The 288358-nt window shown below is 37.4% G+C and overlaps 3 protein-coding genes across 8 annotated transcripts; 2 read left to right on the forward strand and 1 right to left on the reverse strand.

Moving 5' to 3' along the window:
- The first annotated feature begins 1747 nt into the window (after positions 1-1747).
- DNAH17 (dynein axonemal heavy chain 17) lies at positions 1748-169536 on the forward strand. The gene is made up of 81 exons (XM_074225035.1): positions 1748-1934; positions 6838-7337; positions 8257-8450; positions 10028-10220; positions 11250-11349; positions 12220-12305; positions 12529-12654; positions 14826-14978; positions 15077-15166; positions 27107-27274; positions 27562-27678; positions 32536-32804; positions 33553-33748; positions 35076-35222; positions 44668-44776; positions 48245-48348; positions 48651-48791; positions 53143-53286; positions 55288-55473; positions 57880-58134; positions 59088-59257; positions 60138-60360; positions 62246-62362; positions 62849-62935; positions 65179-65331; positions 69694-69942; positions 71022-71144; positions 72872-73219; positions 74499-74590; positions 76127-76253; positions 77997-78149; positions 80948-81073; positions 82003-82110; positions 82686-82817; positions 84196-84356; positions 85556-85712; positions 86828-86932; positions 88882-89039; positions 91955-92093; positions 94306-94533; positions 97512-97649; positions 101878-102010; positions 106516-106643; positions 108655-108803; positions 110180-110462; positions 110990-111163; positions 111421-111628; positions 111748-111913; positions 116329-116431; positions 117200-117347; positions 117698-117789; positions 121703-121864; positions 124358-124522; positions 124676-124867; positions 127526-127792; positions 129095-129256; positions 129622-129855; positions 136099-136263; positions 136588-136683; positions 136897-137114; positions 139225-139432; positions 139770-139885; positions 143369-143561; positions 143885-144120; positions 145106-145228; positions 149160-149364; positions 150796-150960; positions 151389-151529; positions 151782-151952; positions 153713-153835; positions 156543-156736; positions 159234-159382; positions 159496-159623; positions 159852-160079; positions 162620-162811; positions 165396-165575; positions 165985-166167; positions 166472-166654; positions 167147-167290; positions 167816-168041; positions 169187-169536. The coding sequence occupies exons 2-81, from the start codon at positions 6984-6986 to the stop codon at positions 169432-169434; spliced, it is 13407 nt and encodes a 4468-aa protein (XP_074081136.1). The 5' UTR covers positions 1748-1934; positions 6838-6983; the 3' UTR covers positions 169435-169536.
- On the reverse strand, positions 153909-210624 carry PGS1 (phosphatidylglycerophosphate synthase 1). Of its 6 annotated transcripts, none has more exons than XM_074225037.1 (10): positions 210461-210623; positions 199280-199469; positions 198728-198805; positions 197625-197728; positions 197161-197346; positions 194823-195001; positions 190389-190910; positions 178947-179095; positions 173246-173387; positions 153911-163359 (listed from the first exon to the last, which is right to left on the reverse strand). In XM_074225037.1, exons 1-9 carry the CDS (start codon positions 210592-210594, stop codon positions 173268-173270), a joined length of 1662 nt encoding a protein of 553 aa, XP_074081138.1. In that variant the 5' UTR covers positions 210595-210623; the 3' UTR covers positions 153911-163359; positions 173246-173267. The 6 variants fall into 6 exon arrangements, with proteins under 6 accessions (XP_074081141.1, XP_074081138.1, XP_074081142.1 ...); XM_074225036.1 differs by lacking the exon at positions 153911-163359 and adding an exon at positions 168468-169368; XM_074225040.1 differs by lacking the exons at positions 173246-173387; positions 178947-179095 and having other exon boundaries at positions 153909-162457; positions 163306-163359; positions 210461-210624.
- A 42972-nt stretch (positions 210625-253596) lies between these two features.
- On the forward strand, positions 253597-257764 carry SOCS3 (suppressor of cytokine signaling 3). The gene is made up of 2 exons (XM_074225042.1): positions 253597-254913; positions 255702-257764. The coding sequence occupies exon 2, from the start codon at positions 255829-255831 to the stop codon at positions 256507-256509; it is 681 nt and encodes a 226-aa protein (XP_074081143.1). The 5' UTR covers positions 253597-254913; positions 255702-255828; the 3' UTR covers positions 256510-257764.
- Positions 257765-288358: the final 30594 nt, after the last annotated feature.

Genomic DNA, 288358 nt, shown 5'->3' on the forward strand with positions numbered 1-288358 from the left:
TTGCTATTTCATGAACAAAACATTCAATTTCTCATCTCTAGGCTTCTGTACAATCTCTCTCTCTTACTCCTGGATTGCTAGCTTTCTTCTTCACTTCTTAGTGTCCCTAATTTCCCTAGTCTCAATCCAAATTCTGTCTTCTGTAGATCTTTCTTAATTCTTTCACATCTATTCTGTAAATACATTCTATATTATTTACATATTTTCTCATTTACATGTTGTGCCATCCTCCACCACAATTATAATGTATGCTTATTGAGGGAAGAAATGTTTAGGAATAAACACCTTTCTTTTATAAGAGAAAAAACATTGGGAGGGAAACTCAGGTTTCTTGGCCATCGTTTTGATAAGAGAAAGACTCTGATGAGAAAGAAACTCTGGCTCAGATTTCTTGTCACTACTATGATAAGAGAACATTGCCCTAGTCTTTATTTTGAGCTTCCAGACATTGTTCTTAGAAGATAGTCACATTGACTGTAAAATCAGGGTTGGGAAACAAGTCACACTTCCATTTTTGAACAGCTGACAGGTGTCTTTATCTTCTTCCCCTTTCTGTTACTTTGTTTCCAGACATGTATACCTTTATCTTTTTCTCTAGTATTCTGTAAAATTTCATTTTTCTATGCTGCTTCTGTTTTCACATTCTATATAAGGTTGTTGGAGCTGATGCTCTTGGTTCACCGATTTGTATAAGATTAATTGAGTCTAAAATCTGAACTAAATAAAACTACAGTTAACTTATCTTTGTGTTGTTAATTTGGTTATTGACAGCAGTGCCTAATCAATGAACCCTCAGAAGATTTTATCTCACTGTGTATCCCCAGCACTTAGCACTATGAGCCAGTCAGTCAAGTGTCATTTATTAAATTCCTACCACGTGCCAGTGTTCTTGAGCGTGAGGGGGGGGCGGAGACAAAATGCAAATGTCTATGTATATAAAAGCTCTACAAAGGATAAGCTAGAAATATTCAACAAAGGAAAGGGACCAGCATTAAGAGAAATCTGGAAAGGCTTCCTATTGAAGATGAAATTTTATCTGGGACTTGAAGGAAACTAGAGAAGCTAGGAAATAAGGATAAAAGAGCATTACTTGCATAGGGGATAACTAGTGGAAAAAATGCCTGGAGGCAAGGAAGAGTATCTTGTTCAAGGAATAGCAAGGAGGTCAGTGTCAATGGATCATTAATAAATGCTTTTTGATGAACTAGTAGTTATAAGTAAGCTCTAGCATGTTATTAGGGCCATGTGATTATAAAAGGCATCATCGAGGCCATGTGCAAAGTACAACAGATGGCCTCACTTTTGTACTAGTATCCTCGAAATATTAAAAGAACCAGAACACACTCCCTAAGCATAGGTATCAGATGATTAATTTAATATTTGTGAAAATACATGGACAAGATTCATACAGCATAAGAAGTTCTAGCACTTACAAAGAAGTACTCATATTAATAAAATCATAGATCCATCAAGGTATATATGGAAAACATAATTTGGAAATTAAATATGTAACCACTGTTTTAAGAAAAAATCCATAAAATTTATTCATGTATTTAAGAAACAAATATATGTTATTTTATGATAATTTATAATATTATATCTACTCTATCTCTGTCCTCACCCCACTTAGTGTCAGCAACTGACTTTTTAAAAACTTTGGTGGTGGTGTTGCTATTTTCATGGGTTGCTAAGGAAAAAGTTCTAATAACATTCCCTCTAGGTTCCAAATTGAAAAGTCTCTGAAAGTTCTGTGGCAGTTAGTACTTTCTAAGCTAAAGGAAAAGGTGAAAAAGCAGAGAAAAGGAGAGAGAGAGAGAGGGGTGGGGGAGAGAACACAGACAAAGAACTCGTTATTTTCTAAACCTATTACAGAAAAGAGTCTGTCCATCAGATAATATACCCCTGCAATTTGCTTGATCAAGTTGCCAGGACTGGTGAGTGCCTTTTTAATGTGATTACAAGGGCAGGGGGGACAATGATGAGGTGGTGGAGCTAATGGAACAATTAGGAGAAAGGATTGATGTTGGGAATCTAGGACCCAGGAGCCCTAGGATGGTTCTGGCCCCTGCAGTGTGAAAGATGGAAGAGGACTTAGTCCAATTCCTCATTTCACAGATAAGAAAATCAAAACCTCAAAGGAGGAGGGCCCTTCTTTGTGAAATCTTAAGGTTCCTTTCCCCAGATGCAGTTCAAAAGAATGCGTTTTTCTTTTTCAGATGATCCAATGCTTTTGTGCATTTGTGCATATGGATTCTGGCTACCCTCAGAAATCCACCCTTATGGTAACCCATTTTTCATGCACTGAAGAAGTCTGAAAGTTTTTCTTCCACTAATTACTTGAAGTCATATCTTAATCTGATTTTAATGCTACTTGGGGTCCACCTAATCCAGCAGATTATCAAAAACGAGAGTTCCCAGTCTCAGCCAGAGATAGTGTTGGAGGAGTTTTATAGTCACAATTAAATCACAATTAAAAAAAGACTACTTTTCTTGATATGACTTAATAATATTTCTCAATTTTCTAGGATCTTATTAAGTGAAGGTTATTACTAACTCCTTATCAATGAACTAGCTACTAAAGTATTGTAGCAGACATGCACCAATAAGAAAAAAGTGAAGTCTTTTATGAAGATAGCTAATTCCATAATGTCATAGGTCTAAGGAGTCTTCACAAAAAAGGAGGGGAAAAGCTACAGTGGAATAGAAAAAGTTTGCCGTTATCAATCAAGGGGTAGCAATTAGGAAAGTTGAGTGTGTTGCTGACAGAATAATAAAGTACCTCTGAATCAACAGAACTGTACAGAATCATGTTGAAAAATGACTGTGATGGTAGTGATGAGCAGGCATTGAAATATTGAAATGACTCCTGGGATCCATGAGTGTGCTTTAAGTCTCAGCTAAAGCCCCAGCTTCTGCTTTTCTTGGCTTCCTTAGTCAGAGTAGCTTCCTTTTGAAACTACCAACAATTTATTCTGTATATACAAATATTATATATATATTTAATTTGTACATAATTGTCTTCTCCATTAGACTGTGAGCTCCTTGACAATAGTGGCTATGTTTTGCTTGTCTTTATTTCCCCAGTTTTTAGCCCAGTTCTTGAATATGTAGTACTTAATGAGTGTTAGTTGACTAGCTGGTGATACAGAAATTTTTTTAAAAGTAGTTTATTTATGTTTATGTATTTATGTATTTTATTTATGTTTTATTTATTTGTTATGCAAAGATAATTTTCAGCATTCATTTTTGGTAAGATTTTGAGTTCCACGTATTTCTCCCTCCTTCCCTTCCCTCCCTCACTCCCCTTGATAGAGAGTAATCTAATATAGGCTATACATGATACAGAAATTTGACTGGTTAGTTGATGCTATATGTTCATAGGAACTAAGAAGTTCTAAGGCAGATTGGGTGGAACATGGAGCTTATTGGAAAGTCGAGACTATATTTGATATCTTGCTAACTGTTTTAGGAAACTGGACTCTCCTTTGTTTTTAATATTTCTTTTAACAAACCTAAACAATTTTAGTGATAATTATCTGAGGCTAGATTTGAATTCATGAAGATGTCTTCCTGATTGCAAACCCAGTGTTCTGTCCTTCACTATTCACTTGTGGTTCCAAGAAGCTGTAGCATGTGTAGCATCCTCACTCCAGTAAAACTATCTTGGCAGACAGGCTAAACCAGGTAACCCACAGGTCTTAAACCCATCAGTGAGTTAGGGGGATGCCAACCCCCAAGCATATGAAGACTTCTTCCATCAGAATCACCAGATGAGAAAGATTTGTTCCAATGATCATGAAGGCAGCTAAAGCAGGTTCTGTGGAGTGCTTAGAGATTGGTCTGACATCAAAGACACCAAGGTCATCTACTGCTTCCTGAGCCATACCAGTTGTCTTGACTTTTGTCTTACCACTGGACTTTGATGACTCTGAGAGTGAGGCTCAGGACTTAACTCTGGCTCACTTAAATCCAGTTCATGTGCAAGTCAAGACATCACCCAGTGATGACTTTGGTCCTCTTCAAAGGCTGAACAGCATTTCAAGTATTTGGTACCTTCTGTTACTTGCAGAAGCATGGGGTTTTGAGAGACATAAAATAGATTCTGACATTTCCAAAGATACTTCTGGGTAGGAGCAAACAATCCATAGAGAGTATCATGAATCAAAGCCTCTACAACTTAAATGGTAAAAGCTTTCCTTCCTTCCTTTTCTTAGAAACATAATCCATAGGCTATGTTTTGGGGGCTTATTCAAAATGTTTGAAGGAGGGTGGCTAGGTGGCGTAGTGGATAAAGCACCGGCCCTGGAGTCAGGAGTACCTGGGTTCAAATCCAGTCTCAGACACTTAATAATTACCTAGCTGTGTGGCCTTGGGCAAGCCACTTAACCCCGTTTGCTTTACAAAAAAACCAAAAAATCAAAAACAAAATGTTTGAGGGAGGGAGGGAGGAGTTGAAGGGGTTCATCTAGGGTACCAGCATTTGAACTTCACTAGCAGGTGGCAAGAAATTGTAGCACCCCAGCCAAAATAAACCCTGAAATCATTAAGACAAGTGTGAACTTAATAATGCATTATATAATAGTGTTTGAGGAATGAATGGGCAACATTGCAAGCTGGTGCACAGTAATACTTATGTACTGTCACCAAGGAATTTTAATTTTGTTGTTACCCATAAACTGTTACAAAGGCTCCATAGCTAGAATATTCCATGATGCTTCAAGGTTATAAAGTTCTTGGATAGCATGCAGGGGGCTGTTACTCCCTTGTTGTCTAACTCCTACCCTTATGTGGCTAGAACCCCTCAATTTCTCCCTTCGTGACACTTCTCTAATCAACATACTTAGTTTTGGCCCAATAGTCTAGTCTTCTCTTCCTCAGGGGATAACCCCTGAGGGGTTAGGGTATCTCTCCTACCATCAATTTGAGCCCCTCTTCTAAGTGTGCTCCCCTTCCCTTCATGGTTGACTAAGCTGCCCTCTCCTCAGCCCACAGACAGTAAGGGATTCAAAAAACTATTCAAAAGGAGATTAGAGAGGACCCTTTACTGGCACTGAGTGCTAGACTCTAGTTCACAGTCTTAAGGTGAGGAAGAATACTAGCACACCAGAGCACGTGACTGGAGGGGATCTGGGACCCCAGTCACAGTTCCAGGGTGAAAAAAAAGTGCTTGTGGTCACTCACAGACCAGAGCATAGAACAGGAAAGTTGTAAACACCTCATCTTGGATCATACCACCTTGAAAGAGCTGCACAAAACTCCTGAAGCTTAGGACCCCCTCCACCCTTGAAGCAGAACCCTACTTTAACAAAGAGTTAAAAGTCAAGAAATAAACTGAGAAAATGAGAAAACAACAGAGAAAAATTCTGACCTTAGAAACAAGGAAGATCAAAATACAAACTCAGAAAAAGATAACAGTCAAAATCATCAGTATTTATCTTCCCATCTCCTATTCCTGCCAGCTTCTCAAAAGAAGCAATTGTTTTTCTTTTTGCTTGAATTTATATCTTTAGCTCTTAGCATAGTGCCCAGTGCATAATAAATGTAATATATGAATAGGCAGTTTTAGAGAGAGAAATTCAAGCAAGTAATAGCCTTTGAAGAAATGTTCTATATTTCTGATAGAGAAATGCAGATTTAAATTACTTATTAGAGAAATGCAAATTAAAGCTTCTCTGAGGTACCACCTCACACCTCTCAGACTGGCCAATATGACCAGAAAGGATAATGATCATTGTTGGAAGGGTTGTGCAAAATCTGGGATACTATTACACTGTTGGTGGAGCTGTGAACTCATCCAACCTTTCTGGAGAGAAATTTGGAACTATGCCCAAAGGGCAACAAAAATGTGCATACCATTTGACCCAGCAATACCACTACTGGGTCTATACCCTGAAGAGATGATGAAAAAGGGTAAAAACATCACTTGTACAAAAATATTCATAGCAGCCCTGTTTGTGGTGGCAAAGAATTGGAAATCAAGTAAATGTCCTTCAACTGGGGAATGGCTTAGCAAACTGTGGTATATGTATGTCATAGAACACTATTGTTCTATTAGAAACCAGGAGGGATGGGAATTCAGGGAAGCCTGGAGGGATTTGCATGAGCTGATGCTGAGTGAGATGAGCAGAACCAGAAAAAAACTGTACACCCTAACAGCAACATGGGGGCGATGATCAACCTTGATGGACTCGCTCATTCCATCAGTGCAACAATCAGGGACAATTTGGGGCTGTCTGCAATGGCGAATACCATCTGTATCCAGAGAAGCAACTATGGAGTTTGAACAAAGACCAAGGATTATTACCTTAAATTTAGGGGAAAAAAACCTGATATCTTATTGTCTGCTCCTACTATCTCTTATACTTTACCTTTCTTCCTTAAGGATATGATTTCTCTCTCATCACACTCAATTTGGAACAATGTATACCATGGAAACAATGTAAAGACTAACAAATTGCCTTCTGTGGGGGGTGGGGGGGAGGGAAGTAAGATTAGGGGAAAAAATTGTAAAACTCAAAATAAATAAAATCTTTAATAAAAAGAAATTCAGATTTAGACAATTCTGAGGCATGATCAGATTAGTTAAAATGACAAAAAAGGAAAGGGACAAATTCAAGAGAAGTTATGGGAAAACATGTTTTTTAATAAACATCTGGAGCTATGAACTGATTTAATTGCTCTGTAAAGCAATTTAAAACTAGGCCCCAAACTGTGTCCATACCTTTGAACAAGTAATATTACTGTATGTCAGTATCTTCAGTCACATTCATGTCCTACCACTTCCAAAAAGAAATACAGACTCAAAAATGACATTTCTATTTTTACTTTTTCATACAGGAAAATGAGCTTCAAATGAATAAAAAAGTTCAAATGAAATCACTGATTCAGAGAGAATCAAAAATCAATAAGTAGCTTCTGTGCTGTTTGCTAGAATCCTTGGTCCATTGATTATTTCAGGAAGAACTTAATAAAAGCAAATCAAGATGGCAATGCAAAACCCTCCCACTGACCCAAGGGTGATGCATTTGGAAGCTTATAGTACTCTATCCTTAAGATTCAAAACAGACAAGTGGTTCAAGATGCTGGGGACTGAGGAGTATTTGAATTTGCTGATAGAATTCTTTGAAAAACTAGACCCATTAGTCTTGGTGTTCACCATCAATCAAACAGGACTGATCGTTCCCTATCTTGGCTTTCCATCTGCCCTCAAGAGCAAAGGGATTTATTTTGTAAAGAAAAGTCATGACACTGTCCACAAGCTAAACTACCAGACGCTCCTTCTCTATGGAGATATAAGTCATACACCTGTGGAACAACTTATTGCTATAGTAGAAGAGGTAAGTCCTTTCAAATGAGTAACAGTAGAAAGTTTTAAGAATCCATTCTTTAATCAATCAATATTTGCCTGTCACTTAATAGTTGGTTTTCTGGTAAATTTGAAGGCAAAATCACCACCAAACCCACTTTTTGTTCTCTTTCAATACCTTTATCTATTCCTTGACAAGATTATAGACTTGACATCATATTCCTTTCTCCTCTTCCCTTTGTATTCCACTTTCTGGGTTGTTCAAGGGTTGTTTAGACATGATAACTATTATTATTGTCATTATAAACATTATGAAAATTAAATATTCTGAGTTAGGACAGTGACATCCCCAAAGCTAACAAAATACATCTTGTCACTGCATAACTTTGACTATGGAGCCTACACTGTTTTTGCATGGGCCTAAATCTCAAAGTGTTATTTTCCTCCTCAAATTTCCCTAGAACATTTTGTCTGCATCTCTCCTTTACTCTTATTATATCTTATCCATTACCTACTTATTACATAATACTCTCATAGCCATATTGTCTTTTATGAGAATGTCCTCTCCTTGATAATTGGGAATGTGTAACTTTAAAAATCATTGTATCTTTCAATGCCTTGCAAGTGGTTCCTGCAGAAGCACTTAGTAAAGGTTTTCCTGAATTGGATTTTCACTTTCATGGTATTATTCTGGTGACCAACCACTGAAGTTGAGGCATTGGCATCTCTGAACAGACCAACCAGTTATTTTCATCAAGGAACTATCCTGATCTGCTTCCTTCAATGGATGGGCAGCATTTCCCACAGAATTCTATTTAGTTAAGAAATAGAAACCCAGCTATTTTAGCCAAGTTAGTGATTATGTAGGAAATTTCCATCTCATTTAGCTGATCTCATTTCCCTGAATTGGTGTAGGCAGAAAATGAAAATTTAAAAATGTGTCTTTCCAGATTATTTATTCTCTGTTCACTGAAAGAGAAAACCTGAGTGGCTGGCCCCAAGTGGTCTCAGAAGATATAGTCCGACAAGCTCATAGACTGAAGAATGAAATGTTTGTGATGGGAGGAAAAATCAAAGGAAAAACTTTGCTTCCCATTCCAGAGCACCTGGAGAGTTTGGATGGTTCCGTAGAATCTATGGAAAGGTAAGACCAGGTTTAGTTGAGATCTGATTTATTTATTTTAGACTAAAGACCTGAAGAAAATAATTATATTCCCTCAAGCTGTGGGTGAGGCAGTGTGGTACAATGGATAGAAAGCTGGACTTGCAGTGAGGAAGATCTGAGTTCAAATTTATGAGCTGTGTGACCCTTGGCAAGTTCACTTTAGCTGTTTAAAGCCTCAATTTCCCATTTACAGTTGCACTAGATGATCCCTAAGACACCTTCTACCTCTAAATCTGTAATGCTTTGATCAATTTTTTTCTCCAATATATTTGCTTTTAGTTTTGAAGCTGACTAAAGATAGAAGGGGGAAGTCTGATACATTCCTGAGCTTGTAGTCAACCTGGGTTCCTAAATCTCTTAATAAAATTTAAATTAGAAAACTCCTAGTCTCCACAGTTTACATAACCCCATTCTCTCTTCCTGATCTAAGCATAGATTTTGTAAATGAAACACACACACTGTAAAGGGACATTATGAACTTAGTTCTATTTTATGGAGTGCTGATAAATTTTTAACAACCAGTTCTCACACAGGAAAAACAACTATATATGATATACTTTTAAGTTTAATCTATATTATTATTAGCATTTTCTCCAATACTCTCTGGTTTAGATAATCAATAAAGCAGTAACTTAAGCCCTGATTTGTAGCATTTGTGCTTCTAAGCTATAAATACACTGAAAAATTAAGCAATTTAAGAGATATTTCAAGGATGATTATACATGTATAGCCTATATCAGATTATTCACTGTTACAGGGAGGGGAGAGGGATGCAGAAAAATGTGGAACTCAAAAGCTTACAAAAAGAGGAATGTTGAAAACTGTCTTTTGCATTTAATTGAAAAAAATAATATTCAAAAAAGTCAATTGGGCTTGAGAACTAATTTAAAAGAACTGAATTGAATTGACCTAAAGATTGGTTGTCATGCTGAAAAAATTTTTTTTTAATTCTTAAGTTGATTAATGTGAAGTTCTACTGCTAATAAAGTGGATCTATTTTATATTTATTAATATATTCATTGATTTAAACTATTCAGAACATTACACCTTACAACTTCCACATTTCCTAGTAATTTGCTAGAAGCAAAGGCTTGTTGATATCTCCATTCACTTCCATTTCAGTTTGATTCAATAAGCATTGATTAAATGCATACTATATGATTTTGATTTAGGTATTCAAACAAAACTTAAATGGTCCCTACCTTTAGGGGGGAGGGGGGAATACAGTATGTGTACTACTAAATAAATAAATTTGTATTGAGACTTTGTGGGTCCTAGAATGTGTCAGATATGAGACTTGAAGTCAGATGTTCCTCCCTCTAAGGCTGACTCACATGGTTACCCAGAAGCCTAGCAAGTATTACCTGCTTTAAGCATTTTTTTTTTATCAAATTGACTGGAAGTGAGAGAGGATGTGCCTTTTAGGGAAAAGTTATTTCAACAGTCCCCAAAAGGAGCAAGGAAAACAGGACCAAGTCTTCCCTGAGGATAGCTGAACACATGTGATGACTTTATCAGGTGAGTAACTTTATAATACAACTGTCTCTGGCTTTCAGACTCCCACCAGCACTGGACAACGCATTATTGCATGCTATCGAAACCATAATCATAGACTGGTCTCACCAAATCAGGGATGTTTTGAGTAAAGACTCAGCTCAACCTCTACTAGATGGATTGAACCCCTTGCCTCATGTAGAATTTGAGTTTTGGACTACCAGACTGATGAATCTAAAGTATATTCATGAGCAGGTATGGTGTGGTATCTTCTTGCTGTGATGAAGACTCACAGCAAGACTCTAAATTATATTTGTCAGTTATTTTTTCCTTCCCAAGAAGAAAAGCCTTGGGAATCTAATACTAGAGAGTGGGGGCACATACTTCCTTTGTTGAACAAAGTCATAATTGATCATTTTTGCCCTTGGGGAAAACAACACAAAGTAGGCCTGCAATTCAGGTGAGGAGATAAAGAGGGGTGGTAGAGACCCAGGTCTCTGGAAGACTGCTAGAAGTCCTATAGAATAGAAATTGCTGTCTGGTGCCTTCTTTTAACTAATCCTTAATTAGGTATTAAGCTCAATTATTTCTATGCTGCTGAAGGACTGAAAGTGCAAATGATGTAGAGAATTATGAATGTAGCAGAAACAAAATTGGTAAGCTTTTAATGCTGTTAAAATCTTGTGAATTGTGGAAGGCTATTTGCTCCTGAGAGGTAAACTGACCCCGGTTGATTGTATCCTGTCTCCCCTTGACCCTGTTCTTTTTATCTTGTCTCCCATTTTCCCCTTCACCTAACTTTGGCTGGAGATGCTGGCATGATAGGAAATGACATGTTGAACTTGGGGGTCAAGCACCTTGGGACAGGAAGGACCAATACATAGTTTGCCATTGGAAGCTACCTGGCCCAAGGTGTAAGATCACTCCCCAAGTGCCCTTGCCCACAGAAGGGTTTTTAGAAGCTCCTGACCTTCTGGGCTCTCTCTCATCTATTCTTAGTGGTTACTGCTTTTCAGGAATTTTAACCTATATATTTGTAATAATTTGCTATAATAAATCCTGAGCAGTTTTAACATCCCAGAGCGCTTGAATTCCTTCATCTTTTCAGTGGCCCTTGATTTCTCCTTTACCCCAAATTCTGTCTTAAATTGGTGTCCCCAAAAATCCCAGCAGCAAAACCACATTCTCTGTATGCCCATGCTCCGAAACAAAACCCCATTTGCCCTACCCTACCTACTGTTCTAATGTTAAAATGTTCATGTGTTGTTATATTTTCCTCCTTAGCTGAGCAGGCCTAAAGTGAATAAAATAGTGGAAATTTTGAAGGAGGCAAAGAGTTGCTACTGGCCTGCACTGGAGAATGTTTGTTCAGATGTCAATGAAGGTAATCTCAGAATTCATCCATTTCAAGGGTCTATCAAATATATATATATATACTCCAACTCAAATTTCAGAATCCTTTCTGAAAGGATTTTAGGACTGTGAAAACTTGGAATCACCTCCTTCTAGAACTAAAATTAAAATGTTTACCTCCCTAGAGAGGAGGGGTCGAGGATAGTTGTGAGCTATGGCAACAGAAGGTGCAGTCATTCTAGGAAAGGTCTCAGTCTGACCTTCGCCCCAGGACAAATTGTAATGAGGTGAAGATGTGTTCAAGGGGGAGATGCCATAGAAAATGAGCTCTGAATGGTAGCAGAGACCAGTAGAGAACCTTGAGAAAAGGGTTCAGGGTTGGTGAGGAAACATACTTGGTCCTCCCCTTCTCTTTCTCATGCTGGTACCCTCAGGAACTGCCCCATTCACTCCTAGCTAATAATTATAGTTTTGCCTTTAGCAGATAACCCCCTGGAACCCTGGGTTTTTCTCTGGTCTGTTTGCTTGCTCTCTTTTATGGAGAAGATAGATATTTCTATCTATAGATTCATTACTATATCTGATTGTTAGAAATAGATATCTATATATATGTTTGCCTTCAATTAATGCTAGTTAAATGACTAACATGGAAATGTTTTACATGATTTTGCATATGTATAACCTATATCTGCTTGCTGTCTCAGGGTGGGGGAAGGAAGGAAGGAGGGATAGAATTTGGAATTCAAACTTAGAAAAAATACATATTGAAAAATTATTTCAACTTGTAATAGGCGGAAAATTATATATATGTGTGCATAAATGTATTCATATATATATGTGTGTGTATATATATATATATATATATAGTATATGTAATTTAAAAAATGCTTGTTGTACACAGGACTGAAGGAAGCTTCAGATGTTGAACTCTACCTAAAACCCCTACGTATTTCATTGGATGAAATGGAACAGGCTGACTACTCTTCGGTATTCTTTGAAAATGAAATAATAACAGGGATAGATGGCAACTTCTGTTTGGGTGTTCCATGTAGGTCAAGGGGAGGGGTTATGCATATACCAGAAGTTTGCTCAATTTAATGAGGCATTGGGATTAAAAATTAAAAAGTCAATAGCTTCCAAGAGAGGAAAACTATTTGCTGTTTCTTATTTCTTAGTGGATTTAATGGGTACATTGATTGTTACTTTGCAGCTGTCTCCCTATATTTGCAAGGTGTTTTTTACCATCTGCTTCATATGGTCCAATTCTGAATACTACAACACCCCATCGAGGATCATAGTCATTTTGCAGGAGATTTTCAACCAGTTCATTGAAATGGTAATTTCCAAGATCCATCAGACATTATTCTTGTAAATGCAATATTCCTGTAAAGGTCCCTAAGTCCCTGCCTCATTTCCCTTTTCCTCAAACTATCCTCAGCAATTCAAAAGGATCTTTCTGAAGGTTTTAGGGATTTGACTTAGGCAATAATCATTTCTCTCAGTCTCTAGGGATGTGTCTCTCTCTTTAATGGACTTGCCCCTATCCTACTCTACCCTACTTTCCATTGTTCTTTCTAGAGTTGCTTTTTTTTTTTTATTAACAAAGTACCCTTCCTATTTAGACCAGTACCATCCCAACCAACCCCCACATTTCTTTTGTGTATTTTGTATTTGAATTGCTCTGCACGTTTCCCTAAGTAGAATGAAAGTTCATTAAGATCAGGAACTGTTAAATTTTCTTCGTAACCTTAGTACTAGGCACAATACCTGCCTTGTAGTAGGCTCTTAAAAAAACATGTGTGCTTATTGAGTTGAGTTGAATGTGGAGGAAACTTTAAAGAAATTGCTCAGTGACCTAGAGTTACTAAGATGTGAACCTGTTCTACAGAAATTATCCAACTGTAACCTGGACCAATTTGCTTCTACATTTGAATCCCCTTTTTTCTTTCTTTCTTTCATTTTCTTTTTTATATTCCGAATTTTGGATTACCTTTTTTTCTTCCTTAGAATGAAGCCAAACACCTTCCAATGCTTCAAATTTCACTTGAAGGTTCATAAACTTTTTAGATATTGTTATAAAATCCAAATCACCAGGAAAATATCATCCACATCCAGAGAAAGAGCTCTGGAGTCTGAATGCAGGTCATAGCATACTATTTTCTTTTTTTTCTAATATTTTGTTTTTCCAATTACATGCTATGGTAGTTTTTCATCCATTTGTAAATTTATAAGTAACACATTTTTCTCCCACTCTCCCTTCCCTGACCCCCTCCCTATGGCAGAGAACAGTCTGATAAAAGTTGTACATAAACATTTTGTTTAACATATTTAACATATTAGTCATTTTATGTAAAAAGAATTAGGACTAAGGGGAAAGAAAGAAAACCATGATATAGAATGGAAAATCACAAAAGAAGTTTTTAAAAAGTGAACATAGTATGGCTTTAAGATTCTGTGGGTATTTTTTGTTCTGGATATGGATGGCATTGATTATAGCATTGTCTCTCAGGGTTGTCCTTGATCTCTGAACTGCTAAGAGGGGCTGTATGCATCCTAGTTGATCAACTCACAATAATGTTGTTAATATATACAATGTTCTCTTGACTCTACTTCCTTCACTTAGCATCAGTTTATGTAATTCTTTCCATACTTTTCTGAAGTCCAACCACTCATGATTTCTTATAGAATAGTTCTCCATAACATTCATATACCATAGCTTGTTCAGCCATTTCCCCAGATTGATGGGCATCCCCTTAATTTCCAATTCAAAGAATACTATTTTCACTATTTAAAATTTGTTGTATTTTTTTTTGTTCTCATGTTTTTTTCCCCTTTCATTCTGAGTCTTCTTTCACATCACTAATATGGAAATATGTTTAACATAGTTGTTATATGTATAACCTATATCAGAGTACTCAATGTCAAGGGAAGGGGAAAGGGAAGGGAGAGAGGGAGAAAAATGTAGAACTCAAAATCTTAGAAAAAGTGAATGTAGAAAACTCCATATGTAATTGGAAAAAATAAAAATAAAATAAAAATAAAAGCAAACAAAAAAGACTCACATAAAGTCATCAAAAAGAGACAGAGGGAGAGTACTGCTGAAGAATTTGACAATCTGTGGGAGGATGCCTATCTCAAAGATCATTCCAATACAATACATTTGCCACAACCTATACATTGCAGAGGTTGGTGATGGATTGTGATAAGCAGAAAGTACCGTAACTTAATGGAAAGGACCAGAACTTATATATAATTTATTGGTTTATTGTTTATTCCCAAATATCTATCATTCTTATTTGCCAGAAGGATCAACCTAAGCAATTTTCTCCAGGGAATTGTGAGTCCCTCCCCCAAATAATTCCTTATAACTAATCAGAAGTGCTGACCAATAGAATTGCAATGAAGTTGTAGACAAGGAAAGAGGAGAACAAGAGAATAGATAAACATGGTAAAATAATGTCATTGTGTAAGTGGCTTGTAAGGTTATTAGAATCTCTTTTTTCCTAGACACGAAATTATCTGAGCCCTGAAGATGTGCTGAAGGGATTACAAGGTGAAATAGAAGAAGTGTTGGTTGGAATCTCAGAATCGGTGAATATTTTAAAGGAGATCTACCAGACCTATGATTATTGCTGTGCTAATATGCCTCGTTTCTTTAAGGTACTTGCCAATTAGGAGAGCAGTTATGTCCATGTTTACATGGCCCCTCATGATTTCAGTGTTTGAAGTTGACATCAGTTTTTTCTTCTGTCTTTTAGAATGGCAAAGAACCAGTTCTGTGGGAATTCCCATCCACTCTTGCATTTTCCAGAATGAATTTATTTTTCAACAGAGTCCAGACAGTAGAGGTAAAAGTAAAACTTGGCTTACTCTAGCTAAGCCTTCCTTTAGCACCACTGATTTCAATTTGGTCTTTTTCTGCACCCTTAAAGTCCTTTGCATCTTTTACAATTCTGTCCCCAACATCTTTAGGATGTTTTAACTTAGAAACTTAGGAGGCCATCATGTCCTTTCACAGAAGAAAGCCCCGCTTTGCATGGTGGTAAGAAAAAAGGTGAAAAGGTGGTTCCTAACTACCACAAACTTATGCTTTATAAGATTGGGAAAAGAATAGAAAGAACTCTGAATTGGAGTCAGAAACTCTGGGTCCAAATGTCTAAAAACTGTGTTACCATGAACAAGTTGAAGCCAAGTCAGGTAAAGTGACTTTGTAAATGGTAAGAACTAGAATTTGAAGACAGGATCCATACTATGCTGTGTTCTCACATAAATCTCTATCTTCCACTTTTTAGTTCCTGTGAACCCTAAAAGTATAAAAGCCTTGAAATATAGGGTTAAAACAAAATGACAAAAATATATGTTAGACGTTTAAAATTTTTTTTCTCTAAGATCTATCTTACTTTTAACCTATAGGTGGTGGCCATTAACGGCAACGATCACACTCAAACTGGCAATGAGTGGAACTTTTATGCAAAAAAAACCAAGAATAGGGGCAGCTAGGTGGTGCAGTGGATGGAGCGCTAGTCCTAGAGTCAGGAGGACCTGAGTTCAAATGTGACCTCATACACTTAATAATTACCTAGGTATGTGACCTTGGGCAAGTCACTTAACCCCATTGCCTTGCAAAAAAGGACAAAAAACCAAGAATAGGGAATATTAACCTCTTTTGTGACCTGACCATAAAAGGTGCACAATATTAAGTTGTCCAAATGCTTGTCAAAGACTATTATCCTTATGCAATACTATCTGTTCTCTTGTCCCTTCTTAAAAGAACAAGTCTCCCTGTATCATGATCACTGTCCTCCTGAGTTTGTAATTAACATAGAGAAGAGATACCCAGGAGTCTTAATTTCTAACTTCTGATATGTGATGTCTGAATAATCTCTAAAAAAATCAATCTTTTTACCAGGAATATAGTTTTGAGAACCTTATTATATTTCAACATTCCCAAGTCCCCTTACTCCTATTCAATACTTTCCTGAGAATTCATTTTCTCAAAGACTCTTTGATATTTGACTGATAGCATCTTTGAAGCACTTAACATTTCTTTTTAATTGATATTTTATTTTTCTAATTACATGTTATGAAAGGTTTTCAACATTCAATTCTTGCATATTTATAAGTTACCTAATTTTCTTCCACCTTCCCTTCCCCCCACCAATGGCAAACAATCTAGTGAATGTTGTACATGTACATTTGTGTTTAACATATTTACATACTAGTCATTTTGTGCATCATGAATTTGGACTAAGGGGGAAAGAAAGAAAACTAAGGGATAGGAATGAAAAGCATAAGAGAATTTTTTTAAAAGGAACATAGTGTTCATTCAGATTCTCTGGGATTTTTTTTGTTTGTTTTTTGTCTGGATGTGGATTACTCTGTCCATAACAGGTCTCCCAGGGTTGGCCTAGCTCTCTGACCTGAGGAGCTGCATACATTCTAGTTGATCAGTTCACAATGTTATTGATAATGTGGACAATGTCCTCTTGTTTCTGCTCTCTCAGCATCAGTTCCTGTATTTTTTTTTATTTTTTATTTTTTTAGATTTTTTTTTTCAAGGCAGTGGGGTTAAGTGGCTTGCCCAAGGCCACACAGCTAGGTAGTTATTAAATGTCTGAGACCGGATTTGAACTCAGGTACTCCTGACTCCAAGGCCAGTGCTCTATCCACTGTGCCGCCTAGCCGCCCCAATTCCTGTATTTCTTTCCATACTTCTCTAGAGTTCAACCCAGATGGCATAGTGGGTAGGGCACTGATTTCAGAGTTAGGAGAACAGGAGTTTGAATACAGCCTCAGACACTTACTAGCTGTGTGATCTTGGGGAATTCACTTAAACCTGATTGCCTAGAATCCAGGACCTTCTGCAGTGGTCCTGATTTATATCTGGCCACTCAACTCAGATGATTCCAGAGGAGAAAGTGAGGCTGGTGACTTAGCACAGCACCTCCTCACTCAAATCCAATTAATGTGCTTGTTATGGCATCACCTCCCTTAAGATCATCATGTTGTTCTTTAAGAATGAGAGACAGGGGGGTGGCTAGGTGGCTCAGTGGATAGAACACCGGTCCTGGAGTCAGGAGTACCTGGGTTCAAATCCAACTTCAGACACTTAATCATTATGTAGCTGTGTGGCCTTGGGCAAGTCACTTGACCCCTATTGCCTTAAATAAATAAAAATTTTAAAAAAAGAATTAAGGTCCAACATTTTTATTATTAGAATCCAACATACATGGTTTTTTTTTTTTTTTTTTAGGTTCTTACAAGGCAAATGGGGTTAAGTGGCTTGCCCAAGGCCACACAGCTAGGTAATGATTAAGTGTCTGAGACCAGATTTGAACCCAGGTACTCCTGACTCCAGGGCCGGTGCTCTATCCACTGCGCCACCTAGCCACCCCCATTCATGGTTTCTTAGAGAACAATAGTACTCCATAACATTTATTTACCATAACTTGCTCAGCTGTTCCCCAATTGGTGGGCATCCCCTCAATTTCCAATTCTTTGCCACTACAAAAAGAGTTGCTACAAATATTTTTGAACATGTGGGGCTTTTCCCATTTTTTATGATTTCTTCTGTACATAGGCCTAGTATTGGTATTGTTGTCAAAGTGTATGATGAGTTTTATTGTTCTTTGGGTATAGTTCCATATTATTCTCCAGAATGGGTGGATTAGTTTCCAACTCTATATTAATGTCCCAATCCTTCCACAATCTCTCCAACATTGATTATTTTTCTTTTTTGTCATCTTAGCCAATCTGACCTGAGGTGGTACCTCATAGTTGTTTTAATTTGCATTTCTCTAATCAATAATGATTTGGAGCATTTTTATATGATTTTATATATATATATATATATATATATATATATATATATATATATATATATAGCTTTAATTTCTTCATTTGAAAACTACCTGTTCATATTCTTTGATCATTTATCAACTGGGGAATGACTGATAACCTTAAAATTTTGATTCAAATCCTTATATATTTTAGAAGTGAGCCATTTATCAAAACCTCTAACTATAAAAATTGCTTTCCAAGTTTTCTGTTTTCCTTCTGATCTTGGCAGCATTTTTAATTTAATATAGTTAAAATCATCTATTCTACATTTTATAATGTACTCTATTTCTTGTTCGGTCATAAATTTCTCCCCTTTCCATTTCTTAGTCTATAATTGGGCTATGGTACCACTCTTTATGTCTAAATCCTGTACACTATTTTGACTTTATTTTGTTATAGGGTGTGAGATGTGAGTCCATGCCTAGTTTTTGTCATACTATTTTTCAGTTTTCCCAACAATTTTTGTCGATTAGTGAGTTCTTATCTCAGAAGATAATATCTTTGGGTTTGTCAAATAATAGATTACTATAGTCATTTTCTTTTGTAATTTTATTTTTGTTTCTTTTGCACCAATCCTAATACATTGGTTCATTTGTCAATTTCTTTTTTATTTTCGTTTTTTTTTTAGGTTTTTGCAAGGCAAACGGGGTTAAGTGGCTTGCCCAAGGCCACACAGCTAGATAATAATTAAGTGTCTGAGGCTGGATTTGAACTCAGGGCCGGTGCTCTATCCACTGCACCACCTAGCTGCCCGAACCAGTCAGTTTTGATGACTGCTGCTTTATAGTACAGTTTTAGATTTGGTAGAATTAGGCCACCTTCCTTTGCATATTTTTTTATCAGTTCCCTTGATCTTTTGTTGCTCCAGATGAATTTTGTTACTATTTTTTTCTAGGTCTATAAAATAGTTATTTGGTAGTTTGATTAGTATAACACTGAATAAGTAATGTTATTTGGATAGAATTGTCATTTTTATTATAATTAGCTCAGCCTATCCATGATAAATTTAGGTTTTTCCAGTTGCTTAATTGCTTAATTGCTTCTTTTTGGTTGCTTGCATTATTTTCTTCTTTAGCTGAGAATTCTGGAATTTGGCTATGATAATCTTTGGGGATTTTATCCTGGGGTCTCTTCCTGGAGGTGTTCTGTGAATTCTTTTGAGGACTATTTTTGTCTTCTTGATCTAGTATATTAGGACAACTTCCCATAATAATTTCCTGGAAAATATTTTCCAGGCTCTTTTTTTTTTTGTTCTAGGCTTTTTGTTAGACCTATAATTCATAAATTATCTCTTCTGGATCTATTTACTAAGACATTTGTTTTGCCTAAAAGATAATTTACATTTTCTTCAATTTTTTTAGCCTTTTGATTTTGTTTGTTGTAATCATGATATTTCATAGAGTCTTTAGTTTCTGTTTGTCCCAATCTAATTTTTAAGCTTCTATTTTTTTTTTTAGGTTTTTGCAAGGCAATGGGGTTAAAGTGGCTTGCCCAAGGCCACACAGGCAATTATTAAGTATCTGAGGCTGGATTTGAACCCAGGTACTCCTGACTCCAGAGGTGGTGCTCTATCCACTGCACCACCTAGCCTCCCCTAAGCTTCTATTTTTTTTTCAATTAGCTTTTGGATTTCCTTTTCCATTTGATTAATTTTACCTTTTGATGAGTTGTATTCCTTTTCCAGTTAGTCAGTTTTTATTTTTTGATGAGTAATATTCTTTTTCCAGTTGATTATTTTTACTTTTAAAGGAGTTATTCTTTGGTCAATATTTCATAATTTTTCTGCACAGGTCTCATTTCTTTTTTCCCCACTTTTCTTCATCCTCTTGTTTTTGATTTTTAAAATTTTTTTTAAGCTCTTCTATGAAGTTTTGGATTTGAGTCCAATTCATAAACTCCCTCGAGAGTTCTCATATAGGTAATTTTTCACTGCTTTCTTCTTCTTTTGGGGTGGCATTTTTATCATCCCTATCTGAATAGTAGCTTTCTGTGGTTAGTGCTCTTTTTGGTTTTTTGCTCATTTTGATTGTTGTGCCCTGCTCCTGGGTATAGGGAATATAGTCCGCAACTTTTTGTGCAGGCTCTGATCTCTGGCTTATTGCTGGCCAAGATTTTGCTTAGGCAACCCTGGCATTACCTATGCAGAGGTTTGTTTGCTCCTTTATGTCCAGGCTCTGCCTATGCAGTAGTTTGTTCCCAACCCAGTCCTATCTGTTGCCCCAGTGTCCCCAGAGTTCAGACCTTGTCTAGAGATGGGACCTCCCTGATGGTTTGCTGTCTCTCTGTGGGGACCTGGGCTGCACTGTGGCAGCTCTCCCACCTCTCTGGGCTTTATTTCCCCTTTCCCCCCAAAGAGAAAGACCTTCACTGAAGATCCTCCATGATGTTTATAGTTGAAAACTTGTTTAGATCTTTTTTTTGGTAGTGTCTGTAGCTTTAATGTCTGTGTAGAGGCTTCATTTAACATCGTGTAGGGAAAAAACTTCAGGAGTATGCTAGCTTCATGCTGCCATCTTGGCTCCACCCCAGAAGTCAGTCATTTCTTTTTTTAATCTTTTCTCAATTTCATGAAAAGATAGTTTTCAACATTCATTTTTTTGTAAAATTTTGAGTTTCTTATTTTCCCCTTCCCTCCTTTTCCTTCCCCCTTTCCATGATAGCAAGTTATCTGATATAGATTATACATGTACAATCATATTAAACATATTTCCATATTAGTCGTACAACTATTTATTTTTGGTCTTTAGTCAGTAATATCCATAAATTGTTGAGAGCTGCAATAATAGAGTTATCAATAGCAATTCCCTTTTATACATGAGGCTTTCAGATTAACAAAGCAAAGACAATTACTGTTAGTATTTTACAGATGACAAAATTGGCCAAGAAGGTGCCCCAAAGCTGTGAAAGGTGCCAGAATGACTCCCACTTTGTTTTATGATAAGACCTTTAATATTCAGGTCATATAATCATTTACGTCTAAACAATTTTTGCTAGATTGTTTTCCTGATTTTCCAGAATATTTTGTAAATAGATTTCTAGTGCTCTTAATTTACCACCAAGGGAATACAATTGCTAGGGTTGGAGGGAGCAGGCATACCCAATTTGAATAGTCATTGGGAAAGACCATGATTGTAGTAAGCATGAAATAATACTTCAATCACTTTGATAAGACCCAGAGCACAGAGGTAAACATCCTAGGGATACTGAGGCATACTGCTTGAGGACTGGGAGGGGGGGATGGTAGAGGGAGGTAGTAGTAAGCATGGGGAAAAGAATAAGGAGGGGGAGGAACACAGATTTGAGTTGGAAGCATTCAAGCAGCTTGGACCCTTAGTAGGTGAAGGGTTTGAGGAGGCATGAGTTTGAGATTTCATTTTTGTAGGGTGTAAGGGACTGTTGTGTGTGGGAGTACTGTAAACTTTCATCACCTGGTGTCCTTGAGCACCAGAGCACTATTTTACTGGTTGATTGAAGAGTGCCATGGGAGTGGGAATGGACCAGGGACTGGAGAGGATATTTAAACACTTGTATTCTGGTAAATAAAGGGAGATCTAGGAAATCTTGGAGGATAAGTTAGCCCACAGGAACCGAACACATCCTATGCAGCTAGTTTAACTGGAACCTAACAGTAGGCTTTTGGTAGTATGGGACAGACTTACTCTTATTCATGCCTCCTTAAGCTTGCTCCATTGACATATCCACCAGCAACCACAGGGTTTAATTCATTAGCATGATGTTTACTGGTATTCTGCTGATCCTATTCAAAGTTCTGGAGCTTCTCTGAGGCTTACAGGGCAGTTAGCAAGCTTTTGATTTCCTCTAATTTAACAAGTAATTGGGGGTGGCTAGGTGGTGCGGTGGATGAAGCACCGGCCCTGGAGTCAGGAGTACCTGGGTTCAAATCCAGCTCAGACACTTAATAATTACCTAGCTGTGTGGCCTTGGGCAAGCCTCTTAACCCCATTTGCCTTGCAAAAATCTAAAAAAAAAAACCCCATTAATTTAGCAAGTAATATCAAGATGTGGCCTTCCTTAATTTATTAGGATTTACAGTGACTCTTATGCTTTGTCAATTTATAAGACTTGGAACTATTTTGTTTTTGAGATATTATTGCCTTGAAAAATAATACAAATCATTTTTCCTATTTGTTTATTTTTCAAGGCAATAATATCTCAAAAACAAATCCTTTTGTTTTTCTACTCTTTCCTGAGTGGCCATTCAAAATGAAAAAAAAAAGAGAGAGTAACAGCTGCTTAATGTTGAGCTTAAAAATCTCTATGTTTGAGAAACTTAAACCTTCTTACTAAAAAATTTTCACTCCTAAAATTTATGGTGGTTATATTAGTTGATAAGTTTATGAGTTCCCAGCAGGCACATATAGGACACTTTCCCTTCCCCCCCCCTTTCTGTCTTCTCCATAGCAAGCAAGCAAACAGTTAACAAACAAGGAAACCTTTCTACTTTGTGTAGATTATACCAAAAAGATAAAGGTTTCTTCCAAAAGAGGGCTCTCCAGTAAGTACTGTTTTCAGTTCATATACAAACAAAACTTAGATAAAGCAAAACCATCTCTGTCCTGATATCACACACATATTCAGTGGAAAGGTTGCACTCTCACATTAGTTTTGACTCTTGGGAGAATAATAAATTATTCAGATGCTGTGATTACCTTATTGGAAGTTAATTAAACAGATCTGTTTCATCACAGACACATGGAGAAGATAAGGGAGTAAAGATAAGAGGAAAGTTTATTAGCTCTTGGCCACAGGTTTAGTTCTTGCCAACCAGATGTAGAAGGCTTAGCTGAGCTGGTAGGGGGAAAAACAAACAGAAAACCGGAGAAATACAAGTGGGGGGTGGGGAGAGTAAGGAGTTGAGAAAGGATGATTGATAAACAATAAACGCATTCTTTCTGGAAAACCAGTATAATCCCCCTGGTAAAATAATTAGCTTGCTTTAAGCCAAGTAAACTCCATCTGGCGTCAAAGTCAGCTTGGTTTCCTCCTTTTCCAATTCAGGAAATTGATTTTAGATGAAAAGTTCTGAGTTATCCAACTCTTCTGAAACCCTATTTAGGAATTGTCCTACATCTAGGCAGAGATTGAACTCTCTGCTTTAACCTTACACTTATCCACCTAGTCAACCCCTGATTTTTTTGTGTGGATGAAGCAAAATTCAGTTTCCTGGACATTTTTTAGTAACACAATATAGAATATATTCTAGTGTCTGTAGATTGACAGGCATCAGGAAAGGAAGTTAGAGAAAGAGCTTTTCTTGGGATTTTCCTCAGTCTGGGTCTTCGACCCACTCCTTTCTAAAATTTAATCCTTCCCTACCCTAGATTAGGTTTTGTTTTGTTATGCTAACCTCCCAAATTAGGTTCAGACTTTCTTTATCCTCCATTTATACAGATTGCTTATTGTATGACCTAGTTTCACACACAGTAATTTGATACATTAAGTGGAGTTAAGAGACTGTTCTTACTCAATTATACTTTCTTCAGTCAAAAAATGTTCTCTCCTATTAATGCACCAGAGCTAGAGGGAATGGTTTAACCACATTTCTTAGTTTTCATGGTAGCTAGGTGGCTTAGTTGATAAAATGCAGGGGTTGGAGTCAGGAAGACCTGCATTCAAAATTGGCCTCAGACACTTGCTAGTTATGTGACCCTGGACAAGTCGCTTAACCTCTCTTAGTTCTAATCCACTGGAGAAGGAAATGGCAAATACTTTAGTAACTTGCCAAGAAAGCCTCATGGATCTTGTGGTCCACCCAATCATGAAGAGTCAGATGACAACAATTACACCTCAGACCTAAACGAAAAATATACACATGTTCTGGGGATAAGACAAAAAAATAGACCAATTCTTCTACAAAGGTTAATTGAAATGATAAAAATTTTTCTCTAAAGGAACAATCTTCTGCAGCCATAGAACAAACAGAATAGGATTTAAAGGAGCCAGACTAACAACAGAAAGAGATTATCAAGAAAAAAAATTTTCTCCTCATTTAAAAAAAATCATATCTAGAGGAATTCTGGACTATGGGCTGCTAGCAAGTTTTTCCTCTTAAAAGAAATTTAAAAGGAAGACTTACATGGTTCAAATCTGACACCACAATGAGGAAAAGGAAAGAAGGAAATAGCCAATGTTCTCTGCTCATATCTCCATGTTTCAGACTCCCTATCCAGGTTACCAAAAGAAATTTTGAAAGGGGGGAAAAAAGTTACAGCTTATAATTTAGCTATAAATCACCAAAAAAAAAGAATTATTTCATTGTTATAGGCTATGGAATGACATTGGTGAGCTCATGCACAGAGAAGGAAAGTCTCTGCAGTAAGCAAATGGTTTTTTTTTAGGTTTTTGCAAGGCAATGGGGTTAGTTAAGTGACTTGCACAAGGCCACACAGCTAGGTAATTATTGTCTGAGGTGAGATTTGAACTCAGGTCTTCCTGACTCCAGGGCCCGTGCTCTCTCCACTGCACCACCAAGCTACCCCTTGCAAGCAAGCTTTTGAATGTCAATCTTTCCCTGCAGGTATACAGAAAGTATATATAATCAGTAGGGTCATAGTCTGCTACAAGTCTTAGGAGAAATTTCTTATGCTTTAAGAGAAGGGACAGAAATTTGCTCATCTGCTAGTCTGTTCTTGACTTTAGATTCTAAGACAAAGGAGAGATGGATTCCAGGTGGGAAGTAAACCCTCTTCTTGGAGGGGCCTTGCCCAAGAAGAAAACTAAACTATAAATGTGATCATCATTTATACTGAAATAGAAACTCATTATAAAATGAAATTACATGCATCAAAGAAAAAAATATAAGGTCTTTCATCCTCTACCACCATATTTCTCTTAAGCTAAATTTTCCTCCATTTTAGTGTTTTTGGATTCCAAATCTTTTGCTGTATTTTTCAATTCTTAAAAGATTCATTATAAGAGATTCAATTATTTTTGTAATCTGATAAATACATTTTAAAATCTTTTTGTCTTGGACACATATACTTCTAATTTCTTCTTTGGGATTTCATTTCTCTTTCATATTCTTTTATAACACTTCTTTTAGTTGTTGCATGCTCTCTTTGGAGGAGTCTATAAGATTCTTCATTTCACTAGGTAATGGGTCACTTTCCTTCATATTATTTGTTAAGAAAACTTTTATATTTGAAGATTGATTAAACCAATGTTGATTTATCTTATACTCAAATTTTTCATCAAGACCTTTGTTCTTAAAATCTTTGATTTTATATTCTCGTTACTCACTTTCTGATCCTTCTTTCTTTTCTGGTGGATAGAAGTGGATCCCAGTGTTTTTTCCTCTTCTAAAAAAAAAAGCTTTTCAATAAAAAAATTCTTTGAATTCCTAGTATAATTTTATATATTGCTTATAAAATTCTAGATTTATTAAGTACTTAATATAACTACAATAATAACTTTTGTCTTCCAAACTTCAAATTAAAATTATACATTAAATGTATATGTAACATTTTATTCTATTTGAAATTATGAGAGCTAAATATAAAAGTATAGAACCCTAATTGTAAAATACTTATATGTTTTACAAGGCATTTTATAAAAAAAATTTAAAAAATAATCCAGTAAGATAATCATTATTTATCTATGAGACTTTTTATTAAATTTCCTCATTTTACAAATTTTGTAATTATAACCTATCAGATGTTTAGCAAAATACAATAATCATTTATACTCATTATTTGTATGTCAAACTTTTTTTAAATTTAAACAAAGATTTGCAATATTAACTCAAGACCAAAAATACTCTTAAATCTGGTCCCACATTGGGTTTATTTCTATATTTTCATTTTAGAACAAAAATAAAATAATTACTCATAGGGCAACTAGGTGTCACAGTGGAGCACTGCCCCTGGAGTCAGGAGGTCCTGAGTTCAAATTCAACCTCAGATACTTAACTTGTGTGACCTTGGACAAGCCACTTAACCCCATTGCCTTGCAAAAAAAAAAAAAAAAAGAACCACCTAGCAAGAATTCCTGGAAGAATTAAATATGGGCAGTAGAGAAAAATTCGGGAAAAGAGAGTGAACAAGAAAATTATGATGAGAGTAGTTGGTAAAAGAGGCATACAAATACACTGGAGAAATAACAACTTAAACAACAGATTTGGCATAATAGTAAAAGAGATAAAAAAAAATCCCTTAAAACAAACTAGGCCAAATGAAAAAAAGTTTAAGGGAAAAAAATTCCTTAAAAATTCCTTAAAAATTCAAGAGAACAATAAAGCAAAAAAGCCCCATTAAAGCAAAGTTAAAAGAATGAAAAAAATAGAAGAAAATATGAAATTAAAAAAACTGATCTGGACAATAGATTAAAAGTAGATAATTTAAAAATTGTTGAACTCCTTGAAAGTCATGATTTTTTTTAAAAAAGGGTCTCAACATCATAGTTCAAGAAATTATCAAGGAAAACTGCTCTGATATCCTTGATCCAGAGGATAAAATAAAAATTGAAAGGATCTACCATTCACCTCCTAAAGGAGATCCCCAAATGAAAACCCCTAGGTATATTTCAACCAAATTCCAGAACTCCTAGGTCAAGGACAAGCAACTAGAAGCAAGTCTAATATCATGAAGCCATAGTCGGAACCATAAAAGATTACGTGGTTTTCACAAAGGTTGGATGGCTTGGAATATGATATTCTAAAAGACAAAGGAGCTAGGATTATAATCAAGTAAAACATCCTCAGAAAAACCCAGGCAAAAAAATTGCCTCCTATAGAAGGTAATGCTTGAACCTAACTCTCATTGGAGTTAGTTTAAGAGGGAAGGGGGAAAAAAAAAAAATATATATATATATATATATATATATATATATATATATATATATATGTATGTATATATATGTGTATATATGTGTGTGTGTGTGTGTGTGTGTGTGTGTGTGTGTGTGTGTGTGTCCTTGTTGTTGTTGTTTAGGAATTATATAAAACAGCCATTGAGTTCCTGAAACTAGAGAAAATTGAGCTTGGAGGAGTGAGAGGAAACATTCTTGGACACTTGGTGAATCAAATTTATGAGGAAGTCTTTGAACTGGTGAAAATTTTTACAGAATGTAAATATGATCCCTTGGATCCTGGAGACTCGGTAAGCAACTTGTCTTAATTATCTCAAGACTTTAGGTTTGGTTTTACACGGAAAATTATTTTCATAAAACATATCCAAGGAGGTGGAGAGACCCAAAGATTTTGGAAAGGGCATGAAAAGTTCCTTCTCTATTACATAACAATGCCAGATCAGGTCTTCACAGTGTTATCACCATGACAACCATTTCAGATCCACACACCCAGATTTTAACTCATACATTTCTGTAGATAGCAGTTATCACTTTTGCAGGCTGATTGCTTTTCTTTGCTTTTTTTTTTAATCAACAGAGTTTTGATGAGGATTATGCTGATTTTGTGAACAAGATTCAAGATTTGGATAGAAGACTGGCAACCATATTTTGTCAGGGATTCCAAGATTGTAATTCCATTGAATCTTGTGTTAAGGTATGACTTCCCAGGAAATTAAGGTTAAGTTAATACCTTGGAACTATAATTTCGGATAATTATAGAACTAGGGGAGTCAGAATGTCATAGTTGGAAGGGATTGATTTTTAGAGAACATCCTAGTGGGAACTTTGTTTCACTCCTAATCTCAGAAAGGCTTTTGTAAGGGAAGCACTTTTTGTCAATCTTAAAATACTATAGAAAAGTTATCTCAATCTTCGATAGTCCAATCCCTTTATTTTTTGAAATAGAGAAACTAAGATGCCAGAGAAGTTACAATAACTTTCCCAAGGAAACTCAGTGTAGAAATTCCATTGCATAAGAACAGGAGGTTAAATGACCTGTCCAGGGACATACAATTAATAACTGGTAGAATTTAAATATAGATTTTCCTGATTTCAAGTCCACCAGCTCATTATTTTCTCTTTTTCCCCTAGTTTATCCAGCTAATGATCATGCTAAATCACTTGCAGTTCTGATTTCTACATTTAGAAGAAAATATTGTGAGAAAGAAATGATAATTGCTTTACATGCTGCCCAGTAAAGAAATAGTCACACATTTAAACTGATATTCAATTCTACGATTATTTAAATGGGGGGGAGGGGAAGGGGAATCAAATAGTAGAAAAACTGCCATAAATTAGGACACTATGCTGATCTAAATATTTGTAACTCTTCTGATCATAGGATACCAGATTAAGAGATGGAAGGAGCCTTGTAGATCACCTAAATTTCTCTGCAAAGGGTCAGATAGTAAATATTGTAGGTGTTGCAAGTCAAAAGGCAAAATTGAGGATGTATAGGTACTTATATATAATAATAATAATAAGAAAAAACATTTCTACCATCTTTTTAATTGATGGAATTCAAAACATCATAATGTACACATTTGGTAAAACATATCTTCTAATAGGACAAATAGAATTTTGGGGAGAATGATATTGCCTTTATTTAAAAAATATTTTTTCTTTGATAATATTTTATTTTTCCCCCAATTACATGTCAAGACAATTTTTTAGTTTAGTCAAGATTTTGAGTTACAAATTTTTCTCCTTTCCTTCCTCCCCCCTCCTATTCCTAAAATGGTAGTCAATTTTATATAGATTATACATGTGCTATCATATGTAGTATATTTTCCTATTAGTCATAGTTATAAAAGAAGAAATAGCTCAAAAAGAAAAAAGCCATGAAAAAGAATAAAATAAGTGAAAAAAGTAAGTTTTGACCTGCATTCAGAGTCTTATCAGTTCTTTATCTGGATATGTATAGCATTTCCTTTTTAAGTCCTTTGTATTTGTCTTGATCATTGTGTTGCTGAGAAGAGCTAAGTCATTCATAGTTGATCATCACATAATGTTGCTGATACTGTGTACAGTTTTCCTGGTTTTGCACTTTTCACTTTGCAGGTAATTCATACAAGTCTTTCTAGACTTTTCTGCTGAAATCTGACTGCTCATCATTTCTTGTTGCACTGTAGCATTCCATTACATTCATATGCCACAACTTCTTCAAGCATTCCCTGGCATCCAACCCCTGAATTTCCAATATTTTGTCATCAAGAAAAGGGTGCTATAAATATTTTTGCACATTAGTCTTTGGGCAAATGTAGGAGCTTCTAATTTTCTTTGGTATTCTTCATTATTGCTTTTTTAAAAAGTTGTTTTTATGGAAATATATATATATATGTATATATATATATATATATATATACATATATATATATATATAAGAGCTTGGCTCTCATAAAATGTTTCACATAAGTTTTGCTAGTCTTTTTAAGAACTTTATTTTTGTTTATTGGTTCTGTAATTATCTTGGTTTTTCCAACACTGACTACTCTTGTCTTTGATCATCTTTTCTCACTTGCGGGGTGTGAGATAAAACCTCAGTTATTTTGATGAAATTAGCTTTTTAAAAATTGCTATCTTTTTATATTGTCAGAAGAGAGGAACAAGACTCAGATAACAAATATTTTGTCTGGATAGGCTCATATCCAAATATATAAACTTATAAAAATCTATGTAGATTTCTAGTCACAATCTGGAAATAAATGGTCAAACCTTAATTTTTCTAATTACCATATTCATAAGATGACTTTATTAAATGTATAATAATATTTATGTTTTCAAATGTAGACTTCACAAAGATATTTCTGCAATCTGACATTTTTTTGTGGTTCATTAAGCTACAAAAATTCCAAGATATCTTTGTTGAAGAATCAGAAACTGAAGGCACCAATTTGGTGACTCAGTTAATGCCTACTGCACACTCAGCTGCACTTTATAATTTTCTAATTTAATGTTTTTCTCCAAGTGAAATATATGTACATAATACTTAGTACACATCCTATTGACTTGTTAAATCAAATATCCCTTTAATTAATTTTCTGTTTCTGACTTTGATTGTCTTGTAACCCAGAATGTCTGTTTTATTTGTTAATTGTTCTATTTGTTAATATAATAAAAAAATATTGGAAAGAGCAGTAAAGGTTGTGCAGGGGTTAATCTGATAATAGATGTGGTTGAACAAGAAGAGGGGGCCTATATATAAATTTGCATGGGGAGGAGGTTAGGAGAAAGATGGACTCTGGAAGAGGGTACCATTAGCCATGGTCCTACTGTGGGAGGTGAAGATGGTTAGATATTAGTAGAGAGCTGTGAAGGAAAACATAGCAAAGAGATACATACCTCAGGGAGGAAACTGAATTGAATTGAAGCATATTTTTCTAGTTATGAAATACATGCTCTAGGATATTAATGCCCTGGAACAAAATCTTATTCTTCAGATAAAAGTTACGATCCTACCTTAAAGTATTGAATACTGAGTTCTACTTAAAAGGACAATTAGCAAATTCTGGTGACTGCCTGATGTGGCTTTGCTCTGGAAAAAAAATATGATATATCCCAGGATCTTACTGATATTGCCACTCCTTCCACTGGTGTAGACTATATTCTATCAATGTCTTATTCTCCTCCTAGGTAATTTTTGTCTAAATCTTATAATTCCTGCAAAGAGAATATATAGCCCTCACCCTTGGAGGCTTTTATTTGCTGAATATTAATGCTAATAAGTACAACATTTATATCCCAAATGCTAGCAAGTGCAACATTAATAAGGAGCAAAAATTCAGAAACACAATGGTTCCTTTCCCCAGGAGAGATCTAGAGAGCCAACCCAAAAAGGAAGAATTTAAGAAAACTAGTAGTTTTTACCTAAAGTAAATGAGCAAGTAGCTATTTTGCAATGATTCTAGAACATAGTTAACATTTTCAAAAAAAATGTTTACTACAACCTTTGCACTAAATGCAGATCAAATTCTGACTTGTTTCTGTAGGTTAGGACCCTAAGGAGGGCAATTAACTTCTAAGTTCAATATTTGTGGGACCATACTCCTAAAACTTTAGTTCATGCTTATATTTAATGGTAATTGACAATAGCTAAAATAAAAGATATTATTCAGATGGCATCATAAGAACAATTGTAGCAAAACATTTATTCCATAAACCTGGGATGAACCCTCCTACAAATACTCATCAGTGAGAAGAATGGGCACACATACTCTGGTAGAATTCACTGGTTAGAGAGGGACATACATAGGGTATGTTCTTGTCAATTCATAGTTCTAAGACTCCAGGACCCCAATGTCCTTTTTCTTTCCTTGGTGTCTTCCCACTGCTGTTCCCCCTGGACATAGAATCTCTGCTTGGCATGCTACCCCAGGATCCCTGGACCTTTTCCCTACTGAGTGCAGTCTCTCCTACTAGGGGAGTAGGTACTCTAGTGTAGGGTTTTTCCTGGTGAGACACCATAGCTGATGGGAAAGGGAAGGAGTGAATCCTTTTGCAATATCTGTGTAATTCTTTTTTGTAGTTCTATCCTCTGCTGCCAGATGGCACATAATCCAAAGTGACTTTGACTCTTTACCTTATAGGTTTCTCAATTTTTAAAGGGCTGTCAAAGGCATAATTCATTCTTAAATTAGCCAGTAGATAATTGTCTTCTAATTTCATCAGTTTTGATTGGAACAATAGTTAACAAAGTATAAGTCCTTTACAGTTTACACCTTGTTATCTCTGATAGCCCTTACCTCCTATGATTTCATCAGCTGGGCTGGGGGAAAATCAATTGATGAGAATTTTTCCTGATGAGACCCCCACCACACAGACATAGATATAGACACATAGATACACACACACACACACACACACACACACACACACTTTTTCTTTGTCCAAGTCTTACTTATTTAGTTGATACAGTGGTTTGGTAGAGAAAAGCACTCAGAGGCCTGCTTATGTTCAAATCCTAGTGTAACTTACTAGCTATACAACCTTAAAAAGCTCATTTCTTTTTGGGTCTCAGTTTTTTCCATCTCTACAACAAAAGACTGAACTAGATGCCCTCTAGGGTCACTTCTAGCTCAAAATCTGTGATCTCAATTTTTAAGGACATTTCTGATTTGTGTCTTGGTCAAATAGTTTAGAGCCAAAACTATAGGGAGAGTCAAAAAGTTATCTCTACCTCTATGGCCTTAGACAAGTCACTTAACCTCCTAGGCCTTAGTTTCATCATCTGTAAAATGAGGGAATTGGATTGGGTGATGTGTAAGTTTCTCTTTAGTTGTAAAACCTACGATTCTATTACAGAAAAAAAAAGTGAAGGTGTGTAGGAGGAGTTTATTCACTCACTACAGACATGAGAAAAGCTAAAATGTTTGAAAAAAAGAGGATCAAACTGTCTTTTGAAATGTGTTCATGTATCCTTCTCCATTATCCCTAGTACTAAGAATGGTCCTAGGTGAAAGAGAAACAAATGTCTTATGTCTAAGCTACAAGTTCATCTCTTTACTTTTTTCAGCTGTTACACATGTTTGGGCCACTTCTTGAACGGCCTCTAATATTGATGGAAGTTGTTCCCAGGTATACAGTCATCTTGAATATGTTTGATGCTGAATTGGATAATGCCAAGATTTTATATGATAACCAGATATTAGCTACAGATGAAGGAGGTGGAGTCCCACCAATAAATGCAAACATGCCTCCCATTGCTGGACAGATGAAGTGGAGCCTGGAGCTCCAGGAAAGGATAGATGGACCAATGAAGGATTTCAGACCCATTGAACATCCGTAAGTCATGACTTCTTGGGCCAGAAGAGGCACCAAGATACAACTGACTTATTTTTTGACTCTGATTATGAGATAGAGGGACAGCATGAATAATTAACATTAGCTGATAAGTCCCAAACCTTAATTTCAACAAATTTTCAGTTTCATCTTTTATCAAACTTTTATCTACCAGTGGTTTTAGCATCTTGGTGCTCAGGGAAGAAACCTGGATATGACGTCAGAAGACCTAGGTTTCAATCCTGGTTTTAGTAACATTACTTTTGTCACTTCAGGCAAGTCACTTTCCTCTTTTGACTTCAATTTTCTAATCTGTTAAACTATGAAGTAAGACTCAGTTATCCCTTTAAAAAACCCTCCAACTCTAAATCTATAATTCTGTGAGACAAATTTGAACACCTCTTTCTTCTGCCTCTTATTTTTAGCCAAACGTTAGCAAATGGAAAATGTTAGAATTCTGTTAAAGCACTAGTTGGAGTAGTGAACTTCTGAATGCCCTTCAAACTCTTGAGATTCTGTGGTTCTGTGACCCAGGAACTGCAACAAGAATCCTGGAGAAATAAGGGCCCTGGATGAAACACAAATTAGATAATCAATTCCTGAATTAATTGAAAGTTCATTGCCTCAGGATACTGTCATCCAGCAATCATGGTTTATGTAGGTCAAAGGGGTTCTCTAATTGACTGTTATTTTGGATGCATTCTATGAAATCTTATGCTGTTTTTCTGCTTACCTGCAATTCTGATTATAGGGTCATGTCCAGTACAGAGGCTAAGGTGATCTATCAAAAATATGAGGAGATGATGGCTTTACTTCAAAGCTACCGTCAGGTTATTTATAAGCAGTGGATAAAGCGGGTGGATGAAGACTGTGTCTTTAACCTGGGACAGCCCTTGATTCTGAGAAATCCAGTCACAGGCCTCATCCAAGTGAACTTCAGCAAAGCGGTTGGTAGTCATCTTGCTGGGCTATAGGAGGTTGAATATAAGATTGCTGTGTACTAAAAATAAGAGGAGTATTAGAGCTTTGGGGGTAGTTATTTTATGAGAGCTTGTGAGATCCTGAAAATGAAAGCTTCTTCAATCAGAAATCAGAGCATGAATTTAGAAATATGGGATATAAAATATCAAAGTAGTGAAAACAGCTTCAAAGTGTATATTTACAGTTAAATAAGTAGGAAGCCTCATCAAGCTGAAAAAAATATTTTCATATTCCTGGACAAGTCAGCCTGGATTTGTCCAAAAGAGCAGAGGAGTCATTCTCAGAGGATTAAAAGATATCCTACAGTATTTGGAAGGTTCAACAGGAGAGGGTTGGTAGAGAAAGGATAGTAGGTCTGAGTTATTGAAAACTGGGCTTGGTATTCTGGTAGAAGAACATAGGATCTAGATGTTGAGATGGAAGGGACCTTCTATCCAGTACCCTACCAAGTTTCCTCACAACAGTATTTAACTTGTCTGCCATGAAGACACAATCATGACAAAGATGGCTTCTAGAGGCTCGAGGGGATAGGGAAGGGCTCCTAAACCACCACCAAAAAGAATACTTCAAGAAGTGGGTTCTCTTCTCAATTCGTTTCCCACTCTTCCTGGTTGCCTGTGTTCTCCTGTACTCTATTAGTTACTTTTAATCAGTAATGCATTTCTGGTCTTCTCCCTTTTCTAATTTCTTCTCCTTTGGGGCTTATAATTCTCTAGAGCCCACTATAATTGCTTCCTTTATTCTTGGCAATGGAGCTGGATTGATTCATGGATTTCAATTCAACATGTTAGTAGGCTTCCCTGTGGGATAGCCATAAAAGTAAAGTGCCTCAAACCTCAGTGTTCCAAAGGTCACCCAGGGCTAACACTTGGGCTGTTTGTTACAGGATAGTCTGACCTATGAATAGTCAACCCTAGCTGGAAACTAAAAAATAGTTAACGTTTAAGAACTAGGTGGCTAAGATTGTAGTAGCCACAACTACAAAAGCTAGCTGCCTCAAGCACTAGGATTTTGGAAGTGGGGTAGGAAAACAGCAAATTGGTGAGTTGTTCAGTAATTTTTTTTCCCTATAGAAGTTATTTGCAATGGATTCTTTCATTTATCTTATTCTTGTGTTTTCTGAATTTACTGAATTTGAGAAGTTTTTACTTACATTGTTTTGGGGATGGGGCAGGGAGTAGGACCCTAACCCTAGGAAAATCTCACAATCTTTCTAGAATCTAATTGAAGGATTAATATTAATTAATAATATTTATAGCAACTTTTTCCCTCTGATATTCTTTATCTTTCCAGTTAGTGGCTGTTCTAAGAGAGGTCAAGTACTTGAACTTTCAGGATCAAAAAGAGATTCCAACTAGTGCAGAGAGTCTTTTCTCTCAGAATGAAACCTTTCGAAAGTTTGTGGGTAACTTGGAGCTGATTGTTGGTTGGTATAATGAGGTAAGTGATATTTTTGTAAAGAATCTGTTTTTATCTTAAACAGCAACAATGCATAAGATCCCAAGCAGAGCATTCTGGCATGGGGGGCATGTCATAGCAGAGATGAGTGATGGGAGTATTGTATTCAAGGAACAGGAAATTGGCCAGGATGGTTGGGATATAGAGAGTTTGAAGTGAGGAATAAACTATAAAGTAGGAAAGAAACAGGTTGTAAAGCTTTTAAAAGGCCAAAAAAAGACTTCATATCTAATCTTAGGTGTAATAGAGAGCCACTTAAAGTGTGGAAAGGAGTGACATGGAAATTTTTGGAGAACTACATCTCTCTGTTTTGTGCCTCATAGATTGTAAAGGTCATTTGACTAGGTTATTTCTATTATTATATCTTCCAAGAAATCTTGAATGATTTCACTGTAGCTCAGATCCCTGAGAAAGGCGGTAGCTCAAGGGGCCTAGAGTCAGGAAAATCTTAGTTTAAATCCAACCTCAGATACTTCCTAGCTGTGTGACCCTGGGCAAGTCATGTCCTTCTGTCTTTCAAAATGATCAGCTGGAGAAGGAAATGGCAAACTATTCTAATAAGAGGAAAAAACCCAAAAATGGGATCATAAAAGATCAGACACAACTGAAATGACAATAAACAATAAAATGGGAGATACTTTGCTGTAAATGGGCCCATAAAATAGTGTTTTGTTATAGTGACACAAATTCTTGCTTATAATCAAACAAAAAAAAGCACAAGTGTAGTTCAGTGTTGAATATTAATTGTGATTGTTTGCTTGTTCCCCATTAAGGCCCACATCAACAAAGTCCTTGATTGTGATTGTATATACACAACTCACAAAGAGGGTGATAGATATACATTCTCTAGGTTGATTTTTTCAATAGTAATAAAGCCTGATTTGATTTATTTCCCTCCTACAGATAGTTTGTATATATTTCTCTCAATACTGTCATAATTGTATCACCTCCATTACACATATCCTCTAAACACCCTTGGTCAAATATGCTTATCCCATATTTATTCCCTTTAGTATCATTTCTTTCTCCTCTAAGATCATGATGTTCAAGTTCACAAGTGGTGGTTCTACCAGTCTTGTTAGATAAAACAGTTTGTTAAAAATATTTTTTTGCAATTGTTTTCTATTCTCTTCTTTTTGGACAACTTCTTCCATTTTCATCCTTGAATGCATTTGGAATGATTTTATTTCTTTTGATATCCTGCCAAGCTTTCTTTAAACTAGTTTTAGTCATCATTGTTTCTATTTGCTGTATGCATCAATTCTATCCCTAATATCTTTCACTCTTCTTAAGATCTTAGAAATGAGTTTATATTCTAACTGGGTATTGTGTTTGCTATCCATTTCTTTCCATTTGATAAATAAATACATTTGCCAGCTAAGATGGTTTGGGTTTCTTTTGGTTTCTTTGTTTTAACCAATTTAAATTGGTTAAGCTACTGGATAAAAACTATTTTATAATTACTTTTGATTTCAATTCTCTTTTTAATGTTAATTACTTATTTAAATGGTTCAGTTATAAGTAGTTAAATTGTATGCCATTTATTTTTCTCTTTATCTTTTTTTATCAATTTTGATCTTAGTTCCAATGAATCAATGACCTGACTGTGTATACATAGCTGATTCAAAGTTGGCTTTCAAAATGATCAAATATCTTTTCTTGTCTTTTAAATAAAATAAAATGCTTTTCATCTTTTATAGTGTTATAACAATGCTTTCTACTTACTAGCTTGTTTATTTAAAAGAAAATCTTCATGATATAGAGGAATGAAGCTCCGATGTAATCTAAAAATTTTTAGCCTTTCTTCTTCCTGAATCACACTTTTTTATATATTTCTCCCTATTCTCACCTTTTCCTGTGTTTCTATTGAAGTCACCAATGATTAGAGAGAGAGAGAGAGAGAGAGAGAGAGAGAGAGAGAGAGAGAGTGTGTATGTATGTGTATTTGTTTTGGAGCATCTTATCTTAGAATTTCTTGGCAATTGATGTTGGTGTATAAGCTGCGATTATTTTCAGGATAGCTTTTTGTTGTGTTCCAATACATTATAACCAAGTATTCCAAGAAATAATGAATGTGGGTTGTCTAGGTGGTGTAGTGGATAGAGCACCAGCCCTGGAGCCAGGAGAACCTGAGTTCAAATCCAGCCTCAGACACTTAATAATTACCTAGCTATGTGGCCTTGGGCAGGCCACTTAATCCCATTGCCTTGCAAAAAACTTAAAAAAAAAAGAAATAATGAATGTTCATAAAACTCACTCCATGACCTCTCCCTTCTTTATATCTCTTTAACAACAATTTCTGGTTTTGTTTATAGTAAGATGTCAAGATTAATATGGTTCAGCTCCTTCAATAACATATTAAACAAGAATGGCACACTTGGAGTACCAATAATCAAATTAAGCTGTACTGATGGCTTAAAAATTATATAATTCTCAACACTCTTTGCTGGAGAGGAGATAAATAGTGCTAAGAATTATAGAAGTGTGAGATTCATGTGTACCAAGAAATATGTGTGTGAGAATTATATTTACATATATATATGTGCACTATATCAATACATACACACTGATATACATGCTCCTATATGTAGGTGTATTATATCATCAGGTGATCATGATATGCCTGTCTATAGTTAGATAGGTTTTTCCACAGCAAAAAAAGACTATCTTTTACAGGTGACAAATTCTAAGTTTTTTTTTTTAGCACAGTTAGAACCTGACAGAGCCTAAACTACCTTGATGTACCCTTTGAAGTCACTTCCCTATCATAGTGAAGCATCTGATTATGTTTTTGTGGAGACAAAATAAACTCTAAAAAAATAATTGGTTTTTTTTTAATTGATGTTGCTCTGGGATAAAGGCAAGTTTGTCATAACATCTGATCTAGCATAGAATCAGCTTTATGGGTATGGTTAATGTTTGCTGAAACCTCCAAGGAGTTTTGTCAGAATTTTTTGATATATTTATATTCTAACTTGACTACATGTATCACATTACCCAATCATGCTAATAATTAGTTTCGTTTTCCCCTTGGGGTGAGGAACTAGGGAAAGTGGTGCTGTGATATCAAAGCTCTTCTCAACAAAGCAATGGTAGAGTAAACCACCTTTGGAGAAAATCACAGCCATAGCCTCCTAAGACTTCTTGTTGTCATGCCTACCTATGCTCCAAGTGCGAGTAAAGGCACCGTGTTCCTTTTTGTTTTCTCTTTAGCTCCAAATTCTTGGACAAGGCACTCACCATTATATTTTTTGCCCTGGAAAAATGGATCACCCCCCCAAAAAATCATGTGACCAATAGTGCCCACTGTGCGTTACTCCCAAATAATGTCACTTCTTAAAAATAGACTTAAGTTTTTATGATCTCTGAGAAGAGTGATAATGTGCTCCTTCCAGATGTGGTGCCTCTGAGTCTGCAAGTAGGGACTTATTAGTCATCAACTCCTGCCAGCTATTTGTGTAATTTTTCTCTGCTAGAGTTAATTCACATGAATTATTGCCTTTAGTCAAGCTAATAGTCTTGGAGTTTAGATCCTCCTCCTCCTCCTTGACATTTTTCCTGAGTAGACAATGTCTTCTTATATTTCAAGATATTTTCAAGAAAAGATATTTTCTTTCAAGCCAGGCCTATTCTTTGTAATTTTGAAGCATTCACTTTTGAGAGTTTTTTTTTGTGGTGGTTCTTTCTATTTCTATTTGTATATATTGTTTTCTTGGTTCTGTTTACTTCCCTCTGCATCAGTTCATGAAGATCTTTCCATGCGTCTCTGTATTCATCACATTCTTCATTTCTTATAGCACAGTAATATTCCATTACATTCACATGCAACAATTTGTCTAGGCATTCCTCACTCTATGGACATCTACTTTGTTTCTAATTCTTTGGTATCAAAAGAAAGTGATGATAATGAAGATTTTGGTGTACACGAAGACTTCATTCTTTTTTTCTGTAGGATGTGAAGCAACCCTCCCCTCCATTGTTTCACACCTTCTCTTACCTACATGACTGACAGTATTGGCAAAGATATGGGTTTAGGAAGCTCCTTAGTATACAAAATTTCTTGGTGCACTTGCTCCTCAGTACCAGCAAAATCCATGAATGAGTTTGTTTCTCCCTGTTATGACTGCTGCTGTTTCAGCATCTCTCTCCTTTGGTACTTGCTTCCTTTGTAGGGACCATGTGGCCACACAGGCCTCTCAAGGGTTATATGAAGCCTAGCCTCTTTATCTTTCCTCCCCAAAGTCTACATTATCTCTTAAGTCTATAAAACTGTTTGGCAGTCTTCTAAGAAAGATATGGGGAAATGCTGACCTATGTGACTGATATGAAAGACTGTCATTCATACTCATTCTTGATTCGAATAAGATGATAAATCCCTTACAAATTCAATTTAGTATAAATTATGAGCCCTAAGGTTATTTATTTGAGACCAGTTGAAGTAGGTGTTGCATGCATGGCCACTGGATAGGAGAGTGGATACGTAGCAGACTGGACCACCTGGAGTCAAGACTTGAATTCAAAACTGATCTCAGACACTTAACTGGTTATATAACCTTGGACCAGTCACTTAACCTGTTTACCCATTTCTGCCTCTGTGTAATCCTACCTCTCAGGATTGTTGCAAGGATAAAATTAAATAATATTAGTAAGATGCTTTGAAAACTATAAAGAACTATATACAAATACCCACCACTCTTATTACTATTGTTGTTGCTGCTGTTATTATATTCCTATTATATATATATATATACATATGCATGTATATATATATATTTCTTTCTTCCTTTCCTTGCCTTGAATAAACTAAGTTTTACCTGATTCTGTCTCTTTACTTTATATATAATTGCTATGTTTCTAAAGCATAATAAGGACTGGACTCAAAATATGCCAGGAAAGCTCCACTCCTTTTTCTTCTTAAGTAGCCAGAGTGAATGCAGCTTCCTTGGGAGCAGAAATAGCAAAACTCTCTTGCAAGGGAAATGGCTCTACCTACTTCTTTTCCATCTCCACAATTTGGTTGAATTGTCTTCGTTTTGAATATCCTTCCTCTGCAGTTTGACTTAGGAAAATTTCAGGCAATCCCCTAGGGACATGCATATTTGAGGATAGACTGAGAAATACAGTTCCTCCTAAAATAATTTGAATAATCCTAACACTAAACCTATAGAGAATAAAATGAAGAATATAGTCAGAGTGCTTTCTCAGTCCTTAGACTAGTTAAGAACAGGCTGTTATAGGGGAGGCAGGTCTGGATTGAAGGCTGGGAAGTGAGGACATTATGGGAAGGTTTCAGGCACCCAACTGCAAATAAAGCTCCAAACACCGCAGTGGATATAAAGCATGCAGTTGGTTTGGGGAAAATCTCTTAATTTTCTTCTCTCATTCTCTAATCTCCTGGCTTCCTCCTTCCTTCCTACAAACATCTCCAAGTCTTGCCCATATTTAGAAACTCCTCATTAGACCTGACACTCATTGAAAAATCACCTGAAAATTCTCCTTTTTACAGCCAAACACTTAGAAAATGTTTTATTAATTCCACTTCTCCACCCCTCAATTTACAATCCTTTCCAGTCTGGTATCTGACCTTATACTCTCTCCTCAGATACCAATGTTTCCCTAATTGCCAAATATAATGACTTTTCTCCTCTTTCCTCCTAGACTCCTCTCTTTTCTTTGGGTATTTGGCACACTTGCTGCTCTCTAAGCTCTCCTCCTCTTTGTCCAAACCTTTATTCTGAAATATCTTTTCTCTTTACATATCACATGTCCAACTGTTGTATCTCAAGGTTGTGTGTTGGCTTCTATTTTTTTGCTCTTGCTACATACTCACTTGGTGACCTATCTCATCAACTCCTATGGGTTGAATGATCATCTTTATGTAAATATATTTCAAATCTATTTATGTAATCCCATCTCTCTTCTGGGCTCCAGTCCTTCATCAACTTAATGCCTTATAGACATCTCAAACTCAACACATACAAAGCAGAACTCATTTTTTTCCCCAAAAAACCCCATCCCATTTCTAAATTTCCTTATTTGTTTTTATTATACTATAATCCTTCATAGCCTCAGCATTCTCCTTGACTTCCCTCTTTCTACATAGCCATTCATAATGTGTCTTGCAACCCATCTCATCTAATCTATTCACATGGCCTCCATCCTAGATCAAACCTTCATCACTTCTTTGGGATACTGAAGTAGGCTCCTAATTGGCCACCCTGCCTTATTTCTTTTTTTTCTCCATACCTATTCTGGCACTATGTTACCAGATGCACATTCTTTCTGCTCTTCTTGCATGAATAAGACCTTTCATCTCTATGCTTTTACATTGACTATCCTCTTAGTTTGAAATGCACTTCATTAGTTCCACCTCTTAAAAACTTTCCCCCCGCTTCCAGACTCAAGTCAAGCATCACAGTTAATATGAAACTTTTTCTTATTCCCTCCTAGGCCCTCCTTGGCCCTCACTAAAGTTATTTTTTATTGTATATATATATATATATATATATATATATATATACACATATATACTCTCAATATATTATGTACACAATATCACACCTGTTAGAATATAATTCCTTGGGGGTGGCTAGGTGGCACAGTGGATAAAGCACCGGCCCTGGAGTCAGGAGTACCTGGGTTCAAATCCGGTCTCAGACATTTAATAATTACCTAGCCGTGTGGTCTCGGGCAAGCCACTTAACCCCATTTGCCTTGCAAAATACCTAAAAAAAAAAGAATATAATTCCTTGAAGGTCAGAACAACATATTTGCTGTATTCCCAATGCATAGTGAGAGACATTATATTAATGATCAATTATTGAATTAGGATCAGGATTTTTTCTTGTAGGTTGTTCAGTTTCTGAAGGACGTTGTTGGGTGAGATAGTTTAAATCACCAGAGTACATAATTCTTGATCTTCAGTGGGAGACCCCTTTAAACTAGAGAAACTTAGAATCTAATCTGCATGAAATCTATGTTTTAGTTAGACAGATCTGAGTGATCAAAGTCACATACCCCAGACCCTAATTAGAATGGATGTACCTCATAATATTCATTCTCATTACTTGTTAACCAATCAGAGTCAATTGCCACCTTAAGGAACACCTACTCTTCCAAAGGCATAAAAGGGCTGAATAGATTCCATAAGAGGTTTTTGACATTCCAGAGTGTCACTGATACCTATTGTTAATTATATACTAGAATGATTAATAAAATGATTGATTACCCTAAAACTACGGGTCTCAAACTTTTTGTCACAATAGTAAGTACTGAATAAATGCTTCTTAACTATTTGCATGATGGTTTGGGGGTAATTAAATCCTTACTCTTGAATGAGTCACCAAATGTGTATACAGAGGGCAGGAACACATCAGGGGGAAAATAATTTTACTAAAGAAGACTCTCAGGTGTAGCACTTCATTGAAAACTCTGCAGGGAAAAATTTATAAATTTCCTCATCTAACTAGAAGATAAATGTTATATGTTTTCCCTGTATCTAAAGTGGAAGAATTGAGAGATGGCAGATGCTGGTGAGGATGTGCAGCAGGCTTTGGGAGAGCTGCATGAGTGACCTGGATTTGGTGAAATGAAACCACATAGGGGCAGAGTACTTCTATGCCCAGAGAAACTAAGCATAGGAAATTCTTTGTATCATAACCGAAAATCACCCTGGGAAATAGTCTTTATGAGATGTGATTGAACTCTGGATGACTGCTGATCTGGGCTGGAAAAATGACTTGTGATTTTTTAAAATTTATCTCCTGATTGAGATTTAGTCTAGTTGAGGGAGGGTGGTCTATAGAGGAAGGAACTCACTGTACATCTTGCTACTGTTTGACCATCCTTGACCCTGCCCTTCTTTACTTTTCCATAAAATATTTAGTCCATTACAACCAGCAGGGTCATAAGAGGAAACTGGTGTCAATCTACTATAATTCAGATTCCTAGGTTAAAGCACATGTCCAAAATACTTTGATATTCGCAAAATAACCTGGGTCTTCTGTGCTATGGGCACAGACCCATTAGCTTTAAATTTTACTCTCCTTTAGTTTCCTTGTAAACTAGTTGCTAGCCTATAAACAAAAAACTCTACTAAGGAAGCCAATATTTAAATTTGTGGTTTCTCTAGATCAAAGGAATAATTTTTTATTGTAGATATCTTCTATTTTTAAATTACTTGGTTTACTCTTCCCTAATGATGGCTAGCCTTAGAATATATATAAAGCAAAGTTTTACAAATTAAGTAGAATTGTAAATAAATGAGGAGAATGCATTATTTTGAAAAAAGTCTATGACTCATTTTATTAGTTTTATAAAATTTCAATTGATAATTTTATAAATCCAGGTTTTCCTACATCAGATTTACTTAAAAAGTTCTCTGGTTCCTTTGAAAGTGGGATATGCCTATATTATATTAACTCCATATGTTTTGCTTCTGATCTGAAGTAAATCTGGTCTTTTTGCTCTTTGCTGCTCAGTTAGTTTCCATGTTTTGGGCAAGTTAATCTAGTAGAGATTTGGGAATAAGCATAAAAGTCAAATGTATAAAGCAGGTGAGTTTGAGGTTGTTTGAATATGCTGGGGGTCTGTGTATCTGAATGTCTTTGATTAACATTTTACTGCATTATAAATACCATAGCTTTTAAATTGTATAGTGCATTTATATTATTTGTAATAATTATCATCATCATCATTCCTCCATTAAATATCACAGATATTTAAGAGTTTTAGGATCATAGATTATAGCTATGGGGCAGCTAGGAGGCACAGTAACTAGAGTGTCAGGCCTAGAGACTTCTATGCCTGAGTTCAAATCTAGCTTCAGAAACTTAATAGCTGTGTGACTCTGGGTTAGTCCCTTAATCCTATTTGTTTTAGTTCCTTACCTGTAAAATGAACTGGAGAAGGAAATGTCAAACCACTCCAGTATCTTTGCCAAGAAAACCCCAAATAGCTTCATAAAGAACTGAAATGAAAAAAAAAAAAGCAACACTGAAAAATTACCAACAATGAGATTATAGCTAGAAGGGACATTTGACTAGTTCATCTCGTCAAAATCCCCTCATTTTACAAAGTAGAAAACTGAGATCCAAATGGATTAATAGGCTTCCCCAAGGTCACACAGGTAAAGAATTGGTAGAGTCTATATTTCAACCATAGTCCTGACTCCAAATCTAGAGGAAATTTCTTTTACTGGGTTCCATGCTGCCTCCCTCAATCATATGTAAATGTTCAATAATAAAAATGGTTCCAAAGATGTATTAAGACAAAACATTTCTTGGAATTCAATTCCTGATTGAATGAAAGTTAATTTCAAGTATTTAGATTGGTACTAAGTAATAATGTATAAAAACTTTCCAAAAATAATTTTTTTAATTGTGAGGTTGGATTTTAGAGATGGTTCTAAAATACCTTTGTTTTGCAGATAAAGACCACTATTCTAAAAGTAGAATTTCCACTCGTCAAGGCAGAATTAGAAGCAATTGATGTGGAGTTAAAGAATGCTGAAACAACATTATTTTGGAATAGTGAAGGTATTAAGGCAATGCCTTAACATTTAATGGAATCTGTCATTCACCAAAGGCCACTTCTACTATCTCTCCTAAAGAGACCTTTGATCTTTATTTTCTAGCAAAAAATAAAAACAAAAAATAATAGCCTTGCTTTCAGAAAAGTTGCAGTAGGTGGAGTTTATGGTGAAGGTGAAAGGTAATCCCTGGGAGAGCATCAGGACAGGTTGTAGAGCCAGTGTTGGACCAGTTTCAGAGGACTATGAGGCATAGGAAGAGTACAAGGGAAAGAATCAAGTTCTTTACTCACTCACACCCTAGGACAGAGGCCCAATGACCAGTACCTATGGACGTTTATTATTCTTATTCTTCTTATTAGTAGTAGTATTCTATTCTCTCTGTTTTTTTCTAGTAATAGAATCACCTACAATTTTCTTTGGGGATTGTTAGTGGTGTTGGCTTAAGAAAATTATAAAATTACTATACACTAATCCAGTTGAAAAAACTGTTTAAAGTTACATAAAGGAATAGGGACTTTCTTTTTGGTTGTTGTATGTCCTTTATTCTTGAAGAGGACCTTCTGGTCTTAGCATTTTGTTTTTTGTATCCTGATAGGTCATCACTCATTTAGAAACGCTGAGAGTTGATCAACATTGTCCTCTGCTATTCTCTGTATAGACACTGAATGTTACTGACTTTCCCATGATTCATTCATATGTTGGGAGTTGCCTTTTCATTAACCAAGGTGGATTTTACTGATACATCTGTACATTGTCATTATTTCCTCTCTTAAATGGATGTATGCTTATATATACCTTGAAGAGTTTTAGCCTTTGTTTTGTGAGCTTCATTTGTACTATGCCCTAAATAGTGTTTTGTAACATTCTTATCCTTTTGAAAGACCAAAAAAAGTTTTAGCTTGCCAAACTAGGTGACCCAGTGCTTAGAGCTATGGACCCAGAGTCAGGAAGACTCCAGTCAAATCTGGCCTGAGATACCAACTGTATGGCCCTGGGCAAGTCACTTACTTCTATTTGCCTCATCTGTATCATGGGGATAAAAAAAATGAGCTGCTTTTGAGAAGACAAAGTAGGCTATCTGTTACTTCAGTGCTGAACTAGATTTTAATGACTGAATGGGCATTCCCCCAGACAAAGATCTGGGAAAGATCTCAGCCTAAAAAGGCCAAGACCTCCCTTGTATCCAGGTCCTGTTCTGACCTTTGTCTTGCTACTGGACCCAAATAACCTTGGAGGAGAGAGTGAGGTTGGCGACTTTGCACAGTCCTTCAATACAACTCACTTGCAAACCAAAGGCATAACCCTCCTTTAAGAAAGAACCAAGTACAATGTTTATATGGTGCCTGGCATAAGCAAATCCTATGTAAACATGAGCTATGAATTATTATCATACTGAGTCACAGAATATTGGATCTGGAAAGAGTTTAAGACACTTGTCCAATCTATGAACTGCTCCCCATCCATGATGTCATAGCTAGTGCCATCTCTGAAATGCACTGCCTTGTCTTTAGAATCCAAGACATCCCTGAGGTTTCAGGTCATGTATTATCAACTGCATGAGGTCTTTCCTGATCCCCTGAAATTGAGATTTATTTACTTATCCATTCAGGGGTATATTCCCTTCCTCTCCCTCTCCCCTTCAACCTAATGTAAGTGCCTTGAGGTATTTATGTAATGCCTCTACCCAAAGACACCTAATGAGGCTTCCCTGTGACACTATGTAAGCTGAAGGAGACTGCCTGGGGAGGGAAGTGTTCATTTTTGTCGAACTTAATTAATTGAATTGAATTGAATCCCCTCATTTTATCAAACAATCAACAAGTATTTGTTGAATATATCTTATATGCTAGGCACTGCGCTAGGCCCCCAAAGTACAAAGACAAAAAATGTCTTCATATAATTTTACAGTCTAATGGGGCCAATACATACACAAATATATATCATATCACATAATATGTATCTTATATGTATGTAGACACATACATATAAAAAGACAGCGAGGGGATGCAGTGTATAGGGTACTGGCCTTGGAGTAAAGTGAATGGGAGTTCGAATCCAGCATCAGACACTTGACACTTACTAGCTGGGCAAATCACTAAGTCTTTTTACCTTGCTTGCATCCAGGACCATCTCCAGCCATCCTGATTCATTTCTGGTCACTGGACCCAGATTACATTGGAGGAGAAAGTGGGCTGGTGACTTAGCACAGCTCCCCCTCACTTATATCTAATTCATATGACTGTCATGGCATCATTTCCCTGATGTTGTGGTTGTCTTCAAAAATGAAGGAAAAACATTTGTAGTAGTAGTAGTAGTAGTAGTAGTAGTAGTACATATATGTTTATCTATAAATGGATAAAATATCTTACTTGTTACATGTTTATGAAATATATTTATATTTATAAAATACATTTAATATATTATTTAATATATGATATACATTAGTATTTTGTAGCATATTATATATAATTTATCCATGGTCAATATATAACCCCTTATATATTAATATAAAATACATTTTATATTAAATGTATTTTATTATATGGTATATTTAGCATTATATCATAACTACATGGTAGAATTTAACATTAAATATTGTATATTAACATATAAAATTATGTAGATATATCTAGATACACAATCTTTGGGTGTATGTATGTATGCATTGCATGCATGTATGGTCTCAAATGAGCCATATTTAGTCCTAGGAGAGCCCGGTTCCAATAAGGAGGAGTAAGGTTTTTTCCCCTCTCATACTCTCTAAATCATTCTTCTCATTCTGGAAGTCTTGAAAAATCTTTTAAACAGAACACCTAGCTATCTAAGATTTCCCTTAAATGGGATTAACAGAGTCCCTTCTAGAAAGTTATAGTACACAAAATAGATATGGGTATAGGTCAGGTTTTTTTTTTTATACCACTACAAAAGACTCAAAAAACGTGCATTAACAAAACCTAATATGTTCTTCTGAGAGTTGGAGATGCCTATGCTGAGCAGATGTTTTCTGCAGCTTTCTGTCAAGTAGAAGGTAATATGCCTCCTCAAGTTCTGTACATTTCTTAAGTCTTTCAAAATTGAGACATCTACTTCTCAAGTTCACCATTTGGTGACATGGTTTCAGAGAAGGAAACATAAAATATAAAAGGCAATCAGGGTCTGGAGGTCCCTTCTCTGACTCTTCTAGTTAATCACCTATTCTTGAAGGTTAAGGAGATAAATACCTCCACTGATAGTCCACGGGATTAGCAGAATTCCATGTCATATATTCAAAAGAAAGGGAACTTTTCTCCAGTACTGATAGCTTCTTGGGGTGGAGGGTGGCTTTCATCTTGGACATAGTTCCCAATCAAAGGGTCAGACTGGGAGTGGGTCCTTCAGCAAAGGCCTCACACTCCAACAAAATATGTGACACATTTTGCCATATCCTCAATTTGGGGGATTATTCTATGAATAATTTAACTTTATTTTTTAGGTGTGTTTGAATATATTCAAGAGATGAGAGAAGTTCTACATGACTTAGAGACCAGGATCCAGAAAACAAAGCAAAATGTGGAAGGGATTGTTCAGATAATGAATGTGAGTCAGTTACAAGGTGCAGAAGGGTAGGAATGGAGGGCCAAGGAAAAGGCTGAGGAAAAATATTGCTAGAATACAATAGTTCATTTACCATAATGGGAACTTTATAATTAAAGAGCATAAGAAGGATCCCCACACAAAAATGCAAGGGAATACACTGACTAAATACTATTTACTACTCTCAGTCAATATAATTGTGAAACTGGGTTTATTATGGACAGAAAAGATTATCTAATGGGTCTTCTCCAAAGGCAGATGTCTTATCAGTGGATTGCTAAACTGTTCTAACCTTTTCATTTCAGGATTGGTCAGCCAACCCTATGTTTGAAAGAAAGGATAGCAAGAAAGAAACCCTTTTAGACTTGGATGGAAGAGTGAACAACCTCAACAAACGCTACACAGCAGTCAGAGAAGCTGGAGTGAAAATTCAGGCCATGGTTGAAGTAAGGAAGCTAAAAAAATTCTTGGAAGCACACTTATTTCCACATGGGAGAGGGAAAAGTCAATATAGCCATAGTGATATCATAGGACCAAAGATTTAGAGTGATGGGAGATTTGAGGCTCTCTAGTCCAACTCCCCACTTTTTACAAGAGGGAAATGGGAGAGAGAATGAACTGATGATCTTAGATCACATAAAAATTAAGAGAAAAAGAGAATTTCAACTCAGCTCCTCTGAATCTAAAACCAGTACTATCTCTGAATGATCTGTCATTCAAGTCACTTAGTAATTTTTTAAAAAATTAACATTATATAAATATCTTAGATCTTATATAAACTGGAAGGGAGGTTAGATGCTGTCTAATCCAATCCCTCCATTTTACAGATGAGAAAACTGAGGCCTAGGGAGGTTAAATAACTTGTCCAAAGTCATGTGGGTTATAAGCATCAGAGGCAGAACTTGAATCCAAATTTTCAAGCAAATCAATAGAGTACTAGGTCTGTAATCAGGAAGACTCCCCTTTGTGACTTCAATTCTAGTTTTAGATAATTACTAGCTAAGTGACCCAGGACAAGTCACTTAACCCTATTTGTATCAGTTTTCCTCATCCATAAAATGAGTTGAAGGAAATAGAAACCACTACTGGGACTTAGCACAGCACCTAACTTGCCAAGAAAAATCCCAAATAGGGTCACAAAAAGTCAGACTCAACTGAAAAATGACTCAAGGACACATCTCAATTCACAGACCATAAATATTGCCTCAATCTTGAACTTTATTTCAAATCACTCAGTAAACTTTTTTTTTTAAGTCAAGTTATCATGAATATCCAGTTAGCATGTTTTCAAGTCTTAAAAATAGTCAACATCCTCATTGGGCCACTGAAGCTATCCCTGTTCATTGTTCTGATGGCAGAACATCTTAATACAGAGTTGAAAAATTTTGTAATAAGTTGACATAGGTAGTACATTCTAATGTGGTCTCTAAGTCTTGTTCTATTGGCATGCAGAAAGAGAGGGCACCATATAAATGTAATGGAAAGAACAATGAATCTGGAGGTAGAAAAAATGCTTTCAAATGCTGGCTCTACTGCTACATATGCGGCCTAGAGTCAACCATTGTAAGGCCTCTCCTCAAAGTGGGACACTCCCAAACAACTGCAATAGTAATAATAAATAACTCATATTTACATAAAGTGGAAAGCATTTTTTTTTTTAGTTTTTGCAAGGCAATGGGGTTAAGTGACTTGCCCAAGGCCACACAACTAAGTAATTATTAAGTGTCTGAGACTGGATTTGAACTCAAGTACTACTGACTCCAGGGCTGGTGCTCTAACCACTGTGCCACCTAGCCGCCCCAAGTGGAAAGCATTTTACCAGAATTATGTCATTATCTCACAACAACCATGTGAGATAAGTGGTATTGTTAATTATTTTCAATCCTGTTTTAGAGATGAGGAAACCAAGATTCAGAAAAGGTAAGTAACTTGATCATGGTCACACAACTGCTAGTTATATGGAGCAGAATTTTTCATAGTTTTTTCCAACTCCAAAGGTAACACATTATCATGATGTCACCCTAGAAAATATAAGGACAATTAGCTCAACACTGAGCAAATCACTTTGTCTCTCTGAGCTTGATTCCTCTTCTAAGTTTATATATTTTTATTACTGTGATTTGGGCAAACATCAATACACATGACCCTTTCCCATATGCAAAGAATATTTTTCAAAAGATTATACAAGACCTGTAAATCTTTTACAAAAGAATTTAAAAAATATATATTAAAAGATATTAAATTTAATATAGTAATTGCAATGTTATCTTACTTATCTACTCCCTTTTCTTCTGTGTATTTTAAAAATGTTTCATTTATACCTCTCTCTCTCTCATTATTATTATAATCTTCTATTTCCCATTACTCTCTCACCCCCAAAACCCTCCTTTGTAACAAAAAGTATAGCTGAAATAAATCTACACACTGGCTAGGACTAAAAATAAATAACTCATTCTTTCCTTCTACACTATCACCTCTCTAGCAAGAGATGGGAAGCATGATTATTCTCTCCTCTAGTACTGATTGCATTAATATTAAAATAGTTTACAGCTATTTTCCTTTATAATATTGTAACCACTGTACAAATTGTTCCTACCTACCAGGTTTTTCTGAATCTGTCCTTTTTGTCATTTCTCACAGTATAATGATATCCCATTACATTCAGAAAACTCCCCAGTTAATGGGCACCCACTTTGGTTTTGGCTCTCTGCTACAACAGAGAGTGTTTCTATTAAAAAAAAAAAGTTAATAGATCCCCCCCTTTCTTTGAGGCTGTATAATGGGTCAACACCTGTTCAGGTAACCCCCCCCTTTCTTTGAGGCTGTATAATGGGTCAACACCTGTTCAGGTAAGTGATTCTTTTTTGGTTATAGTTCTAAATTGCTCTCCAAAATAGTTGGATCAGTTCACAACTCCACCAATAATTCATTGGTGGCCCTGTTTCCCTGCAGCCTCTCCAGCAATTTGTCATTTTTTTTTATCATGTTGGTTAAGCTGACAAGTGTGAATTGAAATCTCAGAGTTTTTTTAAGTCGTGTTTTTTTAAATAATTAGTGATTTGGAGTCTTTTACATGATTACATGCTTGTATTTGGAATCAATTCCCTATAATCTTGGGCATCAGATAAATTTGCTGCCAAGACTTTTTTCCATTTAAGTGATTTCTTTCTAATTCTAACTGCATTGATTTTGTTTGAACAAAACCCAATTTCCCCATTTGTAAAAAATAGAAGTTGAATCTCTAAAGTTCTATAGCCATGCTGAGCAATCAAAGGTTTTTGGGACTTTTTTATGGCTCTCTGTGTAGAAGTCATGCCACATGAACAGAGGTAGTATTTCTAACATAATGATGAGAGGGTGTGGGGTTTTCCACCATTGTTGTATAAAACAAAAAAAAATTCCTGTAATTCCCAAAACATTCTTGTGATATTTCTTAGAATTCTGAGTCCTGAAGCAGAGAAAACTTCCACACCACCTAAAAAAATGTTTTTTTTTCCCTTCAGAAATCTTCCTATCTTGAACAGTGCAGGTGTTAGCCCCAGAAGGCCTTTCCTAAAATGTTAGCTAGAATGGCTATTCATTCACCAAGTTCCATTGCATATTGTCATGGATTCATGAGGGGAGTAACTCAAGACATAGAAAATTTCATGGAGGATTAGAGCTGGCAGGGGTAAATCTAGAACATGGGTCACAACAAGAGAGAACATACTGAAGATGAGGCAAAAGTGCTTATCGAGTGAAGCAAGAAGGCATAGTGACTAGGAGGATGTGTTGTGTGGTCTGGGAAAGGGGGAAATGATACAAAGAAAAGAGTGTCAGAAGGCAGAAAGGGGAAGTAGGAAGGCAGTGAAGGGAACAAGTTTCATCTGTTTTCTCATCTTGCAGCCCTACTCATAGTGATGTTTGGTACCTTGATCACTGATAATCCGAATAGGATTGTAAAAAGCATAGACAAAACCTCACATGAATTTAAATACATATATGCATGTGTTTACATGTACATATATTTAAATTTATATGTTTATACACATATGTATGTGTTTATTTATACATATGTAAACATATATAAATGGAGAGAGAGGAGAGGAGGAGGGAGGAGGAGGGAGGAGGGAGGGAAGGAGGAGGAGGAGAGGGAGAATGAAAAGGAGGGTATGTATTAGGATGTAAATACAAGCATACAGGTCTTGCCTTCAAGGAGCATACATTCTAATAGGGGATCATAGCACAAAGAATATAAGCATTGCCTGGAACCCTTGTTAAATGGTGATCTGAATTAGAGTTTTCAGAAAAATCAGCCAAAGGATGGAGGCACCTCTAGGTTGAGAAGGCTACTGGAGAGGAGGTAGAGGAAATAGAGAAGTTTGGAGAATGAATGAAACTAGGAATAATATAGAACTTACTAGTAGTATTTAAACCATTTTGGGAACTCTTATTCACATACACAAAAAGAACACAAACTGTATACTTTCAACTTTGAAATCATTCTTGCTTTGGCTTCAAACAAAGCCACTGTCGTGCCTTGGTAGAGTTGCCTTGGCTAGGTAGAGGACTGTAAAATTTCAGGCTAAAGAAGACAAAATGTACTTAATGATCCAATTTAAGGTGAGCTGATTCCAATGGTCCCTGAACACTTGAATCATAGGTCAGATAAGAACAAACACAGCATTGGCAGAAACTCTTTGGAATTAAAGCCTTACTCGTGGATATTTATGTCACTCAAAACCCTTGTTCTTTCTGTGTGTGTGTGTCTTCCTCTGGATAGAAGGGCAGATCTAATCATTTAAATTCCTTCCCCAGGAAAATTCAGAACTCTTTAGAGCTGACACAACATCTGAATCTTGGAAGGATTATGTAGAGTATATTGATGATATGGTCTTAGAAGGATTTGAGCAATTTATTCGAAAATCTCTGCAGTATCTTCTGAACAACATGATAACAGAAGTAAGTTTGGAAATTGTTCTTTTGTTTCAAAGGGGTTGTTAATGATATTTATCAAAAATTGGTCTTAACAAAAATTATTTCTTGAATACTTAAATCCAATGGTGGAAAAGACTTTTTAGGGTTCCTGGAGAACCCTGTGGCTATTTCTCTGTCTCCCACCACTACAGGGCCAGTTGAATCTTCTCTGATTCCTAGAGTTAAAGTTAACTAGAGTCTCAGAGGTCAAGGAAATTAGAGGTTCTTAACTGCACTTCTCTTCCATTTTTCTATTAATCTTGGTTCTTTTAAATATTAAGTAGGTTCCATGTCACCCTCTTATTTATGGTCCTGGATATTCAGTCTAATCACCTTTTTTTGTTTAGGTCAACGGTGCAAATTGTTGATTTAGTTCGTGTATTTCTATTTTGGTGCCTTTGGGGGTAGGAGAGTTAAAATGATATAAATTGGAAAGAAGAATCTCTGAGTCAAGGGTCATTCCTCTTCCTCTTTCAGTCCAATTCATTTTAAAAATTGTTAAGCAGGGGGCAGCTAGGTGGCACAGTGGATAGAGCACTGATCCTGGAGTCAGGAGGTCCTGAGTTCAAATTCAATCTCTGATACATAATAATGCTTAGCTGTGTGACCCTGCAAGTCACTTAACCCCATTGCCTTAAATTAAAAAAAAAAAAGAATTGTTAAGCATATGGAGGCTTCTGGGCAAGGACCTAGTATAGCTACTAGGTTATTTGTATGGGCTATGGATAGATAATCTGGTACTGCCTACACTAATCATTAGGGAATGCCTACAGATATTAGGATAAATAAAACAAGACAATTTTCTCTCACTCCGTTAAATGAAGTGTAAGTTACTTAAGCAGTATTTTCTATTACTTTGAAAATAACATGAAAACTATGCCAAATAATTAGAAAAGAAAGCTAAATTTTAACCTTGGATTTTATTGGAAAGAGAGAACTAGGAAATATCTCCAGTCTACAATGATTTATGCATGCTTTCTGCTTTGAAGATAACACAATAGTGGATGCAGTGTAAAGGGAAATACAGCTGTCTTTCCTTCACATACTCTTTTTTTTTTTTTTAGGTTTTTGCAAGGCAAATGGGGTTAAGTGGCTTGCTGACTTAAGTTTTAGTTCTGTCTTTGCTACTCACTAGCTATGTGATTTTCCTTGAGAAACAGCATGACATAGTAATTGCTGTACTGGACTTAGAATTAGGAAGCTTGGGTTGACATTTTCCTTCTTATACTAGGTGGTTTACTATATGACTTTGAACATCAATTTCTTCAGTTTTAATGAAAATATTTATATCTGCAGTACCTATCTCACAGGACTGTAATGAGAATTAAATGAATTAATATATGTTAAGCAGTTTGCAAACTATGAAAGAGCAGTGGATAGATGACTGATCTTAGAATCAGGAAGACTCTTTTTGGTGAGTTCAAATCCAGCCTCAGCTAATTAGCTATGTGACCCTGGGCAATTCACTTAACTTCGTTTGCCTCAGAGCTTCCATAAAATGAGCTGGAGAAGGAAATAGCAAACCACTCCAGTATCTTTGCCAAGAAAACTTCAAATGGGGTCATGAAGAGTGGGACATGACCAAACAATAATAAATGCAAACTTGAGAGTTCCACCTTTATAGAATTTCCAAATATTATTAATAAAGCACAAATAAGTTCTTGAGATTTTTATCAAGTAATACAAAATCCATTTCTATCTCACTACATATGTAAATAAAATATTACAAATGTAAATTAGTTTTGTAGTAGACTTATTCACTGATTCTACATTCCCTAAATTCAAATAATCTGTGTGTTGGGGAAAAGCAACATGGTAGAGTTTCTCGAAGTGGAGTCAAATTGACTTGAAATTTAAAAAAATGGTCTGGTATATTTCACATTGATCATTGAGAAACTACTATAAGTGGAATGACATGCAAAGTTAGAAGTAAATGGATTCATTCTAACAAAGAAAATAATCCCTCTGGGGTTCAATTGTTCTCAGGAACCTACTACTGATCCTCTGTTTGAAGTAAGGATGGAACTAGATGAAAATGTGTTAACATACAATCCATCTCTGGAAATTGGAGCAGAAAATAATTTCTTGGCACTAATAGAGAGTCTGATAAATGACATATATAACACTGCCAAACTGATTTCACGACTGGCAAAAGGCAAACTGAATTACAAGGTGAGCTTTTCCTTGATTCAGCTGTTATGTAAGGCCCAGTGTCTGCTCACAGGCAAAGTCCCCAGAAGGTATGACTGCTTTTCATTGGATTTCTAGAACAATAGTCAACTATGAAGAACTTATGATGAAAAATGCTATTTATCCCCAGAGAAAGAACTGTTGGTATATGAATACAGATTAAAGCATGCATTTTTAAATTTTTATTTTTCTTGGGGGGGGGTTGGTCTTTATTTTCTTTTACAACATAACTATTATGGCAATGTTTGGCATTGACTAAACATGGATAAACTATATAGAATTGTTTGCCTTCTCAATGAGGGGAAGTAGGGAGGGAGGAAGGGAAGGGAGAGAATTGGGAAGTTTTAAAAATGAATGTTAAATTTTGTCTTTTTACATGTGGGGGAAAGTTATTAAAATTATTAAATAAAAAATTTTTTAAGATTTTTCTTTCAAGGCAATGGGGTTAAGTGGATTGCCCAAGGCCACACGGCTAGGTAATTATTAAATGTCTGAGGTCAGGCATTCCTGACTCCAAGGCCAGTGCTCTATCCACTGTGCCACCTAGACACCCCAAATAAAAATTTTTAAAAAGGAAAATAGCTCTATCTTACCTCTTCACAGTGAGTACAAGTAAGCTCTTGCTACTAATGCAGGATTATTGCTTTGATCTGTCTGCTGGTTCATACTCTTCCAACCTGCTCCTCAAACCTCTTTGAGTATTGTAGGGTCAAGTTTATTCAGGTTAAAATAATTCTAATCAGATCAAAGAATACAAGGAAAGAAGATATAACCACATCTACCTTAAAGTAACGGTAAAGTTTATTTAGAGCAGCTAGTAGTTCCCCCCTCACCCCTCAGATTACTTGTGGGAAGTCAGGCACTATTGGCCTCAGTTTCTTCAGCTATAAAATGAGGATAACAATAACATCAACCTAACCTGATGTCAGGATCCAATGAGATAATATTTGTAAAATCTCTGGCATATAAGTAGGCACAGTATCCTGGCCCTAGGGCTATATTCGTTTGTCAACCTTGCTACCTGTGGAGCCCCTATCTTGTAGGCTCAAGGAAAACAGGACTGCAAGAATAGCTGCTCTCGGAAGGTCGACTCTACATAGAAATAATACAATCACTAGATGGTTTATGGCCTTCCATCTACTTTTATGCTCAAGTCCACAAAGGGGAAGCTAGGTGGCACCAAAGTGCCACATTCAGGGCCTAGAGTCAAGAAGCCTCATCTTTCCTAAGTGGGCAGATCTGGTCTGGTACACTTGTCGTGTGACCCTGGGAAAGTCCTGTTTGCCTCAAGATGAACTGGAGCAGGAAATGGCAAACCAAGAAAAAACTAGATGGATCGTGAGGATTCAAATATGACTGAAAGGATGGAATGGTAACACACAAAGAAAATTCTCAACACAAAGTATTTGTCAAACTGTACCAACCTAGGGTAAGCAGAGAAGTCATAGGGGCTGCCCTCATAGATATTCGACAGTCATTCTAGTTGTTACTTTGGGTCACTTCCTTGGCATAAAAGAGACTGATAAACCAGTTCACATCTAAAACCATACTGGCTGCTCCCTTAAAAAAAACAAAACCCAAAACTCCCACTTCCGTTTTTTAAAGAATATGTTAGAAATGAAACATTACCCTCTTTTTCCAAAGTGTGGGGGGGAGTCACCTGGCTCCTAATAAATGAAACTTAGTCTGGAGTAACAAAAGGATTCTTTTATTTAACTTACCTGCAGGAATTGGACACTCCTCCTAGTGAGGAAATCCCTGAATTGTAACAATGTCCAGTTATATATGTATATGTATATATATATATATATATATATATATATATATATATATATGTATATAGTTTGGAAGGCCTTTCCCCTCCCAAGTCATGAGAGGTCAGGGGTACAATCTAACTGACACGCTCACCCTATATCACCCCTTAATATGTCCCCACAACACATGTGAAGCTGATGAGCCTCAGTCATCTCAGGGGTATATACTAGGCATGAAGCTAATTAAGCATGCGTTCTTGTGAAAGGTCAGAGACCCTAGTAATCAGGACCAACTTGAGCTGGTTTTGGCCTAAACTTGGCACAGGCATCTTCAAGTTGGGTTAGAAGAACTCTTTCAGTTCAGTGATTGGTCCCGGTCAATCCTTTTGTCTTACTTCCACCTTCCTGCATCTGGCTTGTCTCTTTTAGCCTAATCAATAGCCTGGAGACCCCTGCCTTTATAAGGTATTGTTTTGACAGATACCTGAGAAATCCCAACAGCATCCTCTCATAGCCTGTGGAAACCAAACACTTAGTGATTTCTCACAATTAGCAGCCCTTTCACTGATTAAAAGCAAATTTCCAGTGGAAAAAAATAAAAGCTAACTTTATTTCCTTGCCTTTTCCCTTTCAGAGTGACCTAGAAGACAATTCTGACCTGTTAGAAATGAGAGAAGATGTCACTAGCCAAGTTTATACTGTCATGAAAATGGCTGAGGAGTTTCAAGATTCCTTTGAGAAATATTCTTATTTATGGATGGATAACCTCCATGACTTCATGCAGTACTTCTTAACTTATGGCCGCATGTTCACAGCAGAAGAGCTAGAAAATCGAGTTGAAGAAAGCACCCCTAAAACACCCCCAACCCTAGAAAAGTTTCAACAACAGGTAACCACAATCCAGCACCAGGAAGGATTTTTAAAATTCTTATTAATGATTGGGGGAGGGAGGGTTGCATCCAAGTAACTAGAAGTCACCTTTATATGACTCACCCACCTTACAAGTTGTCTGTAGAAATTTCTAGTCTGATATTGATTTCCCCTTGCAGCTCAAAAATATTTCCTTGCTATCTTTCCATCAGATAGGTTTTGATCAAGGAATACAAATTCATTTTTAATATTAGCCCAACATAATTAGAAAGGAAAAAAGGTACAAGTCATACCCATTCCAAGACAAATGGAAAGAATTTCTTGAGTTTTTAAAAAATGTATTTGTGTCACTATCCCATTTCATCAGCATGGTTAGTTAGGAGTTGCTTGTGATCACATTATTGCACTATAGGTACTTTGAGAATCCTGCCATGTCCTGCACCTATTGGTCAACCTTAATGGACTTGCTCATTCCATCATTGCAACAATCAGGCACAATTTTGGGGTATCTGCAAAGGAGAATACCATCTGAATCCAGAGGAAGAATTGTGGAGTTTGAATGAAGACCCAAGACTATTACTTTTAATTAAAAAAAAACCCATTAACTTATTAAGTAATTTGGCTATCTCTTTATCTACTTTGTGTTTCTTCTTAAGGATATGTTTTCTCTCTCATCACATTCAACTTAGATCAATATATATATCATGGAAACAATGTAGACTGCCTTCTGTGGGTGGGGTGGGTGGGAGGGAAGTAAGATTAAGGGGAAAATTGTAAAATTCAAAATAAATAAAATCTTTATTAAAAAAAAATCACCCTGGACTGTGGAATCATGCAGAGCCAGTATGTCTAGAATCCTGTTCCTCCCAATTCCAGATAGAAGCCATACTGGAGATTCTAATTCTCTGTGCTCTCTAAGAAAATCACTTTTCATTTTACAGTTCTAAAGTGATACTGATTTATGCTTTTCAGATTGATTCTTATGAGAAACTTTATGAGGAAGTCTCCAAGTTTGAGAACACCATAGTATTTAATGGTTGGTTGCAGAGTGATTGTCGTCCATTTAAACAAGCCCTTCTCAATATCATTAAACGGTGGAGCCTCATGTTTAAGCAGCATCTGATCGACCATGTTACTAATAGGTAGGATGTTCTAATACCTAATAGTTAAGATGTTATAATATTCCTTATTTAAATTCACTCTTATCTGATGAATGAGGTCTGTCTTGAAAATGAAGTTCAAAAATTTATTCATCTGCTGAGATGTCTTATGCCATCCTGCTCTGAAGAGATAGATACCTACATAGTATAAATTCTGTCATTTTTGTAGTTCTATTATCTGCAAAAAAGGGGCCCACAATCTCTGAGATCCCGAAGAAATCACAATATCCTATGATTCCACTTATAATAGCAGGACAATTTACTCAAAATAGGGAAGTTAAATTGTATTAGTCCAGGTTATTATGTTGATCCAAGATAGAAATTCTAAATACTGGTTTCAGGGCCTGGTCTCACATATCACTAAGGGAGATGAAGGGTGCAGGGTATGCTCCAAGGTAAAGGAAAGAGATTGGACTTGAGGGAGGATGAACCTTGATGATATTAGGCTAGTGTCTGAGGTCTTACCCTGCTTTAAAGACAGCATAACCTCCAGTCAAGTGGAAGAAACCAGATGTCCATTTCATTTGGTCATTCTAACAAGAAACTATTACTTTTTCATCCCAAACTTTATCTGAAGCTTTTACTCTGTACATTATTCAACTGTTGTTCCCTAAGCATGCAAAACTTTCTCATCTTAATCTATTTATTACTTCCAAAGAACACTCCATTAAAATAAATGGTTACTTTCCAAGTATTTCTCCTCTTAAAAATGCCAATGGTTTCTAGTTGGCTTGGATCCATTTGCCTGTTTTCCTAACTGGATATCTCTTTGTCCCATTATTCACTTTAATTCTCCTTTGCTACTTGTTAGATTATGAATCATAAAGATTACTAATGATGATACACATTACTGTTTTTTTAGCCTAGCTGATCTGGAAGTTTTCATGAAAGTAGCCAGAACAGGTTTAACAAAGCCTCTAAAAGAAGGTGATTATGATGGTCTTGTATCAGTCATGGGACACTTAATGAAGGTCAAAGAGAGACAGGTAGCTACAGACAACATGTTTGAACCTCTGAAGAAAACTATTGAACTGCTAAAGATTTATGGAGAGGAGATGCCAGAAGAAATACACATGAAGCTACAGGTGAGGTATCTGGTTGTTCACCAATTGGATTACATGGATAATAAACTAATCTGAATGTATTTGCTAGAGAATCATGCAAATCTAACTCAAATGATTCTAAACTGAGAAGGAAAAGAAGAAAAAAACTTCCCCCCATAAGTCCATTGAGCTAATATCATGCATGGATGGAAGCTACACTATTGAAGAGCAGCATAAATAGGTAAGAGTTGTGTGGGTAGAAGAAGGGGAGGCAGAGACTTGGACTTAGATGGATAGGTGCAGAAGAGTGGAGTTTGGAATGTGAGTAGCATCTCAACTAGAGTCTAGCTGCTCAATTTTGCATTCTAGTTTATCCCGGGGGCTGCCAGGATTGTTACTTCAGGGAGAAGAGCAAGTCTTGGGGAACCAGGGACAGATTCAGGTGTCTGCCAGAACCCCTCAGAGATCCCCACTGTGCGTTCCTGGGTGCTGAGATCAATCTTCCTATTTTTCTCACCCATTTCTAAACCTTGCTTTACTCATTCTCTAATAAAATTGAATGGAAGGGGAGTCAGCTATGCTGTTTTTTCTTTCCCTCCCCCTCTGTAGCTTTTTTGAGAGCTATTTCTGCAAATGATTGTTTGTATGCAGGTGAAAAGGTATTAAAATCAGGGTGGCCTTTCAAATCTGTGCAAAAATGTCTACTTGAATGCTAGCAGTGAAAATCATAATGGAAGACAAACTTGAAAGGGAAGTGCATTTCAGGTATTGAGCTTGAATAAGCTTCATTTGGATTGCTAGTAAAAAAAGGATGGAAGTTTGAGTTGAGAAAAAGAGAACAATATTAGGGTCAAATTCCACCTGTTTTGTGAACTAATAATAGGGCTTGCACACAGTAAATGATTTGCATGCATAATTTTACTTTCACTTTCAAACTATCAGCAGCTATTTTTTTTCTTTTTTGGTGCACTAGTTTTTTTTTTTTTTAACTGGGTCCCCCTATCTTGCCTAGGTTCAGTGCTAAATACCACAGTTGACTGGTATGGAAGTTTTGACCTGAGCAAATAAGTGCCTCCTTAGCAGCCTGTGATCCCTACATCTTGGGGGTTTTGAATTCCTAAATTCCTCAGAGTCTGTAGTAGAAGGGAATTATAGAAATGCCATTGGAGTTCTAAAAGAAAGTTCATCACATAAGAGAGGAATGAGCTAAAACTATGCCTCCCTAAAAGAAAAAATAAAAGTTCTTCCTCAACCTTGCCAACATCTTGACGATTCAGGCTGCCTTTTTCAACACCACCACCTGCTGCTTATAGAAGAAATAGCAGCTAAGCTTTGCTTTGGAGGAAGCTAGAGGTTTTGAGATTGGTATGGTGTGGTGTATTTGAGGCTTTGTAAAGGCATAAATCTGAAAATTGCATGACAGGTGTAGGTGACATAAAATTAAAACAGTACATTATAGTATTGTGTGTGTGTGTGTGTAAAACTCACTAAAAAGTTTGGAAATCTAATTTCATGTATGATTGTTTTTCTTATTTGTATAATATGTTTTATTGATGGTTGCTAAGTTCAGGAGTTTTTTTGAAAAAAAAAAAAGGAATGACTCTTTCACATATGGATGATGGCTAGAAAAATTTTACCCTGTGCAGAATTTATGAATGGTATGAGAGCGAAAGGTAAGATTGGTGAGATACATGAATTAGGACAAGTTATTTGATTCTTAAGAATTCAGATCAAGAATTTGGATTTGATATGATGCATTAGTAATGTAGGACTTCAATTAGTTATTCAGCATGATGAAAATAGAGTTTGATGAATATGATTCTAGCTCTTATGAGTTGTGTATATGATCATTAAGTATAAAGAAAACTGCCCCCTTTATAACACAATTGCTTTTAAAGGTAACCTCTTTATTCATTATTTCTTCCAGGAACTACCAGAGCAATGGACCAATACAAAGAAATTGGCTTTTCAAGTCAAACAAAACGTAGCTCCTCTACAGGCTAATGAAGTGAATATAATTAGAAGAAAATGCCAGCAATTTGAGGTACCATTGTTTGCCTCCTGGGTGAAATCCTGTTAAGTTGAACCATAATTCTGCTTTTTTAATGCTTAGGACAAGTTTCACAACTTTGATGCAGATAGCATCAAAAAAATGTTCTCAGATCAACTTTGAAGACAAATTCAGGTAAAGGGAGGCAAAGACTAACAGAAGGGTAGTGGACAATTAACATGGGTATGGAAAGGGAAGATGGAAGTGCTTGCCATCTTGAAGTGCCCTATTTTAACTAATTATTCTTAATAGGTAGGTGCTAAGTCTAGTTGTTTTTATGATGCTGGAATCAAAGGACTGTCAATCCCACTAAATTTCAGCAGCTTGGTTAAAGCTCTGGTTTCCCCGTTGTTGATAAGTAGTATACAGTTCTCAGATCCTGCTGTAATTTGGGCCACATGGCACTTTGATTTGTAATGACAAACTGTAGTTTGTCATTTGGTTTGAAATCTAAAGTCCCTATTTTCTTTATCCTTCTAGCTCAAGCAGCATGAATTTAGAGAAATTTTCAGACGAGAAGCCCCATTTTCTTTTACGGATCCTAAACCCTACAAATCCCTGAATAAGGTATTTAATTCAAAGACTCAAGGAATCAATCCTTTGACCTTCCTTTGGTCAATGATTTATGACAGTGAAAAGTGCCATTCTGCCTTGTTTCTTCATTCTTTTATGTTTTAATTCTTGTGAGTATATAGATGAAACTAAATGTGTTTGACCTCAAAACCAGAATACTTATTTCTGTGTAAATGTGGGTGTCTATGAATTGGGCCAGGGACAGTGGACTTAACTTGGAGAGAGGAAATAATCATATTTAGGAAATCTATCAAATGATCTCTCTCCTTTCTTTTTCCTATCCTTCAACTTCTGAAAGTACCTCATAATCTTCCGTTTCATTCCTCCCTAACACGTCAGATATAGAAGAAGGATCTGAGTTCATATCCTGTTTCTGCTCTTTTAATAGCTAAGTGACTTTCCATAAATCATCTTACTTCTCTGGTACTTAATTTCTTCCTCTGTAAATTGGATGAGAATTTGGTCTAAATCAAAGATTCTTAACTTGGGGTTCTATTTTATGGGGCACATGAAATTAGATGTTAAAAAAACTTTATTATCACTAACTTTTAACTGAAATACAGCATTTCTTCCTTTCTTCCTTTCTTCCTTTCTTCCTTTCTTCCTTCCTTTCTTTCTTTCTTTCTTTCTGCAAGACAAATGGGGTTAAGTGTCTTGCCCAAGGCCACACAGCTAGGTAATTATTAAGTGTCTGAGGTTGAATTTGAACTCAGGTACTCCTGAATCCAGGGCCAGTGCTCTATCCACTGCGCCACCTAGCTGCCCCAGCATTTCTTTCAATTATGAATAGGTTGAAACATTATTCTGAAAAACTATCTATAGGCTTCACTAGACTTCCAAATTATGTGTGCAGGTGGCGGAGGAGGGGATACATGGTATAATAAAGGTTGAGAACCACATGAGTGCTATGGATCCATTTCACTTCCAAATCCCACAGATGTACTGGGGCTATAAAGTGTCCACTGAAATTCCACTGGTATCATTGAGTTGTATGGGTTTCATATTGGGGGACGTGTGTGTGTGTGTGTGTGTGTGTGTGTGTGTTTGTGCAAAATGGAGCAGACCTAGGTAACTTTAAAAAATCTTGACCCAGAAAACTCCTAGAGGATGAATGTGATTTGAACTCTGTTCAAAGATTGGGGAGGGGAAAAGGGGGATTCTTTTAGCTTTTATTTTTTTCCCCTAGATAAATTCTAAGGTTTTTTCCTGTAACCAATCAGTACCCTTATCCCATAAATCTGACTCTATTACTATGGACAGTAGTATACTTTGCTTACATTTTGTTTATTGTGTTGAAATTTGTCTATGTCAGGAAAGTTCATTCCTCCCCAGAGTCATCAGTTTATAACCTATAGGTCCCTGGAATTGGAAGTGGGTTGAGACAATGCTTTTTTTTTTTTTTTTTTACTACTATCAACCTTTCATATTAAAAAATTTTGGCAGTGAAATGAAACCCAACCAGCACCAGAAAGAGGATGTGTCATGTGGGATAGGGAGAAGATGGATAGCCAACATCCCTTCAGTAATGCCAACCCCTCTTTAGGGGAAGTATTTCAAGCATTGCCTTTTTCCTGACTATTTTGATTATTTAATCCAAGCCAGGAATAAGTAGACAAATTAAAGAATCTAAATTTCCCCTCCTTTTCCTGTTTTTGCTTCCCTCAGTGGAGGTTCTAAAAGAGTGAAATTAATATTTGTTCATTCAACATAATTTCCCCATAGAATTCCCAGTACCTGGGCATTATACAAAAGATAGGACAAGATATGATACTTGTTTAATGGGCATCATAGTCTGATTATTTTGGAAAATAATTTAGAAAAACATTATGACAAGAAAAAGAGAAGTAATATTTCATGGGAAAATGAGGCCACAAAGAATTATGTTCTATGGAACTTTGTGATGTTAATGCAATTTTGGTGAAAATTTTACATTCTAAAACATCAAATCTGAAATTATATTTGTTTCAAAATACTACATATAACAATATTTTCATTGTGAAATAGGCTTAATTTTCTTGATTTTATTTCAAAGTTTCTCCAAATCCAATTTCTTGGGGAGGGGGAAGATTTTCTATACCTTCAAGCCCCCATCCAGATCAAGTTTATGTTCTGCCAGCATATTTCAAGCCCCCAAAGTCCCTTTTTTAGTTTGCTAAGTGTTGGTCTTTGGTCTAAAATGAATTTGGAAAGTAATGGATATTTAAACATCATTCTTAGCATTCTTCTTTTATTTCTAGCAACAAAAAAGCATTGCAGCTATGGAAAGTATCATGGAACAACTTTCCAAGTCAGCTGGTTTGTTTGAAGTCTCAATTCCAGATTATAAACAACTTAAAATCTGTCACAAGGAAGTACGCCTTTTGAAAGAGCTCTGGGATATGATTGTCTTGGTAAGTGATTGGATTGGCATCATGAAGCAAGAAGGTGTTACAGCTTGTTAAAATTTCATTCATTCAGTTTAGTTCAGAGGTAGGGAATTTTATAGACTGGATTCAACTTTATAGGTTTGATCTCTTTTAAAAAATATTTTGTGGATATCATTTATTTTTACATCATCTTTGTTTTCCTACCATCATTTATTTAAAGAAGAAAGAAAGAATGAATGAATGAATGAATTTGGGAAAAGTTAACTAAGTATAACATTTTATCTATATCCATAGTCTCCTTTCCCTGTATAGAAGGGAGGCACATTCTCATATCTCTTTATTGATCACAAATTATTCAGCTTCAATTATTTTCTTGCTATTTCTTTTTATATTGTTATAATACTTAAATTTATTATTTTATTGGTTTTATTCACTTGATTTTTATCAAGTTGTATGACTTCTGACATCTTTCTGTATTCATCATTTCTACTATGTTATCATTTTAATAGTTATTCTCTGATCCATCTACTTTTTTTTCAGATTCTTTTCTACTATAAAAAGTGCTACTGTAAATATTTTCATTTATATGGGACCTTTATTTTTTATTCTGGGGCTCTCTGGTTAAAAAATATGGACATTTTAGTTACCTTCTTAGCATATATTACACCTGGTTTTCCAGAATAATTGGACCAATTTATAGTTTCACCCATAGTATATTAATGTACCTGTTTTTCCACAGACCCTACAATCTTGACTATTCCTATTTTTGGTTATCTTTGACAATTTGTTGGGTATAAGGTAAACTCTCAAAGTTGTTTGATTTACATTTATAGTATTACTGTTTAGAGAATTGTTTAATATTGTTAATTTTCTGCTGGTCTTCCTTGTAGAAATGTTTGTTCTTCTACTTTACTCCATTTTGGAAGGGTTTTTGGTGTTATATATTTGAACTAGTTCTCTATTTTGAATTTAAGAAATTTATCTTAGATATTTGATGAAAATATTGTCAACCATCATTTCTCTTATTCTAGTTGCACTAATTTTGTTTGGACAAAAATCTTTCATGTAAACAGAATTATCTCTTTGTTGTGATTATTTCTGTCTCTGGTTTACTTAAAAATTCAAAAATGTAGAAAGAGTTAGGTAGTTGATTTGGTTCTCATCTACTTTTAAAAATATGATTATTAATATTCTAGTATCCATTTGAGCATATTATTGTTTTAAACCTAATTTCTGCCATATTGCTTTCCATTTTTCCCAGCAGTTATTGTCAAATAGGAACTCTTGCTATGTAATCTATATTCTGGGGTTTAGGTTTATAAATTTTAATGATTACTGCTTCATATTATAAATTGAGGCCTAGAAGTACTGTACTTTTTTCTATATTACCCTTGAGATTCTGGATCTTTTGTTCATCCAAATTAATTTGGATGTACTCTATAGAGCACAGAGTCTTAGTCTTTAATGTATTGTATTTGATTGTATATTTTGTATATTTTTTAAATTTCTCCATCTATCCATAATACCTTTAATTTCTTTTATTCTGATGATTTTTGTTAGCGTTTCTAAAAACTGTCAGAAAACAATAGGGAAAAGGCAGTATCTTTGCTTTATTCTTTTTTTAAAAAAATTTATTTATTTAAGGCAATGGGTTTAAGTGATTTGAGTGTCTGAGACCAAATTTGAACTCAGGTACTTCTGATTCCAGGGCCAGTTCTCTATCTACTGTACCACCTAACTGCCCCCTCCTTGCTTTATTCGTGTATTTATTGAGAAAGTTTCTATTTTCTCCTCAAATAATGCTAGCATTTGGTTTTAGATACTATCCACCTCATCACTTCATTGCCTGAGATTTAGCATTCTTAAGTTACCTCTGTGCATCTTGTTTTCCTGTCACTCACTCAGGCTTATAAAGAAGTCTCGTGTTTTTTCAATGTTGTTGCTTTTCACTCCTGCCAAAGTTTCTTCCACAATTTTGTTGTTATGAATATTGCAATCTCATTTTCCTTCTGAGATTTGTTAGAACTAATTCTTTTTTCTTAATCTGATAATTGTGTTTTAAAATTTTATGTTGAGTTCCAAATTCTGACCCATAATCATTCTTCTTTGTATTTCATTTCTTTTTTGGACCATTTTAAAATTTCTTTTTGTTTGTAATCCCTAGGGAGTCCACAGGATTTGTTTTATATCAGTACTATTTACTATTTGCTAAGAGAACATATTTTCTTATTATTTGTTTTTGATTTTTGGGTCTTACTATTGATTTGTCTAGATGTCATTTTTGAGACTTTTTAACTTGTTATTTTTGGAGTTTTATTTTCCCATCATTTACTTTCTGGCTTTCCTTTTCCTGATGGGCAAACTACAGAGGCTGGGCTGCAAGGTAACAGCAACCTCCTATGTGCAGTGTCTAGAGTTGACCATCCTGGGTTCTGTCTAAGTAACCTCTCTGGCTACAGGACTAGCCCCAGAATGGGTTTCAGTTTTCCTTCTTTTTGGTTTGATGCAGTTGTCCATAATGTACCCTTCCCTGTTTCTTACTTTGCTCTCCTCATTTCCTTCAAGGTGTAACAGTCTCTTTATAGATGGTCTGAAGTTCAGGCAGAATAACTGAAGCTTTGTGGGTCCTATCCTGGTTAAAACCCTATTTGTGATTTGTCTTTGCTCTTGTTGGGAACATGTAGAGACTCATGGAGGAAGGATGCTGAGTAAGCACTAAAATATTAGGAATTTTTAGTGATGGGCCTTTACCTTGTTAAGGACTCAGTAGTGACCAATCTGTATCTTGCCAGTCAAACCCTCTAAACTTAATTTCATTCAGCTGATGGGGACATGTATACAAATGATAAAAGAGAACATTCCCCTTATGTATATGGTTGCAAAAGTATAATATGAATAATGAAGCTGTGTATGGAAGTAGGGAGAGGAGGGAATGAAAATGGAAATCATCATTAAGTAATCTATAAGATCTTGAATTCTAAAATTATGACAAGCGCTTGTCCTTCCATGTCTGCTTCCATTCAGTCCTAAACTTGATCTTTATCCTCACTGAAGCTTCCATTCCTTCCATCTCTCCTTGTTTTCCCAGTCTATCACCCTTCTTCTGGTTTCAATTTCTTCCCTTCTAATGACACTGCTTTCTCCCAATGGTGAAGTAGTTCAAATAAAGCATTCTCTCCTACCCCTGAAACTTTTGTTCTTTCTCCTTTTAATTTTTATATACTTCAAATAGTCAACCTCATGTCATTCTCATCATCTGTTTTCCTACTCCCAATTTGCTGAACATCACTGAAGGAAGTCATTGAATTATGACAATGTGTCCATTAAAGATTCATTTTATTTAACTTCAAATGGACTGTCTCAGAAATCATTTTTTTAAACTTTTGATTGACTTCCTATCACAACCCCCCCGCAATGACTGTTCCAAATCTCCTGTACTCTTATCAAAACCCCAAATATAGACTCAGCACTCTTTCTCTAAGCAGATAAACTATTTTACTGAAAAGATTGAGGCTATCTATAACAAGCTATCTCTTCCCTCCATTCTTTAAAAAGGATGACCCTCAATTCCAACCCTACTTTCCACTCTGCCTAACTTTTATTTCTGTAGGGGTTTAAACATCTATACCCATTCTTCCCTCATTTGCTCATCTCAGAGAAAGAAGTGATCTTGACTTTTGCCCTTGCCTTAGCTTATCCCTCCAATTTTACCCCAATCTCATCCCCTACTATCTTCTTTGGGAACTTACCAAGCAATAATTCCATTTTTCATCCATTAATCTTTGTTCTCTTTCCCTCAGTTCTTTCCTTTCTGCCTGCAAATATAATTGGTGTTTTCCAATCTTAAAAAACTTCACTTGACTGCAAAACATAGCTCCTGACACCGTGAATTTGCCAAAACTTTCAATGCTCTCCACTGATCTCTTGACAAATCTAGTGATGTTTCTTCATAGTTCGGTCTTTTCTTTGACTTTTCTGCAACTTTTGAAAATGATCGCCTCCTCCTGGATCCTCTCACCTCCTGGGACCTTTTATGACACTACTAGTATTTTCTTTTCCCTGTCAAACTTCTCTCATTCTATTTTGCTGCTTTCCACCTCCTCCTGCCTCTGAACATCAGGGTTCCCATGACCATGCTCTGGAATCTTTACTCTTTCTCTCCCTGTGTATCTTTTTCCCTGTCTCTGTGTCTGTCTGACTGTCTGTCTGTCTCTTTGGTTACTCTATCTTTTCTGTTCTTTTCTACTGCCATGGATCCAATTATTTCCTTTATGCAGATGACCCTCAAATACAGCCCAACTTTCTTCCCTGCCTAACATTTATTTTTATTTCCTTGGGAATTTTCCCTTGAAAAGATGCTATGTGAAATGGGTATTCTCATTTTAGGTGAATGCCAGCATTGATGACTGGAAGACTACCAAGTGGAAAGATATTAATGTGGAACAGATGGACTATGACTGTAAGAAGTTTTCTAAAGATGTAAGGAGTTTAGACAAAGAAATGAAAGCCTGGGATGCCTTTGTGGGGCTGGATAACACTGTGAAAAACATGATAACATCCCTCAGAGCTGTGAGCGAGCTTCAGAATCCAGCCATTAGGGACCGTCACTGGCAGCAGCTCATGCAGGCGACACAGGTACACCTGGAAACTTGGACTTAGTCAATGACCACTATGCTTTTGGCTGTATTTCCTATTATTAAGCCATTTGTTCTTATTAATATAATGTCAATGATAAAAACATTAATAATGGATCAAGTTTCTTCCCTAATAACTCTATCAGAGATAGGAATAGGCCTTATCACCCCAGTCTCAGATATAAATCAATCAGTCAATTAATAAACATTTCTTAAGTACCTACCATGTGGCAGGCTCTGTACTAAGCATTGGAAATACATAAAAGAGCAAAAAATCACCCTCAAGGAACTTACATTCCAATAGGAGGGATAACCTGCAAACAAATATATACAGGAAATAACTAATAGAGGGAAATAGAGGGAAAGTACTAGATTTAAAGTAAAGTAAAAGATGGGATGTGAAATGGAATTCAAAGAAAGCCAGGCCAGTGGGTAGAACAGTGAAGGGAGAACATTCTAGGCAGAGGATCAATTAGTGAAAATGGTGGGAGCTGTTTGTGGAGCATCTGGACAGCCAGGTATCAGTAGATCAAATGTATTTGACAACAAGTAAGCTGTACGAAGACTGGAAAGGTTGGGGTGGAGAGAGTAAGATTATAAAGGGTTTTTGCATGCTAGAGATTTTGCCTTTGAACCTGGAGGCAAGAGGAAGCCACTGGAGTTTAGAAGTCATTTGAGGTTTTCCTGGTAAACATACTGGAGTGGCTTACCATTTCCTTCTTCAATTCATTTTATAGTCTAAGAAACATTAGACAGAGAGAAGTGACTTGTCCAAGGTGACACAGCTTGTAAGACTCTGAAGCTGGATTTGATTTCAAATCTTCTTGAGTTCAGTGTCCTTTCCATTACTTAGCACCTACTGTTTTCAAGACATTATAAGAAATATTGGGTATACAAAGAAATATGTCAAGGTCCCTACCCTCTAAGAGTTGACAAATAAATGAACTAATTTTTTCCAGTAGATTAACTTATTTTTCTTTGAAGTATTCAAATGCTTGGAATTTCTTTATATTGTAAATGTGATAGAACGATAAATTCTATCCTTGAAAATGATAACCATTAAATGACCTTTGATCCTAGGTGAAATTTGAAATGTCAGATCAAACTACTTTGGCAGATTTACTATCGCTGAATTTACACAGATTTGAAGATGAGGTTCGTGGTATCGTAGACAAGGCTGTGAAGGAGTCTGGGATGGAAAAGGTACATTTTAACAGCTAAATTGGAGCCATAGCTTTAAAGGTATAAAGTACTTTTTTATGTATGGGAAAACTGAAGCCTAGAGAAATATAAAATGATTACACAAGGTTACATGAATAATGAATCTGGGAATTGGATTTAATCCTTAATGATTTGTCTCAAAACCAACCCTTTTCCCCCTGGACCAAACTTTCTCCTTAAAATCAAATTATCTCAATAGTTACACTGGCATTCAATGCCAATCATAATGTCTTTTCACTTAACTGAAGTTAAGTTGTGTGTGTCATTTTACCCATACAATTAGAGAAATGCTAAGGAAACCTTAGTTTTCTAAATGGCAACATCTTTTCTTTTTTTAATTACTTTTTGTTAATATCTTTTGTTTGTTACATCACCATTTTTACAATCCCAACTTCCTTTCTAATCTCCTTCCTAGAAGGTCATCTCATATGATAAATAATATTTTAAAGGCAAAAAAGGGGAAAAATTCAGAATAACTGTTCAATATATTAGAAAAAAGTTTGCAAATATGTGCAATGTGCAACACTAATGAACTTCCCACCTCTGTAGAAAGGCAGAATTTATTTTCAAGCTATAAGGACTAGTTCACTTGCAAGAGTTATAGTCCTGGGGCGGCTAGGTAGCACAGTGAGATAGAGCACCAGCCCTGGAGTCAGGAGTACCTGGGTTCAAATCTGGTCTCAAACACTTAATAATTACCTAGCTTGTGTGGCCTTGGGCAAGCCACTTAACCCCATTCGCCTTGCAAAAACCTTAAAAAAAAGAAAAAAGAGTTATAGTCCTATAAGTATACAAATTGAATTTTAAAATAGATTGAATCCTATATAACTTCAAAATTACTTAAATTTCATTTTTGCTTTTCAAATTTCATTGATTCCTAATACTTCCACTTGAAGCTATTTTGTCAAGTAGTCAGTGGTATGTTAATATACATTTAAAGTCATTGGAAAAATTCATAAAGTCTGAAGTAAGTCTTTTAATAAAATTAAAAATATCCTTAATAACTCAAATAATCACAATGTAGATTTCACATACTATTTTTCTTAGAGAATAGCAGAAATATTCCTTTTTTAAAATTTATTTTTATTAAAGATATTATTTGAGTTTTAGCATTTTCCCCCCAATCTCGCTTCCCTCCCCCCACCCCCCCACGGAAAGCACTAAAGCACTCTGTCAGTCTTTACTTTGTTTCCATGTTGTACCTTGATCCAAATTGGGTGTGATGAGAGAGAAATCATTTCCTTAAAGAAGAGAAGAGAAGTCTAAGAGGTAACAAGATCAGACAATAAAATATCTGTTTTTTTCTGGATTAAAGGGAATAGTCCTTGAAATTTGTTCAAACTCCACAGCTCCTTATCTGGATACAGATGGCACTCTCCTTTGCAGATGGCCCAAAATTGTTCCCAATTGTTGCTCTGATGGAATGAGCAAGTCCTTCAAGGTTGAACATCACCCCCATGTTGCTGTCAGGGTGTACAGTGTTTTTCTGGTTCTGCTCAGCTCACTCAGCATCAGTTCATGCAAATCCCTCCAGGCTTCCCTGAAATCCTGTCCCTCCTGGTTTCTAATAGAACAATAGTGTTCCATGACATACATATACCACAATTAATAGCAGAAATATTCTAGTGATGCTTGAGGTCATTGCAAAGTTTCATTTTAAAGGAACTAGATAAATTGATATATGTATGTGTATTTATATTAATTAAAAGGTTTTGAAATCACTGGATAGTACTTGGTCTACTATGGAATTTGAACATGAGCCCCACCCCAGAACTGGAACCATGATGCTGAAATCAGATGAAACTCTCATTGAAACTCTGGAAGACAACCAAGTTCAGCTTCAAGCCTTGCTCACATCCAAATATCTTGCCCATTTTGTGAAAGAAGTGACAAGCTGGCAAAAAAAACTATCAACAGCTGACTCTGTCATTGCTATCTGGTTTGAAGTGCAGAGAACTTGGAGCCATTTGGAGAGTATCTTCATTGGATCTGAAGATATTCGAGCTCAACTTCCTGAAGAGTCAAAACGTTTTGATGAAATTGATAGAGATTTTAAGGTGAGCAAAAAAAAATAACCCTCTTAAGTATTGTTTATAAAAACAATAGGAGCTAGGATGAGTGCAAAAGCAAAAGATGGTAGGTTACAGAGAACTGAAATCATGTTTGATGTAAGGGAGGAAAAACTTAGAAGCAATTAGAATTATCCTGAAGTGGATTAAACTCCTTCAGTAAATAGTGGTTCACCCATCCTTGTAGAGCTTCACAAAGTCTGGATGGCGATTTATTAGACCTGATGTAGAGGGAATTCTTGTTCAGCTATGGGTTGCAACAATGAGTTTTGAGTTTCCTTCTACCTGAAATGTTCTCTGAAAACTGAGTGATAATAGAGATTTCTCTATAGAGTTCAAGTTTTGTATCTGCTTCTTACAGGTTGTGTGACTTTGGGCAAGTCACACTAAAAACCTGGGCAAAGTGTGATGAAAATTGTTCCTTGTCTGTGTTCCTGTCCATTTAAGATTTTCAGGTGTTGCCAAAACACCTAATAATTTAACCACAAAATAAATACCCACCATGGAGAGCAAAACATTCTAAATTAAAAAAGATTTGGTCTAAAAAAAAAAGCAATTTGAAAAAGTGAAAAACAGTGTGACATAATGGATGAAGAGCCAGTGTCAGAGTCAGCAAGTCCTGCTTCAAATTACAACTTTTTATTACTCCCAAATAATTTTATACAGCTCAGTGGCACAATGAATAGAGTGCCAGATCTGAATCTAAGAAGACCCATCTTCAAGAATTCAAATCTGCACTCAGATAAATTACTATCTGTGTGTCCCTGGGCAAGTCACTTAACCCTATTTAATTCAGTTTCCTCACTTAGCAAACCACTTCAATATTTTTTCAATATCTCTGCCAAGATGGGGTCATAAACAGGGTCTGAAAAAAATGACTGAACAACAAAGATAACAATTCTAAGCTACATAATAGTTGTGCTTCTGAATTAGTAAAGCGAGTTTCCTTGCTGGAAAGGTATGAAATCACAAGTCTGGACAAAAATATATACAAATATTCCTCTTTGCATGCACTCTGTGATGCATTCTTTGTAACTGCTTTCTTTCCCTATCCTAACTTCAAATACGTTGTGTCCTCCAGATCAAGACCTTCACCCCAGCAGCAGATGGCTCTTGAATGGGTTCCCCATTTTCATTCAGTAGTGGAATGACCTCCTCTTCCTGGGCACTGGCATTTTGATTTTGTAAAAGATCAGTCTGGTTTTTGTCTTGCTTCTGGGAGAAATCACGGCTCCTAATTCACTAATGGAATGTCTTTTCTGCACAGGAATTAATGGAAGATGCTATCAAAACACCCAATGTTGTGGAAGCAACTAATAAGCCAGGCCTTTTTAACAAATTTGAGGGTTTGCAAAAAGGGTGAGTGTTGGGGACCTTTCCTGAGGGAGACATTAAAAAAAGTATCAAAAGACTGAATTTTTTAAAAAAAAGTTAGCTCAAGAGTTAACCAATTGTAAATTGGTCTAATTTTCTAACATTAACAAAATCATTAATAAATTCTATTCTCGCAATTCCCCTGGTCCTTGAAGGCAAGGATTATTTTATTTTTATTTCCACATTCCCCTTAATTCTAGTACCTTCCTTCTATTGATTAACTCCAATTATCCTCCATATATACCTTGATCATAAAATCCCACCCCCACCCAGTCTTTTTTAAATTGATATTTTATTTTTATTTTTCCAATTACATGTTATAAAAGTTTTCAACATTCATCCACATGTACATGCATATTTTAAGTTACATAATTCCTTCCTCCCTTCCTTCCCAGACCCCCTCTCTTCAGTGGTGAACAGTATTGTACATATTGTACATACACATTTGTGTTTAACACGTTTACAAATTAGTCACTTTCTGTATGAGAAATTAGGATAAGGGAAAAGAAAGACTACCAGGGGGAACTAGGTGGCGCAGTGGATTGAGCATTGGTCCTGAAGTCAGGAGGACCTGAGTTCAAATGCTACTTCAGACACTTAATAATTTCCTAGCTGTGTGACCTTGGGCAAGTCATTTAACCCCATTTCCTTGCCAAAAAAAGAAAGAAAATCCTGTGATAGGAAAAAAAAACATAAGAGAAGTTTTCACATAGTAGGGTTTTTTTAGGGGGGGGGGGTTTCTTCCTCTGGATAAGGTAGAATTATCCATAGTATGTCTCCTAGGGTTGTCCTAGCTCTCTGAACTGCTGAGAACAGCTACATCTATCAAGGTTGATCAACTCACAATGTTGTTAAGGTGTACAATGTTCTCTTCCACCCAGTCTTTATTAGATGGTGAGCTTTCTGAGAGTTGAAATTGTGATTTTTTGCCTTTCTTTGTATGTTTAGCACTTAGTTATGGTGTCCAGAATACATTAGGTGCTTAACAGACCCTGAAGATAGTGAGGTCATCCATCACCTGTATCCTGGGCCATGATTCATCGTTCTGATTTTTGTCTCACCACTGGAGGATAGAGGTTGATGCCTATGTAACTCTGCCTCACTTGAATCCAATTCATGTGCAAGTCAAGGCATCATCCCACGGTGTCACTTGTCCTCTTTGAAAGGAAGGATAAACAGCAAGATTCTCATCTTGTCTTTGACTAACATCCCCATTGCCCAACAGAGTAGGCAGCACAGAGTAGAGAGTTAATGTGTGCTGATTTTAATTGAATTGAAAAAATTTAATTTTAACAGACTAAAATTTTAATAGCAATGTTGAACAATGTGATTCCAAGGGGCTACATGTGCTGAATTAAATGTACTAATGGAACCTAGTCCAGACTTCCTTAGTTATTCTGACTTTGTGAAGATGGAGCCACTCTCTCCTACAATTGTCAATACAATGTGATATCTGGAAAAGAATAGAAAACTAGACATTATAGCATAATTAAGTTGTTTTCTTTTCTTCTTTGCCTCTAGTTTGTCACTTTGTGAAAAGGCTTTGGCAGAATACTTAGAGACAAAAAGACTTGCTTTCCCTAGGTTCTACTTTGTCTCTTCTGCTGACCTGCTGGACATTTTATCCAATGGAAATGATCCAGTAGAGGTAGGTAGTATAGTAATATTACTCTTCAGACCCTCACCGCCCTAAGGCCAGGCAGTCTACATTTCTCTCTCCTCTAGGGTCTGTTCAGTACCCTTTAGAGGGTGTGGGGCTGCCTAAGCTCTCTGTCATTGATTCCTGCTCCATCAATGCTATTGCCTCAATTATAGGCATCCTTTGCATCCCTCAGTTCAGTGTAATCCCTTAACAAATTTACTTTTAAAAAGAATGTTTGGGGCAGCTAAGTGGTGTAGTGGATAGAGCACCGGCCCTGGAGTCAGAAGTCCCTGAGTTCAAATCCGGCCTCAGACATTTAATAATTACCTAGCTGTGTGGCCTTGGGCAAGCCATTTAACCCCATTTGCCTTGCAAAAACCTAAAAAAAAAGTTTGCCTCAAAGGTATAGCAAGAATGGCATAAAAACATTTCCCTAAGATCTGGGGGACATAATCCCTCCCTGTATGACATCATACTTGGGGGGAAGATAGGGGAGGGATAAGGTTCACATTTTAGTTTAGTTCCTATTTAGCACAATCTGAGGTCCAAAGTCTCACCTTGGACTTAAGTTCTGGGCACCCTGGTTTCTCAGGGCTTTTCTGCTCGAACTTGCTGGATATAAAGCCTGGAATCCTTCCTCTTCCAGGTTTCCCATGTTATAAAATGTGACAATACTAAACTCCTCTGATCAAGGAAGTCAAAGGCAAAAATAAAAGTCCAATATATACTAATATATTCCTAATAGTACTTTCTGTAATAGCAAAACAAACAAGAAAAAACTCATCAGGAAAAAAATGAGTGCCCATTGACAGAACAAATTGTGATATATTGAGGTAATAGAATGGTATCACAACATAAAGTAGCAATGGAAAGAGCACTGATTCTGGAGTCAGAGGATCTGAGTTCAAATCCTAACTTTGACACTTACTACTTGTGTAAGTTTGGATAAGTCATTTAATCTTTTTGGGTCTCAATTTCCTCATCTGAAAAAGAGGAGTTAGACTCTGGAATCTCTGAATCTGACTCTGAACCTCTCAATCAGTGATTATGATGCCAAGAAAGGATGATAATGATAATAATAACAATAAGAATTCATTATATAGTACTTTGAGGTTTACAAAGTGCTCTACAAATAATGTATCTCATTTTATGCTCTGAACAACCGTGGGAGGTAAATGCTATTATTTTCATTTTAGAGTTGAATAAACTGAGGTTAAGTGCCTTGCCCTTGGTCACATAGCTAGCAATTGTCTGAGGCCAGATTTGAATTTTCAGGTATTGCTTATTCAAGGTCCAACAATCTCTCCACTCTACCCCTTTTCTGCCTCTAAATTAAAGATATTCAGAGAAATATAGAGGAATTATATATGAACTTAGACAAAAAGAAAAAAGCAAAGTCAAGAGAATAATATAATAATTATATTAATGTAAGTAAATTAAATGATAAATTAAACATTAAATAATGTAGGTAAAATGAAAAACCAGCTGAATGCAGATTAATTACAATTTTTCTTGGTTACTGAAAACATGATAAAGGTCCACTTCCTTCTCAGAAGAATTATGAGGTCATAGGTGTAGAATATTATATTCTCAGATGTGTTTGCTCTGTCATTTGGTAATAGTTGAAAATTTTTTTGTTACAAGAGGATTCAATGGATGGGCATAACTGAAGAATGACTTGTATAAACAATAAAAAGCTTCTCTAAAACTTTAAAATATAGATTATGTGATTTGTTTTCTCTTGCTTAGGTTGCCCGCCATCTGTCTAAACTTTTTGACAGTTTGTGTAAATTGAAATTCCAACTAGATGAAGAAGAGAAACCTATAAAAATGGCCTCAGGAATGTTTAGCAAGGAAGATGAATATGTGGATTTTGATAGGGAATGTGACTTGTCAGGACAGGTACATTCACATAATAAGTATATTTAGTAGTTTCTCATTATGCTCTTTGGACTGTTAAAGTATGAAAGTTGGAGATGAATACATGATGGTCGAGATCTACCATTTTAGACTTTATTTAAAAAAATTTCAATGTATCATTTTATTTATTTTAAACATTTTTCTTTTTTAAATTTGAGTTCAAATTGTCTCCCTTCCATTCTTCTCCACTCACTGAGAAGGCAAGCAATATGATAGCAGTTACTTGTGAGATGCATGTGAAATCAGGTGTTTCAATATTATCCATATTTCAAGAAAAAAAGTGAGAAAATTATATTTCAATTTTCACTCAGTTTACCAATTTTCTCTGCAATGTGGCTAGCATTTTTTCATCATCAATCCTTTGGAATTGCCTTAGATTATTGTATTGAAACAAGTGTTGGGGGCAGCTAGGTAGCACGGTGGATAGAGCACTGGCCCTGGAGTTGGGAGACCTTGAGTTCAGATCTCCTCAGACACTTAATAATTGCCTAGCTGTGTGACCTCGGGCAAGTCACTCAACCCCATTAACTTAAATAAAAAAAAATTTAAAAGAAAAAAAGAAACAAGTGTCTTTCATAGTTGTTCATCATTACAAGATTGATATTACTGTGCACAGTGATATCCTGGTTCACCATCACCATCCATCAGTTCATGTACATTTTTTGAAAACATCCCCCTCATCATTTCTTTTTTTTTTTTTGCAAGGCAATGGGGTTAAGTGGCTTGCCTGAGGACACACAGCAAGATAATTATTAAGTGTCTGAGACCGGATTTGAACTCAGGTACACCTGACTCCAGGGCTGTTGCTCTATCCACTGCACCACCTAGCCAGCCCCCCATCATTTCTTACTGCACAATTATGCTCCATCACAATTATATGTCACCACTTGTTCAACCATTTTCCAATTGATAAGCATCCCTTTGATTTCTAATTCTTTGCCATCATAAAAAGAGCTACAACAAATATTTTTGTACATACAGGTCCTTTTCCTTTCTCTTTTGTCTCTTTGGAATACAGACCTAGTAGTGGTATTGCCGACTCAAAGTATTTGCACAGTTTTAGAGTCCTTGGGGCATCATTCTAATTTATTCTCTGGAATGGTTGGGCCATTCACTATTCTACCAGTAGTTCATTAGATAGTGCAGTAGATAGGGCAATGGAATTCAAATCCAACCTCAGACACTTGACTTTTACTAGTTGTGTGATCTTGGGCAAGTCACTTAACCCTGACTGCCTCGTGGTCAGGGGCATCTCCAGTCATCCTGATTCATATCTACTCACTGGACACAGATGGATCTGGAGTAGAAAGTGAAGCTAGTGACTCAGCACAGCTCCTCCTCACTCAAATCCAAATCATGTGCTTGTCATGGCATCACTTCCATAATATCATGGTCATCTTTGATAACAAAGGACAGATATCATCATCATCATCTTCATCCTCATCCTCATCATTTCCCTCTCATGCCTTCCAGCATTTGTCATTTCTGATCAGTGCGAGATACCTCAAAATTGTTTTTATTTGCATCTTTCTAATCAATAGTGATTTAGAGCATTTTTTCATATAATTATAAATAGCTTTGATTCCTTCTGAAATATTATTTCATTTTTCCCATGATGCTTTGACGTTGAAGTTGAATTTATCTCAACATTTTTGCTACTATTATAATTGTATTGTAATATTGACACAGCATTTTGCTTTCTTTGTGAAGTATACTTTTTTTTTTACTCCTTGCTCAGTGAAATTTTATATCCTAATTTTGTTTGAAATCCTTTTTCTAGGTCTGACTTACTTTTGATTTGTATTCATTTTGCTTTCTAGTATCCTGTAGAGAATGTTTGATGGGGAAAAGACAACATATAAAAGGGGAGCTGAAAAGCAGGGGATGGGTAGAAAGAAATTACCTATGACAGGACATGGTGACTAAGTCTGGAGGATGAGAGATGACAGATCTGGGACCCTTCTGCCAATTGGAGATTCTGGGAAAAACCTCACCAATTGGAGAAGAGACCTTCAGGTTTTTTGCAAAGCAAATGGGGTTAAGTGGCTTGCCCAAGGCCACATAGCTAGGTAATTATTAAGTGTCTGAGGTCAGAGTTGAACTCAGGTACTCCTGACTCCAGGGCTGGTGCTCTATCCACTGTGCCACCTAGCTGTTCCTAAAATAAAACTAAATTTAAAAAAGACCTTAGAACACATATGCAACATAAAAAACGTCTTTGTAAAAATGTTGTAATGTTTGCAAGTTGTATATATATTGTATATATGTGTATATATATATATATGTATAAAATGATTTATCTCTGATTTTTTTAAGAGAATTCATTATAGTTACTCTAAAAGTCCTGTAGTTTCTTACATCCAACAAATGTGTGTGGATTCCAGCAACCCACCAGTATGAAGTAGGTTGGAATAATGTTGCCTATATCATGAATTCATTAGACAGAATTCCCAGGTCTACTAGGTTCTTCTTTCTCTATTCCTTGAATCTTCTGAAAGCACAATTTACTTCATCAGCCTCTAGATCTATGTCCAGTTGTCTTCTGGAATAGTCAAATCCCATCTCTATGATTTAGTTTCCAAGGATGAAGTCCTTGGGATTAAGACTTTCTCATTTTGTCTTTCACATTTATTTTGGTTGCAAAGAGTCTCTATCCATTCATTGCTCTCTCTGAACTTCACTCTCATCATAAGCAGTAATTGTTGATAATAAGCCAATTAAAGAAGTCTACAGAATTTTGCTCATACTGATCATTTATTTGGATTGGTTTTTATCACCAGGTTGAAGTCTGGCTAAATAAAGTGCTTGATCGAATGCGTGCCACACTCCGCCATGAAATCCCAGAGGCTGTGGTGACATATGAAGAAAAGCCACGGGAACAATGGATTTTTGATTATCCTGCCCAGGTCTGGAATACAATCACTGACTTTACAACTTTCAATCACATTTTTTTTCTATTTATTGTTTTGAATCATAATGTTCCATACTACTTTGTGATCTTTTGAGTAATAGAACTAGAAGCAATGTATGGAGTTGTCAAAGAGACAGGTTTTGTCTTAATAACAGGAAAAATTTCCTAGGTATACAAAAATGGAATGGGCTTCTTAGATGGTAGGTTTCCCTTTCCTGATGGGAATACAGCCTGGATGACCAATTGTCAGAGGTATTATAGCAGGGTAAGAATTGTTTGGGTAAGAGCTATACTAACAACAGTTAGAATTTATATAAAATTTTATACTTTGTAAAGAGCTTTACATGTATTATCTGATTTGATCTTCACAACAAACAAGAGAGGAAGGTTCCATTATTCCCATTTTATAGATGAGGAAACTGAGGCAGACAGGGGTAACTTGTCTTGCTCACTGTCTCACAGTGATTCACAAAGATAGATTTAAATTCAGATCTTCCTGACCCCAGGTCCAGTGCTCTATATCCAATGCACCAGTGTTTTCTGAAGTCCCTATTAAAACTGTGATTCACTGAGACATACATTATGAAAGGAAAGAGACCTATCTCTTTGGAGTTCTGAGAGGTCAAGAATCCATTTTTGAAACATATTAGCTATATGTCCTAGTGGTCTAAGTCACAAAAGCCCTCAAAGCTTCAGTTTCCTTATAAAACTTAAAAGTGTCATATAAGTATGAGCTTATATGATGGGGGGGGAGTATGAGCTTATATGGTAGTTAACATCTTTATAGGCATATTTTATTGTTTGCATACCAATAGAAAAATGGAATAACATAAAATGTTTTTAAAAGTATTATGTGGTTTAAAATAATTATTCCTGACTCTGGCCATTTAAGCATGTGGAGTTGTTTGGGGAACTTTTTAACAGATTGCTTTGACATGCACTCAAATCTGGTGGACAACAGAAGTTGGAATGGCATTTGCAAGATTGGAAGAAGGTTATGAAAATGCAATTAAAGATTACAACAAAAAGCAGGTACATGACTTGGTATTTCCCTTTGTGCTTTGGGATAATTTGTAAGAAACTGATGATACCATCTTTCATCTCACTCTCTTAAAAATGACTTAAACCCTCTCTGAGTCTCAATAAAATAAAGGTCCTAAGATCATTTCTAGCTATAAATCAGTCTTCTGATCTTCTACAATGCTTATCATTTACATATTTGTAACTATAAAGGGAAAATGGGGGTTAGATAAGCCAGGATACCATCATGGGCTATCCATCAGCCATGTTTTTAATCTCACTGTCCTGTATTATTTGGTAACATGTATCCTATGCCATGGAAACAAAGGCTGGCCTCCTTCCTCCTCATAAAACTCACTTCCCTCAATACATAGCATTTCAGAGTGCTACCATACCTTTGCTAATGAGGTTAAAAAAAAATTTATTGTTGGATTCTGATTATCCAATTCATTTAGTATTCATCATATATGTGCTTATACCAATAATAGCAAAGTCCTAGCTCAATGATGCACAAAGAGTGGAAGTTCCTCAAGGTCCTCAATTGATTGTTTTATTGACTATCTGGAAAAATGGCATTGTTTTTCCAGATTAGCCAGCTGAACATCTTGATTACACTGCTTATCGGAAATTTAACTGCTGGAGATAGAATGAAAATAATGACCATTTGTACCATTGATGTTCATGCCCGAGATGTTGTTGCAAAGATGATTTTGGCCAAGGTAAGTGCTCTTCTTCATCTTTCTTCTTAAGTCCATTAGGCAGAGTCCCCAGAATGTCACGGTAATTTTGCAGATGTTTACAGATTATATAATGTATCAACAGATCTGAATACTTCTTAGGTAAATATTTCATTGCAAGACACTGGATTTAGGAAAAGGATGACAGAATCTGTAGTCAGTTGTGTTGTGGGGATTAGGGATAGAGAACAACAAACAATCCCGAACTTAATACCTAACTAACAAGAAAAATAAATTAATTTTCATTATGTTAATTAGTAATAAATATATTAATTAAATAATTAAAATGGAAACAGTCTGGGATAAATTCTCCTCTCCCCACTTTCTTTCCTCCCACCCTATATGGTGGCCTCCCCAGGAGTTTCTCTACCTCACACCAAAAGAGGGCATATTCTGTATCATTTATACCTGGCAGTGTTTGCAACACTTATCCAGGGGAGCAAAAATTCTTAGTTACTGATTTCACCAGAAACAATCCGGCACTGGTAGACCAATCCATACTCTCCATATTGATCAATTTACAAAAAAGAATGTAATTTCACTGTGGTATAGTAGGGAAAACATCTGACTTTTAAACATAGAAGATGTGTATTCCCATCCCAATTCCACTTTTTGGCTATGTGATGTTAGGCAGGTCATTTACTCTTAGTCTCAATTTCTTAACTATAAAATAGGAATAATAAAAACTGCTCTATCCACCTCGTTGGGTTATTTTGGGAATCAAAAAAAATAATGTAGGCAAAAGTGCTTGTAATAAGGTAAATAGATTGTTATGTAAATTGTTACTATTATTTTTTACATATAATAGTAGGGGGAAAAGGTGAAGGACAAACATCATCAGCCAATAGAGCTTGTATTCTAGAATTGTACTTTTTTTTTTTGCAAGGCAATGAATTAGGTTAAGTGGCTTGCCCAAGGCCACACAGCTAGGTAATAAGTGTCTTGAGACCAGGTACTCCTGACTTCAGGGCCAATGCTCTATCCACTGCACCACCTAGCCACCACCTAGGCACCACCAAGCCTCCCCCTAGCATTGTATTTTAAAATTCCCAGTCATCTTCCCCTAAGGTATCAGAGGTTAGGACTTCTTTATTTCTTCTAGCTTTATGAAATAGTCTATTTGAAAGCATTCAAAAATGATTCCAGACTTAGGTGTGCTTGAGAGGGTAATGGGTAAGAAGAAAGGAGAGGGGGATCAGTTGAAATAGGGGACAATAAGGTATTAAGGAATTCAGTCTTGCTATAGGCTTAGGTTCTAAACCCAGCTTTGCTCTTTTCTAAGTTGGTCATCATCTACTATCCAGATGTCAGGGTTCTTAGAGTTCCCAGTTCCTTCTGAAATAATTTTTCCTCCTTTTAGGTGGAAAATTCTCAAGCGTTCACCTGGCAGTCTCAGCTTCGGCATCGTTGGGATGATGAAAAAGGACATTGCTTTGCCAACATCTGTGATGCTCAAATTAGATATTCCTATGAATATTTGGGCAATACACCCCGACTGGTAATCACGCCACTCACTGACAGGTTTGGAAGATTCAATTTCTTGGATTTATCATATAGCTAGAAAAGATAGTGAGATCACTTTGTTCAAGGGACTGGCATCAGTGTCTCAAATAAAGGACATAACTTATTCTTAAGGAGGTGATAGTTCCATTGGATCCTGGTGAGACCATATTTGTATTGTAGCATGAAAAGTCTCACTTGATGCATTTGGCTACTTCCCATCAACAGCCACTGTGCAAAATCTCCAATGGTCATAAGAGAGTGCTGTTCAAAAGCTATAAATTTTGCACATTTCCTTGAAAATAATATCCATTCTTAAAAATCAAGATATACATAAATATGCTTAGTGCACACCTATGTCTTGAGTATTTTGTTTAGTTCTTTGCACCACATTTTGGTCTCATCATATGAGGATCAATTGAATCAAGTGGGGATGTTGAGCCTAGAGGAGAAAATATAAGAGGGACATGAGAGCTGCCTTCAAGTATTTAGGAGTGAATGTGGAGGTGAACTAGACTTGTTCTTGGCCCTAGTAGGTAAAAGTAGTAGTAATTGATAGGGCAAGTTTTAATAGAGTTAGTCTTAAATAAAGGATTTAGTCTTAAATAAAGGATATATGTATAATATATAACATGTTATATATTATAATACAGAATATAAATAATTTAGAGATATACATGTAAAGATAATATAAAGACATATGTATATTTACACATATATGCATATATATATATATATATATATATATGATAAAGAAAACGAAAAAATATCAGAGTAATCCAAAAAGTAAATGAGCTACCCTGAGAGGTATTGAGTACTAGAGGTCTTCTGACAAAAGATTGGAGGATTATCTGGGGTTATATTATAAAGGGGACTCCTGTTCAGATTTAGGATGGTCTAGATGACCTTTGAAAATCCCTTCCAACTTTGAGAATTTGAGAATTCCAAAGGAAAAATGTCCACAGTGCTTTTATATATGTTAAGATCGAAATTTTTCCTGTTACAATGAAAGCTCAGTTTTCTCTTGTGGACACCCATAAATATTCTTTTAAAGTCTGTTTGGTAATTACCTAGCCATGTGGCCTTGGGCAAGCCACTTAACCCCATTGCCTTGAAAAATTAAAAAAAATAGTCTGTTTGGATTGCCTTTTGAGGCATCATATCACAACTAAAGAAAATGAAATGGGCTATGTGTCAAATAACTGAGGGTCCCATTACAGATGCTACATTACTCTGACCCAATCCCTCCATCTGATTATGGGAGGAGCACCTGCAGGTCCTGCAGGGACAGGCAAAACTGAAACCACCAAAGACTTGGGCAGAGCTCTGGGTGTTATGGTATACGTCTTCAACTGCTCTGAACAAATGGATTATAAGGTGAGTGTTCAAAATTCTGAGATATCTGCTTCTCTAAAAGAGAAAATGCTACATTCTTGTTAGAAGATGGTATATAAGGGACTTCTTTCCTGAGCTGAGCAATGTTTTACATACTTTACCCTTAACATGAGGTATTCAATCTAGACAACTTGAGAGCTGAATGGACAGTGTGAGTAAGAAAAGTGTGAATATTCACAGCTTGCTGACAGTAGTCAACCTATTATATACACAACCATTACTGTGGTTAGGTCCATTGCGAATCATATATGTCTTAGTGGGTAGGATAAAAGTATGCTTTGGTATAGTAAATATGCAAGTCAATCTGGGTGTTTTCTCTTTATACTATGTATATTTCATATATATATATATATACATATATATGTGTATATATATATATATATATATATATATATATATATATATGTTTGGTACTCATCTACATACATAGGCTATGTAGATGAGTACAAACATTGGCCCATACACTTTTTTCCTTCCAATCTGCCCCCCTTCCCTATGGTGGAAAAATCGCTTTTGGGGGGGGGAGTAAAAATGATTTTCACTCAGCATAAATGATCACCTCTCTTAGTGAAAATAACTTTATGCTAATTATACATTACCTTAAATCAGTATTTTTTTCATTGTGAGATGGTTGGGTAAAATGTATTACTAGGTGATAGTTGGGTTGAATAAGCTCCCAGTTGCCTAAAAACAAATGCCTCACTTTATTCAGGAAGAGAGTCAGTTTTTGAGTCTTTCATTTCAAGACAGAAGGTTGTCCCAGGTGATCTGAAACAAAACTAGGCTTGGAGAGCACCTTAGACTTATTGCCTGAAAGCTGCTAAGTCCAGGCCCCAGGACTAGATCTAGAAAGGGTATTTTTGAGCAACTTTGGACTTAGTGATTCTACCCCTAGCTTGAAATGAAGAGTCTTTCTCTCTGGATTTCCAGAAAACCTGAGATGTCACTGTATACAACTCATTCTGGAACTAAACAGATTATAAGTACCATAGAATAAGGAAAGAATTCATTAATTTAGAATGAGACCAATTAGGCTTTCTCTGCAACTGCTTTTCAGTCATTTTCTAATAGTTATTATGTTTTCTGATCTTCTCCAGTCCTGTGGAAATATCTACAAAGGATTGTCCCAAACCGGGGCTTGGGGATGCTTTGATGAATTTAATCGAATCTCAGTAGAAGTTTTATCTGTGATTGCTGTGCAGGTATATCCATCATCAAAATTATAAGTTATAATAATATGTCAGCATCCTTGATTGCTTTGATGAATAGCCAATTGTCTTTCTGGTTTCCTACCATGTCATAAAGCAAACAGGTATACATATTTACAGATAATGGCTATAACATGTAAGTATATTATATATATATATATATATATATGTATATATGCAATATTTCCAGTTTAAACTTATTTGCACATAGAATCTAACATAAACTTTTTTCTGCATACAGAACCTTTATTCTAAAAGATGCTATGATATTCATATCTCAAACTTCCTTTACTCTAAATGGGTCTATGTCAGAAAATAAAATGAGCATATAAGACCTATAATTTGAATAGAGCTAAGGCTGTTGAATGTTTAGTTTTACTCTGATAAACTGCTTCTGGCCCAGTAGTACAGAGACTGGGTGATGTTTAAAACCAGAACTCTTAAGTTGATCTGGAGGTGAGAACTCTTAAAGAGTTTTTAAACTAGAATATTTCTGCTGGGAGTGGTAAATGGCCATATCTGCTTACAGGTTCTATATATGAGAGCCAAAATGACTAATAAGTAACAGGAGAGTTGAATAGCACATGAATTTGGAGTCAGAATACCTGGGTTTTGGTCATTTCCTCTTTATATGGGGTTCAGTTTCCTCCTATGTAAAATAAGGAAGTTGGACTTTAGCTTCCCTCCAAATCTAGATCCAATGTTTAATGAGCCCTTAATTTTTTTCCCTTCCTTGTGTCAACTATGAGGTTGACAATATATATAAGGAATGAAAATTTCTCAATTTCTCAATTTCTCAAATTTCTCAAAAACTCTCAGTCCTCGCCATGATGTCAATTATATTCTACTCTACAGATTATTTCAAAGGACTTCAGTCATGTCCCAAGTAAATTAAGGACTGCTTTTTTCCAATACATACAAAGATGTTTTCAACATTCATCCTTTCGCAAGCTTTTGAGTTCTATATTATTCTACCACCTTTCCCTGGCAGCGAATAATCTGATGAGGTTGTGCATGTACAATAGTGTTTAACATATTTCCATATTGTTAAGTTGTGAAAGAATTAGAACTAAGGGGTGTGGGGGGACCATGAAAAAGAAAGGGGAAATAATAAAAGTTTTTAAAATGAATATAGCATAGTGTATACAAGTAATGAATGCACAGGCTTTCTCTTGAAATTCTAGCTCTAGATCTGAAAACTGACATTTCAAGTAAAGAATTTTTTATTTAGTTATCCATATATCCATACATATATACATATGTGTATGTATCCATATATCCATATGTGTATGTGTTTCCTTAGGATCTCATCAATATAGGAAGGAAACTCTTATAGTTTCTATATCAAGATTTTCCTTCTTAAACTGATAAAGTGTAGGATGTAGGTATAAGATCACCCCCACAAATTTCAGCAATGTGATTTTCAGTATAAAGTCACAAAGAGTTTCCTGGGACCCTGAGAGTTTGCACAGTTTTAATATGTGCAAGAAGCAGAATTTGAATGCAAGTCTTCTTAACTCCACTGTTGGCCCTCTATTCATTATATCAAAGTGTAAATTAGGGGATTGGGTAATGGCTAATTTTCTTTTTTTCCTTCCATACTCCCCTCCTCTCTTCTCCCCTTCCCTCCTCCCCTCTCCCTTTCCCCTCCCCTCCCCTCCCCCCTCTCTCTCTCTCTCTCTCTCTCTCTCTCTCTCTCTCTCTCTCTCTCTCTCTCTCTCTCTCTCTCTTTCTGGATTTAAACCCAGCCTCCTCACTCTAGGTCCGGTGCTCTATTAACTCTGATACTTAACTGCCCCATTGGAATGATTAATTTTCAGTGAAAGTGTGTGTGGATATGTGAATGGATGAATTTTTGCAAATTCAAGCTAACAAAATTAAAGATTGCTTTTCCAATTCAAATGCCAATATAAACTTTCTTCTTATGTAATTATGCTGTTTAGGTCAAGTGTGTGCAAGATGCAATTCGAGCCAAGAAGACAATATTTAATTTCCTTGGAGATCAGATAAGACTCATTCCCACGGTGGGAATGTTTATCACCATGAACCCAGGTTATGCTGGTCGGGCAGAACTGCCAGAAAATTTAAAAGCCTTATTCAGGTACACATGCACAGATAATAATGATATTAATTACACTGGCTTTAGTAGTAAAGTAGTTTAGAGTCATAAAATATTCTGGGGTTTTTTTTATTCTGGGTTTTTTAATGGGTTTTTAATCTTCCCTTCTCCATTGATTTCCTCACTTCTGCCTATGAGTAACTCTGATCTCTCCAATCCTCCCAAAAGCTTTTCTTCAACCATATTTTCCCTTCAGCTATAGTCCCATTTCATTTCTCCTTTTTACTAACAAATTTCTTTCACTTACTCATCCCCCACTCACCTCTCAGTCCCTTAGATCCTAGTTCCCACCCCTACTGCTTCTGAGACTATTTTCTCAAAGGTGGCCATTTCAACAGGATACTCTCCTCTTCTTTGACTTCCAAACCAATTTTCCCTAGTTTTCCTTTTCTGATTCCGTTTCTGGAACCTTTTTTTTCCCATTCCCTAAGGTTCTGTCCTCTCTATACTTCCTTCCTCAGTTATCCCCTTTCAAGACTTTCATTATTAACATTTGGGATCTAGATCTTCAAGCCTGACCTTTCACCTCAGCTCCAGATCCATATCTCTAGTTGCCTACTGGTATTATGAGAGAAATTTAACAAAAATATAAACTGAGGCAATTCTCCCCACAGGATAACCTTTATTAGCAGAGGCATGTTATCTTCCCAAAAAGGGATTAAAAGTTTACTTCGACTTATGCTAAAGACCCCAAGCAAAAAAAACAATTCCCCTTATATAGGTTTTTGAGGAATACAAAACAAAGAACAGGAAAGAGTAAATGACATCATGAGAATGAGTTAACCATGATTGGTTACAAAGGGAGAAATATGATTGATTGGAAGTTTGTTAATGGAGACCAACAATGAGCCCCCTTCTCTCCTGAAATTAAGAAGTACTTATTGTTCGAGTCTATGTGCAAGCGTAAACCAGATATCCTTGAAGAATAGCTTAGTAGTATAGAGATATTAGGCCCTACTCTCTTGTATTCACATGCATCCCCAAGATTAGCTAAATTCTTGAAGCAAGAATGGATTAGTGATTAGCAGAAAAGCTAGATTTTTAAACAACTCATTATAAGCAAACTGAATTCTGAACCAAGTTTGGAGTCAGAGAACCATAACTTAGTCATAACACAAAACCAAATAATTGTATATAAGATAAAAAATAAATGACACAGGATCTCTTCTCACAGTACATCTGCATGTGTCCTACTGTCCTCTCAAACTTAAAAGGTATCCAAAACTAACCTTTTACTCTTTCACCCCAAACCTGATTCTTTCTTCTGACTTAACTATTTCAATCAATGGTATTATTCTTGGATTTTTTTTCTTTCCTTTACTAATTCTGTTGCTACTGTATTTCTCATGATTACCATTGCCAACATCTTTTATACAGGCTCTCATTACAAATGAAATAGCACATCCTTCCTAGTACTACCACCCATTTCTAATCCTGAGGCAACTAGGCAGTGCATTGACCTTGGTGTCAGGAGGATAAGAATTTGAATCTGGACTCAGACACTTGACTCTTACTAGCTGTGTAACCTTGGACAAGTCACTTAACCCCAATTGCCTTGCATCCAGGGCTATCTCCAGTCATCCTGATTCATAGCTGACCCACAGGGTCCAGACAGCTCTGGAGGAGAAAATGAGGCTGATGACTTAGCATAGCCCCCTCTCACTCAAATCCAATTCATGTGTTTGTCATGGTATTACCTCCCTGAGTGATATTCAAAACGAAGGAAAAAAACATTATTATACCAATTTCTAATCTTTTCCCTCTTTCAATCTATCATTCACACTGTAATCAGATTAATTTTCCAAGTCAGGTCATGCCATTCCTCTACTCAAAATCCTGAAATGGTCTCTTAACCTTTTTATGGCTCTTTAGTTTCATATTTAAGGCACTTCTTAATCTGGTGCTACCCTTACCTTTCCAGCTGTAGACCATATTATTCTCCCTTCCATACTTTAGCACTAGTTGACCTAATATGCATGTCTCATACTTTTCTGCCTCTGTACTTCTGTTCACCAGGCCTCCATATGCCTTTGAATGCCCTCTCCTATTCCTACTTCTTATTTAAAGCCTAACTCAAACTCTTTTCTGTAACTCCCCAGAAGCTGTAATTATCTTTCCCCTCATATCTTAGCATTTTTCACTTCCTTTATGCATTTATAATGAATTACTGTTGTGTGTGACACATCCCCCCATTAGATAATAAACTTCACGAAGGCAGACAATATATATATATATATATATATATATATATATATATATTCTCCTTTAATTTTTGTTTCTACTTGAGCACTTAGCACAACACATTTCACAGGAGCTTAATAGATGTTTATTGAGTAAATGAATGATTTAGTGAATTCATCATCTGGGAGTAGGGCCATGTATTCTTGACTATATGTTTACCTGAAAGCCCTAGAATCCCAAATGAACATAATTTCAGATTAATTTCTGAGAATAAAAAAGAACTAGGTGTTGAGTCCCTTTCCAGACTCACTTATCCTTCCCCAGGGGAGCATTGAAGGGGCAAGAGACAAGGAAGACAAGTTCTCTCTTTGTACACCAAGGTCTCCATTTATTTACCAAAATACAAGTGTGTCTTCTTTTGTAATATGGAAACAGGGTTAGGACTAGATGATTTCTAAGGTCTTTTGCATCTCTTATTTCTATAATCCTTAATAAAAATAATTAGAAAAAATTAACAAATATGAAATTACATACCCCAAAATCATCTGTTCAACATATCTGAATGATTTTTTATTATAATTTAACAGAAAAGAAAAATAAAGGATTTTAAGCTAAAGCCTTAATTTTGGGGAAATTGTAATTTGGACTATGGGATGAGATATAGTAAGACTGGGAAGGGGGAAAGAAAAGTCTTGATTAGGATATATTTCTTTCAGACCCTGTGCTATGGTGGTTCCTGACTTCGAACTCATCTGTGAGATCATGCTTGTTGCCGAAGGCTTTTTAGATGCCAGGCTTCTGGCTAGGAAGTTTATTACTCTCTATACATTATGCAAAGAACTACTTTCCAAGCAGGTATGTCTTTTCATATTATGTTTTGATTTATGAAGTGGAGCATGGAAAGGAAAAGAAGAGATAATGATAACTTTTGTTTACTGAATGCTCTAAACCTGACAATAATTTGGAGATATCTATGCCTTTACTCAAAGGAATGAATCTTTTTTTAAAATAAAAAAAGATTTTATTTATTTTAAGTTTTACAACTTTTCCCCAATCTTGCTTCCCTCCCCCCGCCCCCCACAGAAGAGTCTGTTAGTCTTCACATTGTTTCCATGCTATATATTGATCTAAGTTGAATGTGATGAGAGAGAAATCATATCCTTAAGGAAGAAAAATAAAGTATAAGAGATAGCAAAAGATAATAGATTTTTTTAAAATTAAAGGTAATAGTCTTTGGTCTTTGTTCAAACTCCACAATTCTTTCTCTGGATACAGATGGTATTCTCCATCACAGACAGCCCCAAATTGTCCCTTGTTATTGCACTGATGTAATGAGCAAGTCTATCAAGGTTGATCATCACTCCCATGTTAGGGTGTACAGTGTTTTTCTGCTTCTGCTCATCTCACTCAGCATCAGTTCATGCAAATAAAGGAATGAATCTTAATAGTGACTTCCAATGAACTAATGTACTTCAGTGTAATATTCTAGAAGTGCTTGTAGAATATAATAGATAATGAGTTCTTGGCACCATTAATAATGGAGAAATTTCACCAGATAGTTTTGGTTCCAAGGAACCCTCAGCAAATTGCACACATCACACTTTAGAAAGCTACCTTCTCTATGCAAAAAAAAAAAAAACCAAACAAAAAACAAAAAATCTGTCTGCTAATCACTAGGAATAATTAGCATACTATATTTACAGAAACCAGTCTGGGGATATATTGTTGTTCTCTTCTATAAGCAGAATCTCCCAACTAAACACTATCCTCCATTACTACAATGTCTGAACTTTTCCTTTTTTAACTTCCCAAGGTGTAAAGAAAATAACTAAGTCAATCATTTCTACTTGTAATGGGAGTTGGATGCCCTCAATGGTAGCTTTCGCATGACTTTTAGTACCCACAGAGCTAAGGCAAGGGAGCTTGTGTAAACTATAAGAAGTTCCATGGCATTAGACTCCTGGAAGACTTATATCTGGACAGAGAGATTAGGTCAGGTAATGTGAACTCAAAAAAGAAAAAAAAGAGGGAAAGTTATTTGTATTTGGGTACCAAAAAAATAAAAATATGTAGATAGTAATTGTTTAAAAAAAACCAAACACCAAATATCTGGGAGTTTAAGTGGAGTGAAAGTGCAATATGAGTCAGGACTGTGACATGACAGTAAAAAAACTATTACAATCTGGGGATGCCTTAAGAGGGGAGTAGTTTCCAGGTGATAGTCCCTTGTCAGACCCTATCTGGATCTGGGCACAAGGGATTAAAAGGGATATGAATACTTAGGAGGATGGTGTAGAATCTTGAATGGAAAATGAAGTATTATTATTATTATTATTATATTCTTGGGCACCCATGAACAGAGAGCAGTTTTGAAGTAGTGATTTGTAGTGTACTGAGTGAGAAATAGCAGTAATTCAGTTATAATCAGAGACGACAAGACCGGGTGATCACTTCCACTCAGAGAGTGCTAAAATTCCAGGAGCCAACATTGAAGTAAAGCCATCCCTAAGAAATTGAAATAAATCTTCATGCTAGTCTTTGAAAGAATGCTAAACTCATTTCTAGGTTTTTTCACACACACATTCATCAGTTTTTCCTTGGAGCTTTCTTTACCATCCATCATGAGACTAAACCCACTTCTGTATGGAGAAAAAGAATGATTCCACCATTTAATTATCTCTTGTAATATACATTGTTTTATGTCCTATTTTTTTTTTTTTTTTGCTATTGGGTTGGTTGTTCTTGCTTGGTCTTATAGTATTACACTTGATGTGGGGGCTTAGGATATGATTTTTGAAATTGATTACCCAAAATGCCCAAAGTATACACTGGACCTCAAAAAAAAAAGCTAGTGAGGGTATTATAGAAACATACCTCTTAATATTTGAAGGTGTCCTGCTGCTATATCATATAAGGACATCTCTTGGGTTTTGTCAGGGAGGAAGCAGGCTGCTTCAAGAAAACCCAATGAAAAAGGGATATGATACAGAAGTACAATCCTTGATGGAGATGTGGAGTACATAAAGTTAGTATATGGTGATGATGTTTTTGATCATCTATTTGGCAGGATCACTATGACTGGGGTTTGCGGGCCATCAAATCTGTACTGGTAGTAGCTGGTTCTCTAAAAAGAGGAGATCCCACACGTGCAGAAGACCAAGTCCTCATGAGAGCTCTGAGAGATTTTAATATTCCCAAAATAGTAACAGATGACTTGCCTGTGTTCATGGGACTAATTGGAGATTTGTTCCCAGCTCTGGATGTTCCTAGAAAACGAGATCTAAATTTTGAAAGGGTAAGGCTATAGACACTTAAAAAATCTTTCAATTGCTCAGTATAATTGTGACCTTCATTTCTCTCCATTTAACAATCTGGTTCATTCCTCTGACCTAAGTGGTATATGCAAACATAGGGATGAATGACTTGTGTATTTTTCCTAATATTCAGCATTTACCCATTCATTCATTTGCCAAAAGGCACTTTGTTAGGTGCTAGGAATGAAAAGCTGAAATGTCACACAATTCCAACATTCAGGAAGCTTGCCTTTAGTAGGATAATAAGTCATATACATAAATAAATAAATACTATACAGGGTTAAGTGAGATCTGAGCAAATGGGGGAGAGGTCAGAGTGAGAAAGATCCTTTTTTATATTGGAGAATTGGAGAATTGTGTACTTGACCTAGGATTTGAAGAAAGATTTTATCAGGAGGTATGGAAGGATTCTGTTCTGAGAATGTAGGTTGGTGTGTGCAAACATACAAAGATAGGAAAGACCAGGATGAGACTGAAGAACAGTAGTTCAATAAAGATGAATTGTATGAGGGAGAGAAGTGTAAAAATAAGGCTGTCAAGGTTATTAGAATAAGATTGGAGAAGACCCTGAATACCATACTAGGAAATATGTATTTTAGGCAAGAGGGAACTACTCAGGTTTTTTTGAGTAGAGAAGTTACATGTCTAAACATCTGTTCACTGTGCATATTATAGTGCTCTGATAGTGGTTGAAAGATTAATTGGAAAAAGGAGAAATGGAAAGCAGGAAAACTTGTTAGGATACTATTACTACAATCTGGGTAAGAGGTAATAAAAACTTTAACCTGACAATAATGGGGAAACACAATAGATATTACAAAGATAGGTTTGCCAGGACTTGGGAATGAAGAAAAGAGCTGTCAAAGATGACATTGATGTTTTGAGGGTAGGGGTCACTAGAAAAAGGGTCATGTCATGAACAAACAGGAAAGTAAAGAGGAAGAGCAGCAGATTTTCAGAGGAAGATTATTATCTTGCCAGCATTTATGGCATCTTATCATTTATGTACAACTTTACATAGATAGGTCCTATTATTATCCTTATTTTACAAATACAGAAACTGAGATGAACAGAAGTTAAGATACTTGCTCAAGATCACATAGCAGTTAGTGTCTGAGTCATGAGTCATCTTCCTGAGTGATTGACTACAGATCTAGCACTCTAACCACTTTGCCACCTGTTGTCCTGTAATATTTGTTTAACATATTGTAATTTTCAAAATCAGTTTTAAGACTGTGAAGTGTTAACATTTCAAGATGTTACATGTCCAGTAGGCAATTGGAAAGACACCTAAAGTACAGGTGAGAGGTTGGGGATGGAGAGAAAAATATGGGGAATCTGTCACTTGGAGAGGTAATAATGAAATCTGTTAAAAAATGGATGATCTCAAGGAAGAGACTTTAAAAGAAAAGGACTGAGGACAAAATCCTTAGGTTCATGTATTCTTGGGAGTTGAAAGTTTAGAAGAACCAGAGAAGATAGAAAGAGTGGCTAATTAGATAATAGGAGAAATAGGGAAACACAATTTGAAGGAAACCTCTGGAGGAAAGAGAATCAAGGAGAGTAGTGATCAGTAGTATTAAATTCAGCAGAAAGACTGAGGAAGGTAGATTGACAAATTGGGTTTAGTAAATTGAAGCTCTTTGGTGAATTTAAGTAGTTCTTGGGTATGGAAGCCAGATTACAGTAGTCTGACAGTCAGTAAAATGGTGAAAAAGTGAGGATGTCTCAAAATAAACTCACTTGAAAACCAGATAGCTATTTTCCTAAGATTCAGTTCCTCTGATTTCTAGGACATTCCTTGGATAAGATGCTTGGGAAACTGAATTAATAGCCTGATGCCTCCATCCATCTTCCTCCATTCCATACCAGAGAGAGTAGGCTAATGAAACTATTCCCATTCTTCTATATATATCTGCTATTCTGTCTCTAGTCTGTCATGAGCTGTCTCTCTATGTTGGACAGGATTAGATAAATACTTAGTGTAAGAGATGGGAAGATATGATTCCCAGAAGGGAATTCAATATAGTTAAGGAAGATCACAAGATATAATTATAAGATAGAAAGGAATCTTCCTACACTCTCACAACAAACTGTGAAAATGTTCCAGAATCAACTTAGTGTCCTTCTAATTGAACGAAGGCAAATAAATATATTGTGATCAACTGAAATCGTCAATACAGATAAGAAGCAAACCACTTAGCAGTTCAAGGGTTTGAAATGTAGAGTTGGAAATAGGTATGGAGGACACCCCTACTCCTGGAGTGGAATGACATCCCTGCTTTGTGACAATACCAATTCCTCTCTAACTCTCCTTCAAAACCCATGGGGATCATGCAAAATCTAAGAAGTCCAGTCTCAAACCTTCTCTCCAATTGTCCATGTAAATTAAGCAACTAAAATGAAATCAACTTTGTCAGACTTTGTTCCAATTTGGGGTGTAGAAAAAATATGGTGGCCTTATACATCCTCTCTTTAAATTTTCTTTTTGCTCCCTATATATTTTGTGTGGCTGTAGCTATTTATGTGATTTCTCTCCCACTGGAACATGAATTCCTGTTTTTGCTTTTTTTTGTCTCCCAACATTCAGCCAGATTCATGAACATGGTTAAATGATATAGCTTTACTTAATTCATATTAGTTACCCTTCAGGTTGGTGTCTCCCTGAAGAGATTTTGGAAGAGCTCCTTAATAAGGGGACATCCTCAGGTATCTGTAAGGATGGGCTATTTCTTGAGAAGCTCTCCACACAGGACATTCTTTCTACTTTGTGGTAAATTCTCTCATCACAGTCAATTCCCTTTCCCCAAATTTGGAGGAGGGAGGGAGGGAGAAGGCATTATCATATACCATTGGAAACTTGCAATCCCTTATTACTTACCAATCTATTTTATATGGTCTTTGCTTCATGCTTTGCCTCTTGAATAAGAGAATGTCTGCTTTCTCTTCCCAACTCCAGATCATCAAACAGAGCATTATTGAGTTGCAGTTGCAGGCAGAAGATAATTTTCTGCTGAAGGTTGTGCAATTAGAAGAATTACTGCAAGTGAGACACTCTGTGTTTATAATTGGAAATGCAGGAACCGGTAAATCGCAGGTAAATGGGGTTTGGGGAACTGGATTTTTGGCTACAGTAGGAATCTAATGGTAGCTTTCTCTATTCCCTCCCATTTCCCTATGCCTCACCAATATCCTTTTGTTCTTTTTCCCTCCCCTTTCTTCATCACAACTGAAGACTTTTGGAGCAAATACATTGGGGAGGGGAGGAACCTTTGTAATATCAAAAAGTTTTGTTTGATTTTCCTTCTGTTCTTCTTTCACTCCTACCCCATCCAAATTTTGATATGCAATAAGAAATGGAGGTCAGGGGCTGGAAGAACGGAGAAGAATGAGGAATAGGGATGGGGTAGGGCGTCCTAGACAGTAAGGTCAACAGAACCAAGAAAAGGAAATAAATGCCTTATGGGAGTGGGAAAGGAAAGGGAATCCCTTGTGGCAACATGATTGGGACAACTCTGCTTTTATTAGATATTGAATGAAGGGGAGGGAGGCACGTGAGAAGCAGCCCACGATCACCCTGCCATACCCTAACATACTAGTCCTCTTTTACCCCTTGAATCAGCAAGAAAATTCCACTAGTCTTAACTGGTACTATTTTGCAGTTTTTAGTTGTTATTACTCCCAGTTCATCAATGGAAAGAATTTAATCCCTTTCTTCTTCTCAGCTCCCTGCAAAAAATGCAATGAGCTCATTTTATTTTTTGATTTCTAAAAATTTTTTCCAATTACTAAATGTTATGAAAGTTTTTCAACATTTATCAACTTGAATATTTATAAGTTAAACAGTTTTATATCACCCTCCCTTTACACACCCCTCCCCTCAGCAGCAAAGTGTCTGATAAAAATTGTATATGTACATTTGTGTTTAACATATTTACATATTGGACATTTTGTGTATGAGGATTTGGAACTAAGGGGGGGGAAAAGGAAACCATGGGATAGGAAGGAAAAACATGAGAAGTTTTTTTTTTTTTTAATGCAAGGCAATGGGGTTAAAGTGGCTTGCCCAAGGCCACACAGCTAGGTAATCATTAAGTGTCTGAGGTCAGATTTGAACTCAGGTACTCCTAACTTCAGAACTGGTGCTCTATCCACTGAGCCACCTAGCCGCCCCAAGAAGTTTTAAAAAAGTGAACACAGTATCCTTCAGATTCAGATTCCCTTTGCAAATGTGGATGATGATGTCCCTTTCCAGGGCTTGTCCTAGATCTCTGAACTACTGAGAAGAACCACATCCATCATTGTTAATCAGCTCACGATGTTATTAATAAATATAATGTTCTCTTGGTTCTGCTCCCTTCACTCAGCATCAGTTCATGTAATTCTTTTCATGCTTCTTTAAAGTTTGATTCATGATTTCTTATAGAACAATAGTACTCCATAACATTCATAACTACAACTTATTCAACTATTCCTCATTTGATGGGTATCCCCTCAATTTTCCAATTCTTTGGCACTACAAAAAGAGCTACAATAAATATTTTCCCATTTTTTATGATTTCTTTCAGATATAGGCCTAGTATTGGTATTGCTGGGTCAAAGGGAAGGTGAACAGATTTATTGCTCTTTGGACATAATTCCATATTGCTCTCCAAAATAGTCTCATTTTAAAGAATGTAAATGATCATATAAAACCCTATAGGAAATTATCTGGGATACTGCAACAAGTAACAGAGTAGTTACAGATATACAGGTATTCCAGTCAATCCCAGCCTTCTCAGCACATTTTAGGTAAAAGCTCTTTTATTTGGATCAATTCCTACATCTCCTAGTTGTTATTTCCAGAATTGAGCCCTTACATATATTCAGTTATTATATCCAAGCCAAGGAATTTGATCTGGCAGGACCTGCTGTCAGTCCTCATAGAAGTCACTATACCCAAATTTTTGTTGTAAGTTCACAGCACTGACCTAAACAGTAAATATATTTCTATATTCTTTCTATATTCCCTAACTTCCCCATGCCCAAATGGAACTTCTATTTGATAGGACTGGCTTTAAAGCAATTCTTTGATTAAAAAAAAAAATTTCTCTTTTGGTCTACCCCTGAAAAATTCTGCCCTTTGGGCTTCTGGCAGCTTTTCCATTTGGCTTAATGTTTCCTTGAGCTCTCAGAAATGTAACTTCCAGATTTTTTTCCTCTGGTCCTAAACAAACCTATTCACATGCTATATAGTATTTTTTCTGGCTGTTTATGTGAGTAGTCTCATCCTTGTTTTAAATTATCTTTGCTCGGAAATTACACTTGGTTCTCAAAATCAATGCCAGTGAAGTATGTCTTAGCAGGTCTTACCAAATCGATAAAGTTTCTACAGTGAATCTAGAGATAAACTAGTTTTCTTTAGTCTAATGCCCCACTTCACTTAGTTCAGGGAAGTACATCACCAAAAAGTTGGCCATTTTTTTGCTTATGTCAATTTGTGAAGTCATCTACTCGTGTAAAGAGAGGTTGTAGTCTATGTTGATAAAGGGGAGACTCAATGTGATTGTATAATAAATGTGCTCACTTAGATTGTCCAAAATAGAGATATGGCTTGTGGGTAGCATAGCTAGATACAATCTAAGGTCTAGTCCACCTCTGTGTAGAGGAGAGCCAATGGCCATATCTATACCACCCACCACTAAGCCATATTGGGGGTGGAGAGGCACAACCAGGTCCCAGAAGAACCCACCAAACTGAAAGGGATATTGGACTACAATTATATCTATTAGGCCCCATCAAACTTTGATAAGCTAGGGAATGATTGGTTGAGAATAAAAGCTGCTTCCTAAGTTAAGAAAGCCCTTAGCTTACACTCACCAATTTAGCTTCTTCTCATCAAATACTATTTACACAAATTAAAGTTATACAGATTAGACTGTACCAGAGAATATCAGTAAATGAGTAAAAATCAGTAAATGAGATTTAGCTGAGAATGACTTGCCAGTACCTTAAGGTGCAGTTTGTGATCTTTTCCATTTGGTTTATCGTGAGTTGGCCTGAGTTTGGTTTGTCAAAGTATCTCTTTGTAGAAGTAACCACCAACAATTTATTGAATACCTAGAGCAATAGTGTAATTGAGGCATACACTTTAGCATTCTAGTCAATGTGAGATCTGAAATGAGGGAATCATTGATTCTTGGGTTTCAGTTTATATGTGTTTCTAATGAAATTGAAAAGATAACATCTCTTTTTTCATTTGACTCATTTAACATTAGAATTACCTTTAATGGATTCCCATTTGCCTTTATCTTTCTTTGAGGTTAATTTTTTTTTTTAGGATTTTGAAGGGCAAATGGGGTTGAGTGGCTTGCCCAAGGCCACACAGCTAAGTAATTATTAAGTGTCTGAGGTCGGATTTGAACTCAGATACTCCTGACTCCAGGGCTGGTGCTCTATCCACTGCGCCACCTAGCTGCCCTGAGGTTAATTCTTTTTTTAAAAAAAATTTAACTTTTTTTGGGATGGCATTAGTTTTTATATCATTGTTATTTCTGAACATAGACTTTTTATCCTCCTTTCCCCACTCAACACTCCCCAGGTCCTGGAATTGAATAACAGTTAAGTGACAACATCTAACAGTATATGCAACATTCTCCTCCTTCAGTCTCCCTCCTCCCTGCTATGGGTCCAAGGCAGGGTATCACAATTGCTCATATCTCAGCTTCATTATATCACTTTTTATTTATAATGCTTCTTCAGTCATTATGTATATTATTTTTCTGGTTTCACTTATCTCATTCTGTGTCTGTTTATTTATAATTATTTGTTTCCCTGAATTCATTATATTCAAAATTTCTGATGATACACTGATATTCCACTAATTTATAAGTCATCCAATGAGCATGCAGTTTGTTTCCAGTTCTTGCTATGATGCATATTTTATTATTTTTTCCATATGTGTATTATTGGCAGCAGATTAATTCTAGATTGGTTTCCTTCTTTGTCATCTGGTAAACCCCAACAATACCTCTCCATCGGTGGTTGCAAGCTTGAGAAAGCAAGTAGAAATAGAAAAATTAAACCATTTTCAAAAACTTGTAGAAATCCAAAGTCAAGTTAAAATGACTTGGGATTATCTTTTGATTAGAATTGTCTCTGCCCCTGTTTTGTTGCATTGGTTTGGATTATTATTTGCAGGTATTTATAACAGGATGTATCTTATTCTTAGCCCCTTTCTGGGGATGAGATCATTCTTTTAGAAGGTTTAAGACAAATTTGGTCCCCTGCCACAACTATGATGGCGTTCAATTACAAATTAATCACATTCTATCATCTCTTCTCAGGTTTTGAGATCCCTCAATAAAACCTATCTGAACATGAAAAGAAAAGCTGTTGCAGTGGATCTTGACCCCAAAGCAGTCACATGCGATGAACTATTTGGTATCATTAATCCTGCTACGAGAGAGTGGAAAGATGGTAAAAAGTCTTCTTCTAGAAACTGCCATTTTGAATGTCCATAATTATTGTGTATTATAATCTATTGAAGGAAAATATTATGTGTGCATTCAGATGCCGATACAACTTTGAATGGATCACCCTCCTCAAAAGCCCTCAATTATTCCACATTGTCTACAGAATAAAATACAGACTTTAAGCCTGGAATTTGAGGCCCTCCATGATCTGTTGCCAGACTGCCTTTCTATATAGCTAGCCATTTTTTTCATATAGTAAATTCTTTACATCTTTTAGTCAACAAGGATTTATAAAGTATCTACTTCATTTCACAAAGAAAGGCAAAAGATAATCCCTATTCTTTAGGAGCTCATGGTCTAAAAACCTGGAAAATAATAACAATAACAACAACAAAAAATTATAATTAACATTTATATAGTACTTTCTACAGACCCAACATTGTGCTAAGTACTTTACAATTATTATCTCATTCGATCCGCAAAACAATCCTGTGAGGTAGGTTTTATTTTTACTCCTGTTTTATAGATGAGGAATTGAAGTAGAGTTTAAGTTACTTGCCCAAGGTCAGATAGTGACTAAATTCCTGAGGCTGGATTAAAACTCAGGTCTTCCTGTCTCTAGGTCTGGCAATCTATCCACAATACCACTCATACATCCTATTGGAGAGTATAACATATAGATAAGTAAACAAAATAATTTGAAGAAAAAGAAAACAGTTTAAGGAGATCAGAAAAAGTCTCCCATGGGAGGCACCTTAAATAAATCTTGAAAGCAGCTAAGGAGTTTAGCTTAGCTGAATGAGACTGGAATGAATTCTAGGGATGATAGAAAGCCTATAAAAAGAGACCATCTAGAAATGAAATGCTGAGTTCAGAGAACCACAAATGGTCCATTCTTTAAAATCCAGCTCAAATGTCTCTTCTACAAAACTAAACTTCCCAGTTAGAAGTTATTTTTTTCCTCTCATTTTATCTCATAGCACTTTAGACTTATTGTGATTGGCATCATATTTAACTATACAACTTCCCCTCCTAAAACACAAGCTCATTATGGTTGTATATCTTATTTATCTTTGTAGCTCATATTGTTGAATGACGTTAGGAATGCTTTAGAAGGGGATACATGCATTGTCACTAGATTTACTAAGTTCCTAAGGGGGACTAGTCTATCTCCAATTATGACTCTTCTCCCCAGGCCATCTTCTTTTATATATACTTCATCCATACCTTTTCACTTTCTTTTTAAAAAAAAATTTGGTTTATTTTATATTATTACAATAATTTTGTTATAAGAGTAAACATAACCCCCCCCCAAGAAGATGAGAAACCTCAAGAATAGTGAGAGAGAGAAAAAAAATATACTTCAGTCTATGTTCAGATTCCAATGGCTCTGTCTCTGGGGTGAGTTGCCTTTTTTTTTTTATCATAAGACCACCAGAGAAGTTGCTTCAATATTTTTCCCACAGTTGCTATTACTAGTTGTTTTTCCTTCCACTCTATTCGTCCCCACTCTCATTTATTCTATTCTCTCTCTCCTTTCATCTTGTCCATTTCCAAAAGTGTGTTGTATCTGAGTACCCTCTCCCCCAATCTTCCTTCTCTTCTATCACCTATTCCCCCCCTTCCCTCTCCCCATCCCCCCTTATTACATCCCTTTCTTCTCTTTTTCTCTAGGGTAAGATAGATTTCTATACCCTATTAAGTGTGTGTGTGTGTGTGTGTGTGTTATTTCCTCTTTGAGCCATTTCTGATGAGAATGAAGATTCACTCATTCTCCCTTGCCTTCCCCCATTCTACTCCATTGAAAAAGCTTTTTCTTGATTCTTGTGTGAAATATCTTAGCTGCTCCTTCTCCTTTCTCTTCCTCCTAGTACTTCCATTTATCACCCATTGACTCCATCTTTTTACTATATTATACCATTATATTCTGTTTCTTCCTGTGTCCTGTCTATATATACTCCTTCTAACAGTTCTTATAAATGAGAAAGTTCATATGAGTTATCAATGTCTTCTTCCCATGCAGGAACAGTTCAATATCATTAAGTTCCTCATAGTTAGTCATTCTCATCCACCCCCTCTATGGTTCACCAGAGTCCTGTACTTGAAGATCAAACTTTCTGTTCAGCTCTGGTTGTTTCAATAGGACAGTGTGAAAGTTCCATTTCATTGAAAGTCCATCTTTTTGCCTGAAAGAAGATGTTCAGTTTTGCTGGGTACTTGGTTGAAACCAAAATCTTTTGCCTTCTGGAATATCATATTCCAATCCCTAGGAGCCCTTAATGTAGATAATGCCAGATCCTGTGTAATCCTGACTATGGAGCCATGGTAGTTGAATTGTTTGTTTCTGGCAGCTTTTAGTATTTTCTCTTTGACTTGGGAGTTTTGGAATTTGGCTATAATATTCCTGAAGTTTTTCTTTTAGGATCTCTTTCAGAAGGTGACCAGTGAATTCCCTCAATTTCTATTTTACCCTCTGTTTCTAGGATCTCAGGGCAATTTTGCTGTATTATTTCTTGAAAAAGGAAGTCTAGGCTCTTTTCCTGGTCATGAATTTCAGGTAGCCTAATAATTTTTAAATTATTCTTCTGGATCTGTTTTCAAGGTCAGTTGTTTTTCAAATGAGATACTTCACATTGTCTTCTAATTTTTGTTTTTCTTGGAAGAGTTTTATTTCTTCCTGATTTCTCACAAAGTCATCAGGCTCCTTTAATTCCATTCTGCATTTGAAGGAGTTATTTTCTTCAGAGAGCTTTTTTATCTCCTTTTCCATCTTACCAATTCTGCTTTTTAAGGTATTCTTCTCCTCATTTGCCTTTTTTTTTTTGCCTTTTCCATTTGGCCTAAACTGGTTTTTAACATATTCTGTTCTTCAGTATCTTCTTGTATTTCTTTCACCAAGCTGCTGATTTGGTTTTCTTGATTTTTTCTGCATCCCTCTCATTTCTCCTCTCAATTTTTCCTCCACTTCCCTTAATTGCTTTTCAAAGTCTTTTTTGAGCTCATCCATAGTCTAAGCCCATTTTCTATTTCTCTTAGAGGTTTTGGATATGGAAGCTTCTATTTTGTCATCATCTGAGTATGTGTTTTGATCTTCCATGGGACCAAAGTTATTTTCTATGGTCAGATTCTTCTTTTTCTGTTGTTTATTCATTTCCTCAACCCAAGTCTAATTTACAGCACTTCTAATGCTCTGGGTTTTTTTGGGGGGGGACACCCCACTGGGACCTTTATTCCTCCAAGGTCTTATGCTCTCTTGCCTGTGCTTTGATATGTAGATAACCACAGGCACTCCCCTCTGCCCTGGAGCTGTGAGGAGGGTCCTGGCTATTTTAATATGAAAGGTCAAACTGCAACCTGGATCTGAGTGTGGGCAAACAGCAGAGTCCTGCCCCAGGAAGAACAGAGAGATTTCTACAGTCTCCCCTGAGCCCCCCTTACTGTCTGTGGGCTGTGCTCTGGAGGTACAGGCTGGTTTCCCCTGATTCTCACTACAGGTTCTGCGGCCAGTGCTCCTCACTCCACACTCATTCTGGTGTGGCAGAGTTCTCTCACTGCCCCTTCAAGCTGTTCCCAGTTATCCCTGGGCTGGGATGGGCTGGACTAGGCTGCATTTGGGGCTTCCAACTCTAGTCCTGGTGAAACACACCTTTCCTGTGGGACTTCTAAATTATCTTGAACTGGGAAAATGTATGACTCAGTCTTTCTGTGGGTTTTGCCCCTCTCAATTTTGACTAGAGTCATAATTTGACAGCTTTTGGAGTTTGGAGGGGGACAAGTTTCCAGAAAATGCTGCCTTCAAGCTGCCATCTTGGCTACACCCCGCCTTTTCATTTTCTTTAATAGATTTCCCAGCTCTACCCATCCACCTAATATTCCCCCTCTCTAATTATTAATTTTCCCCTATCTACTGAGAATTTTTCTGCTACCCTCAAACATTTCCAAGTGTCTCCTATCCTTAAAAGAATAATTCTCTGGGGCAGCTAGGTGGCATAATGGATAGAGCACCGGCCCTGGAGTCAGGAGGACCTGAGTTCAAATCTGGCCTCAGACAGTTAATAACTACATAGCTGTGTGGCCTTGGGCAAGCCACTTAACCCCATTGCCTCAAAAAACTAAAAACAAACAAACAAAAAAAGAGTAATTCTCATGGACTCTAATCTCAAGCAATCATCCTAGATCTCTCTTCCCTTTAAAGAGCCAAATTCCTAGGAAAAGTTGTTAAACTTGCTTCCACTTCCTATCCTCTCTTTACAAGAAAACCCCACTTGGGGTCACAGAGTTAGACTTGACTGAAATGACTGAACAGCTTTCCTAACAACAATATAAAATCTTTGAGAGATTCTTTCACTTTATATTTGTATCCTCAAGACCTAGCATTGTTCTTAGCACATAACAGGTGCTTGATAAATGCTTATTGATTGATCTTATTGCAATTTTCTTTTCCTAAAGAATGTAATGGTTCACATATTAAAAATAAAATAACTAAATGAAATGCTGTTAACCACACAGGACTTTTTTCTACCATAATGCGGGACCTGGCTAATCTAACTCACCAAGGACCTAAATGGATTGTTCTGGATGGGGATATAGATCCCATGTGGATTGAGTCCCTGAATACTGTCATGGATGATAATAAGGTTAGCTGAGGGAACTTAATGGACTTTCCTTCTTCCTTTTCCTATGTTTGGTGATTTCCTCCTATAGAAACAAGACTGTTAAATTTACAGTAAAATTTAAATCAGTTGGTGATTTCCTTGGACAGAAACAAGACTTCATTAAATTTACAGTAAAATTTTACAATCATCCAAAATAGCATGAAATCAAATAGAATTTTATGCATTGGAACCTTGTAATTTGTTAGAGTAAATTTTAGTGAAAGCAAGATCTGCTTTTTATGTTATTCAAAGCACCCATTTACTGAATTATTTTTAAAGCAGTTCCATTACATAGACCCAAGCTATATATATTTGACCTTGTCTTATTTAACATTTTTACCAATGATTTGTGTGGTCAAAAATGGGATAAAAAAATCAACATTTCAAATGAAATAAAGAGGAATATAAATGATGATAGACTTAAGATTCATAATGACCTTGGTAAACTTGAAACAGTGTAGTATAACTCATAAAATGAAATTTAAAGAACATAAATATAAAGTCCTAAATTGGGAGAGGGGAGAACCATCAGATTAAGAAGATTTGGCATAATTGCATTTCAAATGAAAAAATACCATGCTGGTGCAAACTCCAAATAAGCCAACTGTGTGATGTATCTATTTAAGAAGGAGGAGTAAAGAAGGGAGGTTGCACTAATTAGGTCACATTAATTGATGATGGGTTCCAAAGTTGTTGATAATCCTACTGTTATGGTCAGATCACATTTAGAGCATTCAGTCCTGAGGACCCTCTTTTAAGTACTAATCACCAAATTAGAGTACCCAGAAAAAGGAAGCCAGAATGTAGAGTCCAAAATAATGTTATATTAGGAACACCAAAAGAAAATGATGGTGTCTAGAATGGGGAGGAGAAGATGATATCCTGGGGAGATTGTAATATAATGTATAATAATCATAATTTCATAAAAAATGATAAAGTATTTAAGGGATGTAATGTGGAAGAGGGCCTGAACTTCTTTGAACTTCTTCTCCAGAAGACAGGATAAATGTAGGGAATTTCCAGGGGGAGCATATTTGGGCTCAGAATTGACCCATTTTTCCCAGACCTGTTAGTGTTGGAGAAGGTTCTATTGAGAGAGGCTTTGTCTGTAGCTTTTGTATTACCTGCTAATTAGCAAGTCACCCCCCTACTTTATATCTTTAAATATTACATACAATTAATACAATTTGCTGACATAGACCTATCTGAATTGTCTTCATCTCATCTCGTTATGAAAGTTATCAATAAAAATTGGATTTATTTTGAAGCTCTTGCTGATAATCTCCAACGATCAGTCTTTCAACATGTATCTACCTTTATATATTTTAATAAACTCCCTTTATCTTTTTTCCAAGTTTGTTTTGTTAATCAAGGCCAAAATCCTGAAGAAAAGAATTTCCTCTTAACTTAGAACTGTCCCAAAATAGAACATGCAAGAAGAGGAATGCTTTAGAAGGGATTCATGCATTGTCACTAGATTTACTAATCCAATTATGGTATGGAAAGTGCTTAAATAGCATGGTCATGAGCATGTCTTTATATACACTGAAGGCGAGGAAATTGGTTAAAATAGAAGGATCATGAGCAATTTAGGTTAGCTATTGAGATTAATACATCCTTATGGGGGCGGCTAGGTGGCGTAGTGGATAAAGCACTGGCCTTGGAGTCAGGAGTACCTGGGTTCAAAAAAAAATACATCCTTATGGATGGTTTGACTTTGGTTTGACATTAAGGTAAGTTGCAAAGGGAAGCAAGTAGTAGGAAAAAAGCTTCTTGTTCTGGTCTTCAGGTCTTTCAAAAGAGGGCTTGAATTTTTACTGGATGGTTTTTGTAAGGACTTGCTTGAAAGGCACAAAGGTTGTAATTTCACAAACTTCCTTCTAGCCCTCAGGTTATATAAATCTATTGAAATATTGGGTATTCTGAGAAATGAATGCCATTTTTTCCTCTTGGAAACAAATCTGTTTGGGTTTTTTTTCCCCTCTTATCTTAGGTTCTGACCTTAGCCAGTAATGAACGTATTCCTTTGAATCGTACCATGAGACTCGTGTTTGAGATTAGTCACCTAAGGACAGCCACCCCAGCCACAGTTTCCAGAGCAGGAATACTTTACATCAACCCTGCTGATCTAGGATGGAATCCGTAAGTTCTGATTTCATTTTTAACTTTCTTATCTATGCATGTCAAATTAGGGAGATGAGTAGGACTGGAGGCCTTAAAGCCAAGCAGAAGAAAAGCCCTATCTAATGTGCAAAAGGGATAGAATTCTTGGTGGGCAAGTACTATACTAACGGTCCTAATCAACACATGCTCATTAATAGATGATTAAACATAAGTATAATGCATGAATGTATGCTCTCCCTTCACACTTAGCTGAAATTATTAACTGAAATTCTATAAGGAGATAAATATTTTACAGATGAGAATAATATTGTACATGATCAGCGCCGGACAATAATAAAACAATAGTATCCACTGATGCTCTCCTGGGTAGCTACAGTGTATAGAATGCTGAGACTGGAATCAGAGTTCAAATGTAGTCTCAGCCACTTCTTGGTGGACAAGACATTTAACCTCTGATGACTGTTTCAATTTCCTCATCTATGAATGAAGATAATAATAGTGTCTACTTTGCAGTCATTTTGGGGGTGTGTGTGTGGAGTTTTTTGGTTGTTCTTTTGGGTTTGGGGGGGATTTAATGGGAAATTGGGCACTATCCAAATGCTTTTTTCTTTTCCCAGCTTAACAGTCATGAAACTCTTGCTTTCTTCAATAATAACTCTGTAAACATTATTATCCCTTTTTTGTTCATAGAAAGAGTTCAAGTTCAAGCACTTCTTAGTTACCCACAGACCACGAGTTTAAATAACCAAAAGCAAGAGTTAACCTAAAACTGTTTTAAATTTAAATTTGAATACACTATTGAGTGATCCTTTTGTTGATTTCCTAGTTAACCTTAGGCTAATTTTTGAGTATATTTTTATTATTTGAACACCTGGAACTATGTGGGCACTAGAATATAAGAATGTAATATCCTTAAGGGAAGGGATTATTTAATCTTTGCCCATGCATAGACCCTTTCAGGATGTTTTTTGTTCAGGTATGTGTCTCTTCTTTGTGACCCCATTTGGGGTTTTCTTGGCAAAAATCCTGGAGTGGTATCATTTCTTTCTCCAGTTCATTTTTACAGATGAGGAACTGAGGTAAACATGGTTGAGTGACTTGGCCGGGGTCACACAGTTAGTAAGTGTTCTGAGACTAGATTTGAACTCAGGAAGATGTCTTTCTGGCACCTTATCTACTGCACCACCTTGCTGGTCTTGGTCCAAACATGGCACCTTTCAGGTAGTAGGCATTTAATGGGCATTTGTTGGCTTGAGTTGAAGTGAACTGATCAGTAAACCTCAAGCTTTGCTAGAAGAAAGTCTGAAGGCAGATTGAAAATAGAGGTAACTTAATCATGGGTATTCATGATTGTATTTCATTAATGTTTTCCAAATTCTCCTTTCCTTTTCTAGTGTTGTAAGCAGTTGGATTGAAAAACGCAAGGTGCAGTCTGAGAAAGCTAATTTGATGATCTTGTTTGACAAATATCTACCCACGTGCCTAGACAAACTGAAGTTTGGGTTTAAGAAGATCACTCCAGTTCCAGAAAGCACTGTGATTCAAACTATACTTTACCTCTTGGAATGTCTTTTGACTCCAAAGAATACCCCTCCAGATTCCCCCAAGGAGCTCTATGAACTCTATTTTGTTTTTTCATGTTATTGGTCTTTTGGAGGAGCCATGTTCCAGGATCAGGTAAAGTAATTTCTGGAAATTGTAGTGTAGGAACTTTTTATGATTTTGGTTCATAGTATATTTTGCAGCTTAATTAAAAGGTCACAAGACCATCGAATTAGAATTGGAAGCAACCTCAGAGTCCATCTAATCTACACCCAGGAAATTAATTTAAAATTGAACCACCTCTCCATGACTTTTACGCTTAAATTACATTATTAATTTTTTTCTATCACTTTGATTCTAGACAATTAAGAAATCAATAATCAAGTCCTGATTTGTAGACTTGCCATTTAACTATCTGCTCTCCAGAGCCATTGAACTGACTTCAACACACCCATGAGATCACATCTCTCATTTTACATACCACACTCTTGTTTGTGGAAAACCAATGTATGAATGATCATAATTTGGTCATTTATTAGTAATGAGACCATTAACAAAGCTCTTCAGCTCTGTTTCTTCAGCATCTCTGTGACTTCCCTTCCAGTTCTGACAGACAATGATTCATATAGAATTTGCTGGTAATTTCTGATTTTTTTTCCTAGCTTGTGGACTATCGTGTTGAATTTAGCAGATGGTGGTTGAATGAATTTAAGACCATTAAATTTCCTTCTCAAGGAACTATTTTTGACTACTACATAGACCCAGAAAGTAAAAAATTCATTCCATGGACAGAAAAAGTACCTCCATTCGAATTGGATCCTGATATCCCATTGCAGGTAGCAACCCCCCCCCAATACTCTGAACCTGGAATCAAACATAAAATTTGTTTTTTACTCCTGCTTCTAAGAAATGTTCACTTACATGCACAGTGGTTTTTAGCAATAGTACCTTTCCATCAAAACTTGGAATTTTTTTTTGTTTGATATTCTGTACCTTAATTTGCTGGTGGGAGTTTAGTCATCAGATTGCCTATAGGATAATGATTATGCATTTAAACCATGCCTTTGATTCCATGAATTCTCTCTACCCCTAGGCTTCCTTAGTCCACACCACAGAGACTATCCGAATTCGGTATTTTATGGATTTACTTATGGACAAAAAGTGGCCGGTAATGTTGGTGGGCAATGCAGGGACTGGCAAGTCAGTCTTGATGGGTAACAAACTTGGAAGCCTGAGCACTGATGAATATTTGATACAGTCTGTTCCCTTCAACTTCTATACAACTTCTGCTATGTTACAAGGTAAAAAACAAATGAACAAACCAACCAAAAAAAATCCACATCTTTTTTCCCTGTAGTGATAAGAAAATGATTCCTCAGGAAGTTATAGAACAATAACTAACCTCCTTTGAATTTGGCAGGTGTTCTTGAGAAGCCACTGGAGAAAAAATCAGGGCGAAACTATGGACCCCCAGGCACCAAAAAGCTTATCTATTTCATTGATGATATGAATATGCCGGAAGTGGACAAATATGGAACAGTGGCACCCCACACACTGATTAGACAGCACATGGATCATGGACACTGGTAAATATAGAACCTTTAAGAATTGTGAGAGTTCTCCAATCAATAGTGATTTAGAGCATTTTTTTCACATAACTATAAATCAGTTTTCAGCTTAAAAGACAGTTGCCCTATAGGTTGCTACATAGTTCTCTGCCATCTCATATATAACACTACCTTGATAGCTTTTAACAAGGCCATTTCTGGTTTTTAATTTAAAAAAAAGAATTTATGAACTTTACCTGGGATGAAGTACACCTGAGAGCATCTTGTGATATCTTAAGATAATCTGACTTTCAGACACAACAGAACAATTTTGGAATTGTTTTAACTATATCCCTGGGCAGCTGGGTGGCAAGATAGATAGAATACTGGGCCTGGAGTCAGAAAAACTCTTCTTTGTGAGTTAATAGCTGACCTTAGTAATTTACTAGCTGTATGGCCCTGTGTTTGTCTCAGTTCCTCATCTTTAAAGAGAAGAAAATGTCAAACTACTCCAGTAATTTTGTCAAGAAAGCCCCAAATAAGGTCATGAAGAGTAGGACATTGAAAAATGACTAAACAAAAAAGACAGATAACATAGATTCATCCCTCTTTCTCCTTTCATAGAAAATTCCTCTTATCATAGTAGTAGAGACTCACACACCTTGATGACAATTCAATATCATAATACCTTGATTTCCTAAATCCATAGGGAGATATAGAGGTATATGCTTTTATGCTATGTTAGAATTTTGCTACCCCTTCTGAAAGAACTGAAATGTATTAGAACCATTTATTCAAGGGGTAAACTCTGGCAAATAAATGATTCTACAGAAGTATTTATATATATAAAAGTAGATTGTTATCATGATATTCCCCATGATTCCTGAACTGATTAAAATATGTAGTGACCTCTACCTGAATCCAGCATCCAAAACATTCCCCCCCCCATTTATTTCTGTTTTGTTTTAAAACCTTAGACTCAAACCATTGTATGACACTTATTTGAAGCCCAATTACTGAACTAGAGAATTTAATTTCACATAAATAGTACTGCTATGGACAAATGCATGAAGCTGTTAGACTCCCAATGCAGCTTGCCCTCTCTGGATGTTCTTGGGCCTGCCTCTGCTATTTGATGCTTAAATTAACCCTCATTTATTTTTTCTCTCACTTTAATAATATTCCTTTCACTTCTATATTATAGCTCTTCTTGCCATGTTCACCATAATTACATGATTACCTCCCCAGATTTTGCAATCTCCTGTATCAAATTTGGCAATAATGGCAAAAGTCCCATAGGATGAGCAAGCATAAATGCGTTGCAACCTGAATTGCTGAGGGAAAATGCACATCAGTAATATCACTCATCTGCTGAAGATTTCAATATTGAATATTCGTAGTTCAAAGTCATTTTAACATGCCTCAGTTTGCTTTTCACAGCTATAATTAGAGGTAGATTAATAGACAGTGTTGATCCCCATTTTATAGCTTAAAAAAATTCAAATTTAGGGAAGTTAAATTATTCAGGGTTTTCTGGCTAGTGGTAAAGCTGACTCTCAAACCTGACTCCAAATTCATTCCTTTTTCTATTTTTAAAATTTTATTATTTTGAGTTACAAATTTCCTCTCTTCCATCCTCTCTCGCCCACTGAGAAAGGTAAGATTAATTCTAGATGTGAAATATATTAAACATATTTCCAAAAAAAGTAAGGAAAAGGAGAGAATACTCTACTTCAGTTTGCATTCAGAATTCATCAATTCTCTCTCTGGTATAGCATTTTTCCATCATGAGTTCTCTAGAATTATCTTAGATCATTGAATTAATCCAAGTAACCAAGTCTTTCACAATTGATCTCATCACAACATTACTATCACTGTGCACAATCATCTCCTGGTTCTTCTCACTTCACTTTGCATCAATTCATATCTGCTGTGTTTTCCTGAAACCATCCCCCTCATAATTCCCGCAGCACAATAGTATTCCTGTACAATTATATGCTGCTATTTATTTAGCCATTCCCTAATTGATGGACAATCCCTCACTCTCCAATTCTTTGCTACCACAAAAAAGAGCTGCTAAAATATTTCCTTACAGATGAGTCCTTTTACTTTTCTTTTGATCTCTTTGGAATTACAGAAGTAGTAGTGGTTTTACTGAGTCAAAGGGTATGCACAGTGTTAAAGCCTTTTGGGCATCCTTCCAATTGTTCTCCAGAATAGTTAGACAAGTTCTCTACTCCACTAGTAGTTCATTAGTGTACCTATTTTTCCTTCTTCCCCTCCAACATATATCATTTCTGATAAATGTGGTGATACCTCAGAGTTGTTTGGCTTCTCTCTAATCAACAGTGATTTTAGAATATTTTTATATGACTTACAGACAGCTTTGATTTCTTCTTCTGAAAACTTCCTGTTCATATCATTTGATCATGTATCAATTGGGGAATAGTTCTTAGTTTGACTTAGTTCATTGCTCATTATATATTTGAAAAAAAAGAGGCTCTTTATCAAAGAAACTTGCTATAAAATTTTTTTATATTATTTCATTATGTGTTACTTTTTAGCAATATTAGGCCAAAGTTCTCTTAAGAACTTTAGAATTTATTTGTAGAATGAGAGACACTGACACAGGAACGCCCAGCATGAGAGCCTACCCTCACCAGAGGGAGTGTTGTGCTCTATGAGCAAGAAAAATTGAAGCAGCCCAAAGGAAACATGAGATGCACAAGTGCCTCAGACTTTTTGTGTCTGACCTGTTTGAGTTTGTATTGATCTATTTAATCACTGGCAGACACACTATGATGATGTTTGTTCTTCATTCTTTAGGTTTTTGCAAGGCAATGGGGTCAAGTGACTTGCCCAAGGCCACACAGCTAGGCAATTAAGTGGCTGAGGCTGGATTTGAACTCAGGTACTCCTGACTCCAGGGCTGGTGCTCTATCCACTGCGCCACCTAGCCACCCCTTGTTCTTAGTTCTTGAAGAAGACCATGACATCAAGGAGGTGATGTCACAATGATGTGCTCATGAACTGGATCTGAGTGAGGGGATGCTGTGCTATATCACCAGCCTCACTTCTGCAGAGCCTCTGGGTCCAGTGGCCAGATAGTAATCAGGACTAGAGATGGCCCTTGGATGCCAAAGTCACGCAGCTAGTTAGGGTCAAGTGTCTGAGACCAGTTTAAATGCAGGTCCTCCCTATTTGAGGGCCAGTGTACTAATCATAGTGGTAGAACAAAGGACTAGCAACAACAACAACAAAACTTTTCAGCATAATGTAGTTTTAATTAGGTCTATTTTTCTTTTTGCTTTTAAGGACATGATTGCTACTCCTGCCTTTTTTACTTCAGCTGAAGCATAGATTTTGTTCTGATCCTTAATTTTAACTCAATGTATGTTTTTGTTTCAAGTATGTCACTTGTAAACAACATGATGTTGTATTCTGGTGTTTCATCCAAACTGTAATCCATTCTTCTGAACAGACATAAAAGAAACAATTAAAAAGCAAAACATCTTTTTAGAAAAAAATCTGAGAAGAAACAACTCTTTGGGAGATTATCAGATTTATTCCTTGAGGGCAACTCAGTGGATAGAGTGCTGGGCTTGGAGTCGGGAAGACTCATCTTCCTGAATTTGAAGTGGTTCTCAGAGACTTACTGTGTGACCCTGGGCAAGTCACTTAATCCTGTTTGCCTCAGGTCTGGAAAATGATCTGGAAAAGGAAATGGTGAATCCACCACTGCGATATCCTTACTGAGAAAACCCCAAATGGAGTCACAAGAGTCAGATATGACTGAAACGACCAAACAGTAGCAAAAGTATATTGTTCTTTTTTCTTTTTTTTCTGGATTTTTTTGTAAGGCAATGGGGTGAAGTGACTTGTCCAAGGTCACATAGCTTGGTAATTAATTAGTGTCTGAGGCTGGATTTGAACTCAGATCTTCCTGACTCCAGGGCTGTGCTCTACTCTGTTCCACCTAGCTACCCCAACAGCATGTTATTCTTAGCATTTCATGAAGTATAGAAAGAATATTTGTGACCTGGGGCCTTGAGGCTAACAAATATAAATTTGCTCAAACTGCATTTTCAAGCCTGTTATGGTTTGCTTTAAGCCCACCCGCCCCAATTCATTTTGATTGAGAGGTAATATGGTATACTGGCTGGAGATAAAATTGGAGGACATTTAACTAATGTCAGAAAACACTTAAACTCTCTGATACTCATCTTCATCTGCCTAGTGGGGATATGTATGTTGAGATAATGTAAGTAGAGTGCCTTGCAGATCTTGCTTGAAACAGATATCAGTTGTTATTCTTGGGAGGTCAGAGAGAAAAATGGGCTACTTCTGCTGGTCATAGCAATCATAACAGAGTAGGTATTCCTTGAAGTGACCCAAGAGAAAACGAAGGGTTGATTTTGCAGTGAATTGACCCAAGACTTTTTCCCCTTATATAGGTATGACAGAAACAAGCTGACATTAAAGGACATTCACAACTGTCAGTATGTAGCTTGCATGAATCCCACTTCTGGCTCTTTCACCATTGACCCCAGACTTCAGGTAGACAAGGAGAAAACAAATTAATAACTTGTGTCTGTGTGTTGTGCATGTGAGATGGCAAGTGGGGGATTTGATTCTAATTCCTTTTTGATGGGGAGAAGAGTTTGAGTTGGGAGCAGAGTTTCTAATCAGCAATATTTGTTACCAAGTTAAGTTGCACAAAATGCACTCTCTAATTCTTAAGGAGATGGGTCAACAAAATTGGGGGAGAGTGCAGTTGGAGAAGCAGGAAGGGGGGGGGTAGCTTGCCTGAGATACAGCCACTGGAAAGGAGAAAGTGTGCCATTTGTAGCTTATGTTTTTACCTAGTTAGGCTTACCAACCAATTGCAAAACTCAATTGCTTCTTAGCTGCTTTTTCTCTGGAAATTTTAGACTCCTCTCAAGGGGAGAGACTCATTCAAAGAGTGGGTAGACCCAGAAGAGAACAGACCCAAATACTAAAAACGTGCTGTAGCTGTCCTTTAATTTCCCCCCAATGGAACCACTCCAGTTAGCACCCTTTCCCAGTGTCACATGGGGAAATCATCTAACACTCCTCTTGAATCTTCTGGTTCATTAGGGATCCTCAAAGTATTCCTTGTCAATTCCTCTCCTGAAGTTGCTGGATGCTTTCTCAGTTAGAAAATTCCCCTCCCTGGCCAAATCCAAGTGAAGGTGGCCAACAGCTGCTAGATTTCTGGAGAATTTTCCCTTTAGCACTCCCAATAATCAAGTAAGATAGGCCTAAGGACATTCATTAACTTTTTTCTTTTTTGCCTTGATATAGAGACATTTTTGTGTGTTTGCTGTGAGTTTCCCTGGACAAGATGCTCTTATGACAATTTATAACACAATACTTTCACAACATTTATCCTATCGATATGCCCCCATAGCAGTTCAGAAATTAAGTGTCCAGGTGGTCACCTCAGCACTTGGTAAGTTGAAACCATCCACATTCACTTTAGTATTTCTAAAAGCTACTATTTTATGGAGGATGATGGCTTCATCTTTCCCCTAGTAAATATTTTATTTATATATATAAATCAATATTTTTAAAGGATGCTATGTTTCAACAGGAGGTAAAAGTATAAGAAATTCAGTATATAGAAGTGATTTACATGTCAACAGAGAAGCAAACTTCCTCTCTGTTCAGCTCTGCAAATTTCTTACTTAAATTGTCACTATTTCATAATCCATTTGCTTTAGAAACATTATTTTAAGTTCTACACTTCCTGAGGCCATTAAACCTATAGAAGAATCAATGTGTATATTTTTCCTATAATAGCCTTGCATCAGAAAATCTCAGCAACCTTTCTTCCTACGGCCATTAAATTTCATTACATCTTCAACCTCCGGGACCTATCCAACATTTTTCAGGTATGATTTTCTTCTATTTCTGTGGCATTCTTATTACCTCTTAGCCCAAATCCCTGTTTATCAGTTGCCTATGATTCTTCGATGGAAGCAGAAACATTATCAGTAGAATAGAGAAATCTATATAGAAATCAGTTTTTTTATTTACCTGGGCTCGCTTTCTTTTCATCTTCCTGGCACCCACTGAAGCAAGATGGTATAAGACTAATTTTTATTAATTTTATAGTTTTTTAAGGTTTACAAATTGTTCTACCTTATCTCATTTGGTCTTTACATCAACCCTGTGAAGAGATACTATTGTTATTCCCATTTCATAGATGAAACTGTGATTCATGAAGGTTACAGATCATGTCCAATGTGGAACCACTAAGAAGTGAGTGAGACAGCATTCTGATGAAGGTCTTTCTGATTCCAAATCCAACACTCTCTCCATGATTCTACACTGTCTTTCTTTTGAATAGGAAATATTCAGAAAGACCTGGGTTTGAATCCCTCCTCAGATACTTATTAGGTGAATGACCCTGAAAGAGCCATTCTATTTATGAACTTCAAGCAACTTCCTAAAACATATCTACTAAGTTAAGATGGCTTGGTGGAGGAAGTTCCCACCCCAAGTCATCCCCTACGCTAATGAAATCATAGCTCCTTGACATTGTCAATATTTTCATCCTTGTCGCTGATGAAATCTTTTTTCTTCAATGAAATATTTTTTGCTATTCTGAACTTGATAAAAATTAACAAATATGAGTAGTTCCCTATCAAAGAAGGGGGTTGGAATGGGGGAAATGTTATATGACCTTGTGAATCTCTGTCACATACATCATTCCCCAGTTGTCTTGCTTGTTTCCATGCATTCTTTTAAACACTTCATTGACTTCCTTGTTGTTGCATCATCACTGCAAAGCTAGGTGGTGCAGTGGTTAGAGCACTGGACTTAGAATCATGAAGATTCACCTTCATGAGTTCAAATCTGGTCATTTACTAGCTGTAAGTCACTTAATCCTGTTTGCTTCAGTTCATCTTCTGTAAAATGAACTGGAGAAAGAAATGAAAAACCACTGCAGTATCTTTGCCAAGAAAACTTCAAAAATGGGGTCACAGAGAGTCAGAGATGATCAAAATGGCTGAACAACAAGAAATCATCTGCTCTCCATTATCTTCTCTTAATTAAAAAAAAATTCTCCCTTATAACCACTAAGCATAGTTAAGTAAATGTACATGTTAGCCATGTTAAAAAAATCTCATTTTTTCAGTTCATCATCTCTGGAAACATAGTTGGTCACTGAATTTGATCAGAGTTGTCAAGTCTTTCAAATTTTGTTTTTCTTTACAGTGTTATAGTTATTACATATCTGTTGTCCTGGCTCTGTTCCCTTTTTTCTAAATCATTTCATACAAATCTATGGGTTTTCCCCCCCTTAATCCACCCCATTTGTCATTTATTACTGAGTAGTAATATCCAATTACACCCATATGCCATACTATTCAGTCATTCCAGCTCCTCTTAGTTTCTAGCACTTTGCTGCAACAAAAAAATAGTACTATAAATACTTTTACATGATTTTTCTCCCTCTTTATTTTAATTCTTCAGAAAATAAGTCTAGTGGTAGTATTGCTACAAATAGTAGCTTGTTTTCTCCTACATCATCTCCAGCAATTGTCTTTTTTACATTTCTGACCAGTTGATGAATATGAGGAAAAACCTCAGTTATTTTAATTGGCTTAGTAATTTGGAACATTTTTGCTTTTCTTCTGAGAATATCCTGCTCATATTTTTTGTCTATTTATTGAGAAATGTCTTTTTCTTGCATATTTGAATTGGTAATCTGTATAACTTGGATATCACATCTTGATCAGAAAAACTAGTAAAGATTTTGTTCCTTTCAGCTAATTCTTTTCTTTCCAATTTTAGCTGCATTGGTTTTGTTTTTGCAAAAATTTTCAATTCATAATCAACTTACAATTTCATAATCAAAATTGTCCATTTTATCTCCCATGATGTTCTTAAACTCTCATTTGGTCAAAAACTCTTCTCTCATCTATAACTACAAAATGTATCTCCTTTGCTTTTCCTTATGATGACATCCTTAATTCAGTCTTGCAAGGAAAATCACCCAGAAATATCTATTAAGAGACATGATTTGATAGAATAGAATGTAGATTTGGGAGGCAGAAGCCCTGAGGTTGAGTACAACTCTGATACTAACTAGCCACATGTAAGGCATTTGACATCTTTTTAGCTTTAGCCCTTATGAAATGATTCTGATTCATTATTTGTGAAGGGAAGGAAGTGAGAATGTGTTGATATTGTGGGATACCTATGTATTCTTATTTGTATTTTTGGTAAAAGATGTATAGTTTGGAACCTAGATTAGGGATATATGTCAGGACCATGAGCCATTACCTAGAGGTAAGTAGGTTACTGAATCCCTAGTTGAAGACTGAAAAAATAACCATACTCCATATGATTATTAACCTAGCTTGGTCAATAATGGAGAACTAAGGAACAACAAAAGTCCCCAGGTAAGTCAATTCAGAACTAGAGTATAGTCTGGGGAAGTCGTTATACAGAGAGGAGGTTTCAGCTCAGAAATTAAATTTCAGGCAGTGAAGGACAAGACCAACATTAGTAGAAGAAATAATTATACTATTAAACACAGAAATGGCAGAAAGATCTGGCACATAGGGATGATTTTCAGCAGCAGTAAAGTGAGAGGATTCATAGGTTCCAATGGGGCCAGATCTTAGAAACTTCCTTAAGGAAAAGTGAGGTGACACAAATCCCAAACTTAAGGGTTGGTAACATTGACACTGAGAGGGAAGAATTATTTCTTATGAGAAGTCAGGGCCTGGGGTTTAGGAGAGGCTTTGCCAGCAGATTGAAGATGAAATATCTTAGGATTGACAGTGGGAAGGTATATCTCCATTTAGGTCCTAGTCTCCTCGAGTAGTATAATGGAAAGTACATTGACTCTAGAATCAGTAGACTGGAATTCAGATCTTGTTTCTAACCTTGTCACTTGGGTAAGTCTAATTAACCTTTCTGTACCTCATTTTTTTCCCTTATTTATACAATGGGAGGGCTTTTGTTTTTTAACTTTTTGCAAGGCAATGGGGTTAAGTGAATTGCCCAAAGTCATACAGCTAGGTAATTAAGTGTCTTGAGCCCAGATTTGTGCTCTGTCTTATACTACTCCAGGTCACAGGCTAGAGAAGCAAGCTCTTAGAGGACTAAAAATGGCAGCTCTGCTCACTAAAGTCTATGACAGCAGAATGAGAACTGAATTAATATCAAGGTCAGAACCAGAAAGAAGATAGTGAAACAAGGAAGAGTCTAAGAACAGTGTGTGTGAATATCCATGACTAGTCCTGAAGACTAGTATTTATTACTTAAAAACTCTTTCTAAATTGGGAAATGATTATATTTTTTCCAACTTATATGTGTTGTACTGACCCACATCTCCAACCCTGATTCCTGTCTTTTTTTTCTCTTGTATCAAATAGGAATGATAATATTTGCATTATCTGCTCCCTATGATGTTCTCTCTATCACTATCTAGTCTCCATGATGGAGTGATGACTATAAGACTACTTTGTCAGGCAATAAAAAAGGATCTGTTTTGAAATTTTTTTAATTCTGAAAATTTCCCCAAAAGAACATTTCTATATGCATAGCAGAAAAAAACAACTAAAAAAGAATTAGATTGTTTGGGTTCAAATCCTTTACTGAATATATAATGTCTGTGTGCAAAAAGTTTCCACCTCCATGAGCTTCAATTTCCTCATGTAAAATGAAGTGTTTGAACTGGATGAACTCTGAGCTTTCAGCTTTAGACCTATGAAAGATGAACTTATATCTTAATTTACTTTTCTCTCAAGGCCAAGAATTCCACAATGACTAGTTTGTGCTTTGCAGGGACTCTTGTTTTCTACAACAGAAATCCTCAAAACCCCTCTTGACCTTGTACGATTATGGCTACATGAAGCTGAGCGGGTATATGGGGACAAACTCATTGATGATAAAGACAAAATACTACTATATAAACTCACTGTAACTTCAGCCAAGAAACACTTTGAGGTAAATTATAGCACTGGTTTTCATTACTCAACCCAGATTGCCTACACCAGACCTGTGTGGTTTCTAAGTGGGCTGGTTGGGTCTCCTGCATTTTTAATATATTTAGAAAAGTCCTAGAGGGTCCCAGTTAATGACTTTAAGAAACAGGTGTGAATATGAATAAGAAGTTTCTGTGGGTACCCAAGACAAATAAGGAGCTATTAAGAAAGTACTGGATGACCAATGAAGAATTCTAGTCATTTGACCCAAATGAATTACATGTAGGTACCAGTTTATTGAAAAAACTGACAGTTCTGATTGTTGAGCCATAGGCAGTGATCATGGAAAATATAAACTACATATATGATAATATTGGAGACAGACAAATGTCCCAGTCAAAAAGGGAAAGAGAATGGGATCTGCAAAAAGACCAAACATCTTCTATATGTGAAAATTTTTTAGAATGCATCATTAGAAAATGGTTATTAAACATCTAGAAAGGGAAGATTGCTGAGAATCAGCATGGCTTCATCAGAAATAGGATAGAGAAGATAATTTCATTTCCTTTTTTGGAAGAAATATCAAGCCAGCAGATGGAAAAAATGCTGTGGTGATAGATTAATTATACTTTAGCAAAGTTTTTGGTAAAGTATTTCATAGTATTCTTGTGGAAAAGATAGATTAGATCAGAATATGAGAAATGTATTCAGAAGTAGTTGGATGACTGCAATCAGTGGGGTAAAAGTTCCGCTGTGGTATAGGCCAGGCATGCTTCGCCCTGTGCTGTTTTAATATTTTCATCAGTGATAACAGTATAGATGGCATGTCTATCAAAATGTGAAGTCACAGAAATCTGGGAGGGGTAGCTGAATACAAAAGATGACTGAGCATTTGGGCTAAATCTAATAAAAGGATAATTGTGAATTTTTTTTTCCTTTAAGCACACACACAAAATCAAGTTCACAGAAAAATGTCTGTCCTTCGTTTTTGAAAAAGACCATGATATCAGGAAGGTGATGCCATGACAAGCCACCAGCCTCACTTTTGAAGTGATTTTCCAAGGGTCACACAGCTAGTAAAGTGTCTGAGGCCAGATTCATGAAGTCTGACTCCAAGGCTGGCTCTCAATCCACTGAGCCACTTAGATCCTACTTAGTACATAGTGGATGCTTACTTAATAAATGCTTGCTGACTTGAGGACAGAACTATGAACAATAGTTTAAATATCCAATTTAGGTTTGATGTCAGAAAACTTTGTAATAAAGCTACAGAATCTGAATGGATACTGTGTTCACTTTTTAAAAATTTCTCTTCCTATCCTATGGTTTTCTTTCCCTTATACACAAAATGATTAAAATTTAAACATATTAAACACAAATTTATATAATTTTTACTAGACTGCTCTTTGCTAAGTGGAGGAGGTAGAAAAAATGTGTAACTTATAAATATGCAAATGGATGAATGTTGAAAACATGTACTAACATGTACTTGGAAAAATAAAATATTAATTTAAAAAACTTCCTAATAATCCAAAAGTAGAATAAATGAACTCCTTGAGAGGATGTTTCCCTTCTCCTTGGTAATTTTCATACAAAGGCTGGATGGTCATTTGTTGGATGGAAATTCCTTTTGTCTATCAGACTAAATGTCTACTAAAGATACTCCAATTCTCTGTGAAATCACAATTTATCTGTAATTTAGTCTTTTAGAATTAAAATAGACAAAATTTTATCTTCTTCCTCCTTAGACACGAGATGTGTAATTTGTCATTGGACCTGTCAGGTTTTCCAGTTTGGGCAAGACCTGCCAAAATTTGTACTTTGCTGAAACAACCTTAAGAACTTTAGGCTGAATTTCATGCCACAATGAACATCAGAATAGAATTGACCTTAGTCAAGGTCAATTTTTCTATTGAAAATAAGGATGATTTACATTTCTCTTTAGAACTTATAAATTACTTTCAAAACTCTGATCTTGTTTATTCCTCATAGGCTTTATTCCTCATAGAACAAATATGTACAATCCCTGTTTTACAGAAGATAAGTCTTAAGAGTTAAGTATGTTTTCAAATCCTCATAGTTAAGTAACAAATCCATGATTAGCAACCCCTAGCTAAATATTTGTGTAAGATATGTCCCATAATCAAGTTGAAAAATTCTCAATCCAGTGTAACAAACATTTGTTCATTTACAATATTGAATTAGTCTAGTGAAATGAAAAATATTCTTTGCCTATCCCTCAAAATTCCTATTCTATGGAACATGTCCTGTTAGTATGCTACTGGCTTTCCTTACCTTGTTTCCTATCTTGCTGAAAGCTCATTACTGATGTGGTGGAGAGGAAGTGACTTATGCTTTGAGAGGTAGAAGAAAGATGCTGTTGTGATCCAAACCCCTGGAAATTCTTCAATGGAGTTTTTTAGTAGTTCTTTATAATTCCATTATGTGATATTGATATGTTAAACACCTAAGTTACTATGGAATATCTTATAATATTCTCTTTCCATGTGTATAGGAAATTGGTGATAATGTTATGTTTGCCAAACCAAATATCTTCTGCCACTTTGCCCAAGGGATTGGAGACCCTAAATATTTCCCTGTAACTAATGTAGTACACCTGAATAAACTATTAGTGGATGCTTTGGACAGTTACAATGAAGTCAACGCCGTCATGAATTTAGTGAGTAGAGTTAGTCAGTGGAAAGTATAAACTATTTTTTGGAAATATTATTTTTTTTGCCTCACAATTTGCAAATGATTTTTGACATAGTTCAGTTTTGGAGATAAATAATTGTTATTATAAAATATTAAGTCATATTTTTGGTCTCTTTAGGTGCTATTTGAAGATGCAGTGGCTCATATTTGCAAAATTAATCGCATCTTAGAATCTCCCCGAGGGAATGCCTTGCTTGTAGGAGTAGGAGGCAGTGGGAAGCAAAGTCTTTCCCGCTTGGCTGCGTACATTAGTGCCCTGGATGTGTTTCAGATTACTCTGAAAAAGGGATATGCAATCCCAGATCTAAAGGTAAGAAACAATTTTTTGTCAAGCTCCTTCTTGAGGTTGGATTTTAAGAAAAATCTAATTTTAACAAAGCTAGATAGAAAAATTAATGAATGGTAACAACTCATCTGTACAGAGATCTTTAATGTTGACTATAATCTTTCCCCTTAACAAACTCTGTAGGACAAGAGGTATTTTCATTTTACAATTGATAAAACTGAGTATGAAAAAATTAAGTATAATGCATAAGGACAAATAGATGTTGAATGTTCAATTTGGGAATCCAACCTAGGACTTTCCATTCTGTGTCCTATGCTCTTTGCCTTATGCCTTGCTTCTGCTCAGAAAAATATAGAGAAAACAAAACAGAGAAATCTGAAAGGCACCAGTGTACAGACTGTAATCAAACTTCACACACACACACACACACACACACACACACACACACACACACACAAACACACACACACACACACACACACACACACACACACACACACGAATGAAAAGATCACATTGTAAAAGGATACTCTGAAAAATAAAATACTACCTTGCCCCTCTTGCAAAATCAACATGGCAGTTAGGGTAACAAAAGCTGAGATGAAGCCTCTGAACTATTTCCCACTTCTGCTAAGCATTTTTATGCCCAAGCAGCAAAAGACCTCTAACTTTTATTAAGAGGCTCAATTAGTTCACTGCCACTCCCCAACTGCCAATTTAGTTGATGGAACCCCGGGTGGGACTGCCAAAGAGAAGTGAATTGTGGGGACAAGACAGCACCTAGAGGTACAAAACACAAACCCTTCTTCAGAAAGGTGTAGAAACTAATAACCTCATTGCTCTTCCCCAGAAACAACTGCTCCTGCCACACACACACAAGCAGAGTAGGGGTTTTGGCTAGCACATGGAATACCTGCAGTGGGCAGTAGTAGAAGATAGGACTGAGGGTGGATTGAAGTCAGGAGCATCTACTTTATTTAATGGAAGTTGGGGAACTATGATCATAGAGAACTATCACTGAGAACTATGATCATAGCCATATGTTAGGAAGGTTGCTGGCAACTTATTAGCTTCCTTCCTCTTAGAATTACTTTGTAGATAACTTTAGACCCCCTCCCCCCAGTAGAATAGAAGATCCTTAAAGGTAGGAACTGTGACATTTTTTTGTATCCCCAGAGCTTAACATTGTACTTACACATAGAAAAGATTTAATAAATGTTGAGTTGAATTTACAAAGATGGACTGGAAAAAGGGAAACAGTGTTAGAGTATTATAGTTGAAAAGAAAATTGTAGAGGGGAGGAGTCAAGAAATGTAAGAGATATTATCACAAGGATGGAAACAATTGAACCAGGCAACTGATAGAATGTATAGTGATGAGAAAAAGAATAAAAAATGACCTAGATTTCATCAGGATGACTCAGAGGATGGTGGCAGCTTAATAGAAATAGAGAAATTGTGGGAAGGACATGTTTCAAGGAGAAGTTGGTAGTCTGTGGGACTTGAGTCAGGAAGACTTAGGTTCAAATTCCACCTCTTAACACTTAAAAGTTGTGTGACCAAGAGCAAGTCATTCCTTCCAACTCTAGGAGTATTATCCTATGATCTGATAACCTCTTTGAAACTTTGGTTTCTGGATTTATCCATAATAGCTTATTCACACAGGGGTGGTTGAAGAGGAAGAGGGAAGAACTGCCAGCAAGTTGCCTTAACCTTATATCCTTCCCCTCTCCTTCTGATCCAAGTTGGCACAGACCCCACTGGGGAACTGACTTGACACTGACTCCTCTACTTGGTTTGTTCCCAATAATTGCAGGCCTAGCCCCCCTAAAAAGTACTTATAACTGTTCTTAGATGAGCAATCATTCTGGTAAAATAGAGGACTACAAGACTTTATCATCTTGTTAATAAACCCTTGGGTCCTGCCATCTGACCGCTGATACCCCCTCTGACACACACACACACACACACACACACACACACACACACACACAGCTCCCTAGCTAGAGAGTAAACTCCCTGAAAGTAGGAACTATTTTAATTTGTCTATTTGAACATCCAATCTTTTGCTCATAGAAAACACTGAATAATTACTTTTTTTGTTTGTTAATTTATTTATAGGAGTATTGAAAGGCTCAAATAAGATAACATTTGTACTTCCCATATTTTAAGGCAATATATAAACTATAGTAGTCATAGTATTAAATTCAGTTTAGAATATATGACTGTGAGGTACTGTTGGTATATTTCAATAGAGATAATAGCAGGCAACTACTATCCCCATTTTATATAGATTAACAGTATGAGAGAACCAAAGAGATACTGATTTTAAATTAAGGGTGTTTGCTGTTGTTTTTCCTTCCATTTCATTATTCTATTCAACTGTCTTCAGTGCCTCCTTCAAGGTAGCCATCCTGGCTAAATTCTACATATTAGCTGCTAATTTCTCCCAGCACCTTATTCAGTTTTGCAAGGGGCTAGCTTTAGAGTACTTCTCATCCCCAAGTCAACCTAGCACTTGTTGAATGGAAAAGTGGTTATTTCCATCTGGTTTGCCAGAATAAAACTATGTATGTCTACTCTTAAATGGAGAGAAAATTCAACTATAATGAAACTTCAATTAGAAATTTTTCAGTGTGAAAGTCATTGTCAAATTGTCTGTTGTTTCTGTCATTTGTTCTAGATGGATCTGGCTGCTCAGTACCTAAAATCTGCAGTGAAGAATGTGCCCACAGTATTCCTAATGACCGACTCACAAGTGGCTGAAGAACAATTCCTGGTATTGATCAATGATTTGCTGGCATCAGGAGAGATCCCAGGTCTCTTTCAGGATGATGAAGTAGAGAATATCATCTCTTCTATGAGACCACAAGTAAAAAGTCTTGGTATTCCAGATACACGGGAATATTGCTGGAAATTTTTCATTGATAAAGTGCGCAGGCAGCTTAAGGTAGGAATCCCTTGAAGTCTTCAGGTCCATTGAGAGTTGGAATTAGTAACATGTTGCTTTCTAGGTTTTTTTACATATTTGTTCATGGATAGACTTGTCTTGTTTTTAAGTAATTTAAATTGTTCATAATTGGGAAGGGGAATTGATATCTCATAGATGTCTCAATTGGACTTCAGACTTGTTATTGTTTTGTTGTTCAGTTGTTTCAGTTGTGTTTGACTCTTTATGACCCTATTTGGTGTTTTCTTGGCAACTGGCTGACTACTAAAGATCAATTCATTGGAGAGGGATGCACTTTAGGAGTACAAACTCAAAGAATACCTTCACCCTGGGGTAGACATCTCTGGAAGACCCAAATCATGAGTGCAAGTTGGAGTGCATTCCTACAGAGGGCACAATATCTATATGGACAAAATATAATACTAATAGAATGATAGTAGAATAGAATAATACTGTATCTATGGGGAGATATAAATAATAAAAGTATTTTATGTTTTAACTGACATGACCTGTTAAAGATATTCAAGCATCAGGAAAAAAAACTCTTTGTATATATATATGCCTTATGATAGGTAGGACTCAGAAGGATATGGACCTTCACCATTATTAATTCTTTAATGAAAATGACATAAATTAAACTAAAATCCCAAACCATTCTTGAAAACTAAGAATAAAGGAAGGTAAACAGTAACCATAGTATGCTGTGCAAAGTAAGTACTTGATAAGTAGAATATAATTCTTCTATGATAAACTGAATGTAAGCAAGTCCTTTTTTTCCCTTTTGTTTCTGTATCACTGGACTGAAGCAGCATCTAGTATATAGTAGGTGCTTAATGCATGTTTACTGAATGAATGGGTCATGTCTAGGAGTAATAAGGTAAACCTCAAAGCTGGTTGACAAAATCCTAAGGCTAATACTAAGTTTCCAAGGACTAATCATATTGCTACTCAGACCACACCCTCCAAAAAATATTCTTGTGTCTCCTGTGGGAACTTTCTTAGCTCTCCTGCTTTCTCAAGATTCTTTCTTAGTCATTCCTTTAGATCTATTGATAGATATCTGTTGTCCATGCCCTCCCCCAAAACAGTGGAATGAGTTTATAACTTCCCACATACAGTTTTAGGTTACTGATGTGTTTCTAAAGCAGAATGAAGATGAGTACTCATTGTCATTTTCACATGCAACAATCCATTTTCTTTTAAAATGAGATTTTTAAAAGTTGATATGTGATTTTTGTTTATATATAAATTATGATATATGTTTAGTTGATTGAATCCATTTTATCTGTGTCGTCCATCTAGGTTATCCTGTGTTTCTCTCCTGTGGGCTCTACACTCCGGGTGCGAGCCCGAAAATTTCCAGCTGTGGTCAACTGTACAGCTATCAACTGGTTCCATGAATGGCCTCAAGATGCTTTGGTATCGGTCAGTGGTAGATTCTTAGAAGAAACAGAGGGAATTGAGGTTAGTGAATCAACTAGTTGATTTTACCTGAAATTAGCTCTTACTAACTAAAGGCATCTGCCAGATTAAAGACTAAGATCTCTTCCACACAATCTGCTATCTTCACAAGTTGTTTCCTTGTCTTTAACAGCAAGACATTTGCTATGATGATAAAACAATACAACCACCCTTATTTTAATTCTCCTTTTGTTTAATTTTCACTGAAGAGGAGGATACTCACATTCATTTATTTACATTATCTGTCTGGAAGTCATCATTAAAACATGACTGAAGGGTTAGAGGTTCACTGGAAACACATGGGGAGAATCAGGCCTAGGAAATGATCATTCTTATTAATTCTGTATAATGCTGTCTTGATTTTGTAGAAGGATGTCAAAGGCTCCATCAGCCTTTTCATGAGCTATGTGCATACAACCGTTAATGAGATGTCCAAAGTCTACCTGGCTACTGAAAGACGGTATAACTACACAACCCCCAAAACATTTCTGGAGCTGATCAAACTGTACCAGAATCTATTGGCTAAGAAAAGACTGGAGCTAATTGCCAAAATTGAAAGGTTGGAAAATGGATTGATGAAACTGCAGAGTACTGCTTCTCAGGTAGGTCACCAGGAATTTGGGATCCTGATACTTTCTAAGCAGAGTACATTCCTCAGATTCCACAATTTTGTCTGCATTATATTTGCCCAGGAAGTTGTAAGTTTGGATATAGATAAGGACTTGACTTTGAGAGATTTTTTGTAAGTGGGGAAAAAGTGTGTCTGTAGTTCATTCCAGTTTTCATGGATTTGACAGGAAGTGAGAAACAAGATTATAAAATTAGCTGGAAGAGTTGATTGATTGATTGAATCTCATGGAGAAGAATTAGTGAATGAGGATCTGATTGAGCTTCTAGCTGCAAAGATTACAGAAGAAAGGGAAGCTTCAGAACCCAAGGCTGAACCAAAAAAGTTCACAATGAAACAGAGTTTGGAAATTTTGAGAATTTGTGATAGTAATATCTATTGAAAACCTTGTTCTTAAGGTGTTATGAGTTACTGTTATGTCTTTGTGTTTATATGTAGTAGGTTTGGTCTGTGATAATGGTTTCATTCCAGCACAGTCTTATTGACTTCTCCAGGATATTTTGAGACCCATATTTATAGTGAGTATCAGTCTAATGGCTACCAGGTCATGTCTTAATAGATATTCGGTAGATGTTCAACTTTTCCAATCTATAATAAGTACCACTTTCTTCCACTCTTTCTTTGAATAATCTACATTGATTCTGAAGCTTCTGATAGAAAGGACCTGGTTCTGAGAGGTCACTATAAATTCCTTTGTTTCCATATAAAAAAAATCTGCCCAACAACCATATTTTTGATGTTTCTTTCATATTGTGGGCCAAGTTTAAGAATAGCAAGCTTTTTGATTCCACTCTTGGTGTGTAGTTGTTTGATAAACTCCATCCAGAAGTCTTTTTAAATTATATTTAACAAATCCAATGGATGGATTCCCATTATTAGCTTTTATGATTGTTCAATGCAATGTCTATTTTTTCCAAAAATTAGATTTTTGACTATTTGTCATTTGCAGTTAGCCAATGAACCTTTTTTCAAGCAAATGTTCATCTTTCTACTGCTGCTTTCTATAGTAGACTCTGTTTTAATTAAAAGCTAGCATTCTTGTAGTTCTGTGTGCCATATGTTAAAATTATCTCATTTGATCCTCACATCAACTCTGCAAGATATTATCTCCATTTCAAAGCTGAGGAAACTGAGACAGATTATTTTTTGTTTTTTTTTGTTTTTGCCCAGGGTTTGAACTTAGGTCTTTCTGACTACAGGCCCTGTGCTCTTATCAGCTGAGCTACCTAGTGGCAGATATATTTTACTAATATTGATTTTAGGACTCATGTAGATTTTCATTAAGGGACTTTCCAAATATGTTTTATAATTCTAAAGGTATAGCTTACCATTGAGATTTCGTGGTTGTATATTGCTTTAAATGGGTTCTTCTCATTCAGTTTTGAATTAAGAATGCCAGTAAGTCTCTTAATGTAGCCTATTCCTTGATATTTTTCTCATTTGATGTGTCAGGCCTGGAGGGATACCAAGGCATTTGTAGTTATTGCTTCCATCCACTGGTTTAGTGTGACCTCTGGATTCAAGCTGGAATGCACCAGTCCCAATCTCTTCTTGGTTTATATTAAGAATTTTATACTTAATGACTGCAAATGACACCTTGTTATCTATCATTGGAGAAAAATTCCGTGTGAAAAGGGAACTATTTAACCTCCCTTGATGTAACTGTTATTTGTTTCTCATTTGATCCAGCTTGCATTTTCTTTAATTATGCTGAACTTTTTGTAACCATACATACCAGAATCTTTTCCACATTTCTTCTAAAGGGGTTCTGTCTTGTCCTTGAATTCTTTACTTTTCAAGCCTCCCATGATAAAATTTTCAATTGATGTTGAATTGTTTATTTTGTTCATTTTGTATGCCTTTGATCCATCATTGCTTGTTATCTTTGTCATTGCCATCATCACTGCTATGTTCTATAAGAGAGTTTATGGTTTCTATAATCTTTCTGTCCTGGGGTTGTTTGATGCTTGTCCTTAGGTGATAAGCTTCCTTTATGATTCCACTTTCCTCCTCTTTGCCTTACTGCAAAAACTGCCACATATCCTGCTGTGTAAAAGTCCTATGATTTTACACTTTCTACCAAATACTGTGGGAAAGTGTGTTCTTTCATCAAGATTATATAAGATTCTAGTAGTTGTTTTTTTTACTTACTCTGTTTTAGTATATTTGGTTTGCTAGCTGGATTCATGCTATCAAACTCAAAAAAGCCTTTTGAAAATCTGGTCTACAAGAGTATACCTTTTCAAAAGCATTCTTTTCAAAATAATTTGAAATCCTCAGGCTTTTTTTTATGTGTTTCATTAGGAAATAGTCTTCAATATTTGCATATTTAACTTTTGTAACTTCAAGGATTCCCATAATTTTATTAGTAACCTCATTTTCACTTTTACATTGGCATCCATTGGCAAATGTACACATTTATGGCTATGTAAAATAGAGAAAAATGAGAGGTATAATGCATGCAAGTTTGTGGAGTAGTCATAATCCAAGACCCTTTTAAAGATCTCAAACAGGATGTAAAGTGATATCACTGATGACAAATTATTTGTAAAGTGATATCACTGATGACAAATTATTTCAAGCTGGTACATTCTTTATAATCTCCATTTCCACCAGCTAGTAGGGAGAGATGTTGTCAGAGGTGATGCTGAGATCTTGCCACTCTCAGCTCCCTTGATTTTCAGAGGATGGCCAAAATAGAGAGGTTTACAGCAATATAATATATGATACAATGCCCTCACACTGCCATATGACATCATAGAAGGTAAAGTAAAATAGTTTTTTAAGAATTTATGGTACTGTAGATTTCACATATTATTAAAATAAAGTCTGAAATCAGTGCTTTTTATTGATGTTAGCAGAAAAGATCACAAAATTCTAGGAATTACTAGGGATAAAAAATGTATTGCATGTTACAAATTTTATTTTGTGAGTTATTACATGGTTACTGTGTTAGGAAAAGTATATTTTTTAGCAATCGAGTTAAAGATTACAGTTTTGGGTGGTTGCACGAATCTAACCCCCATTTCTCATAGGTTCAATGTATAGACATTCACATTTTTGATCTTAACACTATTTCCTATGTATATTACCTCCATGAAAGTTGAAAATTGACTGTAATTTCTGAAATTTACATTAAATGAAGATTTTTCAGTGACCTTGTCTTCAGCTTTTCCCTCTTCAAATTTTGATAACTTACTGATTTATGTCTAGAATTTAGAGATGAAATTATTTTCTATGATTGCCTTGAACTGGTCAGCAGTTGGGTGACTTGGAGCTCAAAGTGCTGTTGACAAAAAGTACTACCAAATCCTTGTTTGTACCTGGTGAGCTCCATTTCCAATTTTGTAAAGAAGTAATATTGACCCAATAAAATATCCATTCCATTTCATGGGCTCTCATGGCTCGCTTACTTTAGTAACTTAAAGCCTTCAGTGTCAAAGCATTTTTAGCAAGTGGGATATTAGCAATTCTTGCTATCTTACCACCTACATGAGAGATCCATGTCAAGTGATAAGATTTTTGCTTTCAAGTAGGGCCAGCTTGAAACACACTGATACCCTACCTATTTCTCAAATTCATAGGAGTGCTGACCCTATATCATCATAGATGTTGGCCAATAATCTAGGCTTCTGGCTTTCACAATTACTGTTAGTAGTTTTAGGGCATTTTCATTGTCATACTTTCTGCCTAGAGAAATACAAACATACCTGCATAATATTACACCAACCATCATGATTTTTGAAGAATATCCTGAATGCATTACAGTTGTTACAATTATGGTCCTCTGAAACATTATTCCAAACACTGGTTGTTTCTTCAAACTTTATGCCAGGGAACCCATCCAACCCTCTCCTTGATTGGTGGATGACAATGAGTCTTGAGTCTGTTAGTGAAATAGTTGAATAGACCTAGGAGACATACCTGCCTTCCCACCCCCACCCCAAGATGAAAAGAGAGAAAGGAGAAGGGCAAGAGGTGAGGCAGAAAATATGCCGTTATGCTGAGGGAGGGGAAGGAGTGATACTTGAGTCAAGAAAAACGGGTAAACTAGATTAAGAAAGATTATGCCAGGGCAAGGAAAGACAATACCACTAGCAGCCTGCTAGAAATAACTAATTATAAGGTTTTATAATTGTTATGAAATTATATATACATATCTAATTATATAGCTATTGTAATCTGAATTTTAGCCCCTCAGCCTACATTTCTCACAATCACATCATTGTTCCTAAGGAATTAACTGTTCCTTTTATCATAAAAGGTCAGTTCTTGCCTTTAGACAGGATATGCCTTCAAGGACATCAATTTATAAAGTAATGGCTAGAAGAAGGAGGAGATCCCAAAGTAGATATTTGTTGACCTAAGATAAACAGAGGTCTTCTGTCTTCCTGGGGATGTAACAGACAGAGCCTCATGAGAATTATCAAATCTAATGACCACTACAATTCACTTCTGCCGAGTCATGTGAATGTAAATGATATCACCAGGAAGAATTGAGAAACAATAAGGATTATGTAGTTAAATAAAATTTATGAGTTTAAAAAAATCCACCTAAAGACATTTGGGGCACATTTTGTAAGTATTGAGAACTGATCTAGGAGTATCAGAAGTGAAAGGCAAACATGAGTCTGCCAAAATCCGAGAAGTAAAATTCTGTCTAAGAATGGAATTTGAGTTGTGCTTGCGGCTTAAAACATAAAAAGTAACATGGGTATAGGCTGTGTGCACTTGGGAGCTACCTTGACAATTTCTTGCTTTCTACAGAGAAAGCCCTAGTTCATTCTGAACACAAGCAAACAATTACAGGCTAATCTATTCAAAAGTGCATTTTGCCATTAGAAAAAAACAATGTGATTTTTTTTGAACAAAAGGTTCCCATGATGTGGGAAGTTATCTGTTTGTTTCATCTTTGCCTTACCAATTTTTTCAGGTAAGTCAGGCCAAGTTAGTACTATGGGACTGCCAAAATTTAAAACAACTAATATTTTCTATTGTTTAAATCATAATCATCCATCTTGGTTCATAGTTCTTTATAAATAAAATATATCTCTGAGGGAACACTGAGACAAAGGTATAGGCCAGTATAGGCCCTGAGGGTCCTCCAAGACAGTACATAGACTAAGGTTTACCTGACTGATGCATTGCTTTAGTGGATGCTAGTGCTATACCTAGAGTATTTGATACACAGAGTGCAAGGTAAACCAATTAGCTGAAATTGGAATATGAATCTCCCTTAGTCACAGTGGTCCAGCCTGACTAGAAAAGGCCCATATTAGGAGATTATATAGTATAATCAAGGATGGCCATGCAGTCCTTATTTGAACATGGAGGCAATTACTGAGTTTATAGTTTATACTTATGTAAGTCTTAGACTTGGCATGATGCTGGCTTTGTCCTAGGCTCCTATAACTGGCTAGTATGTGGAGCAAACAACAGGCAATGGCAGACATATGGAGCATATCAGACAAGGGAGAGAAGTGGACTAGGAACCTGGGAAACTGATAAGTTAAGTTGGGCTATGTAGATTGAAATATATATGTTTGAATTTGACCCTGTGTCCTTTCATCACCAGGACTTATACAATAAAGATATACATCTCTCCAAACCTCCTCAGCATTCCTTTGGTGTCTCTGAATAAAGAACCTAGAAAGCAACAAGGATAGGATTTATTTGAAACATCTTACTTCCCCTTGATATTAGATAAGGACAAACATTTGGCTAGTTGTAGAAGTTTTGATATCACTTAACATTTTTATTTATGGAGCATATTTTTTTAACACACTCCTCCAGGTGACAAAATTATTTTCAGGAAAGAAAAGGTAAAAATTTAATAAAATAAAATTCACTATTAATGACTGACTCAGACTCACTTCTCTCCACCCATCAGAGGGTGGATGGGTTCCCCTGGCATGAAAGCCAACAGCTACTTACATGGAGCATTAATTAATTAATTATACAACAAAAGCCCTAATCCATTACAATGTCATAGGACTGAATATCTGGAATTAGGAAAGCCTTACAATTCATTACATCTAAACTTTACAGAAGAGAAAATTGAAGCCCAGAGAAGTCAAAATGGCTTATCTCCAAGATTGTACAGATAGCAAAGTAACAGAACCAAAGATCTAAACCCAGGTCCTCCAACTTCAAATTAAATATTCTTTGTCTGGTACAGTCAAATTACTCAAGCATTTATTTATTTTTACTCTTCAAGGTGGATGATTTAAAGGCTAAATTGGCTATTCAAGAGCTTGAACTTAATCAAAAGAATGAGAATGCAGACAAGCTGATCCAGGTGGTTGGAATAGAGACTGAAAAAGTCAGCAAAGAGAAAGCAATTGCTGATGAGGAAGAAATCAAAGTTGAAATCATCAACAAGGTGGGGAAAAGGAGGTGGAAGGAGAGAGAGTGTATGGGGCAGATTGAAGTATGATAAAGTAAAATTAAAAAAAATAAAGGTGAATATCTAGTAAAAGAAAATGAAGCTTGAAATAAAAAATGAGAGATGGTGGTCCAGTGTGTCCACAGTACCCCACCTCATTCTGCCTTGTTGGTACATACCGTGGATGGATGGAGAAGGCATTGAGATGCCCCTCTTGTCATAAATCATAATATTCCACAAGTCTATCACTCTTATTCAAAGCATCCTTTCTAAAATTTAATGTTACACAAATCCATCTTTCTTCTTTTGAATTTCTTTCAGAATGTCACAGAAAAACAAAAGGCTTGTGAGACGGACTTGGCCAAAGCAGAGCCTGCCTTGCTAGCAGCCCAAGAAGCTCTTGATACTCTGAATAAGGTAAGACTGACAGACCAACAGACAAGCATGGAGGCAGAGAGAAAAAGAAAATACTCAAAGACATTGTTTTCTCTGTTGGTTGGTTGGCTGGGTTTTTGATGATTTGACTTAGAACAGCCGTCAGTGGAAGGTTGTACCCCATTGTGTGGCTTGTGACTTCTTTCCTGGTCAGCTTCAGCAGGAAGGCTGATGAGAACCCACTTGTGTTTGCAGAACAACCTGACAGAGCTGAAGTCCTTTGGCTCCCCGCCAGATGCAGTGGTTAACGTGACAGCTGCCGTGATGATCCTGACAGCTCCAGGGGGCAAGATCCCGAAGGACAAGAGCTGGAAAGCCGCAAAAATCATGATGGGCAAAGTGGACACTTTCCTTGATGCCTTGAAAAAATTTGACAAGGAGCACATTCCTGAACCCTGCCTAAAAGCATTTAAGTAAGTCTGGTATCCTGCTTGGGACTGGAGTCTCATCTTTCTGGCTGCAGCTCCCTAAGGACAATGATACATTTAGGCAGAGGAGGAATTGTGGGAGGGGGCTGTGGGAAGGGGGTGGTAAAGCCGAGGCAGAGTTGAGCCTCACCTCTGATTGGGAAGATTAAGCATATGCACCTGGCCCGGGCTTAGGGCCTGCTTGCCCCCTACCCCATGTTCTTGAATTCTGTGGGAGTACTTTGGGCTGCACCCAAGTACTGTAAAATAGTCCATCAAAAAAAGTTTAATAAGTTCCTATGGTATGCTAAGAATGAAGCTAAGTCCTGGAGAGAGATAAAGAAAGTAGTCCTTGCCCTCAAAGAGCTCACAGTCTATCATGGGTGACAACATGCAAACAATTTCGATAAATAAGATACAGGGTATATTGGAGATCATCAACAGAGGGAAGAAGTCATTGGCATTAAAGGGGGATCAGGAAAGACTTCTTACAGAAGGTGGATTTTAGCTGGGATTTGAAGGAAACCCAGAAGTCAGTAAAATCTGAGCTCAAATTCAGCTTCAGACATTAGTCACTTAACCACTATTTGCCTCAATTCCTTACCTGTAAAATAGGGACAAGAAAAAATAGTAACTGGGGAAAGCAGTGACCACACCAAGTCAGTGTCTTGATTTTGCTAAAAGTAGAGTTGGACACAACTGAAAAGCAACAAGGAAAATAACAAGAAAGAGATAAGAGGGGGAGAGATGTCTAATAATGAGAACCAGCAATGAAAATGTATAAAGTCAGGAGATTGTGTGTCTTGGTTGAGGAATAGCAATCCAGTGTCCTTGGAATGCAGAGTAGGAGGAAGGGGGTAAGGAAGGAGGACTGGAAGGAAGGAGGGGGCCAGGATATGAACAGTTTCGAATGACAAGATTTTGTATTTGGTCCTAGAAGTAATAAGAAGCTACTCTAGTTTATAGAATGGGGGAAGGTCATTTTATTGATAAGGGAACTGGGGCCCTAGGAGGTAATACTAAAGTGATAATTCAGAGATGAAGTAGCAGAGTTTTGATTAGAACCCATGTTTTCCCACTCCAAATCCATCGCTTCTTACTGTACCACACCACTAGTCAGTTCAATGGCTAAAGCATTAGCCCAAAATCAGAAAGGCCAGAGTTCAAATATGCCTTAAAGATGATGTTATTAATATCAAACTAGCTGTCTGTAACTCTTCCTCTGAGCCAGGTAGAGTGCTGGGTGCTCTACAAATTTAGCTTGTTTGATTTGATTAGAAGCTGTGTTATAGCTGGGCAAATTACTGAATTGTTCCCTGCCTCAATTTGCTCATCTGTAAAATGGAGGATAAAACAAGATATTAAGGCACTTTGCAAACCCTTAAGTGCTAACTATTATTATTGTCATTATAACTCTGCCTCACTTGTACATACTATTATCTGAGGACAGAGCCACTAGGTATAGTTTTACTATGCTTTGAGCTTTGGGGATGAAATAAGACTTGTACTGTCACTGGAATAGAAAACTTTACCAATGCACATTAGGACCTTCTCTGCCATTATCAGTCTTATAGAGCTGGATGGGTAATGAAAGGTTAATTGACTTGCATACTGTACACCTGAAGCAGAACTAGAACCCAGGACTTTTGGACTTCTTGGCTGACTCTTTTACCCACCACTTCACGTTGCCTTTCATATAATTTTTAAATGGATTTGAACAAGGATCTAGAACTTTTTCCATTTGTAGTTTATGCCTTGCTTTCTTTCTTTTTTTTTTTTTGCATTTCTTTTCACTTTTTTATATTACAAAAGTCTGAGATGCCAGAGCTATATCTTTTTCAATCCTTGGCCACCAAGGATATAAAGGAGACAATTAAACCACTCTCTTCACTGTACTTAGTTTAATCCCTAATTCCAAGAATAAAGTTTTGAAGTCATTTGAAGAGTATCTGATCCTGACTAACTTCTGTACATCCTTGTCTCCCTAATTTCTCTCTTTTCTTCCTTCATTTCTCTGTGTTTCTGTGTGTATCTACTTTCCTTCTTTTCTTTCTTCCTTTCCTCCTCTCTCTGTGTGTGTCTCTTTCTCTGTGTCTCTTTCTCTCTCTCTCTCTAGGCCATATCAGGGCAATCCCACTTTTGACCCTGAATTCATTCGTTCCAAGTCAGCTGCTGCTGCTGGCCTGTGTTCTTGGTGTATCAACATTGTCCGTTTTTATGAAGTCTATTGCGATGTAGCACCCAAGAGACAGGCTCTGGAAGAGGCTAATGCAGAACTGGCAGAAGCACAAGATAAGCTCTCTCGGATCAAAAACAAAATTGCTGTAAGTGCTTGCTCATATCCCTAGTAAAATAATAGTGCAACTTGCTTATGATCCCTGTCAATATATCTATTTAAAAAGGGTCAGCATGGGCTCTACTTATGAATTATTAAATGGGCAGAGAGAATGAAATCAACCATGGGGACTAGCTCATTCCAGGAGACTTCTCAGTGAAGGCAGCAAGCACCTCTGAGGGATGCTCTGCCTTTATGGGAAGTTCTGTAACATCCTTCCTCCTCATGTGGGTAGTCTTTCTCTTAGCTAGGGTGGGGGTGGGAGGAATTGGTAACATTCAGTGTTTCTCTTGAAGGGCCTTTTCAACTTTTTTTTTTTTCTCTAGGAACTCAATGCTAACTTGGCCAATCTAACAGCTGCTTTTGAAAAGGCTACAGCTGAGAAAATAAAGTGTCAACAGGAAGCAGACGCCACTAACCGTGTCATTTCCTTAGCTAACAGGTATGTTGGTTTTAGCTGGAACAAAAGGAACCATTCCAAGAGCTCTCAGATTCTAGAATCACCTGAAGTAGGGGAAGCCTAGGCAAAGATGCCTTTTTAGTAGTGGCTCTCATTTCTTCTTTTATACTATGACTAATATGAAAATATTTTATATGATTATACATATTTTACCCATATCAAATCACTTTCCATTTCAGAGGGAGGGGAGGAAAGGAGAAAAATTTGTGTATCAAAAAAATTTTAAGTTATTATTAACATTCATCATTGATGTAATTGGGAAAAATAGAATAGTCTTTATTAAAAAACAAAAGTAGGGTGGCTAGGTGGTGCAGTGGATAGAGCACCAGCCCTGGAGTCAGGAGGACCTGAGTTCAAATCTGACCTCAGACACTTAATGATTACTTAGCTGTGGGGCTTTGGGCAAGCCACTTAACACCATTTGTCTTGCAAAAACCTAAAAAAAAATAGTTTGCAAAAAACAAAAATAGCACTCATCAAAATGAGAAAGAATCTTTTTTTTTAAAAGCAATTGTCACTTTTTAAACCCACTATACAAGGGGATTTAGGGAGATAGAATGGGTCCTGGCAGATAACCTCAACTTATGTAATATGAATTTAAATGAGTTACCCTATTTGGTAGCCTTTTTTTTTTGAAGTTTTTCAATTTAGCACATTGTCAGTGAAGAAGTCATCATAACTGTCCAAAAGGACTCACTTATTGAAACAGATTTAGAGATCCTGGAAGAACCTTAGATGTTGTCTTGTCCTGTTCCTTCCTTCCTGAAAGAATTGCTGCCCAGAAAAGTTAGGTAACTTGCCTAAGGTCACACAGATGATAAGCAACTGAGCTGGGATTTAATATAGATGTCCATCTTTCAAATCTAGCACTCTTTCCATTGCCCTCTGTGGCCTCCATCTAATATCCTATTCTCATATATTACATTGTCCTGATAGATTTAGAGTATTTGTACTACTCATATATCCATTTATGTTTAAAAACATACATCTATTTAGCTTTATATAGTAGCTCAAACATTTATGATTTATAATATATATATATATATATAAAATGACTTATGACTCTACATGTCTATGACATGTATGGCATGGATATCACAATTGACACATCTTTATTAAATTATTTTATCTATATCATATATAGATGTTATCCAAATATATCTCAGCATATGTATATGTATACAGTATTATGGCAGTGTGTAATATAGATATCTGTATAGATAATTACATATATATGTATAGATAATATTTTTAGAGGCTCTTTTACATAATTACAAGCTTTGAGTAACACCCCTAGAAAGGGTAAGGGAAACTTAAATCACTGGAAGCCAGATCATCCTAGAATCTAGGGGAATTACTCATTTATTTCAGTCAATGGGCTGACTCCTTCTATTGATGGACTAGATCTATTTTCAGCATGTACATTGAGTCATTTTGTCGACTGATAATCCATGGAAAGCTTTATCTAGGAACATGCAGTAAAGGGGAAGCAGAGGAGGCAGAAGTGAGCTCACCTCATCTCTCATTGCAAAGTGTTGAACTCATACACTGGTGCATACTGGAAGCTTGTTCCAGGTGTATGCCCTCAAAGCCTTCACAATCTGAGGGGGTGCTCAGCTCTGCCTCCTCTGCCTCCCCTCATCCCAGCTCCCTCATAATAACCAGCTGAAGTAGATATTACAGCTATGATTACAAGTGAGATAATTACTCTTAATGTATTCATACCACCCTTTTAAGTGCTAGCATATTATTGGGGGGGGGGGGATGCCAGTGGCCTGATACTTCCAGCCACTTTTATATGGGCTTTTATCATCCTCCCCTCCTGAAGTTTGTAAATAGGTAATGACTGACTTTGAAGTATTCATTTGATGTATGAATAATGCCCATGTATGGTCATTGGATCAAACCTTTCTCTATATAACCAAAATAGATTATTAATTTGCTTTTGTAAGATATACCCAGTAGAGATTTGGAAGGATGGAGGGGACTGGGAGGAAGGAGAGGAAGAAATATGATTCACTTTTAACTGATGTGAGTGAATGTTTACTAAAATTTTCTAAATGTACACCTGTCTTTCCCTTATTCAAAAACATTCAATTGCTTCTTAATTCAATTCAGTTCAGTTCAACAGGTATTTATTAGGTACCTACTATGTACAAAAGATACAAATAAAAATCCTTGTCCTCAGGAAGTCTATTTTCTAATTTTTGGACAAGATAAAAACTTTTTGTTGTTTTTCAGCCATGTCTGACTACTCTTGACCCCATCTGGAGTTTTCTTGGCAAAGATAATACAGTGGTTTACTATTTCCTTCTCTAGCTCATTTTATAGATGAGAAAACTGAGGCAAACAGGATTAAGTGAGTTACCCCAGGGTTATACAGCTACTAAGTAAACTACTGATTTGAATTCAGGAAAAGGAGTCTTCCTGCCACCTGTCTGTCCTATTTATGGATATCTTAACACGAATAGAGCGTTACTTTTTACAAACTATATTCTAGTAAAATTGTATCATAATATAGCTTCTTCCTCCCATGATGTTAGGGGTCAACATTTCTGTACTTGAAATTTATTTGTTGAAAAACTTCTCTTCCTTCTATGTCTTTAATGAAAATGATCACCACTCCTTGCAACTTTTCCTTCCACTTTGTCTAGATATTTATTTCCCCCAATAAAATCATGTAGAGGGCTCCCTGTAATGGATTGCAAGTTTCTTGAGGCCTGGTAAACATTTTTCATCTTTGTATCCCTAGTACCTTGTACACCTTACACATAGTTAGGTAGTACATTAAATAGAACTCTGGATCTGGAGTCAGGAAGACCTGAATTCAAATCTAGCCTAATAAATTTAATAGCTCTGTGACCCCAGGCAGTCCCTCCAAATTGGATAATATCTGTAAAGTGATTAATGCAGTTTCTGGCAAATAGTAGGTGAGTAATAAATGTTTCTCTTTTTCCTTTACTATTTACTGAGTTGAATGATTAATATGGATTTATGTTTAACATGGTTATACATTTTTGCCTGTATTAGATTACTTTCTGTCAGGGAAAGGGGGAGGGGAAGGAAAGGAAAGAGAAAATGTCAAACTCAAAACCTTGCAAAAGAAATGATTGTTGAAAACTACATTGCATGTAGTTGGAACAATAAATAAAATATTAAAAAGTAAAAAGTTAAAAAAATTGCTGAATTGAATTAAGTTTAATTGAAATGCAGAGAACAAATCTTGGTAAAGGTCTTTGACTCAACCATTCTCTGCTACTTTCTCATCACTGAGTCTTTTCTGGGTTAAGCTCTCAGGTAGTTTTTTATCCTGTTACAAATATCAAAACTTCCTCGGTCAGATATCATCACCAAATGATTAGAGAAAAAGTTATTTAAATTGTCTGGCATAAGAATAAATGCTTATTAGGTTCCTTCCCCCCCCCTTCTATTCCCATTTACCAATAGATAACTTTATTTTTTTAGGCTTGTAGGAGGATTAGCATCTGAAAATGTCCGCTGGGCTGAGTCTGTGGAAAACTTCAAATTGCAGGGGAAAACTTTGTCTGGAGATGTCCTATTGATATCATCCTTTGTTTCCTACGTGGGTTACTTTACCAAAAGATACAGGAATGAACTGGTGGATAAATTTTGGATCCCATACCTAGATCAACTAAAGGTAAAATCCATAGGCCCACTCAGTTCTCTGGATTTTTAGGTAGACATTGCCAAGGTTCAGAGTCATTTCTATTCCCTTGCCATTAGTCCATTTGGAGTTTATACTATAGTCTGGTATTGCTAATGCTGTGCTGCAAAAGTTCCAAGTTTGGAGTAGTCTGTAGCCCCTTCATTCCACAATCACCTCGTCTGACAGCTGTCTTCAGCACAACATTTTTTGTTTACAGTTATTCTCTATTCAGCAAGGAGACCCCATTTAGGGCAGTTGGAAGTTGTATCCTCCTGCCATCACTGCTTCTGAGGAAATGCCCTTTCTCTCCACAGGTTCCCATTCCTATCACTAAAGGTCTGGACCCACTGAGTCTGCTAACAGATGATGCGGACATTGCCACATGGAATAACCAGGGCCTTCCCAGTGATCGTATGTCAACAGAGAATGCAACCATTTTATGCAATACAGAGAGATGGCCTCTCATTGTTGATGCTCAGCTACAAGGAATTAAGTGGATTAAAAATAAATATGGAAACGACTTGAAGGCCATTCGACTGGGACATAAAGGGTACATGTTATTTATTATAAGACATACATAATTATTTTTTATGAGATGTTATTGTCACCAGAGTACAACAGTTCCCTAAACATTAGGGCAACAAGAAGGCAGCCAACAAGCTCCATATCTTGCACAGAGTGGGTAGGCACTTGGAAATACTTAGTGAATTAATTCATGCCTGAAAAAGTTTTTAGATGCATTAATCCAGCTTTGAAAATAAATTCCAACAAAGACTAACCCACAGCTTGCTTTGTTTTGCTGATACTGTTTTTAAACAGACTTCTACTCCCTGAAAGAGGTAATGCAGCTAGATAATAGGAAAGATGGTAATTGCTATTTATTTTTTCTTCTAATACAGCTAGTGGGCAGCTAGGTTGTACCAGAATGCTGGGCCTCAAGTCAGGAAGACCTGAGTTCAAAGATAGCCTCAGATACTTCTGTCCATGAACCCTGGGCAAGTCACTTAACCCTGTTTGCCTCAGTTTCCCCATCTATAAAATGGCCAAGTGGGATCATGAAGATTTAGATTCAACTGAAATAAACTGTAAACAAAAATACAGCTAGAGCCTGTTGGCCTGGAATCTGTTACCAAATTTTACATGATTATAATTTTGAATAGATAAATTAAAATTCATGTGTACTTCACAGGGGTCTTTTTTGCACTAATGGGGACCTAACTATTTTGACAGAAAAAAAAAATATATATATATATAGATAGATAGCATTAGCTGCCTTTCCAATACATTTCTTATTCTGTCTAGGTGAATGGCTGTATCTTAAGACCAAATGAGTAATAAGCATAAGGGGCCATGAATCTTCTTTTCTGTAGGCCATTAGTAGTGAAAAAATTTCTCATTTTTATCAGTAAACTGGCCAAATTCTGGAGATCTGATAAATGCAGATTAACTGTCAAACAGTTAAAATGCAGTATTGTAAGTGGCCTCTGTTTTACTGCATAAATATTCATGAGACCACTGTTGTACTGTGTCTGCAGCTATCTGGACATTATTGAACAAGCCATCGCAGAAGGAGATATTTTACTCATTGAAAATATCAGCGAGACAGTAGAGCCTGTATTAGATCCTTTATTGGGCAGAAACACAATTAAAAAAGGAAGGTAAATCGATTTTCTTTAAACTAAAAGAACTGTTAGTTTTCTATGGTTTCCTTTTCTTTTGTGTGGGGAAAATGGCATAAAGAGATAATGTACTGAATTTCTGTAACTATCTTACAAGAAAAATTAGATACTAAAAATCACTATAATGTGAAAGAAATGGTCCCTTCTTGAAAGAAGGGATAGGTAATTGTGGGGGTGCTCACCTTTCACCTGAGGCAAGGAATTATCTGTAAATCTGGGATCTTAAATATTCTGAAAGTTGTAGAAAGTAGGAAAAAAACTCTGATCCTAAGCTAGATTCTACCAAATGGCAGGTATAATATAGAATATCAGCAGAGAAGCCCATTAATTTACTGGGAAGGGATAATAACAGAGCTTCAAGTTTCTATACATAAATGGATGATAAAATTGACTAGAGATGTTAGCACAAGGGAATACAGGGATCACTGAGATTTGTCAAGATAAAAAATTTATGACTTTAAAATATTAGATAAAAAGGTCAGTAGAATAGCATTTTTTTTAAGATCAAGATGTCCTTAAGGGGCAGCTAGGTAATGCAATGGGGATAGAGCATTGGCCCTGGAGTCAGGAGGATCTGAGTTCAAATCTAGTCTCAGACTCTTGATACTTAATAGCTGTGTGACCTTGGGCAAGTCACTCAACTCCATTAACCCACAAAAAAAACCCCAAATAAAAACAAAAGAAGCTGTTCTCTTGTAAGAAAATCATTAAATAAGAGGAGAAAAGTGTGATCTAAATAGCATTTGAGTGATTGTTGGAAGGAAAATCAGAATCTATATTGTAGTGAAATTCTACCACAGACCACAAGGCCAGAAAGGGCACAGACTTCCTGGATGAGACTAGAAGAGCATAGATTACTTAGATTTTGGCAAGTCACTTGGCAAAGTTACAACTTGTGGACACTGGAGAGAAGCAGAATGGAGTATAGTAGAGTAAAATAGGTTTGGAATCAGTTGAATGACAAGACTCAAAAAAGAGAAGCTGACAGGTCAGTGTGTCAACCAGGAGAGGGAGACCTCTGTTGATGTATTCAAGGGATCTGACTTGGTTCTTGTTCTTTGGTATCTGTATCAATAGGTGAAGACTATATAATTATATATTTAGAACTAAAAAAGATGTTACAAGTTATCTAAAGGGGAGTGTGACACAATTCTACTAGATGTCATGTTTATCAAGTCTGTGGATGACCCAAAACTGGAAAGGCTGGCTAACAAATCTAATAGCAGAATCAGCATCCCAAAACATCTTGATGATAGAATGTTGGGGCAGCTAGGTGGCACAATGGATAAACTGTGGTCCTGGTGCCAGGAGGACCTGAGTTCAAATTTGACCTCACTTATTTACTAGCTGTGTGATCCTGGGCAAGTCTCTTAAACCCAATTGCCTCCAAAAAAAAAGAGAATAGAATGTTGATCTGAATATAATAGCATTGAAATATAATAGGGATATCAGTATATTTAGTTTTTAAAAAATGAAATTTTAGCAATAATTTTGTTTGTACTTTGCCTAAATCTCTTCCTTTATCCCTCTCTCCCCCCATCTAGAGTTATCTCATATAACAAACAATATTTTTTTAAAAATCTGAAAATAAATCAATACATCAGGAAAAAATCTAAAAATATATCTAATATTTCATAATTAGAGACTTTCTGTCTCTTTAAAGGACCAGGAGAAAGGTGTTATCTCAGAACTCTTCTTTGGGACCATGTTTGTCCTTTGTTGTTCTTTTTTTTTTTTTTTTTTGCAAGGCAATGTGGTTAAGTGACTTGCCCAAGGTCACACAGCAAGGTAATTATTAAGTCTCTGAGACTGGATTTGAACTCAGGTACTCCTGACTCCAGGGCCAGTGCTCTATCCATTGTACCACCTAGCTTCCCCTTCTTATTCTATTAATATACATACTTTTGATTGTTTTATATATATATATATATATATATATATATATATGATTTTAAATATCAATTTCAGAAGTGCAAGATGGAGAAAAATTGTAAATAGACAATAGTTTCTATGGAAAAAAGATATAGAGTCTTACTGCAACAAGCTTGATATAGAAGCAGCTGGTGGCAAAGGAGATGAGGCCCTAAACCTGGAGTTAGGGCGACCTGAGTTCTAATTCAGTCTCAAAGTCAAATGGAGATAATAAGAGCAAATAACTTTCAGGGTTCTTGTGGAGATATAAGACAATCCTTGTAAATATTTGTAAAATAAATGAGATCTGTTAAAAAAATTAAAAATTAATGCAGTGTTTGGCACTAATTAGGTACTTTATAAATGCCAATTTCCTTTCCTTTTCCCACCCTTCTCTAATGTGAGTCAATACAATGACCAAAAAGAAAAAAAGCTTATTCTTAGTCCATAATGATAAAAGCATCATGCATTGAATGAATCAGGTCGGAGTAAGATCTAGAAAAAGCTATCAGGGACCATCCAGTCCAACTGCCCAGGCACTAGCCATGGTGGAAGGGAAACTCCCTTGGGAGAACTGGATCCACTATCAGGCCTAGTATATTAACCCAGAGAAGAGAAGACTTACCAGAAATGGCATATCCAAGAAGAGATTAGCAATATCTTGAGGGGGCTGTCAGGAAAGAGAAAGCTGATTTGTTTTCTTTGACCCAGTGCAGTAGACAATTAGAGGCTACAGTAAAGCCAATTTCAGATGAAACATAAGAAAAAATTTCCTAACAAGCAAAGTTGTCCAAAAATGGAAATGGGCTGCTTTGAGAGGCAGTGAGTTTCTGATGTCTGTAGGTCGTCTGACTATGTGTTGAAGACAGCTGTAGATTATTATAGGAGACCTCTGAGGACTCTTCCAACTCTGAGAGCTTATAAATCTGTCAAGCAATTGTCTTTAAAAACAGAGGTATAATATACAACCCCAAGGAGGAATAGTAAAACACTATTGATGTCTGAGTCTGGAAAAAGGAAAGGACTTTCAATTGAATCAGTTATGAGCAGTGAAAGAAATGAGCAGATTCTATCCTCATTCACCTAAGGATCTTGGACAGAAAAAAGAAAAAGGGAGAGTGTGTAGGGGGGAGTTGGAAAAAAAAAGTTCTCAATATGAAAGGTTTTATGGCATAAATTATTAAATAAAATCTCCCTGATCAGAGTAACATCCGAGAGGAGTGTTTATGTTGTATATCCCTTCAAGAGTTGTAACTAGGGTGGAGTTTACTGATGCAGTAGTTTTTATAAGGGTGAAAAAATTTGTAGAATAATAGCACTTCTGGTCCTTCAGAAGCACTGAACTTACCTACCCAGTTAACAAAGATAATTAAAATAGGAAGCTACTAGATAGAAGCTTCCTACCTTTCCCATAATGGGCTCCTTTTTTGCAGCTTGTCCTAGACACAAAATTTGGTAGTAACAGCTCTGAGATAGAGAAAATGGAAAGAAAAACAGGAAATAACCTTCTAGTGACTGGAAGAAAATCTAAAGACAGCAGCTGGATCCTAGGGACTACAGGAAGTAGGGTGAACTAGCCAGAAGAACAATCTTGAGAGTCAGACCTAGAAGTCTTCAAATTAAAAGGAAAGGACAAAGGTCTGCATCTGTAAAGAATCAAATACTATTTTAAAGCTAAAGCATAAACTATATTCAGTGTATATAATGATAATATAGTTCACCTGTGTTCAGTGTGTATCCCTGTAGGAAATTTTAATTGTGTCCCTAAAACTGTGTTTATTGTATCCCTGGGAATATTATCAAATAAACTAGAAAGAATGGAGGAAACAGAACTTTGTTGAGAATATCATCTCTCATTTTATTCATGTGTTATAGCAGCAAAAAAAAGAAACCAATCATAGAAGGGAAGGACTAGCAGACATGGTAAAAGGAAAACATAATTTTTACCCTTGTCATCATCTGACAATATGGCTAAATATCTGTTTTATGAACCCCACAGATTCATTAAGGTTGGTGATAAAGAAGTGGAATACCATCCCAATTTCCGCCTCATCCTTCATACCAAATATTTTAATCCACATTATAAGCCTGAGATGCAAGCTCAATGCACCCTCATCAATTTTCTAGTAACCCGGGATGGATTGGAAGATCAACTTTTGGCTGCTGTCGTGGCCAAAGAACGACCAGACCTTGAAGAATTGAAAGTAAATTGATAGTGGTAGGAGATGCAGTGTGGGAAAGGGAGCTGGAGATTCACAAAGGCAGAAAGGAGCACAAAGCTGAGGGAAGGAATGTTGTGAATTATAATTAACCATGGTGACTGTAAACCCAACCTGCCTTCTGACCTTTCTGTTGAATGTGCTCATCTCATCAAGCTTAATCATAGTTTCACTTAAAACAGAGTGATTCATTTCTTTCTCATTTATCTTGTCATCTGTCTCACAAATGTAATTTTAAACTAAATGCCTACTTCATTTGAAAAGGACAAGATCCCAGTAATGACAATTTATCTTCATATTTATCAGTCAATGCTCTAGTTTGAATACTCAAAATCTCTCATCAGGGCTATTGCAATGGGCTCCTAATTAGTGTATCTGCCTCTCTTTCCTCCAACTGATTCTCTATATCATAGCCGAAAAATAATCTTCCTAAAACCAACTGCCAGGGATCAAAAATCTTTAGTGATTGATGCACTAAGATAAAAAACTCAACTGGACATTTAAAACCCTGTAGAAGTCAGCCTGATCCTTGCTTTTCCAGACTCATTTTATACTACTTCAGAAATGGCTTGAAGCCTTCAAACAACTGTGTGATCCTGAGCAAATCTCTTCACTTCTTCCCTACTTGACCTCAGTCTCCTCAACTGTAAAATAGAAATAATGTTAATACTATCTCACCAGGTGGTTGTGAGGGTGAAATGAGATTTTTGTAAAGCACCACATATTAGGCCTTAATAGTTATCTTCCCCCCCACCCAACAACCCTTTCAGCATATTGGACTTGGCATTACATCTCCAATCTCTGCCATTGCATAGCAAATGTCTTCATCCAGAAAGCACCAGCTCTGGGTTTTGCTTCTTAAAACTCTTGGTTTCCAAAGCTCAGCCCAAATGCTACCTCCCTTATAAACCCCATCCTGATAATTCCCTAGTCAGTGCTGTCTCCTTCCTTAATTTTTGTAGTTGTTATTCAGTCATGTCTGACTCTCCATTGACCCTATTTGAGATTTTCCCACTTACTATGTGACCTTGGTGAAGTCACTTAGCCTGTTTCCTCATTTGTAAAATGAAGATAATGATATCACTGATCTCCTAGGATTGTTGTGAAAATCAAATTGAGATAACATTTGTAAAGTGCTTAGCACAGTGCCTGACATACATACATACATATATGTATGTATGTATATATAGTGTCTGTGTTTTCTCAGTCCCTCCAATATGAACTATTTCTATTTGATGTCATCTTTGCCAGTTTTCTGGGTCTGAGGTGAGAGATTCACAATTCTTTCATTAGTAGTGATTTAGAGCAAAATGTATGTCTGTAAATAACTGGCATGTTTTACTTTATTGTATTTTTAGAAATGCTTTAACAGAAAGTGTTCACTTTTAAATAAAAAGCATTGTATATTTTTTTCAGGCAGAACTCACCAAGTCTCAAAACGAATTTAAGATTGTTCTGAAAGAATTAGAGGACTCCTTGCTAGCCCGTCTATCTGCTGCTTCAGGAAACTTCCTGGGAGACACAGCCTTAGTGGAAAACTTGGAGACAACAAAGCGTACAGCTATCGAAATTGAGGAGAAAGTAAGAAACCTTCTCTAGCAATGGCTTTTTTTCTTGCTAACAGAGGCCTTAGAATAAAACTATTTAAACTAAACTATGAAATCCTAAAGTATATTACTAAGTACAATCTCCTGAGCAGCAAATTGAGTTGAGGTGTGAGGATAAGGGGACCAGGTGGCTTGCCTGCCCTCTTCAAATTCCATCTTAGCTCTATTGGATCTCTTGGCCCTTTGAGAAATAAATCCCATTTGGTATGGGAGAAAGAAACCTGTGTCTGTGGCTAGAGAATTTTGGTCCAAATCCAAGGCAAATTTCTTCACTTCTCAAACCTTGCTTTCTCTTTCCTTATAAAATGAGGAGAATTGGTGGATGCTATAGGATTTCTGGATTTTCAGGTTCCTTTTTCATAGGTTGATTTCACTAAAAGATTTTTTCCCCCTTGCTCTAAGGTGAAAGAAGCAAAAATTACAGAAACTAAAATCAATGAGGCAAGAGAAAATTACCGTCCAGCTGCAGAGAGGGCATCCATGCTGTACTTTATTCTAAATGATCTTAATAAAATTAATCCCATCTATCAATTTTCACTGAAGGTACTGGCCCTCAAAGTCCTCCTCTGAGGTCCTGCCTGGGGGTCTCAGGGTCATCCATAACCAGAGCTGGGACTTACATAGATAGTATCATCTTTTACTCTGTCTGGGTGGAGAGGTGTTAGTCCTTCTGGAATCCAATTTAACCCAAGGCCAAGGGTGGAGTGGGGTACCCTTTTCTTTCTAGGTAAACAGTGAGACATATGGAATTTCAGCCACCTCATTCCCATCTCTGGTATTCCTATTTCCTATCAGGCATTTAATGTAGTCTTTGAGAAAGCCATTCAGCGGACCCAGCCCGCTGATGAGGTAAAGCAAAGAGTGATTAACCTAACAGATGAAATCACCTACTCCGTCTTCATGTACACAGCTCGGGGACTCTTTGAGAGAGATAAACTCATTTTTCTGGCACAGGTTACATTTCAGGTAATTTAAGATGCATTTGGAGCTATTTCCAGTGAAACATCACTTAATATCAACTCAGGGAGGAATCTAAAATTAAACAGCTTAAATTTTAGAAAATTTAGAAATGTTTACCAGGAAGACCCAAGTTGGAAGTCCTGCCTGTGATACTAGCTGAGTGACCATGACATGTTGCTTTATCTTTCAGTGCCCCTAAAAAAGAAAAGGAATGTGATCTGTATCACTATAGAGAGTTTCCAAACTGGGTCGTCTGTTGTGTCACATATGTTCCAGGCTAAGAGCTATGAAGGGTTAACACAGAAATAGTTATGTGCTTTAACCAGCAAGATGTACTTCAGAGCTTAGATAAGGGAGTAGCTGCATGTCTGAGCTAACGAGGTGTATTCCCAGGCTCAGATAGATAGCGCATTCTGAGATAATTACCTTCTGCACTCTGTTTATCAAATCACTGTTTGGTTCTCAAAACAATCTTCACTCTGTTTATCAAAACACTGTTTGGTTCTCAAAACAATCACCTAAGACAAACACAAGGTATGCATGTGAAAAAAATGCTTGCTAAAACGCTTATGTAATTGGTTACGTAAATATAGAGTATAAAAGTATGTATCCTGTGATCAATAAACGAACCAGCTTATGCATCATATTGATGTCGGCCTGGGTTCCCTCCTCCGGACTCAACAGTCGTCAAACTGAGAACCTCAAGATAGTGGATCAGGGAAGAGAGTGGCAAGGAAATAACCAACATCCTAACCAGCTGCTAACAAAATGCCACCAAGTTTAGTCCCTCTTTAAGGGATTAAATGGGTTTATTTCAAATGAGCAAACAGCTCTATTAAATTACACAAATAATTCTATTATTCTCTAAAGTCAGTCTGTTGCATTAAATAGGCTAAATATTCTCATGTAATTTTACTCACCAAACTTTAACCTTCATATATAATGAATATAGATTTGAACTCAAACTTAATATAAATATTCCTACCTTTAAATTAGTTAGGGGTCCAATGAAACAATAAAAATTAGTTCTGCTTGTTGGTGGTGAAATTAAAACTTTTCATTCCTATCTGAATGTAACATTAATTAGTTGTCACTTACCAGAACAATATGCCTGCCTTCCCATACCCAAAGCATTTCCTGTCTGACCAAAAGTGAACTGTATGTCTGGGAAGTAGCATTTTCCTGAATTAGAGATGAGGACCTTGTGGCCAGCGGTCAATGAGATGACAGGGATTGTGAACTCCTGGGACCTTGACAGTCCATCAGAGGACACTGTTAGTTCCAAGTTTACAGGCATGGTGCTAAGCAGTATAGGACAGGAAGAAATTTGAAATGACAAGGTCCCTGTTGTACAGGAACAAGGAGACATAGACACACATGGCTTGGGCCCAGGCAAACAAAATAGAAGGTGCTTTGGAAAGCACCAGGGGAAGGGGTAAGTGGAATATCATTACAATTCAGAAAAGATATGTCTCTCAAAACCTAGTTCTGTAGCCAGTGACCTTGTGACTCTGCCAAGGATTCTTTTTAAAATGTCTGATATTGGGGCGGCTAGGTGGCGCAGTGAATAAAGCACCAGCCCTGGAGTCAGGAGTACCTGGGTTCAAATCCGGTCTCAGATACTTAATGATTACCTAACTGTGTGGCCTTGGGCAAGCCACTTAACCCCATTTGCCTTGCAAAAAAAAAACCACCTAAAAAAAAAATCTGTTATTCTCTGTTACTGTGACAGCAACCTAACCCTGGTTTCATTCATATTTCCTCAGGTTTTATCAATGAATAAAGAAATAAATCCAGTTGAATTGGATTTCCTCTTGCGATTCCCATTTAAGGCTGGGATCCCTTCACCTGTGGATTTTCTATTAAGTCAAGGATGGGGAGGAATAAAGGTTTGTCAAAGGACTTAGAAACACTATATACATATATATATGTGTATATATGTACACACACACACACACACATATATATATATATAACATACTTTTCTTCTAAGGCTGATTATATTAATGAGATTAGATTGCAACAAGTTATTAACCTGTGGAATTCAGTTATAACAAGGAAATCAGAGATGATGATGAAAAACAGTATCTGCTTACTGTTAGCAAAATTTAAACTTTTCATTCCTATTTTGAATATAGCATTTATTAAATTCCTATAATGTACCAGATGTTTATATTGGCACAGAAAGGGATAACTTCCAGGCAGGCTGAGATCACTCCCAGGATGTTGGACCACATGGCTTTATCCACATGGCTTTTCCCCAACCCACACTCCTACCACCAACCACTGCCTTAGTAATATTATACAAAGAGTAAAGGTTTTTCTCAGATCTCATTGTCTTTGAGGCTAATCCTAGATCTCACATTCTAGAGTTTTTTAAATTAAAGAAATTTATCTAAATGATTATTTCTCTTGGTGTCAAAGAAATTCTAGAAAAAGAAAAGTTAGTGAACTGTTGCATAATTCACAATTTGGAGATTACAATCTCTTAGAAGAGTCATGTTGTCTAATTCATATGGAAAGGGGACCAAAACTCCCTTCTTCTTAAAATATTTGAGTCATGTAACTATTTCGTCTTTGCTTAAAGCTTTACCACAAAGGGAACATTCACTTTTAGTTAGTTTCAATTATGAAGTGGAAGCAGTTGGTGACTCAGTGGATAGAATGTTGGGCCTGAAGTCAGACTTGAGTTCAAATCTAGAATCAGACATTTCCTAACTATATAACCCTGAGAAAGTCATTTAATCTCTGATTGCCTGACAAAAACGGATTTGCTGGAGAAGGAAATAAATGGCATACCATTCCAGTATCTTTCCCAAGAAAACCCCATGTAAAGTCACAAAGGATGAGATACAAGTGAAACAACTGAACTATTGTGAAGATGCTTTACTTTCATCAAACCTAAATTTGCCTTTCTTTTCTTCCATTCATCATTCTTAGGTTTGACCCCTAGGGCCAAATAGAGCAAATATAATCCTTCTAGATAGCCTATCTAGCCATGCTTCCCTGTTATGAAATTGATTTCTTCAATTCAAATATATTATTTCATTTATTCCTGATTTTAATATAGGTTAATAAGATATTTTTGGATCCTGGATTTAATGTGATAACTTTCATGCCAGGGCATGAAAGGGCAGGCAGCTCGAACCGTTCTCACCTTCTCCCTACTTATCTTGGTTCTTAACTTCTTAATCATCTTTTTCTGTCCTATCAAGTCCAATGATTATTCTCCTTGGCAGGGAAATAAGGAGCAAAGGAAAAGTTGAACAGTTCTATTTTTTCCATTACTGTCTGTTATCATTATTCCCATCCACCACTGGCAGCAATTATATTACCATCTTTTCCCTCAATTATAGCTTAAAGAAAAACCTTCAATATTTTATTCTCCTTAACATACTGAGTCCACTTTGACTCAATTAGTAATTTAATGTGCCTGATACTACTATCATAGGACAAACTCTTGATTTTTATATTTACTTTCTATTACCCACTCTTGATCTCCTTTTTTGAGGGAGATCTCAACTTTTTTGATCTTTTTTATGACTTAGATGATATATAAGTTGGTTGATGAGTTACCTGTGTGTCCATTACAGTATCTGTGGCTAACTTTTTTTCCTTATCAAAATTGTTTTCTCTTTGGGTTTTCAGATTTTTATTTTTCCTGGGCTGTTTTTCCTTATTGAATTTTAATCCAGTGCAATTCAATTCAACAAAGTTTTAATAAGTAGGAGGTTCTATGCCAGGGAACAGGAGATACAAAGTCAAAAACTGAAAGTTTCTCCCCTCAAGGAGTTAGCACTGTATTTGGAGTAATGGGGAGACAACAAGCCTCTGTGGGGCTTCCACACTCATTTTCAGTTAAATTGCCAGCGGGGATGACTTTACCTACCCTAGTTTTTAAGGTCATTAATAGTTTCACAGTCCTATAGTTATAGATCATAAGCCTCATTTAGTGCCTTTACTTTTTTAGTAGTCAGTCAGAAGAAACAATTAGTTTTTATCTCACAAGACTATTTTGAGGATAAAATGATATAATGTACTTCACAAATATTAAAGTGCCATATAAATTCCAGATCTTAATACTTTACATGAGTATATCTTCTTAATATACAGGGCTACATCTGACCCATTTCTTTAATTTTTGGAAGGGAGACAATTGGGTGAGTTGCCAAGGATCTCACAGCTAGTGTCAAATATTTCAAGTCACATTTGAACTCAGATCCTCCTGACTCCACTGCACTACCTAACTGTACCCTCCCCTCATTCCTTTTCAATAAGGTTTGATAGTAAGGTCATTTTGACACTATTTGTCCTCAGTAAAAAATAAAACCAAGTAATAGTTTTAATTGTGAAACATTGGTCCTTTCATCCCAAATAAAAGTCCTGAGGTTCAGGTGGTTAACTAAAAAAAAAAAAATGAACTTTTCTAGGTGGAGAAATTTTATCAGAATTTGTTTTAAGTATCTCTTTCCCCAGGCTTCCAACACAGTCCTTTCCATATACTAGGTCATAAATAAGTGATTTCAGACAAATAGACATATTTGAATAACCTTTTCTAAGAAAGAAATGGAATAAGTTCTTGTTGTGAATTCACAGGTTCTTTCCGACATGGATGAATTCAGAAATCTAGATAATGACATTGAAGGTTCTGCTAAACGGTGGAAAAAATTTGTTGAATCTGAAGCCCCAGAAAAGGAAATATTTCCTAAAGAATGGAAGAATAAAACTGCACTACAGAAACTCTGCATGATGAGGTGTATGAGACCAGATAGAATGACCTATGCTGTCAGGTATGTCTGTAAGCCAAGACTCCCACAACCCAACCTGAATTCTAACCAAAGCCTCACCAGAGATCTGAGTGGTGTAGTGGTTGTCCACTTCTCTAGGTGATACAATACTGTCATTATTTCTTCTGATACTTGAGCAATGGAAGGGACGTAAAAGCTTATCTAGTCTAACCCATATAACAAAAAAGAGTAACAGAACCCTAACATAATCAAAGGAAGGGGACACCCCCCCACCTCTCCAGATGGCCTATTCCACTTCTGGACAGCTCTGTTGAGAAATTTTCCTGAAAGCAAGCCTAAATTTACCTCTTTAATAATTGCTACCTATTGATTTTTCCCCCCTGCCTTCTGAGGCTTCAAGGAGTAAGTCTGCTCTTCTTTGTGCATGTTGTTGTTCAGTTGTTTCGTCATGTCTGACTCTTGAGTAAATTCATTTCTTATCAAAGATAATGGAGCAGTTTTCCCTTCTGCTCATTTTCCAGCTGAGGAAACTGAAGCAAACAGGGTCAAGTAACTTAACCAGGGTCACAAAGCTAGTGTGTGAGAGGAGTCTTCCTGACTCCATTGTGCCACCCAGCTGCCCACTTATGAGAACAAAGTATTCAGTTTCTTAGGTATAGGGCATTGTGGTTTGCAGTTGCTGCTGCTGCCATTCGCTTCATTTACATCTCTTGTTATTCTGGGTCTGTTTTCTTCATTGTGCATCAGTTCATAGAGGCTTTTACAGGCATTTTTGAATTCATACCCAGTTCTCTACTTGAAAATTAATATGAATCTGAACTAATTTGCAAGATGAACTGTTCTCATCTGATATTAAGCCATTTCCCTGATATACATCTTTCTGTCCATGAAATACCTCTCAGATAGGGGCGGCTAGGTGGTGTAGTGGATAAAGCACCAGCCCTGGAGTCAGGAGTACCTGGGTTCAAATCCGGCCTCAGACACTTAATAATTACCTAGCTGTGTGGCCTTGGGCAAGCCACTTAACCCCATTTGCCTTACAAAAAAACCTAAAAAAAAAAGAAAGAAAAGAAATACCTCTCAGATCAGAGAGAGAATGGCTGTAGATCCAGCTTCCCCTTCCTTCCATCTTTCTTGCTTAATCTCTTCTTTCACAAAAATATCTTTGGAGGAGTATTCAACCAGCTACCAGTTCCCCTCCAGGAAGAGCAACTGAAATTAAACTTGAACTTGGGGTAAAGCTAGTTCATCCGTTTTCCCTTTTGTTAAAAAGTAACTCAAACATTAATAAGGCTCTGTCCTACCAAGGGCTTAAAAGTTAAAAAAAAAAAAGAGGATATTAGATTTGATCAAATTCTAATTAAATTAAACCCAGTTGAGAGTTGGTTTTTGAAACCAGTTTTCCTATCTCTTGACTCCTTTCTTAATCATTTTTCCTGGTAGAATGCAGGCAGCCAAATTTCCCAAAAATATTCATCTCCATGCTAGAATTCCCCCTGATAGTGAAAATCTCACTTCATCTGGCTAACCAGACTTCTTTTAACTCCTTTTGCAAGAGACTGGGTTCTGTGAGGAGGGTCCAAAGGTGGTGTTTAATTAAACTGTTAGTTTTGGTCCTTAAGTAGTTTAGTTTCTGGAAAGAGGATAAACAGAATCTGAGAATAAGCCAAGTAGCCACCTGACTATTTCAGGGAGTTTCCTAAAAAAGTAGATGAACATTTCTCTGCCTGGAATATTCCATTTAGTAGCTTATTAGCAACATGATATGAGACAATATTGAATCCCAGTTGGCAGGTGATGTGTGAGATTAGAGAAAACGGCTAGTGAGTGGTGGATATAACTAGGCAAGAGTCAAAGTTGAACAAACTAGGTTTGATAAGCAAATTTTAAAACACTGTATAAATATGAGCCATTATTTGCATCCTTTCAGAAAATTAAGAATTAGCTCTTTCCCTCACCATGCCTTTTATCAAGAGGACTCTGCCTTTCTTTGCTCTGGTGGAGCAGACAAGGTTTCTGTGAGGATTGGTGAGGATCTGAGGAGATCAAATACATAAAGGGCTTTATAACTCTAAAATGAGAATTGTCTTACTTTAGAAACTGAAGAATTTTTTTTCCAGGTTGAATTATTTATAAATCTATGATCTACCTAAATCAATTGGGGACTGTAATGCTAAATCAAGTCTGTCATACTGGCTGATCACACACAGTTCCATGAAGTCATTTGGTACAGAGAGGTTTAACATCATTCAATTTACATGTTTACATATTTGTTCCCCAGTAATTCCACAGAATTGAATTTATATACTCTTCAAAATAAAACCAGGATCAAACTACAGCCCTCCAACTCCTGGTAGAATAGATACTTCCTTCCTCCTGCCAAATATCCCCTTGATTTTGAGTCTCTGCACAAATGGTCCTCTAATCTATGTTTGATCCACTGGTCCACATTGTCACAATCTACTCAACTCCTCTGTTGCTCTCAGAGTATCTACAGCCTCTCTTTCCATGTCTATTTAAAAACATACATATTTTTTAGAAACTTTGTGGAGGAGAAGATGGGGACCAAGTATGTGGAAGGACGGAGTGTGGAGTTTTCCAAATCTTATGAGGAAAGTAGCCCTTCTACTCCAATATTCTTCATCCTTTCTCCAGGGGTTGACCCCTTGAAAGATGTGGAAGCATTAGGTAAATAGTCCCTAATAGTAACATCTGTGGAACCTTTTGTTGTTGATATCTATGCCATCAAAGATTCTGGAATTTTTTCAGCTCAGTGGTTTTCCTGTTTTTCTTTCCCTCAGGACAAAAGTTGGGATTTACCATTGACAACGGGAAAATCCATAATGTGTCCCTGGGGCAGGGACAAGAAATAGTAGCTGAGAATGCTCTGGATATGGCATCTGAGAAAGGGCACTGGGTCATTCTGCAGGTATTTAATTAGAACCTTAACCTCTCCAGTAAGGCATCCCTCTTATATGAAGGATTTCATTCAATCATGTTTATTAAATTAGTCTGGATCCACTGATCCAAGAGCTTGTAGGTTAAAAAAAATGTTAGGCTAGGGGTTGGAAAAAAAAATGATGCATGGGAAAGAGAATGGGGAGATAGGAATGAGGAATATCAATTAATCAAACATTTAATCTAATTTTGGTTGTAGAACATCCATCTTGTTGCCAAATGGTTGAGCACTCTGGATAAGAAGGTAGAGAAATACAGCACAGGAAGCCATGATGATTATCGAGTATATATAAGTGCAGAACCTGCCCCCTGCCCTGAAGTTCATATCATACCACAGGGCCTCCTGGAAAATGCCATAAAAATCACAAATGAGCCTCCTACTGGCATGCATGCCAACTTGCACAAAGCCTTGGACCTTTTCACACAGGTATGGCTGGGTTAGAAGCTGGGCCCTTCTCTCTTTCCTCCTCCTTCTCTCCCAAGCCGCTAGATGCAGTTTCTTTCTTTTCTTCTTTTTTTTTTTTGATTTTAATTATTTTTGTCAGTTTAATGGAAGTGAGATGGTAACTCAAAAGTTGTTTCATTTTGTACCATTCAAATCCCATAATTTTATATCTGAAAGATAAGTCATAATTTAGTTCAACCTCCTCATTTTAGAAAAGAAGAAACTGATATCCAGAGAGATGAGATTTTGTTTTAGCATTCTAGATTATATAGAAAATATGTGATAGAGCCAGAGATAGAATTTAAACTTCCTTACTCACTGTTCTCATTTCTTTACACCAAACCAGAAGCATAATGAGTGCTATAGAGGACTCAGGATGCCCAGTTTCACCTCTTAACTCTGTTTCTTCAGTAAAATACTTATACTATCAACCCTTCAGCACTGTCCCAAAAGTGCTTCTTATAAAGTATAATGTGAGGTTATAGTATCGCTGCCAAAGAAAAATTAAATTTCTAAGGCTTGGGTGAAGTCAGCCTTGAAAATCACACACATATATCTATGTATTAATATGTTCAAACCATGCCTTACATTGCAAAACAGACAAAGATCTGAAATGCCTGTATAATGAGAACTTTAGAAAAGTGAATGCAATAGAAGAACTTAATATTTAAAGGAACAATTCTCAGAGGAATCATTTTAGAAAACTAAACATTTTGCAGTGAAAGTGACTCCCTCATTTGTGTATTTTCATAATTTGAATTTTCATGTACAAAATTTTCCCAAAAACTTAACACAATTTTAAGCATTTAGTGTAGTTAAGCTATGTAGTTTTGTATCTTAACTCAATAGCATAATATATTAATACTGCACTGAGAAGTGGATAGAGTGGCAAACATAGTCTTTGGGTGTCTCCTATTGAATTAAATTAAATTGTTTTTTGTGTTGCATGGGGTTAAAAACCTTTTGCCTTTGGTGAATTGCTGTAATCTCCTCCTGGCACAACCAACTCCCCCATTAGGTTTCCTATAAACTTCTGTTTGGAGCTGGCAAGCGATGTTTATTTCCTTGCCAAGCCCCTCCTCTTCCGTTTGGCCATTTTCTCACTGGCTTTCATAGCTTATTTCCTGGAGTTTTCAGGCAGGAAACTGAGTTTTGGGAGAGAAGGGCAAGAGGTTGAGAAGAGTGTCTCCCTCACTTCCTTGGAACCAAAACTTGGAGGCCCCAGCCCTGGTTTCATATTCAAAAGGAAGGAGGTTGGAGGGTAACTGAGGTCCAAAGATGCTTCCATCCAGCTTTAGCATTTGCTCTGCCCTCTGAAACCTAATACCAAGCTGATCCATTTACAACAATACTGTTTGTTCCAGGAGTCATGGATCCAACTCACTTAATGATAAACCAGTAAAACTTCATTGATTCAGACTATACTGGTTGGTATTAAATGGTTGGTATTAAATGAGAACCACAGAAAGTCAGACTTGGAATAGGCCTTAGAGATGATCCATCTCCATCATTCTCACAGAAGAAAACTGAAACACAAAGACTTGCCCAAAGACCACAGTGAGCCAGTGACTAAGACAGAACTAGGGTCAAATCTTCTGGCTTTTTCCATAAACTGGGAATTAAGGAAGAACGGGGGAAATGGGTTAGGTTGGGAAGGGTGTTCCTGATCTGGGTTTAAGTCTAAGCTTTGCAGAGTCCAAAAAAAAAAAAAAGTTTTTTTGAAGGTTCAGTCAAGCAAACATATAGTCTGTTTTATTACATTCATTAAACATCAGGCACTATATGTTCATGGTGGAAATACAAAGAAAGGCAAAAATACAATTATAATACTAATAAAATGTTAGATTCATTTTGACAAATTTTTAAAGCATTAAGGCAAATTGTTCATATGGAAAAATTATTCATTAATGAGAAACATAAATCAACCTATATACTCATTATCAATGATAAAAAATAATAATAGCCAGCATTTATTTAGTTGTCATTTGTTCCTCACAACCACCCTGTGAGGTAGGTATACTAGAGTTCTTAGCTTAAGCAACAGCTTGGAGTTTTGTTATTCCATGTACTTGAAAATAATAAAACCAAATCTTCTTTTTAAATTTTTATTTCAGTCTTTTTATGGACTACTTTAAATTGATCATCCCAGCTTTCAACCTCAAGTTAATAAGATCAGTCAGAATATTGATGTTTGGCACTTAGCAGGCCATTCAGTTTCTTTAGTAAAAAGTGTTTGGCCACTGGACCCAGATGGCTCTGGAGGAGAGAATGAGGCTGCTGACTTAGCATAGCTCCTCCTCACTCAAATCCACTTCTCAAACTTGTCATGATGGCATCACCTCCCCTGATGTCATGGAATTCTTTGAGAAAGAAGGACAAATATCATTATCAAAGTGTTTGGCCAAAATTCCATTATCAGAATAACCTGGTGTGCCCTTCCCTAGCAAAATTCTACCTCCCAGTTGAAATTTTATTACAGAAGGGTAAATTAGCCACATCTATAGAATCTTTTTCTTTCATAGGATACATTGGAAATGTGCACTAAGGAAATTGAATTTAAATGCATTCTGTTTGCCCTCTGTTATTTCCACGCGGTGGTGGCAGAGAGACGTAAATTTGGAGCTCAAGGTTGGAACAGGACATACCCTTTCAACAATGGAGACTTAACCATCTCTATCAGTGTTCTTTATAATTATCTGGAAGCAAACACCAAGGTAAAGAAAGACTTGCCTAAGACAGGCCATACAGATGATGATGAGAACAAAATCAAGTTTTCATCTGAGGTTGTGGGTTCTCTCTATGCCTGTCTTTGGTTAACATCACCATATCAGGGCAAATCATGCCCTGGTTAGGAATCCAGTCATACAGAGCAACTTTAAAGTAGAAAATGTTCCTGAAGACACCAAGCCCCAAGACAACCCTGAGGATGTCCTCACAACTAGAATACACAATGACTAGGAGGGAGATATTCACCAGGTGTACCTGACTGGGGGGATTTTCTGCAAGAAGTCCATAGCATGTATCTCTGAGCTTATGGAGAAAAAAAAATTCTATTCACTGCTTGCTTTTCATTTCTACTATCCTACTTAATAGAATAGTCACCACTCTAATACAGGACAGCTAAATGGCACAGAGGATAAAGTTCCAAGCATGGAATTAGAAGGGCTCATCTTACTGGGTTCAAATGTGGCCCCAGAGAAATACTTACTAGGTGTGTGATCCTGGGCAAGTCACTTAATCCTGTTTGTCTCAGTTTCTTCATCTGTAAAATGAGTTGAAGAAGGAAATGGTAAACCACTCCAGTTTCTTTGCCAAGAAAACTCCAACTGAAGTCACAAAGAATAGAACAGGACTGAAACAACTCAACAAATTGCCAGCTGCCTTTATTAGTGCTACCTAGGGTCGTAATTACTCCCTACGCTCTGGTATCTTCAAAATGATTCATACCAGACTTTATGCTTAGATGTAGTCATGTTCATATTCTGCTCAGACCCTTTAGTTGTTGTTCCCCATTGCCAAAAGTTTAAATTTCTTAGCCTAGATTTAAGACTGCAACTTGAAGCCTTTCTCCATTCTGCTCTCATGCTGGTTTCTACTTCTGCAGGCTCACTCACCTTCTACCTTCTATTGATTCCTTACCTATCCTCTAAGATTTCAGATTTCACAGCCTCCATAAAGCTTATCATGATTCCCAATCAAAAATTATTTCTCCACCCCGCACTTGGTTTGCATCTTTTTAAATTCATTTAACATGTCAGTTAGTTTGCCACACCTTCTTACTAGATTTCAAATTCCAAGAAGGCAAGGTTCTTCATTTCTTCCCTAGCACAAAGCATACCCCTCCACTATGAAGATTTATATAATTGCCAAAGCAGACAATAAATGTGTGTCTGAAGTTACTGAGTCATTCTGTCTCAGTCCCCTTAAAAACAGAAAAACCAAAATCCTTGTCTAAGAGAAACCAAGGCGGTAGTTCCTAGTGATCTGTTGAAGGAGTCATTGGTTACAGAGAAATTCAGCTTAGAGATTGCTCAAGTCCAACCCCACAGTGTCCCTGCTGGTTGCAGTTATATTGCAGGGAAAGTTGAGCCCTCATCTTCACACAAATTTGCACTCTAGAATCTCACACCATCACTGCTGAGGAGGTCTCAAGGATAAAATTTTAAATCAAATGCTTCATCTGGAAGGGAAGAGGACCTCCCAAGAGGTCTAATTTAGCACCTGCTCCTCTCTTTCTAGTTTCTTTCAAATAAAGACAGGTGGTGGTAATATCAGGATGTACAATATAGGTCACATAGCCCACTAGGGGGTGTGCAAGGGCAGGGAGAGAAGGTTAAAACAGTAATTCATCTTACTTGTGAGCAGCTACTAAAAATCAGTCCACTGGGTAAGGTAGATAAATGATGTGAAAGATTGGATCTTTGAATTTCTATCATTCCTTTATCCCAATCTAGAGTTGATAAAAGATCAAGCTCTTAGAGTAATTTACTCACGACATAATGGAAAAGGGAAGAAAAATTCACAGTAATACCTTCAAAAAAACAAATACATGAATCAGTTTTACAAATCTCTCCTTTTATCCTTACCCTGGAAAATAGCAGGCACTAAAATTATTATTATTCCTATCTTACAGATGAGGAAATTGAGGCAACAATGGATAAATTACTTGCCTATGGTCACATGACTAGTATCTGAGGCAGGATGTTCATATCTCTGTTCTAAAAAGGCATGGTACTATTCCAGAGGAAGGGTGGGTGTTTTTAGAATATACAAGAATACAAGATTCTAATTGGAATTTCTGCCAAAAATTACTAAAATCTTGGATTCATCTTTTTGCTAGAAGAAAAGATTTTCACCTGTTTGGCTGTTTTCTCTTTAGGAAGTAGAAAGGAAAATATCCCAGCCAGCAAGATTTTTTTTTTAATTAAAATAAGGAGCATTCTCCTTGCTACTTTCAACTTCCTCCCTTACCCCCCCACCCTAAACAAGTATCAAACGCAAAGTACTTTTTCTACCTCTTCATTATCCATCTCTATTATATTATAGTGTGCTCCCCCCAAAATCTCTACTTTGCGGGGAGGGGGTGGTAAGGAAAGAAAACAAGCTCAATGCTGATAAAACAAAGCATGAAAAGGAAAGAACAATGAAAACTAAGCATGAAGAGTCATGAAAAGAAGACAGCTTGCATAATCATCAAGCATCAATTAGGCAAAAAACTGCATTTATAAAGAAAATGAAATATAACATCTAGGTAAAGAGTGAATATTCTGCTGCTGACCTCTCTCTGTCTCTCCCAAGGTTCCTTGGGATGATCTACGCTACCTTTTCGGGGAAATTATGTATGGAGGCCACATTACAGATGACTGGGACCGTCGGCTATGTCGAACATACCTGACAGAATACATTCGAACAGAGATGCTGGAAGGAGATCTGTTCTTGGCTCCGGGATTTTTGATCCCCCCCAACTTAGATTACAAAGTGAGAAGCCAATGCTTCTCAGCTAACAAATTAAACATGAGCAATAGAGTAGCAGAAAAGGTTAACACCACCCCAGGTGGACTCTCTGATAAGAGCCTTTCAATATAAATGGAATATCAATAATTGAACAAAGAAGCAAGGGCAACTAAAATAATCTTAAGATTTGAAATGCATCCTCCAGTAAAAGTGAATGGAAATTTCCAGGGGAGGAAGTGGGAGCAACCATAAATGGTTTGGGGATTTGGGATTGGTGAAGAGATTGGAACTGGCTTTGGGAAGATCACATACAAAATTGTTTAGGAAACATGAGGGACACATTGTCTAGATTGCATCATTCTCCCAGCATCTTCCTTTTGGAATGCATCCCTTTCTTAAATGCTCTTTCTTAAACCCACTTTTTTTTTTTCAGGGATACCACGAATACATAGATGACAACTTACCACCTGAAAGTCCGTATCTGTATGGTCTGCACCCCAATGCAGAAATTGGTTTCCTGACAGTCACCTCTGAGAAACTATTCCGTACTGTTCTAGAAATGCAGCCCAAAGAGTCTGACTCAGGAGGAGGGACAGGAGTGTCCAGGGAAGAAAAGGTAAGAAATTTTTAATTATTTCAGACACAGTTTGAGGTAAAAAATAAATGGAAAACTTGACTTCTTAGTTCTCAAATAACAAAATGGCAGCAGCACCCAGGCTGGGTCTCGTCTTTCCTTCAGGGGACCTTAATTTACAAGCATTTTGGTCAGGAAAGCTGACCTTACATTAAGGAATACGTGAAATGTTCTTATTTTTTTTGAACTTTCTTTAACTTTTTTTTTTTTGTTTTAATAACACAAACTAGGCCCTCTAGCCTAGTGACAAACTACTGATAATGGGAACATGTTGGGGCTTTTGCAGGTCAAAACTATCCTGGAAGAAGTCCTTGAGAAGCTTCCAGAAACTTTTAATATGACAGAGATCATGGCAAAAGCAACGGAAAAGACACCGTATGTGGTAGTAGCCTTTCAAGAATGTGAAAGAATGAACATCCTTACTAATGAAATGCGCCGTTCACTGAAGGAGCTGAATCTGGGATTAAAGGTGAAAAAATAGGAAGTCATGGCTCACTAGACTGCCAAACAAACAAAATCCCTTCGTCCCAAAAAGTCACAGCTTTATCTCAGGCTCACTAATTGCTACCTTGTTCCCTAATACATTGCTCTCTACATTTAGTATCCTAAATACTATGGAATTGGATCAAGTAGTCACTGCATGAGAACTCAGAAGCTGACCATCATCTGCAGCCAACAGGGGTTCCCATTTCAACAAAAGTGCAATCATTAGAGGTGGCTGGTAGTGCCATGGCTGCATGACCCCTGTGGGCCTTGGTTTCCTCAACCACATGCAGAGAGCATCTAGGAACTTTTATTGGGGCACACTATTCTTCATGTTAAGATCTAGATGGCTCAGTTGCCACAGCCAAGTAAGGGCACACTTGCCATTAGTCAGCCTCCTGTCACATTTGCAATCTACTGATGAGGAAAATTGGGGGAAATGGCTGATATTGGCCCCCTTTCTACCTGTGTTCCTTAGGGAGAATTAACTATAACAACAGACATGGAAGAGCTCTCCAATGCACTATTTTATGACAATGTGCCTGGATCATGGGAAGCTCGGGCCTATCCCTCTATGATGGGCCTGGGAGCTTGGTATACTGATCTGATTCTTCGGATCAGGGTGAGTAGTACTACTTGCATGGCCCAGGGTGAAGACTCTTTCAAGGTAGCTATAAGTTGCTCTAACTCCTGGGGTCTCCAAAATCTCCTTAATCTTTGTCATTACATGATAGGAAGGGCTGGCCCACAACCCTCAAGGCTTCCTGTAACAATGGAAGCATTTCCTCTTTTAAAAAAATAAAAGGGGAAAGCAGTTTCTACCAACATGAAATATCATGAGATATTCCAAATGTGAGCAAAGGTGACAAAGTGAAGTAAGGCCTCTGTTGCATCAAGCAGGATGACCCCAGCTCCAATTTTAAGTCCCTTCTTGACCCTTTTCTTCCCGTTCCCTCATTTAAAATGGAGCCAAACAGTAAACCTACGTCATCCGTGGGAAGGCAGCAGAGAGCTTCATTGATTGCTATTTGTAAAGCCCTCTCAGCTCTCCAACTGGAAGGCAAAAGAAAAAAAGCATTCCCTCAGCTTTGTGAGGCCAGAGGAGAGGGCTGGTTTTTCACAAGTCTCGCTCCTTGTTTCCTTCCAGGAACTTGAGGCTTGGTCAACAGATTTTGTCCTGCCCACAACAGTGTGGTTGGCTGGCTTCTTTAATCCCCAGTCCTTCCTCACTGCCATCATGCAGTCCATGGCCAGAAAGAATGAGTGGCCTCTAGATAAAATGTGTCTTGCCGTGGAAGTGACCAAGAAGGCCAAGGACGACATGACTGCTCCTCCGCGAGAGGGTGCCTATGTGTATGGGCTCTTTATGGAAGGTAATAAGTGTCCTGTAACCTAACAAAACTGAATTCCAACAGATGAGACATACAGCTCTCAGACTGTAAAATTAGATGGGAGCCTAATTCATGGTGTGGGGCAAGACAGACAAGGGAATTAGGGGACTAGGCCCCATCAGGACCAAAGAGACAGAAACCATCATTTGGTTTGGGTTTATTTTTTGGCAAGAGGTCTGGTATTTCCTGAACACACAAAGCTCCCAGGAAGCTATTTCCTCTCCCAGTGCAGAACAGGCAAGATTTGAACCCAAGTTTTTCTGATTCCAAGGCTAACTCTCCAAAAGTGTCATTTTGCAAAACTGTAACCCTTTTATAAACCTTTTGAAAAGTGATAAGGAACTTAGCCTTAGCCCTGGGGGGGGGGGGGGGGGGGTCAGGTCTTTTCCCTGACACAAAAGGGTTGCAGGAAAGTGACCTGAAAGTCCCAAGGAAATAACTGATTCGTGCATTGAGCCAGCTACTTGTTTGAGCTGTCTATACAGTGCTCCTCTGTCCTCACCTTCTCTCTCCTACCAAATGATGAATGACTGATTGATTTTATCCCTTAATACTTGGAAAATGTTGATGTAATACCAACTTCCCAGATCCCCCACATTACTGAAGAAAGGCATAGTTGCAGTCTTTTTTTGCATTTTCAGGCAGGAAATTAAAACATCATTAAATAGAATGAGTAAGAAATAATGGTTTGGTTAAAAGCAAATCCCTTTAATAATAATTATATATTATGTATAATGTATATATGTACATACAAGACAAGACAAGTCTCCAATAATACTCAGCTGGAGTGGTGATTTCTTGCCATAGCAAACAGAAGGCTGAGGGATCAGGCTCAGTTTTAAAATAGACGAAACTCAAGGAACTTCATTTGTCTGAAGCTTTTGCGTTAAGCAATTCCTGAGTGCATAGTAGGATACACAAGTCAGTTGTAATGTGCACGTAATTACCCCTCTGATACCCTATTTTTAGCAAATTTTTTTAGCTATTTTTGTGACAGTTTCAGACTCTGAAAAAAAAGTTCCAACTACCAATCATCAAGAGCCAAGACTCATATCAGAAGGTCTTCTCCCAAAGCAGGAAGGGGAAGGGCCAGACCCAGCTGGGTCTGAGCTGGGTATTGATTGCAGGGGCTCGCTGGGACATCCAGGTTGGAGTTATTGCCGAAGCTCGGCTAAAGGAACTAACACCAGCCATGCCCGTCATCTTCATCAAAGCCATTCCTGTGGACCGGATGGACACGAAGAACATCTATGAATGTCCTGTCTACAAAACTCGAATCCGTGGACCCACTTATGTCTGGACCTTTAACCTGAAGACCAAAGAAAAAGCAGCAAAGTGGATTCTAGCAGCTGTTGCATTGCTCTTACAAATTTAACATTCTTCCAGGATTCAAAAAAAGGCTTTGCATGGATATTGGATAATTACCAACTACCAATAAAAAAAAAAAGTTTTATGTGGGTTTTTGGTAGTTTGCTTTTTCCCCTTAAATAATCAAGTTGCTAATTTATAGCAAAGAACATATCTAGAGGAGAGGCAGCAGATTAAAACTGGACTCACCTTCAGCTCAAGCCCTGAAAGGCACCAGAAATAGGCTACCTGGGTGTGTGTAAGGGGACCAATTCCTTGACTTGACTTCCCAAAAGTCCCTGGGCTTATTTCTAAACACTGTGCATCTTTGGCTGCATACCCGAGTCTAGTAGCTTCATACTTCAAATCTGTTCTTAGCTCTGAATTAGTTAAGAGTATGAAGATCAAAAACCCAGCAGCAGAAGCAGGTCTTCTAACACTGGCCAGTCCTTTCTTTGCCAATTCCCAGATCAGTAAACATCTGGAGTTGTGTTTCTTCTGAATAACTTAAACTTTGCCAAAACTTTTTTTGCATTTTACCTTTTCCCCTGACACTGTTTTATTGAAAGGCAACAAAATATATTCTGTTGGGAGTTGGGGAATGATGGATTCAGACTTGAGGCTGGGGTTTTAAATCCAGTTTCACTATTAATTAGCAAGTTATCTATCCTGTCCTAAGACAATTATTTAAAAGCAACAGCTGTACTAGATCATCAAAAGTGACTTTTGCATTAAATTATTACTAAAGTGCTATAGAAGGAATACAAGTTGAATGATGATAAAGAGGTAGCACCATGTCTCACTAACCAGCTTAGGTATCTTCAGCCTTCTACTGGTGGGGGGGGGGGGGGGGTGAAAAAGAGAGAAAGAAAAAGCCAAATGAAGCCCAGACTATTAGGTAGAAGTAATGCTGCCCAGAAAGGTAGAGATCTGGCTAAGATCTGGCTTTAAGAAAGGAGGAAGGGGCGGCTAGGTGGTGCAGTGGATAGAGCACCAGCCCTGGAGTCAGGAGTACCCGAGTTCAAATCTGGCCTCAGACATTTAATAAATACCTAGCTGTGTAGTCTGGCAAGCCACTTTAACCCCATTACCTTGCAAAAAACAAAACAAAACCTTAAAAAAAAAAGTAAAATAGCCAAGAGATGTATATACATCTACACTTTTATAACTATTACATAAATGTATTTACAATTTGCCTTGAGAGTTAATAATGATTTGCTATAATAATAATAATAGTAATTATTATTATTATTATTATCTCTCAACAGGAGATGGACTGTGCCTTGGTGAAGAGAGAAGGGGCCAAAAACCATCACTATTATAAGCTATAGGAACTATAGCTACTATACTACTATACTATATTACTATACTACTACACTACCATCATATCCTGTTAATATTGATCAGACTATCTTTGTAGAAAATTTCTCTGCTAAGGTCTGATATATATTTCATAGGGTCATGTATGGTTTAGAGATGGAAAGAATCATAGAGGCTTAAGTTCAAGTTCATTTTACATGTGGAAGAAAAAGGTGGCTAGGTGGCGCAGTGGATACAGCACTGGCCCTGGAGTCAGGAGTACCTCAGTTCAAATCTGGCCTCAGACACTTAATTGCCTAGCTGTGTGACCTTGGGCAAGTCACTTAACCCCATTGTCTTGAATAAAATTAAAAAAATTTTAAAAAGCATTCGGTTTGATTAAGTGGTATGGGATATTGAATTTGGAATAATTTACTTAATTGAAAGGGTCAGAGACCTTTGTGCCAAGTGAGACAATTTGCACACAGCTGTGGTCAACCCTACTTGCTTAGTGACAAAAGATTAGAATCTATATAGTTACTGCTTTGGACATAAGATTCAGGGAAATACTAGGTTCAAATCTCACCTTTGACCTTACTTACTCCTTCTGCAAAATAAAGGTAGTGATAAAGATAGCTATATATTTTATATATCTGGAGTACCCACCGCCACCCTGTGAACTTACCTCTGCTATTATAGGAAGAAATTAGGAAAGGTATGAATTCCTCAAAGTGTAGTGATAGTCCTGGACACATTTAGGAGGAAATGATTAAGTGGAAGAAAATCAGGATGGTGAAGGGGCTCAAATTCATGCCACATAATTGACTAAGATACTAAATATGTAGTGTTTGCCACCTTAAAAAAGATAAGACTTGTTCTGCCTTGATCTCTGAGGCCAGAAAGAGGAACAATTGATACAGACTGCAAAGAGGAACAACTGATACAGACTGCAAAGGAAGTTTAGACTTGGTTTAATGAAATACTCCATAACAATTAGATCTTTCCAAAAGTGAAATGGATTACCATGTAAAGTAGTGTGAAGTCTTCCAGAAAAAAAAAATTGGATTCAGTGGCCTCTGAAGTCCCTCAATTTTGAAATTTTGTAAAATTCTTTGAGACTATTCAGAGTATAATTTGTACCCTGCCTTCTGGGATTCAAGGAAGGAAATGCTAGTTTTACCTAGGTAAAAAGGTATTGTCAGCTCTCACTATGGTGTGGCCAGCTGGCCACAAATTATCTCCAAACATTTCAGAGGATGATTCAATAAGTTGAGATCAAGTGCCCAATGTAAAACCAGAATGAAAAAGTTAATTATTTTGCAACTTAAAACTTGATGACTGAAAATTTGCTTTTCCATGCCTGATTTTCACAATGACCATTACTGATTTTTCTAGTATAAAGGAGTGGTAGTTTGAATTATCAGAACAAAGAAAATGAAATCAGAACATGAAGTCAAAACTGCTGAATTCTTAAACTGTAATTATGTTACAAGAGTGATTGCATTGATCCCATAGATATAAAAGTATGCTACACCTATTTAGCTTCTATCCACAACTCTTACTGCCTTTGTACATTCCTTTGGTTTCTTCAGTCTTGTTGTAAAGGACAATTTAATAATTACATTGTTATTATCCCTGACAAATGATGCCTGGCTGCTCTGGGTTATCTGCTGGTTATCACAGGCTGTACCAAATTCCAAATCTGCATAGTTTGTGGGGGAATTTGGTGAGGAGGGGGAATGGATGAAAGTATCACCCTGGCCTGAAATCTATCACTGGGAAATTTCCAAATCCTACTAGTTCTAGCAATAGACTCCTTTTAGAACCCATCCAGAAAAGGCTGGTTCAAGTAAAGATCAGATTAAGATGAGATTTAATCCGGATAAAACAGATAAAACAGAAGAAGGGTCCCTAAATCTATCACTGGGAAATTTCCAAATCCTACTAGTTCTAGCAATAGACTCCTTTTAGAACCCATCCAGAAAAGGCTGGTTCAAGTAAAGATCAGATTAAGATGAGATTTAATCCGGATAAAACAGATAAGACAGAAGAAGGGTCCCTTACAAGCAAGGATTGATGGTCTTTTGGGTTCTGCAATTAGCTAATTGATACAAATCTAAAGCATCTCATCTCCTTAGCTGTAAGTCAGATGAATGTCAAAAGGGCATCAGTCCCAGGATCTGTTTCCTTAGATCCTTTTGCTCATAAGCTATTAGCTACAGCTGGCCATGACAACAGGCCAGGGTTGTCCTCTCAAATTGCAGTGTGAGAAGAGAAGTTGAAATGATCTTTTTATCATCTTGAATGGACCCTGGTCCTTTCCTCCCAGAAGAAGACACATGCAGCAAGAAAGCCTGGGGCATTAATTAAGCTGGATTTTCTTAATACATCATGTTCCTCATCAGGGAGGAAATTCCACAGAGAATGGGGAGATTAAAAAGCCACTCAAATTCTCAAACACTGTTTTGGATTCTCTGAGTGAACTGTACTAAGACAGCACAATAGGGAGACTTGGCCAAGAAGGCATAAATCTCACCTACCTAATGGTCCCAAAGTCTGTCCTCAGAAAAAGTTTTTAATCAGGGGAGTCACCATCTTCACCCACAGCTTCACATACCGACTGGGCTGCTCAAAGGTGGCTGAGGACACCAAACCTGACCTTCGGTAAAGTTGCTCCTGTTCCTAGGGAACAACAACAAAAAAACCCATTAATCAAATTCTACCTAGCACCCACCAACCTAGCAGCCTCCTGGCCACAACCAAGTAATTTTCTTAAAAACATATGTTCAGCATTAAATCCTCAAGATGGTACCATAGGGAGCAGCTAGGTGGTGCAGTGGATGGAGCACCAGTGCTGGAGTCAGGAGGACCTGCGTTCAAACCCGGTCTCAGAAACTTAAATAATTGTCTAGCTGTGTGACCTTTAACTTAAACTTAAAAGTCACTTAACTCCATTGCCTTAAATAAATATAAAAAAAAGATGGTATCATAAAACTGCAAAATTCCAACCATGACCTAGATCAGGAAACAGCAAAGTACAAATGAAAGACTACAGCCTGTTAATTTTTTTTTCTTTTTTGCAAGGCAATGGGGTTAAGTGGCTTGCCCAAGACCACACAGCTAGGTGATTATTAAGTATCTGAGGTTTGGATTTGAACTCTGGTACTCCTGACTCCAGGACTGGTGCTCTATCTACTGTGCCACCTAGCTGCCCTGGCAGCCTGTTAATTTTTAAAATTTAAAATTTTAAAATATAAAACATCCTTAGCTTGAGGGTATAAAAAGCAGGTGAACCTCTTATTTGTCCAATAGATTGTAGTTTGCTGACCCAGTGATGATTTTTCTAAGCTAAGCCCTCGAGTTCCTGGGCTTGATGAAGATTCCAGTGTTAAGAATTCTACATATGGACCAAAGTCCTTTAGTCTAGACAAACATAGGAAGGAGAGTGATGAGGATGAATAAGGTAAGGATGAGGATAAGGTAAGGATATGGATACCACACATGCCAAGGGAAGGCAATTGGGAAAGCCAAGGAGTCTGAGGAGGGGAAAAACAATGAAGATGATGTATGAAGATGAGGAGGAGGAAGAACCCATAAAAGAAGCACCAGGAAAAAAGGAAATGGCCAACAGAAAGCCCCTGAAACAAAGACACAGAAATTGAACCTTTAAGTGTCCACAAATTTCAGTTTCTTCACTAGTACCCTGAACTTTAACAAAATTGCTTCTAAGCCAAAAACTAGCATCCTAAGACTTATTTGACCTTATCATTGGAGATGATCAGGAAGTTTGGCTAAGTGGTATTTCAATCTGCTGAAGAAATGGAAAAGGCTCTGGAACTCAGTGGCTCCAAAGTGCTTGGCTCTGAAATTAAGCTGGAAAAAGCAAAAAAGAACAGTACCAAGATGCCAGAATGCTCTTTGTCTAGAATCTGTCAGATAAAATAACTTTAAATGGAGCTCACCAAATATTTGAAGATGCTATTGAGGTCAGGATGGTCTGCACCAGGGATAAGACCTCCAAAAGAATGGCCTACATTAAATCTAAGAAAGAAGCAGACCTTGGAAGAAAAGCAAGGCACTGATATTGATGACTGGGGCATTCATTCCAGATTAGGTATCAGCTTGACCCAGAACAATCAAGGTCTATATAAAGAGTATGCCTTCAATGCAAAAGCAGTTTGAATTCTTGAAACTATGTTGTTGACAGCAGAGCTATCTAGCTAAAGGGGCCATTAAGAAAGCTCCAAGGAACTAGGTCTAGAAAACCTTGTTCAAATTTGTTTCAGTTCTGTAGATGCCAGGATAGTCACAGAAAGGGAGACGGTTCTTTTTGTGGACTTCAGCACAGAAGAAGATATCAAAGCTGCAAAGGAAGCCATGAAGGAGAGAAGACTGAAAACAAAATAATCTTGAATTAGGCCAAGTCTTGGTCTTGGAGGTCAAGGGAGCCATGGTACCATATCCCAACTACATGGTAACTTTGGAGGATAGGGTGGTAGCTGAGGTTTTGGTGACAGAAGCCATGGAAGTTTTGGAGGCCTCAGAGGGGGATGAGGAGACAACAAGCCAAGTGTGAATAGCTTCCCCTCTTCCTGCCATGGAAGTTTTATCCTGTTGGCTCCTGATGAAGCTTTCTGGGAACATTCCAAGACAGATAGGCAATCCAGGATAGTCTTGGAAAAAACCTTGTATGACATTTCAAGGAGAGTAAGGTAGTTTTAAGTGGATGAATATTCCTTATAAACTTTTTGGAGAGACAGGTGATAGCCGTGGGAAATCTTTTTTGTCAACGAATTGTCCTGAGTTTATAATGTTATACATGTACTAAGCCAGTTTTTCCCTAAAAAAAAAAACAAAACAAAAAAAACAAAAGACCATATACAAAAATGCTTTTTCCAATTAGGAAACATCTTCAGTAGAAGAATCTCTTTTGTATCTTTTATCCTTCTCAGTTTCACATTATTCAGTCCAGCACCTAAAAACTCATGAAACTGAGTACCCAGCCATCTAAGGAGAATTTCTTATGTCTAGATCAGAAGGCTCCAGCAACTTAATATGAATAAAGAATGGAGAACAATTTGGAACCACACAAAACAAACTCATGACTGCCATAAAAATGGAGGGGGGGGGTAGTTAGAACCAAACTGCATTTATTTTTTTTTCCTTTTAGGGCCTAACTTAATTTCTACCCTTTACTAATTTATTATATATCCTTTCTTACCTTTTTCCTTGAACATGAAAACATTTTGTTTTCCCCAGGGACCATGTAATGGCTTCAGATAAACAGAAAGACCCTACTTCAGATATGTCAAAAAAGGATGTCAAAATCCTGCCTTCTAATTGTGTTACTCCCAGGATTCAAATCCCTGGCTAGGGCTGATGACACAGAATCCAGCTCTAACCTCAAGGGGCTGGTTTGAAGAGTTCTCCACAGACTGGGCTCCAGCTTTATGCTTTCAAAATGAATAAGCAGCCAAGACTTCAATTAAATTACCAGAAACACTTGAGTTTCCTCACAGGCTCCACAATACAAATGCAAGAGGAAGTCAGCTGATGTAGGTTACAATGCCATTGAGGGGAGCATTTCTTGGGTCACAAGTGGGAGATGTGTGTTCTGAACAATACCAGGAAGTTTTCCACTTTTAATTTATGCACCAAATGCAGGGAAAAACCTTTTGCTTCCTACATATAAATACTTCCCTCCATCAACCTGCCGAGTTCAGTCTAACAGTTCTAGTTCTTTTCTGCATGGCAGAGAAAGAACACCAATGAGGCAGCTTTTGAGAATTGAAAGATCCTTGAATTTTAGAAGTGTGTTGGGATTTGAGGAGAGAGCCTTCTAACAGCCCTCGTATTCAGATTTGGGAAGAAAAGAAAATATCCCAACTATATCAGCTGTCACAACTTTTCTCAAGAATCAAGATGTGGGTTCAGTACCCTGCTATGAAACTTCTATTCAAGAACTAAAGAGTAGTATGATCAATATTTATTCAATATCATTTAGCTGATACTAAAAAACATCTGGAAAGACAAAGAGGAGATGATCCTGATCCAAGTCTAATAGAACTTTTTCTTTTCTATCAATCCAAGCCTAGAATACCTAACATTAGACAAAACTGCCTGTCAAATCAACAAAACTGTCCTGACCTGGAAGCAAGAACCCATGAAAACTGGATTCAAAGTTTGTTTGGGGAAATTTTTACTGTCTATGATACTGACACAAATATAGAGAAGGCTACAACATAGGGCATTTCAGGTTCATAATCCCATCAGCCAAGGCGATGGGGCCAGCTGTACTGGGGTGGAACTAATCTCCCTACCCTGGCTTATCATTACTGTAATCTTTCTGCCTCCATGAACACCAAAATTATTTTCTATTATCTGTACTGTAAAATGTGAACAGCTAGATAAAACTAGCAAACTGAATTGTTCCATTTGCGCCCTCCCATACACCCCAAAACAACTATCAGGTTTATCAAAGTCCAGAGAGGCAGGACCAAGGCAGTTCTCATTTCCCTGTACAACAAAGGGGCAAACAATTTCACAATAGCAGTTCCCGAACATCTGGGAGTAAAAGTCCAAAAATGAAGTCAACAGCTGAAGTTTATGAACACTAACAGAGCAGAAGTCATATGTATTTGACTGGCATGAAGAGGAAGCAATAAAGCAAGGCCTCAGAAGGGTAACTGGAACAACTGGGGTCATGGCTTAGGCATTCCCCTCATGCTCAAGGATTGATTTGGATTCAAAATTGACCTCATTGTGTCTAGACCTATCCCAGAGCCTTCTCTAGTGTGCTGATTTATGTATTTTAAGCAAAGTAGTTCAAATGAAAAGTGTCCAATGTTGTGATCATGAAGACTACCTCCAACCCAAATAATTAGCTAATTTCTTCACCTAGGTTGAGTTAAAAAATGTAGAAAATATGGCTATCATGTGGTTCTATTTATGCTACATCATGAGATTATGAGGAAAGTGCTTCTAAACTTTAAATGATATCTGCAAGTTCATAATCACACATACACAGGAGGAAATTGAGTTTCTCAACTGACTGCCTTCTGGTGGGGGGAGAGGGGAGGGAAGGGAGAAAAACTGTAAATTCAAAACCTTGCAAAAAATGTAGAAACTTCTATTGTACATAATGGAAAACATATAAAATATTTATATTAAAAAAAGAAACTGCATTTCTCTACTTGCATACTTCCTAACCAAAAACTATCTTTTCTGCAAGGAAAGCAGCAGGAACTATCTAAGAAAGACTATCAATTAGGAACTGTTCCTAGGAAAATTTAACACTCACTAGAGAACTTTCCTCCATGATCAAAAGGAAGCTTGACTTCTTATCTTTTCTGATTGTGGGGAAAACTGATGTTGGTAAAAAGCCCAAGTTACCATACTCATTTAGCGCACAGTCAGTCTTACAGCTTCTATTTCTGTTATTTCTGACATCACCTTAGAGGGGAAATGAAACCAATTGGCTGACAAAATCACAACTCAGCACAAGTCCACCATGAAATACCATTTGAATACAATCAGGCAGGTTTTCTCTTGGCAGGCTGTTTTTTGTCTTCTGCTATGTATCTAGGTATAGTCTATCACCATCTGAAGTGGTTAATGGTCTCATACAAAGACACTAAAAACATGATTCCAGAGGATATGGTTATGTTTCCTCCTAATTTCACTTTCTGTAATTTTGTGCTGCTGTTTAAGGTGATGTTAAAGCTCTGACATTTTGAACTTTATTTTCTGATTTTTCTTCTCTATGTTTTTTTTCCTCTATGTTTTGAATTACTCTGCAATCATCCCTTTTCTGTGGTTGGATTGGACCCTTCCTAGGAGCTTCTACTGAAGAGGGCTGAGATCTAAGTAATTTCTGGCTCCACTCTTAGAATGGTTCTAATCCTTATCAAAAAGTCTTCAGCTGCCAGGCGGCTGTTCTCATCAGGGAGAATGGATCTGGCTGTGCTAGAATTGTGGCCACAGGAGAGTCAAGAAATGATTCTCAGAAAGATTCCTCTGAGTTTGTCTACAGGGACAAACCATTCCCATAAAAGGAGAATTCACTCACTAGGGAAAAAGCAGATTTCTTTCCCACTGATTTAGGCTTCCCAGCAGGAAGCACTCCCAAGGAGGACCCTGATGTCAACTACCTCCAAGTTTCTGTTACTATTGTGGGTCACAGTGGCACATTAGTCTCAAAAGGTACAACTGAATTCCCAGCTCCCAGTGGCCCCAACCCACCTGGTGGAGCTGCTGCTGCAGAGCTCGGTTCTCTGTTACAATTGCAATCTGGGCCTCCAGGTCCCGATAAACTGACCTGTATCCAAAATTAGGAGAGCCAATCAACGTGAGACAGGGCAGACTGCTCCCTGCCAGGTACAGCCACAGGCCTGCAGGGAAAAGGAAATGTGTAGACAGAGGAAATGAGCAAAGAATCTGCTGAAATCCTCTCCAGAGTTGTTTCAACTTAAAATAAATGCATCCAACCTGTGCGGTTTTACTGAAAATGAAATGGCTACACTGGATGAATGGGAAGGCTGAAGCAGTAATACTATATTCCTTCCCACCACCTCTTCCACCATCATCATAATCTAGGCCTCTGTTATTTCCATACAAGCAAGAGGCTGGGGGACATTGAGGAATTTCTTGTTCAATAAAAGACATGCTCAGCAAAGCCTTCATAAACACCAATGGTCAATACTACACCTTGCTCTACTCAGCACTATCCAACTGCTTCCTGGCATGAGTTACTGCACTTCAGTTTTGGCCTCTTTGCTCAAACACTAATAGCATGACCAAGACTGGGCATATTTCAGGTGTTTTTATCTATAACTTTTAAAGGGCATAAATGTCCAAATTTTCTCCTTATCTGTATATTACTTGTCAACCCCACTCTGCCAGTCACAATGTTTCCCTTCTGAGAGAATTTCAGGGCCCTCAATCTCTTGCATTGCCTCTGACTTGGCTACCACATCCTGACCTGATTGTGCTTCTCAACTAAAACTTAAGAGCCCCATGCTTAACAAGAGGGCTAGGCAGTTCCTTCCTAGGAATTGTAAGTGAAAGGAGAAATCTCTAGCTAACTACATGCACGCGCGCGTGCGTGTGTGTATGTGTGTGTACATAAGGTTATCAGAATTGGGTGGATACAGCAATCCATTCTAACAATTTCTCCTCTAGAAGAAGGCACAAGTAAAGTTTTATCATAGGCAGGACAGATCAGGTCCAGCTAAACCCCACAACAGATTCCTACACAGAACCAAAGTTACTATTCTCTATTAAAAACAGGGAAATATGACAAACTAGTACCATTCCCTCACATCTGTACTACTAGGACAAAATAACTACAAAGCCTTCACAGTGGAACTAAGAAATAATCGTTAACACTGGCCTTGACCAGAAATTTTTGTTTTGATAGTATTTTATTGTTTTCCCTAATTACATATTATAAAAATTTTAGCATTCTTTCTATTTTGAATTCCAAACTGTTTTCCCTCTCCTCTTCTGAAAATGCTAGTTTGGTATAGTTTATACATGTGCTATCATGTAAAACATTTTAGATGTGGAAATGTTTTTTGCATGTATAATATTAGTTTCTTGCCTTCTTATTGAGTGGTAGAGGGCATATGGGAAAAAGAATTTAGAACTGAAATTTAAAAAACAAAAGACACTGGCCTTGTGGGGCTCAGGAACTTTAGTGGGTAAGGCCATTTCTATTTTTACAGGAAATTCAATAAGTTTTCTGCCCCATCTCCAAAGGGAACTGCCTTAAAAAAAAAAAACTACAGCTCACTACAATATAATTACAATAAGAAGTGTGAAGTATGGGCATCCCCCAGAACTAAGGACATTTCCTTCTTTTTCCAACCCTGGGAAATTGTCATTACTGAGTTTTTATCATAAGGAAATCTATATCACTGAAAACTTTTGGTATGGGGCGGCTAGGTGGCACAGTGGATAGAGCACTGGCCCTGGAGTCAGGAGTACCTGAGTTCAAATCCAGCCTCAGACACTTAATAATTACCTAGCTGTGTGGCCTTGGGAAAGCCACTTAACCCCATTGCCTTGCAAAACAAAACAACAACAAAAAAAACTTAAAAACTTTTGGTCTCAATTTTCCTAAGATGTAGGACCTGTGTTCCTCTTAGTGTTCCCACCCCAAACATCTCATTGCATTTGTTGGCAACCCCTATCTGGACCAGATATCCATGACCAAACTAGCCTCTGCCTCTGGAAAAAGCCAGTGTCCCAAAGTCCTAAGGTTTCTTGGGAAGTGTGGAACTTCTGTCATCTTCCTTGACATAAGAAAGACAGGACTGGACATCTGCTCCCACCATTACCTACCTAGGAGGCATACCCAGACAACAAAAGACAACAATGATGTAATCTGAGTCCATTCCCCCTTCACTTTGTACAGACCCTGCTTTACTTTACTGCTCAAACACTCATCCCATTTTCAGTTTATTATGTGACTGACCAGAACCTTTCTAGCCCAGATACATATGGGCCACTGAGATCCTAAAACAGAAATCCACATCAGACCATTTCTAAGAACATCTTCAGTCAGATGCCTGTTCCTGTAATGTGCTTTCCTCCTCCTCTTCCTACCATGTGCCACATCAAAGTCAGTCAATTGCCTGGGTCACTTCATCTGTCGCACCCCTTCAAGTGAAAAGACCTGCCCAGAACCAACCACAATTCGATATTCTAACTTCATTTCAGCTCCTGAACCCCACCACCAACCTGAGGTTGAGAGGGGGGAAAGAAGAGAGGCAAGAGTATCACCTTTAGTAGGTCTCTGATTGGGAAAATACAAATGATTGTGGGTTCTCATAACCTAAGGTGGGTCATAGCAGTAGAGGAAAAAAAAAGACAGTAAATCTACTGTCTCTGGTTGCCACCTTCCTGCTAAGCCAATTTGAACAAATGCTTTTTCTCCAAAAGGATAAAAATTTATGTGGGAAAAATGAGGTTTAAAATCACCCTTACAAATCAAGGTAGAAACTTCAAACATTTGGTAAAAAAAAATAAATCCTTCTGATTTGAAGATCATTTTTTAAAAATTCACATTGTCACATGGTTTGAGCTGCCAGATATTCCTAGTGCCCTCAAGAGTGATGGTTATACTAATCCCACACACTGAAAAGGACCCAAGAAGACTCAATTTACAATGCTATAAAACTCATCTTTCTCCAAAACAGTCTGAAACCACAAAGCCTGGCATCGACATACATTCTGTATTTTAAACATTGGTCTACAATTATGATGAAGCTCCTCTCAACAGTTCAGTGATCAAGAACAATCCTAAAAAAAAAAAGAATAAAAAAAAGAACAATCCTGTTATGGAAAATGCCATCCACACTTAGAAAAAAAATATGGAGTCTGAATGCAGAGCAAAGTAAACAATGTTCACTTATGTAAACTTTTATGTGAAACTTATGTTTTTTTCATGTTTTCTCCCTTCTCATTTTTTTTTCACAACATGACTAATATGTAAATATGTTAAACAGGATTATACATGTGCAACCTATATCAGATTGCTCACTGCCATGGATGGGGCAAGGGAAGGAATTCACAAAAAGATGAATGTTGAAGACATTGAAGAGAGATTTATACAGGAGGAGCAAGTTAAATTGACAGACAGTTAACAAAGTTAAATGTGTCAAATGCAGAGAGGGATGAGGATGCAAAGACTATCAGATGAGGCAATTAAGAGATCAATGTTAACTTTGTAGGAAACAGTCAAGTGGATAAATCACAAGCCAGATTGTAAAGGATTGAAGAGTAAGTGAAAGGAGAAGTAGTGAAGGCAGTGAATGGAGAAAGTTTTTTCCTAAGTCTGAACAAATAAGAGAATGATAACTTGAAAGAATGACAGGGGTTAGTTAAAGTTTTTTTTTTAAATGATGGGCATATCTAACAATGTTAGATTTAAAGTAAAGACGGTAGGTTCAAATTTTTGGAGAAGTTGAAAGGAAATGAGATCAAAGTCAGGTGTAAGTGGATAGGCTGATCTTTTCAAGGAGTAGGGCCACCCATTATTGTCAGAATCTGGGGTAAAGGAGATAATGGTAGATGGTGTCAAAGGGTTTTTATGAGGAAAATTGAAGAATTTTTCTTCAATTAACAGAGTATTTCTATCATGGGAGGAGGGGGAGGTTTTAGACATCTTTTTTAAATCAAAAACCCTCATACTCTGAAAGGTTAAGGGCTACTTCTCTAAGCCTCATCCCAGAGGTCAGAGGCTCAGACCCAAACTGGAAGCTGAAGATACACTTACAAGAGTGGGGAAGAGGAACTTCTGACTCACCAGCCCTGAAGAAATACTGCATTTCCCAAACAAAAACCATAAAATCATTATAAACCACCAGGCCTTCCTAGAATAAGTCTACTTTCATTCACCTCACTTAAGATCCCCTATCTGCTAGAATCAACACCTGCCATTGGCATCTTTACAATTCCCTAGTCTTGGAAAGACTAATGACCTGAGGAATGAAAAGTTAAAAAGAACACCTCCAAGCAGAGGTGAAAAGGTGCTTTAGGAACCTGTAGAAAGGGCATAAGAAAAGAATAATAGGGAGAAAGTTCCTGTAGGTCAAAACATACAACTTGGCCTGGTGCTCCCCGCCTGGATCCTAAAGCTAGAAGGGAGGCTAGCAGTAAAGGAATAATCACAAAAAAGTGGCCCCTCTTAGGGAAGCCTGGAAGGATTTGCATGAACTGATGCTGGAGGGAGATGAGAAGAACCAGAAGAACATTGTACACCCTAACAGCAACATGGGAGTGAGGATCAACTTTAATGGACTTGCTTATACCAACAGGGCAACAATCAGGTACAATTTTGAGATATCTACAATGGAGAATACCATTTGTGTCCAGAGAAAGAATTGTGGAGTTTGAACAAAGACCAAAAACTATTATCTTTAATTTAAAAAAAATTCTTATTATGTAATTCTTCTATATCACATACTATGTTTCTTCCCTGAGGATATGATTTCTCTCACCACATTCAACTTAGATCAATGCATACTATGGGAATGATATAAAGACTTAACAAACTGCCGTCTGTGGGGGATGGGGGGAAGGGAAGCAAGATTGGAGGAACAATTGTAAAACTCAAAAATGAATAAAACCTTTCTAAAAATCAAAAAAGTGGCCCCTCCCCTATTGCCTTTTCTGAAATTCTACCAAGAAAGTTTCTGAATTTTAAGACCACAATCTAAATGACAAACAAGTTCCAGAGAGTTGTATCAATCTTCAGGACATTGATCTCAGAAACCTTTTCTAAGGAACAGAATGCCCGTTTCTACTGTGTAATCTCCACTCAGCACACCTTTCTCAGCACTCAGGTAAAGAAAAACCTAACTAAACAGGCTAAAATTGCCTTGCCTGTGTTCTGTTAATGAGAACTTTCAGATACTGTTCCAAGTTGCCTGGCCAAAAAGTATTTCACAATCATTAGCAGATTTAAAACAGCAGAGATCTCAACTTTCCCACTCCAGTGCTTCTCACAGTTATTAATAACAGCAGCTTAAAAGACAAATGCACCCCAGTAAAGTCCAGCTCTAATCAACAGAGTGCAAGGTTCACTTCTAACTGCCTTCATTTGGATACTTATCTATGTCTACCTGGAAGCTAAGCCCTGCACCTCAAACATGAATCACAGGTGTGGTCACTTCACTAGGCCCTGAAAGGCAGGTGGGGAGGGTGCTGTCTTTCAGGATTGGGGTGGGGTGTCCAGGCAAGGCTGGGCTAGATTCCAATATAGAAGTAAAGCTGGAATTTGCCTAGAAGTTGTATGTTTCCTGCTCTTACCAAAAACACCCATCAGTAATGGCTCCAAAGGGGGTATAGTAAAATGTAAAGATACTAGTATTTTTATGCTTGGTCTTCTTTTGACACCTCATGTCTAATTCAGTGGCAAACAATAAATGCTGGCTATTGCTAACTGATTCATTCCCATCAGGGATGCTCTAACACACTTCCATCTCCCCAGGTGAGGAGTTAGTGGGTCCCCTTCATAGATGAACCTGGTTCCCATCACAGCTGGGGACCCTTACTTTGTCGCAGCATGTTCTCTGGAACAATGCAACAGGAAGTTGGCAAATTGTGAATCAGATCTGCCAGTTGCCTAACAGAAGTTTAACTTCTATTCTCCCCCCCTCCCCTATCTCAAAGCCCCTCCTGAGATTAGACTTTACTGGAGGCTAGAATTAACAGGGAAAGACCTCAAACTTCAGTTACCTTTTTTGATCTTGAAACATCCTGAAGACCAGCAACAGAACATCTGGGGAGGAAAGTACTGAAATAAGAGGCCAGAGTTGGGTACAAATTCCCTGCTCTATTGGTAACTTGAAGAATGATCCAGAACAAGTCACCTCCTCTCTCTGTGCTTCAATTTTCACATTCTTAAAATGAAGGAAAAATCCTGGTACTCCAAACCATCACTTAAAGATGTGACAAAGGTGAAATGTCACTTACAGTTGATGTGAAGACATCTCTTGAATTTGACAGGAAGTCTCATTCTGTAAAGCATCTGACTAGTCATCCATTAAGCATTTATGATGTGTTAGACATTTAGTAGCCAAAAGGAGACTGTTCAAGTAATTTTCACCAGATGAAGGAAAGCAACATATACAATAGAAAGGGGGAATAAAGGGCACAATCAGCTGAGGGCTATGGGGATAGGGGTGCCTGAGCTGAAGCTGAAGAGTCTAAGAAGGGGGCAGGGGCAGGTGAGGAAGAGCTACAGCCCAGGAAAGAAAGAACCTGGGTGATATGGTAGGTCTCAGAAGGAAAGGATTAAGAAGTTTGCACTGGACCTCAGAGGGACAAAAATCCTAATTTACAAAAGAACCTGATGCCCCTAAGGGTAAAAGGAATCACTGAAAATCCTAAAGCCTAGATTTCGTCATCCTGTTTTTTAAAATGACAAAATGAAAAAATGAAAACTTCTGGGGGGACAGCTAGGTGATACTGTGGATAGAGTACTGGTCCCAGGGTCAGGAGAACCTGAGTTCAAATCCAACTTCAGACACTAGATATTTACTAGCTGTGTGACCTTGTGTATTGTGTATTGTATGCTTAGTTTGTTAAAAATATACCATCCCAACAAAAACTCATATAACACTCATGTTTGAGCAAGACAAATAGTTTCCAGCAACATATTAAAAAATGAATTTGAATTGATCCTGTATTTCAGCATCATCTTATCTATAAATTTTCATTTATTCCTATAAACCCTTTAAAGTTTTGGTTTCCAATTAAGTGATAAATGCTCCATAGTCAAGAACTGTCTTCTGTTTCCTTTTAATTATCATTTATTGGATTTAATAGAGCTCATAAGGCCTTTTCAAATGTATTTTCATTGGGGTGAAGGGAGACTGTGGGAAGAGAGGGGTTCCGGGCAAAAAAATAACAGAGGCAGAAGGATCTGGTGATGATGCCAGAAGGAACAGCAAGCACATCTAAATAGAGGGGACAAAAAAGACACCAATTTATGTTCTGTTCACTCTTTCTTCCCCAGGGGTTTCGATGACCTTCTAAGAGGGGACAGAATTTGTCCTGGATTTGTATACCTGTGTTTGTCCTATAAGGCACTTGGTGCCCCAAGCAATGGTATAGACAAGGGGACATAAAAAGCAGTTCAAGAATATATCCACTTCAGTGGCGTAGTGGATAAAGCACTGGCCCTGGAGTCAGGAGTACCTGAGTTGAAATCTGGCCTCAGTCACTTAATAATGACCTAGCTGTGTGGCCTTGGGCAAGCCACTTAACCCCATTTGCCTTGCAAAAACCTTAAAAAAAAAAAAGAATATATCCATTTCATTCAGAGGCAATTTACAGATGAGGAAATCAAAGCAATCCATAGTCATATGAAAAACTGAACTAAATCTTTACAGATTAGAGAAATGCAAATTAAAGCATTTCTGAGGTACCACCTCACACCTCTCAGACTGGCCAATATGACTAGAAAGGACAATGATCAATGTTGGAAGGGATGTAAATCTGGGACACTAATGCTTTGTTGGTGAAGCTGTGAACTCATCCAACCTTTCTGGAGAGCAATTTGGAATTACACCCAAAGGACAATAAAAATGTGCATACCCTTTGATCCAGCAATGCCACTACTGGGTCTATAGCCTGAAGAGATTATGAAAAAGGGTTAAAAACTATACACTTGTACAAAAATATTCATAGCAGCCCTGCTTATAGTGGCAAAGAACTGGAAATTGAGTGAATGTCCATCAATTGGATAATAACTGAACAAATTGTGGTGTATGTACTTATGGAACACTATTGTTCTATTAGAAACCAGGAGGGATGGGAATTCAGAGAAGCCTGGAAAAGACTTGCACGAACTGATGCTGAGTGAGATGAGCAGAACCAGAAGAACATTGTACACCCTAATTGCAACAGGGGGTTGATGATCAATCTTTATGGACTTGCTCATTTCATTAGTGCAATAATCAAGGGCAATTTTAGGGTATCTATGATGGAGAATACCATCTGTAGCCAAAGAAAGAATCATGGAGTTTAAACAAAGACCAAAGACCTTTAATTAAAAAAAAAAGTTATCTTATGTATCTTATTTAAGTTTGCTATCTCTTATATTTTATTTTTTCCTTAATGATATGATTTCTCGCAACACATTCAATTTTGATCAAGGTATATGGCAGGGAAATAATGTAAAGACTATCAGACTGCCTTCTATGGGGGATGGGAGGAGGGAAGACGACTTTGGGGGGGGAATTGTAAAATTCAAAAAAAAGAATAATATCCATTCCTTTCTATACCATAAAACTGTTAAACAATAAGGCTGCTTATTCATAAAATGAAAAAAATTCATCCATCAACCTGGGGGTGGAAGATGGAAGAGTGGGGGGGGGGGTGAGAGAGGTTGAGTTGAGCTATTATCTCAGACTGGCTGCAGTCAGGGATCTAGAGACCAGAAAAGGGAGATTCTTAATACATTTTCTTGACCAGACATGCTGCGCATCAGGAAATGGCTTTGTCTGCAATAAATCTCTGCCCCTAACTCAGCTCCTAAATTCCAGAGTGAAATTCGGTTATACTCACAAGCCCCTTAGTTTGGGAGCAGTACATAGAGTTGTGTCTTCTATCTTGATCTCCTCCTCTCTATCAGCTGCCTCCCCTTCCCCCCTTTCCCAACTCAGCTGCAAAAACATTCAAGTCTCCCCAGACCTTAGTGCCTCACCTCCTGTTGGGGAGAGGGAGTGGCAAGAGCACATTGGTCCGGGAAAAGGTGAGACACTGGAAAAGCGAGTCAGGTATTTGGATTCCAACTGGTAACAGAGTCACTGAGCATTTATCAGACTAGTTTCAGGGAAACAATCCACCAGCACAGTCAGAAGTGACAGATGGGGAACCTCCCAAGATGCTGGCTCAGCTGGAGGGCCTGGGTAAGTTAGAAAGAAAAAAGCTGGCCCAGGGTAGCACCAGATGTGCTAAAACGGTGCTCTAATTGTGTGCTTGCAACTAACATGCATCTGTGCATACCTCAGTTATTAATTAATTAAGAGGGTCTTCAGAAGCCAGCACAGAGAAATAATCTTGGAGATGAATCTGAAATGTAATGGCTAAGAGAAAAAAAGTGGACTAAGAATTAAAAGACCTAACCTCCAGTCTTGCCATCATGACTGTATGACCTTGACTATATATTCACTTTTTCATATAATATATGGAAGTGTATAACATACATTTATCCACAAGTCAGCTGCCAGCTATTCTTGGTACACATAACTATCTTTAAAGATCCAAAAAGTCAACAATAAGGCCCCCAAGAGTTCAAATATTACCTGGCTGTGTGACCTTGGGCAAGTCACTTAACTCCATTGCCTTAAATAAATAAATTAAAAAATAAAAATAAAGTCTATGCATTTTACTCAGCCCCTGAAACCTTCATTCTTTTACTTGGTTAGAAGGTTTCTCACCAATAAAAATAGCCGATATTTTTAAAATTTACAAAGGACTTTACCCAAATCATCTTATTTGATCCTCAACATGTCTATAGCTGTACAACTGAATTCTTTCCTGTGGAGGTATTATTTCCAGTTCACAGATAAAGAAACTGAAGCAAGTAACTTGCCTTTGGCTAAGCAACTAGCAAGTCTAAAGGTAAAACAAACCAAAAGTCTTACTAAATTCTATGTTCTTTCAACTAAACCATGCTGCTTCTCATTCCAAAGTGGTAAGAGGCAATCATCGAGAAGCAAGAAGAAATACCAGCTGCAGGAAGTAACATCAAGTGTTATTTGTGGCCTGCAGGACACAAAACTCAGCTACCACAAAATTCTCATTAAAATGGCAAATCAAAATATATGTCAATAAAAAGATTAGACAGCCTTGATCTAGAACTAGTCCAATCTAGAAGCCAACCTAGAATTATGCCATGTCAATAAAGTGTCCATGTCCTTTGATCCAAAGATTCCACAACTAAGAATATACTCCAAAGATATCAACTGAAAAAAAGAAAGGCTACATATACCAAAAATATTTATAAGAGCACTATTTTGGTAACAAAGAACTAGTAATCAAAGTCCATTAATCATAGAATTGTGGTTTATGAATGTAATGAATTATTATTATACATTAAGAAAGCATGGTAAATACAGAGAAAAGTGTTGTCTTTTTTTTTTTTGGCAAGGCAAATGGGGTTAAGTGGCTTGCCCAAGGCCACACAACTAGGTAATTACTTAGTGTCTTGAGGTCGGAATTTGAACTCAGGTACTCCTGACTCCAGGGCCAGTACTCTATCCACTTCATCACCTAGTCACCCTAAGAGTGTTAAGTTTTAAGACAGGCTGAAGCATAGTGAAGTAAGCAGAGCCAGAAAACCAATAACAATCAATACAACAATGGAAGATGAAAGAACCACAAAAATAATCAAAACAATGCTGCAAAATTATCAAAAATAATCTTAGCCTCAACAAAAAGATGAGAAAACAGTACTCCTACTTCTTTTAGAGATCAGGGTCTGGAGGTAAGTAACAATGCTAATAACTTCAGTTTTCATTATGTTGCTTACTTTTGCTAAATTTTCTCTCTTCATCTTTTTAAATTATTTATGAAAAGAGTTCACTCTCTAGGAACAGAAGAATTACCAGTCCTGGAGTCAGGAGGACCTGAGTTCAAATCTGACCCCAGATCCTTAATACTTACTTAGTTGTGGGACTTGGGCAAGTCACTTAACCTACTACCAAAAGAACTCAAAAAAGTATAGCACTCTGAAGTTCTGGAGGGATAAATGATACTCACATTTTTAAAAGTCCCTAAGAGCATCACACAGTCCCATCTAACTGATCTTCAAAACCAGGAGTCACCAAAAAAGAAGGTACATATTATATTCCATATATTCTGATTATGATCGCTGGTTACTTTGTAATATTTCTTTAAAAAAATAGGTTTGGACCTTAAAGGGCTAAGTTTCAATTAACTAGAAACTTCTTTTTACATAAAACAATTCTTTCCCCCACAATGCCAGATAAAAGTGTCACTGTACCTTCCAAGGAGTTTTCAAATATAAAAAGGGATAAATGTAAAAGTGCTTTAAAAATAAGTGTTCATACTTAAAACAGAGATAATAATTATGTTAATGTAGAAAGTGAACTCTTTTCACACTCTTACTACAGCTAATTTTTTCCTATCAAATTTCCTTCTTACCTTTGGCATGAAACGTCCAACCACTCCGCCAGTATTCCTGTAGTTGTACCCGGTCCTGTTGCCCTAGGCTACAGACCTCACTGTAGAATTGTCTTTCTATGTGGACATAAGCAGCAGGAATGGCACCTGCCACCCCCTTTGCCCCAAAGAAGCCATTCACTTCAGGTGAAGCCAATAGAATATGGTACTCAGCCCGAGTGCCCAGGACCAGGTCCATGTAGGCCTGGGTCAGGTTGAAATAACCAGTGGTAAGGTAGATCTTAGCATCCCTCTCTGCCTCTGTCAGCAATGTCTCTGTAACAATCTCATCAATTTTAATCTCAAAGGGCTTCATCTGGATCAGTGGATAAATCCAGGTATCAGGAACTGGTCTCCAGTCACCAGCTGCTGCTGCATCTTCCTGAGTCAAAAGAGAGTCACTGTGAAAGGTCTGGGCATGGAGCAGCTGCTGTCGGGTCCGAGCTGTGTTGATCACATCCATGACTCTCTTATTGGCTGCTTCACAATATGCTGTCTGGTCTCCTGGAAAGGGACATGGGGAAAAGTAAAAGATGGGGTTCAATGTCAGGGTCCTTTAATGTCAAGACACAGTAACTAATAATAATGAATATACAGCCTTTTATATACAAAGCAGTGGGAGGTTCAGCAAATTCTCTGTTGAAATCAGAGGTATTTATCTGAATTGACTAGTTGGGCAAAAGTGATTAAGCAAATTAAAAATTATTCACCATTTTATTAGTACCATGTTCTATTAATTATCATAAGAGTATGTTTACCTTAAGAGTTTTTGTGCAGCTCAAATGAAAAGACAATATAGTGTTTTGCAAACCTTAAGTGCTATGTGTTAGCCAAAATTTTTTTGGTTCCTTTTTATTAGACCTACAATTCATTTGCTTGGGGAAAGGTCCTACATGATAAAGATGGTGAAGATGACAACTACTACCAAGTACTAAGGACCAGGAACATAAGTAACATCTTTTCCCTGAACATCCTCCCTCAAACTCCTCCTATTGGCTCACTTCTTCCTCACTTCAGTCCTGAGCACTTCACTACTATCCACTCCTAACCAGAAGACAGTGCTGCTATCCCTCTATCAAAATGCTTTTTTCCTCCTCTCTACCAATTCAAGTCTGTCCTACAAAATTGCAATTAGGAGCAAAAAGATAAGTTGACCATCTGAAGTTTACTTGAACAGCTATACCCTGTTGGGACAAGACAATTCTAAAGTCAAAATCTAGGCAGAAACATAATATCCTCTTCTACATCTTTACAAAAAATATTATATTTGTATATATTATAAAACAAAATCCCTGTGCTTAAGGAGTTTTCCATCTCTTAGAAGAGATAAGTCATTCATACCATCTCAGGGGCTGACTGGCATTAGGGATGAGAAACAGAAAAAGCAACAACCCAACTATCTTCCTAGATGATGAGACAGCCACTTGAAACTCCAAATGGATAGTCTTAAATGAAGAAAGACCTGTCCTAGACCACTACCTCCACTATTTTCTTACACTCAACATGAATTTAGTAAGTGCTAGATACTGTGAATATAAATACTTAAAGCAGCAATCTCTAGAGATTTAAAAACAAGCATATGGAGTCAAACTCTAGAACAAGGATTCTTAACCTGGGTTCATAGATTTCTTTTCCTTACTCCCCCCCCACCCCAAAGATGGTCCTTAAAGATTTTTGTGAACTTGGATGGGGGGGAAAAATGACATTTTTATTAATGACAAAATGAAATTTTGCATTTTCTTTTATTCCAACATATTTTTAAAAATTATCTGGAGAAAGAGTTCACAGGTTTCCTGACTTGTGCAAAAATCCCTGGCACATAGGGGCAGCTAGGTGGCACAGTGCATAGAGCACTGGCCTTGAAGTCAGGAGGACCTGAGTTCAAAACTGACCTCAGACATTTACTAATTACCTAGCTATGTGACCTTGGGCAAGTCACTTAACCCCTGCCCCTTAAACAAAAATTCTGAAAAAAAAATTAAAAAAAATCCCTGGCACAAAAAGATGAATTGCTACTTTAGATCTCACCCCCCCCCAAACATTTCCACTCCTCACAGTAATTCTGATCTTTGATTCCTAATGAAGCCTTGAATCTATAGGAAAGGAAGAGAAAGGAAGGGCTGCCTGACAGAAATATTTGGAATGGCTGGAGTGAGCTTTAAAAGAAAAGTGAGTTGAGGATGATCTTGAAGACACAGGTATCATATGTACAGAATATCTCTTAAGTCTTCTTTGCCATTCCACTAACCCCTCATGATATCCTCACCAAGATGCTAGTACTTATGATTTCCATAAATCTTCTTAAAGACAATCAGCTGAAGCCATGGGGAATTGAAAGAATGTATTTACCCAAGGGAATTATTAACCACCACCAGATTTTCCTGTATGCAAGAGGGGAGTCAAGGGCTCTTCCATTTCACTATCCAAGTGAAAAGGCTACAGGTTCCTTTATAGTTAGGAGCTGCAGAAGTTCCTATATGCCAGTGGTTTGGAAGGGAAATGCTCCTGAGCAGTCCCAGCAATGTATCATAAAGACAGTCTTTTACCAGAGTCATTTCCTATAAGTGCTGGGTAAACTCTTGGCTCACTGCCCTAAGCACACAGCAAAGAACCCATACTATTTCCCACCCTCCCTGGTGCCAATCTTTTACCACAGATTCTCCTCTGGCTAGCCTCTAGTGACTGTAGTTTTCTTCATTCAAAGCCTGGCCCTCTTTCCTGCAGAAAGCTGAATGAAGAGACAGGACTGAACCACTGCACATTCCAAGGATTACAGTGGAGCTATCTTGGTTTTCAATGTCCAGCTCCACAGAAGTGGAAGCTATAAAGCTAAGCTGCCACCTAACTTCCTGGGGCAAATTGAGTAAGTTAGTCTAAAGCAAAAAGGTCACAGAATTAGCCCAGTTCACTAATCCCAAATTTCCTTCATTTTATTTCCCAATAAATTCTCAAAAGGATCAGAAAAAAACTAATATCATCTTTCAGGAAGATGGGGTGCTAAATTCCATTTCAATTGGTACCAAACCAGCTCAACTTATGCAGTGATTCAAACCAAGCAAATGCCACCAGTGGAGGAAGCTGAAACCGTATTTAGTTAGCAGCAATACCAAAATGAAGGAAAAGAAAGGTTTCAATTTTCCCAACAGTTTTTATCCCAATAGCTGGACTCTGGGTTTATCAAACAGCAGATTACTATAATCATTTTCTGCTATTGCACCTAGTCTATTCCACTGATCCACTCTATTTCTTAGCCAACACCAGACAGTTTTAATGACTATGCTTTATAATATAATTTTAGATCAGGTAGGGCTAAGTCACATTCTTTTGCACTTTTTTTTTCATTGAATCCCTGGAAATTCTTAACTTTTTATTTCTCCTTATAAATTTACTTACAACTTTTTCTAACTCATTAAAGTAATTTTTTGGAATTTTGATTAGTAGGGCACTAAACAAGTAGTTTAGTTTTGGTGGAATTGCCATTTTTATTATATTAGCTCAACCTATCTAAGAACAGTTGATGTTTTGCCCAGTTATTTATGAGGGTTTATTTTATAACCTGCTACTTTGCTAAAGTTGCTAATTATTTCTAGTAGTTTTTTAGATGATTTTTTGGGATTCTTTAGATATACCATCATGTCATCTGCAAAGAGTGAGAGTTTTGTCTCTTCCTTCCCAATTCTAATTCCTTCAGTTTATTTTTCTTCTCTTATTGCTGAAGCTAACATTTCTAACATGATATTGAATAGTAGTGGTGATAATGAGCATCCTCCTTTCACCCCTCTGTGGGGAATGGGGGAAGGGAAGCAAGAATGGGGGAAAAATTGTAAAACTCAAATAAAATTTTTCTAAAATGGAAAAAAAAAAGGTTTCTAAACACTCAAGAATGCATTTTCCCCCATTTGTCTCATCGTCCATTCAGCCTGATAAACTGACAAGGGCAAAGAACAAACTGGTATGGGGAGCTACAGACAGCATCAATGCTATATGAAAGCTTGGTCACCCTAAGACCAAGCAGGTTCTCTTCTTTAGTGGTCTTATGTAAACCAAAGAGTTAATATGCTACTAAGCTTGCTATGGTTCTGCATTCCCAACTATCTCACCCACTGGAAATATCAAATATTAATGTCTTTTGTGAATCGAATGATAACTTGTTCACTGCCACCTTCCAAAGCAACAAGCACAAAATCACTCATCTCAGTCACTACTGGAGTGATGTTTTTTTAATCAAGACTGAGATTGCAGCAAAATTCTTTGATTGAAGTGTGCCTCTGAAGCCACAAGAGATGAATGGCTTTTCTCAATCCAGGAAGCTAAGAATCAGAACACATGTTGGCAACATAGGTAACTCACTCTCCTGCTTCTTTATCCCTGCCCAACCCAAACCTCAACAGTCATATAGTACAATGCCCTCTCTACCTTTGTAAGGATGTACCATCCCTTCCACCATCTGTACAGTGTCATCACCCTGAAGCTGTAAGGACACATCCCCCACCGCATTCACAAGCTCTGTGAAGAAGTCAGCAATCTCTGGGCAGTCCTGCAGAAATACATATCGGTCCTGGCGATTGGTGAAGTAGGAGTCACTCAGGTTTGCACTAGAGAGAGGGAAACAATTGGTAAAGATTCTATTTCTATCAAGGACATCACTACCTTTCTAGTTATCTAGGTTTATAACCTTGGAATCATACTTAACTCCAACACTGCCAAGTCTTGTTGGGGAGACAGAAATCAACAGTTCTCCCATCTGTTCTCTTTTCTCCACACATAGAAACTATCAATCCAGTGCAGGCCCTCATCATCTCCTAAGATAGCCTCCTAACTGTTCTCCCTGACTTGTCTCTTCCCAATTCAATCCATCTTCCACACAGTTGTCAAAGTGATTTTCCTAAAGTCTGATCACGTCACCACCCTGGCTCCTTTGCCTCTATGACATTTAAAGTCCTTAGCCATCTGGCTCAGTTCTAGTTTTCCAGTATATATCTCCCTATTACATGCTCTTTAGATGGTCAAGGCAAACTGACTTGCCTCGCTGTTCTTCACATACAATATGCCCCTCTCTTCACTTCATAGGATCTCTCCTTTCCTTCAAAACTCCCTAAATTTCTGATCTCCACCCCCCCCACCTTCTATTTATAACATCTGTGCTTTAGTTTAGACTCCTCGAGGGCAAAGGCAGCAGCCAATCAATATTTCTTTAGTGCCTACTAAGTCTCAAGCCCTGAGGTAAGTGCTGGGAATACAAAGGAAGGTGAATTGCTTCTCTATTCACCTGCTTTCAAGCAGATCCATCCAATGGGGGAGACAGAATCCAAACAACTATAAGCAAATGATATACAGGATAACTGGAGCAAGAAGGAAAGCTATAGAAATTCAGGGGGATTAAGAAGAGTTTCTTGTAGCAGGTAAGATTTTGGTTGTAATTTGAAGGGAACCAAGAAAGTAGAAATAAGAAATGAAAGGACTGCAGGTTATGAGGGGTAGCCAATGAACTTGTTCAGAGTAGGGAGCTTGAAGTATTGTTTGAGGAACAGCAAGGAGACCAATGTCACTGAATTAAAGAGTAAAGTGGAGTGGGATTGGGGTGGATAAAATGTAAGATGGGAAATGCTGGGGAGGTGGGGGAAGGGGGATGAAGGGAAGGTTATGTAGAAGTCTGAATGTCAAACAGAGGTCTTTCTACTTGATCCTAGAGGTGATTGAGTCACTGCAATTGATGGAGTAGGGAATGGGAGTGACATGGTCAGACTTGCCCTTTAGACATCTTTGACAGCCGAGTAGAGGATGGAATAGAGAGAGAGATAGAGAGATTGGAGCCAAACTAGCAAGCTATTTGGCACAGTCCAGACAGAGCTGATGAGTGCTTACACAGGTTTGGAGCAGTGTCAGAAAACAGAAGCAGGTAATTCCAGATGTTAACAAAGGTAAGGTCTTGGCAACAGATTTTATATGGAAAGTGAGAAGGAGCATGGCATAGAACTGCATTTAATGATTTTTGTTTACTGACTGATTCAGGCAGAAAATCATAGCGTAAATCTCTAATAATCCAGTCAAATAACTAGGCCCCATTTGACCTCATTAGTCAATGGAAGAAAGTTGGCCAACTCAACCCGATACTCCAATCACTAAAATTTCTGAATGGCTACTATAAGCAAAAAAACAAACAAAAAAAAACTATACTAGGCATTGAACTGAAGTAGAAAAAGTAAGTCAACCCTTGCTTTAAAGGGCTCACCAACTGAGAAGATAAATATAACCAAATGAAAAGTTGACAAAGCAGAAAAATACACTTCCATAAAGATGGGATAGACCATTAGCTGGAAGTGGTCAGATGGGACAGGCAGAGCTTAAACTTGAATGGCTGGATAGGCCACAAGGACAGTAAGAGCACAGATCTGGCACTTTTTAGGATATGGTAGCAAAAGCCTTGAAAAGACTTTCCCTTAGAAGTGAGATTAGGGGGGAAATTGTAAAATTCAAAACAAATAAATAAGATAAATTTTTTTAAGTTATTTAAGTTATATCTCCCAATAACAGAAAAAACATTTCTGATAGAAGATGCCAAAGGAAGAAATGCCAAGGAGTACATCAAAAAGATGCTAAGGAATACAAAAAAGAATGAGAAAGAGGTTTTCTAAATATCAGGGAAATTAGAGAACTCTTTATTTTTCCATTATCTTTCCAAAGTCCCATCATTTCCCTCAAGTAATCCCAAAACAAACCAGGGCTATGATGAGATGGTAGACAGGAAACTCACCCACTCAAGATCACATTGTTATCAAAAAGATAAACTTTGATATGCTGAAGACCAATGGTCTCATTGAAGCGTTCAGGAATAAGGAGACGAAGGAGTCCACGAAGGTTTGGAGTGTGGAAGAGGGACACACGGACCTGCTCAGGAAATCTCCTCAATAATGGGAGCAGCATTGTACGGGAGTTCTTCCTACCTAGAAAGGATAACAAAGCAGTAAAGAATGGTAATTTGGAAGGGGTCATGATAACTCCATATCCCAATAAACCTGTTGGTCAGGATCTAACTGGCAATCTTATCAAACTTTTTGTCTCCTCAATGATAGATTACAACATGCACCAGATACAGAAAAGATGAGATTCACTGGGTCATCTCGGATATATGAAAGTTGCACCTGTTCCCAAGGAGAGTGAGAAGAAGACAGTAGGATTTTTTAAAGAGAAAAGTTCAGGAGAAAAGGGGAGCAATACCTACCTCTTGATCCCCGAGTAAAATCTAAGAGAATGGAGACTTTGAGGTCTGAAGAAAAATTTGCTTGGAGTGACCTTTCTAGACTACTTTCTATACAATCCACCTGTTGATAGATAGAAAAAACCCAAAGAAAATATATGGACTCAAATAATATTTTAGATACGTGTAAACTTTTTTGTTATTGATGTCATAGGACATGTTTCCCAAATAGTATAGATGCAGATGCTCTCAAAATTACTTTTAGGATTTAAGGTCTTAAATACATTGCAACTAGTCAAGATAAAAATCTATAGAGAATAAAACAAATACAGGAATGTCTGAATTGCTGACATGAGAACAAATGAGGTTTCTAAACTTTTAACTTCCTGCAATCCTTCCCAAAAAATAGAGTTCTAAATACAAGAGTGAAAAAGGAAAATAGAAGCACTGACATTAATTCAACTTTTCACAATTAAACCCTTTCCCTATTTTCCTAGCCCTGGCCTCTGAGTACCTATACAAAAAGCAAATTTTTAAAAAAATGCCAAAAAGGGCACAGTGGATAGAGCACAGGCCCTAGAGTCAGGAGTACCTGAGTTCAAATCCAGCCTCAGACACTTAATAATCACCTAGCTGTGTAGTCTTGGGCAAGCCACTTAACCCCATTGCCTTGCAAAAATCTTAAAAAAGCCAAAAAAACACAAAACAAACCCAGAGGGGCAAACATAAAAGGATGGCTTCATTAACTTTAGGTTCACAATAAAAGTCAATCAGGTCTGATCTATATTCCTATTAGCACTTATCTAGCATATGGAAGTCTACTATTCCAATAAATAATATGGCTAGGAAAAAATGAAAGGATAAGACTACCTCTCATCCATTCCTCCATCATCTCCAATCGAACCTTCCATCTAACCTCAAGAGAGTTCAGGTCATAGCAACTTTCTCCTTTGCCTAGAAACTTTATACTAACTCTCCTGAGATCTGGAATAATATGGCTCTGAATCAATTGTCTTGGGCTTCTAACTATCAATTCTCACATAGGGGAAAAGAAAGCTACAGGGTCTAAAGAAAGGAGTGTATTTTGATGTAGCTGTCAGGATTGCTTTCCTATAACACTTACCAGTTCCTGTTCCAAAGGACCTGTCCCAAGGTACAGAGAGGCCATCACTACTCGCCTCTTGGCTGTCTTTATCTGTACCTTTCAACATAAAATAAAACACAGTATAAATACTCTCAACTCCTGTTTTTTGTTTTGTTTTGTTTTTTTAGTTTCTCATTTCTGGCCTAAGAATCCCAAACTATTATGCAAACTAGAACTCCTATTAATTAATTAAATTGATTAAACCAGAACTCAATCAATATATACTACATGGTCATGACAGGTTTCTCATGATAGGCAGACAGGTCTCTACAGAGTCTCGAAAAGAGCATATAGAGGTTAATTAAAATACCATTAATGATCCTTGATCCTCCTGCCCTATAACAAAAAGAGAAACAAAGAAGGCATCTGGGTTCAAAGCAGAATATAATTTTTAGTACTCCTAAAAGTATTAAAAAAAAAGCCTCTTCTAAACTTGAAAAAAACTCAATAAAATCACAAGCTTGGTGTGAACAATCTATAGTCTTGTTTTCTCTGTCTGATGGTATGCTCTTTTCTTCACACAAAACTCACCTTCATGAGTTCAAAAAATTCTGCTGGAGAAGATAAAACCTTAACATGAGAGCTAGAAACACCAAACTCTGGAACCAAATTTCTTATCCATTGAAACCTGTGTACCCCCTCTGGACACAGACAGCAAGGTGGGGAGGTAATCTGAGGAACAGGTGGGGACAGCAAGGGAGCCAAGAGGAGCCATGGTGACCTAAGGAAAGAATGAAATTATTTTGTTATATTTTACCACATGTTCCCTCAAAGTTTCTCCAGCGATGATCAAGGGGAGGCAATTCAACTGTTAAGATACATTTCTTGGCCAGCAAGGGAGTCACTGGGAAACTGGGCAAACAAGCAACTGGAAGGGACCAGAGGGACTGGAAGGGGCACCAAATCAACTAAACAAGAAAATGGACTATGATTTTTTGTCACTAAGTGTTCAATTTTACCTTAATTAAAAACAAAGTTATATAAAATGCAACATACTCCATCCATGTACTAGTTTATAAATATAAAGCACAAGCAGCAAATTCAGACCCCAAAGACACTCTTTAACACCACTCCCTAACAATCTGAAATTAACATCTCAGAATACTCAATTTACTCACTAAAAGATGCCTAGAGCAAGAGAGTTAATAAGTCACTTAGAGATGTCAAAAACCAAAGCAGTTTATGACCAAGGCTACAGACTGCTATGAATAACAGGGTGCAAAAGTAAACAGGCAAAAAGCCTAGTTCTTGAAAAAATTAAATTTTAAGAGAAAATGCAGTAGCCTCAGGGTTGCAAAAACACTGGACCATAGGAATTGCCTTGTACCCATTAGAAATGCCAAATGCATTGTAGCAGGTCTCCTCTTGGTCTCTTGATAAGACTTTGATTCTGACCACACAACAGAACTTTCCTTAGAAGACTGAAGAGTATGAGTGACTAGACTAGTTTTGCCAACGAAGTCACATAGCAAAAGAACTGATACAATCTTTACAAAATAGGCAGTCTCAGGAGAGGAACAAGTGTCCCACACCAAGTGAGACCCATTCTATTTCATTATTGCTGCAGTTCGTCCGTCGTCGTCACACTAAAATCCTCATCAGTACTGACCTTCTATAATCACAAAAGGAAAACTGGGGAAGGAAGCTGAAACATCCCAAGGCTTAGAAGACTACAGATTCCAGGAAGATGATTTCACTTACTTGCTTTACAATAATTGGTATCAGAAAAATTTCCAGTCTAGTAGCCAGAGTAGTACTACTTCCTTCAACAGTATACAGCAGCTGGGGCAGCTAGGTGGTGCAGTGGATAGAGCACTGGCCCAGGAGTCAGGAGGACTTGAGTTCAAATTCCACCTCAGACACTTAACAATAACCTAGTTATATGACCTTGGGCAAATCAACACACCACTGCCTTGCAAAAACAAAAAAAAAAAAACCCCCAACATACAGCAGCATGAGTAGAAACAGAAATGGCAGAGTGGAGCTAAAAAGAAGACTATGAGCTCTAAAAAGATAAGTAGGAGAACATTAGAGTGCTATGAATAGGCTAATATGGAGCAAACAGGAAAAGAGAAGAGGTTGCTCAATAATGGTAGCAAATGTGTGTCTGGAAGGGGCAGCAAAGGGTAGTGAATATGCAACCAGAAAAAAAAAGATGCACTGAATACTGGAGAGGGTGACCTGCAATGCAGAGTTTTCTGAAAGAAGTAACGTATCTGTATATTGATAGAACAAATGACACACAATCAGGGAAGAGAAAACTAACATGAAAGTATAAGCTATTATGAAGTGCTAAAATGTTATTTAAAGTTTTTAAATATAGAAAAAGGGAAAATATAAAGGATGACTAGTTAATGGGAAAAGTTAAACAGGACTCAAGGTTGGATTTGAAAGATTTTTAAGGAGAAGGGATGGCACTAAAGACAGAATGAGAAGATGTAGAGCAGATGTTGGCCTCCTATAAAGAAAAGTCTACAATAACACAATTAAGTATTCTGAAAGGTTTCAGGATCCACATGAAACACCAAGGCAATGAATGGGAGAGAGTTTTACTGGTGGCATGGCATGTTCAGGGCTCCTGCCAGGCTTAAGAATTACTTCCTTGTCTGAGAGGTAACTAACTCTGGAAATGTTCCATTAGTGTCTGTATTCCAGGTTTTGCTAAAATTGTCTGTACATTTGTATTGGTTTCCTGTTTAATTTTTGAACTGATAAAGTTTATTAGGAGATATCAAATCAATTTTACAGATATGATCTCACTTATTCTTCACAACAATTCTGTGAGGCAATGACCATCCAAATCTATAGGAGAGAATGATTCTTACATATTTAGGTGACAATTTTACAAACCCAAAGGGAAGAGTACTTTTTTAAAAAACAAAAAAAACATACCTCAGGGAATACACAGACCTCCCCCCCCCACTCCTCCACACCCCACACACACCCTTATAGGATAGATTTGATAACAGAAATCACGTACTCCTTTCAATAATCTAACTTTGGATGGAAAAAAAGCCATCTAATTATTTTATCCATATATCACATTTACCAGATAAAAGAAATAAACAGAAAACAAAGTTTTCACACTTTAGACTTGAGATGACCTCAATAATTTCTTTCAAGATAGCATAGCACCTGCAAATCTTTTTGGCAGATGGAGAAGAGGTATTTTAGATGTTAAGACTTTGCCTTTCCCTCTTACTACAAAGCTGGTTAAGTTCCATTTGGTATACCACAAAAATTAAAGATGAAAGTTAGAGGAGAAAGGGAAGACAGCTAGTTGGCAGCAATGATGTCCTGGGTACTCAGAATGAGAGACATGCTGCCCTACTTCACAATAAAAACCTCAGTCTATAGTTCTAAAAGTGAAATGGAAACTGCATTCTCCAGAAATCAGCTCAGCCTCAGCTTCCCACCCACACAAAACCTGATACATGCTAGGAACAGAAAACTGCCTGACTTCAAAATTCTCAGGATTATCTAAGTGGTTAGTGCTGTCTCTTGGTGAAGATTCAAAGTATCAGGACAATTTTTAAAATAGAATTTGTTTAAAAAAAACCCCCAACAACTCTGAAGCAATAGTGAGAGAAATGGTTAGGGATGACTTCCTTGAACTAATGAGGGGTATATTAACATAGTTTAATGACACTATGGCCTCTTGTTCTTGACTTCCTAGATGGGAAATACTTCTAATGCAGGAAGGAGAAAGACAGTATGTTAGGGACATTACCAATAGTGAAGGAATAGGAGGAACCAACACAGAATTGTAAATTTCCCTCTTCAAGCTAACCATGCTCTCAGAGGGAAAACCTTCCTGACATACTCAAACCTGGAATCCCAGAATTCTGATGGGAAGTCAATTAAGTGACTATTTCTTAGTTTTAAACTGAGACTGAATTAAGCTTGTTAAGGTGTGAACTCAATATGTTACCTCAGTTAATCAGATTTTGACCAAAAGACTCAAAAAATATAGCAGTAGTAGCTAATCTATGTTGCATCTAAAGAGATTCTAGAAATCAATCTTAATTTCGATAGACCCAGAATCATGATTAAAATGTCCCTAAAGCTATGTTGTATAATGAAGAAATAAGACTTGAGGAATATATCCTTGTGCCATTCAAATCAGTGCAAAGTTTTTGAATCAACCAATCTTTTGAGCCTGCAGTCTTTTCAGAAAATCTCACTATTTGCTGTCATACAAAATGAAACATACACAAGTAAACTGAAGAGAACTGAGAGTCATCACATTTACTGGGAAAGGATCAAGAAACTACTTGAATGTAACATACTTCCTGCAACACTATCAACAGTCCTCTTTCCTGACTAATGCAAGACAAAACCCCAAATAGGGGAAACAAGCACAAATTCCCAGAGATTACAAAAGACCAACTGCCCACTTAACTAACAGATTCAGCACATGTTTCTGGCTAAATTTGCTGGTATTTGACTAAATGCTAAACAAGAGACAATTTTCTCTAGAAAGAAATTTGATAACCATAAATCTAAAAACCTACTTTTGGTGCTTACTATATTCTAAGAAGTCTAGATTCAAATATCCCTTGGGAAAACAAATGTAAAAAGCCCAGTAAAGACAACTCATATTACTTACCAAAGAGCTATAATTTAATAGAATTCGCCAGTAATTCTAAAAAATATGTAATTTTAAATTAATTGGCTCTTAATTACATATGAATTAATTATCATCCACATCAATTATTTTCTTTTGGGTTACCAGGCATACATCTCAAATGAAACCTCATCATCAGTTGGTATGACAAATTTAATATTATCAAATCAAAATTAGGAAGGTAAACAACTGCTGTAGACCCCCCCAAAAAAGAAAAAAAATCACTGTAAAGTCAAAACCAAAATCACTTTCTGGCTTATTGATGTTGAATCAAATAATCTGTTCCAATGTTCACTTCTAATACTCAGGATTAAGAACTATATTATGAAAAGTCTAATGAGTTAAGAGAAAGACATGGATTTAACACTTTCAAGAGTACAAATAATTCCTGGAAATCATCAGTGCCTTTAAAATAAAAAATGTTAGACCGAGAAGGGGTAATGTAGAGCAGATCCAGAGAGATAGAGGTGACAGAATTTGATCTCTGATTAAATATACGGAGTTAGGTATAAATGAAGGCTCATAGTGAGCCTTCAAGAGAGGCTTCAAATGTGATCTCAAAAAAACCAGGGATCTAGGGGCAGCTAGGTGGCACAGTGAATAGAGAGCACTGGCCCTGGATTCAGGAGGACCTGAGTTCAAATTTGACCTGACACTTAATAATTACCTACCTGTGCAGCCTTGGGCAAGTCATTTAACTACACTGCCTAGCAAAAACCTTAAAAAAAAGAAACAGGGATCTGGAAGATTTGAACCTGTTGAATTGGAGATGCCTATAGAACATGCAATTTGAAACTTTCTGTTAAAGACACCTGACTAGCTCAGCAGACACTAGGGCTGTACTAGGGCTTCATCTATATCAAGATAATTAAAACCATGGAAGTTGATGAGATCACTAAGTGAGAAAAAGGAAAGAAGATCAGAATAAAGCCTTGTGTTCTATCTCACACACTTCCTGTTCTCTAGATAAACTTGCTGTTCTTTACACATGATTCCCTAACTCCAGTTTCCATGCCTTTGTACTTACTCATCATCTCCAACATCTAGAATTTATTTCTGCACCTCTATCAGCACCCTATTTTCTTAAAACCAATGCAAGTACCTCAAACATGAAGCTTTCCCCCCCCCCAATGTAATGAATCCCAATAGATTGTGCCCAGCACATAGTGGGAACTAATTCAAATGATCTTGTTATCTCAGTTTGGGAGTTCTCTCCAATGATGCAGATTACAATCAATCCTGTTCATCTGTGCTATGTAAACTCATTTTATGCCAACAAGTTATCAATGGAACACTCCTGGCTGGCCACCTGTCCTCTTACTCTTGCCATAAATCAGTCCATTTTCTCTTATCATTAATGATGACATCCTCTACTTCTAAGTTTTGTGTTGGTTAGTTACAATCTGCTCACATACACAATGTGCATAGTCTTCTAAGTGATATTCATCTTCTCTTCAGAAGCTATGGTGTGGGAGCAGCTAGGTGGATAGAGCACCAGCCCTGGAGTCAGGAGAACCTGAGTTCAAATCCCACCTCAGACACTTAATTGCCTAGCTGTGTGACCTTGGACAAGTCACTTAATGCCACTGCCTTAAAAATCAAATTAAAAAAATCGTGAAGCGATGGTGTTTTGCATCTTTCTTCCATATAGTAACACCAGCAAAATTTTAGTGTCATAAGATCTGGGGTCTGTAAAAGAACTTTTGCAATGTACTGAAAGTAATTTGACCCACTCTTTTCCTCTAGGTCAAGATATGTCCCAAAAATACACACTGCTGTACAAGCTCTTTGCATGGTGTCTATTCAAAGGAAGGTTGAGGGGTGGCTAGGTGGCACAGTGAATAGAGCACTGGCCCCAGAGTCAGGAGTACATGAGTTCAAATCCGACCTCAGACACTTAATAATTACCTAGATGTGTGGCCTTGGGCAAGCCACTTAACCCCATTTGCCTTGCAAAAAAAAAAGCTTAAAAAAGGGGGGGGAAATTGGAAATAAAGTAAATGTCCTTCAATTGGGGAATGGCTTAGCAAACTGTGGTATATGTACGTCATGGAACACTATTGTTCTATTAGAAACCAGAAGGGATGGGATTTCAGGGAAACCTGGAGGGATTTGCATGAACTGATGCTGAGTGAGATGAGCAGAACCAGAAAAACACTGTACACCCTAACAGCAACATGGGAGTGATGTTCAAGCTTGAAGGACTTGCTCATTCCATCAGTGCAATAATCGGAAACAATTTTGGGCTGTCTGCAAAGGAGAGTGCCATCTGTATCCAGATAAGGAGCTGTGGAGTTTGAACAAAGTGCAAGGACTATTCCCTTTAATTTAGAAAAAAAAACAGATAGCTTATTGTCTGATCTTGTTACCTCTTAGACTTCTCTTTAAGGATATTTCTCTCTCATCACACCCAGTTTGAATCAAGGTACAACATGGAAACAAAGTAAAGACTGACAGAGTGCATTCTGGGGAGGGGGAAGGGAAGCAAGATTGGGGGGAAAATGTAAAACTCAAATAATATCTTTAATAAAAATAAATTTAAATTAAAAAAGGGGGGGAACATTTTTTATCCACTCAGTTTTTTCTGTGGGTTTCAGATCTCTTTTAAGGAGACACTGATGACCTGGGGTCTTATACAATCAATACAATGCCATCGGCAAACAATAGTATTTGGAGTACTTTGCTATCCAGAAATCCCTTTTCAACCTGGTCTCAGTCCTGGAGCTCCTCTATTGCAATGAATATAGCTCCATGGTTTTTTGTGCCTAATCTAATGTTTACCATCAAAGAAACTGACAAAAATTATTACTCTTGCTACATTTTCTATGGAATCATTAATGTATAGATTATTTTGCAATAAAAGAACCTAAGACTTTTGCTTTGTTCTACTAAATCAAGTCATTTTTCTGAATAAACAAGCACAATGAGACCTGCTAGTCCAAGATGTGATCTGGTATTGGTTACTGTGTGCAAAAATTTGCTTGGTCCCTAGGAATGCCTTTGATGACCTTAGTTCATGTATAGATGAATCTCATGAAGATTTTGTATAGATATGAGAATAGACATTTAGGTTGAAATTTACATTTTGTCAGTTGCCTTTGGGGGTGATATTAAGATAGGAGATTCCCCCCCACACACACTGTTGGTATCCTTCCTATCATCCTTTAGATCCAAACATAGCAATCCCTTAATGCCTTTACAAATGTATCCTCTTTACAAATGTATCCTTTCTACATAGACTTCCCAATCAGCTTCTTTTCCTGTCTTTGTTCTTTTCAGTGCCATGGCATCTCATGTTAGGATACAAATGTGATGGTTCTACTACTCTTGAGGAAAAGCTTTGTTGAAAATTTTTTCTGTTGTCTTCTTTAAATCTTTATCACTGTGGAGTCAGGAGTACCTGGGTTCAAATCCAGTCTCAGACACTTAATAATTACCTAGCTGTATGGCCTTGGGCAAGCCACTTAACCCCATTTGCCTTGCAAAAAAACTTAAAAAAAATCTTTATCACTGAATTGCCCTTCACTTAGTTAACTATCTTGCTGAGCTTTCTTTAAACTGATTTTTTTTCCTCAGGGCTTTTGTCTGCTTCATGAGATGGTAACACACATAATCATTCATCTTTCTTCTTTATTACACTTTAAAGACTAGTTTTTTCTAAACTTGTATTGCCTTTGGCAACCACCTCTCTATTTTGGCAAGTCAGATAATTGTTGACTAAGGCACTTTCTGCACTGTCTTGTTTTGGCAACTGCTTTTACATTGGCTTAACTTTTGAAATTATATCCATGGTGGTAGGAATTCCAAATTTGATTACTATTTAACCTTAAGGAAAATTTCAATGAGGAAACTGAGGCCTGTGAGAGAAACCCAGGTCATGACTCCAAACAAACCTTTCCCACTATGCTGAGCTGCTTCCTTTGCTAAACCATACTACTTTGGAAATTAAGCATCATGTAAACAGCCACATGCTGATCTTGCATTAGACTATGAATGTCTGCTTGGAAAAGCAACCTAAGTCATCAAGTCATCACAGGCTTTTCAACTCATAACCCAAGGAAAAAGGAAGCTGACAGCGTTTGGAATGCCCCACTTAAATTAAAGGGATATGACAAAAGTGTTATCTGCCTTAGCTCACCTCTCAGTTAGCAAATACTCTCAGAAAATACTTCACCTTGTATGGAAGAATGAAATTCCACTAAGGGCTGTGGGGTAGACATGAGAGACTTGATGAACAATATCAGTACAGAATGAGAATATTTGGATAAGTTGCTCTATGAACCACTGAAAGAATGTTACCATCAATGAGATGGAAAAAAAAAACCCCATCAGAGTATGGATCTTGAAAGAAGGGTTTATCTTTTTCATAAATTTGAAAAAAAATTGAAAGAATAGTGCTCACTAGTTTTTTTGACTAGATAGTGAGGTAAAGTGATCGTTTTCTTCATGTCTTCCTATCTATGCTCCAACCAATGTGAGCACAAAAATGCCACCCACTCTTAAGCTTATCAATGATCAATGTGGAACCACACATACTTTTATACTATGTATAGAGGGAACTCCAATTATTTAGTTAATTCTGTAAGCCATTCAAGAAGGATAGCTTCCTATTTTCAAAAATTATAGGGAACACCATTTTCTCTGTAAATAAACTATTTCACGGGCTTCTTTGCAAGGTTTCATAAATGTTTAACTCATTCACATAATAGCCAACACTTGCAATTTTTTTAATGAGTTGTTATTACTGCCTCAACACAAGTTAGCAAATCATTTCCAATTTCCTTTGCCAGGAATTGTTCTAGTTTAAGCATGAAAAGGGAACAATCTTGAACTGTTGGTCCTCCAAAGTTACATATTTTCAAAACCCACTATAAATCAATCTCTCAGTGGGTTGTCTTCTTGACCTCACCAAATCCTGGAATGGATTATATTTTCTTCAGCAAATGGGCACAGGCAAAGCTATTTTACCACAAAGACAGTAATGAAGAACTTGAAGCAGCTCTGATGCTGAAATCTCCTGAAGTTCTTTTAGCCCTAGTCTATGAATCATAGCCATTTCTGCATTGAGTGCTATATGTCAGGCAGGATTGCTAAACTGTATGATACAAAGAAAAAATTAAAACAGACCCTGACCTCAAGATTACAATCTAAGGAAGGAATCAACATGAACATAAGTAAAATATATACAGAATGATATAAGGTAGCTTGAAAGGTAAAGCAGAGTAAAAGATGAAGATGTTCCAGGTAGGAGGGAATGGTCAATTTAAAAAAAAACACAGTATAGGAGATGGTGTGTCATAGATGAGCAGCAGCCTCACTGGTGAGTCTAGACCACAACATACATGCTGGGAGGCAGAAAGATTGGAAGAGGCCAGGAGTTTTATCCCAAAAGTAACAAGAAGCCAAGAAAATTGGGTATAGTAAATGTCATGCTCAGACTCAAGTCATTTTAGCAAGGAATGAAGAAAGATTTGAGGTAATAAAATAACTATTGCTAAAAAGTCTAGGTTAAGATATGATTGGGGGCCTAAACTACAGCAGTGGCTATGTGGAAGGAAAGAAGGAGGCCATATAAAAGCTAGATGTTGAGGAGATAGAAAAGACAAGATTTGGAAGCACCTAGTTATGTGGAGTGAGTGCGAATGACAACTGGAAGGACAGACAGTGCTTGCCTCACTAATAGGAAGTACTGAAGAGTAAGAAAGCTTGAAAGGTAAAGATAAAATGTTTTGGACATGTTGAGTTTGAGATTTCTCAGGCTATCCAATGTGAAATGTAACAGGCAAATGGAAATGCAGAACTTCAGTTACATAATTATGTGGGTCCCTGACAAAGAAATGACAATAGATACTAGAGATCAGAAGGTGGATGTGGACAAAGCTGTAAACTTAAACACAGTGAACTTGTTGACCTTGGGTGAGTCATTTAACCTATTTAAACCTCAGGTTTCTCTCATCTGTAAAATGATGACAATAATATTACCTACCTCACAGAGTTGCTGAGGATCAAATGAGTTAGCATAACAAGCAAATCTTAAAGAGTTTTATAAATTATTATCATCATTCATGAGAGATGATGAGGTTATAAGTGAGAAAAGAGAAAATAAAAAAGGCTGCCCAGGATGGAGTCTTGGGATATATCCAGAATTAGCCAATGTGACATCAGATGCCTTCAGCAAAGAAGGCACAGACAGGGGAACCTGGAAAAGAGCAGTCTCACAAAAACCCAGAAGTAGCTAAAGAGGGTGATCAACAGTATTAGTAATCAATGGTTTAATAAAATTTAAAAGTTTTCTTTCATCTCACTTTTGTGAGATGAAAAAAAACCTTCACTTCAGGACTTGGGCAGGAAAGCCTGCACCATAAAACGAGAACTGTTTCCTAAGGAGCTACTTAAGGTCCACTAACAGAGGGTTAAAGTTAGTGCTGAAGGTCAGGAGTCCTACTCTTGCCCAATTCATACAAATATCCTTTAAAGTACTCAGCATCACCTAAGGAAACTCATTTTTTAAGATTTTGTACAAACAAGTGTTTGCTTTAAGTCTCTCCCTGGCAGGATGGGAGAAACCAAGCAACAGAACACACAAAGGCATTATAGCAAGACTCTAGATTCTGCTCCATCTTGGAGAAGTGTTTATTCAACCATTTCTAGTACAGTTTGGCTATTGACATAAGCCATCTGAGTACTTTTCCAGAATATCAACCTCCGGACAAAAGCCACGGGGGCTCCAAGTGACTGCCCGACGGGGCTCGGGCCTGAAGCAAGGACGGCTTCAGGGGCAGGGTCACCAGATTACCAAAGCCCCGGGCGCCGGGGCCGAGGGCACGCCATCGCCGACCGCGTCCTGGCATGAAGCAGCGCGGCCATGCCCGCGCGCTCCGAGGCCGCCTCTGCGGGAGTGGGCACCCGCGGCCCCCCATGCCCAGCCCCGGCCGCCGACGCGCCTGACGCGGCCTCCAGTCAGAAAGGGGCGTCGGGGCCGGGGGGCGTGGCCCAGGCGGCGGGTGGGGAGCGTTGGGGGAGGGGAGGGCCGCCCGGGGGTCCCCCGCCCCGGCCCTCCCCGCTGCAGGCAGCCCCTCGCTCACCTCCGGCTGCGGCGGTCTCGGTTCCTGTGGAGTCGGTCTGACAGGCGGCCCAGCAGCGCGGCCAGCCCGGGCCGGCCCGGCAGAAGGCCCAGCAGCCGCCTCCAGAACACCGGGCCCGCCGCTGCCGCCGCCATGGAGACTGCCGACTTCCGCTTCCGGCGCCCAGAAACTTTATTGACAGCGCCCGGCGGCGGCGGCGGCGGCGCGCGCCGCGGGAGGGGGTCGTGCCCGGCGCCTGTGCGCGCGGCCGCGGGGGCCACTCTGCCGCGGTCCGCCCATGCATCCGTCCCGGCGTCACCTCGTGGAAATGAAGGACGACCTTTATCCTCGACATTCGCCCTGCGGCGCGGAGACGCCAGAAACCCGGGAGCCTGAATATGCTGGGTCTGGGGGAGGCCATCCCCCCAGAAGGGAAGAAAAGGAAAGGAAAGGTCCAAGAAACGGAGATGGCAGCAAGCCCCTCCATCCCCTTACACTCCCACCATAGTAAAGAGAGCGCCGACCAGGGCATGCTGCTGATGGCGCCCGAGCCGACCCAGCCGCGTGCCAAGTGTTGGGCCGAACCTAGGCACCCCAAATGCAGGAGGGCGCTCATAGAGGACATAAGGGAATGGACGGTTTTTCAAAAGAAGCAAGTTGGGATCCCAGCTGAATCTAAAGGAAAGCAGGGAAGCCGAGAGGCGGAGAGGAGGAGGAGGGACGGGAAAATGCCAGAGTGGGAGGAGGGATGTTGGGGTTTCAATCCAGAGATCCCAAGACTCTCCCGAGCAGTTGTTCCTCTTACCTTCCTCCTCTAGCTACCGGAGGAGGAGGAGGCCGGATTTAGGATGGTGTTTCTGGAGTTGCCAAAAATTAAGGTTTCTTCCCTTAGGATTGCCAGAAAGATATATATATATACATATATATATTATATATATTTATATTTATATATGTATTATTATGTATTTTGGACAGGCAGTCTCTAGCTTTCCAGATAGTTGATCCCATCAGTAAATCTCCTTTCTAAGGAGGCCTCCATCAAGATAGAATTGATGGGTTTATCCTGTTATTTAATAAAATACAGGGTCTGCCTCTGTTTACAAACCCATTTCTTGAAACTTTCAGATTATTTTCTTTCCGGGGAGATGTTCTCCCCCAAACATACCATATTCAAGTTCATCTATTTCTTCTAGTGTATCTGAACTGTAGGGTGAATGTAGAGTATAATGTTTGTCTTTCATTTTCCAAGACCACCAGGACGTCTGGGAGGTGATGCCGTGACAAGGGCAAGAATTGGATTTGAGTGAGGGGGATGTTGTGCTAAACCACCCGCCTCACTTTCTCCTCAGCATCTCCCTCAGTCAAATCCAATTCACGGCATCACCTCCCTGATGCCATGGCCTTTTTATTTATTTATTTATTTATTTGGGTTTTTTTTAGGTTTTTGCAAGGCAAACGGGGTTAAGTGGCTTGCCCAGGGCCACATAGCTAGGTAATTATTAAGTGTCTGAGGCCGGATTTGAACCCAGGTACTCCTGACTCCAGGGCTGGTGCTTTATCTACTGTGCCACCTCACTGCCCCATGCCATGGCCTTTTGGAGAATGAAGAACAAACATGTAGAGTACAATAAGAAAACTAAAAGAGCAGAAAGCAGCCATTTTGTGAAGACCTTTAAATACCAAACTGAGGACTTTCTGATCCTGAGAAGAATAGGGAACCACAAAGTTTATTGGGAGGATGACATGACCAGACCTGTACTCTAGGAAAATTATCTTGGCAGCAGAATGAATTGGAAGGCAGAGACTTGAGGCAGGAAGACCTATTTGTTGGAAAGATTTTTAGTATTCCAATCAAGCAGAGATCAAGGCCTGTAATAGGATCAGGGGATGAGTGGGAGTACATAAGAAAAATATAAAATTAGAAACAAGATTTGGTAACATTAATTTTGTGGAATGAATTAAGGATGATCCTTTGGGAGCTTGGGAAGATGGCAGTGCCATCCAATCTGCTATAACACAGAGTGTGAGGAATGGAATATAGAGTGTTGATGGTCTTCACAGGGAGGAGGGAGGCCCCTTTGAAATCAATTACAAAGGGGGAATAGCCACAACCAATCACAAAACATGGAGAGTTCTCCTAATCCCATTCCAAAAATAACAAACCCAAGATTAGAAGAAACTAGTCCTTAACATGCCAAGAGTGACCTAGAGATCCTGACCTAATGCAACTGAGTTTGTACAATTAGGTAATTGAATATTATCCTACACACACCCTGTGACAATTGGGGTTCATCAGCATATCATGTTAGGAACATATCATGGAATGAGCAGACCTCTTAAATTGTAACTCAAATTCTAGAGAGCCTATGAAAATCTAAGAGGGAGGGGAAAGAGTTTCTGAAGACTATAAATTACCTGATGTTCAAATGCTACCCTGTGCCTCATGGGATGAGGTACCTATATCCTGCAGAATTCTCTCACTCTAGCATGTTTTTCTTTCATTTATAACGAGGTTTGGAAAAAGGGAGAAAAGATGAGTTCTGTTTTGGTTATGTTTCATTGGAGAATGCCCATAGGACATTGTTTCAGATGTCCTAGGTGGTGACACCTAGGTGGTGACTCAATGGAACTAGGAGCATGAGAAAGAAAGACTAAGTTGTATTTGTGCATCTGGTAGGACAGAGCCCTGGAGAACAGCCACTATAAGAAAATTCAACAAAAGAAATTACAAAAGGAATTGTAGATAGAAGGCAAGCCTGCAGAAAGTAATTTCCATGAAACCAAAGAGAGAATATTCAGAAGGAGATGGTGGATCAACAGTGTCAAAGAGCAGAGAAATCAAGAAGGATCCAGAGAAATAGAAAGCCATTAGATTTGGCGATAAAAGAAAATTATTTACTTTGGAGAGAGCAGTTTCTGTAGAAGTTCCCTCTAGGAGGCAGCTAGGTGGCACAGTGTATAGAGTACTGGCCTTGGAGTCAGGAGGACCTGAGTTCAAATACAGCCTCAGACACTTAATTTACCTAGCTATGAGATCTTGGGCAAGTCACTTAACACCATAACCTTGCCAAAAAAAAAAACCTAAGGAAAAAAGTTCCTTTAAATTCATCTACAATTGAGCTAGTAAACTCTTCCATACTCCCCTTAGGGAGTTTAATTCTGAGGAGCTGCTTAAGACAAAGGTAAGAAAGCAATCTGTGTCCTTCAGTGTTTCTAGGGTACTAGGTCTTGTCCTTGCCTGACTTCAAATTTGATTGAGCTATTCTACCTTTTCCTCCCACCCCTTTCAGACCTATTGACACCTAAAATTGACTCACTTTTAGATTTCAATGTTTCTGTTGTTTGTCCCTATTGTCTTTGGGGAATTTAAAAGGATTTACCTTTGCATAATCTTATCCTGAATTGAAGAATAATCAAGGTGGGATTATATATATATATATATATATATATATATATATATATATATATATATATATATATATATATTTTAGATTTTGCAAGGCAATGGGGTTGTGACTCGCTCAAGGTCACACAGCTAGGCAATTATTAAGTGTCTTAGGTCATATTTGAACTCGAATCCTGACTAGCTGCCCCAGGGTGGGATATTTTGATTGATTGTGATATTAATAAATTGAAAATTTTTCTCATTAATTGCTCAGTTTGCTTAACTCACCCACCCTAATTCATTAGATATTTATTGAATGGGAAAAACTTTCCCAAAAGTAGTATATATATGATTTAATAGTTAAAATATTGCAAATTATTACAAATATATCAACTTATTAACAAATTAAATCAGCAATAAAGTAGAATTACTTGTAATATTTTGAGTTGCAAAAAATCATAGCCTTGTCAGACCCTCAAAAGAATAGCACTTCTTCACTTTTGGAAATAAAATTCCAATATTTAAAAAAAATTCCAATATTTAGTTCACTCAAAATACCAAGTCTCTCAAGTATTCTCTTCATATTTCTTCTTAAGAATTCTATTCAGTCTCTTAGACAATAAATTACCTCACCACTGCAACAAGAGTAAAGATGAACTAAGTTCAAATCTGGCCTCTAATCTTGGGCAAGTCACTTAAAATGCTATTTGCCACCATTTCCTCAACTGTAAAATGGAAATAATAATATTTGTTGTGAGGATTAAATGAGATAATAAAAACATATCCCCTTGGATTGTTTTGGTACTGAGGATAAGACTATGCAAGGGTATGTACTCTTTTGGACTCATCAAATGTCATAAGTGGCAAAAAGAAACATCCCTAAGCCTCTTTGAATAACTCTACAGTGCTAAGCATTTATTCGGTATAGATGCTAACTATGATTATTAGTCCTTTTCCTTTCTCTTTTCTGCTATTACAGGTTATAATCTCACCAGAATTCACTATAAACTACCAATTTCAGACATTCTTCATAGAATTCACTTTATAAGGTTTCTTCATAAAATAACAACAGTTCTCCTCAAGAAAGAAGTCTCTCCACCTTCTTTCCCATCCTGTTAGATGAAAGATAAAAACACTCAAGGACAGAAAGAAGTATCTCACAGAATAATAGTTGCAACTGTAACTCCAAACCACTCACCTAAACTGCTCCCCCCCACAACATTCTATTTCTCATAAAGTTATGTTTGCATATCTCTTAAAGATATAACACCAAGATTTGTACTCTCTTGGAGTATCTTGTTACATGTCAATAATATAGACATACTACATACAACTACAAAAATCCAGTTTTAACAACTAATTGTGACATGATTTCCTTAGATATCTTTTTACTAAGCTGGTGGAGCTAAATGGCTAGTATGATAGTATGCCTGGTCTGTCATCACGAAGACTAATCTTGCTGAGTTTAATCCAGCCTCAGACACTTAGCAGCTATGTTACCCTGGGCAAGTCACTTAACCCTACTTGCCACAGTTTCTCCATCTGTCAAATGAGCTGAAGATACTCTCCTCTAGTATCATTTCCAAGAAAACCCCAAATGGAGTCACAAAAACTAAAAATGACAAAACAACAAAAAATGGAGCACACTTGTAGATCCTATAAAGCTTGAAAGACTTGAATCAGGAGCCTGGTGACCATGGGAATGCTTGTCTTTCTAGAACCACCCTATCTTTTTGATCAGTACAACTCAGGAATACCCTTTAATCAGAGAAAAGTATCTATGGGAACAAATCTCAGATTACGGATGTGCTATATTGAAATAGGAGGGATGGCTAGGTGGAGCAGTGGATAGAGTACTGTCCTTGGAGTCAGGAGTACCTGAGTTCAAATCCAGCCTCAGACACTTAATAATTACCTAGCTGTGTGGCCTTGGGCAAGCCACTTAATCCCATTGCCTTGCAAAAAAAACCTAAAAAAAATATATTGGATCATAAACTCATAAATCTATCAAAACAGCTGATGAGAAAACTGAAGCTCAAGATTTGAATCCAGAACCTTTGACTTCAAAGCCAATGCTCTTCCCACTTTATGAAGCTGCCACAATATAATATATATTGTCTAAGTCTGACACTCTTTAATTCTATATTGCTGATAAAAAAAAATATGGTCTCTTAGTCTCTAACTAATAGCTATAAATCTGAATGCTGGCTCTTACATCTAAAATGTTGACTTGGCCTATGTCAATATTACCTTGTCAGCTCATAAGATAAGGTTGGATAAGGAGAAAGAGCAGTCCTATGGCTATTGTAAACTTTTGCTCTCCAGCCTAAGTAGGATTCTTATCAATAGAAATTTGAAGCAAATATTATAAGCTATGAGAGGATCATATTGTAGAACTATGTCATCTATGTGAAATCTCATTGATTACCTGACTCAGTTTTATGATTCCTTATCCTTTCAGTATAAAATACCCCCAAAATTTTGTATCTGCTAGCATTTGTAAGGAAGTCATCAACCCATTGGGTTATTGGTAAGATCTTAGAGAATAAAACTTTATAAAACTAACTTTGTTATTTCATTTTTAGCATAAGAAAATTATGGTTAATATGATCTTGAAAATGAACATAATCTTCATAAATCAAGGAAGAAAAGTTCCCAAGACCAAGCAAAAATCATAGAACTGTTGTAAAGGAAACTCATCAGCCCTCAAAACTGACTCATTACTGATGAATAGAGGATGAATTTATAAGAATAGGAGATTAATTTTTAAACTCAATTATACTGGACCAGACTTGGTAAGGATGAGTAAACTATGCTTAGGTTATTAGTTAAGCATGTGAGGAAGTGTGTTAACTCTTATGTCACTAATGTATGGTAAACCCTAGGAAGTTAACCAAAAGTTATGAAACATGCTGATTGATTCCATCATTACTCAACTGCAGATGACTCCTTTGAAATTTATAGTTTTGTCATTGAATTTACAAAATGAGCTTAATAATATTCAGAAAAATAACACAGAAAGACATCAGAACTCTGATCAATACAATGGTGAACATGATTCCCTCTTTGTAGCAATGAGGTAGTGGGATTATAGAATTAGGCAAAGGTTGTCAGATATGGTAAATGTGTTTGTTTTGCTTAACTTTGAAACAAGGGAGGGTTCTACTTGTAGTGGAATGAATAATAGCAATATTTAAAAAACATCAATTGGGTATATGTATGTACATTCACAATTGATGATTTTTAATACAACTACATATATTCCCATATGTATACTTCCCCTCCCACATCCAGAATAGCAAATTGAGTCCTCAAAACAAATCTCCCTTTAGAATTCTAGAGGTAATCTGGAGGAATCAGATGAGTTTCTATAACATACCTCTATCCAATGTATTCTCTTCAGTCTCATCACTATTTAATATTTCCCCATCATGATCTAACCAGTGATTACAACATCAATATTATTTTGACTACTTGATCTCAGTAACATGCAACCATGGGACCACTGAGGATTTCTCCTCAATATCAGTTAACAAATTGTGTTATAATTCCCACTCCTGTTCAAGTCAGGCCAATTTTTCCTATTAAAGTTATTCTTAAGATTTGATTGGCAGATTATTTACTTCTTCAATGAGTGCCTTGAGAAGGGAGGGATAGAATTTGGAACTCAAAACTTTTTTATTGTAATTTTTATTTATTTTTCCAATTATATGTAAAGATAGTTTTCAACATTCATTTTTGTTAAATTTTCTCCCTCCCACTCTCTCCCCCCCATCCTAGGATAGCAAATAATTTGATTTAGGTTATTTATGTACAGTCATGTTTCACATATTTCCATATTAGTCACACTGTGAAAGAAGAATCAGAATAACGGGGGGGGGGGGGGAACCATGAGAAGAAAAGAGCAGAAAACAAATTTTAAAAGGTGAAAATAATATGCTTTGATCTGTATTCATACTCCATAGTTCTTTCTATGGATGTGGATGGCATTTTTCAACAAAGGTCTTTTAGAATTCTTTGATCACTGTGTTGTTGAGAGGAGCTGAGTCAATCATAGTTGATCATCACATAATGTTACTTTTAAGGTATACAGTGTTCTCCTGGTTCAGTTCATTTCATTCAGCATGAATTCATGGAAGTCTTTCTAGGTTTTTCTTTAATCTTTCTGCCCATCTTTTCTTATAGGGAACTCAAATCTTTAAAAAAATCTTTTTTACATGTAATTAAGGAAAAAACTATACATGCATACATATATATATATATATATATATACAACCTTACAGAGTTTGACATGTTTATAAAAACAAACAGAATTATTAATATTTTTTAACTCCAGAATTTGTCCTAATAAAGAACAAACAGAATTAAACTAATATTTTGGCCTCCAGGATTTGATGTCTCTCTCTCTCTCTCTCTCTCTCTCTCTCTCTCTCACACACACACACACACACACACACACACACACACACACACACACACACGACTAAAAATACAGATATCTCTTTCCTGACACCTGAACTAGTTTTCTTTTAGGCTTGACTAGTAGATGACAATAACAACTCAGAGACAACTGTATTTAGTTCAGCCAAATTTTTCATCTATATAGTGTATATAAATATGAATATATCTCTATATAAAAGCATATCATTATATACACATAGTGATGTGCTGATCTGCAAATATGAAAAGCTGAATTCTTTTTTGGGGGGGTTGCTTTTTCTTTTGGCAAGGCAATGGGGTTAAGTGATTCACCCAAGATCACACAGGTAATTATAAAGTGTCTAAAATCGATTTGAACTCAAGTCCTGACTCCAGGACTGGTGCTGTATCCACTGCGCCACCTAGCTGCCCCAGAAAAGCTGAATTCTAATCTAAAAAAAATGGAGATCATCAGGATACAAAGGAGAAAAGGATAGTCTCTGCCTTCAAGGGCAGAGAATTTTCACAACAAAAGGTAGGGACACAATACAAAAATGAAGCTGAAAATTGTTCATGGAGTCAAAGCTAAGCAGAGTAATGAGAAATGAAATTAGAAAGTTCTGAGCCATCTATAAAGGAGGCTTTTGGGAGAAGATAATAATACCTTGCCTGCCACATGTGACTATTAGGTAAACACACTTTGGAAAGTGGAGAGAGTTTAAATAATTTAAATAAGTTATTACAAAAATGTTATGTGATCTCATACCATCACAAATCAGAATAATGAAGGAAAATCCTTAATATTCAGTTTGTTCATTCAACAAGCAAATATTAAGCTCCTCATTAATCCCTTCTCTGTATTTGCTGGAATATGCTAGAACCTGTGGGAGATAGAAAGGTCCTCTGTCCTTTGGAAGCTTAGGATCTATTTAAAAAGTTAAAATGTACAGTCAAATAACTATGCTAGAAGTTAGAATTTGATTAATACACAAGAAAACTCAAATAATATGAGATGAGTTTAGATGAGAGCAAGATCAAAACCAGCTGGGAAGATTGAGGCTTCAAGGAGAAGGTAGTATTTTAGATGGTTTTTGAAGGTTAGGTAGAATTTCAGCAGGTTGAAACTAGGCATTTTATTCTGGCAGTCAGAAAGCAATGTTGAATAGCATAAAGAGCCCTAGCCTTGGAATCAGAAGACCTTGATTCAAGGTCAGCTCTAAAACTTAGGAAGAAATTGTAAAAAATGGGAAAAGTCCTACATGTTCCAAAATATTCATAGCAACTCTTTTTGTAGTGGCAAAGAACTGGAAATTGAGAGGATGCCCATCAATTGGGGAATGGTTAAACAAGTTATGGTACATGAATACTATAGAATATTATTGTTCTATAAGAAACCATAAATGGTTGGACTCTAGAGAACCATGGAATGACTTGTGGGATCTGATGCTGAGCAAAGGGAGGAGAGTCAATCAACAATATTATGAGATGAACAACCTTGATGAAAGCAACTCCTCTCAATAGTCCAGAGAGCTAGGACAACTGTATTAGGCTGGTTATGGACTATATTATCCCCAACCAGAGGAAGAAAAGCAAAACAAAACAAAACACAAAGGAAAAAAGCCCACCCCTATTGAATCTGATGGACACTTTATAAAAATTATCTCTATGTATCTCTTTCCCTTAATCCTAATTTCTCATGCCAAAAATTACTAATTTGTAAATATGTTTTTTAAAATATGTATGTAAAATGCTAACCTGATGATTCTCTACTGAGAGGAGGCGGGTAGGAAGGAAGGGTGGAGGGAAATTTTGTAACTTGGAAATATGCATGTACAATTGGATGAAAATTTAAAAAAGAAATAAAGAAAAACTTAATAGATAAGCAACCCTGGATAAGTCATTTATTTCAATGCTTCATTTTCCCCATTGTAAAATAGGGATAATAATACACTGACTACAGAACTGTAAAGTAAGCAATTTATAAATTTTAAAAGTTCTTTATTAAAGAGAACTGGTGTAAAGAGAATAATGTAAAGATAAGAAAGTTAAGAAAATTGGTGTTTATTACAGTTATCCAATTTGACAACTTCAAGACTCTGATTAATGTATCAAGGTGATTAAGTTGGAGATGATTTAGGCAGCCAGGTCTAACAGTCATCATGGTTTCAGCTTTCCATTTTCAATCAGCTTCCTCTTAAATCCAAAGTATCTATTTGCCTTTTGTATGTTCTTAAGTGCCAACTGAATCAAACAGATATAACTCCTGTCCTCAGGTGCTTTCTAGGCAGAAAAATGACATTAAATAAGATAGAAATAGCTAAGCACATATTAAGTTAAAGACATACATGTAAACACAAGCAAAGAGATGCATCCCCTTCCAGGACCACATAAGTCCATGACCTTGCTGATGCAGGCTTTTGATGACATGAATCAGAAGTGCGGGCATTTCCTCATTCACAGATGTCAACTCTGTGAGACATAATCTGATTCTAATTTATGGGACCCTGACCTGCTTTGAACGTCCACATGTTCTATCCATGACCCCAAGTCAAGCCCCTTCTCGTTAATCCCTCCTCTCTATTTGCTAAACAGGAGGCTTAGGAAGAAAGGGTCCAAGTGACTGATAAAGATAACTGCATTTTTGAAACCGGAAAAGGAAGAACTTTCATTAGAAGGAATATTAACATCACGAAATAGTGGCCACTGCCCCAAATGCCAGTAGTTGTGGTTTGATTCAGGAAGCACTAGGAAATCCTGAACCAAACAGTCCCTGAAACAATGTCAGTGATTCACTCTTTAAAGATAAAACCAGAACAATAACAACAGGAAAGACACCTCTCTCTCTCTTTACTTATCAGATTTTTAAGGTGTCTCTCCAAGACCACTCAAATAGTGGTGTCCAGAGACTAGAAAGTGGCAATCATTTATTTCCAGCCTTTCAAAAATGAACATCTCTTCTAAATTTGTTTGAGTTAAAATTCTGTTGACTGACTACTGAAGTCACAGAACGCTCATAATCTAGGACTGTTTCTTGGATATTAGGTGATAGCAAATACCCCAGGACATAAATGGACTTATACCTGCAAGCAATTGTCCCTGCTTGTATTTTTCAAATAGGCAAGAGATAATGGTACCCTAAGCCCTTAGACATTCTGTGTAGTGGCTTGGTTTGTTGGGAATTGATTTAGCCAGGGAAATGATCTGAGGAGGTTGTATCATCTAATTTATAAAGCAGCATTGAAATTGACCTTTACCTGAATCTTGCTTACCTGCACTATCACTTCAGAGTCTCACTTTTCATTCTCAGTCATTTTCAGCTGAGCTCAGCTCAATCATTTGAACTCTTTTATCCAGCAGAGACCATAAAATTTAATCTAATTTCCTTATTTTACAGGAGAAACTAAGACAAAGAGAGGAACTTACTTGCCCAGGGCCACAGAAACACTAAGTGGCAGAATTGGGATTCAAACCCATATGTAAATATAAATCTTAAAGACCTACCCCAATATAAATGAGGTTAGTTTTTCCTTAAAAGGTATTAGAACTCTACTAGGAACTTAATTGAATCTGGGGACAAAAGAATTGGGTTGTTGTTTCCATAAGTTCAAAAGCCAGCTTCTTCCTGAAGACCATCATGGGTTACTTGGAGGCAGAGGAACTATGTCCAACTGAATCCTTGCTGAATATATTTTCACTGCTATGGCTAATCAAACCATTTGTTAACTGTCAGATATCCTATAAATGTTTCACTTGATTCAAATTTCAAACATGAGTTACCAAATGTGCTTAAGTCAGACCTGATCATTGACTGGACCATAGATAGCAGTAATAGATAAGAATACCTTCATTGAAGTGAGAGGTAGTTGATACAGTCTAAATCAAGACCTTTAATACTGTCCGTCATGAGGGATCATGGAAGAGCACAGCAAATTTTGGTTACCCAGAGAAGTTCATCAGTACTGCACATTAGTTTCATGACAACATGCTTGCACAGGTTCTGGATAATGGACAAAGCTCCCGGGCATTCCCAGTCATTGATGAAATGAAACAGGATTATGTGTTTGCTCCCATGATTTTGATCATGATGTTTTCAGCAATAATTTCAGACTTCAAGGAGGATAAAAACAGTATCATGCTACCACAATAAATTATTTAACTTGAAAAGTCTACAAGTCTAAAGTGAAGGGAGAATTGGTTTGACTTTTTGTTTATAGAGAATTATGCACTCAATGTAGCCTGAGGCTGAAATGCAACAAGTTATGGATCATTTCTCTGCTACTTGTGCTAATTTTGGCCTAACACCAAGAAAAACAAAACAAAACAAAAAAAAAAAGTTCTCTCCCAACCAGTACTGCACCATCCATAATATGGAACCACTGATTACAGCAAATGGAAGAATTTTGAATGCTATTGAGTGGGATAAAGTCTGATATTTCTTCAGTAGAATATTATAGATTAGAAAATAGTTGAACTATGTGCCCCTCCTCCCTTGCCCTAACAACTTCTGGGATATTGGTGAAGAGTCAACTGACCCCATCTTATCTGTTGAAGTCTGGATGTCCATTCAATTCCTGTGGTTGAAGGGATATTCTGGTTTCAGTTTGAATTATATGCTCTTTTCCCTAGATTAATTTATATGTCTAGATTGTGAAGACCACATTCCTCATTAATGAGGGTGGGTCAGTGAGGGGGAAGTGGGGTTGAGTTAGGATAAATTCGATTCTTGGGTCTTTTGCTTTTGCCTCAATCTCTGTAATTGATTGGGGTCTGTTCCTCCAGAAATTAATAAAACTTTCTCTTCATACCTTAAGAGATCTCCAAAATTTATTTAAGTGGCATTTGTCCCACACACTATGGATAGGTTCACTTATCTTGCCAGTATATCTTCCTAGGATGTATAACTATCTCTGTGCTTGGGAGGCTCTGAAACAAAAGGGCTGGGGGGAAAGAAGAAGTATTAGACTGTCAAACTAAAGTTCTACAGAGTTATTCTATTGATCTCATTGTGGTATACCTGTGAAGTATGCATAGTATACCAGCATCATGACAGGAAACTTAATTACTTTCATTTGAAGTTTCTTAAAATTCTGAAGATCACTTGGCAAGATAAGGTTCTGGGGCAGCTAGGTGGTGCAGTGGATAGAGCACTGGCCCTGGAGTCAGGAGGACCTGAGTTCAAATGTGGCCTCAGACACTTAATAATTACCTAGCTGTGTGGCCTTGGGCAAGCCACCTAACCTCATTGCCTTGCAAAAACCTTAAAAAAAAAATAAAGATAAGGTCCTGGACACTGAAGCTGTTGAGCTGAACTCTCAAATAATCAAACTCTACTGAGGAGAGTGCAGCTCCATGAGGCTGGACACATTGTTTGAATGCCAAATGTGGGTTTGCCTAAAAGATTATTTTCTGGAAAATTCATAAAGATAAGCACTGACATGGAAATCAGAAGAAACAAAACAAGGACACTATCAAAGTCTCTCTCTCAAAAAAAAATGCATTAAGGAAGGCACGCAAAGCAGAATTTCAGGAGCTCAAAAGAAATAAGAGATACACAAATTTAGACATCTCCAGGCTAGATGTTCATATGGACTATGTGAGCCTGACCCAAAGTAGAACCCTCCAAGTTCTTAGTGATCTGATCAGACACAATTGGACATATACCTTGACTCCAGCATAGTGATTTTTATTTTGGTTTTCTTTGAGCATGAAGAACAATAACCAATCAACCAACCAAAATCCCAAGTAGTACAGGAAGTCTGTATCTCTCTTAATTTTGGTGCCCCTCTCTTCTGTTAATTATTTGCTATTTATCCCATATGTAACTTTTTTTTGTACGTGTTTCCCCAATAGATTGCAAGCTCTTTGAAGAAAGACTGGTACCCAATATGACCAGAAAGGATAATGATCATTGTTGGAAGGGTTGTGGGAAATCTGGGACACTATTCCGCTGTTGGTGGAGCTGTGAACTCATCCAGTCTTTCTGGAGAGAAATTTGGAACTATGCCCAAAGGGCAACAAAAATGAGCATACCCTTTGATCCAGCAATTCCACTACTGGGTCTATACCCTGAAGAGATGATGAAAAAGGGTAAAAACATCACTTGTACAAAAATATTCATAGCAGTCCTGTTTGTGGTGGCAAAAAATTGGAAATCAAGTAAATGTCCTTCAATTGGGGAATGGCTTAGCAAACTGTGGTATAGGTATGTCATGGAACACTATTGTTCTATTAGAAACCAGGAGGGACCGGAATTCAGGGAAGCCTGGAGGGATCTGCATGAACTGATGCTGAGTGAGATGAGCAGAACCAGAAAAACACTGTATACCCTAACCATAACATGGGGGTGATGATCAACCTTGATGGACTCACTCATCAGTGCAACAATCAGGGACAATTTGGGGTCGTCTGCAATGGAGAATACCATCTGTATCCTGAAAGAACTGTGGAGTTTGAACAAAGACCAAGGACTATTAACTTTAATTTAGAAAAAAAACTGATATCTTATTGTCTGATCTTGCTGTCTCTTATACTTTATGTTTCTTCCCTAAGGATATGATTTCTCTCTCATCACATTCAATTTGGATCAATGTATACCATGGAAGAAATGTAAAGACTGGCAAATTTCCTTCTGTTGGGGTGGGGGAGGGAGTAAGATTAGGGGAAAAATTGTAAAACTCAAAATAAATAAAATCTTTAAAAAAAAGAGAGAGTGACTGGCACCTAGTGGGCACTTAAGTGTTTATTGACTAACAGACTAGCATCCATCAAACTTGTGGTTCTTTAACCTATTTAACTTCCCACAACCCGTGACATCTGTGGCACCTAAAGATGGTCATACCTTTAATCTTGTCATTACCCACAAATATACTACCTCTACATTCAAGAATTCCAAAATCCCCTTATCTTACCCTAATTTATTGACTTTGCTCTGCCTTCCTTTACAAAACCCTGCTCTTTATTCACACTATGACCTTCAGTTTCTCTACCCCTCGGTTTCCTTCTAAGTCACTGCTACATTAGCAGCTCTCTCTGCTTTTCCCCATTTTGATCCTGGGTGAATTCAACTCTATACTGTCCTTTTCTCTTGAGTTCCTAGACCCCTTATCATATTGTTGATTGTGCCTTGCCTCAGTCTTAGACCATTTCCACCATCTGCTGCCTCCATATGTTCTGGTATACAAAGGTGGAGAAAATTGCACATGCATTCTGACAGGCTCCTCTAAAAATTTGTTAGACAACCTTATCTGTGCCCTCACTGAACTCACTATCCCACTCTTCACAATAGCTCTTGAAAACCTCTTCTTTGTTCCTCAATTCTCTCTCCATCTCTATACTTTGCTTCATATTTATAGAAAAAAAACTATAGGTCATTCACCATGAGCTCCCTTTTCTCCTTTCTTAATCTATTTCATATCACTCATATGTCTTCTGCTACTTTCTTTCTATACCTTTTTCTTACATGAAAAGATGGTCTCCCCCCTTTTACCAAGGTTAACTCCGTTATTTATACAAACTATCCAGTTCTTTTAATAGTATTCCCCACTCTGATATCCCCACTACACTACTTATTTCCAATATTTATCAACTGGCTCCTTCTCTAAGGTCTGTCTTCCATCCCTGTTATCTTCCTATATCTCTCTTCTGCCCTTTATAGCAAAATTCCTCAAAAAGACTGTCTACAATATGTATTCTCTTCTTAACTCCTTATAATCTGACTTCTGACCTTAGCATTTCACCAAAACTGCTCTATCTGAAGTTACTAGTATTATATATTGCCAGATCCAATGACCTTTTCTCAGTCTTTAATCTCTTCTACCTTTCTACAAACTTTGACATTGTTTATTACTCTCTTCTTAATAATTTTTTATAGGTTTTCCAAACACTAATCTCCTGGTTCTTCTCCACCTTGCAGACTGCTCCCCTGTCTCCTTTGTTAAAGCATCATGCAGATCATGCCCTCTAATCCTATGTGTCCCATAGGGTGCTGTCCTGGGTCTTCGCTCTTCTCCCTCTACTTCACATGGTGATTGCAGTAGCTCTCATGAATTTAATTACCATCTCTTTGACAAGGGTTCTTAAATCTACCTACACTGCCCTAATCTCTCCACTGATCTCTACCTTGCATCTCCAAACTGAATGTCCTGCAGATATCTTAAACTCAACATAATAAAAAACTGAAATCATTATCTTTTCCCCTAAACCCTCTCCTCTACCTGCACCCCTCACTAATTTCATCATTATTATAAAGAACAAGACCATTCTTTTAGACCTTTATGCTAGAAACTGTGGTGTCATCCTCAACTCCTCACTATTTCTCATACCCCCATTTCCAATCTATTGCCAAGACCTGTTGATATTACCTCTGTAAAAGAGGTGAATAAACTCCCTTTGTGAATAAACTCCCTTCTCCTCTCTGATACTCCACCACTCTAGTTCAGGTCCTCACCACCTCATGTCTGGACTATTCCAATAGTCTGTGGTAAATCTACTTTGCCTTAAGTCACTTCCCACTTCAATCCATTCTCCATTCAATCACCATGGCCGCCCTACTGTTCCACAAACAAGACTCTGTACCACATTCCAGGCATTTTCCCTGATTGTTTCCTTGCCTGTATTATTCTTCCTCCTCATTTCCATCTACTGGAGTCCCTGACTTCCTTTAAGCCGCATATAAAATCTTATCTACTGGAAACCTTTCCTAACCCCTCAATTAGAGGTCCTTCCCTCTGTTATTTCCTGTTTATCCTTTTATAGTTTGTACATATTTGTTTCCTTGTTTCTCCCCTATTAGATTATGAGCTCTTTGAGAGCAGGGACTGTCTTCTGCCTTGCAACACAATGCCCAAAACATAGGAGATGATTAATAAATGTTTATTGACTGCTTGTGGTTCTTTTTCTATCATGGGTTTGATCCATTTCTTGAGTGGAATTAGAGAGTAAACTATCTTGGGGCCTTCAGCAAACTACAGAGAGATGTGAATGTGTTCTATGCACACAAGGCTGCATTCAAGTGTACCCTCATCTCTGACTAGTATCATTGTTGATGTAGATAGTTTTATTGACTTTGTAGCCCTCTTATTCCTGTTGTTGCCCCACCCTTGATCACTTTTTTTATACATCTGGATATCCTTTCAAATACTACACAGATTTGGCATCATTCAGCACATGGACCAGATCATTAAAATTCAGGACTTGGGTTGCCTTAAGGGAAGAGGTAAACCCTGGAATTTCAGGTCTTCATTTTCCTCAGTAGTCTATTTCTTCTTCAGAATGTTGTTATATTACTTATCTATTGCTTTGTTTGCTTTCTTTCTGTTTTAGTTTTATCTTCCTGGTTTCCTAAGCCAGGCTTCTCAAATCCCAGAGGAAGGGTTGTACAATAACAGTCTTTAAGTCCTTAAGTTACATAAGAGGTGAAAAGTCTCCTAAAAACTCTTTATAATCTTGCCACCCAAGGTTGGAATGTGATGAGAGCTACTTCCTAAATCCTTGCCTTAGGAAGGCTAGACCTTGATATAGCTTCCTACTCTAAAATTGAAAAGTCAGGGCATGAACAATGGCCTCTCACATACTTTTGATCAAAGACTGAGTAACTCAAAGAAATGTAAGCTATCCCCAACTGTCAATGCTATGTTCTTGCTAAATATCTCCTTTCCCTGTTCTGGGTAAATTAACTTCCTTTTGTTAATTGTTAGATATTCTCTTAGCTATAGATATATTCTTTTCATTCCATTCTTTTTTTTTTTTTTGTGACACTCAGGGTTAAGTGACTTACCCAGGATCATGCAACTAATAAGTGTCTGAGGCTGGATCTGAACTCCTGACTGCAAGGTCTGTGTTCTATCCACTGTCACCTAGCTACTCCCCATTTCATTTCATTCTCCAACCTGAGTTAGCAGGCTGGCTTGAGTCAGATCTGACCTTTTAAAGTAGTCTTTGAGTCAAAGTGAGTATCAGAATCAATAAATATTTATGACGCCCTACTGTGGACCAGGCACCATGTTAAGCTCTGGGAATACCAAAAAAAGCATAAGACAATACCTGCCCCCAAGGAGCTCATAATCTAATGAGAAGACAACACCAAAAGAAGCTGAAAGGGAGTAGGGAAATTAGTGAGGACATAATGAAGTCATGCAGCTAGGTAGAAAATGATCTGAGGAGGTATGAATTTGTGAGTTAATATCATCTTAAAAATGATGAGTTTCTGGATATGATGAAGTTCAGAAAAGGAGAGATGGGAAATATGTCATGCTGCCTCTCAATATTTATGATCTTGATTGCTTGTTAATCCTCATTCCTGAACATCCCCTCACCCAGGATCAAGACTGACTTCCTTTTCTACCATATTCTCACAGCTAAAATACAGCTCCTATAATAAGGCCCTACTAAAAACAAAACAAAACAAAAAGAACTGCAGGCTAATATCTATATTGTTTTCTTTTTTTTTTACTAATAGAATCCCAAATCTTGTGTATACAACATATGAAGAAACAGATTCTAGGCTTTCCAAAGTCCTAGATACAGTACAGAATTGTTGCATCATCCCAGAGTTCTAATCCTACAACACTGAGCGAGAGCAAAAGTTCTCTAAAGAACTAGGTTGCACACCAAGCTTCAATCAGTTCTGTAAATTGGGAAGCCTCCATGATTACTTCCATTATGGTTCAAATATTAAAAATTCTTAGGCAAAAAAAGAAGGAAAGTCAAACAAAGGAAAAGCATTATAAAGACAGATGGCAAAAGGACAGAAAAATAATGTTAGCCACACACTTGCAGGAAAAAAGTGAATTTTTAAAAATTTTATTTAAGGTAATGGGGCTAAGTGACTTGCCCAAGGTCACACAGCTAGGCAATTATTAAGTCTCTGAGTCTGGATTTGAACTCAGGTCCTCCTAACTCCAGAGCCAGTGCTCTATCCACTGCTGCCACCTAGCTGCCCTGAAAAATGAATTTTAATCTTTTGTTAGTTTGTTTTTTAGGGTTTTTTGAAAGACAAATGGGGTTAAATGGCTTGCCCAAGGCCACACAGCTAGGTAATTATTAAGTGTCTGAGGTCGGATTTGAACCCAGATACTCCTGACTCCAGGGCCTGTACTCTGCCACCTAGTTGCCCCAAAAGTGAATTTTTAAAAAAATATTTTATTTTCAATTCAGGGAATAAAGCATTTCCATAATACAGTAAAATAAAAAAAGATGATTGAAAATTGAATTGCAAATCTATCATTACTATCCCCTCCAAATATGTTATCATATCAATTTCTTTTTTCTTTTTTCTCCTTGTCCAAGATGGCTACCATTGCCTAAAGGATATTTTATACATATATATACATACATTTATACACACACATATGTATTATAGAGATATATGAAATTATTCTATAAATACTTCTATTTATCAGTTCTGAATGAAGATAGCATTACAGGAATGTCATAGACAAGTTTCAAAACTATTAGGTTAAGGAGAAAATATTGCAAACATCAAAGAAAAAGTAACTTTAAAATCTGTGGAAATGGGCAGCTAGGTGGCGTAGTGGATAAAGCACCGGCCCTGGAGTCAGGAGTGCCTGGGTTCAAATCTGGTCTCAGACATTTAATCATGACCTAGCTGTGTGGCCTTGGGCAGGCCACTTAACCCTGTTTGCCTTGCAAAAAAACCTTAAAAAAATCTGTGGAAATACAGTCAGGATTTCACATGACCTAACAGCTTTCACTCTAAAAGACTTGGAACATTGTATTTTGAGGAGCAATAGATCTGGAGTTGCCTCCAAGAATAACTTACCCAGCCAAGCTGAATGTAATCTTGATGGGGGGAAAAAATGGTGATTTGACAAATGAAAGACTTTCAGGTATTTGTGACAAATAAGATCAAAACACTTTCAAAATATTGATATAAAAATCAAGAAGAAATGGGAAAACAAGGGGGCGGCTAGGTGGCGTAGTGGATAAAACACCAGCCTTGGAGTCAGGAGTACCTGGGTTCAAATCCCGTCTCAGACACTTAATAATTACCTAGCTGTGTGGCCTTGGGCAAGCCACTTAACCCTGTTTGCCTTGCCAAAAAAGCCTTAAAAAAAAGAAATAGGAAAACTTTAAAGACTAATTATAAGGCATTCATTGAGGTCAAGCTCTTTACTTATTTTATATCTATATATACAGCTATTTGAACAAAAATGTTATTATTCTTAAATTTGTCATCATTACTATGATAATTTGAAAAAATAATTTTTTTCAGGTTTTTGCAAGGCAAACAGGGTTAAGTGGCCTGCCCAAGGCCACACAGCTAGGTAATTATTAAGTGTCTGAGATCGGATTTGAACCCAGGTACTCCTGACTCCCGGGCCTGTGCTTTATCTACTGTGCCACCTAGCTGCCCATGAAAAAAATGATTTTAACACCTTAGATGAGAGTTGGTTACTTCTTTTAGGGATATGAGCTTCTGGTTATAAACATACAAATCAACTTCCCATGACTTTAATTTTCCTCATGACATCAGTAACCCAGGTACTATGGCAAATCACATGACCAAATGATGAGATTGACCTAGATAATCTCTAATGTCCTGTTCAGTCATTTTTACAGCAGGTCTAATTTTATGACCCTATTTGGAATTTTCTTGGCAAATATATTGGAGTAGTTTGCCATTTCTATCTCCTGCTCATTTATTTTCTTTTATTTCATTTTTATCATCCAATAGGTTTTCTTCCCCCCCAGTTAACAGTATTTTATTTTTTCTAATTACCAGTAAAGATAGTTTGCAACATTCATTTTTATAAGATTTTGAGTTCTAAATTTTTCTCCCTTCCTCCTTTCCCTCCCCCTCCCCAAGCCAGTAAGCAATCTGATATGGGTTAGACATGTACAATCATTTCCACTTTAGTCATGTTGTAAAAGAAGAATCAGAACAAAAGAGAAAAACCACAACAAAGATAAAAGCAAAAACCAAAATGGAAATAGTATACTCTGATCTGCATTCAGACTCCATAGTTCTTTCTCTGGATAGCATTCTCTATCATGAGTCTTTTGGAATTGTCTTGGATCACTGTGTTGCCAAGAAGGACTGAGTGTAACCTAGTTGATCATCGCACAGTATTACTATTACTGTGTCCAATGTTCTGATTCTGCTCACTTCACCCAGTATCAGTTCATGTAAATCTTTGCAGGTTTTTCTGAAATCTGTCTGTTCATCATTTCTTATAGAAGAATAGCATACCATTACATTCATATACCACAACTTGTTCAGTCATTCTCTAGTTGATGGGCATCCTCTCAGTTTCCATTTCTTTTGCCATTACAAAAAGAACTGCTATAAATATTTTTATATATGTGGGTTCTTTTCCCTTTTTCATGATCTCTTTGGTTTACAGATCTAGTAGTGGCATTGCTGGATCAAAGTATTTACACATTTTTTGCCCTTTGCACATAGTTCTAAATTGCTCTCTTGAATGGTCAGATCAATTCACAAATCCATCAACAATTCCAGCTCATTTTATAGATGAAGAAATTGAGGTAAACAGAGTTAAGTAACTTGCCCAGGGTCACTTAGAAGACAACTAGTAAGATGATCTTCCTGACGCCAAGTGTGGCATATAGCCACTCCTATTTCAGATATTGTCCTATCAAACTCTACTGAAATCTATAGTCGTAATCCTAGTCTGAACCAGTGACACCACACTAGGGATTTAGTCACAGACAGAAGGTCATCCTATTTTAGTCTTCCTTTACTGGAAAGACTACATAGACATGGACATATCAAAATGTCTGAGTCCAACTTCCTCCCATCAGAGGAACCCTCTCACAGAGGAACTCAGCACAAGAAAGGTAGGAAAATCCCTAATGTAGACTGAAAGAATCTCCCCGAAACGAGAGCCAGTGTGGCTATAGAATGTGTCAGAAGGAGCAGGGGTGGGAGGTGTGGGGAAAACCTTTCCATCTACTTTTGGGAGCTTCCTCTTTCATTTAGGGTAGAAATGTGGGTGAGGAACAGGAAGGGAGACATTTCCACAGGCCCCAAACCACAAAATCATGCTCTTCTGGAGGTCAGGAGACATTTATCATAGTTTCAGTGTCACCCTCAATGATTTTCCTTAGAACACACCCCAGTGATTTTCCTTAGAACACTAGAACTTCTATCTCATAACTCCTAGTCTTTACTGCTGGTACATACACTTCAGAGGGTGGGAAGAAAAAACAAAAAATCATCAATGGCATTTTAACCCAAAATTTGCCAAGTACATCCAGAGTCAGAGAGAATATACAAATACATATTTATGTAAATTTTTCTAATAATAATTTTTATTTTTAAATTTAATTTAATATTTATTCTCATTTTGTACAATAATGTTTTTTACATTAATAAAATATTCTTGTTTAAGAGTAAACGAAATACCCCCTCCCCCCATAAATATAGACTTGTTTGAGCGATAAAGTAAAGGGGAGAGAAAAAAAATTAAAATAAAAAAAGTAATAGTAATAATTGTAGGTATGGCCAGGTGGTGCAATGGACGGAGCACTAGCCCTGGAGCCATGAGCACCCGAGCCCACATCCGGCATGCAAGCCCCCCGAACTCCACTACCCTGCAAAAAACAAAAAAAAAGGGGGTAAAAAAGACCTAAAATAAAATAAAATAGTAATAATAGTAGGAGTGGCTGGGTGGCAGACAGAGCATTGGCCCTTGAGCCAGGAGCACCCGGGGCCAAATCTGGTCCTGGACACCCAATGATCACCCTGCTATGTGGCCCCAGGCAGGCCACCCAGCCCCATTTCCCTTGCACCCTCTCAAAAAAAAAATAATAATAATAATAAATGTGCTTGAGTCTTTGTTCCAACACCAACAACTCTGTTGCGGGTGGATCACATTCTTTATGATAAGTCCATCACAAAAGTTACTTCCATATTTTTCCACCGTTGCCATTGCCGATCTCAACTCCCTCCTTTCATATTTCTCTACTACCATGTACTATATTTTCTCTCTCCTTTCACTCTGACTCTGCTGTAGGATGACTGAGTGGCACAGCAGATCCCCAGCTCTGGGGCCAAGAAGCCCTGAGCCCCCCACCACCCCTTAGGCCCAGCATCCACCTGGCCCTATGGTCCTGGACAGGCCTTCCAATCCCAGCCCCTTGCAAGAAGTAAAAAAGAAAATGTGTTATATCTGACCACTCTCCCCCCATGGTCCATCCTCTCCTCCTTCATTCATATCCCCACCCCTTCCCCCTGTCCCTCCCCTCTCCTTCTTACTCCAGATGCCTATTGAGTATATATGCTGTTTCCTCTCCTAGCCACCTCTGATGAGAGTGAAGATTCCCTCATTCCCCCTTGCCTTCCTCCCTTCCATATCATTGCAATAGCTCATTGTAATAAAGAAAAATCGTATTATGTGAAATATCTTGGCCTATTCCCCCTCTCCTTTTTCTTTCTCCCATTACATTTCCCTTTGTTCTATTGACTCCATTTTTACACCATATTTTATCTTCAAATTCAGCTTTCTCCTGTGCTTCAACTATAAAAGCTCCTTCTACCTGCTCTATTAACTGAGAAGGTTCATATGAGTATTATCAGTCATTTTTCTATGCAGGAATACATGCAGTTCATCATCAAGTCCTTCATATTTTCCCCCTCTCCTCCAATCTCCATGCTTCACCTGAGTCCTGTATCTGAAGATCAAACCTTCTGTTCAGCTCTGGCCATTCCAACAGGAACATTTGAAATTCCCCTGGTTTGTTGAAAGTCCATCTTTTTCCCCTGGAAGAGGACATTCAGCCTTGCTGGGTAGTTGATTCTTGGTTGCATTCTAAGCTCTTTTGCCTTCCGGTATATTATATTCCAAGCCCTATGAACTTCCAATGTAGTTGCTGCTAAGTCCTGTGTGATCCTGACTGCAGCTCCACTCTAATAATAATTTTTAAATGACATTTTAAGATGGCGTTAAATTGCTATATGAAATGAATCTGGAATGATTAGCTAATACTAAATGACAGAATCAGTATCGTCCTTATCCTGCAGTTATCTTGTTGATTTTTAAACTCTTCTGTAAGTCTACATTGAATTAAGGAAGAACAATAAATGGAAAGTCTTACCCACAACTACAGGATAAGTAGATATGGCTGATTCATGTGAAAGAGACCTAGAGTTTTTTAGGGGACTGCAAGTTCTGTGTGAGTAAGCATTGTGGGTACAGCACTGATCAGTGGCTGCCTTAACAGAAGTTTGATAGCCCTGCACTGGAAAAAGTACTATATGTGGGTTTATAGGTTGCTGTCATTTAGCCATTTCAGTTGTGTGGACTCTTCGTGACCTCATTTGAGGTTTTCTTGGCAAAGACACTAGAGAGGTCTGCCATTTCCTTCTCCAATTCATTTGACAAATGAAGCAACTGAGGCAAACAGTGTTGAGAGACTTAACCAAGGTCACATAGCTAATAAGTATGTGAGACCTGATTTGAACTTCCTGTCCCCAGGTCCATCTTTCTATTGAGCCACCAAGCTGCCCATTTATGGGACTTACGTTCCAATGTGCCCTTTGCCTCTTACTTTGTGATCTTGGGCATGTCACAAAACTTCTCTGGACCTCAGTTTCCTTACCTGTAGAATTAAAAATTAGGCTAGATGCCTTTATAAGACTTTCTCTGGCTCTAGATGATCTTACATCATCTCTAGAATATCACATAATTTTTTTGTTTTTAGGTTTTTGCAAGGCAAACGGGGTTAAGTGGCTTGCCCAAGGCCACATCGGATTTGAACTCAGGTACTCCTGACTCGTGCTTTATCCATTAGGCCACCTAGCCACCCCAAGTATCACATAATTTTAAAAGGGATAATCAACCATAATGCCATCAAAGAATGTTAAATAGACTGGAGACCAGGTCAAGCAAAGAGTAGTTAAAGGAACTAGTTCAGAGGAGACAAGGATTAAGGTCTACCTACATACAGCTATCTTCAAATATTTCCAGAGTCTGAACTTGATTCTAGGTCTTTCTGACCCCTAGGCCAAGACTTTTCTAAGACCCCACTCACCCACCCACACACTTAATAAAGAAGAGAGCAATCCTTACATCTCCTGAATCCTGCTTAGCATACTGTGGAGGCTCAGCTACACACAGCACCCTTAAATGTCAGCCCCAGGGCCATCAGCTGCCCAATTCATACAGCTGTGTGCAGGAGTAGGATGGAAAGGAGCAGGGGTTATGTGTCCCTTGATCCCTCCCCCCCAACAAGCTTCACATTTCTGAGGACTTGCTGGATAACATATTTTCTAATCCCATTAGAAATTCCCATTTCTAATCTCCATCTCATGCCTCCCCTTCCAAGGAGGGAGCAGGTCTATCCCCTGTCTCCCTCTGAATGGGCTCTCTCCCTTCCCTGAGGCACTGACACTGGCTCCAGGCAGAGTTCCAGGCTTCATTTGCATTGCAACCCAGATGGTTCACCACAAACTGGCTTCCCAGAACTGCTCTGCTCCCCTTCTGTTTATTCCCGACTGGCAGAGGAGTTGCAGTCGCTTCAGGGCAAATAGAAACTATTTCCACTCCAGCCCAGGACAGAGAAGGGTTTGTTGACTTAGGGTCAGAGTAAAGAATTGGCTATGAGCCAACTTTCCCCCTACAAAAACTCTGAATTTGGAAGAGGGTCTAATCATGAGAGAAGAAGCTAGTATTCCCTCCCACACACCCACACACACACACACAACATACATTCTCTAGCATATACACAAATATTCAGTGCCACCCTCCCCCACATACCAAATCAGACTGAAGCTCTCTCCACTATGAAGCCATCAGCAACCTCCATTTAGTTTCCCTTTAGCTTTAGGTTTACCTTGTGAAGTTAAAAAGGATGAGTCCTTAGTAGGATACAACATCTCCTAGTGTCCCTCCAATCTTCAGCCTGAGGTGCCAAAGGGATTGCAAACTCAGAGAAATTTCATTGGGAATTGGGTCCATAGGTTTGCTTAATGATATTCCCCCTTCTATCATTTTTTTTTTCCTTCTGGAGAATACCAGAGGTGAGCAAGGAATTAGAATTGCAGGATTGAAAGAATTACTGAACCATCAACCTTTTCATGAAAATGGTAGCATCCTACTTCCCTCTAACAGGAGCAAAGATCTAAAAGGTAAGCCTTTTCCCCTAAATTGACAATCTATCTTCCCTCTTCTAATTCCCCCACCTACCTTAGAACTTTCTAGAACAAGGAAAATTGTGATAATAGTCAAATCCAGTGGGTAGGAGAGAGTCTGTGTGATATCCAGGGGACACTTTATAGAAATGAGAATTTTCTAGGCATGCACAGAGCACTGGCCTATCCAACCCATGTTCTATGTTCATCTTGGAGAATTTTGGGAGCCTGGAGATATCCCCTCCCTCAGTCCTCTGTCTCTGGTTGGGGAGTGGAATGGGGGCATGGTGGGGCAAGGAATAAACATTTATCAGACACTGAGCTAAGCACTTTACAAATATCAGCTCATTTGTTTAGGCCTATCCCCTGGAAGTTCCCTTGTTTAGAAGACAAAGAACCTGAGTTGGTGGGGGAAGCATAAAGAATTCCAGTTTCTGGCTTTCAGTATCTCACTATTCCATACTAAAATTACGTCCAAGGCACTATGTACTAAACAAGATACTAAATATGGTTTTAAGATTCAAAATTGTAAGGGGCAAATTTAATTTAATTAAGGGGTAGAAGACATACGTCTTCTAAATAGATGCCATCCAGGTTTTTCTGAATGATGTTTTCCAGCAACTGCCATTGATTATCTAATTCCAATAGAGCTTTCCTGCAACTCCTCTTCCCAAGATGTCTAGCTTCTCAGGAGACTGGTTGGGTTAGCCAAACAAGGAAATGGTGCAAGATACAGAGAAAGAGTAGGAAAGAACAGAGGACAGAGAGACAAACATGGCTGTGACCATGTGTACACAAACCATGGTCTCCTCAGGATCCAGGTGGGATAAAAAGTCAACTCCTGTATTTGGGAGGTGTCTGACTAACTAGATGAAATTTCAATCAAATAATAAGTATGTACATTTTATGTTCATCTCATCAGAGATGAATACTTATCATGTTCCAGGCACTGCCTTAGGTGCTGAGGATACAAGTACAAAGAATGAAACCAGCCTTGTCCTCAGTGAAGACTCTAATGGGGAGGGGGGGGGATAACTAGCAGGGGTTGGGCTGAGTATTAAAGGAAGTGAGAGATAAGGAGAGAGTACATTCCAGGCATCGAGGATAGTGTAAAGTCATAGAAAGATTTGGATTTTTGTAAATGATAAACAGATAAGTATAGTTTAACTGGATTGCAGATTGAGGAAACGGAAATAATGTTGAATGAAATGAAAACATAGTTTGGGGCAGGTTCTAAAGGGCTTTGAAAGCTAAACAGAAGAATTTATATTTAACCTAGAGACAATACGAAAGCCATGGAGTAGAAGAGACACATGATTAGATTTAGAAAATTATTTTGGAAGTATTGTGTAGGATGGATTGGAGTGGTTAGAGAGTCAAGAGACCAATTAGAAGGTTTTGCAATTATCTAGGTGAGAGGGAATGAGGCCCTGAGCTAAGGTGGTAGCTATATAAATGGGTCAGAAGTGAGAGAGAGGTTGTGAAAATGAAATGGCAAGATTTGACTATATGGGGTGAGAAAGAGTAAGGATTCAAATGTAATGCTGAGATTACAAACCTGGACAAACAGAGACACAAATCTCAGCTTCATTCCCTTTTCTCTGATCTACATGGTCTGAGGAACCAGGTTGTGGATAAATAGAAACCTTACAAACGGAGAAGCCTAGAGGGCACCAAGATTGACTTTAGTTGCCCAATTCACTTCCAAGTGTGACTGAGCTATTTTGTCATTCTCTTACATGAAGTATTGGGAAACAATGGAGTTTATCAGGGTAAAGTGAAACTGCCTATCTTCCCTTCTTGTAGGTTTTGGGAACTGAATGGAAAGTTATAGCTGTATATTACTGTTTGCTGTTTCTCAAGATTACCAATGCTCTTTCCTCCCCCTCCCCCCTCCCCTGCTTTAAGTTAGGGCAGATAGATGGTGCAGGGGATAAAGTACCAGGCCTGGAGTCAGGAACATCAGCTTCCAGAATTCAAATCTGACTTCCAACAGATACATCCTAGATGTGTGACACTGGGCAAAATCACAACCTTGTTTACCAGTTTCCTCATCTATAAAATCAACTGGAGAAGGAAATGGCAAATCAATCCAGTATCTTTATCAAGAAAACCCTAAATAGCATAATAAAGATTCATATTGAACCACTGACCAACAAGACAAATTATTTTAATGACTAGAAGTAAACATGAATCTCTATTGGATAGGAATTTAACTAAGAGTCTATTGAACAGGGGCAGCTAGGTGGCATAGTAGATAGAGCACTGGGTTCAAATTTGATATCAAACATTTAATAATTATCTAGCTGTGTGACCCTGAGCAAGTCACTTAACCCCATTGCCTTGTTAAAAAAACAAAAAGAAAAAAAGAGTATATCTGAACTTAATTCTTGAATATAGTCTCAGTTACAGGAAACAGTCTTGAACAGATTGTCCACATGCCTATTACATACTGTTTCTGATCAAAATTGTTCAATTTTACATATGAAGAAAGTAAATTCCATTCAACAAATACTTATTAAGCTCCTACTCTATACAGTGTACTATTGATGCAAATTGAAAAAACTGGCCCAGAATAAATTTATATTCCAGAGCTCAGAAAGGTTCAGGGATACTTTCCCAGGGCTATACAAGTAATTTTAGAGCCTGGACTGGACTTTAGATCCTGAGTAAGTAAGACCAGTACTCTTTCTACTTATATCACAATGTCATTCAAAGTTCAGAAGTCAGAAGGACCCCATTCATTAATTAAATTGGTTCTTCTCAAGGGCAAAACATTGAGGCCTAGCCATATAATCTCCTCAAAATCATCTGGACAAATCCTCAGAAAGAAAAGTCACTGAGTAAAATTTTCAGGACCTCCATTTACTGTTTCCTCCCTTGCCAAAATTCCAAGATGAAGTTGATTTCATAGGCCAAGTGGCCACTGTATCTCTGGAAGAACATCACCCAACTTTCAGGAATGAATTAACAACATCTGTAGCCCTTGGAGATTATTCCAGTGCTCTCTCTACAAGGACTTTCTTTTCTTTCCAGTCAACTTGGCCTCCATGATATCAAGCTTGAAGGTTTATGCTCATTATAACAAGATACAAATGGCACTCATAGGATCAGAGATTTAGAGATGAAGGGGCCTTTAGATGTCTTATTGTCCAAAGCTCTTTTTGCAGATGAGGGGAAACTAAGAGTTACTCAGAAACTCTCCCAAATTTATATAGGTAGTAAATGGTCAAGCTGAGTTTTGAGCTCAGGTCATCTGATTCTAAATCTAGTACTCTTTCCAATAAACCATTCAATCTCTGGGCTAGATAAATAGTTTTCCCATCAGCAAAATAGGAAGTGCTGTCTCCTGGGGGTTGGGGGGAGGAGTGGTTCCCAGCATCGGTAATAAACTATATTATGAGTAACTGAGAAACAAAAACTGCTCTGTATGCTGTACCCCTGTCATGAATGACTTTTTTATCTTTATGACCAGGAATGACTTTTTATCTTTATTACCAGGAAACTTTTTCCTGGAAACTGGATCCTAGCTTTGCAGAAAATCTGCAAAGGGAGAGATTAGGAAGAGATAGATGTCCCCTAAATTCTAAAGGATAGAGAAATAACTGTATGGAGAAGCACCAGAAGTCAGAGGAGCTAAATTTTGTTGTTGCTGTTACCACATCACCCTCCCTACAAGCTCCTCAAGAATCAGAAAAGAAACCTTTGTGCTGAATGGTCAGCTCTTCTTCTGGTGATTATAGCTCCACATTGGTACCTAAATGAGAGTCTGTGGTTAGTCTTCTAAAGTTCCCTTGGGCAGCAGCTCTTACCTACTCTGCTTCTTTTTTCCCTATACTGTTTCCTTTTCCCCTTTTCTGACTTCCCTGGAGGTCCTGCCATGGCAAAATCAGGAGATCTAACCATCCTAGTCATGCCACCCAGTAAAGATCAATATTAATCCAGTTCATTTCCCTGCCACATGCAAATGTTCCCCTTCTTCATTCCCTTATCCAAACCATACCTGAGGTTATAAGTAACTTTTTTTTTTTTAGGTTTTTGCAAGGCAAATGGGGTTAAGTGGCTTGCCCAAGTCCACACAGCTAGGTAATTATTAAGTGTCTGAGACCGGATTTGAACCCAGGTACTCCTGACTCCAGGGCTGGTGCTCTATCCACTGCGCCACCTAGCTGCCCTATAAGTAACTTTTTAAAAAATTCTTTCTTCTTATGAATTTAATGACTGTCAACATAGTTGGATAATTTAACATAAACAGATCAAAGAGGGTTATCTGAGGGGCAGCTAGGTGGTGCAATGAATACAGGACCAGCCCTGGAGTCAGGAGGATCTGAGTTCAAATTTGCTCACAGACACTTAATAATTGCCTAGCTGTGTGACCTTGGGCAAGTCACTCCCATTTCCTTAAATAAATAAAACTAAAAAAAAGAGGGTTCTCTAGAAAACCATGAACTTTTGTTATATACTTTGTGCTTTAAAAATGTATCTATTAAAAAGATAATAACAAAATTGCCCTGTTTGTAGCCCCTTCTGGACTTCTTTCTGTGCCTTTTAAAGTTTTATTGATACATCTTTTTTCATTTCTATCAGCATTCCCTAAATTAACACATATACACAGAAACACACGTGCACACACACACACACACACACACACACACACACACACACAAACACACACACTTTTCTTGTACTTAGGCAAGTATAGTTAGGCAAAGCAGCTTTATACCTTGACCATGTTGTAAAATGTATATCTCATTACCTCTAGTCCATCACCTCTTTACCAAGAAGTGGGTGGCATACTTTATCATTAGTCTTCCAAAGTCATGATTTGTCATTGAATTGATCAAAGTTCTTAAGTGGCACATTCTCATCTAGGAAAAGTGGACAGTTTTTCCAGAGAAATAACCTTGCTCTTTATATGGGGGCAGAGACAAAATTCCTGATTGATTAAAAGAATACTGAATATATCAAATTCATACTTAATGGAGACTGTTTATGCTTTAGAGTAGGGTATTGAGAAAGATGGTTTTGAACTTTTAAATGGCTACTGGATCCCTCAGAGCTGCAGACTTGTAGGGTCTTCCATAATAATTTTGACTTCTAGGACTTGCCATGTGAGACTGTTGAGAGAAGATTCCCCTTGGTAAAATCATTCCTTCTCTCTTTGACTTGAAGTATTTTATTTTGCTCCCAACTGAAAAGCTCCTCTAATAATGTGTATTATTTAATCTATTTTACTAACAATTTTTTACTGAGCCAGTCTCTAATCTGGGTGTGACAGAGCAAACCAGAGATAAAGTGCCAGTAATCAAGTAGCAGTTTAATTAATTGCTTTCACTGCTAGGAACAGATTTGCAAAGCAGAATTTCTCCTCTCTACTGCAGTAAAAACATAGAATATATATACATAATCATAAAGGAAGCTGGATCATAAAACAATCAGTTTGGTATTTTGAATGATCTTCCCAGGACAAACCCATCAGTGCAGGACAATTCAATAATTACAGCAGCCATGACCATCCAAGTAGGACAACACAGGCATCCTTAAGTCCTGTGGGATGGTCAAGTTGATTATTTTAGTCTTGGGAGTACCCCATTATTCTGCATGGATACAGGACAGGTTATACTGCTTCACTTCACTTAACACAGGCAAGTACAAAGTACAGGTCAGGGAGAGGATACAAGCCTTGTTAGAATTTTTAATTTCTCGAGGTTGTTTTGTTCTCAATGATTCCCAGGCCCCAGTCTGTCTTGAAAAAGATCTCCAGAAACTAAATTATAATTAGTAAATTCATTGCACATATTCATCAATATGAAAATCATAATTCTCTTTTAACAATCCTAACATATAGCTTCCCTAACTTCTATTTATAATTTTGTTTGGATAAATGGTTTTACTCAATATCCAGATTTTGAGATTTTTTTTATGTAATCAATATTTGATGGGATGAAAACAAACTATTTTTCTCATTTTGAGAATAATCAGGTAAAATGGCATATATCCTGGTTCATGAATATATATCCTGTTTCATTATTGTATGCTTAGGCATAGAGATATAATACAATGTGTTATATAAATTTAATTTTAGCCTCGCACCCCTCTTAAAGGTAGGCAAAGCAATGAGCAAGTGGTCAGTCATAGCCCTCTTCCTACTTTTTCAAACACAGAAATCAGATATAAATGAATTCTGAAAGACTCAAAAAAATCCTAGGACCAGATGGATTTATAAGTGAATGCTATCAAATGTGTAAAGAAAAATTAATTCTGATATTAAATTATTTGCAAAAATAGGAAAAGAAGGAATCCTTTCAAACTCTGTAACACAAATATTGTCTTGATACCCAAACTTGGGAAAAATGAAGGAGAAAAAGAAAACTATGGACCAATTTTTAAGATTTGTAAGATTTGTTCAAAAGAAAGAAAATTAAAAAAAAACATTAAACCATGTTAATAGCAAAATATTTTTAAAAGCATACAATTATATTAATATGTGCTTTTTAAAATTTTTTTTAGGTTTTTGCAAGGCAAACAGGGTTAAGTGGCTTGCCCAAGGCCACACAGCTTAGGTAATTATTAAGTGTCTGAGACCAGATTTGAACCCAGGTACTCCTGACTCCAAGGCTGGTGCTTTATCCACTACACCACCTAGCCACCCCAAATGTATGCTTTTTAAAAAGACTTTTTGACAAAATTCAATACCCACTCCTTTTATTAACAAAAAATCATGAGAAACATGGAACTTTCTTTGATAAAGTAAGTAGTAGCTATCTAAAACCAAGAACCAGCATGAAGGGAGATAAATAGATAAAGGCCTTTCCGATAATATCAGGACTAAAATACACCTATCCATTATTACTACCACTATTTGATATTCTAGCTAATAATTAGAGAAGGATAAATTAAAAGAAATCAAATCCATAATATTTTTTAAATGACAAAAAAGGGTAAAATGGCAAATGTTAGAGGAGCTGTGGGAAAGCAGTCACACTAATACATTATTGGTAGAATTATGAATTGACACAGCCATTTTGTTAAGCAGTTAGGAACTATGCTCCAAAAATTACTAAACAACACATGCTCTTTGACCCAGATATGCCACTATAAAGATAGACAATTTTGATAGGCTTAAAAACTCTAATCAATCTGATGGCCATTCATGATTCTATAAGACTAATGCTTCATGCATGCTACTCATCTACTTATACAGAAATGATAGAATCAAGATGCAGAGTAAAATATAAATTTTTGGAGACAGGAAATTGTAGGAAATTGTTTTGATCCATTATGTTATTTGTTTCAGGGTTTTGCTTTTTTTTTTCTTTTTCCATTGATGGAGGAGGGGGAAGATGAAAAGTAGAAATGAAAAGGAGAGGGGGGGAACTAAATTAAAAAAGAGCCACTCAAGCAATTTTTTTATTTTTCAACATATTTTTATTCCATTAAATATTTCCCAATTAAATGTAAAAATGTTTAACATTCATTTTTAAAATTTTGAGTTCCAGATCACTGACTTCCAGTGACCAAGTTGGTAGAGTAAGCAGTAAATTGCCATAACTCTTCCATTTTCATCTCCAAACAACCATAAAATGGTGCCCCCCAGGACAAATCCTAGAACATAGAATCAGCAGAAAGATAGGGTAAAACAGTCTATTAGCCCAAGAAACCTGGGAAGATCAGCAAGAAAGATCTGTCTCACTCCAGTAAAGGGGGAATGCAATCCAGGACAAGAAGTGTCCCAGCAAAAAATAAAAAAAAAAAAATTAAATTAAAAAAATAAAAAAAAGAAGTGTCCCAGCAGCCCCATCTCAACAAACCAGCAGCAGATCCTGAGTCCCAATACAGTGTAGCAGTCTAACACCAATACCAGGATCCTTCATGTGCCTCAAGATAGCCAGAAAAACAGGCTTACTCCAGCTCCAGAACATCCATGTGCTTCAGCATAGCCCCAGAAAAACAGGCAACCTTCAGAAACCAGCCCTCCATATGCTTCAGTATAGCCCCAGGCAAGCAGGAAACTTCCAGCAATTACGTCTTCATGGACTTCAGTGTAGCCCCTGGGAAACACAGAAACATCCCACCAGCCTCAGTACACATCAGACAGTATCACTAAGACCCCAGCTCGGCACTAGATAAGCTTCCAGACCCTCCATGGCCTCTAGCAGCACCAACCATACTCCACCACACCCCCTTAGCTCCACATCAGACACCAGTGAAACCTGTGGGCCTCAAGACATCATCAGTATAGAATCAAATAAACAGCCAGTCCCTGACACAAGAAGTCTGAGACAGTGTTCCTTCCATCCCAGGATCAAAGCTCAAATATAAAAGAAACAGGAAAAGATCCTTCAAAATGAGCAAAATATAGTAATAAAAAAGAATCTGACTATAGAAATTTATAATAGTGCTAGGGAAGATCAAAACACAAACTCAGAAGAAGACAAAACACCTTATGGGCAAAATCCCAAGGAAAAATGGGAAGTAGTCTTAAGTCCAGTTCAAAAGGAGCTCAGAAATCATATAAGAAAAGTAGAAGAAAAAATAGGAAAAGAAATGAGAGAGATGCAAGAGAAATATGAAAGAATTAGCTTGAAAAAAGAAAACAATACTTTAAAAAAGTACAATTGACCAAATGAAAAAGGAAATGCAAGAGCTAATTGAGGAAAACAACTCCTTAAAATTTTGAATTGGGTAAGTAAGAGATTCAAGAACCAATCAAACCAATCAAACAAATTCAAAGGCTTAAAAGGATAAAAGAAAATGCAAACTATCTCATTGGGAAAATAATTGACCTGGAAAATAATTCCAGGAGAGACAATGTCAGAATCATTGGATTACCTGAGAGCCACAATCAAAAGGAGAACCTGGATAGCATCTTTCAAGAAATAATCAAATAAAACTACCATAATATCCTGGAACCAAAGGCCAAGATAGGCATGGAAAGAATCCACCTCAGGAAAGAGATCCCAAAATAAAATCCCCAAGAAAAGATTATAGATAAAATTTTTGGAACTGTCAGATCAAGGAAAAAAAATACTTCAAGTGACCAAAATGAAACAATTCAAATATTGAGGAGCCATAATCAGGATTACACAGCATTTAACAGCTGCAACCTTAAAGGACTGGATATCCCAGAACATGATGTTCTAGAAGGCAAAGAACTAGGACAACAACCAAGAATCATTTACCTAGAAAAATGAAGCATAATACTTAAGGGCAAAAATAGTTATTCAATGAGATAGAAGAATTTCAAGCTTTCAAAAGGAGACCAGAATTGAACAAAAAATTTGATCTCCAATATCAAGACCCAATGTCAAGAGGCTTAAAGAGGGAGACAGAGAAAAGAAAACATTAGATATTTGATGGAACTGAACCGTTTATATCCCTACACAGGAAGATGATAATTTTAATTTTTAAAAATTATGCTACTAATTATAGTTAAAAGAAGTAGACATGGATGGTATAAACATAATGTAAATTTGAAGGAATGACATAAAAATAATTAAGGGATGAGAAAGAGGAGTATACTGAGAGCAGAAGAAATAGAGAGGTCGAATGGGGTGAATTATTTTATATGAAGAGGTGTGAAAACCTATTACAGGAGAGGGAAGGATGGGAGGGTGAGTGATGGGCATTGCTCTCATCAGTACTAGCTCAAAGGGGGAATAATATATATACAATCAGTTAAATATAGAAATCTATCTTACTTGACAAGAAAGTAAGAAGGGAGTAGATTAAGTAAAGGGTGGGGAGGAAGAAGAACTGACAGAAGAGAGGGCAGATAGGGGAGGCAGTAGAGAGAAGCAAAACACTGACTGTTGAGAAGAAAAAGGGTGAAAGCAGAGAGAAGACAAACAGAAAGGAAAAATACAATAAAGGAAAACACACAAGTATTCACTGTGAATTTGAATGGGATGAATTCTCCCATAAAATGGAAGTAAGATAGCAGAAAGGAGCAAAAACTAGAATCCTACAATATGTTGTTTTCAAGAAACATACTTAAAGCAGAGAGAAACTCCGTAAGGGACTGGAGCAGAATCTACTATGCTTCAGTTGAAGTAAGAAAAAGCAGGGACAACAATCCTTACTTGGAAACCACTTTGTGAAGGACATTACGATCGATATCTCTATCTTTGTAGTCACTTTCCTTACTATAATTCTATGTATTTTTCTATTGTTAATGATTATCAATTAATGTAAAACCTATTAGGTCTGTGTCCCAAAGAGATCATTAAATAGAAAAAGGACCTACATGTACAAAAATATTTATAGTAACCCTTTTTGTGGTGGCAAAATATTGTGTATTGAGGAGATGCCCATCAACTGGGGAATAATTGAACAAGCTGTGGTATATTAATATAATGGAATACTATTGTGTAATAAGAAATGATGAACAGGCAGGTTTTAGAAAAACCTGGAAAGACTTGTATGAACTGATACAAAGTGAAATGAGTAAAACCAGGTAAACATCATATATAGATTATCAGCATCATTAAGTTCTTTAAATGACTCAGCTCTTTTAAGCAACATAATGATTCAAGACAAGTACAAAAGGAAATGAAGGAAATTGTCTTCCAACTCTAGATAAAGAAAAGAACTTATGGACTTTGAATGCAAATTGAAATATACTTTTTCACTTTATTTTTTTGTGTATTTTTTCCCTTTGATTTGCTGCTTCTTTCACAACTGTGACTAATATGGAAATGTTTTACAAGATAGTACACATATAACTTCTATCAAATTGCCTACTATTTTAGGAAGAGAGGCGGAAGGAAGAAGGGAGAGAGGAAGAAAAATTTGGAATTCAAAATCTTTTAAAAATGAAAACAAGGACAGCTAGGTGATGCAGTGGATAGAGCACTGTTCCTGGAGTCAGGAGGACCTGAATTCAAATTCAGCCTTAGACACTTAATAATTTTCTAGCTGTGTGACCTTGGGTGAATCATTTATTAACCCCATTGCCTTAAATAAATTTTTAAAAAATTTAAATGAATGCTAAAAATTGTCATGATATATAATCGGAGAAAAAAATAAACTGCTATCAAAAAATTTTAATTCCAAATTCTCTTTCTCCCTCCCACTCCATGAGAAGGCAAGCAATATGTTGATTATATATATGAAATCATGCAAAACATAGTGCAAATATTTGCCATGTTACAAAAGAAAATCATACACACCCACACAAACACATACAAATTCCAAGAAAAATAAAGTAAAAAACTGTGCTTCAAACTGCACTCAGAGTGGAGATAGATCTTTTCCTCATGTATTCTTTGGAATTGTCTAGGATCATTGTTCTAATTAGAGTAACTGATTAAGTTACTTGATTATCCTTGCAATACTGCTTTTTTCCCCTCTTTTATTTTATTTTTTTTACTTTATTTTTCCAACTAAATGTAATGGTAGTTTTCAATAATCATTTTTTCCATTTTTTTCCTCCCTCTGTCCCTTTCCTCCCTCCTCTCCTGACAGAAAGAAATATAATAAAGGCTCTATAACTATAACCATGCTAAAGTTCCATACTAATTATGTTGTGAAAGAATAATCACATCCAAAAGGAAGAGAAAAAATTGACATAATTCATAAGAGTTTTTTTTTAAAAAATTGAAGGTAGTAAACTTTGGTCTGCATTTAAATTCTATAGTTCCTTCTCTGGATATGAATGGTATTCTCCAACACAAGTGTTTTAGTATATAATACTGCTTTCATTGTGTACATTGTTCTCCTCATTTTGCTCACTTCACTGTCTCAGTTCATATAAAACTTCCCAAGTTTTTCTGAAATCATCCCCTTTATAATTTCTAGTAGTCCAATAATATTCTTTTCAATTGAAATTTTATTTCATTATTACAGTTACATGCAAAGGTAGTTTTTCAACATTCATTCATTTGCAAGTTTATGAGTTCCACATTTTTCTACCACCTTCCCTTCCCTCCCCCCTCACCCCATGGCAGTGAATAGTCTGGTAAAAATTGTACATGTACAATTGTGCTTAACATATTTCCATATCAGTCATATTGTAAAAGCAGAATTAGAACTAAGGAGAAAAAAACTATTAGAAAGAAAGTAAAAACAAAAAAGAAATTTTTTAAAAAAGCGAACATACATACTTTGCTTTGCTCTGTACAATTGTGTTTAACATATTTCCATATTAGTCATATTGTAAAAGCAGAATTAGAACTAAGGAGAAAGGGAAAAAAACTTTAAGAAAGAAAGAACACAAAATAAGTTTTTAAAAAGGTGAACATATATACTTTGCTTTTGCTCTGCATTCAGACTCCATAGCTTTTTCTCTGGATTTGGATGGCATTGTCCATAGCAGCTCTCTCAGGAGCACAATAATATTCTAGCTAATTTATATGCCACAACTAGTTCAGCCATTTTCCAATTGATGGGTATACCCTCTAGTTTTAATTCCTTGCCATTACAAAAAGAGTTATAATCAATATATTTGTATATTCTTGGAGTTTTCCATATAGTGTACTCCCTTATTATCCTCCCTCAATTTTTCCCCTTTCCCTCCTGTTTCTCTCTTGAGTAGAATGTATTTTCATTCCCAACTGTGTGTATGTGCTCATGTGTATTCTTCTCTCTTTTAGCCAGCCATGTGAAATGTTTATACCAATCCTTTTTTTCTTCTCTTTTCCCTCCCCTCAGTGGAGTCCTCTTCTCTTTTTTCCATTTTTCTAAAATCATCATGATATAAAATATATTTTTAAAAACTTGTACAAAATTTCATCTTTTTTTTTTTAGGTTTTTGCAAGGCAAATGGGGTTAAATGGCTTGCTCAAGGCCACACAGCTAGGTAATTATTAAGTGTCTGAGATTTGAACCCAGGTACTCCTGATTCCAGGGCCGGTGCTTTATCCACTACACTACCTAGCCACCCCCCATCATCTTTTGTTTATAATACTTCTGTTAGAGTGTATATATTGAAATGCCCATTTTTTTGATAACTACTAAAAAAAACCTAGTCTGTTAAGAGTCAGAATTTGAACCTTTTATGTTAGTCCTTTCCATGCTATACCAAAGTCCCTCTTAGGGAAAAATAGAGGAAAGAAAAGAAAAATGATTTGCCCAAGACTAATGGAAAATTACTACTGAACAAAGTCTCAACTTTTGTTACATTGTTTCATTTATATATTTCTATCTCATCCACATTTGCCATAAAATATTATAGATGAGTCCTGAGGACTGGACAATTGCTAAGTCAATAGATAAAGTCCCTGATCTTTGAGCGTCAGCAATTTAAGAATAACTGAATTCTCTGAATTTCCATAGCTATTTTTAAAAGAAAAGATTGTAATAGGTGCCATTTGTTTGAAAATTATAGGGAGCGGGGTGGCTAGGTGGCACAGTGGATAAAGCACCGGCCCTGGAGTCAGGAGCAACTGGGTTCAAATCCGATCTCAGACACTTAATAATTATCTAGCTGTGTGGCCTTGAGCAAGCCATTTAACCCCATTTGCCTTGCAAAAACCTAAAAAAAAAGAAAATTATAGGGAGCAGTACCACTACTAAGTCTTTACTCCAAGAGATCAAAAACTGGGGAAAAGGACTCTTATGGAAAAAAAAATTAGAGTAGATTTTTTTGAAGTGGCAAAGAACTTGAAACTAACAGTATTCATTAATTGGGGAATTTTAAAACAAATTATAGAGATGTAAGGTAATTTCATTAAATAAATTTTGATTTTATTGAATAAACCCTAATCTAATAGACCTGTATGAAAAGATACAAAATTATGTGTGCAGAACCAGGAGAAAAATTTATATAATTGAAAAAGGAAAACAACTTTGAAAGATCTAAGAATTCTTACCAATGCAATAACCAACTCTTTAATACCAGACAATTGATGATGATCTTCTGACAAAGATGATAGATTCGTGGTGAAGAATGAAACATATAATTTTTGATATGACCAATGTGGAGTTGTGCTTTCCTTGACTATGCATACTTGTTGCAAAGATAATGTTTTCATTTTCAGTTTTTCACCTAAGCTCAGTTCTAGAATCCACTGCTGAAGCCACATTCCAGAAACAAGATGGTTAAGGCCACAGTCAATGGATTTGGCCATATTGGGTACCTGGTGACCAGAACTACATTCACCTCAGGCAGAGTGGAAGTTGTGGTCATAAATCTCAACTACATTGCTTTATATGTTCCAATATGATTCCACCATGGAAAGTTTAAGGGCACTGTCAAGGCTGAGAATGGAAAGCTGATTAATGGGAAAGCCATTACCAATATTCCAGGAGTAGGGTTCTGGATATTAAGTGGAGATGCTGGATTCAAATATGTCAGAGTCCACTAGTGCCTCCAACATCATGGAAAAGACTGAGGCTCACTTGAAGGGTGGAGTTAAGTGGTTCATTATCTCTGACCCTTCTGCTGATGTTCCTATGTTTGTGATAGAATTAAACATAAAAAAAGGATAATTCCCCTATGATTGATAGCAATGCATTTTGCACTATCTGCTTGACACCCCAGACAGCTTTGGCATTGTAGGACTCATGACCACAATCCATGCCATTACTTCTCCCCAGAAGCACCCAGGTCCGTCTTGACAAGTTGTAGTGTGATGGACATGGCTTTGCCCAAAACATCATCCCTGCTTCTACTGGTGCTACTAAGGTTGTAGACAAGGTCATATGGATTAAGTGACTTACCCAATGTCATACAGCTAAGTATTGAGTGTTTGAAACTGGCTTTGAACTCAAGTCCTGACTCCTAAGCCATGCTCTATCCACTGTGCTACCTAGCTACCTGTGATTAAGAACTTCTTTGAGCCTCCTTCAACACTTTTAATTGACTGATTCAGTTCTGGAGTTTGGGTCTTCTATGGTTACACTAATTGGGAAGTGAAAACTCCCACCTTCTTGAATTCTTTTTCATTTAACTTTCTATATGGAAATGCACATTGTATTTAATTCTAGTAAAGGTCAAGGGGAGGAAAAGTATAGGGAGTTGGTAAATCCTGATTTTTACCTCCTAAAGGAATAGTTCTTTTGAGAATTCATTCTTTATATCCTTTGACATTTATATATTGGGGGAATAGTTTTTGTTTTATAAAAAATCTTTATATCAACATTTTCTTATAAGGGTTTGTACTATGTTTACATTTTATAATGTATATGCATAGATAGGTTAATTGTATATCTTGGATACCTTTACAGCAAAATTTTATGTAAAAGGGTTTCCCCCCATTTCCCCCCTTCTCTCATCCTAATTGCATTAATTTTGTTTGTTCAGAGGTTTTTTAGTTTCTTTTGTAATTGCTGCTATCCTTTGTTTTACGAGAAGATCAGTTTATATAATAACAATAATATTGTAAAGACAATTGATTTTTGGAAGAACTCTGATAAAATTATTAACCGAGATTCCAAAGGATTTAAGTCAAATCATGATCCCCATCTTTTAATAGAGAGGTGATGAACTCAGAATGCAGATTAAGTTTTTTTGACATGGCTAATGTAGAAATTTATTTTGTTTTAAAAAATACATGACCATTAAGGTTTTTTCTCCTTTCTTTAAAGGGGAGGTGAGAGAGAGAGAGAGAGAGAGAGAGAGAGAGAGAGAGATTTTAATTTGAAAATAATTTAATTAAAAAACAAAGGAGGGACGGCTAGGTGGTGTAGTGGATAAAGCACTGGCCCTGGAGTCAGGAGTACCTGGGTTCAAATCCAGTCACAGACACTTAATAATTACCTAGCTGTGTGGCCTTGGGCAAGCCACTTAACTCCGTTTGCCTTGCAAAAAAAAACAACCTAAAAAACAACAAACAAAGGAATAAAAATGAATAAATTTTGACCAATAGCAATAGTTTCTGTGGGAAAATTGAGTACATTTACAAAAAAGTAATTTTTGACTGTTCCTCATTGTCTTCCTGTGTATTGAAATCTAGACATCTTGCTTATTTTGGCCACTTTTAGTCAGGGTTTTGAGAAATTCAGTGTATAGCTACAGAAGGAAGACTGAAAAAAAATTCCATTTACTTTTAAAGTAAAGTGAATTGTAAAGAGCACTGGAATTGGATTCCAAAGATCTGGGTTCAGTCCTGTCTGCTTCTTACTAATTGTGTGATTTGGGAAAATTTACTTAATAGTAAATAATAATAACAATAACAACTAGCATTTCTATAGCACCATGTCCCAGATGCTTTACAAATGTTAAACTCATTTGATCCTCACAACAACCCTGGAAGATGAGCTGCTGTTACTATTGCCATTATATAGGTAAGGAAATTAAGGCAAAGTTAAGTAATTGCCCAAAGCCACACAACTACTAAGTGTCTTAGGTTTGATTTGAACTCAGGCCCTTCCTGACTTCAGGTCCAGCTCTCTATCCACTGTGCCATCTGTCTACCAACTTTACCTCTATAAGCCTCAGCTTCCTTAGTTGTAAGACAGACTAAATGTCTTTACTAACTCTAATCCTATAAATTTATAATAACCTAATTATTTCCGTTAAAGTTCATCCAGATTATCCAGATTATTTTTTTTTAGGTTTTTGCAAGGCAAACGGGGTTAAGTGGCTTGCCCAAGGCCAACAGCTAGGTAATTATTAAGTGTCTGAGACCGGATTTGAACCCAGGTACTCCTGACTTCAGGGCCGGTGCTTTATCCACTGCGCCACCTAGCTGTCCCCAGATTATTTTCAATAAAAATACTTTTAAAAGCAATGGGGCATTTTATTTGGTGATTTGTAAATAACTAAACTTTTTTTAAGCAAGGGCAAGGAAAAGGGTGATTGAGAAAACAAGCAGTCCCACCTCACCTTAAGCCCCACTCAGTTTCGGCTGTTCTAACCTGAACTGCCAGGGTAACCCCCAGATCGTCCCACCTCCAGGCTCTGGGTACATCCTGGCTTCTGGGGCTGCCCAAGTTAGTGCTCTTCTTCGAAAGACCCTAGGACGCCCTCTAGTGGTCAGTGTGGTGTGCCTGGGGTGGGGGGAGGACTTTGGCCCCGGACTGGCAGCTCCAACCACATTCCCAGAGCTCCGGAGAGAGGAGTCCATCCAAGGCAGCGAAATCACAGAAAAGGCCGGTCCTGGGTGAGCGGGGAGAGAAGGGGGCCTTAGGCTGCTACTAAGAAATCAGAAGCAGGAGGAATGAAAGATGGAGCGATCTAGGACTCCAGCTGGGGGGGGGGGGGCGAGTACTGCATGGGATGTACGTGGGAAGAGAGGGGTGTAGACGATTCGGATAAGTGACTGAAGAGTAAATCGAAGAAAGATGGGGTAAGTCTATACAGTTCGGATTTGGGGGGGAGGGAGTAACTTGGGCTGTGCGTGGAGAGAGGTAAATGGACAAGAATAAGTGACTGGAAAGATGGGGACGAGCTAGGATTTCTGCCCTAGGCCGGTCTACACAGTCCGTGTGTGGTGGTGGGGGAATGGGCAGTAGAGGCTGTGCACGGGAAATGAAGGATGCTGAAAAGACGGATAATGCCCGAAGAGAGTATAAAAGAAAGATGGGGCGAGCTAGGGCTCCTGCCCCAGAAACCCCAGAGACACGCGTTCCCAGCTTTACCTTTGGGAAGCACGCGTCAATTCATTTATTACTAAACTTGGAAATGAACCCTTTCTCCTCCCTCCCGAAGATCTGTGGCTTGAAGGGTTTCTCCCTTTCCCGGGCACCCCCTGGGAGCGGGCGGCGAAGGAGGGGCGTGTTGGGGGGCTCCGAGAAGCTAAGCTTTCCTTTAGCTCTGTCCCCCCGAAAACTTCCATCTCGTTTGCCTGAGCCAGCACAGATGAAGCAGGGGGCCATCCAACTCGGAGTTCAGAGGAAAAAGAGCCCAGGGAGCCAAGGAAATCACCCTGCATTCTTCCACAGCAGCCCTGGCTGAATCAACAGCGCCTCACGCCTTTGCCAGAAACTCACCTTCTTAGAAGGGGGAAAAAAAGTGTGAATGAGAAGTTACTGGAGGAGACGCGGCTGGAGGAGGGGCCCTCATACCAGGAACGGGTTGGATGGTCTGGCTCGGTGCCCTGGGCTTTCTCTGTTGTCTCTGTCTCTGTCCTATTGCGTGTCTCTGTCTCTGTCTTTCCCCTCCCTCCCTCGCTTCCTCCCTCCCTTTTCTCTCGCAGTCTCTGACTAAACGTTACAAGAAGACGTTCAGTTCAATTCCAGGAATAGGGAGGCGGGGCTCTTGGGCCCAACCGGTATAATAGCTAAGCCGCTGCCTCCCCCAGTGGCATTTACTCTGGACCTCTCCGCCTGCCTCCTTACAGCCGGCTGCCCTGCGCGCCCGTGCCGCCCTGACTCACAGACACACGCAGCCAGCCAGACAGGCTAGCCAGCCCTGGGGAGACTGACGCTCTCGACCCAAACCACCCAGCCAACTGGGTCTCCCCGACTTATTCCAGGAGCCGGGAGACGAAGCTTGAGGGAGCAAGGGAGGGGGGCCGAGGAGTTGAAGCCAAAAAGACACGCGTGGATCCCCTGGGTGGACATTACCGTTCCCTACATTCGGCCACAGCGCCGGCCACATCTGGCGGACTGGCTAAAGCAGTGCTGGAAATACACACGGCCTAAAAGCCGAAGACTTCGTTCTAATTGGACGAGGTAAGAAAGTGGGGGTGCAGTTTCGAGGCTTCTAGGGGTGGTTTTCTTCGATGTTCCTTTCCCCTTCCCGGAGTCCATTTAGGAGCCGGTTCCCAGTGGAAGATGAGGTGTTGTAGGGGGTGGGATGGAGTAGGCGAAGAGGTTTGAACCCCGGTTTGAGAGCTTGCTCCCCCCAGTCCAATAAATACAAAACCCTGGGGGGGACCCCCTCCACTTTCCACCTCCTGGGCTAAAGCAATCCTGTTCTGGAAAATGCCCCAGTTTTCTCGCTACACCTCCCCCCCCCACTCCGGGTACCGGACATCCAGGCGCCCAGAGCGCCTGGGGGGGGGGGGCATGAGGGGAACGGGAAGGGAGCATTTCCCCCCAGACAATCTACCCAGCCCCCCAGTCCCCTTCTCCACCCCACACTGGACGTGTTTGTTGAAAGCTAACTTGTGCACGGGAGTTTGCAAATTACTCCCTTCTCCTCCCTCTCCGCCCCCACCCCCTCAGCTGGGAGTTCGGGAAAGGGCTGGCAGAGCACCCACCACGCGCTGGCACCGGGCTAGACAGGCAGTGCTGGGGGCGGGGGATGGGTGGAGCTGTGGGAGTCTTCTCCCATTTGCCTGCCCTTACCTAGGGCTGACCCCAAAGCTCGGGAGGTTGAAGGTAAGCAGTCCCCTGGTGACTGCTGGGGGAGGGGGGGGATGACGAAATAGGACCCCAGAACCTGGGCGACCTGGGCGGTGTGTGGGGACGGGATGGGTGACCCTCTCCGTCTCACCGCTGCTTCTCTCCCTTCTCAGGCTCCGGGGATGTGGTAGCGGCCGGTGCACCTGGGGGCAGCAGCCGAAGGATCGGGAGCAGCAGCAGCAGCCTTTCCTGCTGCCGCCGCGGCCACCACCAAACAGATCCAAGCTGGCTCCTTGCGCCATGGTAACCCACAGCAAGTTCCCCGCCACCGGGATGAACCGCCCCCTGGACACCAGCCTGCGCCTCAAGACCTTCAGCTCCAAGAGCGAGTACCAGCTGGTGGTGAACGCTGTCCGCAAGTTGCAAGAGAGCGGCTTTTACTGGAGTGCGGTGACCGGTGGAGAGGCCAACCTGCTGCTAAGCGCGGAGCCTGCGGGCACCTTCCTCATCCGAGACAGCTCGGATCAGCGCCACTTCTTCACCCTCAGCGTCAAAACCCAGTCAGGGACAAAGAACCTGCGGATCCAGTGCGAGGGCGGGAGTTTCTCCCTGCAAAGCGATCCGCGGAGCACTCAGCCGGTGCCCCGCTTTGACTGTGTACTCAAACTGGTACATCACTACATGCCCCCCAACTCTTCTTGCCCCTCCTCTGCTTCCTCCGCGGCCTCCCCCTCCTCCTCCTTGCAGGATCAGATGCTCCCTCAACCTCTCTCTGGGGCACCTCCTAAGCGAACCTATTACATTTACTCTGGGGGAGAGAAGATCCCCTTGGTGCTCAGTCGACCCCTTTCCTCCAACGTGGCCAGCCTGCAGCACCTCTGTCGGAAGACCGTTAATGGACACCTGGACTCCTATGAGAAAGTCACCCAACTCCCTGGGCCCATCAGGGAGTTCCTGGACCAGTACGATGCCCCTCTTTAAAAGGGGGTGGCTAGTGACATTTTGCCTTCACCCCACCACAATATGCAGGGAAGGGGGTTGGCACCTCCATCCCCTGTGATACATAACATAAGCACAAGGGATACAGCCAGATCGGAGAGTCCCTTTTTCTCCTATCCAGAGCAGAGCCAGGGAGTCCAGAGGCTCTACCCTCTGACTCCCCCCCCCCCCCACTCCAGCCCCCTTCCCTCTCCACTATGGGTGCAGGCTGGTCTGGAGTGTTTGAGGGGAAAGTGACAACAAGTCATCTCCCTCCCCCCCCCCCTCCAACTTCTGGAGATCCACCAGACCTTGTAGGACAATTCAGAAAAAAAGATAATTTCCATTTTTCTTCCTTTCCTTCTCTCTCCCTCCCACTCCCTGAGGAAGCTGAGGGACTGAAAGAGCTTTGAACTGATAGCTACTGGTGAATGTCCCAACTTTCCCAGGGACTTGTTTGCTGTTTGATTTGGTTTAAAATGGCTTGAAACCTGAGCTGGTGACAGGGGCTGGAAGAGGAGGAAAAGAGGGGCCCCCTGGAATGGGCCTGAGGGTTAGCCAAGGAAATGATTAATGCAAATAGTTCCCCCTACCCCATTCCCAGCCTCAGGTGAGAAGGGTGTACCTCCTGGGGAGGTAAGAAAAGGGGTCGAGGATCAACCTGAAGAAGCTGACTCTCTCATTCTTAGTTCCTCACTTCTGGCACCTTTCCCTCTCTCTCTCCTTTCCCCCAACCCCCATTACCGAGAAACACCCAAGCCTAGATTCCAGCTTGCTGGGGAAAGCCAACATAACCTCTCCTGTTTTAAGGGGAGGGGTATTGACACTTGGAAGGGAAAAGGTGGTGGTGGTGGTGGGGAATGAAGGCTCTCTGTTCTGGTGATAGGGTTGGTCCACTGAAGGAGGTGGTTTTTGTTAGTCTCCTTTTCTTATATTGTACCTTTTATCACCTCTATGTTGGGGGTGGACTGCTTCTTGCCCCAAAACCCAGAAAAAGAAACTTCATATTTTCCCTCCTTTGTTTGGAAGGGGATTGCCTTAAAACTCTCCCTGTCCCATGGATAGGGGCTGGCACATTAGAGTAACTAACACTTTGCTGATAATGGGTCCACCAGTCCCAGACTAAAGCAGTTAAGTGACTTGCCCAAGATCTTAGAGCCTGGGAGTATAGTATCTCAGTGTTATAGCATCCATAGATTCCTCCTATGGGATATGGGGGGGGGGGGACTGTAGGAGATTAATATGTTCTAAAAGACCTCTAGAACTTCTGTTATTCTGAAGTGTTACCTAGTTCATTTGGGGATGCTCAGACTGCCCTCCTTGGGTGTCTTTTGCAGCAGACCCTACTCCTGCAGCTTCTTGGGTTCATGGGTGTCTTTCCCATCCCCCACGCCCCAGGCTTCTTTAATCAGGAGTTCTGGAGCCTTTCCACAGGGATGAACAGCAGGGGAGGCCAGAGGAGGGGTGCACTGCTCTGAGAAAGCACTGATCATTGTCACCCTAAGTGGAATGTAGCAACAAAGCAATTACCTGGAACTGTTGTTTTTTTTTTATGGAAAACAAAACACACATGTTTTCTGTGTCAGGTGTTTGGCTGGATGAGGCAGTTGTGTGTTGGGTGTTTTTTTTTTCTGGTTAAAAATGTTTACAAATCTGCCTCAATCACTCTGTCTTTTATAAAGATTCCACCCTGTGCCCTGCCCTCCCTCTACCCTTCTGCCTTTGAGGCTGATAAGAAGATGCTTGAAGAACCCAACAGAATACAAATTCAAGTCAAACTTTGCACATATTTATATTTATATTCAGAAAAATACATTTCAGTAATTTATAATAAAGAGCACTATTTTTTAATGAAAACCTCACCTGACGCTTGGTGTTTTCTTCCTCTCTAGCATAGCTACAATCTATTACATCAGAAAGGTCAATGGATGAGATTAGCATGGTACTAGGTCACTGCCCAACTACCCCCCCCCCCCATTACATTTGGGCCTTGAGTGTCTGAGGCCTGCTCTCTAGTGCATCTTCTCATTTGCAAAGAGAAGATAATCTTGACTTGTTAGTAAAGGAAAGGGGGTAATTCTTGCCAGGCTGATTCAGATAGGACCAGAATATGCAAAACAGGAGCTAAAAGCTTCAAAGAGAGTGAAGAGAGCTGAGTTGTGGTGGAATAAAGAAAGAGGCTTTCTGAGAAAGTAGAAACAACAGGTGTCAAGTAGAGAAAGTCCCCTCCACATTAGTGGTCCAAAAGGAATAGCACCAAGTTCCTAAAAATTTTTTAAAAGTTTTAAAATTTTCAAAGTAAACTGCAGAACTCATTGCAAGTAGATGATGTTTGTTCTTCCATTTGTGAAGAAGACCATGACATCAGGGAGATGAGGCCACGACATGCACCTAAACTGGATTTGAGTGAAGGAGGTGGTGTGCTATTATCAATTTTACCTTTCGGAGTCATCTGGATCCAATGACCAGATATGAATCAGGACAACTGAAGATAGCCCTGGATGGGTAGCAATCAGGGTTAAGTGACTTGCCCAAAGTCACACAACTGGTAAGGGACTGAGTTCAGATTTAAAGTCCAGTCTTTCCTGACTTCAGAACCAGCAATCTACCCACTGTGCTATCTAAGAAAAGAGGGAGCATGATATTGAGAAAGCACTACCATAGTCAAGTGGGTCAAATCCTGCTTCTGCCACTTGCTTCCTGTGTGATTTTGAGCTGACTTTTGGGGTTCAATTTCCTCTTATTAAAACCTGCTCTAAGGTCAATTCTAGGTCTAATTTCAATGATCCTATAAAACCACCCAAGTAGTGTGGGTACTTTCTAGGAGACTTGGCCAGTTTCCCTATCATCTATTCCCATGATCTAAAGCACAAAATTTTTAGCTTGGCCCACTCGTAGGACACCAGACAAACATCCACAAGTTGCCCTTGACAAAGCCAATGGCAGGGGATGTTAGTATATATAGCTTACTACCCTCAAAGATTGATTGGTGTCTCAGATGCTCACACTAGAACTAGACATATTTTCCATCTCTCATAAGAGCTGGGTGGGGAGGAGTTTCATTCAAGAGAGAGGGCCTCTCCTGGATCTAGCATCCTTCCAGACACTTAACATACCACAGCAAAAAATAAGAGTCCCCAGGCATCCTGACAAATAGTTCCAGGAGTCAGGGTCCAAGAGCAAGTCTACAATATTGCTTTTTAAAATTATTGTTATTATTATCTAATTCTTTGAGAAAATGACCCAAAGTGACAAGGTGAAGACAACCATGCTTTGTCACTGCTGAGTGGACAGAGCATGAGGAGTTGTATAATTTTGAAAAGCAGTCAACTCCAGAAGTCCAGGGGCAGGGGAACCACATTCCCTAAACCTAAGATCAGTCAAGGAAAAATTATTCAGGCAGGGAGGAGTTAATGGATTCAGGTTCTCAGTTGCCTCCCAAGAAGATCATGCCAACCCAGGAATAAACCTGGAACATTTTAATCCCTAGTCCCAAGGGAATGGTTCAGGCCAAGTTTGTTTCTTTATTTAAAAAAATATACAAACAAACAAACCAGGAACTAACCAGGATTAGGAATCCTGGTGATGGAGTGGAAGATACCTGAAGAATTCTCATACTCAGGCATTCTCAGGAGAGATGATGTTTGCTTTGATTTAGGGAGTCATTCAAGGACAGTGGAAAGTTTTATGGGAAGCTAGCAAGCTAAGATTTACTTTCATGGATCTTGGAGGAAATTACCCTATTATGACTTTGAGATCCATGGCTTGGCCATGGTGGATGCTATATAATATGGAGAAGAGGAAGATACTCTGACAATGCTATCAAATCCATTCTTTTTTCCTTAACTTCTTCCTTCCTCTCCAGTTATTATAACTTTATCCCAAACTCTTTCATCCCTCAGTCACTCCAGCGAATTAGGACTCTAGTCCAATTAAATGAATTTCTCTAATATCTTAAGATCATAGGATTTCCATTCAAAGAGAACCATGTTTTGCTGTTCACTTGTATCTGAACCTCTTTGGGGTTTCTTGGCAAAGATACTGAAGTGATTTGCCATTTCCATTTCCAACTCATTTCACTTATGAGGAAACTGAGGCAAATGGACCTTGCCCAGTAAATGTCTGAGACCAGATTTGAACCTGAATCTTCCCAAGTCCAAGTCAGTCATTATCCTCCATGCCAACTAACTGCCCCATCATTTATTGGAATCCTCTTCATTTTACAGTCACACAGGTAGCAAATAGGAAGTCAGATTACAAGTATGCAACATACTGCTTTCTCTAGTCACCTCTTCCTCCTTTCTCAGCTATGTTCGACATTTGGAATTGGTAAGGGGGGTTGGTTAAACTAAGCCTTTCTCTCAGGGCCTTGGTAGCATTCAGAATATAAGAGGAAAGAAATTTAGACATTGATTCTTCTCTGCCTCCTCCACTTTAGAAGTGGAGTAGGAGGAGGAGGGTTAAAGCAAGAGTACCCTAGAGTAGGTAGAATGGCTCATGAGGAGCACTAGCATGGGCAGAAATCCTACCGAACATATTGCTGGAATGTTTTCATTAGGGATAGTAAAGCTTTAAGGTTCCCATTTTTCTTTATGGGTTTGGGAGTCTGAAAATTGAACTCCTTTATCCACCTAAAGAGCTCCTTTGCAATTCTCTCCAGAATTATTTTGGTCAAGGTTTGGTTTGGTTTTGCTTTGCTTTGCTAAGAGTTGAGAGCTGCAATACCCAGGGCTCTGCTGGGAGGTGATGCAGTATCTTAGAATGAGCTCATGATTTGGAGTCGGATATCCTTGTTGGAATCCTGGCTCTGCGGACTACTGCCTGTGTGTCTTTGGGTAAATCATTTCTGACTGTTTCAGGTTCAGATTGCCCATACGCAAAATAAGGGAGTTGAGTTAGAAAACTCTCTTCCATTTGTATGGATATTCTAGGATCCTACATGGGGAGGCACCCTTCTCCCAGGTTCACATTCACGTTTTGCAACCTGGAGCAGAGCATGGCCAAAGGCACTAAGGGTGTCCCTATAATTGCTCCCCACTCTTCCCTCGAGGCTGTGGGGATGAGGGGAGTGTGAGGATTGCAGTGCACGTCGACGTTTGCTGTTCTTGAGGACCAAAGACAAAAGAAGGAAAGGTGTGTCAAAGGCAGCGAAATTGAAAGAGACCAAGTCAAAGCCTGCACAGATAGAGACAGCTAGAAAGGGCTTGAGGGAAACCAAGAAAGAGAGGCTGAGAGACATGCGGAGCTGAGGCCACCGGAGGGGCGGAGGGTGGGAGGAAGAGGGGGCTGGGGAGAATGGGGAAGGATTAGCCAAAATCCGGGAGGAAAAAAAATCTTCTTTGAATGAGGAGTTTGCAGCCCTTTGCAAGAAGAACCCCCCCCCACTTCCCTAAATCGCCGCCGCCCCCCTTTATTTTGGTAACAGCGCTGGGCGCATAGTTAAATACTTTCCCTCCTGCCAGGAAGAGTGACTTCCCGGACACCCCAGAAGCCCTGCCGAAGCTATGTGAAGAATGTCCACACAGAGTACAGAGGGTGGCACCTTCCCAGCCGGCGCTGAAAGCGGGGAGTGTCCCTGCTCATCTGATACAGCCCTGGTCACACCCCCTCTCCTCCTCCCCCTTCACCCCCTTCCTCTCCCCTCCCCCCTCAGAGTTATGTCTCCATGGCAATAGGATTACAGGCGGAATAGCACTGTTTATTCTCAGCCTAGTGCCAGGAAATTAGGCAGGGAGGCTGCCAGGCGCACCTCCCTGGGGGGAGGGGGAAGGGGGGAGGAAGGAGAGGACTATAAGCCTGTGGGCTCTGGGCCCAGGGGAAAGGAACTAGAGTCAAGGGTGAGGGAGGTGGGCCAGGGGGGCGGTCTGGGTAAAAGAGGGGGTCTCTGGGGAAAGGGAGGAGAGGAGAGGAGGTTTGCAGAAAGTTTTCGAGAATCCGGGGGTAGGAGAGAAGCTCTTTGGGGAAGAAACAGAGCAGGCTGCAGGAGGGGAGTTAGCCACGGGCCCTAAGGGGGAGACAGGGAATAGGTCATTTCTCTTCCTACAGGGACAACATAATTGTGGGAAGGGGGCGGGGGAGGAAGACAAGACTTTTGCACTCACACACACACACAGATCTGAAATTCCCTGCCTCTACTAGTCTGAAGGGTGACATATAGCTCAATTTGTCCTCTCATGAAGCTGAGATTTTGCCAAAACACCACCCTACTCTCTCCTGCTCTCCTCAACTCAGTCTAGAGAGCCCCCAGCAGCCTCTTTCCTTTCCTCTCATTACAACATACTCACACACAACTCATGATCCTATTTGATCATTTGGTTAAAGCAAATATGATTTTGCTCATTTTAGAGGCAAGGAAACCAAGGCCTAGAGAGCTTTCCATTCTTGCCCAATCTCATATAGTAAATTGGTAGCAAACCCAGTATTCCTAATTTACAATCTAGTGCTCTTTGCACTAGCCTATTTTTAGTATTGCCACCTTACTCCTATCTGCCTTTTCTATGGTCATAGTTCCCTTAGGAGAAGACAACCCTTATTTTCTTGTCTCCCTGGGACAAAGAATTTCCTCCATGAATTGATTGAACCAGAGCTGGGAAGTGAACAGGATGAGAATGCTATGTGCTTACCACATTTTCTGCAGCAGGTCCAGGCAAGTGCAGCCCATCCCTCTCCCTGGGGACTCCAGCCTCAGTCATCCCTTAAGCCTGGGAAAAATAGAGGGGGTATAGAGACAGTGGCTCGGTCCTTCTGGGACCTATAGCCTGTGTTGGGTGGAACCAGGAATTTGTGAAATCTTTGAGTGAAATTGGCCACCATTACTGACAAGAAAGCTGGAGCATCATGAGCTGTTTCCAGAAATTGGGGGAGAACTCTGGACTTTCCACTCTCTTCCAGATGGTTGATTACAGAACAATACAGTCTTAAGCAATAATAGTACTAGGTAGTAATGAGTTGTAGAGAAAGAGAGGAAGCAGAATCAGGATGTAAAATCTGAAAGAGTTGTTAAAGACCATCTAGGTTCTTAACCTTCCTTGTGTCATACACTCCTTTGGAAGTCAAGTGAATCCCTTCTGAAAATTTTTTAAATTCATAAAATACATAGGAAAATGAAAAATAAACTAATTAGGTTGAAATACAATTACCAAGGGGGAAATTGTAAAACTCAAATAACATCCTTAATAAAAATAAATTTAAAAAAAAGAAATACAGTTACCATTAGGGTGGCTAGGTGGCGCAGTGGATAGAGCACTGGCCCTAGAGTCAGGAGTACCTGAGTTCAAATCCGACCTCAGACACTTAATAATTAACTAGCTGTGTGGCCTTGGGCAAGCCACTTAATGCCATTGCCTTGCAAAAAAAAAATACAATTACCAAACTATTTTTTTTAATTTCATGGTCCATTTTTTTTGAAAGTCATCATTTTACATCAAAAGAAACCAAGACCTAGAAAAAGAAACTTATTTCTTACTTACTTTTCTAAAGTCTTGTTATCAACCCAGCAAGGAATAGTCCGAGGCTCCTGACCCCTAAACTAGTATTCTTGTCACCTTGCCTCCCTGTTGAGATCTCTTCTGAAAGGAAGCAAGAATCACAAATCTGCATGTAAGAAATAACAGTAATATCTATTATCATTATTGTGTTTTTCCAGATAGTCACAATTTTAGGAAAACTCATTCAATGTATCTCCTGCTTCCAAACTTTCCTATTTTGACTGACAACATAACCGGTCTTTTAACTTCCTAGGTTCATAATCTCTGCATTATACTTACTTCCCACTCTCCCCAACCTCACAAGTCCAATCAATTGCCAAATGTTGATGTTTCCACCTCTGCAATATTTTTAGAATATGTCCTTTTTCTCTACTCATACAGGACTCAGGCTCTCATCTAGATTATTGCTTCAGCCTTCAAATTGGTTTCTCTGCCTCATTTTTCCTCAATCCAGTTCATCCTATACACTGTTGCCAAAGTGATTTTCCTTAAGTGCAGATGTGACCATGTCACTCTCAGCCTCAATCAACCCCTGTGGTTCCCTTTTATCTTCAAGAATAAAATGTAGGAGGCAGTTAGGTGGCACAGTGGCTAGAGCACTAACCCTGGAGTCAGGAGGACCAGAGTTCAGACCTCAGACACTTAATAACTGCCTAGCTGTGTGACCTATTGCCTTAAATAAGAATAAAACATAACCTCTTTTGTTTAGCTTTTTAAAGTCCTTCACAGCCTCAGCTCAACCTATCTTTCCACTTTCAATGGACATTACTGCAACAGATCCTCTGCAATTCAGCCATATTTACCTCTGGTTTGTTCTTCAGATCCTACACTCCATTTACTACCTCAGTGTCTTTGTACTTCTCACCAATTCTTGTATTTCTCTTTGCTCCTTGGCATTTGGTAGAAGAACTAGGCTGGAAATAAGACCGAAATACCATGGGAAACTTTTCTAATCACTTTAGCATTCTCCAGAAGAAAATGATATACAGGCATTTTAGGGTCTCTCTTCTGTAGATTGAGATTTCTCCCATGCAATTTGTGCCTTAAAGTTTCAAGTTGGAGAACCAGTTCTAGACAGGTTTGCTCTTTAACTAGATTCTTTGTCAGAGCTCCAGCTGAGAGTAGAGAGAAATGGACAAAAATACAGAAAGGTCAGCAGCTTTCTAGGCCCAATTTTAGTTATCCTGGCAGGACTCATATCTAAATGAAAAAAGCTAGAAACATCAACTAAGGGTCACCACAGCAGAGAAATACCTTTTACTCACACAGAGGATTGATCCATTCAATCCTGAAGGGGTAAGAGGCTTTATTGTTAGGTTTAATAAGCAAGACCCTGATGCATGCAGTGAATAACAGAAAAAAAAGAAATCTTTATTTAGGGGTATGCAGATACATTTTTAACAACCAGCTCTTCCTCCCCCCCCCAAAAAAAGTATGAATGATATCTTTTAAAATTTCATCTGCATCATTAACATTTTTTCATTATTTTCTTAAGCCTAGAATGCAATAAGAATTCTTAAGTCTAGAAAACAATAAACTAAGCTCTGATTTGTACCATTTGCCATTTTTTTCAGCTTACACTGAAAATTAGAACATTGATTCCCTCAAGCTGGTTTACCTTAGCTTCAGCACACCCTTGCCTTTATGAAGATGCCATCCAATCAGGATCAATAGGAGCAGAGAGCAGAATCAAGGGGCTGAGGGAAAATCATGAAAAAAAAAGGAGTCCCTAAGTCTGGGACAGGTTTTGTGGAGAGACAGGCCCAAACAGTGTGGGGGAATACATAAAGAAGACATGACTCCTGATTGACTGAGAGAATGCAAAACATGGTGTACACCTGATTAAAGGACTTTATTGCAGATTCTTCCAAGGAAAGCTCTTAAGTCACATGGATATAAGATCTGCAGGGAGGTAGTCAAGAGAGATATTTTTGAATAGTGGACTAGCCCCTCATATTCCTTAACTTCCAGGGTTTACAACAGGAGAGATTGTTAGGACAGAACTTCCCTTGGATAAATTACATTGTTCTCTCTTCTGACTTGAGCCAAGATTATTATCTTATTCTCAGCTGAAGATTTCATTTATTTTTAAGGTTCTTTCTTTGGTATAGTCTAATTTATATAATTTCTCTAATTTGTTTTCTACTTTGTTGGATAAATGGGTTTACTTGCTATTTGCTATTTGGGATGGTCTTTTGTGTAACTTAGCATTTGGTGGGGAAGGGATAAACTAAGGAGTTTAAGCTAAGGATCATCCTCCCACTTTAAGAGAGACCAGAGATATAGCTTCCCTTCTGAACCTAGATTCATTTCTCTAGACTAGGACATTTAACTGGTGGTAGATGAGTATAATTCTAGAAAAAGACTCCTCTATGAGATAGCAGAGATCACTCAGTACCTGACCATAATGGATATTGCTTGACCTTTCCCCCTATATAGGCTGCTGAAAGGGCTGATAAGGTCTCTCTTCTACTTCCTGCAAAGGAGAAAAATCTCCTATTGGAGATCTATTATATCTATTCATGTCACTTGCTAGCTATGTCTATTTATCCAATGGCCCTGCCTACACGCTAGATATACAAATTGTACAAGATGCTACACATATGGGCAGCTAGGGGGTGCAGTGGATAGAGCACTGGCCCTGGAGTCAGGAGGACCTGAGTTCAAATCCCACCTCAGACACCTAACTGTGTGGCCTTAGGAAAGCCACTTAACTCCATTTGCCTTGCAAAAAAAAAAAAAAAGATGCTACACATATGCTACCCTTCCTGTATGAAAGTGGCTGACAGACCCTGTATACATTAGACATCTATCTAGCTATTTACATATAGGTGGAATTATTTTTTTGACATTCATATGGTGCTATAGTTTGCCAAGCTATTTCATACATTATCTAATGAAAGAACAATTTGGTACAGTGGGAATACTGCTGTATTGGAAGTGGGAGGGCCTGGGTTTGAATTCTGTCTCTGACAGTTACTATGATAGCTTCAGGAAGTCATTTGACCTCTTGGGTCTAAGTTTCTTCATTCACAAAGTGAGGGGGTTGAATTGTTTGGCATCTAATGCCCCATCTTATTCTTTATTCCCTGAAACATACTGTTTGATTCAGTTAACGCTAGTCTTCTTGCTTTTCTTTGGACAAGACAAGATATTTCATATCTTGACTCTGGATATCTCCTCTGGCGCTCCCTCATGCCTGTAATGTTCTTCCTTCTCAAATAGGAATGGGGGCTACTAAAAAATACATAAAGATCAAGGCAATGACCAACTATGATTTCAGAGAACTAGTAATGAACTATGCTACCATGTCCAGAGAAAGGTAATGGATTCAAGATGGAGTTCAAGGTATACTTTTCTGCATTTGTATAATGTGGGAAATCTATTTTTCTTGATTGTATACTTGTTATCAGGGTTGGGGTTTGTTGTTTTTTTTAATGAAAGAATGGAATGGGAGAAAGGGAAAATAAATGGGCTGATAATTAAAAAAATAAATAAAATTGTGTTGATTGAAAAATGAAATTTAAAAATGAATTAATTAAACCAAGCTAGGTCTATCCTTATGATTTTTTATCAGTAGTGGTCTAATCACAGATAAAACCTGGATTCCTGGCCTTTTAAACTGTTAATTTCAGTTTGAATAGACTTCATCCACTCTCTTGATGTTATTTTTGTTTTGGGTGAAGCAGAAAGGTGCTTACATGAGGAATGTTTTCAGCTTTGCCCTATAGAGAAGGAAAGATATAAGAAGAGGTTTCTGGAGAAAGGCAGTTCCAGAATGCTGAGGGAACTTGAACTCTATCATAAGATGAAATTTAATAAGATGAAATTTAATGGGGATAAATAGAATTTTTAAAAAACAATAACACTTCTCACACAAATTAAATCAGATTTAAATAACTGGGCAAACATCAACTGCTCATGGATAGGTCGAGCTAATATAATAAAAATGACAATTCTACCAAAACTAAGCTACCTGTTTAGTGCCCTACCAATCAAAATTCCAAAAAATTACTTTAATGAGTTAGAAAAAGTTGTAAGTAAATTCATATGGAGAAATAAAAAGTCAAGAATTTCCAGGGACTTAATGAAAAAAAGTGCAAAAGAAGGGGGCTTAGCCCTATCGATCTAAAATTATATTATAAAGCATCAGTCATCAAAACTGTCTGGTATTGGCTAAGAAATAGAGTGGTGGACCAATGGAATAGACTAGGTGCAATAGCAGGAATGATTATAGTAATCTACTGTTTGATAAACCCAAAGAGTCCAGCTATTAGGATAAAAGCTCTCTCTTTGATAAAAATTGCTGGGAAAATTGGAAGTTAGTATGGAAGAAACGTAGATTAGACCAACACCTCACACCCTATACCAAGATAAGATCCAAATGGATACAGGATTTAGACATAGAAAACAATATTATAAGCAAACTAGATCAAGGAGTAGTTTACCTGTCAGATCTATAGAAAGGGGAACAGTTTATGACTAAGGAAGAGATAGATCACCAAAAACAAACTAGATGATTTCGATTACATTAAATTTTTTTTGTTTAGTTTTTGCAAGGCAATGGGGTTAAGTGGCTTGCCCAAGACCACACAACTAGGTAGTAATTAAGTGTCTAAGGCCAGATTTGAACTCAGATACTCCTGACTCCAGGGGCAGTGTTCTATTCACTGCACCTCCTAGCTGCCCCACGATTACATTAAATTAAAAAACTTTTGCACAGACAAAACCACTGTAACCAAGATAAAAAAAAAATGTAGTAAACTGGGAAACAATCTTTACAACTAATATTTCTGACAAAGGACTCATTTCTAAAATATACAGAGAACTGAGTCATATTTTTTTTAAAAAGCCATTCCCCAATTGACAAATGGTCAAAGGATATGCAAAGACAATTTACAGATGAGGAGATCAAAGAAATCCATAGTCATATGAAAAATTGCTCTCAATCATTACTTATTAGAAAAATACAAATTAAAGCTTCTCTGAGGTACCACCTCACACCTCTCAGACTGGCCAATATGACCAGAAAGGATAATGATCATTTTTGGAAGGGTTGTGGGAAATCTGGGACACTATTACACTGTTGGTGGAGCTGTGAACTCATCCAACCTTGCTGGAGAGAAATTTGGAACTATGCCCAAAGGACAACAAAAATGTGCATACCCTTTGATCCAGCAATACCACTACTGGGTATATACCCTGAAGAGAAGATGAAAAAAGGGTAAAAACATCACTTGTACAAAAATATTCATAGCAGCCCTATTTGTGGTGGCAAAGAATTGGAAACCAAGTATGGAACACTATTGTTCTATTAGAAATCAGGAGGGATGGGAATTCAGGGAAGCCTGGAGGGATTTGCATGAACTGATGCTGAGTGGCATGAGCAGAACCAGAAAAACACTGTACACCCTAATAGCAACATGGGGGTGATGATCAACCTTGATAGACTTGCTCATTGCATCAGTGCAACCAGTCAGGGACAATTTGGGGCTCTCTGCAATGGAGAATACCATCTATATACAAAAAAACAACCATGAAATTTGAACAAAGCAAGGACTATTAACTTAAATTTAGGGACAAAAAACTGATGTCTTATTGTCTGATCCTGCTATCTCTTATTCCTTATGTTTCTTCCTTAAGGATATGATTTCTCTCTCATCACATTCAATTTGGATCAATGTATATCATGGAAACAATGGGAAATTGCCTTCTGTGGGGGGGTGGGGGGAGGGAAGTAAGATTAGGGGAAAAATTGTAAAACTCAAAATAAATAAAATCTTTAATAAAGAAGAAAAAATCAATAACACACAATATGGGTTGTGGGAGGCATAGCTAGGTAGGAATCAATGGAAATGATATGGTATAATCGAAAAGAATATTGGGTTTGACCCATTCTTCAACTTTTTTGCCTAACTCTTTAACCTTTTGGGGTCACAGTTTCCTCATCTATAAAAAAAAAAGGGAGCCAACTAGATGACCTACTAGATCTATTACAACTCTATACGATATACGATTCTAAGAACAGTTCATGTGAAAAAAAACATAATTTTTAGTGGTTTTCAAGCCTAATATGAATGTGACATGGCTGCCAAAAAAAGTTAATGAGGGGGTGGCTAGGTGGCATAGTGGATAAAGCACCGGCCTTGGAGTCAGGAGTACCTGGGTTCAAATCTGGTCTCAGACACTTAATAATTACCTAGCTGTGTGGCCTTGGGCAAGCCACTTAACTCCATTTGCCTTGCAAAAACCTAAAAAAACCCCCATCATAAATATAGAGTAACATCACAAAGAATATTATTAGAGTAATATTTGACTGTGGGGAGAGGTGGGAAATATGGGCCAAGGGAAAAAAAAGCACTAGCTATAAAATTAGAGGATCTAGATTCAAATCTCACCTGTGGTCTTTACTACCTATATAATTTGAGGCAAAAATAGCTAGAATTTATATACTGCTTTAAGCTTTGCAAAAATCTGATCTCTTAGAAAAACCCTATGAGCTTGGTATTTTTATCCCCCATTTTACAATTAATGAAATTAAGTCTCAGTGAGATTAAATGACTTGTCTTGAGTCATATAACTAATAAATGTCTGAGGCAAGATTTGTCCCAGGCTCTTCCTGATTGTAAGCCCATACCCTTAGCCACTCCACTAAGCTGCTTCCTCTAATGCATGGTGCATACACCAAACTAATTTACTGTGTCTACTATTATGTATGCTTATTAGGGATGATGGTACACTAATAAGATTCACCCTTGTCAATGCATGCAATCAAACTTTATTGACTATTCAACAATACAAATATCAACCACTCTGGGAACAAATTACCAATCTGATTTGCATATATCATACCAGTGTTCATTAAGATATATTTTCCTCTACCCAGTGGAAAGAGCCATATGTATCTCTCTGATGTGGAATATCACAATCAATCAGAACTGCTCTCCGAGCCAATATGGGGTACTTGAATATCTGAGCTTGAGGAATACAAGTTGGTTTTGGTTGACACTAAGAGGGGAAACTGATACATTCAACTTAGATCAATGTATACCATGGAAAAAATGTAAAGACTAACAGGCTGTCTTCTGTGGGGGTGGGAGGGGGAGGAATTCAAGATTAGGGGAAAAATTGTAAAACTCAAAATAAATAAAATCTTTCTTTTATTAAAAAAAGGAAGGAAACGAATATCTGAGGAATCTCCATGCTAAGGCCCCATCTAGCTAAGGATATTTGCAAGTTATTGAAGTCCTGACTGGTTTTTGTTTAAATGAAACTACCAATCAAAGCTTTATTTTTTTAAAGTTAGCAAAGGTTTACCAGCTATTATTGGATGTGGGAAATAAATATTATTAGCAGGTATTTACTAGATTTGGAGAATATCTACCATTAGTAGGTCTTTTTTCAATTGTTTACTAGATTTGGAACATATACATCACTAACATTTGTTTACCAGACTTAAACAACACACATAAGTCATCATCAAAGTATATAAAAATATTTAATTATAGAAAAACATAGCATACATAGCAAGTCAATAAAAATTAATACCAAGTTAAAAATAGGGACCTAAAGTGGGATTATTTATGCTGTTGATATACTTATTTCCACCATACCTCCCAAGGGAATTATAAGGTTCTACCCAGAGTAAGATGCTTAATTTCCCTGGGCATCTATTTTCTCATCTGTAAACTGAAAGAAGGGGGCTGATTGAATGAGATGATCTTTGAGGTCCCCTCCAATTCTAGATCTATGACACTATTCTAGCATTAAGGATAGAGAAAACCCACTTAGCTATTGTCCAAGGGTTGGCAAACTGTACCACTCCCTATTCTTTACATAATCATTGAAGTTTGCCATGGGAAGTCTGACTTCTCAGGAAGGGAAGTTAAAGGAAGGAAGTTAAGGAAGGAAGAGAAGTCCCTATTGTCACAATCATTTCATTGACTCTTTACCCCTACCCCAGTTACTCTGGGGAAAGTTGTCAACTCCTCTAGAATTTTCCTCAAAAGATTGGGGGAAGAGAAAGTAAATGGGGTACCCAATGCACAATATTAGCTCTTAGCAAAGAATAGGTAATTTGTCCCTATGCAGAAAGTGAAGATAAAGCATGAGAGGATCACAGCATGCATTAACAGATTGATTTAAACAGGATAATAATAATGATAAAAGTAACAATAACTCAGTTTATTATTACTAGTATAGTCTGATAGGAGACTAGTGTTCAAGATTTGTTATGACATAAACAGTTTTTGCAAGACTGTTAATTAAGCTTGTTAATAACCATGTAATAGTCATTTTATCATATCTGATAAAACATCTGATAAAACATTGATCTTTCCAATGGCCCTTATCTAATACTGAATCATCCTTTGGTATCAACATTTTCTTGTTGTTGCTTAAGTATTCTCCACTATTCTAGCTGCTGGGGCTCTGGTGAAGAGAATGACACCAATTCTAGACCTTTTGATGATCAGGAAACTGATGTTCAAGGAAAGAAACACACTTGAAAAGCAAAGGAAGTCAAGGCTCCAGTACAAATCCAGCTAATTTATTTCACATTCCTTGTGGCCAGTGGTAGCCTCTGGCACCAAGATATCAGGCTATCTCCACCTCCAGATGAAATCACATCTGGTCACCTTGAGGGTACCAATTTGAAATCACCTCTTCTTTTACCAGACTTAGTATCCTACATTATCAGCTCTTCTGGCTCAATGGTCAATCAAGGGATGCTCAGTAATGACTCATATATGGACAGAGACCTGTAATAGGTCTATATAATGTACCAAAACCAGTCAGAGAATATTTGCTTCAGGGGAAAGAGTTGAGGGGGATCAATGAAAAGAATCTATTACAATATGATTTTATGACCTAATGAGAGTGAAAGATAAACAATCAATGAACAGTACAAAAAAGAATGCTTCCTGTGGTAAATTTATGGAAAGAAGAGTTATAAAAGAAGGTCAGGTATGTATCAATAAGTAGCCATATTAAAGCACTCATGGGTTCATTGACTACTGGACAATTAGGGTTTAGTGTCTAAATGGAGGGAGGCAATCATCTCGCTAAACTCTGAATGTGGAATATTTTGTTCAGTTTCAGGATCCAGACATTTAATCTAGAGAATGTGATCTGGACTTTAGAAATTGATTATTGGCATCTTGATAGCATGTGAACCTGGGAGGGTGTGGATCAAAGGAAAGGCAGTAGCCAGGTTAACTTGATTCAGTTAAAGGAGGGATTCTTAATTTAGGGAAACATGCTTTTAAAAATATTTTTTAGGGGCTTTTTTTTTTGCAAGGCAAATGGGGTTAAGTGGCTTGCCCAAGGCCACACAGCTAGGTAATTATTAAGTATCTAAGACCGGATTTGAACCCAGGTACTCCTGACTCCAAGGCCGGTGCTTTATCCACTATGCCACCTAGCCACCCCTAAAAATATTTTGATAGATACATTTCAATATAATTCGTTTATTTTGTGTAATCTTTTGTTTTGTGTATTAAGTGGAGGGCAGCTAGAAGACAGGAGTTTGAATCTGACCTCAGACACTTGACACTTACTAGCTGTGTGACCTTGGGCAGTTCCTCAACCATGATTGCCTGGCATTCCAGGGCCATCTCCAGTCATTCTGATTCATATCTGGCCTTTGGACCCAGAGGGCTCTGTAGGAAAAAGTGAGGTTGGTGATTCAACATAGTACCCCCTAATTCAAACCCAATTTATGTGCTTGTCATGGCATCACCTCCCTGATGTCAAGGTTTTCTTCAAGAACGAAGGTCTAATATCATATTAAGTTGAGAAAAGTAAATGAGTTTTACCAAATCTACCAAGAACAAAACAGGTTAAGAGCTCTGGGGTTAAATGATGGGGCTACTGCTTTGCTTTTGGAGAAATCTCCCTACAGAATATGTGGTTGTGGTGAGAACAGATAATTGGATTGGTAAAATGTAAGCTCTTTTCGGACAAGAACCATTTCATCTTAATATTATATAAGACTAAAGTCTTGCTGAATAGAATTTAAGTCTCTTGTAGATTTGACCTTCACCTTAGACTAGATCTTTTAGAGATTCAAAGAGAAGAGTAGGGACAAAGACCAGAGAACAGACTTGTGTCCCTGGGGGAGGAGAATCTTCCCAAAGTCTCCAAAACGCCAGAGATAACAATTGGGAAAAAGCAGTGGCAGAGTAGAAGGGCCCAGAAGGGAAAATCTGGGATATCCTAGAAGAGGAGGAAACCAAATGGCTCAAGAATTTTCAGCTTCCAAGAGTAATAAAGTTTCCTGTGTGCAAGAGAGAAAAGGAGGAAAGGAGCAAGTGTGTGTAGCAAAAAACTGAATCATAAAATATAAGAACAAATATGGATCTTTCTCTCCATTATTACTGAAAATAGTTCTTTGCCTGGAATGCTTTTCTTTCTCATCTCTACTTGTTACTCTGCAGGAAGACTCTCAACCCCTTTTAATTCTAGTGCTTTCCTGTTAATTATTTCCTTTTCTCCTGTGTGTAGTTTGTTGTTTCTTCCTTTAGATTGTGAGATCCCAAAAGCATGGACTATCTTTTAACTTTCTCTGTATCCCCAGAGTTTAGCAAAGTGACTGACACATTTTTTTTGTCATTCAGTTGTTATAAAAGAATGAAAGAAAAACCTGCTAGAGTGAGAGAAAATTGTTGATTTTATTCACAAATCCTGCAGGATACGAGTACCTCACCTAGCATGAGGCATGAGGTAGCATTTGAACATCAGGTAATTTATAGTCTTCAGAAAATCTTTCCCCTCCCTCTTGGATTTTCATAGGCTTTCAGAATTTGAGTTATAATCTAAGAGATCCGCCCATCCCATGACATGCCCCTAATATGATCCTCCCCCCATCATACAACATATGATATGCTGAGGAACCCCAATTGTCACAGGGGGTGTGTGGAATAATATTCAATTACCTAATTACACAAACTCAATTGCATTAGGTCAAGATCTCTAGGTCACTCTTGACAGGTTGAGAACTGGATTCTTCTAATCTTAAATTTGTCATCAGTAATGGGATTAGGAAAACTCTCCCAGTTTTGTGATTGGCTAGGCCATTCCCCCTTTGTAATGGATTCTTAGGGACCACCCTCCACCCTGTGAAGACCAACAGCACCCTACATTCCTCTCGTCAGTCATTTTTAGTCATGTCTGACTCTTTATCACAATATTTAGAGATTTCTTGGCAAAAATATTGGAGTGGTTTGCCATTTCCTTTTCCAGCTCATTTTTCAGATGAGGAAACTGAGGCAAATAGGATTAAGTGACTTGCCTGAATCATATACCTCAATTGGTGGATATTCCCTCAGTTTTCAATTCTTTGCCACCATTATGTATATTGCTATAAATGTTTTTGTCTATCCTTAAAGTAAGCTATACCCTTCCTTGAGAGTAGTCAGATCTTAGTGCCTTGATCTCAGACTTTACCAAAGTGTTGTATTCCTAGACTACCAATATTTGAGTAATAGATTTTACTCACCCTTTGTTATAATCCAGAAACCATTAAAAAAAAAAACTTGTACAAGAACAAGAAATTCAGAGTTATTCAAATTGAATATCTTCTTTTCAAGTCACAGAAAACCATGGTGAGACCAGGAAATGAAGTCACACTGGGCCCCAGAGAACAAGCACACTGACCTTGTCATTAATTATTTATGGATCTATTCTTGTTGGACTCATAGAACTTAATGCAGAGATTGTGGTAAATACTGATACTGAAGAGTACATAGTGGAGATATATGGAGAGTTTGAAATAAACCCTCTCCATATATCTCCACCATGCCCAGCAGTATTTTCCCTTAGAAGATTCCTCTGCCCCTGATGCTCCCTTCCTTTTTGATGAAACTTTCCTAGAACCCTCTTAGTTTGAGGAAGTACACAAGCCAGTCATGTTCATTCCTTTCTCTCCCACCAAGACCCAGTGCCTTGACCTCTCTCTCTTTTTCAGTTTCCTTTCATGTGTTATCTTCTTCCATTACTGACTTTCCTTTACCTTGTATTTGTATTATTAATGGTTAGCATATAGCCTGACACATAGCAAAAGCCTAATAAATGCTTTTTGCCTTGGCCCTCTTAGTGGATTTTAAGTTACCATCATTTTCAAAACTTTTTATTACATGTATTAAAAAAAATCTGTAAATCCTTTTGAACTTGGGTCCTATTGGACTTGAATTTGATGGACTGAATAATAATACTTTAATACATCAAGATGAGCTCTAGATTCCCTAAAGAAGTTATTGGTGTCAGTATAATAGTGGATGCTATGGTTCAATGATGTCCAGAACTTCTCACATAGCAATGTCAATATTTTTTGGAACAAATTCTAGCTTTTTCAATATTATAGTAAGACCAACAAAAATGTGCATACCCTTGATCCAGCAATACCACTACTGGGTCTATACCCCGAAGAGATGATGAAAAAGGGAAAAAACATCCCTTTTACAAAAATATTCATAGCAGCCCTGTTTGTGGTGGCAAAGAATTGGAAATTAAGTAAATGTCCTTCAATTGGGGAATGGCTTAGCAAACTGTTGTATATCTATGTCATGGAACACTATTGTTCTATTAGATAGCAGGAGGGATGGGAATTCAGGGAAGCCTGGAGGGATTTGCATGAACTGATGCTGAATGAGATGAGCAGAACCAAAAGAACACTGTACACCCTAATAGCAACAGGGGGGCAATGATCAACTTTGATGGACTTGCTCATTGCATCAGTGACAATTTGGGGCTCTCTGCAATGGAGAATACCATCTATAGCCAAAGAAACAACTATGAAGTTTGAACAAAGACCAAGGACTGTTACCTTAAATTTAGGGGAAAAAAACTGATATCTTATTGTCTGATCTTGCTATCTCTTATATTTTATGTTTCTTCCTTAAGGATATGATTTCTCTCTCATCTCATTCAATTTGGATCAATGTATACTAAGGAAACAATGTAAAGACTGGCAAATTGCCTTCTGTGGGGGGTGGGGGGAGGGAGTAAGATTAGGGGAAAAATTGCAAAACTCAAAATAAAATCTTTATAATTAAAAAAAATATAGCAAGACATAGTCAACAAGAAGATAGGACTCATATTTTTATTACACATGCAAACTATGCAGAGGTTATTAGTTACAAGGGTGGTAGTGAATATCACGGGGGTACTTACTGTTCAACCACACTCCTGTGGATTCTGAGGTATTTGCCTTTAGAGACCCTCCAATATTGAAGAATGGAAGGATTGGTTGAAGCTCAAAAAGACAATGAGTACATCCTCATTGCATATGGAATATGCTAAAGGAACAAACCACAGAATTTAACTCAATGATTCACAACCATTCCAGGAAAGATTTAACATAAAATATTATATACTTGCTTAATTTGCTTATGATATTATTCTTTATATCTAAATCATGTATCCATTTTGACCTTATCTCAGTATAAGGTATGAGATGTTGGTTTGTACCTAGTTTCTATTAAACTGCTTTCTAGTTTTTCCAGCTAATTTTGTTAAATAGTGAGTTCTTGTCCCCCAAATCTTGGATCTTTGGGTTTGTCAGTTTTGTTTTGGATTACTTTGTAATAAAATTTGAGATCTGCTAAGCTACCTTCCTTCACCTTTTTTTCATTAATTCTCTTGATATTCTTTACCTTTTATTCTTCCCCAGTAAAAGATCTGTGAAAATTACTTTATCTATAGGAAGATCTCATGAGCCATCTCAAAAAATTGCTGGTCAATGACCTCATCATACAACCTCATACCAAAGATAAATGGAAAGATAAGAATATAAATAGACTACTAAACTTGGAATAAAAGAACTAATATTGACCTTCCCATTAAACTATATGCTCAATATGGATTGTCTGTTGGTTACTGGTTCCTGTCTTGGACTTGCAAAATGGAGATTTTTATATTCTTATGGTTGAGTTAGGCAAGAACACTTCCTTTAAGCTAGCTGGATTTTTACAAGCTTGGATTCTTGACTTTGAAAAGGATTATTACTGATAAGTTCAAAGACGTCATATATGGAGCAAAATTCTAAGAATGGATTTACAACAATCCATTGACTTGCATTTTGTAAAGCCTAGTTGAAGGCTGTTTACTAGAGATAGGTGACAGCATTGGCCAATTGTGTTTTCTCTCTAGACTTCAGGTTTCAAAACCTGTGTATGTAGATGCTTCATCTAGAACACCATGGACAATTAGAAGAAGGTGTGGGGCAGCTAGGTGGTGCAGTGAGTGGATAGAGCACCCGCCTTGGAGTCAGGAGTACCTGAGTTCAAATCCGGATTCAGACACTTAATAATTACCTAGCTGTGTGGCCTTGGGCAAGCCACTTAAGCCCATTGCCTTGCAAAAATAAACAAAACAAAAACAAAAACAAAAAAAAGGTGTGAGAGTTCTCTGTCACAGCAAAGGAGTTGATGACAAGAAAGTAAAATTAAAGTCAAGAACTTGGGACATCCACGGCAATGCAAAACCTGTTTCATTGAATCAGTCACTCTTCCTTATCTGTTATCTGTAGCTGATTGATAATGAGAACAAATGACTACTGAGTGATGAAGAGAAATGGAACAGGTCAAAAAAGCAAGGAAGTGAACTCAAAAGATTTAAGTTCAAGTCAGCAGAAGGCATGGAGACAATTACCATGAAGACAATTGTAAAGGGTGGAGCCAAATTATAATATCTTGTTTCAAATTAACTAATCTATATACAGAACCAAGAGGCAGTTGATGATGCTCTAAGACAACTCTCAATAGCCATGAATGTATTGCATAATGACTTTGGATATGTGGACCAAGAAAGGATCCTACAGCTGGCCAGGAAGAGATTTTACTGACCCAAGATGGCTGCAGGTGCCACCAAAAGGTGTGAAACTTTTACCTGATGTATACAAAGAAAAGCATTATTAACTCATACTGAATATTTAAATAATATAAGTACCAAAATACTTCTGGAACTTCTCTATATATTTTCTATCTCTGGAAGGAAATAGTGTAAATACAAATCTTAACTTTGTGATAATTGATCATTTTACCTGGCATGAATAAATAAACCCAACCAAAACCAGAAAGCACCCATTTCCAAAAATAGGAAGTTTATTTTTTTAGTATGTGAATTCCCTGACAGGATCAACTCTGGCTAAGGTACAGTCTTTGAGAACAAGCTATTCAAGAAATTTTGACCGTGACAGGTATCAAAACATCTACCCTCTCCCCAAAGACACCCATAGCTATAGCATTCTAATCCCACATGTTTGAACAGCCCAAAACAAATTTTCTGTGTGAAGTCATGATGTGTCATTTATATTATATGAATATAATTCTATCAGGAATGATGCTACAGGCATCATACTTGCTCAAGTTTGGGTGAAAACCAAACTTACCTCTTATGCTTTGGGAATTCAAATGAAGGAGATGATGTAATTCCTCATACTCAGGATATCTTTCACGTGAAATATAGGTTAAAGGAACTGTGACAGGAACAAGAGATATTACGATACTGAGTACATTGTCAAGATCTTCAACAAGGAGAAATACTTTTGTTGAGAAGCATTGCATTCAAGAAATTCACAGATTAGATGATAAATGAAAAGTTAAGCTATATAAAATTTTTGGGAGACTGGAGAAAAAAGCCATTTACAAAATAGCATCAGATACTGCACTATTCAGTGGAAACCACCTATTGCCATAGAAGAGTTAGCTGGATTATCTAATGAGTAAGTAAACAACATTAGTCAATGCTGAAGAAAAAAGACCATCTACCAATTGAATAATGTCTATCTCATCTTAATATGGGCACTGAACATGATGTTTCCATTTAAGGAGACTGTATGTTAATACAAGGTAAGAAAGCTGAACCCAAAGGCAACACTTTTTAAAAGTAAGTATTTTGCTTTTTTTTAACATTTGAATGTAAAAACAATTTTTAACATTTATTTTTAAATTTTTGAGTTCAACTTCTTTCCCTCTCCTCTCTCCTTCTCTGAGACAGTAATTAATTTAATATGGGTTATATATGTGCAATCATCAAAATATATTTCTATTTTAGTCATGTTGTAAAAGAAAACAAAATCTTCCTTCCAAAATTAAAAAAATTAAGTGAAGGAAAATGTGATTCAATCTGCATTCAGAATCCATCATTTCTTTCTCTAGAGGTGGATAGCATCTTTCATCATCAGTCTTTTGGAGTTATTGTGGATCATTGTATTTCGAGAATAGCCAAGTCATTCATAGATGATCATCATACAACATTGTTGTTGCTGTTTACAAGGTTCTCCTGGTTCTATTCACTTCACTTTGTATCAGCTTATGTGATTCTTTTCAGGTTTTGCTGAAAGCAACTTGCTCATCATATCTTATAGCACAATCATTTATCATAACTCATTCAGCCATTTCCCAAAAGATGGGCATTCCCTTAATTTCCAATTCTTTGTCACTACAAAAAGAGCTGCTACTAATATCTTTGCACAAATAGGTCCTCCCCTGGCCCTTTTAAAAACCTTTGGGATAAAGGTTGATAGTGATTATTACTGGATCAAAGGGTAGACACAATTAGAACAAGCATATTGAAAATCCATATGCCCTTCTATCAGCTCAGGTACAGACATACAAGTCTATAATATTTTCATGGTCTTCTCACAATATCTAATAGCCCTGGTAGAAGATGTTGTGGGATGATCATGAAAATCATTATAGACTTACATGTTTACAGGTATAGGGATATTTTGTAGGTATAGGAGCACAGATCAGACAGTGACATGGTATAGAATTCCAGAAGCACCAGACAAAACATTAGTCTACTTAATTAGATTATAATTGAACCCAAAGAAACAGTAATATCAATATCTAAGTCACAATACTAACAATTGCCCATTTGAAGTGTATCTTAAATGTAATTTCTTTTGTCTATTGCTGCACATATAAATCATTGCATTTTGAGCATGCCTATATACTATTTCGCTATTATGTTCACTTGACTGTGCTAAATAGGTATAATAATAATGTTTATTGATTGTTTTCTTCATTTTGTCTATACACTAATGCTTCTAGTCAAACTTTCTTTTTGCATATGTCTATTGATAGCATTATTGTTATAATTAGCTAGTTTTGCTTTGTCAACTAAGCTTTTTTTGTCATTTATGATTATTTTCTATGCATTACGGAGAGGCACATACTCTTGAGGTATACTAGGTAATAATGAGGTAATAACTAGGAAGGAATTTGGGGCATAACACAAAGCAGAAACAAATGACAGCTTATCATACCCCTGGTTGTTTGGCACTTTTCCACATTGAGAAGCTGTCCAAGCACCCACCTTAGAAATAACCCTGATAACAAGTGCCATTTTAACCACCAGTTTGCAGAACTCAATATAAAATTAAGTATCGATTCTGCTGACCCAATGTGAACTGACTGAATTCCCACCACTGTATACATGTGCCAAATCCTGCTTATTATTTAGATATTCTGTCCCTGAAATATGTAACCAGGCAATGCTTTGCATAATGCCATATATTGTTAATGTACATTTAGTTTCAAAGATACTCTAGGTTAGTTGCTGGAGAATCAGGAAAGTTAAGTGTTTTAGAGCAATGACATTTGTGTTTATATTGTTTGACTACAGGTTTCAAAGTTACTCTGACTGATTTTTTGCAAGGGACTACAAAAATTTTGATTCAGGAGGGGAATGGTCATAATCATCTTCTAAAGAATAGTCTTTTGATGCTATGTACTGAGAAGGAAAATGACTCCTGAATGACTAAAGACCTTAGGGGATATTGCTGTATACCTGAGTAAGAGAATGGGGCTTACTTTAGATGCTTGGAAGACTTTGAAAGAGAAGGTTATGAAAGGCAAACACAAATTTTTGAATGGATACTAGGAGGAAAAACCTGTCTAGGGACCTTTTTTTGACAGGCAGTTCCTCCTGGTTTACATTCTCTTCAAGTTTTAACTTTTATTAATTATATTCTACAATAAATTCAATTAATTTATTAATTATATTCTATAATACATTCAAACTGGATATATAATATTAATATTATTGATCATACCATGAAAAAATTAGAAGAGGAGCAGATTATATACCGCCCAAAGCTAAAGGTAGTAGCTTTTTATTTTTTTTAACAAATTTTTGCCAAGCATTGATTTAAGTGCCTTGCCCAAAGTCACACAGCTGAGTAAGTATTAAGTGTCTGAGACCAAATTTTAACTCAAGTCCTCCTGACTCCAGGACTGGTGCCTTATCTGTCTTACCACATAGCTATCCCAGGAGATATACTCTTAACCAAACAAGAAATAGAGGTGAATATAGGAGATAAAATAGATAACTTTAATATGAAACTGAAAAAGATTCTTCATAAAAAATTAATGCACCCAAAGCAGTCAAATGGGAAAATAATCTTTGCACCAAATTCCTCAGTTAGGATTTGATGTCCAAGATAAATACTCAGTTCATACATATAAACAATCACATACACACAAATATATACATGTCTACAATATATATATACAGATATCAATATGTATGTGTATACATACATATATATATGTATGTGTATACATATATATATATGTAATTCTCCAATGGTAAGAGGCCAGAGAATATGAACAGTTTTTTAAAAAACTTGCAAACCATTAATACCTATATGGAATAACTAGCTAAATCACCAATAATAAAAGAAATGCTAATGAAAATAATCCTGAGGTCTTCTCATATTCAGCAAACTGGCAAAAATGACAAAAAATGAGAATAGTTAATATTGGAATGTTTGTGATAGCATGATACGTACCCTAGTGAAGTATTGGCAGAATTATGAATCGGTTTAATAATTTTGGAAAGCAATTAGGAATTATACAAATAAAGTGATTAAAATGTTCATATCCTTTGACTGAGAAATTCCATTAGTAGACCCTATGACCTCAAAAAAGTCATTGATAAGAAGGAAGTCACCATATACATCAAAATATTTATATATTTCAGACTTTTTCAATGCATTGATTGTTTTTTGTTCATTTTATCCACTTTTTTCTTTAAAAAATAATATTTGTTATATGGGATGACTGTTTGGTATGGAAAGACATGCTAGGAGAAATTCTAGTAGTGTAAAAAAAACAAAAGAAAACAAAAATTTATTTTTGAAAAAAAATGCATCTAGAGTGACAGATTGGAGTTAATTGTGAAAGTTCTTGAATGTTAAGCAAACATTTTGATCTTAAAGACAGAAGAAGCCCTGAGATCAAACCTAGTCTTCATAAATCCTGGGCTGGGTCATGGGTTCCTTTAAGAAAAATATTGTACAGCATCCATTCCTATTAAAAATACAGCATTGATTCCTATTAAAAACACTAGAGAGTGTAGGAATAAATGGACTGTTCCTTAGAATAATTAGCAGTATCTATCTGAAACCATCAACAAGCATTATATTCAATGGGGAGAGGCTAGAGGCATTCCCAATAAGATCAGAGGTGAAACAAGGGTGCCCATTATCACCACTACTATTCAATATTGTATTAGAAATGTTAGCATCAGCAATTAGAGAAGAAAAAAAGAAATTAAAGGAATTAGAATTGGGAAGGAAGAGACAAAACTCTCACTCTTTGCAGATGACATGATGGTCTACCTAGAGAATAAACCCTCATAAATCCTCAACTTTTCTATATATGTCTACCAAGAAACAGCAGGAAGAGCTAGAAAGAGAAATCCCATTCAAAGTAACCTCAGACAGTATAAAATATTTGGGAGTCTATTTGCCAAGACAGACTCAGAATCTTTTTGAAAACAATTATAAAAAACTTCTCACACAAATTAAATCAGATTTAAATAACTGGGCAAATATCAACTGCTCATGGATAGGTAGAGCTAATATAATAAAAATGACAATTCTACCAAAACTAAACTATCTGTTTAGTGCCCTACCAATCAAAATTCTAAAAAATTACTTTAACAAGTTAGAAAAATTGTAAATAAATTCATATGGAGAAATAAAAAGTCAAGAATTGCCAGGAGCTTAATGAAAAAAAGTGCAAAAGAAGGTGGCTTAGCCCTACCCGATCTAAAATTATATTATAAAGCATCAGTCATCAAAACTGTTTGGTATTGGATAAGAAATAGAATGGTGGACCAGTGGAATAGACTAGGTGTAAAAGCAGGAGATGATTATAGTAATCTGCTGTTTGATAAACCCAAAGAGTCTAGCCATTGGGATAAAAACTCCCTCTTTGATAAAAATTGCTGGGATAATTGGAAGTTAGTATGGAAGAAACTTAGATTAGACCAACACCTCACACCCTTTACCAAGATAAGATCCAAATGGTTACAGGACATAGACATAAAAAAACAATACTATAAGCAAATCAGAAGATCAAGGACTAGTCTATCTGTCAGATCTATGGAAAGGGGAACAGTTTATGACTAAGGAAGAATTGGATAACATCACCAAAAACCAATTAGATGATTTCGATTACATTAAATTAAAAAGCTTTTGCACAGATAAAACCAATGTAACCAAGATCAAAAGAAATATAATAAATTGGGAAACAATCTTTACAACTAATGATTCTGACAAAAGACTCATTTCTAAAATATACAGAGAACTGAGTCATATTTTTAAAACAAAAAGCCATTCCCCAATTGACAAATGGTCAAAGGATATGCAAAGGCAATTTACAGATGAGGAGATCAAAGCAATCCATAGCCATATGAAAAAATGCTCTAAATCATTAATTATTAGAGAAATGCAAATTAAAGCTTCTCTGAGGTACCACCTCACACCTCTCAGATTGGCCAATATGACCAAGAAGGATAATGATCATTGTTGGAAGGGATGTGGGAAATCTGGGCCACTATTACACTATTGGTGGAGCTGTGAACTCATCCAACCCTTCTGGAGAGCTATTTGGAACTATGCCCAAAGGGCAACAAAAATGTGCATACCCTTTGACCCAGCAATACCACTACTGGGTCTATACCCTGAAGAGATGAGGAAAAAGTTGTAAAAACATTACTTGTACAAAAATATTTATAGCAGTCCTGTTTGTGGTGGCAAAGAATTGGAAATCCAGTAAATGTCCTTCAATTGGGGAATGGCTTAGCAAACTGTGGTATATGTATGTCATGGAACACTATTGTTCTATTAGAAACTAGGAGGGACAGGATTTCAGGGAAACCTGGAGGGATTTGCATGAACTGATGCTGAGTGAGATGAGCAGAACCAGAAAAACACTGTACACCCTAACAGCAACATGGGAGTGATGTTCAACCTTGAAGGACTTGCTCATTCCATCAGTGCAACCATCGGGAACAATTTTGGGCTGTCTGCAAAGGAGAGTGCCATCTGTATCCAGATAAGGAGCTGTGGAATTTGAACAAAGTGCAAGGACTATTCCCCTTAATTTAGAAAAAAAAACCCAGATATCTTATTGTCTGATCTTGTTACCTCTTAGACTTCTCTTCTCTTTAAGGATATGATTTCTCTCTCATCACGCCCAATTTGGATCAAGGTACAACATGGAAACAAAATAAAGACTGACATAATGCTATCTGTGGTGCGGTGGGGGAGGGAAGCAAGATTGGGGGCCAAATTGCATAACTCAAATAATATCTTTAATAAAATTAAATTTTAAAAAAAGAAAAATATTGACAAACTAGAATAAATCCAAAGGATGAACAGAATCAATCAATGAATCAATTAGCATTTCTTAAGCACCAAATATATGCCAGTCATAGTGCTAAGTGCTGGGAATATCAAAGAAATGAAAAGAGGCAGAAGATAGTCCCTCAAGGAGTTTACTATTTAATGGGTAAAATAACATGCTAACAAAGATAACAAATAAAGTTTTATATAGAATAAATAGGAAATAATTAACAGAGGAAAGACAGTAGAATTAAGAATTGTTGGAGAAGGCTTGTGTAGAAAGTGTGGTTTTAGATGAGATTTAAAAGAAACCAGGAAGGTCAGAACTTTGAATGGAGAAGGAAGAGAATTCCAGGCATGAGGCAGAGCTGGAGAGAATGCCCAGAACTGAAAGATGGAGAATCTTATTGGTGAAACAGCAGGAAACCAGTGTCACTGGATGGAAGAGTACACGTTGGGGAGTAAGGCATAAGACGTTGGAAAGGCAGGAAAGGTCTAGATTATGCCAAACAGAGCATTTTGTACTTAATCCTGGAGGTGAGAGTGGGCCATTGGAGTTTACTGAGAAGGGGCTAAAATGACCAGACCTGAATGTTAGGAAGACGAGAGGATTGGAGATTGAGCCATAGAAGAACTAAGTGATCATTTCTACTATCCCATCATCTATTTAGGAATCAGGAGGGGACTAATAGTTTAAAAACCAAATTGGGAAGGACCTTAGAACTCATCTTTAAACCACTCTATTTCAAGAAGCTCTCAAAAATATTCCTGATAGATAATCTGGTCTCTGATTCACAGAGGAGGTAGATCCACTATTGAATAGCTCTTATTGTTGGAGAGTTCTTCCTTAGATTGAGCTAAAATCTTCCTGTCTGATTTTCACATTATAGTCACAATTTTGTCTTTCCTACCCATATCTCCCCTTCCCCATCCTTCCCCCTGCAATAGAGTGAGGGCAGGGAACATTTTACTTTTTGTCTACTCAGCTCTTATTCCTAGGTTATGTCCCTTGCACATAGTAGATCTTTAATAAATGTTTGTTGTATTTCATTGAATTTTTTTCATGTGCCTAGCATCTATTCTTACTCAAAACAGATGAGTAGTCACAGGGTGATTCCAAGGCTGACCTAATAGTTCAATGATTTCCTATGGGAGGATAGGATGAACAAAATAGGGTGGGGATAATTCCATCCTGACCCCTATGTGATCTCTGCTCTGAATCCTTGAGGTTCTTTATCTTCCGAAGTCTTTCTCTAGATAGATCTCATTTGTGAAATAAACAGATGAACCTGGTTCTGGAATGAGTAAAATCTCACTGAATCTTAGTTTCCTCAACTGCAAAATGAAATGTTGAACTCCATGGCCTCTAGTGTTCCTTGGTGTATGATCCTAGGAACCTTCATAGGAAATACTGTGATTCAATAGACCTGTAGTTAATAGAACCTGGGTTTTCCAACAGTAATACTCCCTATATGATCCTGGGCAAGTCACTTAACCTTCAGGCCTCAGTTTCCTCATATGTAAAAGGAAGCAATTGGATTATATTGCTTTTTATTTCTAGATCTATGATGAATATACATATACATGTCTACTTATGAATATGGAATAGCAAGTTCACTATTACTAGAAGTCTTCAAGTAGAAGCTTAAATGACAACTTGTTGGAGATGTTCTAGCAGAGAATCCTTGTTTGAATTGGAAGAGATGGTCCTTGATGTCCCTAACAATTCAAAGATTCTATGACTATAAAGGTCATCTTTCTTTCTTCTGCATACTTGCCTCTGCCTCTATCTCCATCTCTATCTGTCTGTCTTTCTTATTCTATCTCTTCATCATTTTATTTGTCTTGATCTCTATCTCTCTGCATCTCTTTGTTTCTGTCTGCTCTGACTTTCTATCCTTCCTTCTGTCTCTCTCTCCCCTCAATGGAAAGAGAATGGGTCTCAGAGATATGAAGACTGGTATTCAAGTCCCAACTCTGGCATATATTAGTTGTATGAATCTGGACAAGTCAGCCCCTTCTCTCTAATTTATACTCTTAGAATTGATTGAAACATTGAGAGGTCAAGTGATTTACCCAGAGTCATATAACTAGTTAGGATATACCAACTAGTCATATAACTAGTTAGAGATATACCAACAATATACATGTACATATGAATATATATATATAATATATATATATATATATATATATATATAGACTGACTTGAACCTAGAGGTCAAGTGATTTACCCAGAGTCATAAGTCATATGTGCATTATATATAATATATAATATATGATGTATGATATATGATATATAATATATAATATATAATAAATATATAATTATATATAATAATATATATAACATATAATATATTCAGGCTTGAATCTAGATCTACCTAATTTTGAAGTCAATTTTCTCTCTCTCATGTTCTTGTTCTTCTTTTGATCTTTTTCTTCCCCTATACTATATATATATATATATACATATATATATATATAATATTTTGTCTAGATAGGTGTGACTTGTTCAGTAAAGTCATATATATTATATATACATGCATGTCTGTATACACATATGTATATTGTATAAGATAGTAAGCTCCCTAACACTGAACTATAATGCATATCTATAGGATTGCATATACATTTCTAAGATTCCTAAATTATTTTCTGCTCAGAATTTCAAAGGCAATGATATTTATTGTTTGATGCTTGATGATCTTACAGGAATTTTTCT

This window comes from Macrotis lagotis, chromosome 2, assembly GCF_037893015.1.
Source record: "Macrotis lagotis isolate mMagLag1 chromosome 2, bilby.v1.9.chrom.fasta, whole genome shotgun sequence".
In the NCBI taxonomy this organism is placed as follows: domain Eukaryota; kingdom Metazoa; phylum Chordata; class Mammalia; order Peramelemorphia; family Peramelidae; genus Macrotis; species Macrotis lagotis.

Coding starts and splice junctions, on each gene's coding strand:
- DNAH17 (XM_074225035.1), top strand. CDS start 6,984: ATGGCAATGCAAAACCCTCCCACTGACCCAAGGGTGATGCATTTGGAA. Junction 117,790..121,702: donor ACCTATCCAACATTTTTCAG/GTATGATTTTCT, acceptor TGTGCTTTGCAG/GGACTCTTGTTTTCTACAAC. Junction 136,684..136,896: donor CTCTTGATACTCTGAATAAG/GTAAGACTGACA, acceptor TTGTGTTTGCAG/AACAACCTGACAGAGCTGAA.
- PGS1 (XM_074225037.1), bottom strand. CDS start 210,594: ATGGCGGCGGCAGCGGCGGGCCCGGTGTTCTGGAGGCGGCTGCTGGGC. Junction 195,002..197,160: donor AACAATGTGATCTTGAGTGG/GTGAGTTTCCTG, acceptor CCCTCTCTCTAG/TGCAAACCTGAGTGACTCCT. Junction 173,388..178,946: donor TGCAGCAGCAGCTCCACCAG/GTGGGTTGGGGC, acceptor GTTGTTCCCTAG/GAACAGGAGCAACTTTACCG.
- SOCS3 (XM_074225042.1), top strand. CDS start 255,829: ATGGTAACCCACAGCAAGTTCCCCGCCACCGGGATGAACCGCCCCCTG.